The 228,458-nt window shown below is 36.2% G+C and overlaps 28 protein-coding genes and 1 pseudogene across 41 annotated transcripts in view; 13 read left to right on the top strand and 16 right to left on the bottom strand.

The window, feature by feature from the left end:
• LOC140766682 (DNA-directed RNA polymerase 3, chloroplastic-like) overlaps positions 1-7,295 on the top strand; it is a 16,807-nt gene extending 9,512 nt beyond the window's left edge. The window contains exons 10-19 of the mRNA XM_073106223.1: positions 1,008-1,058; positions 1,853-1,923; positions 2,221-2,305; positions 2,432-2,584; positions 2,691-2,765; positions 2,940-3,029; positions 3,672-3,719; positions 3,799-3,913; positions 6,266-6,369; positions 6,515-7,295. Coding sequence (XP_072962324.1) covers positions 1,008-1,058; positions 1,853-1,923; positions 2,221-2,305; positions 2,432-2,584; positions 2,691-2,765; positions 2,940-3,029; positions 3,672-3,719; positions 3,799-3,913; positions 6,266-6,369; positions 6,515-6,625 — 903 coding nt within the window. The 3' untranslated portion in view covers positions 6,626-7,295. The remainder of the gene's footprint in view (positions 1-1,007; positions 1,059-1,852; positions 1,924-2,220; positions 2,306-2,431; positions 2,585-2,690; positions 2,766-2,939; positions 3,030-3,671; positions 3,720-3,798; positions 3,914-6,265; positions 6,370-6,514) is intronic.
• A 5,512-nt stretch (positions 7,296-12,807) lies between these two features.
• On the top strand, positions 12,808-23,385 carry LOC140766642 (autophagy-related protein 11). The gene is made up of 5 exons (XM_073106141.1): positions 12,808-14,293; positions 17,087-18,794; positions 19,940-20,157; positions 21,512-21,725; positions 22,825-23,385. Exons 1-5 carry the CDS (start codon positions 13,344-13,346, stop codon positions 23,206-23,208), a joined length of 3,474 nt encoding a protein of 1,157 aa, XP_072962242.1. The 5' UTR covers positions 12,808-13,343; the 3' UTR covers positions 23,209-23,385.
• Positions 23,386-24,020: 635 nt separating this feature from the next.
• LOC140767491 (uncharacterized) lies at positions 24,021-28,158 on the bottom strand. The gene is made up of 6 exons (XM_073107422.1): positions 27,862-28,158; positions 27,031-27,297; positions 26,401-26,574; positions 26,204-26,310; positions 25,193-25,524; positions 24,021-24,734 (listed from the first exon to the last, which is right to left on the bottom strand). The coding sequence occupies exons 1-6, from the start codon at positions 28,027-28,029 to the stop codon at positions 24,169-24,171; spliced, it is 1,614 nt and encodes a 537-aa protein (XP_072963523.1). The 5' UTR covers positions 28,030-28,158; the 3' UTR covers positions 24,021-24,168.
• A 2,453-nt stretch (positions 28,159-30,611) lies between these two features.
• Positions 30,612-33,054, top strand: LOC140766544 (probable folate-biopterin transporter 3). The gene is made up of 5 exons (XM_073105942.1): positions 30,612-31,232; positions 31,599-31,858; positions 32,011-32,106; positions 32,197-32,367; positions 32,447-33,054. The coding sequence occupies exons 1-5, from the start codon at positions 30,860-30,862 to the stop codon at positions 33,023-33,025; spliced, it is 1,479 nt and encodes a 492-aa protein (XP_072962043.1). The 5' UTR covers positions 30,612-30,859; the 3' UTR covers positions 33,026-33,054.
• A 1-nt stretch (position 33,055) lies between these two features.
• On the bottom strand, positions 33,056-39,908 carry LOC140766543 (sister chromatid cohesion 1 protein 3-like). Of its 3 annotated transcripts, XR_012105468.1 has the most exons (15): positions 39,469-39,908; positions 38,988-39,249; positions 38,850-38,896; positions 38,715-38,764; positions 38,546-38,613; positions 38,072-38,469; positions 37,613-37,724; positions 37,038-37,174; positions 36,533-36,957; positions 36,368-36,404; positions 36,224-36,266; positions 35,963-36,098; positions 34,839-34,976; positions 33,856-33,938; positions 33,056-33,189 (listed from the first exon to the last, which is right to left on the bottom strand). XR_012105468.1 is itself a non-coding variant. In XM_073105941.1 (14 exons), exons 1-13 carry the CDS (start codon positions 39,590-39,592, stop codon positions 34,878-34,880), a joined length of 1,938 nt encoding a protein of 645 aa, XP_072962042.1. In that variant the 5' UTR covers positions 39,593-39,908; the 3' UTR covers positions 33,795-33,929; positions 34,839-34,877. The 3 variants fall into 3 exon arrangements, 2 of the variants coding, with proteins under 2 accessions (XP_072962042.1, XP_072962041.1); XM_073105941.1 differs by lacking the exon at positions 33,056-33,189 and having other exon boundaries at positions 33,795-33,929; XM_073105940.1 differs by lacking the exon at positions 33,056-33,189 and having other exon boundaries at positions 33,801-33,938.
• Positions 39,909-41,869: 1,961 nt separating this feature from the next.
• Positions 41,870-44,214, bottom strand: LOC140767882 (heptahelical transmembrane protein ADIPOR2-like). Its single transcript, XM_073107959.1, has 4 exons — positions 43,822-44,214; positions 43,625-43,714; positions 43,467-43,512; positions 41,870-42,737 (listed from the first exon to the last, which is right to left on the bottom strand). The coding sequence occupies exons 1-4, from the start codon at positions 44,058-44,060 to the stop codon at positions 42,075-42,077; spliced, it is 1,038 nt and encodes a 345-aa protein (XP_072964060.1). The 5' UTR covers positions 44,061-44,214; the 3' UTR covers positions 41,870-42,074.
• A 4,772-nt stretch (positions 44,215-48,986) lies between these two features.
• On the top strand, positions 48,987-52,229 carry LOC140767449 (tubby-like protein 4). The gene is made up of 9 exons (XM_073107366.1): positions 48,987-49,352; positions 49,466-49,577; positions 50,541-50,717; positions 50,813-50,865; positions 50,972-51,074; positions 51,153-51,242; positions 51,324-51,419; positions 51,720-51,787; positions 51,897-52,229. The coding sequence occupies exons 1-9, from the start codon at positions 49,018-49,020 to the stop codon at positions 51,970-51,972; spliced, it is 1,110 nt and encodes a 369-aa protein (XP_072963467.1). The 5' UTR covers positions 48,987-49,017; the 3' UTR covers positions 51,973-52,229.
• A 238-nt stretch (positions 52,230-52,467) lies between these two features.
• On the bottom strand, positions 52,468-56,695 carry LOC140767376 (putative disease resistance protein RGA4). The gene is made up of 2 exons (XM_073107254.1): positions 53,435-56,695; positions 52,468-52,905 (listed from the first exon to the last, which is right to left on the bottom strand). The coding sequence occupies exons 1-2, from the start codon at positions 56,609-56,611 to the stop codon at positions 52,879-52,881; spliced, it is 3,204 nt and encodes a 1,067-aa protein (XP_072963355.1). The 5' UTR covers positions 56,612-56,695; the 3' UTR covers positions 52,468-52,878.
• A 2,112-nt stretch (positions 56,696-58,807) lies between these two features.
• LOC140767444 (putative disease resistance protein RGA3) lies at positions 58,808-62,588 on the bottom strand. The gene is made up of 2 exons (XM_073107359.1): positions 59,508-62,588; positions 58,808-59,156 (listed from the first exon to the last, which is right to left on the bottom strand). The coding sequence occupies exons 1-2, from the start codon at positions 62,557-62,559 to the stop codon at positions 59,092-59,094; spliced, it is 3,117 nt and encodes a 1,038-aa protein (XP_072963460.1). The 5' UTR covers positions 62,560-62,588; the 3' UTR covers positions 58,808-59,091.
• A 4,659-nt stretch (positions 62,589-67,247) lies between these two features.
• LOC140767188 (uncharacterized) lies at positions 67,248-70,450 on the bottom strand. Its single transcript, XM_073107014.1, has 2 exons — positions 70,291-70,450; positions 67,248-67,741 (listed from the first exon to the last, which is right to left on the bottom strand). The coding sequence occupies exon 2, from the start codon at positions 67,711-67,713 to the stop codon at positions 67,423-67,425; it is 291 nt and encodes a 96-aa protein (XP_072963115.1). The 5' UTR covers positions 67,714-67,741; positions 70,291-70,450; the 3' UTR covers positions 67,248-67,422.
• A 1,367-nt stretch (positions 70,451-71,817) lies between these two features.
• Positions 71,818-82,795, bottom strand: LOC140766739 (ubiquitin receptor RAD23b-like). 2 transcript variants are annotated; one of them, XM_073106329.1, is made up of 13 exons: positions 82,589-82,795; positions 79,288-79,449; positions 78,446-78,484; positions 78,307-78,365; positions 78,171-78,212; positions 77,073-77,250; positions 76,837-76,992; positions 76,695-76,760; positions 74,298-74,345; positions 74,081-74,190; positions 73,167-73,248; positions 72,963-73,103; positions 71,818-72,087 (listed from the first exon to the last, which is right to left on the bottom strand). In XM_073106329.1, the coding sequence occupies exons 1-12, from the start codon at positions 82,652-82,654 to the stop codon at positions 72,990-72,992; spliced, it is 1,122 nt and encodes a 373-aa protein (XP_072962430.1). In that variant the 5' UTR covers positions 82,655-82,795; the 3' UTR covers positions 71,818-72,087; positions 72,963-72,989. The 2 variants fall into 2 exon arrangements, with proteins under 2 accessions (XP_072962430.1, XP_072962428.1); XM_073106327.1 differs by having other exon boundaries at positions 72,982-73,103; positions 82,589-82,794.
• Positions 82,796-82,952: 157 nt separating this feature from the next.
• Positions 82,953-90,048, top strand: LOC140767400 (uncharacterized). The gene is made up of 8 exons (XM_073107288.1): positions 82,953-83,221; positions 83,304-83,428; positions 83,520-83,557; positions 85,122-85,232; positions 86,863-86,942; positions 87,989-88,025; positions 88,706-88,747; positions 89,717-90,048. The coding sequence occupies exons 1-8, from the start codon at positions 83,003-83,005 to the stop codon at positions 89,782-89,784; spliced, it is 720 nt and encodes a 239-aa protein (XP_072963389.1). The 5' UTR covers positions 82,953-83,002; the 3' UTR covers positions 89,785-90,048.
• LOC140767398 (serine/threonine-protein kinase ppk11-like) lies at positions 85,246-102,682 on the bottom strand. Of its 5 annotated transcripts, none has more exons than XM_073107285.1 (17): positions 102,358-102,681; positions 100,747-101,001; positions 100,270-100,394; positions 100,127-100,168; positions 99,967-100,048; positions 99,696-99,764; positions 99,444-99,614; positions 99,299-99,364; positions 97,874-97,942; positions 97,648-97,791; positions 97,503-97,570; positions 97,012-97,209; positions 95,219-95,331; positions 93,427-93,533; positions 92,776-92,837; positions 92,650-92,701; positions 85,246-86,856 (listed from the first exon to the last, which is right to left on the bottom strand). In XM_073107285.1, the coding sequence occupies exons 1-17, from the start codon at positions 102,514-102,516 to the stop codon at positions 86,848-86,850; spliced, it is 1,791 nt and encodes a 596-aa protein (XP_072963386.1). In that variant the 5' UTR covers positions 102,517-102,681; the 3' UTR covers positions 85,246-86,847. The 5 variants fall into 5 exon arrangements, with proteins under 5 accessions (XP_072963386.1, XP_072963385.1, XP_072963384.1 ...); XM_073107284.1 differs by lacking the exon at positions 85,246-86,856 and adding an exon at positions 91,793-92,038 and having other exon boundaries at positions 93,427-93,524; positions 102,358-102,682; XM_073107283.1 differs by lacking the exon at positions 85,246-86,856 and adding an exon at positions 91,793-92,038.
• A 1,628-nt stretch (positions 102,683-104,310) lies between these two features.
• LOC140767144 (putative clathrin assembly protein At5g35200) lies at positions 104,311-111,224 on the bottom strand. Of its 2 annotated transcripts, none has more exons than XM_073106957.1 (16): positions 111,056-111,224; positions 110,218-110,407; positions 110,044-110,113; positions 108,781-108,878; positions 107,818-107,959; positions 107,448-107,548; positions 107,156-107,239; positions 106,959-107,009; positions 106,795-106,860; positions 106,647-106,712; positions 106,479-106,559; positions 106,268-106,345; positions 105,643-105,825; positions 105,476-105,548; positions 105,282-105,397; positions 104,311-105,021 (listed from the first exon to the last, which is right to left on the bottom strand). In XM_073106957.1, the coding sequence occupies exons 2-16, from the start codon at positions 110,317-110,319 to the stop codon at positions 104,725-104,727; spliced, it is 1,608 nt and encodes a 535-aa protein (XP_072963058.1). In that variant the 5' UTR covers positions 110,320-110,407; positions 111,056-111,224; the 3' UTR covers positions 104,311-104,724. The 2 variants fall into 2 exon arrangements, with proteins under 2 accessions (XP_072963058.1, XP_072963057.1); XM_073106956.1 differs by having other exon boundaries at positions 110,218-110,411.
• Positions 111,225-112,221: 997 nt separating this feature from the next.
• LOC140767458 (E3 ubiquitin-protein ligase GW2-like) lies at positions 112,222-115,894 on the top strand. Of its 2 annotated transcripts, none has more exons than XM_073107377.1 (8): positions 112,222-112,524; positions 112,640-112,691; positions 112,772-112,817; positions 112,936-113,017; positions 113,667-113,793; positions 113,898-113,997; positions 115,134-115,200; positions 115,297-115,894. In XM_073107377.1, exons 1-8 carry the CDS (start codon positions 112,318-112,320, stop codon positions 115,498-115,500), a joined length of 885 nt encoding a protein of 294 aa, XP_072963478.1. In that variant the 5' UTR covers positions 112,222-112,317; the 3' UTR covers positions 115,501-115,894. The 2 variants fall into 2 exon arrangements, with proteins under 2 accessions (XP_072963478.1, XP_072963479.1); XM_073107378.1 differs by having other exon boundaries at positions 115,304-115,894.
• Positions 115,895-119,361: 3,467 nt separating this feature from the next.
• Positions 119,362-120,637, top strand: LOC140767659 (tetraspanin-8-like; annotated as a pseudogene).
• A 1,132-nt stretch (positions 120,638-121,769) lies between these two features.
• On the top strand, positions 121,770-123,558 carry LOC140767370 (uncharacterized). The gene is made up of 2 exons (XM_073107245.1): positions 121,770-122,477; positions 122,558-123,558. The coding sequence occupies exons 1-2, from the start codon at positions 121,775-121,777 to the stop codon at positions 123,415-123,417; spliced, it is 1,563 nt and encodes a 520-aa protein (XP_072963346.1). The 5' UTR covers positions 121,770-121,774; the 3' UTR covers positions 123,418-123,558.
• A 1,542-nt stretch (positions 123,559-125,100) lies between these two features.
• Positions 125,101-126,245, top strand: LOC140767638 (tetraspanin-8-like). The gene is made up of 2 exons (XM_073107633.1): positions 125,101-125,472; positions 125,808-126,245. The coding sequence occupies exons 1-2, from the start codon at positions 125,101-125,103 to the stop codon at positions 126,144-126,146; spliced, it is 711 nt and encodes a 236-aa protein (XP_072963734.1). The 3' UTR covers positions 126,147-126,245.
• A 2,428-nt stretch (positions 126,246-128,673) lies between these two features.
• LOC140767172 (disease resistance protein RGA2-like) lies at positions 128,674-130,197 on the top strand. The gene is made up of 2 exons (XM_073106991.1): positions 128,674-128,787; positions 128,985-130,197. Exon 2 carries the CDS (start codon positions 129,019-129,021, stop codon positions 130,150-130,152), a length of 1,134 nt encoding a protein of 377 aa, XP_072963092.1. The 5' UTR covers positions 128,674-128,787; positions 128,985-129,018; the 3' UTR covers positions 130,153-130,197.
• Positions 130,198-131,189: 992 nt separating this feature from the next.
• On the bottom strand, positions 131,190-136,623 carry LOC140767786 (very-long-chain aldehyde decarbonylase GL1-2-like). Its single transcript, XM_073107826.1, has 11 exons — positions 136,466-136,623; positions 136,147-136,361; positions 135,794-136,029; positions 135,383-135,602; positions 134,258-134,379; positions 133,223-133,479; positions 132,911-133,018; positions 132,262-132,468; positions 132,031-132,141; positions 131,694-131,867; positions 131,190-131,605 (listed from the first exon to the last, which is right to left on the bottom strand). The coding sequence occupies exons 1-11, from the start codon at positions 136,514-136,516 to the stop codon at positions 131,450-131,452; spliced, it is 1,857 nt and encodes a 618-aa protein (XP_072963927.1). The 5' UTR covers positions 136,517-136,623; the 3' UTR covers positions 131,190-131,449.
• An 11,927-nt stretch (positions 136,624-148,550) lies between these two features.
• Positions 148,551-149,578, bottom strand: LOC140767511 (transcription factor IBH1-like 1). 2 transcript variants are annotated; one of them, XM_073107444.1, is made up of 2 exons: positions 148,974-149,578; positions 148,551-148,882 (listed from the first exon to the last, which is right to left on the bottom strand). In XM_073107444.1, the coding sequence occupies exons 1-2, from the start codon at positions 149,528-149,530 to the stop codon at positions 148,828-148,830; spliced, it is 612 nt and encodes a 203-aa protein (XP_072963545.1). In that variant the 5' UTR covers positions 149,531-149,578; the 3' UTR covers positions 148,551-148,827. The 2 variants fall into 2 exon arrangements, with proteins under 2 accessions (XP_072963545.1, XP_072963546.1); XM_073107445.1 differs by having other exon boundaries at positions 148,551-148,901.
• A 3,415-nt stretch (positions 149,579-152,993) lies between these two features.
• Positions 152,994-162,355, bottom strand: LOC140767038 (probable E3 ubiquitin-protein ligase XBOS32). 4 transcript variants are annotated; one of them, XM_073106788.1, is made up of 12 exons: positions 161,986-162,355; positions 161,561-161,896; positions 161,384-161,443; positions 161,113-161,184; positions 160,841-161,016; positions 160,591-160,751; positions 158,437-158,495; positions 158,316-158,362; positions 157,223-157,363; positions 156,194-156,285; positions 155,068-155,542; positions 153,018-153,153 (listed from the first exon to the last, which is right to left on the bottom strand). In XM_073106788.1, exons 2-11 carry the CDS (start codon positions 161,753-161,755, stop codon positions 155,109-155,111), a joined length of 1,437 nt encoding a protein of 478 aa, XP_072962889.1. In that variant the 5' UTR covers positions 161,756-161,896; positions 161,986-162,355; the 3' UTR covers positions 153,018-153,153; positions 155,068-155,108. The 4 variants fall into 4 exon arrangements, with proteins under 4 accessions (XP_072962890.1, XP_072962889.1, XP_072962888.1 ...); XM_073106789.1 differs by lacking the exon at positions 155,068-155,542 and having other exon boundaries at positions 152,994-153,153; XM_073106787.1 differs by lacking the exon at positions 153,018-153,153 and having other exon boundaries at positions 153,848-155,542; positions 161,561-161,893.
• Positions 162,356-167,857: 5,502 nt separating this feature from the next.
• LOC140766987 (uncharacterized) lies at positions 167,858-170,307 on the top strand. Its single transcript, XM_073106717.1, has 2 exons — positions 167,858-169,274; positions 169,868-170,307. Exons 1-2 carry the CDS (start codon positions 168,351-168,353, stop codon positions 169,874-169,876), a joined length of 933 nt encoding a protein of 310 aa, XP_072962818.1. The 5' UTR covers positions 167,858-168,350; the 3' UTR covers positions 169,877-170,307.
• Positions 170,308-171,351: 1,044 nt separating this feature from the next.
• Positions 171,352-177,481, top strand: LOC140767888 (RING-H2 finger protein ATL56-like). The gene is made up of 2 exons (XM_073107968.1): positions 171,352-171,938; positions 177,221-177,481. The coding sequence occupies exon 1, from the start codon at positions 171,427-171,429 to the stop codon at positions 171,910-171,912; it is 486 nt and encodes a 161-aa protein (XP_072964069.1). The 5' UTR covers positions 171,352-171,426; the 3' UTR covers positions 171,913-171,938; positions 177,221-177,481.
• LOC140767660 (uncharacterized) lies at positions 176,408-179,744 on the top strand. The gene is made up of 5 exons (XM_073107655.1): positions 176,408-176,521; positions 176,844-176,906; positions 177,221-177,324; positions 178,708-178,798; positions 178,971-179,744. The coding sequence occupies exons 1-5, from the start codon at positions 176,408-176,410 to the stop codon at positions 179,742-179,744; spliced, it is 1,146 nt and encodes a 381-aa protein (XP_072963756.1).
• Positions 179,745-179,986: 242 nt separating this feature from the next.
• Positions 179,987-184,150, bottom strand: LOC140767278 (putative disease resistance protein RGA3). The gene is made up of 2 exons (XM_073107128.1): positions 180,930-184,150; positions 179,987-180,264 (listed from the first exon to the last, which is right to left on the bottom strand). Exons 1-2 carry the CDS (start codon positions 184,105-184,107, stop codon positions 180,236-180,238), a joined length of 3,207 nt encoding a protein of 1,068 aa, XP_072963229.1. The 5' UTR covers positions 184,108-184,150; the 3' UTR covers positions 179,987-180,235.
• A 6,272-nt stretch (positions 184,151-190,422) lies between these two features.
• On the bottom strand, positions 190,423-194,599 carry LOC140766525 (putative disease resistance protein RGA3). Its single transcript, XM_073105915.1, has 2 exons — positions 191,341-194,599; positions 190,423-190,700 (listed from the first exon to the last, which is right to left on the bottom strand). Exons 1-2 carry the CDS (start codon positions 194,519-194,521, stop codon positions 190,669-190,671), a joined length of 3,213 nt encoding a protein of 1,070 aa, XP_072962016.1. The 5' UTR covers positions 194,522-194,599; the 3' UTR covers positions 190,423-190,668.
• A 3,109-nt stretch (positions 194,600-197,708) lies between these two features.
• Positions 197,709-214,259, bottom strand: LOC140767661 (uncharacterized). The gene is made up of 9 exons (XM_073107656.1): positions 211,024-214,259; positions 210,772-210,818; positions 209,557-209,732; positions 209,242-209,504; positions 200,790-204,029; positions 199,924-200,123; positions 199,611-199,718; positions 198,791-198,838; positions 197,709-197,990 (listed from the first exon to the last, which is right to left on the bottom strand). The coding sequence occupies exons 1-5, from the start codon at positions 214,202-214,204 to the stop codon at positions 201,622-201,624; spliced, it is 6,075 nt and encodes a 2,024-aa protein (XP_072963757.1). The 5' UTR covers positions 214,205-214,259; the 3' UTR covers positions 197,709-197,990; positions 198,791-198,838; positions 199,611-199,718; positions 199,924-200,123; positions 200,790-201,621.
• A 6,288-nt stretch (positions 214,260-220,547) lies between these two features.
• LOC140766467 (putative disease resistance protein RGA3) lies at positions 220,548-224,713 on the bottom strand. The gene is made up of 2 exons (XM_073105821.1): positions 221,470-224,713; positions 220,548-220,829 (listed from the first exon to the last, which is right to left on the bottom strand). Exons 1-2 carry the CDS (start codon positions 224,648-224,650, stop codon positions 220,798-220,800), a joined length of 3,213 nt encoding a protein of 1,070 aa, XP_072961922.1. The 5' UTR covers positions 224,651-224,713; the 3' UTR covers positions 220,548-220,797.
• Positions 224,714-228,458: the final 3,745 nt, after the last annotated feature.

Consider the following 228,458-nt stretch of genomic DNA (forward strand, 5'->3'; position numbering starts at 1 on the left):
ATAGCACAGTTAAGCAAGTGAGACCATTAACTTGTGCCATCTAAACCCTCACTGAATAATGCCTTTTGAATCAGTACTGGGTAATGAGAGTAGCAGGGGGTGATATTCCTATTCTGGAAGGCATTGACACTTAATCTGCTGAATGGAGGTGCACTATGTAGTTTGCACATGACTAAGACATTTTAATAGCTTTCTTGTATATCCTGATCCTTACATATATGATAATGTCTTTCCTATATTTTCTTGAGACCCCATCTGGAACTGTATTTCTTGTTTTCTCACCACCTTATGGAATCGTAAAACATGCTTGGTCTGTGAATGTTATGAAGTTGTTGCTTTGATATGCAAAGCAGTGATGACCATAAACAAGTAGAAGCAGTTATTCAGTTTGAACAATCTTGCTTTTATTCCATACTAGTTTATTCAACTTAACATCGAATAATTTGATGTATCTTTCAATGACCAGAATGTAGATTTTCCATTATTGGACTTAGAGAAGATTACTGTAAACTGACAATGCTTCTAGATCTTGTCTAATGTTGCGACTTTAACTTTGGAACTTTAGTTTATTCAATCTCCACAATCTCCATGCAACCTCTTATCCTTCTAGTCTCAATTTGTTTTTGAAGGGTAGAATCTTCATGTTTCTGGTTATCTTGATTGTGTAGCACTCCTTTCATTCATATACCATAATGACTATGTAGTAGGTATATTTGCAGAAATGTATGCTTTGTTCTATTAAAAATTAATATTTGGGACTATTTTCTATGGTGATAGCTGAATCATGTCATCTATGAACAGGCTTAGTAAGATCGGAAGAATAGGATAAATGATGTTGCATTACCCTGTGTCTCCATCTATTCAACTCACCTTTTCTATTGTATAGATATTATAGTAAATATATTCAATCTGCTTTGCTCTGGCTTTTGCATAAAACAATATCACTTTGAACAATTTGGTATTTCAGATGCACCTTAGTTGTCTGACCTGCTGCTGGTTCTTTACAGGATGGTTCATGCAATGGATTGCAGCACTATGCGGCTTTAGGAAGAGACAGTGTAAGCCACTGTTGGTCCTTTCACTTATTCTGCTTTGTTGTTTTACAACAGTTTCCTATATGCTCTATAACTATCTGTTTTGTGAATAACTGATTGTTATGATACTTTCAGGCTAGCACTGATGGTTAAGTTTATTGGAGAAACTCATTCTCATTTAACTCGCCAGCTTATTCACTTCTTTTTTGGGTGAAATTTCATCTAGAATGTTATAAGTTACCTTCTGATAATGCAACATCTGGATGTTTTTGACCTTAATCTTTCGTAACATAGTAAAATTAATTGTTGGTATCTTGAATTTATTGGTCATGTTTGCTTGATTGGAAGTGTAATTCTCTGTTGTGATGCTGCTTTGCCCAAGATTTGGACATAATAACTCCAAGGAGTTCAAGAAACTGTAGGACAGATATAGAAAGGCTAGCTTGACAGGACATCAGCTGCTGAGTTCAATTATTCCCCTCCCACTCATTCTTGCACAAATACAGATATTGTCTTTGTTCCATTGTGTAGATCAGCATTTGTAAACGTATATATGATATTGACATGACTAAATGACAGTCAATAATTAAGAAATCTTAAGATTAAGACATGACTATTGCACTGGGTATGTAATTTAGAATCATGCTCTTCTGTATGAGTTTCTCATTTCCAGATGGGTTATTTTTTACTCAAGTAGTAGCCTTGTCCAGTTCAAATTCACGGTAGTTATTTGGTAGTTGGATATGCTCAGAATTTCTTTTATACTCTTAGTTGTACAGACATAGAACAGATAATGATTGATGATTCTTAATTCTCAGTTAGAGGCAGCTGCTGTTAATTTGGTTGCTGGAGAGAGACCTGCAGATGTTTACTCAGGAATAGCTGCTAGGTAATACTATTTTCTGTGGCTTAACTTATTTAGCTTTATTATGGGGCACATGCACTATCCTCTGTTCATTTTCAAGACACAAGCATGGATTGTATCTCTGAGAAGTGAGGCTTTCACCACTAAGTTCAAGAGATTTATATTTTGGGATCAACTTTTTAATTTGTTTCAGAAATGTTGGGGTGGCACTATTTAATTTACATAATTATCTCTTTTATAACCTTTGCCTCTAGTATTTGTTCTCTTAAAAGTTTGGAGTCATGTGACTATATTTCGTTATCCTTCATGCGCATACTGAAGGGTTGTGGATCTTATGAGAGAAGACTCTAAAAGAGATCCTGCTACTGATCCAACTGCTTCGTTGGCTAAGGTCTTAGTTGATCAGGTTAGCTTTCGTGGATTCTATACCGGCAATGTAATCGTGCTACTTTTCTGATTTCTAGAAGAGATATTCTATTGTTGTGATTTCTAACATTGCAGTTGAATCTTATTTGATCTTGGTAGCTTTCAGGTGGATCGGAAACTTGTAAAGCAGACAGTGATGACATCAGTTTATGGTGTGACTTATGTTGGTGCTCGTGAGCAGATCAAGAGGAGACTAGCAGAGAAGGGGCTGATTACAGACGAGAGGTTGCTGTTCAGTGCATCTTGCTATGCTGCTAAGGTAGATGCTGTCGTACTATCTGTTTAAATGAGTCATCTTCAAATATTACCATTTGATAATGCATTTGTGAATACGACTTACTGACATAAGTGGCCTTTTGATAAAGGTGACATTGGATGCTCTAGGAGAGATGTTCCAAGCGGCGCGTAGCATCATGAAATGGCTTGCTGATTGTGCAAAGGTTTGTTTTCTTCTACTGTCTGACTGATTAGTATTAAAAAGACTGAACCATTAGACTTTTCCAGATCAGACTAAGTCAAGCTTAATAATTTAAATTATCTATTTTGCCAAGATTTTCAATTAATAGAATACACCACTTTCACACCTCAGCTGTGATATTTTGTTTTTTGAACAGGTGATTGCTTCGGAGAATCAGCCTGTCAGATGGACTACTCCTCTTGGTCTTCCAGTTGTTCAGCCATACAGGAACTATGAGAGGCATCTTGTGAGTGACTATATTTATTTATATTGGATGCTTGACATTTTTCTCTCATCTGTAGTTGAAAGCACTCATACTCAGGATTATAGTAAATATAAGCTCATTTGCTTGTCGTATGTATGAACTTGCAACAGTAATTATAAGATTTTAGTTTGTTTCATCTTAACTTATGGATGTAAAGGAAGAAAGCGACATTGATTGGCAGTATTTGATAATGAAACTTTCATTTTCATCGAAGTACTCCAGTATGATGTTGTATGAGAAACTGCTTGCTGACTGAAATTTAAACAAGAATTGCAGTAGTAAATTGTTGCTTCTTGGTCAGAAAGTATGTCAGATAATACTACTCTAAATCAGTAACAAGGATGAAGTGATGAACTTTACTTTTATGTGATTATAGACCAACAGTAAGGACTGTTGTTGTTGACTCAATTAGTCAATTTGAAGAGCCAGGGGAGGAATACAAAGTTTGTGCTAATTTTTCTATGATATAAACAAGGCACTAATTAGCAAAATCTTCCTGCAAGTGAACTGACTTCTTCCAACTTTGATTTCTCTACTCTACACTTGTTTGATAAACTTTTTTGGTTTATATATTGTTTTAATTTCATCTTATTGACATTTTGAGCTTGCTTTCTTGATATTCAGATACGAACTTCCCTTCAGGTTCTGGCCTTACAACGAGAGGGCCAGACGGTGAGCCTTAAATGCTTCTAAATGGTTTTATTTATCAGAATGTTTGCGATTCACTTGACTGTGCTCTTCCTAATTCCAGGTTTCAGTTAAACGGCAGAAGACAGCTTTCCCACCAAATTTTGTACACTCTCTTGATGGTTCACATATGATGATGACTGCCATTGCCTGCAAAAATTCTGGCTTACAGTTTGCAGGTATGTTCTGATTCTGTTTGAGCACATTCAGTTCTCTTATCTTGCCTGAAATAAGGTAATATAAGCTTATAAACTGTCAATTGCCTTTACTTGATAGTTCAAATTACAAAAAACTTTCTCTTAGATTGCATCTTGGTCATTGTCACGATCAAAATTAGGTTTTCCTAAATGTCCACACACATTTTACTATATTATCTCCAGTATCTACCTTCCCTATTTCACGTCATCAATGCTAATCCAAGATGCTTTACTTGTTGAAGTATAATCATTTTTCTAGGCATTCACAGTATTAAATCTTGTTTCTCTGCCATTTCACCGCAATTTGATGAACTTTCTACACTCTTCTGTGTTAGTTTACCTACAGTTGTACCTCCTTGCTCATTTTATTTTGTTATCATCTTTTAGCTGTCCAACTCTGTGATCCATTTAGTTATTTTGACTAAATGGTGCCTCTCCTACTAATCTTCATCTTCATAGCATGGCACGCCAAGTTTGCATTCAACCTTGCTTGTATATCTTGTAAAAGTAACTTACATTTGTAACAATCTCTTTCCATGAAATTCTAAAGTGAAGTTCATTTGTAACAATCTCATTCCGTGAAATTGTGAAGTTTAGGTTGAGAGAGCATCAGGTAGATTGATGATAAGGCCTGGCTTCTTCCAGCCAAGTGGTTCTGCCTTTAAGTTGTGGAGATGGCCCTTACAATAGGGGGGATACAACTGCACACATCTTGTTCTCACTAGACCTTGCATTAGTGGGAATCTCGTTAAGTGGGACACCTTAAGTTTTGGTATCACTTGTACTGGTTTTCTGGCTAGAAATTCTCACGTTCTCGACAGTTTTAGTCAGTTTCAAGGTCCTATGAGAAAATAAAATAAAGTAATAAACTGAGAAAATTTAGGAAGTAGGAGTAGAGAACAATTGTATGGAATATTTTACACATCAGTTGTAATCTTGCTGCATAGGAACCTCGTTCCTGAATATTATGTTATTTTGGTCTTTTCATATTATTTACAATTTCATGGTCAATTTGGAAGACCAATTAGTTGATTGCTTTTTCGATGTCAGATCTTTAAGGAAATGGAGAAGAATATTGTGGAATTCATATAATTAGAAGGAAGACTTTGGAATTGAGCACATATTTAGAGCATATATGAGCTCAAAATTCGAAAATATCCTATGTTGACTATAGAATAGCAGATCTTGAAATTTGGAAACAAAAACATATTTAAAGTAGAGATGAGGTCAATATTATTATTTTCAACCCCATGCCCCATGCTTTGCAAGATTCAATCTTGTTATTCCACCCTCGTTCTCACAACTGTCGTGCAAAAAAGCAACTCAAATGATGCAGAAGGTTTTAAAGGAAAGGCAGAGAAATGGCCTCTGTATTCCACCATACCTCAAGTTACATACTTGTCATGGCTTCATCAAACATATTCTTTGTAATTATCTATACCATGTGGTAAACATATCCTTCTGTGAACATTATCTCTTATTTCTTTTCATATGTTATGATAAGTTAGTGAATTAATTAGAACGAGGTACAAGTTCTACCATCTCTCCAGATGAAGACATTTTCTTCTCATTGCCTTCACATTAGAAAACATTTGAGTTTTCTGTCTTTCTTTTAGTGACACTGATGATCTAAACTCTGTCCTTAATTGTACTGGAAGATTCAAAGAGAGTTTTAGTTAAGAACTGCATTGCAAAATTGCAATTATCATTCATTATAATTTTTTGCTCTGAAGACACCTTCTTTACTGCTTGCTGTTGAGCTATATGTAATATTTGAACTTTCATTACTGTCTCCTTCAGAAGAAAGAAGCTTATGCGCGTAAGAAAACCAAATGCCAGCCAGCATCATCACTTCTGTTACCTCAACTTTCCTTTTGCATATGAGCAGATTTCCATAGCAAATTTAGTTCATTGTCTGGTTGCTCCTCTAAACTGGGAATAAGTGAATGTGCAGGTTCAGGTTTGTAAGTAGAAGAATGCTCGAGAAATAACATGGTGTAGAGGACCAAGAAATAATCTGTACTTAAGAAGAAGAGCACATGCAATTTGTGTCTTAGGTTGAATAATGGTGTACTATCATCATAAGTTTGTCACCCTTAATTTGTTTGCCCTACAATTCTGTTTCTTCTACTTTTGAGAAATCAGAAATTCAGTAATCCTGATAATTTAAATTTGCCTCTAGTGTGAACAAGGAACCTTCTTCTTTCTATTTAGTGCTACTCATATGTAAGTTATATAGCCATGTCTGATGATTGATTTGACAGAAACTGTAGACACTAAGTTTCTCTGACATCAATATATCTGCTATTTTCTTAATGAATTTTTTGAATGCAGGAGTGCACGACTCTTTTTGGACACATGCATGTGATGTTGACAGAATGAACCAAATCTTGAGAGAGCAATTTGTTGATCTTTACAATATTCCCATTCTCGAGAATGTAAGCAGCTCATGAGCATGCTTCTCTTTTAGCATTCTGACTGTCTCTTTCTAATATCGATAAAATGAAAGCATTATCTTTTCTTGAAATAAAATGATAACTTCTTTGCTGATAAGTTTTCTCTTGTTCTGTTTGCTACATTCAGTTGCTAGAGGGCTTCCAAACATCCTTCCCAACATTAACATTTCCTCCTCTTCCAGAACGAGGCGACTTTGACCTAACAGAAGTTCTCGATTCTCCTTACTTTTTCAATTGAGTTAAAAATAAGCTCATACAAAGTTCTGCCATCATTTGCTACTGACTCCTGGTTGAAGTGCACGATGTTGCAGATGAAGCAGCCACAACGTGCATGTTCAGTGGTACATAGAAATAGACATGTACAGAAAAAGCTGATATCTAACCAGAGTATACGAAGTTCCACCATGGGCTAAGCAACTTAGGTGTTTGGATAGTTCTGCAACATTTCCAAGCTACTATTGCTCATGTTGGTCTTCCACATGCAATGCTACAAGCGGTGGCAGTTTGGGAGTATAATACTTGGTCCCTGTGAGATCAGCACTGGAAGTTTCAGAGAGGTTGGTTTGGATTACTGAAACGAAGAAGGCAATCCACAGATTGGATAGTAATCTACAGTTAGCGAGTTCTGGACCATTCAGCGGTGAATATCTTGCAGCGGTTTTGCCTGGCTATGTGACTGACTCCTTTCTAGCTTAATTCAATTTCAACTATAGTCATCATGACCAATAGAATCCGGGAGCCACATTCTTTTGTTTTTGTAATATAGTTGTATGCCTTTGAGAGGAAGAAGAGAGTAGTTTCTATGAACAAAACTACTTTTGAGAAAGTTTTTATGAAAAAAAAATTGTGGTTGTGAATAAAGTCATCTAATATTTCTATGGATCTTACTGAAATTAGTTTCTATACTACATGAGCATCAAGGTGAACATAAAACTGAGGTAGCTATTCAGTTTCTGGAAAGAATCATGGCAGGTAGGGTTAAGATTCTCCCATTCATCTTTTGATATTTGATATTAGAATAGTTTATGCAAATAAAAAATAGGTATTGCTTATAAATTTTCAGATATCAATATAGTTTAAAGTATTGTAAAAATAGTGAGATAAGAGATATTTTTTTATATTTTATGTGAAAACTTTAACTCATATAAATCTCCATATATAGTTACTAAATGTGTTATAAATTTTAGTAATATCTTAATAAGTTCTTATAGATTCAAAAACCAAATACCCATATAAATATTCATCTCTATTTGTATCTTAGTATTCAGTATCTTGGAAAATATATATATATATAGATACCTATATGATATTACAATTATCCAATCCATTTTCAATTATTTTTCACCCCTATTTCTAGAAGTTTTATTATCACCATTCATATAGATATTTATTATTGAATAATAAAAAAAAGAAGTAAAGTGTTTTTAATAAATAATTCTCAGGTTTTATATAATTTTTATTGAAATCCTTACTCCATTAATATATTCCAGAATGATGTTGCAAAGATTTAAAGATTGACCCAACTGGGTTGGAATTGTTCACAGTGGATACCCATCTGGAATTGATTAAAAGATAGAGACTAGTAGCAGCAGTCTCTTTCTTTTCTTTTAGAACCTTCATTTATAGTATCACATTTTATTTTTCAGAATTCCATGAATGATGATGTAGTACATTTTATATTCATATTTATTACCTTTAAATTATTATTATAGTGGTTAAATAATAAATAAATAAATACAGTGTTCTTTTATAAATTCCTTATATGCCTTAATTGGGTTGGTTGGTATTTGTTCACATTTGGTATCCATCAATCTGAATTTGATTAGAAGAAAGAGACTGAGTTTCTTGGTAGTTCATACTGGAGCTTTGGACTGAAACACACAATGTCCTCATCAACTCTATCAATGTTGTTCTTCTGCCATTTGGAAATTTCTTGTTAGTTTACTAATTGTCCATTTGATCCACATCACCTATGATTTGCCGGTGGATATTAGTCAAGATAACAGTGTAATTCGAAAGTGATATTTATTAATTAGGGTTTACAGAAACCCTCCCCAAAAAACACAAGTGAAAATAATAAGTATATATATATTTCTCTTATTTATTTATTGTTGTGACAATTTGGTCCCCTTGATCATTTAATATCTATCGTCTCATAATATTAAAAAAAATCTTTTATTGTTTGAAAAGTAGTTTTTATAAATAATTTAAATATAATAGTAGAGATGTAATAAAGTTTACCGGGTATAACAGATCGATCAAATCCTCATTTTTCAAACAGTTTTAAGTTTCTAGAGAATACGATGGCTTTACATAGTTTTGAGATTTTATAAGTTTTGATTCACTTTTTTCTCTAAAAACTTATGCCGTTAGAAAAATAAATTTTATTTTTAATTATTTTCAAATATAGGTAGAGATGGATTTTGCTATCCACCAAACTATTCCTAACTTTTGATCTAATCTATCCAACAAGGCTTACTTTAAGACCTAAATACTACTATTTGCACCATGAAGTTATGAATCTATACAACTTTTCAAAATTAAGACTAATTAAGACTAGGTAATCATATCTAGAAGTCTAATCTTCAACTTAGTTATGAATTATAAAGAAAAAGTGGATACAAATATAATTTTATCATCATCAAATAAGAACCATGGTATAATTAATTTCTTTCCCCTATACTAACAAATTTAATGGCAAAAAAATGATGCCAGGTTCTTCCTCTGATAGTTGATTTTATCTAACCTGATAGTAACTATTTCATCAAAAACTCAAAAGGAGAAGGAAAACAAAAACAAAAAACTTGCTAGAAATTACTTTACTTTGAGGTAATGTGAATGGATATTTGGTATTGCATTCTAACCGTTCTTGAGAACCCTTTCATTCATCTTTGCACTCTTCCAAAAGTTTGGCATTAAACTAACCTAGAGTGATATATTCTTTAAAAAAGAATTTATTCTAGTATTTTATTTATATAGTGACATAAGAGTAATTTCGGTGCAGGTTGATCAATGAGGTAAATTCTGATGCTTGTTAGATGTGTGTTTACGTATCGATCGAGTATATCTAGTAATTCTAATAGTGTTCGAAAAAGAATACAAAAAGTCATAGAATTTAAGTGAGTGCAATCAAAACCATTATATGCGTGTGATTGATGCGTTGGTATAAATTGACAGACCCGCACTTAATTCCAATAAGAGATCGTATTTGGTAAAAAGAAAACCCACATTTAATAATTTATCAAAATTATAATTGAAAAATAGCATTTTGTGTCCTTTATTATTTTGATTTGGAAAATATTTCGAATCTAGTTTTGTAAATGCTACCAATACGACAATGTCTTATGTTGTAATTTATCAAAATTACATTTATTTTGATTTGTTGAATTACACATTCAAATTGTATATTATCACAAGAGACATTTGCACCAAAATATTTTTTAAGGTTTTGAAATAATAACATTGAATTCTTATACACACATCTTATGTAAATCTAAAGTGCTCTGTTTTAAAAACTTGTGTAACATACTTAGTTTTTAAAAATTCAATTTTACTATCACCTTATATCACATTATACCCGGGGAAAAAATATATCATAATTTACTTATTGTACAAATTAAATAGTTCAGGAAGTAGACTATATATTCTTATTATTCAATATTGAGTACAATTTAGGACTCAAAAATATTATTATTATTATTATCATTATTTAGTCAAAAGAAGGTAATCCTATTGCCTCAAAAGACCGAAAAATAAAAAATACTAAAATTCTTCTAAGAAATGACGACATATGACCAAAATTTGTGACTTTTTGACCAAAATTAGCTCCACAAGAAAATTTTTAAGTCTAACTATGTTTTAAAATCAATATCTCAGTCAACGATTTTTACTACGTATATAAAAAATTTAAAATCACTCGGAAAACTTCTAAAGTCCATCATAAATACTTTTTTCTATAAATTGCTTTTGAATCAACGATCGATATACACGAAAATCACTTAACGGAAAAACATTTCTCGCAAACTTGATAATATTTTAACTAATTTTAAAATTCTTATATAAATCATTTGACATGTTTAAAGTCGCCAACTAGAACAATTATTTTAAAATTCACATAGTTTCATATAAATTAGATGTGTAAAAATAATTAAGAGGCCACTTAAAATAGTCAAAAACTCAACAAAAATATAAATAAAAATAAAAATAATTTGCAGCTTGAACTTTTAGGCCCACATCATTAGAATTCTCTCAATGCCACAATTGGGTGGCCTTGACTGCATTTAATTTTGTTATTCTAATGACAGGAATAACTTGTTTATAGGAGAATAGGGACAAAAAGCCATCTATCTTTATAACCCTAGAAGATGTCCACTTGATTGTGATTTTAGAACCAGGCAATTTGATTATAGGAAACTTTTCTATTTCACCCCCTCCCTTTTAGCATTATTTCCAATTATATCCCTACTCTTATGGGCTATATCTTACACAATAGAATGCTATAGAGATAACTTCAAGTGACTAGTTATTTTGATGGAGGGCTGAGACAAAATTCTAGAGCCTAATGAGTAAATTTGTTTTCTTCCTTTTAAAAATTTCTACTTCAAAGTAGTAAAAGATTCCAAAGAGTAGGGGAAAAAAAGATAATTAGAAGCTATGAACAACACAAGAGAGATAGAGATGACTCGAAGGTACGGGAAACAAAAATTTGACCTAATTTAATGATCTAATAGGATAACCTGGCTTTTCAATGGATTTGAGTTTAGTTTAATCGAATTCGGATGGTAAATGGGTTAATTTGTTTAACTTGATTATTAAATGAGTCATGTTCATATTTATTACCTCAATCTGATAATTTGTTTATGATCTGACTAACCTATTTATAATTTAAAAAAAAATCTACTTACAACCTTAACAAACTTATTTATATCTCAAATAATACATACAAATTTAAATAACTTGTGCCACTCGATAACCTATCTCTGAGCTATGTAACCCGTTTAATAAACGAGTTGTGTTTGTATTTATAAATTTCAATTCGTTTAATAAACGGATTTTGTATTTTCATCGTCATGAACTAACCCATAATCAATCCGACTCCATTGTCACCCCAACTCAAAGGCACAGTGAAGAGTTATTAGAGAGAGAATGCGAGCATAAGATCTTTATGTTCCAAGATCTCGGCCAACCTCTTAGTTTACAAGATAGAGTTTCAAACAAGCATACACTGTATGCTAGTTATAAGATCTCTACGTGATATTCTAGATAATAATTATGGGAACATTGAATCACTTTAGAGAGGCCAAAAGAAAAGAAAAGAAAAAGGAGTAGGGTCCAAAATAATAAATAAAAGGGTTTGAAGTAGAAAAAATAAATTCCAAAAGGAAAAGGCTGATAAGTGATTTTTATAAATGATACCCTACGTTTTACCTATATTATGATTCACACTTCATCTTTGATTATTTTATAACTCGACCCCTCCTTCTTCATCTTTCCCCTCTTCCTCCTCCTTATTTTCTTCCTCTTTGCTTCTTTGGAAGAGAAAAGAAGATAGGGATAATTTAGATATTTATAAATTATTTTATATATTATAATAGAATATTTATTTTTTAGTACCGTCTAAGTTAACCTAGAGTGCTAAACCAGAATTATAGGAAAAAAATGAGGGGTCAGATTATAAAATCTTCAAAGATGAGTGTGAATCATAAAATAGATAAAATATTGGGCGTCATTGTAAAAATCCCTACTAATAAATGAAAATTTTCATGCTTCCAACCCTACATCAAATCAAGTTGGATCTGATGATGACATTATGGCAGTACATCACATGGTCCCTAATGGCATCAATACATCACCCAAATATTGAAATATATATATACATATAATATATTTATAGGTACAGGGGCGGGTTGGACCATATTCACACAACCCGTACCGTATCCTATCACTAGTCAGATACCAAGTCCAATTTTATTACTCTTTTGTTGGAAGGCAATTCCTTATAAAACACAACAATCATGCAATCTAATAACTATCTTAAATTAATCCAATTAAACGAGAAAAAGTTTGCCAAAATTGGTCCATATCTTCCAATTTCATGTATCGGTCCTCGTCGTTTCCTCATTATTCAAAATATTCTAAACTGCGAGGACTAATTTTATATTGTACGAGGGCATATAAATTCTTCGATGAAATCATAGGGACTAATTCTATAAAATCTTAAAAGAACGGGTGGTTTTTACAAAAGTGGAATTGTAGTGGAGATCAAAGCTAAGTTGTTTTAAAAAATAAATAAATAAATAAATAAAATAGAATTTGTGATAGATTTAAAATAACCAACTAATAGATTATATTATTTGATGAGATTATCATCTATAAATATTTATCTATACCCCTCTTAGCTGTGTTGTTTAATTTCCGGACTCTCTCTCTCTCCTTCTCTCTCTCTCTCTCTCTCTCCTTCCCTTTCTTCTTGCGAGAGAGGTGAACGACCTCCGCCTACGGGGCGACTTCCTCCCCTTGCGTGCATCGGAAGGTTCCTTTTCCCCCCCGAATTGTTAAACGTGATCAGGGTTTTACTTCACCATTGGTTGCGTCGGGAATTTCTTCTCTCTTCTTCGCAAGAAATACCCTTCTTTGTTCGCTTGAATTTGTTGGTTTTCTTCGCTCGATCTTCGGTGAACGATCTAATCCGGCAGAGAAGTTGTCGATACTTTGTGGGTTTTCGTCGCTGGTTTCGGAAATCCTAAAAAGGCGCGATCTTGGGCCCTCTGTTGAGGTGAATCAGGGTTTCTTTCGGTGGATTGTGGGGAAATTTCTGTTTGTTTGGTGGTTCTCGCTGTTTGGATTTGAGCGGATTAGGGGGGAAAAAGAGGAAAAGTAACTATTTAATTGGTTTAGAGTTGAGATTTTTATTCCGTAAGGTACTGGTTTTGGGGGAGGAGACGGTGAGGGGAAAGATGAGCTCCGGCTCAACTGTCACCACCAACGACGACTTCGTCCTTGGCCGGAAGCTTCTGGTCCATGTGGCGGAGAATGGGCATAGCTTCGAGTTCGAGTGCGATGGCTCCACGACCGTCGAGGCAATTCAACGGTCGATAGAGTCGTTGTGCCGCGTCCATATCGGTGATCAGCTTCTCCTGTGCCGCAACACCTCGCTGGACTCGCAGCATCCATTGTCGTACTACAAGCTACCGCAGGATGATCGCGAAGTTTTCCTTTACAACAAGGCAAAACTTCATTCAGATTCACCTCGCCCGCCCCCTGAAGCCATCGACGTACCTGAGGCTGTGGTGCCTCCTCCTCCTTCACAGGATCCTCACTCCCTTGATAGGGCAACTGACCCTGCTCTCAAGGCTTTGATTTCCTACGAGCACCAGTTTCGATACCATTTCCAGCTTGCCAATGCGGTATATGATTGTACACGAGTGAAGTTTGAGGTCTGCAAGAGGCTACTGAGGGAGCAGCAGGTGCAGGAGAGGGCATTGGAAACGGCTCGCGGTAATCTGGATCATACATTCCGGAAGTTGCATCAGAGGTATACAGAGTTCATTAGGTGTTTCTCACAGCAGCACCGGAGCCACAATGATCTGTTGGCTAATTTTGAGAGAGATGTGGAGAGGTTGCGGATTCTGAAGCTCCACCCAGCACTTCAGTCTGATGGTCGCAAATGTTTGATCGATCTAGTGAAGGAAGCTGACCTGCGGAAGTGGGCTGATATTTGCTTTAATTCTCATAGGCAGTTTGAAGTTAAGGTTTCACAATTGAAGTCAAATTTTGGGGAGCTGAAGAGAAAGGTGGAGAATTTGATTGTTGCTATGAACTCAGCTGGTAGCAAGGATTTAGAGCTTTCAATAAAGGACCATCATAAAATCCTTAATGACCAGAAAAGTATAATGCAGAGCTTAAGGTAAGCCTATGAACCATCTTTCCGATATTGTTCTTTTTGTCTACATTGGTACTTGCTACAATTTGTAAATTTTTTATTTGTTTCATGTTCTTTGCATTGTTATCTTTGCAATACTAGATATTTGCTTATTTTAAAATAAAGTCTTCTCTTTTAGTTATTTATTTTTAGATTCATTTATTTTCAGGGAGCATGCAAGTGATCTAGTGTTATTATATAGAAACAGATAGCGAATATAAGATAACTCTTACAGTGATAACCAAGAAAAGGAAGAACATGAATTATTATTATTATATAGAAGCAGATAACGAATATAAGATAATTCTTACAGTGATAACCAAGAAAAGGAAGAACATGAATTATTATTATATAGAAGCAGATAACGAATATAAGATAACTCTTACAGTGATAACCAAGAAAAGGAAGAGCATGAATTATTTGAGACAGTTTGGGATGTTCTATGATTTTCTGAACAAGAATACTCCATTATTTCATCGCTCATCTATACACGCATTCCTTTCCTTCATAAATTATTAGTGTACTACCATGTACTTCATAACATCCTCAGAACTTATCTGCTTGTCTTTCAATCATAAGAATGATAGCCTGAAGGAGTGACCTACAGTAGAAATCAAAACATTAGCAAAGGAAAATCTCTGGCTTGCTCACAATTCTCTTAAAATTCCACTTCTATCTGATCAAAAGGATATTGATTGACCAGAATGCTTGAAGTAGAAGATTGATCTCCTATTGTAAAATACATGTGGACAGTATTCAATGAGTACAATATTGAATGTTCACTAAAGGCTTGAAGTAAAAGCACATGTATTAATTGGAGTTTTAATTTTCTTCCTCTTCATGTAAAAGCTCTATGTAGTTATCTGAAGCTATTATGTTAACTTGAGTATGTAATATTGTAGTATGTTATTATGATGTTAATGGAAATGACCTTTTGACTCAGTTGAATACATAATGGGTAATCATTAGAATTTAGCTTAAATTTGTGACTAGGGTGACATTTGCTTCCATTGGAAAAACGTTCAAGTAGAACAACACATTCCCTTGCCTGATTTGTCTTTTTATTGGTAATTGCTCGAGTATAAAAGGAGATCTGTTTTAAGAACTTAGCAGCAAATGCACAAAACAGTGCAAATGTTGCAACTTGCAAGACGAATCAACAAGCATAACCGTGTTAGCAACTTTGTTTGGATTGTTAGCTCAAATAAGGGTGAACAAAATGGAGCCTTTCCTTAGAATTTGAGCCCCTGAACCTATCTTTGATCTGACTTCTTCGCCTAAGTTTGTTCCTGCTTGATCACCTACTTCTTTTTACTTTTGTCAAACTTTGTTTTCTCTTGTTCTTGACTGATAGGCAACACCAATTTGAGTGCCTTCCAGTGCTTCCCTACCTCAATCACATTCTCTCTGTTAGAGCAGTCTACCTTTACCTTTGTCTAACATTCCCTCCTTTTTTATCTTTTCTAGATAGTAATTGTTCTCCTTTTCTGTCATTGTTGGCTACAACGCCCTTAGTAAGAGTCAATAGAAGAATTGAACATATTGTGATGATAAATTATTTAAATGATACCAACAAGATTTCTGCTAAGTTTTAAACTAAAAAATCTGCCTGATCCAAGAAGAAGTCTTATATCAACTTCATGTTGGGTTAGTTGCAGTCTTTGGTTGGCTGCCGAAAGAGAAGTCATTTTTTTCCTAATTTAGCCAGTCATTGGATGTTTTGAACACTTAAGTTCACATTCAAATGACAACTTATGAGCTTTTAAGCCCACTAAAGTTGTACCTAATCTTTAGTACCAAGGTACATAGCACCCCAGTGGCTTTGGCGTGACGTTGGGATGTTAGATCATCCATAATGACTGTCATGGTTGCTTTTAAGAAGACTTGGATTCACCATAATGGTAGGTCTTAGTGGCTGTGTTTTCAAATCATGGCAGAAGCTCTTCAGTAATGAAGGCAACTCATCCCTGCATTTTTGTGCACTGTGACAGAGTTTTTAGTGATATATGTATCATTGGATATGATCCATCTTTTTGGCTTCTGACTTTTCATTTGCATGTATATAACATGATAGTCATGAGTTCAAGTCTTGTGTTATGTAGTATAACTCAAGAAATGAGTTTATGAACAGTATACTAAACTTTGATACTGGCTCTAGTTTGATTATGAATCTTGTTGAAGTTATCTGTATATATGTGTATCTGTGTAATGTACTAATGTTTATAGGTCGTGATTGTATGCATAGGGACATTCATGATTTCAGTAAATGATTTCTTCTTAGGAAAAAAGCTACTTGTTGTATGTGATGTCAACTTGGAATGGAAGAGCTATCTAGGTGCAATATCATATCAAAATGTACACAATATTTCACATCTAACATATTGTTATTTTATTAATGATTTCAATATTATGGTTTGTTAGAGGGTGTCATTATGTTATGGCAGCTTGTATCCTTGCACTTAAATGTTCATGGGTTCCATCCATGCAAAATTGCACTTAGATATTCATGGAATTAAATTATGCAAAATTGCAAATAGCCTCTCCAATTATGGAGGTAAGACAAGGCTGTGTTCATCTTGCCCCACCCAAACCTCACATTGGCGAGTCTCGTGTAGTCGTCCACTGAGATGGCAAACCATTGTGCATTGTCTTTAGAGAATGCCGCACTAATCCAGATGATTGGTCTAGAATTTGCAGTTTGTCTTTCCTTCTACTCTTTGTGTAATTCTAATCCTAGTGTATTGATAGTTGATGTATGAACATGTTGATCTCCTGCAGTAAAGATGTCAGTACTGCAAAAAAGCTTGTTGATGATTCTTCAAATCCCCAAGTTACTGCCTCTCTCCGCCCTCATGATGCAGTTTCAGCTGTTGGACGTATATATGATGTTCACGAGAAAGATCAGCTTACCAATTTGCATAATTGTGACCATGCAATATCAAAGTTACTTGATAGGTCTAGGGGTAAGAAAAATGAGATGAATCTGTTGGTTCATGTCAGTATGCAAAAGGTCAAGTCTGCTCAATTTAGTATTAAAGATATGATGAATGAGCTACATGCTTTCCAAGAAGTAATGGGACATCAAGACAGAGAGTTTGAGAATCTAAAATTTGTCAGTGGAATAGGTCATGCATATAGGGCCTGTCTTGCTGAAGTAGTAAGAAGAAAGTCTTCTTTGAAATTGTACATGGGCTTGGCTGGACAGTTGGCTGAAAGGCTTGCAACAGAGAGAGAAGCTGAGATTAGAAGAAGGGAGGGCTTCTTCAGGACTTGGAGTAAATATATTCCGCATGATATCTTGGCAATCATGGGACTGTTTGATTCTCCAAGCCAGTGTGACGTTAGTATAGCTCCTTTTGATGCCAACTTGCTGCAAATTGATTTGGTTGATGTAGACCGTCTTGCCCCACCATCTCTAGTAGGATTGCCTTTTAAATCTGAGAGATCTGGAATACCTAAGACTTTCCCAGACACATCCACTAGTTGTAATTCGGCAAAATCTGAAGAAAGCTCTTTGCATACTGGTGAGAAAATTGACCTCCAAGAACTTTTTGAGGGTTGTGATACTGCAGATATTGCTGGAACAAGCAGAATGGAAGTTGAGAATGCCAGGTTAAAAGCTGAACTTGCTTCAGCAATTGCAATAATCTGTAGTTTTGGTGCTGAAATTGGATATGACTCTGTAGATGAAGGACAAATCAATGATACACTGAAATCGATGAAGGAAAAAACAGCTGAAGCTCTTCATTTGAAGGATGAATATGCCAGTCATCTTCAATTAATGTTAAACAGGAAGCAGGAGCAGTGTTTATCCTATGAAAAGCGTATTCAAGAGCTTGAGCAAAGACTGTCAGATCAGTATTTGCAAGGGCAAAAGCTTGTAGCTAGTAAAGATGCATCTGATTCTGTGCTTTCAACTTTTAAGGCAAATGACTGTAATCTGGATATATATGGTGATGCGCAAGCTCAATTACCTTATTCATCAAATATTCTTATGGACGAGGTTTCTTCTACATCTGCATCAATGGAACCAAAATTGGACAAGATTGCTGGACAACCAAATAAAGATGGAGAAGGTGGAGATGAAAACATGACAGATCTTTCAGGCACACTTAATATGCAGTCAGTGGATTCCACTCGCAATTCCATGGATGCGTCAATGTTGGAACCACCACATGATGAACATCAAGTTGGTTGTATCAATGAGGAAGGGAAAATGATGGCTCCAGAATTGGTTGTATCAAATAATACTTCTGATGTCTCCAAGGAGGAGGATCCTTTGAATATTTTACCTTGTGGAACTAATGATCAACTTGCTTTTGACGTGAAATCAAAGGATTCACTTATATTGGACCTGCAAAATTCCTTGGCAGAGAAGTCGAAACAATTGGATGAAACTGAATCAAAACTTAGAAATGTTATGGAGGATGTTAACTCTCTCAGAAGAGAACTTGAACACAGTCGAAACCTTCTTGATGAATCTCAGGTAAAAGGGATATAAGCTTTATTTTCTAGTGAACAGTGATGTTAAATTTGTGCTTAATGGTAGCTCATATAACATTTTTGTTCTTTTGTTCTGCTATTTGGAAATTGTTAAATCTTCTCATCTGCATGAAGTCCTCTAAATTGGTGGCGAGCTTTGATTATTTGTATGTGTACTTCCCACCTAAATCTACCTGGTAATCTTAGTCATCCTTGTACCGTTGTATGTTATATCCTAGGTATAAGCTACTAAACTTTTTTCTAGTTCATCCAGTCATCTACTTTATCTTGTTATGATGTTGTTAATCGTTAACACTTACCACCAGAGGCACATGAGATAAGAGGGAATTAAACTTCCAGGAGACAATTTGATGAAGTCTGTCACTTATCACCAGTCATCTACTGCTTTAACCTCAGACTAGTTGTGGCTGCAGATAATTAAGTGATTAAAGTGCTATGGATCTTTTCATGATCTTGTGTTAATGAAGTCTACAAAGTTGTCCTTTTCTTTCCTATTGTGTTTTTCTTTCTGTAAAGATGTCATGATTTCGCATACTTATATCTTCTGATAGTTTCTAGGTTAGTCATGAATCTACTAGTTTGTTAGTTTCTCAAAAGGTGTTATAAATTCAGTTTTCACTCATATTCTCACACCATATTGGTTAAGAACATAATTGCTGTCTATTACTCTTGGTCTTACTGTAAAGAGTAAGAGACTTCAATGCCCCCCCGCCCCCCTTAGATGTATATGACTTCAACCGTCTATAGTTTTCCCCAAGAATGTGACTGTATCATTCTTTTATTCTTAAATGCTTCATGAATTTATTGAAATCATGCTTGATATTGCTTACTAGCACTATAGACGGTTGGTAAAACTCATTTCTTGTATTATCTTGTTCTGGCTAAATCATTTCATGTTGATAGCTTGTGGTAAGAACTTAGTAATGCTCTCTGGACCTTTGCAACTTTGAGCTTTGAACTATTTGAGGAAATATTAGCTTTTTGACAATCTTCTATGTTGGTATTTCTATTTTCTGTAGAACATGTATTTAATAATTCAGATGTGGATTGCCGTGCTTGCCCTCTCATTTATAGGTTTATTTGATGTACAATTATTGATATTCTTTTGTTTGCAACAATTCAAAACAGATGAATTGTGTACATCTGGAGAATTGCCTACATGAGGCAAGAGAAGAAGCTCGTACCAATAAATGTGCAGCTGAGAGAAGGGCCTCAGAGTATGATGCTTTGCGATCGTCTGCTCTTAAAATACATAGTCTGTTTGAGAGGCTTCGTAGCTGTGTCACAGCTCCTGGTGTGTCTGGGTTTGCAGAGACTCTCCGCTCTCTAGCTGTTTCTTTAGCTAGGTATTCAAGCACTCTCTCGTCTTGTTAAAGTATTTCTTGTGCCGAGCATTATCCTTTTTTTATCGGACTTTGATATTGTTAAAATCTATATTTCTTAAAACTAAAATTCTGAAGCATTTTTTATTACATCTATAGTACAGTTATAAAGAGCTAGATATATTTAAGTGTGTTATCGCAGTTTAAGGTTCAATACTGCTTCCTGGTGTATCTCTTGGCATCCCTGGACCCCACTTTGATGAGCCTGATGCATTAGAACACCTTTTCAGTAATAGGTTGTATCAGAGATATGTACATGTCGGGAAGAAGTGACAGATTTGAGCTTCTGGGTTGAAATCATTTCTCCATTGTACTCCCTACTACCTACAAAATCTGATGTATGTTAAGTTTTATTGGTCGTATTGATCAGTAGGATCAAGTTCTTGCAGTGTAATTATCTATACTTTCAGCTTGATTAGCTCATAAAGAGATATATACATTGCATATTCCTACACACATACGAAAGTGTAGTGTGAGTAGCAATATAACATTTTTAGGGATTATACACCTCCAGTTAGTGATGGTCCAGATGATTTTATGGGATCAGCTAACATTTCACAGGTCTAACTTGTTTGTTTTTATAGGAGGATTCAAACCTATTCCATGTTGTTGGCATAATATACATAACCAATTCCAAGAACAAAAGTATACATACTAGTGCTGTTTGTCACAAGTGCTTGTGATGTTCTACTATGGTGGTAGTCTTGTACAATACATGGTAACTTGTAAGAGTCCAATGAGTTTTGTAGGTGCTACTTTAAGACGCCAAATCATGCTATCTTAAACATAGTTTTTGAACAGGGATAATTTTGTGGATGATTGCTACTTTAATTTCCATTCTACATACTAACTGTAAAACCTGGCACTGATAAAGGCTGCAGCATAAGGTGAATTGTATAGCTAGACGTTAGGTTGAAAAATAATAACTGTACAAATAGCAGGAATTTAGATATTAGGTGAAAAATAATAACTGTACGAATAGCAGGAATTTAGATACATTGTGCTCTACACTGCTCATTCTGTAGCTTATAGATTTGCTGATCTTGATAGGCTTGCCTTCCAAAAGATATATAATTAATTAATTACACACCAATGCGATATTATTTTACAAGAGTAGGTAAGCTAACAGTCATTTTGCAGTGGGTATGTTTGCGAGAGCCCTAAATGCTAATTGGCACTCCGTTTATGGATTCTGCTTTATCTACATTTTATTCAGGGTTTTATGATCTCTTGATTTTTCTGTCTATGCAGGGTTTCATGATATCTTAATTTTTCTCTTATCTCACAGTACTCTCATCTTTCTTTCCACCTTTCTCAGTTCCATTAAGAAGGATGAAGGTGATGGTAGTGTTGAGTTCCAACAGTGCATCAAGATCCTGGCAGACAAAGTTGGTTTCTTGTCCCGGCAGAATGTTGAGCTGTTAGACCGTTCTTCTAGGATGGAATCTGCACATGCACATCTTATAAGAGAATTGGAAGAGAAGAAAGAGTTAATTAAAAACTTATATACTAAACACCAGCTAGAAAAACAGGTCTGTTTCTCAAGTCATTTTGAACTTCTAGATAAGTAGCATTTGCTTTAATATATTATGCGATGGACTACATATTTTACCTGAAATATTTGGAAAAAGTTTTAACAAATCTATTTGCATTTGGTTATGCCTCAGGATCATAAAATTTTGTCCCAAGGTGGAGAAAAGAAGCACTCACTTTTTTCTTACTTGGGATGAGTTTTTTTGGATCTCGAGCCACATTCAAGAGCTACTGAATTGTTAAATTCTTTTCAAAAGATCTAACGTAAAAGTTTTTAGTGCCCTTTAATTATCTCTCAAAGAATTAGGTTGTTGTCCCTACATTTTCTTCTAAACATGAATATCTTGTAATTTTGGTGCCCATCCACATGCATCTTTTACTTAAGAAATAAGTATGCTCTCTCTTATCTTCTACCGAATCTACATTTAGTTAGATTTTTGAACAATAATTGATTGATGTTGACATTATTGCCACCGATTGCATCACCTCAGCAATGAAAACAATTCATATCGATGACTTCTAGTCTCAGAGAAGGTGTTTAGAGACTTACTAGTGTCAAAGAGTAAGTAAAAGTTGGGTTAAGTAAAAGTTCTTAATTTTTATGTAGGTTAGTAAATACTGGAATTCTTTTTCAAGGGACATAAATCAGATAGGCTTTTTCTAAATTCGTAATTATATATTTATATTACAATAAGACAAAAGGAGTGATGATATGGGTGGTCAAAACTTGAAACCCCTTAACCTAATCAGAACTTATAAAATACTCAAAAAAAATTATTTGAAGATGAGCCAAACTCCTTATTCTTGACTTGTGGAAAAGCTCATGTAACTAAATTAATCTTTTAGCCAATGCAGATAGTTGCAATTTACGAGTCAAAGTTTCTAGAATGACATATAAGCAATTGAACCTGTAATACACACTGCAATTTAATCTCTTTTAATTGTTTGAACTTTGAATTGAGCCCTTTAAAGTCACTTTCATTATATGCTGCGTGACGATTGGCCAATTACTTCCAAGTATTAGGGTTTTCTGTTTATCTTCTGTATTCCTGTTCTTTTATTTGATGCCATATCCACTGAGGCAAATTCTTTGAGCAGGCAAGTAAAGAAAAGATATCCTTTGGTCGTTTCGAAGTCCATGAGCTTGCAGCATTTGTTGAAAACTCTGCTGGGCACTATGAGGCAATTAACAGGAACTGTTCAAATTACTACCTTTCCGAGGAATCTGTTGCTCTGTTTACGGAACATCATCCAAGCCGACCAGATTACATCATTGGCCAAATTGTGCACATTGAGCGTCGAACTGTTAGGGCACTGCTGTCCCTGCGAGCCGACCAGATAGAAGCTTCAAGTTCTGATAGTAGTGGCAGGCGGTCGGGATATGGGGCTGCCTCCAACCCATACAATCTTCCTGCTGGTTGTGAATACTTTGTGGTAACAGTTGCTATGCTACCTGACACCATTCATTCAAATCCTTCCTGATCCTGCCTGCGGCCGAAATGAAGGGAGAATTTAACTGTACATATAGAATATAGACCACTTTGGTGGGGGTTATCTTGTACATATGATCTGTTTCACTTTGTATATAGTTAAACTTCTGATGTTATCAGACTCTGAAATGTGAATATTCTTAATAATCACTTGGTTTTTTTGTGGTTATATTATTCTCAGGCAGGAGCTTGTAATTTCTTGTTTCTCTGGAAAACTCTCTTAAACAGCTGGGAGAAGAGAAAATGTTCGTAAACACTACACATATTTCTTACTTTGGTTGATGGATTGGCTGGAATTTTCTTAGATTAAGTGACAGCAATGTGGCTGTCAACCATGTACTATAACATCAATAACTATTTTGGACGATTCGTGTTCTTTTTTTATGGATTAAGTTTGAGGTAGTAATCTAGTTTGAAAACTATTTTCAATGTATTTACTATTGCCACACTCGTGAGTATGATATCACTCACTATATAAAAAATTAAGATCTTGGATTGATAAAATTAATAGAGATGCAACACTTAGAATGAGAGGTCCATTGAAAGGACTATCCAAGCATTATCATGGCTGTTAATTCATCTTTGATACCCCCCACAAATTTATCTTCTGCCCCAATCTAAATGACCCAATAGTTTAAATCAACCATTTAAATTGCTACATTCTTCTGTCGACATTATTATCATTAGTGGTACAAAACGTTTATGATAAGTTTTGAGAGAGTAGAAAAGAAAGGCTGTCTCATTACTTGCTATTGACAAACACTATACCTTCAATATACACAAGAGGACCCTTATTGTGCAATCAAACATAATGGCATAATATGCCTGGTTATCAAATTTAACAAAGCTTGAACTAATATTTTATACTATACACTAATATACAGTTAGAAGAAGAGAAGAGAAGGGTGGTGATCCCCTTAACGTCATTTTACATTATGTATTCACACTAAACTTATCTTCTCTGGTTTTCAGTATCTTCATCAATATTGTACATGAACTGAGGGAGTGAAGCAATGCGAGGAAGATGCATCAGTAGCTCTCCAAATGATTCCTTTCGGGCAATGCTCCCTGTATGCTTGAACTCGAAGGAATCATTAGCTCCGTTCGCCGTAACGACTGGATTAATCATTGGCTTCCTCTCGGATATATCAGTATCCATGCCATCTCCACTTGCTGCACCATCACTAGTTTCTGCCTGCAGATTTTGAAATGTGGAAGGATCTTTCTGAAGCAAACAGCAGAGAGAATTAACCCTCGACATAAGGGACTTCTCATCTGAGGGTAATGAGATCAGGGAATCACTAAAAAGGTACTGAGAAAGCTCTTTCAGCGTTTTTTTGTTCAGTAAGTATTCAGAAAATGCTAGTGGATTTCCAGAATTAATCTTTCCGGAGGGGCGATGTCCCAAGTGGTTTGTGAAATTGCCTACAGATGTGGAAGGTCTTCCCGGGAGGCCAAGATCTTTTAGTACCTTGGTCTCACCAGAAGCAATTTCTTCAATCTCCTGGCTGTCCATTACTGAAATCAAAAGAAGACGAAGGAAGATCAAATGTTGATAAACATACAGAAAGTTGATCAAAACAATAGCACCAAGAAGGTTACAAAAGAGAAGGCAAAAGAGCATCAAGAATTTCAAACTTCAAATGATTTGAGCATAGGACTAGTAGAGAAAATTCCATCTAACAAAATGCTGTACAGTCAGCTGTACTGGCGGCTAAAGGAACTATGGAAGCTAAAATGCAATAAATCTTTCATGCCAATCATGTGAAAGTAGCAAAAGAAGAGATGATGGAACACAGTGCAAAAGGCAAACGAAGGTGAGGACTACAAGTCCTAGCCACATAATGGAAACATACAATAATTTGCATTCATTTAAAAACATACAATAATGTGAAAAGTACTCTTCAAACATTCATAGTATCAAAAGTATAGAAGGCAACCAATCATGAACTGATCTGAGGAGTTCGTCCAAGTACCTGAGCTAGGCGAATATGTTTGTCCTACAACATCCAGTGCCCAATTACTACAATCCTTTCCTTCAGTCTTTGAGCATCTTGATGAACCAGAACGAAGTGATTCAGAGTCCCCCAATCCTTGGTTTTGCAAGTCGTAACCATCATTGATTTTATGAAAGCCAAGGCACTTGGATTCCTCTTGGTCTTCAAAAACAGAGCACTGTGATTCAAAGTATGGATTCTCCGAGACAAAATCCGGTTGTCGACTCAGTGAATATAGACGTGGATCACATTGGATAAGCTTCTCAAAATGCTTGCTTAGCAGACCTTGTGGACACTGCAGATGATGCCTCCTAAAAACAGTCATCTCACAATTGTTATTATACCATGGATAGCACTTATTAAGGCTAAATTACATCAAACAGTGCAAAGAGGAAGCAGACATACATAGATGCAAAACAAAATTGAAGTTAGATTTTAATTGGGCTTTGCAGGGTTTGGACACATTTTTTAACTGTATACACATGAAAAATGCGGAAGCTATATTGAAATTCAAATATCAGAAGTTGCTGACAAGTTTAGTGGAAAATTTTCCTTCACTGCGCCTAGCAGTTATATAAACTGCATCTCAACTCCCACAAAAACAATAACTAGTTGATGAAGCAGACTTATTTGACAAGGTAAAGAGCAAAATAACTTATTTATTTAGATTTAAAAAAATGGGCCAAGCCTAATGACGACATACAATCAGGGCAGAGGAAATCATATATCTGTGATCACTTAATCTCCAAAATTGTACTATTGACCAACAAATCAGAACCCATAACATAAAAGCATAAATGGATGGATCTAGCTGATGGATCTTAGTATGTGGTTGGGGTACTCTTATTTGAATATGGATCTAGCTGATGGATCTTAGTATGTGGTTGGGGTACTCTTATTTGAAAAACATATTTTCGCATTAACAACTTCTGGATACTTTTGCATCATTATCAAGGGTACAAATTGACTAAGATAACATGATGGAATTACCTGTGTATGCTTGCTTGCTGGCCAGTAAAATCTGAAGTTGCCTGCCACAAGGTGTGCTTCCTAGGCTGCGGATTGGTCTCTCTAAAGAAAAGCGGCTGCCTAGCCAACTTACCAGAACAAGAAGGACATCAGAGAAAAAATATATAAATATATATATTCTAGAATTTGTAGTGTCATGTACTCAAATTATGAATTACCACTATATCCAAGGTTCCATGCCCATTTTCTGGGCAAGTTGCCTTCAAAGCACTGATATCCGACCATTGTATCTCGATCTTGCTTTTGAGACCTCCATCAAGAACTTCCCACACAAGTTTATGCTTTGCAAAGTAGCACTTTGCTACTAAATCACCTTCATACCTTGATATGCGCTGCAAGGGAAAAGATCACAGTTAGTCATGCAGAATCCTACACTACCGATTATTAACTTGGAAAGGAAGTAAATTGTTTACCTTCTATATTATACTAAATCTAAATTAGCATGAAGTTAATTTGATTTCTTCTCACATAATCCACATGAAAAGATTGGCAGTCAAGCTAGATTAGAGAAAACAAACCAGCAGGACACCTCACAAAAAAGTAAAAGCCTAACACTTAAACATCAATAGGTCCCCAGAAATGAATGTGCTGATGGTACGACTAACCTCTCAAAATTTCAATCAACTCCTGTCTGAGGTGCATATAAATAATAACAAAAAAATGAATGTTTCTATACAGTCATGCATCAAGACAAAGTAAACAACACTTAAGATTCCCGACCATGTCTAAATAGTCCAATATTATTGCCACGTAAACTATAAAAGTAAAGCCATCAAACATAATTCTACCTCCCAATCCCCTATTCTCAAGAGAGAAGCAGGAAAGTTTGAAGCTTTCAATTTATCAGAAGTGCCCGAACCACTGGAGGTCCTACCATCCTTTTTTTTTCCATTTTCAAGATCCTCACTTGTAGAAGCAGAATTCGTTTGGGAAAGCCTCATTTGAATTAAATCCACCAACGATGGGCTCTTCCTCAGCCTTAAACCCAATGGACTTGGTTCGTCCAGAAAATCATAGAGAAGCTCCTGTGAAGAGATTATACTTGTCCCCAACTCCTGCAATCGGATTACTACATAAGTTTCTAAAAGGAATCACAAAGGCAAATTAGATCATACAGAACCAAAATATTGGTATGCGCCATTAAGCTCTCTGTAAAAATAATACAGATTAAAACAGACACACTTTGAGGCCAAATCTTCTATTTGCTAATTTCCATAGAGAAGAGAACCATTCTGGCTGAAATATGAATTTGGATCCTTCTATCGACTACCAAAACTGCAAGAAAAAGGAAATCTCACTCCAAACAATCCAAGAAATACATTTTCTATGACAACTCAACTCAACCTAGAAACAAACAGAAGACTCGGAATTATAGCTTTTAGCAGTAAAACTTAGAACGTGCCATCAAACGTTCACAATTCGAACCAAAGTAAATATGCTTTCACTTCTATTAACAATCAATATTGCAAGAGAAGGAAATTGCACCTCAAACTATCCAAAAAAGGCAATACTTTTCTACGACAGATCTACTAAAACCCGAGCAAACCGTTGAAATCTATTTCCATTCTAGGTCAGGAATTAGATACCTTCGCAGCAATTAGAGAGGAAGAGAAATCTACCTCCTGGAGATGAAAGGCAAGCTTGGATCTCTTCTTGAACGGCCCGTGCTCGTCGTCCAATTGATCCTCAATCTCCAACTTCACCGCCGTCGTAGGCGGCCCTGCCGCCGCCTTTCTCGGCAGCTCGAAATCCGACCGCATCTTCCCCATATTTGGCAACTGAACCATCGGAACACCTCTAGCTTAACCAGCGACTGCGTCGAAACCCTAACTGGAATCAGCGACGATCTTCAGCGGTGGGGAGGAGAAGGCGGCGGTGGGAAGAAGTCGTCTTCTCTTCGTTTCCGTTTCTGGAATAGAATAGTGAAATTGGATTAGATAATATTTAGAAGGCTGACATCTTTTGTCGTCTTCTGCCGAGCTGTCTAGTAGTGCTTACACGTGCCAAGAGAGTGACAACGCATGGGCTTCTCTAATTCCGAAGTTACCATTTTACCCTTGTTATCGGTGTTATTTTCTTCTTTTTGGGACCAAAATCACCTTTCAGACTTTGTTTTATTTATATTAGCCTAAATTATAAATCAATAATAACAATTAATTTCTCTTAATAAATTAATCATATTTTATTTCTCTATTAGCATAAGCAATAAGAAAATACTTAAATTCTAATTTTTATTTTATCCGTTAATCTAGTCACATATATAAAATATCTTATATACCCCTTATTTTTATAACTAATTAATATTAACTATATACCACTATGGTATTAATAGTTCTCAGTAATTACTTATAATCTTAGATTTAACGTCTTGTTTTAAATTTGAATAATAGTATGTGATAAGTAAAATTAATGCTCTGAATGCGGTTGCTTAAGGTAAAACACTAAAATTAATCCACTTAATTATGGTTTAATTCAAGCTTAGTAAATACGATGGCAAATTAGTCATTTCACGTATCTGGTTGGGAGGGCTAGGGGAGAAGAATATAGGCGGGTATGTCGGCATTGGATGGCGTGGGGTGGGGACCACCGGGCACGTGCCCAAAGTGAGACCGGGTAACACCAACGAATCGTGGCCGTTAGTTCACTGGGAGAGGACACGCGGAGGGAGATGAGTGCGCGGGTGGGAGAGAGGCGGCTGGGAGGCACGCCGGTTTGGATAACGACGGGGTTGCACAAGGGAAGACGTACGACTTTAATATATATATTAGAATATTAGAAAATTTAATCAAAAAACACCCTATATTTTATCTTTATTATCGTTCAGGTCCTATCGATAGATATTTATCGTTTAGGTAAAAATACGTTTTACCCCCCTCCCCGGAATCATTTTTACAAACGTTATTAATAGAATAATAGCCCTAGATTTGCCAAATAAATATGTTTTAAAAAAGAAAGTTTACATGAACTATCACTAATTTTTACGTACTTTTCAAATATTTATTTCGTTATATTTTTTATTTTTTCAAGCCATGTAAATAATATTTTTTAAAAAAAAAAAAATAAGAGAGAAGTTATTTACGAAAATACCCTTATCTCTTGTGTAGGGGTATTTTAGTCTTTTGTGATGGAGGTGCAGGAAGGTTTTTTTTTATCATTTTAATGCCTCAAAAATAGTTTTGACATTAATTTTGTTGATATATCGTTACCATATAGATGAGTAAAATTAACTGTAGATAAAAAAAAATATTAATACTGTCAAATAAGTCCTTTAAGATTAAATAAGGGATGATTAGATTTTATTTATTTTTAAGAAATAATGAAATATTCTCCTATTTGATAATCGCCGCCATTTAGATATTTTATCATTTTGACTCGATGTCTTGCTTTTAGTACCTTAAAAATGTGATGACGTATTTCTCTTTCACACGTTAAGAAGAATTAGTTAAATTAAATGTAGAATTTTAACATTTTCATTTTTTTGAGATATTAATAGGAAAAACTAAAAGGAGAAGGTATTGGTGACCCTAAGTCTATTTCAAACCATTTAAAAATCCAGAGTGAATCGAGCTTAAATCAAACTTAAATCTGTCAAGCTTGACTCATTTTGAATACGAGCCAATTTTGATCGAATCTTATCGAGCTAGATTCGAGCAGGCTTTGTGTTTGATAACCCTAACTCTATGTTAGGGGCCAAGCTTGATCGAATTTTATCGATCCGAACTCGAGCAGACTTTGTATTTGATAACCCTAACTCTATGTTATAAGCCAAGCTTGATCGAACCTTATCGAGCTGGACTCGAAAAGACTTTGTGTTTGATAACCTAACTCTATATTACGAGCCAAGTTTGATCGAACCTTATCGAGTTGGACTCGAGCAGACTTTGTATTTGATAACCCTAACTCTATGTTACAAGCTAAGCTTGATCGAACCTTATCGAGCTGGACTTGAGCAGACTTTGTATTTGATAACCCTAACTCTATGTTAACCTGGCCTCGAGCAGATTTGTGTATGATAAATGTAATCAATTGGAGAGTAAAGTATGTATGTCACATATGATTAAGAGCACTCTTGAGGTACCCCGTACCCAAGAACGATGCATAATAAACTCTGGAGAGTACATTCAGCATTCCTCTATCATCATATAGATGTATATACCAATGCAGCTTATGATACTTTCTACCATAATTTGTGAATCATAGCGAATAAATGGCCCAGCTTGACTGCCATTTGCATCAAGGCAGTAAAGGTACGTAAAAAAGTAGCACTGTGATGTTGCCTGTACAACGAAATCCGTGAATGCCAGGAAAAATATGCCTCGCGTTTTACATGCAAATAACTAAGCACAATGCAAGTGGATCAAAACGGTTCGACGAAATGCCACCTTCTTCCTTGCTTCCTACTGATGCCGAGAAGCATTTCCTCGAACATTCACAGCTAGATATCTAGCTTATAGCATTCGTTCAATTTGTTGGAACTTAGATTTTGGTTGTGTTCTGACATGGCTCTTAAAAGGCCACACTATCACTCAGAGTGTTTGTGATTCCAATCTTTGAGCTAAAATCGCATGTCCAAGTTAAAATTTTAGCAACACGCCGCAGACCCATTTGAGGATCTGAATGGAATCCCCGCCACCTTCTGAAAACTCTATGGCTGAGTGTTTACTACAAGAAGAAGGAAGGCAAAGGCATGGAGCTCGTGCCTTTCTATGTTCCCCCTTGCAGTGGTTTCAGATGCTAGCAAAGGAGATGCATTGGAGCTTCGTTTACGGCGTCGTCATCGTCAACGGCATCAGCCAAGGTCTCGGCGGCGCCATTTGCCGAGTGGCGTCCGATTACTACTGGAAGGATGTGCAAAGATTGCAGCCGTCGGAGGCCCAGGTGTATCAGGGGATCACTTCTCTGCCATGGATAGTGAAGCCATTCTGGGGTCTGCTAACTGATGTTATTCCTGTGGCTGGATACAGGAGAAGGCCCTACTTTATTCTAGCAGGTAAATCTTATTGCTTTTAACTATCTAATGTTATGTTACAGTTATTTCAGTTATACTGTTTCAGATAGTTGGCCAAATCCTTTGTGCCCAAATTTGCTCTGATATGAAAGTAGTTAGCCAAATGTTGAAATAGAAGACTAAATCCATCAATTCTTAAGGTAAGTGAGTTAATATGGTATCAAAACAAAAGATCTTAAGTTTAGATAGCCTGACGGAAGAGTAATCTCCACTGCTTCAATTCAAATTTGCATAATTTGGATTGTTTCATCCCTTTGATTGTTTGAAACATTTTCCCTTTTTTTCCCCTTGTGGATGAATTTAAGAGTTCATCTTGTATTACTTGAACAAAATTTCTTTCAAATTCAGGTCTTCTGGGAGCTATATCAATGTTTATACTGTGGCTGCCAAAGGAGTTGGGCCCTCTTCTTGCATTGTTGCTGATGACTGCAGGAAGTGCGGGGATGGCGATGGCAGACGTGACGATCGACGCCTGCATCGCCGAAAACAGCATCAGTAATCCATCTCTCGCTGCCGATATGCAAAGCCTGTGTGGAATAAGTTCATCCATTGGAGGACTCCTGGGGTTCTCTATCAGTGGCCAACTTATGAATGAGTTTGGTTCAAAGGTTAGTTTCTGAGGATATGTGTCAGAACTGAAGCATAATTTACAAGGACTTGCAATCTACTGAATATTGACAAATAAAGAAACCTATTTATGAATAATCTTGTAAAATTTGTATATTTTGTCAGAAGAATTCACATTGTTTTGTTCTTGAAGGGGGTTCTTGGCCTATTAAGCATACCAGCCACACTGGTACTTTCAGTTGGAATGCTGCTGAAAGAGATCAAGGTACCGATTTTTTCGCACAAACAGGTAAATAAAACCTTCCCAAGCTCGCAAATCGTATTCGAATAGCATAGCAATGACATACAAATTAGCTTCTTAGCTTCTTATTCTGATCAGATCTGCGGCAAATTACTGAAAGTAAATCACACAATGTGGGCTACATTGAAGCGCTCTGATGTCTGGAGGCCATGCATCTTTATGTTCACATCACTTGCATTAAGTTTAAGCATCCAAGAAGGAATGTTCTACTGGTATACAGATACAAAAACTGGACCATCCTTCTCCCAGGTATACTAACAAAATATAGTATACATTAAACAACTCTAACTTCAAAGCCACTGTCTATAACATTCTCCATTCCATGCAGGGAACTATAAGCTTCATCTATTCCATTGGCTCTGTGGGCTCTCTTCTGGGTGTCATGCTCTACCAAAACTTCCTCAAAGAGTATCCTTTCAGAGGCTTGCTCTTCTGGAGCCAAATGATCTCAAGTATCTCAGGAATGCTAGATCTTGTGTTGGTCCTGCGCTTGAACTTGAAGCTGAACATGCCAGACCGACTCTTTGTCATGATCGACGAGAGTGTCTCGCAAATGATCGGTCGTATCAGATGGATGCCACTTCTCGTGCTAAGTGCGCAGCTTTGTCCTTCTGGAATAGAAGGCACTTTCTTTGCATTGCTCATGTCAATTGATCATATAGGCATGCTCATCTCATCATGGGGGGGTGGCCTACTGCTGCAAGCCTTGAAGGTTTCTCGAACCGAATTCGATAACCTATGGATCGCTATATTGATCCGTAATGTGTTAAGGATTGTGCCGCTTGCTTTGCTGCATTTGGTGCCAAAGAGAAGTAGCATTCTGAAGGTTGATAGCTTCATCAAAGCTGAACCTATGGAAAATGAAGCAGATGATATCGAGCAGTCATCGGTCATTGCCAACACCTAATAATATATATCCTTGTGCATTGTGTATCATGAGGCTTTCAGATCTGATTGAATGGAATTTTGTTTCTCTTCTTTATGACATAATTCCTTGTGATTTTTTTTCTTTTCTTTTTGTTGGTGTGTTACTGTTTTATCAACTTTCTATTTGGGCAAGATTTGTAGAACCTGCAGAACCAATATACGATTAAGAAATGAGACAATTTGCAGTTTAACAGAGGAGAATCATCAAATTTGAGTCCAAAATGCAGATATTAATAAAGATAAGTGGCATGCAAGGGTAAATGAGCATTCATCTGGGTACAGCATCTAAATTAGGATTTGACTTTATATTATCTGAGGAATTTGATGCAAACTAGGTGTATAACCGTAAGTTTAGCTACAGTCATTATTGAGTAACAAGAATGGGAAGGACCTAATAGGAGATATCTTTGGACCTTGTTAGAAAATTATAGTAAATTAATTTTCAACTACCACATCTATTTCTAAAGCATTTATTCATTTCATTTCTTACCACAGATTTGAACAACTTCCATGATTTGCAAGTTGTAACACATCATTGAAGCCCTATTCACAAGGGATTGAGATACATGAGGCTCATTCAAGTGCAAAATACTATAGGAGGGAACATGCTTCTTCCTTTTCCTTTCTTTTGGAGAAAAATACAAGTATTGAATTTGTTAAACTGAATCAATAAGGACTAAAATCAAAAACTAATTTACAGAAATAAATCCTTGTCACCTCCAAACCCCCACCCTTCCCTCCCTTCCAAAGGATAACTAGCTGGTATTTACAATAATTACTCATAATTAGTTGTGGGGTGATAGAATATACAGAGTATAGGGCCTCTTATCAGCATCTTGAAGTTAATTGAGTACTGAGGCATCAGGTGCTCATCCTTGGAGAAACTGCAAAAACTGAAGATATCAGTCATCATTAGTCGTATCATATTTTGAGAATCTAAATGTTATAACAACTTAGAAAACTATTATAATGTGGAAATTTTATCATAAATAAGTGATCAGACAAAAAACACTTAAAGAACAGTAGTGCAAGACTGTTCAATGTGATTATATATTTGCTTATAAGAAAATACGCACAAAAGATGAAAACAATACATACTGATTCTGGAATATTTTAGTAGATCACTTTTTTTAATCCAGAACAGGGTTAAAAACAAAATTCTCAAAAGTATGTATTCTACTGTACCAAGATTATATGGACTAAAAGGTAATCAACCTTCATTTGCAACAAAGATCTACGGAACTCTCATCCAGGTTAAGAAAAAAACCCAAAAAAGTCATATTCTCCTATATGTAGGTACTGATAGATGATAGAATAACAGAAATAAGATAAATGAATATAATGGTTCCACAATCCACATTGTCAGAGTTTCTCTTCATGAACGTTTCAATTTTAAAGGATGGCAGGCAATATTGTCTTTCTGCTTTCTTGAGTTTTAATAAATTTACTCTTCCCAACACATAAGTTAAATCCATAATCACTGGGCTGGAAAGATTTGCACATGCAACCATACATATATAAATATCTAACTACAATCATTCACATAGATACAACACAGACACCAAAAACACGCATATATATATATATATATATATATATATATATATATATATATATTTTGTTGCTATAACAACTATCGAGTAATCACAATGAAAACTCCAAGCCAAGTTTGTCTGCATTCTAATTTGGATTTAATTAGGACATGATCAAGAATTTAATCCTCAAGAATATGAGTTTGAAAAAGATTAGATATCAATTTCTATTATAGTTATAGCATGCAGTCAGAGTTCTACCTTTTGTACAAGGATATCAGCATACTTGAAGAAATCCATTCAGAATTTGACAGTTGATAGTGCAGGCTTAGTCGAGATTAGAATGTCACCATAGTCTTCTTCTTGTTGTACATCAACTAATCCATAACTCTTCAAAACCTAAAAGCAAACATCATTTATAATAAGCAACATGAAAAATGCAAAAAGCTGAGCTTGAGATGTGCCAGAGCCACAGGTGATGGGTACCTATCATGCCCATATTTGCCTGAAATATAAAATTCCATCCATTTAAATTAGATCTACTTCTTGAGCTCATCTAAATTTATTAACCAGAAATGAGGGTGAGTGTTAAAATATAAAATATAAAAACCACCGTTCTCTAAAAGCTTAAACTTTTAAAGTAACAGTGAGTTAAAACATGAACCTCTGGAAAAATCTTGTTGGCAAATTAACACTTCTAAGTTTTCTTGTCTTACCATGAATATTATTGTATATTATTAAAATTCTGATGCATGTATGCTTGAATTTCCATTAATATGTAGATAAGCAATTGTACATCCTTCTGGAAGCTGAAGGGAAACCAATTTTTCATCATTAATATTATAGATACAAAAAAGAAATTGTGGCTCAAAAATTTTAGAGACAAAGGAATAAGGCTGGTTGATGTAAAGCCATTTGAAAAGCGAATCATAGTGTTTATGGAAATGGGTATGAAAAGCGAGAGATACTTTTCTTAGAAATCTGGACAAATGGAAGTTTAACTCCCCAAATTAGCACCTTATGAGGCTTTTCATATTTGCTTGATTTCTTTTATTCCTTCTACATGCAGAGGAAGAGGATATTAACACTAATTTCCAAGAAAACAGAAAGAGGTTTTGTTCTAGCCTTTTTAACATATCAAGATAGATTAATATTAGTCCTCCAGTATGGTCATTGTGCAAAGACCTGATATGTGAAAACCTACCTTTTTTAGTGCCCAAAAAAGTAAAAAACTACTTGCAAGGCTTAGTTAACTGACTGTACATTCTCACTTCTCTTTTTTATGCTTTAACTGAAGCAGAAGGAATGAGGCTAAGTCAAAAGGACTTCAAAAGCTTTTCAGATTGAAAATCTGAGTTTAAAAGAAGTGCAGAAGTAACAGTTACCAAGGTTTCAAAGAACATCCTTGCACATTGTTTTCTTGTTTTGCCTTCCAAAATTCTATTCAAACTGATAGTTCCTGATTGATCTTTTGAAGAGGGAGTTGATGGAGAATGTTCTTTTAAATATTGTGCCACAGCCCTGTGACAAAAATCATTAGTTAGAATGCAAATGATAATAGAGAACAGACTTGAATGACTAAATATGAACTATAACTTTTTAGCCCACAAACAATAGCACTTGTATGGTTTGTGGCGGACAGTTACCTAGTCCTAGCAGACAAGTTGCCTACTTCTAGTGCTTCAGAACCTGCATAAGTAGCTCAGACTTTGTAAATTGCACGGCGACAAAATTATACTATTGTTATGTATCACATATTTGTGAAAATAGGTAGAGTGCTTGGAGCTCACCGAATGATGTGTTACTTGCTTCCAGAAAATTCAAGTCCTACAGAAAATTCCAATTCAGGAAACAGAACCAAATTGCAATAAGATGGGTATCTTATGCAAACATAAAGAAGACAACACATGAAACAGAAAATTTTAATGAAATGAAATAAGGACTAGTTCCCTTACTTCACCATCAGCAGAATTCAGTAGCCCAGGAATTTCTGGAGAATCTCTATAAAGAAAAGGTTGTTCTTCCTCCAAAGGAAACAAAGAAACTTCAGGCTCAGGGCCTACCCGTCCAGCTGACTCCAGACTTTCAAATGTTGATAATACCTCAGTATCAAAAGTCTTTCCCATACCAGAATTTAAATTCACATCACTAGTTCTAAAAGGAGTAAGCTCTCCTCTTCCAGATGGAGACGGCACTATGTCAGGTTGGTTTGCTTCAACATGTGTATCAAATCGAGGTAGTTCAGGCTCCATATCTAAGTCAGGCATTGCACCTTGAGAAGACACATGTGCAAGCCCAGGAGAAGCCTCTAAGTGGGAAGAATCAACAATTGAAAGAGGAATGCTTTTCTTAAAGGTTTCTTTGATATTGTTACACATGCCTGCAGAAAAACAGTTTGTCTTATGGATAGTTCCTTCAAGCAAAAGCAGAGCTGTGAAAGCTACAGGAAGATAAGATTACCGGAGAGCAATGGCTCATGAAGAATGACTTCATTTTGAAGAGTCCTGCAGAATTTCCAAGCACCCAGAGCTGAGCAAGGAAGCTTCCTTCTCTTGGATAATAATTTAGAGGTGTCTTCAAGCTGTTTCTTCATTTCCCTAAATGAAACACATTCAATCAAATCATTGAGAAAAACAGCAACATTGCAAGTAACTATAAATGATATATAGTTGTCAAGTAAAACTGATCGATGGGTAAATTCCCTTAATCCTTAAACTGCTTAAGAAAAGGATTCGACACATTGATGCAGGACAACCATATCCTTAAAGGTCGTGAAGTTGTAATATTCAATCTCTCTATTAAAGAAGTGTAAAATTTGGACTCATCATGAGCCCAAGATACAGAAAGCACTAAGAAAGGGAATCTATCAAATGAAAACCAACAGAAGATGACATGACTTCAACCAACTGATGCCTTTTGATTAAACAAGATTAGCTTATGTTTAAATTACTTTCTCAAACTTATTTGTGAAACCTCAAATACAATAGATATCAAAATTTAGAAGGTAAAGGAAAATAAGAGAGAAAGATACATACCCATTAGTCAGTACCAAAGATTCATCAAAAAACTGTTTTTTCTTCCTCTTCTTTGTCTTTTTCTCTTTGACTAGAGGAGATGGTTGAAGCTCTAAATCTGGTACCTGATGGCCTACGACATCAAACACCCATAAACAAAACTTGTAAGGCATTTTATGGACCTTGATATTTGTTAGATGCAAGGATTGCTAACATAGCAAGAGTCAGTGTGCAAGTCACGAGCCAACGAAAGACAGCAAGATTTATATCCTCAATACAAGGGGATGTCGGGTCACTCTCATATGTGTGTTTCAAATCTTTGACGGTATAAACTGCACGCATGGGTCAAGACACCATCCATGCAGAGATGAGTAACAAGAGTGCCAAGTACTTAAACTAAGGAGTGCTGAAGAAACAATTATAATCAGATGATCAACTTGAAGCACATATTATAACAAACAATTAGAAGAAGAAACCAACCTAAAGATATTCCGGTGTTAAGAATGTCAAGGTCATCCGCAGATGCAACACTTGGTGCATTTGCACGGGATGGCATTGCCAAATGTATATCTCCAGAAACCGATACACCTTCCATTATTGGAGAAAGACTGTCTTTTCTTTTCGTTGAAGGAAAAGAACCTTCATGTAGTACATCTGTCTCCATGTTGGCATCATCCCATCCTAGAAGATTTCGTGGCTCAAAAGATTGTACAGCCTCGCGCATAACTTCAATCTCAGGAACCTCTTGGGAAAAATGGGTCTGATTAAAACTGGATGAATCTTCTGCTGGATTACTAAGACCAGGCTCTCTCAAACCTTTGGTACTGAGAATAGGTGTGGCGATTGCTTCCAAGCCAGCCTCAAATGGAGGCAATACACTAGAAAGATAGATTATCAAATAAAGATCAAAACAGATACTTCCAACAGGAGCTTCAAACATGAAAAGGACCATACTCTTCATTTATTGATCCAACTCCTGGACTCGAGTTTCCTCGCTGAGAAAATGAACCAGACCGGCTATCCTTTATAGTCAAAGCACACAAAAAAATATTTGTAAGTATTTGAACTATTAAGGTTCAGGAAAGAGCAAACAAGCAAGCATCACAGACAAATAAATAGAGACCTCATTGATAAGGAAAGCAATATATTGATCCCCTCCGCCAGATATTTCATCTGCGACCACAGTAACCTATTAGTTTAAGCAAAAATACAACCAAACAAATTTGACCATCTGAATGAAAAGAGATAGAACTAAGACCTGTCATTGTGATTTGATCATAAGATTTGCAGTGATTATCCAAGCCACTGCTAGCATCAATATAACAGAATGAGATGTGGAAATGACTTAAAAAAAGGCTCTCAGGAGGCCCCAAAAAACTACCAGAGGAAAACTTACTCTATCTGGTTGACGGCATCATCCAACTCCAATGCATCGAGCTCAAAAGTATCCGGGAGAGTCACGAACTCAAACGGAGCACGGTCTGCTTCAATCGGCAAATCAATTTGTACTGCAGCAAATGCTGTCCTTATATCGGTGAGCATCCTGTTGCAATCCTGGAAGAGGTAGTTCACCTTCCACGAGTATATCCGAACAAGACCCAGAAGAAGATGCCCCGACAGTCTCAGAGCAAGCGGGACTTCGGGAAACATTATAGATTCTATCGAAGCACAAAGCAAGACACCATGCATGAGATTTCACGAAAAGATTGAAAATTTAGGAATATTCTCGCAATCCATAAAGGAATTGTGCAAGAATTTCGTAAAACAGAAACGGAGATCAAAATCAAGATCCAATCTTTCCTATAAAGATTGCAACTTTTTTTCTCAAATCTAGCGTAAGTTAGTATTCTAAGAGCGTGATCAAGCAATCAACACACCTGCATAGGAGGGGATGTCGATGACTTCGATCTGAGGCTTCTTGATCTTCCTCTCCAAGTGAGCCGCGATCCAAACCGTCCCGAGAGGGCTTTTCTTTGCGAGGAACGTGTGAGAGTAGAACATTTCGCCCACGCCCTCGACTTCTCTTGATCCAATCTAGGGTTTCGCCCCGCTCCGATGAGGTATCGGTTATCAGAGTTCTCAGAAGAAGACGACGACGACGCTAGAAGGTCGAGGGCGGCGGATAAAAAGTAGAAAGGGAGGCGGGAAAAGAAGAGTTGGCGGGAAATTTGGCCACGAACGAGCTCGGCTGGAAATTATAAAACAGTGTAAGCTCGAGCTCGAGTGCTCGACTCGAGATCGAATCGAGCTAAGGAACCTTAGCTCGGGCTCGGCTCGGCTCGATAAAGCACATTTACCGGTCCGGCGAAGTGGCTCACCGGCGGTAATGATGACGAAAACAACACTAAGGCCTTGTCGAGAATTTTTTTTTTCTTTTTCACTATTTAACTCTCCCAAATAAATTTTTTTAAATACAAAATTCAACGATTTCTACCCTGATTTATACGAAAATTTAAGAATAGCTAATTATATGGTGCAAAAATACGATATTTAGGGGGTTAATTTGATCACAAAACCCCACTGTGGACGAGGAATTTATTATAGATGAGGACGAAATCTAGTCGTTGATAGTTAATCTAATGGCAACTTTGATTGTTGCGGGGGTCCTCTGCACCTTAGCCATAGGGAATGCTAACCAAAGGAAACGAGGTGGCAATACTTCATTTGTGCTAACCAAAGGAAACGAGCTCAAATTATGGCTCACTGTGCTTCTGGATCGGCCGAACTTAGCTCAATTAAAATATAAAAATAAAGACTCAGATCTAAATAAGATTTTGCTCGGTTTAGTCTCGAACTAGTTTTAGGCCGAGGTTTAAGTTTTCTGACCTAGTTTTGTTTATGTCTATATGATTTGGTAGCATATGGGTTTGCTGGGCCGACCAACGAGCTAAATTTTAATTAATTTCAAATCTTGTATAATTACTTTTTTTTTTTAATGTTTCATGCATTTAGTATTGAGTGCTTTCGTTAAAGAATGTTGTAAAAAAAATTAAGAATTAAAATAAGAATTTAAGAAATTTAAATCAAATAAAGTCAATTGCATGCAATAGACTAGATCTCAATGGACGGGTCATTATCTATATGTGGGTCGGAGTGCGATAGGGTTGAGCCAGTTTGGATATCGACAAGGCTTGATTTGAGACTCTCCAATAAACTCCTAGGTCAAGACCTGAGTTCGCCTTTTGCTTGGTTTTATTAGGTTGGATGAGCTTCGCGCCAACAAACATTTTAAGCACACCAAAGTAGGAGACACTAAGCAGAGTTTCTATTTAATCATCGTCAAATTATTATTTTTATCTATTATAACTCCTAATATAATTTCAAACCAATAAATATATTTTTTAAATGCTATAGAAAATATTATATTATTGCTCACTATGGATAGAAGATGTAACCGTTAATCATCAGAAATTTACCGAGGTTTTCAATAATTTAGAAGTCCATGTATACCCAAAAAAAGAGTTAATTAAGACCCCGCCAAATTTTAATTGTGATTGAGCCGATAGAACGTCTCTTTAGAAATTGTTCAAAATATCCAATGATTTAACTTAATATTTCAAGAAAGAAAGAAATATAATGAAAATTACACTATTTTTAAAATGTTTTGCAATTATATAGAAGCCCATATTGAATAAATCAATGCAATTATCATATCATTATACCTCATAATAAATAGTCTTCATATTCTCACACTCATTTTTGTTTTAAAAAAAAATTAGATGCTTGCATACCCTAACTCACTTGATGGCAAGTTAATTCCATTTATGTGTTAGCAAATATAGACCAAACTCATATTAGAACATGCCAACATGGGTGGTCAGTCACTTTGCCGGCTATACTGCAATATCGACAAATAATAAAAGATATCATATCTTAACTCTCTGTAATTAGACTTAAATTTAATTTTCTCCCTTAATAATTTTATTTGTATCATTTTACTTGTGCGTAGTTATATTCAAACTTAATCATATTTGAACGATTTATAAGTTAAATTTAAAGATACTCATTAGATATTATAAATAATTAGATAAATCTTCTCAACGTATTTAAAATAATACTGATTAAATTTATAATCATATATTGATAATCTAAAACTCAAACATTAGCATTATTTTAATTACATTAGAAAGCTTATTTAAATATCTATAATTTATCTCTAATGATTATTTTTAATTCAACTTAAAAAAATTATAATTTCAATTTAAATATAATAATAAGAGAATAAAGTGAGATAAATAAAATTATAAAATAAATAAAATAAATTTAGGCCTAACCATATCGGGGTTAAAATGTAGTTTTCTTATTATAATAAAAACCGCAATATCACAAACAGTTGTTTAGAGAATAAACATATTACACTTAAATCAGACGCATTGGAGATAAAAATGAATGCACCACACCTTTCAATTTGTATGTTGGGGCATTATCACAAACAGCTTCTACGCACCATAATTCCCCATTCCTCTCGATCTCCGCCATTTCATCAAACACCGCAGGAGTTCGCAAACCCGTCGCGCCAGTCGAGCAGCACCGACGTGGCTGCGTAATGCGTCAGCGCTCCGACGAGCACGAGCGCGTGGAATATCTGATGGCTATGCCCGACGATGTCGAACCCCCCCGGCCGCCACTTCTCTGGCACGCGGCTGACGTAAAACCCGGCGCCGGTGGCGTATGCCGCCGCCATCGCCACCTCCAGGGCCAGCGCCACGTAGCAGGCCCGGTGGCCCCAGTTGATCCACAGCGCGTGGACGGCGGGGATGACCCCCGAGAAGCCCATCGCGAGGAAGAGGGTGGCGCGGAATGGGCGGAAGCGGGGGGAAGAGAGGCTAGGAGCGAGGAGCGTAACGATGGCGAGGAGGCCGAGGAAGGAGATGGCAGAGAGGTAGGCGAGGCGGGCGAGGGGTTGGCAGAGGAAGGCGTAATAGATAGGGGGGACGAAGGAGGAAACAATCATGAGGGAGATGCCGGCGTAGTCGAGGCGCCAGAAGAAGAGGTTGAGGCGGCGGGAGTGGCAAGCGAGGAGGTGTGAGACGGCGCTGACGGCGAGGCACGACATCGCGCCGACGAGGAAGACGAGGCGCGGCCATCTTGGGATGGAATTATTGTTGCCGGAGACGGTGGAGGACGAGGGCAAGATTTGAGATTCCTACAAGAGAATATATATATATATATATCTCAGATGAGTATGTTCATGCGTGCCAACAAACGATCACAACGAAGCTCAATCCACTCTACTACGAGTCTATTATCGGCTATGACTCAATTATCAAAATTTCTACCCTTCTCATAAAAAGTTTACATTCAACCTTGTTTGCCAAAAAAAAAAAAAATAAATAAATAAAATTAATTCTCATGTAATATGAATACGTAATATAGTTATATTGTTGAAACCGTTTCCGTTTTATAATAGATTGAAGATAAAGTATAAACAAAGGGCCCATCAATTAGAAGAGCAACAAACTAAAGCCTGTTTGGCAATCGTGCCAACAATAAGAGCTCAAATTTGACTCTGGCCAAAAGATTCACAAGAAAAATTATATTTATATTTTATTCACTTGTAAAATATAATTATTACTTACAAATTATAAATAAGTATGCTAATTTTGTTTAAAGAATATGTATTACTTTATCATATATTATTTAACTCTGATTAAAAATAAGTAATCAAAGGCTCATCGTGACCGAAGAGTCTCATCTAGGAGTTGAATTTTTCTATATTTTAATATGTGCACGGATTCTTCGTATGACTTTAAACCATGCCCAGCGAACGCTACCTTCAGATATTTATATCAAGATAAGAAAGTAAATCAAAACGCAAATATATTCATAAAAGAAACGCCCCAAGTTTTCAAATTTGAAATTTTTGTTTCATTACCGAGTAATTCCTGCCCCAAGTCGCGTCCAACGATTTCACCACAAAACTGCCATAAAATTTAAATTTTAAAATTTAAAATTAAAAAAAAAGAAATAAATCTTATCAAATTAGGTGAAAGAAACACGAGAAATTTTTCTCAAAAGAGGAGGGGGACCCACCTTGGCAAGCCCGACCCCACCACCTCCTCGATCGCATCTCTGGAACCCGCCGCGGCCAACCCCAAGAACAACAAGAACCCTCCCAAATGCCTGCAAAAAAGAAATAAGAATCATAAGGAGGAAAGTGTGTAACCGCACCAACGCTACCGGACGGGGATCCGGCGATGACGGCAGCAAATCCGGCGGCGGACGCTTACGTCCAGATGTTGAGGGTCTCGTTGTGCCAGGCGAAGGCGCTGAGGAGGGCGTCGCGGATCGGCCACTCCGATCGGTAGTGATCGCGGATGTACTCGTTGTCTTGGAGGTAATCCGGCAGCTCCTCGTAGCTCACGAGGCGTCGCCGGCGACACTTCCCATCCTCCGCCGGGTAGGTCGTGTCGCCGCTCCTCGCCGGGCTACGCCGCCTCCGGCGAAGATCCACCTCCGATGACGCCATCGCCGCCGCAGCCGCCGGCGATGATTCGAGATCCGAGACGATCGGGTTAGTTTGATCTCTCTCTCTCTCTCTCTCTCTCTCTCTCTCTCTCTCTCTCTCTAAAGTGTGTGAGAGAAGGAAGAGGTCGGACGCGAGGAATAAGCGAGGCTGGTTAGAGATCGCCGAGTAGGAGGAGTACAGCTGGATTTATACAGAAGTTGGGGGGGGGGGAGGTTATCAGTTGAGATACGAAACCCGCTAGCAAATTAAACCCGACCCGATACTTAGGCTTCCATAAGTACACTTCTAAAATGACAACAATACCCTTACTAAATAACACACCTATATAGATTAAAAATTAAAAATTAATAATCATACTCACTCTTAGTTTAGCTACTTTTTAGTACTATTAAGCAACAAAAGTTGACTTTATACGTAGTAGAACTGATTCTTTTCCCAATAAAAGCTATTCGGAAGTGAAAAATCATAAAGACACTAGCGCGTGCTATAGTATCAATGTGGAATAATAAAGTCTAAATAGGCAACCATAAACACACCTAATTTTATATCATTTTTTTCTAAAGCTAAGGTGGAATTAAATTTTATAAGGTGGAATTAAATTTTTGTAAATAATTTTTTTTTTATCATTTATGAACCTAAAGACTAGATATAGACTGGATAAAGAGTTAGCATATCGTAGATACAAATGCATCTCGCTGAACAGTTGTTCTGAATCAAACGCCGTTAAAATTTACTCCAAATTATCGCCTTCTTAAACTGTTCCTCTTAGCTAAATTGCCGAATTATCAAATGAGTTGAGTCATTGAATCAAAACACTATGCCACCATATCATCAAACAATGTATTCCTAATAATTATTTAGGATTAAAGTCAATTCTATAACATCTTAATCATGGAGAATGATACTTCCCAACTTTATTAGAGTTGGTTAATACTATCTATCAATCCCTACAACTAAATCTATAATATCGTACCCATTTGAATATTTGATGTACTAGTTTTTATGACCGACCTCAGGAAACTTGTAGATTGATGTTTCATGTTTATAACCTTCGAGTTAAGAAAGAGTGATCTCAGTGGACTTTCTCAAAGCAATGATCTTAATATCTCCTAAACTTTAAAGTAGAGGCTCAAATAACAGCTCTTATATATCTCTACCGTATAATAGTAATACTGCCCTCAATTTTGTTTAAATCGACTTAGTTGACGTGTTTATAACAGTTACTATTAAGTTATGAACAGTGTTAAAAAGAAATGGATACATCGTGATGAAGTAAAGTAACTTTAATGGTACACAGTCAACGACAAACTGCCAACTATTTCTTGTACGGTCTCAATACCATTTGAAGTTCAAAATGATATGAAAAAAGAGACAGATGTTGCAATCTTTGCCATTAAATTAACAACGACAAATGTTGCTACTGTAGTTGATAAGATATTATTAAAAAAATAATAATCTTTGTATCTAACGTATTGAGATCTATTAAAGAAAACTTGCAAGTGTTTTCAAGGAACAAAAAACCAAGTGAAGAAAAACTAAGTGCTTGTAGTATATTTTTATTTTGTACTTAAGAGATTAGAAAACCTTGTACATTAATTAATGTCAAACATATTAATTTACTTGATAGTGATAGCGATATCCTACCAAACACACACATTCACCACATCTTATGGATAACATTCTTTGTCTGGGTCACATGCTCACATTGGACAAACTGTGCCAATGACCACATTTTGGAAGGTGTATGAAATGGTCCCTGGTACCAAATTATTTTACCCTCTAACCCTCTTTTACCTTCCTTTTTTTTTAATTAACATTATTTTATGGCTAATTATACTTCGATTACTTCTTCTTTTTTCTATTTACCTTCGTTGGATTTTTTTTTTTTTTTTTTTTTTTGCGATACATAGATCCTCAAACCGTTAACGTATCAAGAGTTTTTAGCTTATTTATCTACGATATTAGATATTAGGAGCTGAGATATTTTCAATCCTTAAAGAGTTTGTGTTACAAAAGTAAGTTTATTAAAGGTATGTGAAAAAATATGATAATTTTTAGTGAGACTTAAATGTAATTGTCTCATTAGTGTACTCTTCAACTTTGCTTCTTCTTTTTTATATATAAAATTTTGTCTAAATTATAGCTATAAATGTCGTTAATACAAATGATAAATAATTTAAATAATCATAATTTGTCTTGCATAAATATGTATTCAAATCTTGTCTTGGTTTGGCTGAAATTCAGGAAACGTTGAAACACTGTGTAGTCTGAAATTAAAATGGAATAATTCTTTTCATCATATGTTACTCTAAACGTCGAATTTAAAGATTTTCATTAAATATAAAGTTATAAAGGATCAGATAAGCTTTCTAATATATCTAATATAATGTCGATCAAATTTCAGATAATAAATATATGACAAAATCATATATCTCTTCAATATATTTGTCACATTTTTTTTATTTAAAACCTAGTCAATATTATTTTAGATAAGTTAAATATGATAAAAATAATAATTATTGTATTTTAGTCCAGACCACATGAGGATTAAGAGTCTCAGTAATTTCCCTTAAAGAGACAGAGGAGGGGAGGGGCGGTGAGAGTTAATAATTTTATTAATGTTAGTTAGTCAAAATAACGCTAAGGTATTAAATAAAAGTTATAGAAAAAAAATAAGGATTTGAATTACGAAATACTCAGAGATAAAATATAACTCACGAAATACGTAAAATATACAGTGTAATTTATAAAATTAAAAACCAAATAAACTAATATAACTTATTTGTTAAACTAGTTGTTATATTTATACAAGTTATTTAAATTATAATTAAGTTATCAGAACACGATAAAAAATTTATTCAACTTAATATTTATAAATTGGAAGGATTGAAACAATAAATATGAATAAAATCCGTTTAATAACCAATTTATCGTTGTCAATTTGTTTTTTAAAAAAAAGAAGTTAAAGAGCTTATATCTCTTTACGTGTTTTCCATAACTCAGAGATCCAATCATCCATTTCGTGAGGTGACATGATGTGTAACGTGATACAACGAATCGGATCCCCCGTTTATCTCGAAATTTAATATCAACAGACTTTATTTTAAACACGTCAACTGCTGCCTCATAGTCACTATTTTATTCTAACTTCTAAGCATGACATGCCAATCGCATCGGTGTTTTGTTCCAATTAATGATAAATATAGAGAGTGAAAGGATTATTTGTTAACATATTTATATAAACATTCGATTAAATCAAATCCTTATATTTTCTCACTTTTTTTATTATATTTTTATATTTGTACGTACTTTTTATATAAATGATCGATGAAATCAACATTTTAACTCTTATATTAAAACCGCTGAAAATTTTAGTATATTTTTAGTGAACCTTTTCTTCTTCTTTTTTCTTTTTCTTTAGGTGACACATAAAAAATAGTCTATTTATATAATAAGTTTGGAAGGTGGACCATTGGATAAATAAATTATGGAGAGAAATAATATAGTTAAAAACCCTTTAGACTTACATTAAAACAAGAATTTTTTATCTAATAGTAAATAACTTATTTTTGATCGGTAAGTGTTACTGGCCGTCGACCCGACAGAGATTTAATTTTAGAATTTTTTTTCTTCCACCTTTAGAGGCTGTCTCAACCGTTGCTCTTTTCTCCCTCCCTTTAGCCACTTTAGCTAGGAGGAGAGGAGTTTCCACCTTTCATATGAACTTTTCTTTTTCTCTTTATCCTATTTCTCTCCTACACCCCTCTTCTTTCCTTCCCTTTCTTTTCTGTTTTCTTTTTCCTCGCGTCTTTCTTCTCTCCTCCCTTGCCTCTTCTCACTTCTATGTTGGCTCCCTCTCTTTTCCTTGCTCACTATGGTTAATGGCGCCCCATCATTGTTGTCACGGCCACCAGAGTAGTGGTTGTCATCATCGTTGCTTGTGAGTACTGTCTGACGTGGATGTTGTCACCATGTCTATGATTGACGTTACCATGATCACCAACGTCATATAGGAGCATAATCACACTATTGTCGGAGTATAGTTGTCATCGTATTTTCTTCCCTTTGCTTTTGTAGGATTTGTGGCTTTTTTTCATGACCCATGCCTCCATTAGAACGAACTCCATGAGTGTGGTGTAGGTTGAGGAAGATCTTTTACTCTCTCTCTCTCTCTAATTTGGCTTTCTGATGGAAAGTAGTTGTTCAGAGTGTTGATTTTATGTTGGCATTGTAGTAGGTTGGAGATACTCTCTTCTCCGGTCTTTTGAAGGTTTGAAAGACTATGTGTCTTTGACTATTAGATCGCGACGGAGCCATATGCTAATTTTAGATCTTTTGCTCCGTGAATCTTTTAAGGTGGTGCTTTGTGTTGTATAATATTTGTCCCCTAAAGTTTGATGTTTTTATCTTCAATTATAGTATTATTTCACTATTGTAATCAAGAGCGATACTTGTGTCAAATGGTCATCGCCTTATTGTAAGATCCATTAGAGCCGATGAGATCCGCAAACTCACATCATATAAAAAAGCTAATCACAATTTATTGATGCGTCTGCGTTACTCCAACTCTATTAATTAGTTTAATACAAACCCACTAACTTATACCTCTGCTTCATTCTACTCTATCCGATACCCTACGACTACTATCCAATAAAAGTATAAACCCCAATCCCCTCATCACCTCCTTTTTCAGCAGGCCGGAGAATTACGGTGCTCCGCGGCACACCACACCACTATTCAAATAGAAGCCCTCTTCCCGCCCTGCTACCCACCAATAAACCATCAAAAAGAAGTCCAAAACCCATCCAATTCCCGAGAAATATGACCGTTGAAAACATCGGATCAAGCACGATTTCCAATGCACCCAATTCAAATTTGAAATCCAAGCTCAGTAGAATAAGAAGGTAGCCAGGCCGAGTATTTGTTCTCAATATACTTACTACTACACACTTCACCAATGACTGGTCTTAAGAGAACTCCTCTACTTCCTCACAACTCCAATTCTTCCACCCCTTCACCTCCTCACCAACACCCCAATCTTGACCCAACTGCGGATAAGGAGAATTTGGTCATCTCGGTCGCGCCGACCGGCTGCGGCAATGGCCATGTCTTTGCCTCTGCTCCTTGGAAGGGGAAGAAGCTGCTGCAATCCAATTTGGGCAAGACCAACCTCAACAAAGTGGCATTCAAGAGTTCTTGGGACCCACTTCCTTCGTCGTCGTCGTCCGACGTCTGGGAGTTCTCCGATTCGGAGTCTGCGCCGGCTTCTTCCTGGTCTACTCTCCCCAATAGGTTCATGATTCTGGTTCTCCTCATTTTCTATTCTTGGGATTAAATTGGGCTAGATGTTTAGTGTACACTTTGGAATTTTAATGGAGTGGAGTATAATTGTTTGGTTGTTTCAGGTCATTGTTGTGCAGGCCTCTTCCTTTGGACGTAGGGAGGTGTACTTGCATTATAGCCAAGGAGAAATCAAATGAGATTCGTGGGGTGGCTATCTATTCTCTTTATACCAATGTAAGAGAAATACTATACCAATGTCATAATATTATGCATTCTTATTACTACCATCCTTGGAAATCATATGCAATTCTTATTACAACAACCGAGTTTTAAGTTTGATATTTTGCCAAGACATCACATCACATAGCATTGCAATGTTTTGTTTTAAGTGTGCAGGAAACACTTGTGTTCAGTATTCTGTAGTTTAATTCTTAACTTATAGATTCCATGTTCAAGTTCAGTAACATTTGGATAATAAAGTGGTGAGGAAATTTTGGATGAAATTATCATCTTACACTACTTAATAATGGAGAAGCCACCTTAATTTCTACTAAAATTTTGCTTCAAGAAGTTTGAGCAACCTCCAGTGAACTTGGTTGCCATTCTGTTGTTTAACTCTTAGCTTATACTTTTCATGTTCAAGTTCAGTAATATTTGGATAATAAAGTGGTGAGGAAATTATGGATGAAATTATCATTTTACACTACTTGATAATGGAGAAGCCACTTTAATTTATACTAAAATTTTGCTTCAAGAAGTTTGAGCAACCTCCAGTGAATTTGGTTGCCATTCTGTTGTTTTAACTCTTAGCTTATAGTTTTCATGTTCAAGTTCAGTAATATTTGGATAATAAAGTGGCGAGGAAATTATGGATGAAATTATCATCTTACACTACTTGATAATGGAGAAGCCACCTTAATTTATACTAAAATTTTGCTTCAAGAAGTTTGAGCAACCTCCAGTGAACTTGGTTGCCATTCTGTTGTTTAAATCTTAGCTTATAGTTTTCATGCTCAAGTTCAGTAATATTTGGATAATAAAATGGCGAGGAAATTATGGATGAAATTATCATCTTACACTACTTGATAATGGAGAAGCCACCTTAATTTATACTAAAATTTTGCTTCAAGCACTTTGAGCAACCTCCAGTGAACTTGGCTGTCATTTAGTTTTTAATAACTAGTAACTATTTAACAGGAGGGTCAGGGCCGGCAAGATCGAAAACTCGCAGTTGCGCGGCATAGGAGGAGGAAGGGAAGATCAGAGTTCATCATAGCTCAGAATCCACAAGGGATATTTTCTACCTCAGATGAGAGTTTCTTGGGGACTATGTCAGCTAATCTCATGGGGTCAAAGTACCAAATATGGGATCAGGTTTAACTAAAAAGACTTTGTTTGATAAAATAGAGTTAGAAGCATTCATTGTGGTGCTTCAATTAGATGACTGAGGAAATCTTTGATGATTGTAGGGGCATCTTGATTCGTCGAAGAATCACTCGAAGCGACTTCTCGGTGTTGCAGTGTAAGATAATTATTCTTATACCTTTCTCATCAGACAGACACAGACAATTCTATCTCTGTAAAAAAGGTTTCATTATGTTCATGAGATCGTATTCAACTTGTGGCAGGTTTATTCCTACCATAACTACTCTTACAGGGAGTTTTAGAAGCATAAGAGCATGGATACCCAAGCAACAATCCATGCAGATAAAGAACACAAACACTACTCAGGTGAAACTGAGACTGGTTCAATTGTAGAAATGTTATATGAATGCATTCTTTTCTGGTGTTACATAATGAGCATTACAGATTCAACACATCAATGGACTTCCGAAAGACTGGGAGGAAAAGAGGAATAGATCCCACCAGCTCTTTTCAAGGGTCCCATACTACAATCATGTAAGCAAATTCAGAAGAAAGATGGATTAGTGATCTGTAATCTAATTACAAAAGATGGAAATTTAATTCATATTTTATCAGGTAACTAAGCGTTATGAACTAGATTTCAGAGAAAGGGCAGGAAGAGCAGGCCACAAAGTGCAGACATCAGTGAAGAATTTTCAGCTGACAATGGAGGTAGTATATTAGTATCTTTTCTTCTATCAGTGCTGAGACAATGATTCAAAGAGTTTTCTTTAAATTTTTATCTGAGTATTGGCTTTCAAACTAGACTACAGCATAACAATTTTGTTTATTCTTTCTTATTTTTTATTAAAATGTTCCTGGAAATGAAGGGCATTTTGCATGAAAAATATTGAGAATGTTTGCAAGTGCATCGAAAGAACACTTAAAACATTCAAATATAATATGACAACTTTTTCACTGATAAAAATAAATTGTTGGTTATGTATCAATATCTTTTCTTATGTCAAACAGGAGAAAGGAAGACAAACAATCTTACAGCTCGGAAGAATAGGAAAGTCAAAGTATGTAATGGACTTCAGGTAAACAATCAATGCATTTTGCTTATGCTTAGCATCCATTGACCATCAGAAGAGAAGAGAAATTATGTTTCTATTTAGAATGTTTCTTGATAAATCTACATATTTGCAGATATCCTTTGACTGGCTATCATGCATTTTGCTTATGCTTAGCATCCATTGACTCCAAGCTTTGTTGCTCGCTGTAAATTTCAACCCTCTAGCTGTTCAACTATGTGTAAAACGACGGCTAACTTACTGTTGTTTGCCGTTTGATTCATTTTTTGGTAACTGATAACGATTGTAATAGTTAGTTAAGTGTAGTAATTGACAAAGGGAAGGCTAGCATTCTCATCCAAAAATTTGAATCTTTTCTATTCTTTTTTTATATCAAAATAGTAGTTTTATGAGACATTGAGACATGGTTATGCTTGAGAAGCTTGTAGAATTCTGTCATAGCAAAACAATATTGATAAATCTATGATTTTTAATACGTAGCTGGTGGATCTGAGATCGAATGCAATTCTTAGATCTGAAATCTAACGCAAACAACAAACTAAAAAGAATCAAAATATATGTAGTAAATGAGTGAAAGAAGGATTTGCAATCTAAGATGTACTTAAAACAAAATACAGGTAACATTTATCATAAAAACAAACATTAGTATATTTTAAGTTGACAGATAACTGCAGCAGCAGTAGTCATAGGAGTCGTATAGTAATTAAAAGAAGTTGCAAACAAATGCTTTACATGTCATATCCACTCCAATAGTAAGCAATACAAACAAGGAATACAAAGATAATGGAAAATGTTACAAGATACATGCCACTGGTAATAAATGGCTGGATTATATCAAAGTTTTGTGGAAGAAGAACAAATTACCTCTGGATATATCAAAGTGAGGTAATTATTTTAGTAAAGACAATGACAATTGACTTGTTGTGTGACATGAGATATATGCAGGATTTCACTTTTCAGACATCCATCCTTCTTGGCAAGGCAATAATTTTACACCATGAATTGTTCCAATTTGTTATTTCCTATCCTCCTCTTTTGAGTCTTCTCCACTTGTTCCACTCCTCTCCTTTCTTCTTGCATTTATCCTTCAGCTGCTGCTACTTTTCCTTTTCCTTTTCCTTTTTCTTATCCATGCAAAAATTAGTTACAGATTATATTAAGAACCGAAATAACTATATGCGTTGATCAAATGATATCAAACATGCTCCATCTGTAGTCATCTATAGTTAATAAATATTGTTGGTTAATCCAAAAGATTAAGGTCTACTCTTTGATAATACGTATTTCATTTTCAAAACTCTCTTTGTTGATTAAGTGCGTGGAAATCAATAACAAGAAAGATCAACAGCTATGGATAGCTTTCTAAGAATATTGATAAGCATAACAAGCTTCGATTGCATAGATATATTTCAGCAGTATTCAGATTAAACTTTTGGCTTCTGTGATCTTTAAATATTAGCATAAAAGATACTACGTACTTAAATTTAGATGAAATAGCTAGGACAAAACAATGAAAAAAAGAAAGTTAAAATGTATACGTATAACAGCTAAATCCAGTTAAGACTCAAACTTGGACTGGCGGGAGACATATCCATGCAGAGAATGGAAAGAAAGAAGAGAGAGATAGAGAGAGAGAGAGAGGAGTAAACAGACCTCTGGCTCTGAGCTCCGGTAGGTTGGTGTTGTAGGCGAAGGGTTGTTGGTGTTGTAGGTGAAGGGTTGTTTGGTGTACTCCAGATAAGCGATTCCATCGATTGTGAAAGCACGGACCTTGGAGAACTGCTGGATGATGGGCCAATCTTGGCGTCTCACCTGGCATCTCTCGAGCACACGGATATTGCAGACCATTTCTAATTCGAGGTCGTGATCATGAAGGTGGCGTTGTCGCTTCTGTAGCAATCGCGACACCCAGTCGGGAAGACACTCCATGGATACATTAAGTAGAAACAAGAATTGCAGCGCATCCAAATTCTGGACACAACTTAGAGCAGGTGAATGAATCACACGAAGTCTTCTTAGTTGCGGAAGATTTGAGACTGTTTCTATACTATTGCTGTCAACGATCTGAAGCCACTGAGTTTGGGAAGGGAGGTTCTGTACTGCTCTCAAGCTGCGAGCTCCTTCTATGTGCAAGGTTTGCAACATAGTCGCGTGCTTCAACCGTTCTGGAAGAGCTCTTAGCTTTGGACAGTCTGTAAGAGCCAACTTTTGAAGACGAAGCATCAATGGTAGAGCTCCCTCCTCTTCCTCTTCAATTTTTTCACCCAAGGACCACTCTTCCCAGTTTGGCATTTTCTCAAAGTATAGAAGTTCGAGCTTGGGAAAGGCATTTAACCGATTGCCGAGGAATTCTTGGCTGATGGTTACCACTGCTGATGCATTAACAATTCTAAGATATTTTAAATGTAGCAATTGGCCGAGCGGGGGAAGGTGCGGACAATATATGCAATTCAAAAGTTGCAATGATATTAGACTAGAAAGAGAAGTTGCCATGTAGATGGGATATCGGCGACCAAAGAAACCATCAACGGTGAGAATTTCTAAGCAAGGGGGAGGGGACAATTTCTCAAAAATTTCCTCAATTTTGTTTGTCTCCTCCTCAGAGTATGACCACTGACCAACCCGTTTTGCCTGTGGTGTCCAGCGTAGTTCTAATGTTCTAAGATGATGTTTCTTGTCAAGCATGACTCCATCTGTTGCCCTCTCCAACTTAACTATAGATAGTTCTCTTAGCTGATCGAGAGACTCTACCTCTTTCAACTCCCAACCGTCTTGCATTTCACCGGTACCACATTCACCGGCCACTATAAATCCTTCCAAGTTGGTAAGTGATTGCAATCTCCCTATCCCTTTTGGCACATTATTTAGTGACATATTACTGATGCCAAGATATCGCAGATTACATAATTGAGTGAGACCACTTGGAAGGGCATGCAATTGCTTACAATCTGTTAAGTTCAAACTCTGTAGGTTAGTTAGGCGATCAAGTGAATTTGGTAGCTCAGATATTCTTGTGGATGCAAGATCAAGCACCCTCAAATGTATTAGATTTCCCAAAGAATCAGGCATACTCTCAATACCTTTAAGAACTAAGACCCGGAGATATGCAAATCTTGTAAACAAATCATTCTCAACTCTAGAAGGGCCATCAAAAAGCAGCAAGGCCCTCAAGCATAGTCGTTCTGTTTCTAGACCAAGAGGGATAACAATGGGCTCTCCTTTATTTGCAATTGACAGGCGACGAATCTTAGATAGAGCGATGGGATTTAACGATTCAGGGTCTCCGTAAAAACTTTCGCTTTGTGACAAATGCAGAGCAAGAGATCGTAAAAGATCGTGCATTTTGCATACCTTTCCAGTAATGCTGAAATGAAGATCTAGTTGTAGGAGGCTCCTTCTGACTAACTCATTATAATAATCTTCTGCTGTAGCTTCTATAATTTGATCTTCTCCTCCTATTTTAATAAATCCTTCAGCAATCCAGAACCTAACAAGATCATCACGCTGCATTAGTTTATCCTCTGGATAAAGGGAGCAGTAGAGAAAGCACTGCTTAAGCTCTGGGGACAAGACATCGTAGCTCAGGTATAGAGCTCCCTGGAGTTCTTCGGGAAGCCCTTTTATGGACCAGGCATCGCTTTTAAGTAGTTGTTCCCATTCTCCTTTATTTGGTTCCTTTGTAGCTAAGATGCCAGCAACCATCTTGATTGCCAGAGGAAGATGCCCACATTTCCTCACAATCTGAATCCCAACATCTCTCAAGCTGAGCACATCATCTTCCCTATCTAGATAAGCTCTCTTGCGTAGTAGTTCCCAACCAGAATTAATAGACAATTGGGCCACCTCATGGATGTGTACTGCTCCCATTTCCTTTGCAACATTTTGGTTTCTAGTTGTTATCAAGATCCTTCCACTGCCTTGTTCGCTTTGAAGGGGAACTCGGAGTAAATTAGTCCATACATCTGACTGCCAGACATCATCTAGCACAAGAAAGATTCGTTTCCCAGCGACGACGGCTCTTAGTTTCTGATGGAGTTCTGCAACGCTTTTCGCCCGTCCGTAGTCACCTCCGCTACTCCTGATGATCTCTTTTAACAACTCGATCTCTGAGTAGCTTTGAGAGACGCATGTCCATACCATGACAGAGAAGTAGTTTCTTTTTGCAGCGTCCTCGTATACTTTCTGAGCAAGTGTGGTCTTACCTATGCCCCCCATACCGACAATGGCAAAAACTTGATGTTCTTTTCCTTCCTTGCTGCTAACTATCATCTCCACCAGCTCCGCAGCAGCAGCTTTGATCTCATCCCCCACAACGTCGGCATCAAGAAGTGGAGATGTCATACGAGCACTAGCCGCCGTTGTCACATGAGGGTCATTGGATCCGGCATCCTTAAGGCTAAACATTACTTTGTCCTTGTGGATCTCCTCCAATCTATTATTGAGGCTTTTAATTCTGCCTCCAATCTCATGACGCACACGCATACCAGTAAAGCAAGATGAGAGCAAGGGGAATTTACAGCATACCGGTGGGTTTGACGAAGAGGATGATGGTTGATCCATCAGTAGGTTGGCAGCCTCATATCTGCAGAGGTCGATGATATCATCAGCGTCGTACATGACGTCCTTCAGCTCGTTCAGCCAAGTGTTGATGGCCGGTTCTTGGATCCTCCGCTTCTCCGCATACTGGAGGACTCCTTTGATCCTCTCCATCCTTCTCTGCAGCCTCTTAAGCTCATCCTTCACCCCGAGTACAAGGACTACTTGCTCCTCAACTAGAGTGCCAAGCCTACTGGCGCAACTGGAAACAAAAGCATCCAGGACCATCGCCATTTCTTCTCTTCTCCAAAAGAGCTCAATAACTTCTTCTTCTTCTTCTTCTTCTCTTCTCAAGTTTCAAAGCTCAGAAACTTCCTCCAGGACTTGAACCTCAATTATTTCTGAAATCAACGGTGAGACTGGAACAAGGACGCAAAAGCTGGCTGTCTTCAAAATTAAAAATTTGGAGGCAGCTGTATTGACTAAATTAAAGGATAGAAAAATCCTTATATTGCAGGATGGGAAGGTGGGATAGGGAAAAAAAGAAAAGAAAACTAACATTAAATTCTGAAGTCAATGGAGGTTCTTTTGCTTATCAAACCATGCAAAGTTGTGGTGAAATGAATCAAGATTTAACCTATATATGGCACTTAACATTGCATCTAGAGCAACAAATATACGCAAGCTTTGAACCAAGGTGGTAAATAAAAAAGACCAAGGTTCCACACCAGTTGATCGAGCAACAGATCAGAAATGTCTCCATGGAGTTAAAATTATGCAAACCTCACTGGCAGCAGTTGTTTCATAAAATTATGCAACGACCACATATCAACATCATCATTTTGTATTACTTTCTACATTCACAGGCTCTAGTTCTTTCATTTTTGTAATATTATAGATTTTTCTTTTTCATTATTATTCTCGCAATATCTTTTATATAATTGGGTCGCAGAAAGAGCAAGAGGTTTTTATTAATCTAAACCATGGCGTGTGATATTCTACTAGGACTCTATCAAATGTGGAGGTTTATATATATATATATATGTATATGTTTTCCCATGGTTTTTAATTCAAAATAGGACTCTAACAGCAGGTTTTAAAAATCCTAGAGTACATAAAACTTCATTTATATTGTTTGGGGTTGAAGTGTTTATAGCCCAAGGGTAGTTGTTAGCAAGAGCAAGGACAAGACTTTCCTGATAGGCATTTTCTCAAAGTATAGAACTTCTAGCTTGGGAAAGAAAGACATTTAACTCATTGCTGAGGAATTCTATTGCTTAGGAATTCTAGGCTACAAAACATTAGGTAGGAGGCATGGTTTTGAGGATATGTTGGCGTTTGCAATCATGGATAATGAAAACACATTTTATTTTGATTACAAGAACCACACTTGGGAACTTGTGCAAAAAGATAGAATAAAGAATAATTGGTTGCAAGTGGATCAAATAGGGTGAAAGAATTTAAGATAACGAAGGATCAAAGTACAGAGCTCGTCTTGTAGTAACGGCTTACAAACTAGAGGATGGTGTTTGATTACAAAGAAATATTTTCTCCTATGGTGAAGCATACATCAATTAAGGCGATGTGAGACATGGAGCTTGAATGTTTGGATGCAAAGATTGACTTTCTTTCTAGTGAGATTGAAGAGGGCATATACATGGAGCAACGGAAGGATTGAAGGAGCAAGGTAAAGAAACCAAGCTAAACAAATTTCTACTGTCTAAAACAATCTATTAGACAATGGTATAGGAGATTTGATTCCTTGCTGATATGTTTTTATAATGTGAGAAGCAAGTATGATAGTTGTGCTTATTATAAGATGCTTCACGATGGCTCCTTTATTATTTTGATAATTTTATGTTGATATTATGTTAATTACTTGCTTAAGTCGTGGTGAAGATATGCTTTAGTATAACTCTTGGGTTATCCATAACTGAAGCAAAGCACATGGCGATAGTGAAAGCGATCAAGGAGGTTTTGTGGTTGACATAATCAATAAACTAGGATTGGTATCATGTCATTAGGATGGATTGAGGAAAGCAAGATAGATTTAGTTAAAGTAAACACAAAAGATAATACAATGGATGTGCCTACAAAGCCGGTGACAACGAAAAAGTTCAAGCATAGCTTTGATTTGGTCAATCTTTTGCATCGCTAAAGATTAGTGGAACCTTGGCATCTACGACGGTAGCAAGATATCTCTTCAAAGTTTCTCAAGTTGATTTTGGATACAAACATCAAGTAGGAGATTGTTGCAATTGAAGCTTGAATGCAAATAGGCTTAGGAAAAGGGTTTCCTAGGTTTGCTATAGTTGGAACAAATACTATAAGAGTTATTCTTTTGTGTTTATCTCCAAATGCAATAGGAATAAGAGGTTAAAGCCTAGTAGGACCTGGAATATGAGCAAAGGCTTTACATATCATATCCACTCCAATAGTAAGTAAGCAATACAAATATAATAGACAATGTTACAAGATACATGGCACTAGTAACAAAAGAAAGGATTACAATGCATCAACCTCGAGTATGTTCAACCTAAAAAGCATATATCAAAGTGAGGCAATTATTTTTGTATAGACAATGACAATTGACTCTTGTTGTGATCACATGAGATGTGGGATTTTCACTTCTCATAGAACCATCCTTCTTAGCAATCTTCTTCTTCTTCTTCTTCTTCTTCTTCTTCTTCTTCTTCTTCTTTTAATTGTAGTGCTCACAATTGCATACGTATATTTAAACATTGGCATAGAAGATGGTAGATGGGTTACACCAATCAATGATTAGCCTTTGATCTAGCACCTCCCTCGAAGGATTTTAGAACATAATTTGTCACTCGCTCTGCTTAATGAAAAAGAAGAAGGAAAAGTTAAGCACATCTAGAACAGAAAACGCATTGCAGGATAAAAGCCACAAAACTTTTAGTAAGACATAAATTAAATTATGGAAGCCTTAGACAATGGGAGGAACAAGGAGAACATTTTGGTCATTATTTAATCACCATGAGTTAATTATCACAATGGATTAGCTACAAGTTGGTGACACCCAAATGGATATGCTTTCCTGTCACCTAAATCTATCACATAATTAAGAAGAAAATCTAGTTAAGCCTCAAACTTGGACAGGCATGAGACATGCCCATGCAGAGAATGGGAAAAAGAAAGAGTTATAACACAGAGGAGTAAGCCAGACCTCTGCCTCTGAGCTCCGGAAGGTTAGTGTTGCAGGTGAAGGGTAGTTTGGTATACTCCAGGTAAGCACTTCTATCGACTGTGTTGGCACGGACCTTTGGAAACTGCTGGATGATGGGCCAATCTTGTCGTCCCACTTGACATCTCTCAAGCACACGAATATTGCACTTCATTTCAAATTTGAGGTCGTCATCGTGAAGGTGTTGTCGCTGCTGGAGCAGTCCTGACATCCACTCAGGAAGGCCCTCCATCGATTCATCTTCTAGATACAAGAATTGCAACGCATCTAAATTCTGGACGCAACTCAAAGAAGGTAATCGCTCCAGGATGAACTCTCTCAGCTGAGGAAGATTTGAGACCCTTTCTATGTTGTTGCTTTCAATGATCCGAAGCCACTGTGTTAGGGAAGGGAGGTTCTCTACTGCTCTCAGGCTGTGAGCTCTTTCTATGTGTAATGTTTGCAGCATAGTCGCACGCTTCAGTTGTTCTGGGAGAGCTCGTAGCTTTGGACAGTTTATAAGATTTAACTTCTTCAGACGAGGCAACAATGATTGAGCTCCCTCTTCAATTTCTTCGCCTAAGGACCACTCTTCCCAATTAGGCATTTTCTCTAAGGAGAGGAATTCAAGCTTGGGAAAGACGGTTGCTATAGCTAAGCCCATCCTCACCCTATTGCCAAGGAATTCTAGGCCAACCATTACCACTGATAAGGCCCCTTCAATTGTAAGAGATCTTAAATGTGGCAATTGGCCTAGTGGTGGAAGTTGCGGACAAGATATGCAATTCAAAAGCTTCAATGATGTTAGACTAGGAAGATAAGTTGCCATGTAGGTGGGATATCGACGACCAAAGAAACCATCAATGATGAGATTTTCTAAGCATGAGGGAGGGGATAATTTCTCAAAGATTTCTTCAATCTTATATGTCTCTTCCTCAGAGTATGATTGGTGACTAGCCTGCTTTGCTCGTAGTGTGCAGCGTAGCTCTAACGTTCTGAGGTGGTGTTTCCTTTCAAGCAAGACCCCATCTATTGCCCTCTCCAACTTAACTATACGCAACCATCTTAGCTGGTTGAGAGACTCTAGCTCTTTTAACTCCCAACCGTCATGCATGTTGCCATTCGCATATTCACTAGCCACTACGAATCCTCCCAAGGTATTAAGTGATTGCAATCTCCCTATCCTTTCTGGCACGTAATTTAGAAGCGTATCACCGATGTCAAGATACCTTAAATTACATAACCGAGTGAGACCTCTTGGAAGGGCTTGTAGTTGCTTACAACGCTTTAAGTCCAAAGTCTGTAGATTTGTTAGGCGACCAAGTGATTCTGGTAGCTTGGATATTCTAGTATCAGCAAGATCTAGAACCCTCAAATGTATTAGATCTCCTAATGAATCTGGAATGCTCTCGATCCCTTCTCCGTTAAGAACTAAGACTCGAAGATATGCAAGTCTTATAAACAAATCGTTCTCGACTTTAGGAGGACTATTGAAAAGCAGCAAAGTCCTCAAGCATAGATATTTTGTTTCTAGGCTAGGAGGGATAACAACAACTTCTCCTTCCTTTGCAATTGACAGGCGGCGAATCTTTGACAGAGCAGTGGGATCTAACAACTGAGGATCTCCATAAAAACTTTCGCTTTGTGACAAATACTGAGCAAGAGACCGTAAAAGATCATGCATTGTGCATCTGCTTTGGTCAGGATATTCAGGTTTTAGTTGTAGGAGACTCCTTCTAACTAACTCATTATAATATTCTTCTGCTGTATCTTCCATAATTTGATGACGTCCTCTTACTTTAATAAATCCTTCAGCCACCCAAAAGCTAATAAGATCTTTACGATCTATTGCTTTATCCTCCGGACAGAGAGAGAAGCAAAGGAAGCACTGTTTAAGCTCAGGTGATAAATCCTCGTAACTCAAATATAAAGCTCCCCTGAGCTCTTCGGGAAGCTCTTTTATGGACCAAGCATCGTTTCCAAGTAGTTTTTCCCATTCTCTTTTAGTTGGTTCCTTTGTGGCCAAGATCCCAGCAATAGTCTTGATTGCCAGAGGAAGGCCCCCACATTTCTTCACTAGTTGAATCCCTACATCTCTCAAGCTCAGCACATCTCCTTCCCTATCTAGATAAGCTCTCTTGCTTAGCAGTTCCCAACCAGAATCAATAGACAACTGTTCCATCTCATGGATGTGTGCTGCCCCCATTCCCTTTGCAACATTTCGGTCTCTAGTTGTTATCAAGATCCTTTTACTGCCTTCTCCATTTTGAAGCGGAACTTGCAGTAGATTACTCCACACCTCTGATTGCCAAACATCATCCAGCACCAAGAGGAATCTCTTCCCACCAACAACATCTCTTAGTTTCTGATGGAGCTCTGCAATGCTTTCAGCCCGTCCGTAGTCACCCCCGCTGCTCCTAATGATCTCTTTCAACAACTCGACCTCAGAATAGCTTTTCGATACGCACGTCCATACCATGACAGAGAAGTAGTTTTTTATTGCAGGGTCATTGTATACTTTCTGAGCAAGTGTGGTCTTACCTATGCCCCCCATACCGATGATAGCAAAAATTTGATGTTGTCGTTTCCCTTCCTTGCTGCTAACTACCCTCTTCACCAGCTCCTCAGCAGCAGTCTTGATCTCATCCCCCACAACATCGGCATCAAGAAGTGGAGATGTCATACGAGCACTCGTCCTTGTCATATGAGGGTCATTGGATCCACCATCCTTAAGGCTAAACATTACTTTGTCCTTGTGGATCTCCTCCAATCTATTATTGAGGCTTTCAATTCTGCCTCCAATCTCATGACGCACACGCATACCAGTAAAGCAAGATGAGAGCAAGGGGAATTTACAGCATACCGGTGGGTTTGACGAAGAGGATGGTAGTAGGTCGTGGTCCTCCAATAGGTTGGCAGCCTCGTATCTGCAGAGGTCGATGATGTCATCAGCGTCGTACATGACGTCCTTCAGCTCGTTCAACCAGTTGTCGATGGCCGGATCTTGGATCCTCTTCCTCTCAGCATACTGGAGGACGCTTTTGATCATCTCCATCCTTCTCTGTAGCCTCTTGAGCTCATCCTTCACCCCGAGCACAACGACTACTCGCTCCTCAACCAGAGTAGCAAGCCTGCTGGCACAGATCGAAACAAAAGCATCCAGGATCATAGCCATTTTTGTCTCCAAAGTGCTAGAACTTTACTTCCTAGTCTTCTATAATTCCGTGCTCCGACACTGTGAGAAAACACAATCTAAGAGAGATACGTAAAGCATAATCTAAAAAGGTTTCCAACCAACAACAGCCACCTTATATTCCTTTTGTCTAGAATATTGTGTCACAGTCGTCAGCAAGAGAACGGGCAAGACTTCGGAATGTGGGTCTTTTTCTTAATTAAGAGAAAAAAAAAGCTAGTTTTATTTGTCATTAGTGGAAGATCTCTTTGGCTGTGTAAGTTTTCTTCTTTCTTGTATCCATGCAAGACAAAGCATGGAGAACAATCCGCTGAACCACTCAAAGGGATATATCCTGTGCATATTTGAGCTATGTAGAAGATTACTAATATACTTTGATTTGATCTAATGAAGACTGTTTTTGCCTCGGCGAACTTGAATCCCAAGGAAGTAAGACAACTCTCTTGTTGTAGTCTAGTAATTAATGCGAAGACAATAGATGATTTGTTACTTGTAACAATTAAATCATCTATATAAACAAACCCCTTCGAGCTTGTTTCAGACCATAGATAGGTTTATGTAATCCGCACACATAATAAACATGTAAGGAACTCTCTTTCCAACAATTTATATATATATACACACACTGTATCTTTTTCTTCTTTCTTTGTTTCAAACCATAGATATGTTTTGACTTCTCATCGTTGGATGTTACTTACTTGTTACTATTTAAGATTCTGTGATGCTTATTCCTACCTGCGAGCTTCACGACGTAGTTTTAATTAGTAATGAACAAGCCAATAGTTAACAGGCACCAAAGCTTGTTGTTTGTCTAATTAAACCTTCTTTGCATTAAAATAATATGGTCGTCTAGCTGGAGATAGAATTCGTAATAGCGAGTGAGCCGCGAGGAAAGTCCCACCGAGCTACTCCTGCCGGCCGGCGAGGGACCAGCAGCAAGAGACGATAACGTCCCGCCGACGACAGTGTCTACGTTGGCGTTCCGACGAGTGTCATAGCGACAGAAGTAGAGTTGTTGACATGCTACGACGAGCTTGTCACCCTTCCAGAAGAGATGGGGTGCTCCACAGCAGGAGGTGATGTCCCTTGAGACAGACGTAAAGACTGTCTTTATTGTCGGAGTTTATTAATTAATGGCATCTATCAATCATACGTCCTTTTTTTTTTATATATAATTGATCAATGGGTATTATTGCAATGGAGGTATCAGGTATGTCACGTCGCTCACCACCTACTGTTGGTCGGACCCCGCCTAATTTTGGTTGGGTTAAACTTAATTGTGATGGTTTGGACCACACGACGGAAAAAGCCGGAGAGAGGGGTTAGATATTCAGAGATTCTGACTGTAATATTTTATTAGCAGGAGAGGCGTCGGATAACTGTGGTAGTCCTAGCAAGCCAGAATCATGTGCTTTGAGAGAGGCTTTACTATAAGCCAAGGGCCGGAGAATATATACAAAATCGGAAGCTATTCACTATTGATGATACGATAATCAATCATAATTACAGAGAAGCTAATCTGGCAGCCGACAGGCTTATCAACCATACACGATCTATGTCGACTACTTTTGAAGACTTTTCTGAGTTCACTTTAATTTTGTGTAAAGATGCTATTTACACTCTGTAGAGGTGTGGAAGGCGGGTTGCAACTTTTTGGGCTCCTTGTCTTGTATCTCGTGAATTTTCCTTTTTGTTTGAAAAAAAAGAATGGAGAAGTCGGAGTTATACTATTCATGGTTTTATTTTATTTTTGCATGTCCACCCCTCCGAACTTTTTTATTTCTCCTAGCAATGCAGAATCATGTGCTTTGAGAAAGGCTTTACTATAAGTTAAGGGCCCGAGAATATATACAAAATCGGAAACGGTTCACTATTGATGATACTATAATCAATCATAATTAAAGAGAAGCTAACCTGGCAGCCGATAGGCTAACCAACCATACACGATCTACGATCAACTAATTTTGAAAGATGCTATTTACACTCTGTAGAGGTGTGGAAGGAAGAACGGAGGTATTTGGAAATCGGCATTGCCGAACGTGGAAGTCGGAGTTATGCTATTCATGGTTTTTTTTTTGCATGTTCGCCCCTCCAAAGTTTTTTATTTCTATATACACCCTTCAAAATCCATGGATGTTTGCATTTGCATGGATAACCTTCATGGCTTCATGTATATAAATAAGATTAAATGCCATACAAGAAGTCGTCGACGGATTTGTGCGGATCTTTGGCCTTTGATGCTACTGTAGATCAACACTAATATTTCACAAAATGCTGCTTAAAGTCTTGTCGATGTTAGTCAACATCCATATTTTTGTCAATTATATATATATATAATAAATAGCGACATTTATGGAGCTTTTGGCGGGCGTTTTGGATCGTCAATTAAAAGTTTTACAAATAAGTAAACAACAAATAATTAGTGATATTTTTCCAAATGTTGATGAATTTTTAGTAGCAATTGTTGAAATGGGGATGGAGCTTTTGTTTGACTTTAATACATTTTAAGCATTTGAAAAAAATATACCTCTAAAACTGATTACTTAATTATATATATATATATATATATATATTTAAAATTTTCAGGTACTATAATTGTGCCAGAAAATTGAGGAGTAGAGATGAGCTCCATATGTAAGAGTGATGGCTAGACTAAAATAAATGATGATCATTGTAGCTATGAAAAGCCTTGTTGTGTAAATACTCAAACGGTGAAGGAAGCGGAAGCAAAATCTTCACCTCCAAATAGGATAAATATGAATATTGATAAAAACCAATGCAATGTTTGGGAAAAGACTCCAATGAGGTGTTAATGGTGATAGAATAACACTAAACAAGTTCTAATCACGGATTAAACATCCTAATGCAAACAATCTCTAAAATAAAAATAACGGAGACAATATTTACGTGGTTTGGCAATGTGCCTACATCCACGGGCGGAGCAATCTTCTTTATGCAAATCCCTCACTTACAAAGAGTTTAATAACTCTAATCACTCTTAATATAATGGTGGCTCAACCCTCATAAATATTTTTCTAACTATCAAACCCTAAAAATATACTTTAGTATTTATAGGCAGGTTCAGATTTGGAATTTTTTCGTGTCGCATTCGAATGCCCTCGGGGGTGCGTTCAATAACAATATAGCAGAACCAAAGAGGCATTGGAACGTTGAAGGGATCGTTGTAACACCTGCATCAAATGCTGCTCTCGGGTTGGATTTGCGTTCAAATACGCCATTCGAACGACTGCATCAAAGGCTGCTCTTGAGTTAGGATTTGCATTCGAACGCGGTTGGGTCATACGAATGCTTACATCACTGCTCTCTGTCTGGAAGCCGCGTTCGAACGCCCCTAGGACCCGTTCGAATGCGCTAGTACAGAAATACTGATACATACTGAAATTTGTTGAAAACTAAATTTGAACCAATTTTTAACGGACCTGAAATATGATATACCTTCTATTGTGACTTACTTCAATGACTTAATAGAACCCTTTAAACTTGAATTTATATGTTGTGTCTCTCGATATAATGTCCATTCTAAAGAAAATAAGAGAAGAACGCCCTTTTCACAGTTAGGGGAACGTATCTATTGATTATAAAGAAAGAAAATGAGATTACCTAAGTTTGAGGGGCTATTTGCATCAAAAAGTTCTTAAATTTTAGTAATAATAGGATTGAGCTTTTGTGTGTATATAAATTATACACCATGTTACAAAAAATTATACATCTAGTGTAGAAAATAAACGCACTAAGTTTCTAAAAGCCCAATCTTGTTATCTAAAATTTAATTTTTTTTTTATGCAAATGTCCCAAGTTCCAATAATTATGTCTTTATTCTATAATTGAGGCAACGGACATGACATAATGTGAGGGAGGTTTGATGAGCTATGATATCTTTGCTGGAGATCGATCCTTGTCTCTGATGTCTTCGCTAAAGTTTCAATGAGATTTGTAGGAGGTTCGATGAACTATGAGATCTTCGCCAGAGTTTTGATCCTTTGTCTCCAATGTCTTCGCCAGAGGTTTGATGGATGGAGTTACTGAACTCTTTGTTGGAGGTTCTATGAGCTGCTACATCTTTGCCAAAGTTTGATCCTTGTCTCCAACTTTTTTCATCAGAGGTTTGATGAGCTGCAACATTAATTTTTGTCATGAAGAATAATATGATTATCACTTCCCAGCAGTATCTGGAAAAGTATCACTTGTAGCACCCAAATTTAAAAGCAACAGTAATATATAAGATCATTTCATATCCATATGAAGTAAGAGTAATAAAATTGACACCCCAAAGTGTAGTGAACTCATGGCATGAGCAATGTGGAATTTTGTTATTGGTAGTATATGATATTAAGAAGGCTGGATTTAGTCTTTTCAAGATGAGAAAATCCTTAGGCAACATTAAATAAAACTTCACCTTCACTATTGTATGCAATAAATATAAGGGGTCTCATGCAAAACATAAAAAAAGGAACTAATCTTCACTCTAAAGATAAAAAAATATAAAATATTTACCATAGATCACCAGACTTTGAAAATGAAGTATACTATGACCACAAAAAGCAGTAATATATAGACTTGAATAAATATTACCACATGAGAATACATTGGGAGTAATATCTATATGTTCTTGAATAATGGAGAATCATAATAGCATCTAGACACAGTGTTTTGAACCTTGACATCCTCCTTTTTTTTTGGCAAGATTAATTAGGAAATCTCCAATTAGAAGAACTTCAATTTCCCCCTATGCAAAGAAGATTTTGCCAGGCAAATTGCCCTTTCAGCTTCTGATAGACCCGAGCAGGAATCTGTCACCCCCAGTGTAACCGCAAAGTACAAATAGATGGTGCATAGAAACGCTAATAATACCACCATAGTGAGAAGGAACCGGTGCCGCTGGATAAGAGTAGACCAACTGCCAAATTCATCACGACCCAACTGCTTCTTGGATGATGGTGAAAATAATGTGTTCTGAGATCTCCTGTGAGGCGATGATAATGAATCAAGTACCATGTTTGTTCGAAGCAGACTGGTCTATATCCTGCACCAACAAGGAAAAGCAGCTCAATTTTGTATGACATGGGAAGGCAAACTAGCATGTTCAAAAACTAAAAAGAATGGCATGTAAAAATACTCATTCTTTGGTACACAATGCAAGGAGGGAACATGGTTTGAATTCATAAACTTCATTAAGCTGGGTAAGGGCAAAGGCACAAGTAATAAATGGTACCAAATATATAGTGGCTAACTCATCAACCAAATTCCTGTTAAACTTTAATTTGCAGTAACTAAGTTCATAAGTGAGCAAATGCGTCCTTTGAACACATAATCAGGAAGAGTTTTAAGCATAAAATTAAGTTGTTAGAGGGATATGCTCAACATATTCTTGTGATGAAGAACGGGGAAGATTAAAGAGCAAGTGCATAATAGTGACGCATAGGTAATGGCATATCTGTGAATTGTTTGGCTTGAGAAGAATTTGCGTATCATCTATGGTTACAAGGGCAATAGATGGCAGGCATGACTCACAGCATTAAAAATCTGTTTTTATGTTACACAGGGGTGCAAGGGGACAAAGGAAGAAGACAAGAGTGCTCTACTGGGATTAGCAGAGGAGATGCCAGTGCTGTTGCATGAATGCTACTGGGTTCAGCAGATTTCAACAAAGATTAGCCTTCTATAAGAAATTCAATTTGCCCCTAAGATATCTAAACCTAATTACATTAAGACATTGAGATAACCTACGCAATGTTCTTGTCAATCTTTCAGAAAAAAACCAACCATCAAGGATAAACTATTGTTAATCACTGGACAAAATAGGAATAGCTACTACTGTACCATTTGTTAATAAGTAGTAACTAGCTACATTAACTATGAAACCAGCCCTTTATATTCCAATAATGCATCTTAAACATGATTGTAAAGAAAAGCTATTCCGGGTTCAATATGCACATAGTTGCATCCAGCAGGCCGACTCATACTGTTGCAGTTTAACTTTCTCTGATATATCTCTGTAGCAATTTCCTAAATAATTTACAAAGCTCTTGCTTGCGAGTAAAAGATCTTGTTAACATGCTATAAAATAAAGACATTCGCACAAAGTATAGCCATGCTAAAAGACATGTAACTACATAATATATATGAGAATAATAGATGAGTTAGATGAGAAGAGCATGACTTGTCCTTGACACTTATTATTCATGACCGCATAATTATGCAAGGAGTTCTATTTATTAGGGATAATTTGCATCTGATGTGACATCTTTATTATGATGCCTATATTCCAGGATACAAATATAAAAATTAGTTTATTAACAAATGCATATTTGCATATTCAGTAACGTGTGCAAACTGTTGTTTAAGTCATGTACAAAAAAAATGATGGTACATAGCAGTACCGCAACCATACGGTTTACAGTTTACACAAATGGTAAACTAGTCTGTTAATAGCATTTCAAAACAGGCAAACAAACTGATGGTAACACAACATTATTGCAAATGGAATACTACTCCGGTAATAGTATTTCAAAAGATTCCCTTCTTCATACTCTCCATATAATTGTTCACCTTTGCGATATCTTAAAAGTACAATGTGCAGGAGATAATTAAGCATATAAGTCAACAACCAATTGATTTATACATTGAATTGCTTGTTTATCTTACATTTTAGTTAGTAATATACTACATAATACTAGTTCTTTGTTATGAATGATAGATTAAAAGAAGATCGTCCTATATGTTCACTAATTCATATATGTTCTCTCTCTCTCTCTCTCTATATATATATATATATGAGCTACATAACCTAGGCGTATTGTATCCTTATTTTTTTAATATATGTCGGCGTACTTGCTGTATTGTATTCATATCCCATATATGTATTTGTCCTCAGTAGCTTTCTATCCAACACCATATTTGATAGGTTATAGCTGTTACGGCAACCTCATATCACCTGATTTTGCTTTAGCCAAGAACTAAATACCTAATTTCTTGAGTTTTGTGGGTGTGTATGCCCATGTGCTTCTTGAGATGTTCAGGTTGAGAATAACCCGAAAAATGTATCATTGTTTTGGAGCCTTACCTTACTATCAGGAATACAATCACATAGGAAAACTACAACAAGTGTCAGGTTACTTCAGGTCCTTAACTACCTTTTGCGCCTATGAATGATGATGTTTAATTGCTTCCATCCAGGAGACGTGTAGCTGCCCTAATGATCGGTTCCAAACAATAGTTATATTTTTAAGGTTAACAGGCTGATCCAATAAAGTTCCACAAACTTCACACGCAGAAAATTCTCTCACAGTAAAACAATGTTAACTCACTCCCTAAAATGAAAAAAAATATATAGGATTTTTAAATACGGCACTGGTTGATTTCCGCCAAAAAACCAAATTCCCAACAACAGAGAGCCCAAATTTTCCTACTTTCTTGAGGAAATTCCACTAAATCTCACATAGAAAGCACCAATGGCCACAGATTCTTAGATCTGAGATCGAACACAAAATAAATAAATAAATAAATAAAAAATCTAAAAAGAATAAAAATTTAAGCAATGAGTGAAAGAAGGGTTCGAAATCTATGACGTACCACCGGCGTGGGAGGGGGATAAATCAAAGGATAAACTTCTTAGGCCGCCGTGTTATCGTCGCCTGAGAGGAAAGATTGAATATATATTCTATCTTGTTTCGCAATTCCGAGAGAGAGAGAGAGAGAGAGAGAGGTCACTTGTTTCGCAGTTATATATATTCTATTCTTAGTGCACACTCTGGACTTGTGGCCTTCGAAAGAATCGAACGAGAGAGAGAGAGAGAGAGAGAGAGAGAGAGAGATGGGTCCGGCCGGAAAACGCGGTTTTGGATATTTTGGGAACAGATTGCAACGAGTATTACCACATTTAGCTTCTCAATTGCCTATTTAAATCAGCAAAAATGAATTTAAGCCCTCTAGATTGCAAACTAGGCATTTTTTTATTTGGCTTTTTACAGTGGTCTTCTTTCTTTTTTTTGGGGGCATAATGTGAAGTTTTTGACCAAACTAGACCTATTTTTTTAATTTTTTTTTTACCTAAATAAATTGCTCCACAAAGTTATTACTAAAGAGAGTTTAATCCACTGTAGTCTTAATAAAAACACTAATCAGTTTAATATTTTTTTATTAACGGCTAAAAGGTTAAGTATTTTTAGTTAGATATAATATAATTATTAGTTTAGCGTTTTTATTAGAGCAAGACTAGTATGGTCAAAAACTACATCATGTGGTCTTCTTTGTAGCTCATTAACTCTCCATCTCACCTTCTTTTCTGGAGAAAGTACATTGGTTGATAATATATTTATAGCTTTTAAGTAAATGGTTACAATTAATAGACTAGAAAGAAATGGGAGGAAGGGTGATATCACTCAATACAAGCCTCACTTGGTTGAACACTGTTCTAACAAGAAGAAAACACAGTATCAAGTAAACATGAATGGATACAAGCACTTATGAAAATAAAGCAACACAGAAGCACAGGAGGCTTAAGAAAAGGCAATAAGAAAGAGAGTTGACGTCCTGAGGCACCGTCAAGACCGTATAAAACCCAACGTTATAGACCTGCATTGTTGCGACGAAGAGGATGGAGATGAAAGAGGCGGCAGAGGCGAAAGGTGGAGTCTGGTCTAGAAAAGTGCAGCAAAACATGGGAAGGTGAAAGAAAGAAGAGAGAGGAGGGGGGAAGAGAAAGGGGGAGGGAAAAGGAGAATCAAGTTAGCATATCAGAATTGGTAAATCCACTTTAGCCCTTGATGACCAAGTTTTCCTATATGGCAATTGGCAAACTAATACATGGGAAGATGATGGGTATTAGCTACCAAAAACTAGTCTCTGGAGTGAAATAGGTGCAGATGAAACTTTATGAAAAAAATACCAGGGGCTCAAATTTTAACACATAGTTCCCTGCTCATGGACAGCCCGCACTTTTTGGCATTTATACAGCTCAAATACATTAGTACACATGTATACTTTTTCCACAAGGGCAACTGAATAAATTGAGTTGTATACCATGATCTTCGATAACTTATAGATACGTACGTACCAAAAAGTACTAAATTAAGCACCTTCACCTGTAAGAGAAACCAGTTATATAGTGAACACAGAGAAGAGTAGTCCAAGATTGCCATTAGCATCCAAATATGAACCTCCAAAAGAATCATTATCTATCATATGTCATCACTCAATAACAGGATATCAAGATGAGAACTAAAAGGGTCATTGACCAGGTGACAATACCGTCTGCCGTCAGAAAAGAATGAAAGACCTGCCTTCAGTCCTGAAGTCTCTTAAAAAACTGAGACAATCCATGACGTTCTTGAATAAGTCAAATCAACTTCGCCAGGTATTTGCTGCTGCCTGCAATAAGCCATATTGTGTTAGTGACAATACAGGCTTGATAATTGCTTGACACAAAATTTATCCTCTTTAGGATGCAATTCAAATCAAAGCATATGAAGGCAATGAGATGAAATCTTTTCACTAATGATAACAATACTGAATCTTTCAGTTCAAGAATTACTGGCTGATTATTTGAAGATACAATGTGCTTAGAGAACATCAAAGCATACTTGTCACAAAAAAAAAATCCATTTTAGCATGGAGTACTTTGGATCTTCATAATGTCATTAATACTTGATACATAGGTATTGTTGCTTGACCTTGAAATGTCATCAAACAGGTTTAATTTTCACAAAATATGATTAAATTATATCATTACATCTCTAGCACATGGAAGATCTTCTTAGCTTCCATAATTGACAGTATATTACACCCAGCAGGACTGTTTTCATGGCTAAAACTAAATAAAATGATAAGTTTTTTTCACCAGCGCCCTTAGCGAAGTGTGTGTGTATATATATATATGCTTCTCATGGCTGACAAGACCATATCCTAATTTCCAATTTTGTCAACAGTTCTATGCCATTCTAAGGCTAAAATTAAACTTAAACTCTTAATTTTTTTTCCAAGCTTAGCACGTTTTATACTTGGACCAGCTTAAAAAGGACAAATCCAAGATTCACTTATTTATTGCATCAGTTGAATCTTGGTTCCGGATGAAGTCACAAGCTTGACTTGTTTAGCTACAAACTGACGTAGCCAAGAAACCAAGCTAGAGCAGCTCATGAAAATCTGTGCTCTTCTCCAGAGTTCAGACATCTAATATGGACTGAGAATGGCGTAGAACAGCACAAGGGCAGTGAATTAAACAAAAAAGGCCCTGACTAATGGACCTCAAGCAGAAGTGCGCACTTTGATCTCTAATCTTCGTCACCCGCATGTTCCAATAGATAATTTGCTGCCAGCTGCTCATTCCTGTCACAGAGTAAGAATGCCTCGAGAACACGTCCTCGTTCGAATCCCAGCGCTTCAAGCTGAGGAAACACATTCATTAGCCAGTGGTTAAATTATTTCAGAATAAATGACAGGAAGCATACTCTTTCAATAATCGCCTCCTCTTCGGGTGTGATACTGATGGGATGGTGCATCTCATCCTCCTCAGGCTGATCGAACAGATCCCTGAACAACAACAGTACCAGGAAACACAATAAAGTAGTACAAAATGCAGAGTGGAGGTGGAGAAAGGATATAGATATAAAATGTTTCTGTTCCTCCAAAAACATCAAAGGCTCATTTTCATGGATGAACCTTAAAAAACGAAAATTCAGAGAAACTAATATAACTGCAACAAGCAAATGTAGCCAAAAACAGGAACAGAAAATGGAAGTCAGAAAATTCAATAGAATAGTTACAGCATGAAACTGAATTAGAAAGTTTAGTACTTTTCCCATAAATATTACAAGTTTTGTGTGGTACTTAGGTGGGACACAAGAAAAGACATGCTGCTAAAGACCTACGAAAGAAAAGTTCCATTGTGTGAAACAGACAGCGAGAACCCGCCTACCTGAACAAGAGTACTTAAATAATGTCTATCTGAGGCAACTTTATGATCTCCAATTAATAACAAAACAATAGACCCAAATAAATAAAAGAGGCCCAAGATAATTACAACTCAAAAGGCCCTTATAGCATGACCGGTAATGTAAATACTGAACCCAGTGTGAGTAATTATAGGTATATACTGGCTTCTTGTAAAAAACGATATATGTTTCTTGACAAATGAAACTTGACTACACAAATTCTGCTGTTGCTTAATCTAAACGAACTTCCTCAGTACAATCAAAGATTCAACGTACTAAAGAAAAAAGAAAAATCCAATGTCATCTTAGAAAAAGGAAATAAAGACAAGTGATCTACTGAAAGCAGTCTTCTATCCATAGGTGATGTACATAAAAGAGAACTCACAAATGACATATATGAATAATGTTAAACATGCATGCAGAAAGCTTACCCTTCAAGACCTTCGATAGGTTCATTTATTAGCTGAAGAAACTCAGAATGATGCTCCTGAATTAATCTCAAAAGTTGAGGATTTTGCTTGCTTAATTCCTGGAGCATTGGCTGGAATAAAGTAGCAATTCAGTGAAATCTGTAATTGGCAATAGCTTTCGAGCATCTAAGGATAAACAGAATTGGCAGTAGCTTTGAGCATCTAAGGAGAAACAAACCTGCAAAATTTGTGGATTTGCTTGGACCATTGCTCGCAAAGCTATAAACTGAGGCATCATCAACATAATCATGACGTTAATAAGTCTTTAAGAAAATGAACTTATAAAAAATAGTACATAAATATTAATTATGTCACAACTTTCTGATTTGCTCAGGCTGAACCAGGAAAACAATAAAACATCATCTGATGATGGATTCACACAAATGGGATTTGAAAAGCTAACCATTCAACCGTACATGTGATAATTCATATATTTTGCATACTTTATATGATGTTTTGTGCCAAATTTATGAATTATTGGTCTAATATGTTAATTCCTTATAAAATTTGGGTTATATGAACATGTGAAAAATAATGAAGTCAGGGTTTAAATGCAATAACTGATTTAATTTTGCAGAACAAAGGAGCCTGATGAAACTTTCCCCAAAATATCTGATGGGTGAAGAAAATGGAACAAAATCACGATCAGAACTGATATGGGTGATTATAGAATGATAAATTGATTGGCAGCCAAATGGAAATCTCATTCAAGTCCCATAGACACTTGTTTGGTATTTTGACTGTAACTTCTTCAGCAAATCTCTTATTGATTTTATTCAAGTGGCATTAGAAAGCTACGTTATAGGGCTACGAAACTATGTTCTCATAGCTATTTCAGAATTTGGATGTATAAGGGGCAAAAAATAGATTTTGGGGAAACTATGTTCTGACAGCTATTTCATATATTTCGTACACTTCTATATGGAAATCAAAATAATAAATTATTCATCTACTTTGTCAATTCCTTATAAAATCTGGGTTACATGCACAAATCTGTTCAAAATCAATGACTTATTTAATGGGTTATTTAATTTTGTAGAACAAAATAGAACGATAAAATCAAGGTTCGAAAAATTGGGATCGGAAACGGTCTTTCGGAAAATGATACGTATCAGTCAGATTGGCTGTACTAGTTGTATCAGTTGCCGTACTAGCTGTATTGGTATGGATAGTCATTACTTCTATCCACTTGACAACATAGTCAATCGCCACCAGAATGTAGTCATAATTAAAACAAAGGCGGAACAGGGGCCTATGAAATCAATCCCCCACACATCAAAAAATTCAGCAAAAATGAGGAAAAGAGACATCATGTCTCCTCATGACATGTTCCTGACAAATTGACATCCCTCACAAGATCAACAGAAGGTTTGTGCATCTTTGAAGAGTGAAGGCCAGTAGACTCCATATCGCAACACTTTTATTGCAGTCTTCTTCCCTGAAAAGCATCTTACACAACCGAGTGTGGCAAAAAGCGAAAAATACTATGAAACTCACTCCCAGGAATGCAATACCTAATCATTTGATCAGGGCACACATATAAAAGTTCTAGGTCCTCCCAAAAATAATGTTCCACCCAGAAAATGAATATAGCTTTTCCCTTTTTGGACCATCCTAGTCCAATCGCCAGGTAATTAACAATATTGGCAAACCAGGGAGTGTTTGAGATACTGAGAACAATCGTTCATTTGGGAAGGAGTTTAAGTTAAGGGGCCAAAATAGGTGTGAAGACTGTTATGTGAAGAAGCCAGAGTTAGCAGACAAACCTTTCCTTTAAGGTTATTGATTACTATTATTACCAAGAAAATATTTCAACAAATCAAAGGAAGAAAAGGAATGAAAGATGGCCATTCAAGGTCTCTAAAGGAGGCCACACATCTACCAAAACTCTTTTTCTTTATTTCCAAATTACAATATCATGCTTGATTGAATCCGAGATAAGTTAAGCCTTTAAAAACTCATAGTATTCTGGAGATAACTTATGCCTAGGACATAAATTGTCATGTATTAATTTATTTTTGCTTCATTGTCACTGTGTTGCATTTCAGTAGATGGAATATGCATGGGTGAGTGAAATACTTCGCATGATTCCATGATTACAAGACAGACTTAGGTGAATTATAAACCCAAGAATTTCTTAAATTGTTTTCTCTCAAGTACTCTAGTATATTTCGCGATTAGTTTAAATCACTCGCTATTATTCACGTAGTTAAAATATTTTCATATATTTTATCAATGATCTTTAATTTGGATGCATTGTCATTTTCTCTCTATGGATTCAACTTACTCTTACTGTTATACTCGTGTTTAGTGGTATAAATCCAATTTTAAATTTGCACCATGTTGTGGTTTTAATGATACCCGTTTTCAAATGATCAACATGGAAGAAATTGAAATTTACAGCATAAATAAATGCAGCATTTACTGAATGATAACTAGCACAAGCACAACTTCTTATTTTCCAAGTTCATGAAGGGAAAAGAAAAAGAGAATCTTAGAAAATGACACCTAATGCTACAAGACATTACTAGGGAAAACCATAAAGTGAAGAGGAAGATCATCAAAAATAAAGAACCTGTTGGTTGTTTCTTAGAAAATCAAGAGATCCACCTCCAGCACTCACTCCTGTACTCGGAGACCCCTGATACAATATTAAGCATGGGTTAAATGCCACCCCAATTGCAGGACAAATGAACACAACCAGAAGAGAGCTGAACCTGTGGGAACATATTCAAAGGAGAGGAATTTGGTATTCCAGAGAGAGTTGGCACCCCTGCAGAACCAGTTTCCCTTGTGTTTGCCACCTGACCAGAAGCTTGAGATGAAGGGAAAGAGGCAGCTGGAACAGCAGCATCTGCTGTTACTGGAATACCCTAACATGAAAAGGAAAATCATTGGCTACCAGCATTTAGGTCAATACATCAACTTCTAACTGAAGATAAAATTTATATACAGAATATAAATATTCCACAGCTCGCTCGGGGTTGTTATAGGCAGCACGGAGTGCTCGAAGAACTGTCTCTCTGTCCCAATTACCACCACCCATTTCCATCAATTGGTTGATTGTCTGGTCAAGGTTACTGCCTGCAACTACATTGGATGCTGCTTGACCATATGCATCAGCAGAAACCCTACCAAGAAACAAGATAAGTCAAAATTACATTTGCATTCTTTTCTTCAAGATTAACAAGCAGAAATATAACATACTAAAATACTATTTTATTATGCTTCCGTACGTGTCATATTGTTTTGTTTCCCTAAGTTAGACACTTGAATATGGACTACACCTAACATCAGCACATGTCCTAATGAAAGAAACTGACTCATATAAACCTATAATACCATCATTTTCAAAGCCTTTTTCCACTGATGCAAAGTACATGATAAAGCATATATCTACAGTTGACAATACTCAAAATGAAGAATTATCCAATTCCTTTGAGGTAACAATCTAAGGACATCAACCCTATGAACTGATACTAGATCCTCTAGAACAATTCAGGCAGGATAGGTACTTGCAAAGAAACATAGTAAGCTCATCGCCAAGTAAAGAGACTATACTCTGGACCTGGAAAACATTTCAAAGTGGTGTGGACGAAAGAGTTTATTGTGGGAACCTATGTGAAGCTGGAAAGAGTCCAGCAGAACAGAATCCCATAAATATTAACCTTGTAGTCTTGTACACAAGTACATTTGTCCATGCATAAATCTAGTAAATACTAAAATACATCTATATGTACATGAAACTTAGTAGTATTTGTCAAAACAAGCAAGTTAAAATAAAGACCTAAATACACTTTATCACTGACTAGCATGTAAAATAAATGCAACATTTGTTAATGAAGCTAGTGGATATCTGCTTAGATGAAATTCACAAGTGGTTACAGAGAAAGGTATAATAGTTGATTGAGGTAACCGGAGGTAATCCCTCCCAACCCAACCAAAGAAGGAACCCCAGTTAAATGCTATACTTCACAGACATCGAAAAGGTAAACAAGATATTTAAGCTGATAATATGAACAAAGTGCTAATTTACAAACAAGCATCATACTCTGCATTTGGTCTTTCAGATCCAGCTGCAGGATTTGATTCACTACAAAAAGAACAAAAGGATAGCGAATATGAGCAAGCTAATTAAAATTATGGGAAAAGAGTGAAAGCAAATGAAGCAACTTAGTTGAACTCACGGAGCTTGTGGTGGAGCCTCTGGAGTAGCCGGTTGCCTGACTACAGGGGCTGCTGACAGCTATCAATTGTAGAAGTTGAGTTAGAATCTATAAGAAGATATCTGAGTACACAAATTTTTTATTATGCAATGAAAGTAACCTGGCCAGATGAAGCTCCACTGGTACCTGAACTTTTGCTCTGTGGAGATACCACATGCAATCAGCGCCTTGACAGCAAGAATAATAAACAAGAGAGACGAAGAAAGAAACTAAATGCCGAACAAGATTGACTAAGCAAACAACAGAGTTTGGACTCATGAGATATGCAATATATCTTACGTATTACATACTGAAACAAAATCAGGACGTGCGACGAGGCAGCAATAAAATAATTAGCCATAATGTGAGGAATACAACTTAGTATGAAAACCATTTCTCAAGTTCGTCATGTAGTACAGCTTTCTTAATTCAAATATTTATCACCATTTGCAAAAGATTTTCATAATAAAACCATTTCTCAAGTTCGTCATGTAGTATAGCTTTCTTAATTCAAATATTTATCAACATTTGCAAAATATTTTCATAATAAAATTTGAGGGACGCACTAAAAGACCTACACGAATATGATATCCATTACTTTGATTAAAATCAACTTCCTCTGGATGTTTTCTTCTTCAGTGTGCTTAAAAGTATCTTTGAGACTGATTAATCTAGCAAGCTGCCCTTTTAGGCATGACAAGACAGGAAAAGAATGCTGTATGTTAATATATTTTCTGTCCCATAGTCAGGAAAATTTGAAAAAGCTCTGTCTCCTTCTGTAGATGCATTTACTTTTGTAAGAATTTCAAGATATAAAATCCTTACATTCACAAAATTCCAGAAATTGCACGTATAATATGCATTACAAAATATGAAGCAAGCAAAGGATAAATATGAAATGTGGCATATTATGCCTAAATGCCTATTATCTATCTGGTTTAGTGCAGAGCCGCAGAGATATACCTTACTGAGCATGACAACAAGAAAACCATTCTCACTAACGTTATTCTCTTCTAATGTACTTTCATCTTTCAAAACTTTCCCACTGTGAATCAAGAGTTGTTGCCCCCATGGGTAACTATCCTTTCCTTGTACATCTTCGATGTTCTTCTTCACAGCAATAATCTGAAAAATTCAGGGAACTAGAAAATTGTCAGTGGCTAGATAACTTGCACATAGATACAATATAACATTACAAAGGAAAGCATGCCTCACAATCATTTCATAGTAAAGGTAATAAGCAATAAATGAATGACTGAATCTTAATATACAGTTATATTGGCAGAGTTAAATACTAACAATAGTGGCAAGGACAATCAATATCAACAAGTAAATTGATAATACGAATTCATCTTAAATCAAGCAATTAATCATATCATGCTGGTAGTAAATTGGAAATCAACAATGCAAAATATTAAGCATGGTTCTAGTTACTAAATATGACCACTTTATTTTTTCTCAGGTAACATCCTAACATAACTAGAAGGATTACATGGTTATAATCAACCGTAATCCTCTTCAAGGAGAACTTCGTTTTATTTCTTTTAACCATTTAATTAGTCAGTTTCCTTCTTTTTTTTGTTTTTTTTGTTTTTTTGAGCATGTCCATGCCGGTATGTGTGGATTTTTTTTTTAAAATTCATTCAAAGGTAGTCAGTCCAAAATGGTAATTGACACATAACCTCTCCATTTTGGACAGTTGGTGCAGGTTGTGGAAAGCTAAAGCATGATGAGCATGCCAATTGTTTAATTCTCATCTATATAGGTTACAGTTAAAATGAAATCCTCTTAGCACATACACAAAGTAACAAGGCAGTTCCTACTCCCATATATCTACTTAAGTTAGATTGTTGTAACCAAACTCAGTTGTACAAGCAATTTTTGAGGGCTTTATTAACAAAGAACTAGAAAATCCCATAGGGACACAAGTACTTACTGTTAAAAATTAATGGTACACTTGCTTAAACATCGAAATTGTGTGCTTATCTATCTCACTTTGTACTTTATCTAAATTAAAATTTGTTCTACTCTATCAATATACGCATTTACTCGACCAATATGTTAATAAACATTCTTCCATAGATGAATAGCCATCAAATAGAGATTTATCCTCTTGAGTTGGTAGTTAATGAACATAGCAATCTTAGTGAATCTTAACAAGAAAAACAAAAACATTCACCATCCACAATATAGAAGGCGAATTGTTTCTACTTGCCATGATTCTATCTAACAGCTAGTGTACCCACAAATCAATATAGACAAGCTCACGTATATTTACCTACATATCTACAAATGACATTTGATGCCATCAAAACTGTGGCGCTCCTTAGTCCTTTCTTTGCTTGAAGATCTAAGCATGGTTCCAAGTTTCGGTTGATCCCTCCGATACGGGCTCTCCCTCTCTCTTCTCTCACTCCAATTCTCTTCTCTCTCTAATTTTTTTTTTAATTTCTTCTCTCATTGGTGCCCCATCACTCTCATTTTTCTCTACTCTCTCCCTCTAGCATCTCTCTCTCTTCTTCTTCTTCCTCTCTTTCTTTTCTCCACTCTCTCTCTTTCAATCTCTATTACTGCAGTAGAAAATCTGCTGCAATAACAGAGAGACGAGAGAGAGAGGAATCTATTGAGAGGGAGGAACAGAGAGAGAGAGAGGGAGGAAGAGATTGAGAGGGAAAGAAAAGGGAGAGAAGAGAAAAAAATCAGAGAAAAAAAATACCATGCAACAATAAGAGAGAGGGAGAAAGAGAGAGATTGAGAGAGAGAGAGAAAGAGGAGGGAGAGAGAAGAAATAAAAAAATAAAATTTGCCTTATGGCAATAAGAGAGAAAGAGATAGAGAGAAGAAACAAACGAAAATTAGAAAAAAATAAATTTGTCTTGACAGTAATAAAGAAAGGGAGGAAAAGAGAGAGAAGGGAGAGTCAACTCGATATTCATCAAAGTTTTGAATAAGTTAATATAATTTTTAGGTTTTAGACTCTATATGTGAATAATTATTATTTTCTTATCATTTTTCTAAAAATTTTCAATTTTTTTTACACTTTTAAATAATATTTAGAATTTATATGATTAAAAAATGGTCAAATCTAATATAGGCGGTTGTATGACCAATACGTATCGTTTTTTCGGATGGCCAATCCCGATCCCTATACCGAGTTTTCAAACCTTAGATCTAAGGAAACTTGTAAAACTACTCTCAAATCTCATAGTGTATCATAGCCTCACCTAATGACCCAATGATACAAAGATCCAACACGTCCAAGTTTACTGACCTGAAGATAAAACCAAACACCAACAGAACGGGATTCAACCAACTATACTAACATACCGTTATTCAAGTAGTTTGACCAATCAATGGTCCAAGAATCCAAGCAAACATGCAAGTATGCAACATAATGATGCAAATGACATTGTAATTGCATATTAGAATTCACAAGCATTATCCTTCAAATTCATTGAGAAATCAGATATATTATTACTGTAGCAACAGATTAGGACTAAAAAAACATGAGACTTCAAGAAAATACCAACATTTTGATCTTCTCAATGACATCTAGACATGCCTCTAATAGATGTACGCATCTATCCACCAGTCCAATATACTACCTTAATTATTATGTTTGCAACCATATTGCTAATTAATAATACATATACTTGCACGGATATAGTATACTATTATTTACACTGAATACTCAATTTGTATAGCATTTGAACCTTCCATGCATCCTAATCACAGCATATGTGACAATTAATAATGCGTCTAATTCAAAACAGCCAGTCATATAACTACACCTCTCATGGGATTGACCGTTGCACGGTCCAACAATCTATCTTTTCCAACAGTATAGGCAAGCTCTATTCCTTAGACCGACTCAACCATCTTAATAATTCTATCTAAAGATAGAAAATATACTAACATGGATCATTATTCCATTTCCCAACTCTTGGAGATCCCTCGGAAATTGGAAGCGGAGCTTATCCTCTACTCCAATCTTGCTAGCATCTACACTCTATATTGTCTATAAAAGCTCGTTCTTTGAATCCAACCTAACTTTTTTTTTAATCTTTTAACGACTAAATAAAGAATATACAAAATCAAACTCAATTAAACATTCGACAGCATCGGAAAAATCGTCACTTTGCCCTAAAGTTCTGTTCGCTAAATAACGGAATCCTAGAATAGCATCAAAAATTGTTCCAAAAACTCAACCCGAATAAAGACTAATCAAATAATCGAAAGAGGAATGAAGAAACGAAGGACTCACGGTATCGGAGGGCTGCACTTGGATCTCGAAGTGGGAGCCCTTGAGCGTCTTCACCGTAAGCTTCATCGTGGCCGATCGATCGGTGTGTCGCTAGGTTTTCGATGGGAATCTTCGCTTCCAAGAAGCAGTAGAGAGAAACCCTAGCAAGATACACGAGAGAGAGAGAGAGAGATGATTCAATGTTTATAGGTATAAAGACCGCATTAATACGTCGCGGTATCCGGCACTTACGACTACTTTTTACTTATCTAGTCCTAGATGTTTATAGGCTCGACCCACACGTTTGGGGTTGGGGATCGATATGAAGCCAAGTGGCAATTTGGAGATTTCGCGTACCGTATAAGAATACTCCCATGTGTACGGCGGGCTTCCCATATCGCAAAAGTTTAAGCCCCAAAAAAGGGAGGAAGGGAAATGAGTGGGAGCCGAGTGCTGCTCACTTCTCCTCTCCTCACCAAATCCTCTCTCCTTCTCCCTTCGCTGCTCTCCTTCCGTCCCCACCGTCGGATCGCCAAATCAACGGTCAGGATGTCGTCATCTTCCCCTCCTTCCTCTTCCTCTCCCGCTCCCTCCTCGTCCTCCTCCGCCGCTGCCTCGGCCATCGATTTCCTCTCTCTCTGCCACCGCCTCAAGGTCGACTTCGCTTTCTCTTCTAGCGATCTCCTGCTTGGTTTATAGGGCTTCTTCGTTTGGTTAACTCTTGCGGTGGATTCAGACGACGAAGAGGGCGGGGTGGGTGCGGCGGGGAGTGCAGGAGCCGGAGTCGGTGGCGGACCACATGTACCGGATGGGCGTCATGGCGCTTGTCGCCGCCGACATCCCCGGAGTTGATCGGGACAGGTTTGGGCTCTTCGATCTTTCCTTGGGCGACGTTGTGCGCGAATCTTGATGTCGGTTCTGACCCTTTGAGCTGGTTCTTGGTGGATTTTAGGTGTGTCAAGATGGCGATCGTGCATGATATCGCTGAAGGTGAGATCGTAGATGCTTTTCATCGTCTGTGACTTGTAGCATTTTGCTTTAAACATTCTCTTGATTTCATCGTTGTAAAAAATAAATCGTTAAAGCTTTCTTTGCATTTTCTCTTATATACTTAGCAAATGTATTTGCTATACGTGTATAAAAGTCCAAATTGAATGAATAATAGGAAGAGAATAATGAATAAGATGCTGCATTAATAATTATTACTTCATACTCTGTAATGTTTGACTTATTCTGTCTCTTGATTATTCTAAACGTTAAATTTGCATCCCTAGTCAAGTAACATTTAGCAGCTTATTATGGAAGGGTCTTAGAAAGACTCAATGTAAATTGAGGTCTAGGCAAAAGTTAAAAGTGGGGCCCTTTAACGAGCTATAAAAAAAGTAAGAGTTATATGACATATTCTAGACCCTAACCATGCCCAAGCAAACAAAGTATTTAAAGATTACTAGGAAATTGAAATGACTTTATCATTAATAGTAGAGTTGCTAGATGTTTTGTGACTATACCTACCTAATAAAAAAATGAACAAGAACTATATACAAAATGTATTAAGTAATGCTGGACATAATGCAAGCGTTAAAGGTAGCTTGGTTGTTGATACCAGTAATCGCCGGAATTTGGTGTGGAATCAGAGAAGGAAAGCATGGAGTGTGGAAGGGATAGAAAATGGGAGGGAGAATTTGAAATTTTCAAAATGGGAATGTAGATTCCTAAATGGAAACCTTTGTACTAGGATATTTCTACGTGTGTCAGGCAAGAAATTTAATTGTTTAGGGCCCACCTATATTGACTTGGGAGTAGACTTTGGGACCCAACTTCTTGAGGTCTGGTCTATTTGGGGCCCCAAAAATTAGTGTTATTACGTTTGGGGAAACCTAGGTGACCACCCAACTTTCCTTGGGCCCAAGTCGGCTCTATTAGAAAGGGAATATTATACCTTTTGAATGTAAATATGTATAATCCCTAAATTTCTATGTATCCACCGTTATTCTAAGTTTTCTTCAAATAATGTTTGGAGTCTCTTTGATGGATGGGCCGAGTTTGATCATCATCCGATTTAGGTTGAGTTAAATCAGGGTATGTTAATAATTTGGTTAGTATTGTTATGCTAACCAACATTAAGGTTATAGCCTACCATCTAGATTACCGTTTGGGTGTTACTTGAACATGAAAAATGCAGAACTCAATCTAGAGTAAGTTAGTAGTGGATGGTGCAAAGATGAAAATATTCATTGCATAAGTCAATACAAAGGAATAATGAATTGGCATCAGTTGAGAGGACTTTGAGAGTTTAAGAATCTTATTTGCACCCAAAAAAAAAAAAAAATTGATGAGTATCAAAAGGTCAGTCATGTGGAGAGAATAAAAGGAAAGGAATGCATAAATGGTAACTAGTATCTCTTGTTTAAAGTCTTTGATTGGCATGGTTCCAAAGCATATAAATTTTTTGTGTTTAGCTAGTTATTTATGTCATTTGTTTCCACTAAACTTGCAATTATTTTGTCTATATTTGTGGCTTATACTTGCATCTCATATTCATGTTGTTTTGCAGCCATTGTAGGTGATATTACTCCTTCTGATGGTGTGCCGAAGTTGGAAAAGAGTCGAATGGAGAAAGAAGCACTTGATCATATGTGCAAATTACTTGGTGGAGGATCTAGAGGTAAATCAATTAATACATTACCATTTCCTTCTGAATACTTTAGGATGTGTTTACAAGTTCGTATGATTTTTCAAATTTCTGCTCTTTGTTCACTATGTGAAAAATCATGAAATCTATATTTTAAGAAAGTGTCCTACTAAGGTCAAGCAATAGCTCAATCAATTGGTTCACATGATGTGGGTTAAACTCAAAACTTACATTGGTGGTATTAGGCCCAAGCTCTTTATTTTCCTTGTAAACCATTATATTTGTTGTTATCTAGCTTGCTTGCATATTAAATTTTTTGATGGTTTCTTGTCAACTTTTGTCTGATTTGTCTACTAAAGATTACATTTGATAAAGGTTATTAGCCTTGGTTTGGAACATTAATACAGATTTTAAGCCTGGTCTGATTTTGCCATTACTAGAGGAGTTTTGTTACGAACCAGATCTTGACTGATTCAGATGTAAGAAAATTATAAAAATTTAGGTGGAGGTAGCCTCGTGAGTTAGAATTTTAATGGTTTTGGTTTCACCTAAATCGGAGTTTGGAATGAGTTAAAAATAAAAAGTAGAGATAGTTTAGAGAGGGCAGAACAGTAAATTTTTTGATGGTTTCTTGTCAACTTTGGTCTGATTTGTCTACTAAAGATTACATTTGATAAAGGTTATTAGCCTTGGTCTGGAACATTAATACAAATTTTAGGCCTGGTTTGATCTTGCCATTACTAGGGGAGCTTAGAGATACTCTATTGTCATTTCACTAGTCACAGCCAATAACTAATCATACAGGAAATTGCTTTATAAGAAACAAAATTTATATGCAAAGAAAAAGGAGAAATAAAAAAGCAAGGCCATTCAAAACATAATTAGATATGATCCTTCACTTGCAGACAATACTTTCTGATGGAATAAACTCCATTAACCCTTGTTAATAAAGCCAATGATGCACGTTGTACTTGTAAGTAGATAAATGCTGCCTAAATGCAAAGGCAATGTTAAAGGTTGAGAATGGTCTCTTTTAATCATATTAAAATGGCTCCTGGTGTCTGTACGGATACATTTAGCTTGACAATAACAGGTGACAATCCTGAATGTATGTCTGTCAAAAGTTTCTACAAGCACCTCTGGACACTTCATTTTTCCAACTTATAAGCCCTAGGCTGTTGTTCCATGTACAAACCTGTATGCCTTTTTGTGATGTGCTGTTAGAAACAAATAATGTACCAAAATTTTATTATGTGACTTAACAAGATATTAATTTTCATTTGTTGTGCATGTGTGCTCAAGTATAGGCATGCAAAGAGCTTGATGACATTTTACATCATTAAATATTATGCTAATATCCAAATATATCATTAGATCATACCTTGCAGTCCGATGTACATTCCAACTAATTTAATAGTGCAAAGTGATATTAAGGTATCGATCATTTAGGAAGTTCTAGAAATTCCCATTCTATAGCCAATTGGCGAACTTTTCTGCTGAATAACCTTTTCCTGTTGGATATTTGTTCCTTCTCTTTTTTGTTGGAGATGAACAGAAAGAGGTTTGGTGATGAAGGTCATCCTTATCATTCTTTTAGTGCTGTTGTGCTCTGATGTGCTTGTCCTTAACCTTCAGTGTTTCGCTTCTGCTAATTCTCCTGCAGCGGAAGAAATACATGAGCTATGGATAGAGTATGAAGAGAATTCCTCTATGGAAGCAAAGGTTGTCAAGGATTTTGACAAGGTATATCTTTTATGAACCATCTTGATTAGATATAATGTTTGTAGTTTTGTTTAGTCATCTCATGCGATAATCATCTACTGGTTAAGTGCTTATTAGTTACATTCCTGTAAACTTAATTAATGTCTTTCATATAAAGATGAAGATATTCATACAATACAAATGTTAATGCAAGTTAACCTTATAATGATTTCTCCATGAGAATCCTTATTTCGTGACTTGTGAGAATTCCACCTTTAGTGCTGAATCAAGAGCCACAACTGAATGTTAAGATTGCTGCTAAAAGTGTCAGTAAATTTTCTGAACAGCCATCAGAATGACTACATGCACGTTAGACTATAAACTGATTAGATTTCTTTATATCAAGGTTCTATGCATTATGCTTCACTTTCATGTAGTTTGTGATTTTCACAAAATGCAAGATGAGAACTAGAGATAGCTGGTACATTCGCTAATAATATATAAATGTGTTAATGTCATTTCACAAAAAAGTTTGACATCACCTACATCATGAAAGGTGGGATATAAGATTTCATATTTTCAAAGAGCTGCTTGAGTTACTCATGCAGCTAGTTCTTAGAAGTTTATAACTGAACAATTATCTCACTGTTATAATATATAATATGTTGTGATCATCATAATAGGTAGTAAGTTTAGGCTACTATGATTATGGCCAGTTATCTATTAAGAATCTGAGGCATATGGAGTATAATGAATGGTTGTGCTGCCAACATTATTGGCAGGAAAAGTCAAGGATCTCTAATACTCTCTCCAACTTGTTATGGTAAACAATCTTTCGTTGCATTAATGATATCATGCACAGATGCCTCATAGTGCATGATCTTGCTGTCTCTTACTCAATATGGGTATATTATTAGTGCATATTGGTTATTTTTACATTTAAGGTTTATGCTGTTCTAGTTGTGAACTTGCAATTGATGCTATCCTACAGAACTTCTTATCGAATTTATTTGCCACACATTCATCAGATTTGCATTTAACTGCTCCTATTTTAGTTAGTACAGTCTTAATTTCATTTATAATTGCAGGTTGAAATGATACTTCAAGCACTGGAATATGAAAATGGTGAGATTACAGATTGATTGTTGTCTATATTGCATTTTTATGGTGAAAGGTATTGTTGTTGTTGGGAGCATAAATGTCTGGTCTGTTTTGCCTAGGCATTTGGCCAGTACATTGGTGCCTACAACATACTTTATTCCAATTGTAATTTTGTTGTATAGAACACTGAACATTAAAATATTGTTTATGATTCATATCAAGAGACTATATCATATTTGCACGCATTCTTTAGTACCGTTACCTTTAAAAGAGTGTTTGCCTTTTTGTTATGTATCACCATGTGCCTTCAGTGAATGTTTGCAGATATAGATTACTTCTGATTGTGTCAGAACTAAATGGAAAGTTACTTTGCATGTTTAGATCATAAGAAATGAATGATCCAGGAAATAGATACCAGATAATCCAGTTTTTTTTGTCATGTTCAAACATAAGTGATTTTGTAAATCATCTGAAACCATTGGAGCTTGATTAGGCATTCAAGGTGAAACAAGTTTGCCATGCAATTTTTTTTTCTCCATTGCTGGTTAAGAGAAGAGTGTATTTCTCACTTCTGAGTATGTATTAGCTTTGATAATCTGTATAAAAGTTTGATGTCTATTTATGTTATTATTGCGTCATAGTGTACTACGACCACCCTTTCTTTGATCTGTTTTGATTAAGATGTAGTTTATTATCTTGTGCAGAACAAGGAATGGATTTGGATGAGTTCTTCCAATCAACAGCAGGTATTAATTGATGTTATGCTGTATGCCGGCTCTGATTGCTTAAAGCCCCAATGTGACAAAGCTTTTGTTAAAGTCAATTTCCTTATGGTCCCCCATATATACATAGTGATTACTTTTGATTATTAGACGACCTATATGCAACCTCAGAAAAGAAAAAACAAAGTAGTTTCATTTCCTTCGCATGTCTGCTTTTGGCTCTCTCCTTGTATTAGTGCAGTGTTTTCTGGTCTAGTTAGTTCATTTGATCTACTTCAGTCCAGATATTTTCCTGATTTAAGTTGTAGTAGTCATTATTTCCAATTAATATTGCACAAGGAAAATTCTTGGGTATGTGAGAACGTGCATGATAATACTCTTGATGATAGGATTTACCTCGCTAGCATTAATCTGTTATACACTTCCCATTAGGACAATTCATACCATGTACTAGAAAAGCTGCAAGTTGCACACAAAATCCCAGTATTTTTCACAGAATGATTAGTATAATGTTTTCAGGTCCTTTGTTTGCATCTTTGTTTGCAAGAACACCAGAGAACTTGGCTTTGTTGAAATTGGACATGCTGGCCACTTGGACTCTTTAGTGGCATTGCCACTTTTTTCATGAAAATATTTTGGACAGCACTACCATGCTACATTTTGGCACTCCTTATGGAAGTTGCCGAGTTTGAAACTTGGCTAAATGCTCAATCTTGATTTTTATTTTATTTTATTATGGAGAAATTGGTCTTAAGGTTTAGGAGTTAAGAGTCTTCAAACGACTAGAACCTTAGAGATCCATGTTAATCACTGGCCACTGCAGTAGGAGCATCAATCAACACGGCATATCACATAAAAGAAATTGTCTCATGAATATGTGTCTCCCTTCATGCAGCCTAGTCTCTTAGAGCACTCGCAGAAGCCGCTCCAACTGATTATTGTGTTCTTAGGGTGAAAAGAATCTCTTTCAACTGACATCTTTTTTATCGGCAGGGAAATTCCAAACAGATATAGGGAAAGCTTGGGCATCAGAGATTGCATCAAGAAGAAAACGAGATTAGCTTCTGCTGTTCCTTAATGTCTGCTTCTCATTGATATTCTTACATCCAGATTCTTGATTGAAGCCGACAGCCTTCTCTTCTAACATAGCTGATGGACAGACTGAATTCAATTGAAAGATCCAAAAGATGGCAACTTTGCTGTTGTAACATTTTGTGAACAAAGCTTTACAAGCATAAATGTTACATGCTTTTCTTTTTCTTGAGAAATGTTATGGCTCAATGACTCGTTAAAGAGTGAAATGACAACTGCTGCCTTAAATGCTACATAGTGTCTTCATGAACTTAAGTCTTTTCTTTTTCCCTTTATATTAAAATATCTACTTCAGTAGACATTATGATGCATAGAGAAAAAAGATGGTTTCTTTTCGGCATACATATTGTAGCCTTGTATACCCCTTTAAATTTAATACTTATATATATATATATATATATAAATTTTAAAACACACAGTTTTTATATATATACTTTTTAAAACTCTTATCTTTTAAGTTGCTATCTTGAAGTTAATTAATCGTTAATGTTCGCACAATTTAGATATAAAAAGAGAAACTATTATTATTTTAATTTTTATAAATTTTTTTAGGTAGGGATATTTCTATTTTTATTTATTAAATTATTAAAATTTAACTTGAAAAGTAACAGGATATATACATGCTAATATCAAGACATGCAAGCAAATAATAAGTTTTTGTTTTTGGTTAATTACTAAAATTAAACTGGTGCAATTTTGGGCAAAACCAGCTGGAATCGATTCTCTTAGAATTAATTAAAAATTACTCATATATTATGAACCTTTAATGATTAGAGAGCATGAGTTTTATTTAAGGAGAATTTATTTTTTGCCCTCCAAACTATCACACATTTCCACACTGACCCTGAACACTTTTTTGGTACTGACCGCCTAAACTATCCTCCCTGACGTCGTTGACAGAATTGATTGATTGACTAAATTACCCCTCCACTTATAATAACGAGATAATTAAGTGACTTACCTAATATTAAATATATTATTTTTAAAAAAATTTCTTAATTGCCCTCTGTCCTAATCTCTTTCTAAACAAAATCCTTCATTCCTCTTGGTGAAGGCTGGGGGGCGACAGTCTCAAGGTTGTGCATGAGCTTGTCGAGCTTGGTGCTGTGAGCCTTGTTGAGGCCGCGGGGAAGCCGTGGTCGACGAGCCTTGAGGAGGCAAGCGAGCGGTGTTGATGTGGATGAGGAGGGGGGTAAGCCCCTTTCTGAGGTCGTGGAGTCAAGTGTGGATCGATCGGGCCTGTCTCCTTCTTGGTGGTTTCACCAGGTGGTGGCATGAGGACGAGCGTGGGAGGGTGCGAATCAAATCGAATCTTGACTTGGACCCCTTGGTTGGGGGCGCGGTGGATCACCACCATTGGAGGAGGTCGAGACAATGGGGGATGTAAGAGGAGGTAGAAACAGTGAGGGATGTAGCCGATGGCAGAGGTAGAGGAGAAGGTGACGAGGAGACTCGTTCAATCCCTCCCTCCTCCCCAACGACTCTTGCAAGCTCTCTAGCGACCCTACCCACTTTGGCATTGGCATCGGAAACTGCCCATCTATACCTTGTTGCCGCCACTTTGTGGGATTAGCTAGAGGATTTAGCAGCAGCGATGACAAGTGGAGGGTTTGGTGCTGGTGGTGGCATAGGAGGTGTGTGTAGTGGCGATTTGGGTGGAGGAGCTAGTGTCAGGAGTTAGCGGATAGTAAAAGGGTAGTTTTGTTAAGAATTTCTTAGTTGTTCATGACTTACATATTATTTTCGTCATATTATTGTCACGTGACTATCACATGACAACTTATTGATAAAAATATATAATGGAACCCTAATGGAAAGAGTGATAGATTAGGGGGGTCAGTGTGAAAATAGATGATAGTTCAGAGGGTGAGAAGAAAATTATCCCTTTTATTTTTCAAGCTAGTGAGGATATCAATGCATTTAGGTAGCTGACCTTGAACCACTCATATAGCCACTATTTCTATTTCAAACTTGCATCATGTTTTCATTTGAGAATAATTAAGCGAAATTGAAACAAACAAGGCAACTCGGAAAATATTTACTACTGATCAGCAGCCAATTTTATTGCGGGAATGTCAACAGTGATCTTTATGCATCATTAAGGGCCAGCAATAGCTTTGCTACACCCTATCTACGTGCAATTTCTATTTCCATAAATTTCTTCAAATCCCTCAATTTTGTTTACCCTTGTGCCTTTCGTTCTGCGGCTTCCATGATATTATCCTGCTTTTATTGAAGGTGTATAACAAACTAGAACTAAATGACAACACCTGTTTTATACCTGAATTGCAGCATCACTTCTTCTGTATCAGAACTAATGAGAGGGAAGATAATAGAAATTTGGGAAATTTATTAAAGATGCCCTAACCTTTGTCTTTATTATCATTATCACCCTACCATATGGATATTTTTCATTCAGTTTGACCCCCTGCATTTTACTTTAAATGCCTCCAAAACATCGTGACTTTTGAGTTAACTTTTAACCTAACAATAGCTAGTGAAAAAGAAAATATTCTGTTATTTTTAAAAAGAGAAAACAAAAATATCTAGAATACCCCTATTTGACTTTAAAACATGTTCCCTATCTACTTTTATCTAAACTTTAGAAAGCATGCTCAGGGACAGTTATGCTATTGTTGCATCTATAGTTAATTTAACTAATCTATATGGTGTCTATCTGAGAAGAGAACTAAAATGGTATTTTTAATCTATATGGTGTTCTTAAGGCATTGAAAGCAAAATGCAGAGTCGAATGACAAATAATTAAATTGCAAGGTGCTAATGATAAGAAAGACAAAATGATATTTTTAATAAATTTCCCTAGAAATATTTACCTGAGCATTTTTTGCTTTAAGCCTCTCCAATTCTTCTTCGGCACAAAGGAGCCTATGAAGAATATAAACTGTCAGGTATCAAACTTTTACAAACTAAATGAGCATGACTAAGTTCATCATATTAACCTGCACTGCAGATCAGCAATATCCTTCAATAGTTCCATTTCACTTCTGTCTGATGTTTCCATCTGTACAAAGAACAGTGAAACTTTTTATGAATGTTCTCATTGCATGTTTTTGATGATGCTATATCAGAGAGAAAGTGCTAAAAAAAAAAGCAGAAGTTGTGCATATCAAATACTAACTAAACAATTCCTTTTCTGCAATACTGCCATTAGAGGTAGCAGTGGGTGAGTTTGGTCCATACCTCTATATAATATAAATTACACCCACACACAGAAATTCATGAATTATATCCCTATTGCATTAATTGACAGTAAGGCCTCTCATCCAAGAGGTCATGGTTTCAATTATTGGAAGCATCTTCCTTGGAAAATGGGAACGAGGGTAAGATTGGACACATCTCCTCTCTCCAGATCCATCTTATAGTAGTTACTCCACACTTCATGCTCACAACTAATGTCAGTAATGCTTGCAGTCATAGAAAGAAAAATAGCAAATTCTACGTACAGCTGGAAAATCTGAAGCACATGATAATGTATAACAAGAATACATACAATGACTTTGTTGGTAAACTGCTGGATGAATGAGTCTTAATGAAAAAGAATAAATTCATTATCACATAAATTATAAGTGAAATCATAGTATGAAGCTTACCTGGTGTAACTCATCATTCTTGGCTGTCACTTTAAAGCACCCTTTTTGATGTACCGCTGGAGCTTGTACATTTTCATCCAGAATATTACCATTGGAAGCTGGACTAGCTAATTCAAATTAAATGACTGAGTCAATAATGTTTTCTTGTTCATTAACATAAATAATTTATTAACTAAACCAAAACAATATGAAATTATGCTTAAAGTTTGGAACTCCAAAACCAAAATATGAAGACTTTTACTTCTATACAGGAACTAACCCATAATCAGGATTCAAACTTGAATATCTCAATCTTGGTAATCAGATTAAAATAAAGGTGAATTCAGAGCTTCAGCAGACAGTAGTTAACCATGACAGGCTACTTAATTTTGTAATTTATTCAGGGCAACAAATTTAACAAAATGATTTTACTATTATAAACTTAAATAAAGATTTGGATGAATATACAATCTTAGGTTCCGATGATATAGGTCAACTTAAGATGGATTCACATCAGTACTTTTTCCATTTTCTATTCATCATAGAAATGGAATCTGGAGAAGGAAAAACTTTTGACTGCCTCATTGAGCTGTTATTTTCGCAACTTCCTTTTTGCATTAAACTTTTCTGAAATATTGACAGTGAAAAGAGTTCCACTTACATACGGCTCAAGAAGTGATTATATTACCCATTTCATTTTCCTCCCCCTCCATTGTCCTAACCTATCTCATGACCTCCACTGAGCTACCCAGAGTTAGCAAATTAAAATGAAAAATGAATGGAAACTTACAAATCACGAATAAGATGTAAGAAAAATCAAGGTGATGTCAAGCAGATAGTTCCTAGGAAGCACAGCTATACTATAGGTGTATCCTTAGATCAAATAGTCATTAAATACTTCGTGGATACGTGTAGCATGCTTCCATACTTCTCCATTTTAATACTAGTAGCAATAACAATAGTTTTAGCAGTCACAATAATCGGAAAATACTAAATAAGCCCCTGTTGCCTTCAAGTTTATAAAATCAATCCCTATACTTTCAATTTTATAAAAAAGGCCCTTGTTGTCTTGAACTTCATAGATTAGATCCCTATGGTTTAATATCTGCAAAAGATCCCTATGATTTAGCATAGTATAAAATAAATTCTTCTGGTTTGCTACCTTTTCAAAAATCTAAATCACACCCATTAACCTTAACCTATAAAGAACACAAGGGCTAACTCAAAAGTCAAAACATATTGGACATCCCAAGGAACACTTCTACAAAAATGAAACCTTAAGGAGTAAAATTGCATACCACAAGGTTGACATTATAAAAATTAAACCGCAACCAATTTTAAAAAGATTCAAACCAGAAAGATTGATTTAGTATTTTAACCCCACAATAAATTCCATTCTCCACTTAAGATTTTATAAACCCAACACCAATATTTTTATCATAATACAGATGCATAAATATTCAAACATGTATCCTACTCCAGCAGCACTCAAAATGGAAAGAGATTGCATTCTATTGAATAATGTAATAGGTTTTTCTAAATGCCGGTTTTTTATGGCCTTGCCCTGTGGAAATACAAGGAACAGTAAACCAAAAATGAATAACAGAAACATCATGAGAAAGAAAAATCTTTCTTGCTTTCCCAATCTAACTAATTTCATAACTTTGTTGAATATTTCTAGTGAGTGTCTAGCTGAGACTCAACCTAACTGGCAACAGCCATAAGAACCGAAACAAAGATTCAAGGTCAGAGACAAAAAGAAAGCAAACTTTAAGAACTTATGATTTTTGAATAAGATACTTCTCGCACATGCCTGTTGCCATGAATGTTTTAGATATTGCTTTAATAGGAAAGCCTGCTGATGCATGAGCAGAGTCAGAACAGTCAGCACATTTTCTAATCTGGAGTAGATCCTGCTGCTTCCCACTGTCAAAGAAGAAGTTATCCACTTATCCTAGCATCTTCAAACAGGTATGGGAGCTAGGATAAGATCAAAACAAGCAAACTTTAAGATGCCTTTAGCAAATTGCAGATTTTCTTCATCATCGCCATCACACAAAGAAGCAAATTAGGAAAAAGAAATTTGATTTAACAGGATGATAACAACAAAGATCGAACACTTCATTTGTTTCCCAGGACCTGGAGTATTAATATGATATATGAAGGAAGAAGTATAGAAGAAAACATGACATATTTTACTGGTATCATCTATCTCTGCATAGAAATCCTACCAAAATAGATAAGAGGATGACTCACTGCTCTCAAGTCTTTACTACAACATGTGGAAAAAATGATTCAAAGGAAGAAAGCGATGGGCCTTCCTCTCTTAAGGCAACTTATCAGATTTTTATTTCATAACAAACTGAAACTTCATTGGGACATTCCATATTAGGTGCGTCATGGTGTTACCAATTTAAAACATGTATCAGAAATTCCTTGTATTAGTCCAGTACTTCTTTATGTAATTTTTCTTGCTTTCCACAAAACAGCTAGTGGATCAGAAAAGAGATGAGTTATTTTCTTCTCCTCAGGAAAGATATAACTATGTCCTACTTTTCATCTATTTGATTCATTAAAGACCAAATTACGCAAATGGATATTCAATGATATCTCTTAAATTGGCTGAATAGTACTTTTACAGTGCTTTCAGCTATGGAGGTTCAATCTCTATACTACAAAAAACACACTAATGAGCATTTGCAATGATATAGATAGCTTTTAGAATTCTTTGCTAGAAGAGGGAGTGCTTCTAATGCACAAATCTTCATGATGGATACAACAGGTAATGGTTGTGGACTCTTACTAAGAGGCTGGAATTTTGCTTTTATTTTTATTCATGTCTTCTTTCCCTTCATGAGGTGGTGATGGCACTGTCTGTGGCTATTGTTGGCTTGTTGCTATATCCAAAATGGTAGGGGCAGTTGCTGTTGCAGATCTGCTATCACTGCCTCTGATGGCCCTCATAGATTGCTGCCACCTCATGCTTTAGTTTCTTAAGTACTTCTAGTCTAACAGCCAGTCACAACTCATAAGTGACTACAACTACCTTGATTTTGGGAGCCGCACCTAGTGACAAGGCTCTGACAATCCATTCTATTGCTAAGAATACTTGCATACATTGAAGAGTGCATCATCTACAGAGGTGATGGATGGCCTGGGCAATATGACTTGCAAGTGTATTACTATTGTTGCCATGAGATTAGCTAAGTAGCTTCTTATATTTCCCTAATTTTCCTTTCTCTTCTACTTCCATGATTTTCCCTTGTATTTTGTCATATGCTCCTCTTGTTTTATGACAATTTAAGTACTTTTTAAATACCATTGGAGGATATGTCTCATGAACTATGAAAAGTATGTAATCATGAATTATCAGAACAGCAACATAATTAAAGTTCATCAGCTATTATTCTATTAAAGTTCACAGGTTTGTGATTTACAAAAAAGGAAATCAAAATAAACAAAATTTTCTTGAAATCAAATCATCCAGCTGGGCAGATATAATTTCTAATGCATGTAGAGAACAATTAATTCGAAATAGATGAATGATATCTAACAACATTTCTATCACTTCTATTACCAATTTAATAATAATTAAAGAAATTGTACCTCTCTCCTTTTAACAATGAAAGATCTTTTAATGAGCTCAAATTTGTTGAAGCCTCTGGTTCATGACAAGAGACACTGTTGGGATTCTTTTCCATGGTCTTTGAACCACAATTTGAACGAAATGCTAATTCCTGCATGACTTTGTGGTCATGTTCATCAGTGACTCTAGGTTCATCTTCAGAAAAGTCAGCTCTGACCCTGCAACAAAGGGAAGAGATACCAAATTCCTCTTTAGTCAGAAGCAATGATGAAAGCACTCAAGATGCAAATGATTAACGTCTCTTTTAGAACCCTCATGAGAAAATATCTAGGCATGCTTTGAAAGTTGTTCTTCTAAGTTCTATCAGGAAATGAGAGAACACAAATAATATAAAATGCTAGCCAAAAAGAAAAGATGGGAGTGGAATCAATCACCGCACTGAAAGTCAGAAACCTAGGATAAAATGGAAATATGAATCACTAGAAGGTTCATGCAGGTCAAATAATAGAACCTTTGGACTAGTTCTGTTTGATCTTCTAATGAGCCGTTTACATCCTTCAGCAAAGTCCAATCATTCTCCTGCCAACATGACATCTGTCAGAAATTCATAAATATTGCACTTAACTCAAGTATCTTTTATTGAATTATAAGCTGACCGCATCAATGTAATGGTTTACGGAGGAACTTTTGGTAGGACTAGGCTCTAGTGGCACAGTTTCATGCACAGTGACAAGCTCAAACACAGAATTTGAGAATCCACCTGGATTTCTGGCTGGAAGATTATCCTCATTTTCTGGGATCTGAAGAGCATGCAGTATCGTTGGAGACATTAAAGATGCGAAAAGGATAGTTCTTAAAGAATACTTGGAAGATTCTGTATACCATTGAAGCTTGAGCTTTCAGGTTCTCAATGTCAAAGTTCCAACTGCTAATTCCCCTTCTATATTCATTCTACATAAGGTGAAGATTCCATTAGATATATAATATGTCTCATGAGAAATTCAAGAGAAGAACTAAATAATGCTTAAAAGATTTGTAACACAAATACCAAAATGTCACTTAGGTCTAGACGTTGGATAATGAACACCAATAGATTACTAGAGAGAATAACTTTGACAAGATAATTTTGTAGGCTAAATTGTGCCGGGAAAGGAAGACAAGATAACCACTATAATGTTCACTTCAGTGATCAATAAATTGTCATGTACATAGGAGGCAACGACGATTGTTGGATCCCCAGTCTGCCTTCTCGAGGTACATGTCTTGCCTTTGTGTTGATAATTAAAAAAGGATAATTGCATTTTACTCGCATATTGTTTGTATGAAATCTCCATATACTTTTGACTAAAGTACTTAACTCCTCGCATCCTCTTTGGTTTTGACCAAAGTGCAATCATTATTTTTTTCATCATGATACCAACTATTGACCAATTTCTCTCGTCATAAAACAATATTTATGTAACGAAAATACCACTCATGCCAAAAGGAAAACACTATTCACTGTAACTTCGCATAAGGGCAAAATTTTTATTTTATCATTCTATTAATGATAGACTAACAGTTGCACTTTAGTCCAAATCAGAAGGAGGTTAAGTGTTTAAGTTGAATAAACATCTATATCCATTTATAATTCCCACCAAAACTGTTCCATTATTTGTTCACTACAGTTCTGATATGGATTGGATATCCATTCTATCCATATTTGCTTAATATTCGTACATGTGGTATGTGTGATGATATTCAATATGTATGATTATTAGATTAGAGAACGTATAGGACAAGTAAGTTGCTGATTGAGCGGAAGAACAGTAAGAACATAGATACTAAAATTCTACCAGTTGTTTTTCCGAGTACTTGAGCTTCAAATATAGGATGTTTGGATTGATGAAAAAAATATTTAGTTATTTACCCAATATGGTTTTAAAGATAACAGTCCACGGCTATCCCTATCCAGCCGAACTTGGAAAGCAAGCAGGATCAGACAGACAATGTCCATATATGTCCACTCGAAAAGATATGCCATTAATGTATGTTGTTTTGCTAGCATGCCCAAAGAGTGGCTTCTTCAAAGCTGATGTGTTGCTGCCTGAAGGCTGTCATATATGTTTCACAAAATTGATGCTCGCCTCTATATCTTTCATATCTCATGATAAATTCTTGTTTGACTTTTTTCTTATGGAAACTTGTCAAAAGATATGCAACTTTATGATCCTTCCACAGGGTAACAGCTAATTTAATATGCATATAAGGCCTGAATTCCTTTCAGAAGATATTAATAGGGATGTTAGGAATAAACAAAAATCAAACCTGTGACATTTCCTCCTTCTGCACATCTAGAAGCTTCTTTTCTGCAAGCAGCTTAGCTTCCCTTTCCTGTTAAAATGATCATATATTCATATGGATATCCAAAAGGATACACTATGGAAAGGTTGAAATTATGAACACTTGCTACCTTCAGTGCTTGAAGACGATCATCTAGACAGGGCAATCTGTTCAGTATCTCCCGAACAATGTAATCATTTGATTTGGCTTGCTTGAAGAATGGCTGTTTTAATAGTTTCTGTGCTGATGGCCTTCTCAAAGGATTTTTCACCAAGCACATAGCAATCATTTGCTTAAAATACTAAGAAGAAACATAATTTATGAGGAAAAGATATTGATAGAGTAATGTGACAGAATTGGTTTGGCAAAATGGGAGACGTACTCTTGAAAACTTCTTATCACTTCTATTATGAAGGGAGGGGGGAGCATGTTGCAGCGTCATAAGCAAGACCTGCCAAGTTAATTTTCATCAGAAATTTCTTGCTTGGACATATATGGTTATGTAGTTTCATTGCTGTAAACCTATAACCACAAACATTCTGCAATCCTCCTAATTCTCTCTACAACAGCTCTAATATACTCTGCTTAAAACATTGAAACATTGACAGAACTGCATATAGCTGCAAGCAATGAACTGGATATTCATACAGTACCTTTGACGGAGGATGAGATGAAAAAGGAGCATGACCATGAGCAAGCTCCAAAGCAGTTATCCCAAAAGACCAGATGTCTGCCCTGAAAAGTGCTTATTTTGCATAAAAGAAAACTCTAAAGAAAGCAAGAATAAAAAGGCAAAAAGGAAGATAGCCAGACTTGAAATCATATTCCTTTCTCTCCATAACCTCAGGTGCCATCCTGCAAGGGCAAGAAAGTTCTACAGTTAGAAATATAGTAATATTGTGATCAGTATCATCATTGCCAAAAGTAACAAAAAATAATATATGGAAAAGCTCAACCAGCATGGTGTCCCAACAAAAGTAGTCCTTGTGCGCTGCCTATCGCCAGAATCAAAAAGGCATGCAGAAACCCCAAAATCTCCAAGCTTCACTCCATGACGTGCATCAACTAGGATATTACCAGCCTGCATCACACGAACAAGATCACAACATATGAATTATCCAGGTTGATAAATGAACAATAAACTCCGACTTTTGAGAAACAAAATAGAAATATAGTTTTCCATAGAAATTTACCAAAAATGAACACTATAGTACATTATAAAGGAATGTGCTATCAAAGCAAACCAAAAGGCAAGTAAACCTGAAGGGGATCTGAATATGTTTCATGTCAATTATTAGAGAAATGCATTCCCTAGAGTACATGTACATAAATGAGGATGTCCTTGTATAGTTTCAAACTTTTGATAGAAATGATCCACGACAATAATAACATTATCAAAAGTGAAAAACAAAATCTGACTAAATAGTGAGTACCTTCACGTCACGATGTATATGCCCGTGTTGGTGCAGATACTCTAGACCTTTTAATGTTTCACGCAGTACAGTTGCAATAAAAACCTCCTCAAATCCACGTGGATAAGCGGATTTCATTATATGAAGACAAGAGCCACCCGCCATGTAAGGCATGACAACCCACAAACTGTGATCGTTTACGAAGGAGCAATATGCACTAAGAACATTAGGATGGTTGATTAAAAGCATCGTCTTTGCTTCACGTGAGATATTAGTCTGCAGAAAATACATAAAAGATATCCTTCAGTTTCACCAGTAAGTTTCTTCAAACATTACATTTTCCTGTACCAACATACATGATAGATAAAAAAGAAGCTTCAAATAGAACGCATCTGTTTGGCAGATTTACCTTATGAGACTCAGTAGTCATAGGGTTGTTCTATAAATTGTGAAAAGATGGCACTTACAGAGCATTTGTGTGCATTTACAAGAGCCCAGAAAACCTAATAATTCTGGTTTTAGGTAATTACTTGGCATTTTGCTTTTTGTAGGTTTATCATTTGATGGAATTTGATTATAATTAAGTCACTAATATTAGTGCAAAAAAAGGCTGTCCAAGTGCAGGAAGCTCCCTATTATGCAGGCATCTAGAGAGGGATATGCAGCCTTACCCTCAGTTTTGAGGATGCTGCTTCAAAGACTTGAATCCATAACCTCTTAGATGCAGGCAAGCCTTACCATCATACCACTAACTTTAGTGTAGAAAAAGACATTAGATACTAGCTCCAGATCCATCTATGAACTATTTGGGTGTGACCCGGTAGCATATTGGAAGATCCATATTATATCTCCTTTTAGCAAACAATGTTCCTGTATTGAGTAGAGTAATACTGATAATCTACCATAATTGTCTAACACAGACCAGAATAAGATTCAGAACCAACTATCTCGGATCCTCTAATACACATACCAACATGATTCTATATTTCTCAGTTATATAGCATAGTAACCAAATAAAGTACAGATTCAAAAGAATAGAAAACAAGGTGTGTAGCTATCACTTTATTCCTTATAGTAATTTAAAAGTATGTCAATGCATTACACTTTCATGATGTACTTAGACCCATACCTTTATACTACTGAAGATGAATTTGCATCTCAATTCAAGATAAACACAAAAAATCTATATTGTCATCTCACTAAACTAAATGAAGAAGCTGCTTCACACCTATAATAGTTGGAGGAAAAATGAAAATACAAGCAGCATGATATGGTTATGTGGCTCATGGAGTTGGTGGTCGGCTGTGCTAACAAGCCCACCACCTGCACCAGTAAGTCTAAAGCAGAAAAACCAGCACATTATAATGAACTCTAACCTCTTTGCAAACAGCATATTCTAGTGTAATTCAATTCAGTTTCATTTTATTCCAAGCAGGAAAAAAAATCATCTCTGATTAAATTCAATTATTCAACTAAATCCTCATGACCTGAAATCAATTCAAAATAACCTGTCCAGCTCTTCATCACTTCACATCATCTCACGGAAATTGCCAATAAAACGATAAAAAGAAACGATTTTGCAATCGCATTCTCACCAGACTATCCATAAGCATCAAAAGAACAAGAAATTACCAGATCATTCTTGGGCCGCTCGAAATCGAGGATCTTGATCGCGACGATCTCATTAAGCGGAACGCAAAGCGCACGATGGACAATAGCAGTGGCTCCCTCCCCGATGATTTGAAGCAGGTTGTAATCCTCGGCCCGGCTCGGATACTTCCTCCTCTCCATCACCACCACCACTCGTCCTCCTCCTCCTCCTCCTCCTCCTCCTTGGAATCTACTCAAAACCCTAACTAACACAAAACCCGCAGCTCGATCAAGAAACAGAAGACGAAATGCGATCTACTTTAGGAGAGCTACGGAGTCGTAGTTCGAGAAGAGGGAGGGAGCGAGAAGAGTCCGAGAATATATCGGGGTGGGAGATTTATAAGGAGAAAAGAGCGCGCCACATAGGAGGAAAAGGCGGCATACGTTAAAACCTATTCTTATACGTGGGTGGATATTTTCCAAGATATCCGAGCCGTTTCAAAAGGCTGGATAAGATTAAAAGGATTTTTTTTTTTTTTTTTTTGCGAAATGATATTGATAGGGGAGCATAAACATATTATTTAGTACAGAATAATATTTTCAAAATAATAAATATAGGAGTCCAAAAATCTTTTATATATAGGTTACATGGTGAAAATGGATCGGATACGGATCGGATAGTGCCTGGATTCATATTTTTAGTCCGGATATGGATTCGGATACGGATATTAAACGGATAGCAAAATTTAAAACTATATCCTAACTAAACGAATAATTTTCGGATAGAGGATCGGATCTTAAACGGATATTGATTGAATGTAAAAGAATTATAATATTTTATTTAGATATAATTAACACAAAAATATTAAGAGTTTTACAACAAATAAATTTTTTGTATCTCAAATATGTAAAATTAGAGAAATTAATCTCTATAAATAATATATAACGTATTATTAGTAACAATATTAATATTTACTATTTAAATAAGTAAACTAAAAACTATAAATTATTCAAAAAAAAATATGCGAATATCCGTATCCGAATTCGAAAAATATATCCGATCCGTATCCAAATTTTTTTTAAAAACTCTATCCGTATCCGAATTGAATAGAAATTTTCTATTCGACCAGTTTTCACCCCTGGCTATAGTGAATGGCCTAAAATACTATTTTATAAGAATTGTACCTTATTTTATAAAATTACATTGTATTAGGATTACATGCTAAAAGCTTAGATAGATCAGTCAATTCTTTATAAACATGATTTCGAATAGTTAAGACTGGCTTAGATTGTGAGCTACAAGCCTATGATAGTTTTGTTTAAGGGTTAAAGAATTATTATTATATATATATTTTTTCACAAAGTGATTTCCTCTTATTTGCGTTTTTCTATACATATGCTGCAATTGGAGAACATCAAACAGACCTACACCTATTCCTCCAAATAGTAGGAAGACTCAATCATGCTTCTAAGAAGGTAGAAAGATAGTTTAAAATGTTACATGTTCCTCATGTTGTCCAGTAGTATAGGCATTTTCCTTTCAACCATGTCTAATCGAAATAAAAGACAGAAATTCCTACATATTTTCCAAGACTTTTGAGTCCAGATGATCTACAACCTTGCTGCAAATCTTTGCTGACTAATATAATTTTGAGCTGGCTTGGAGTTTACCAATCTCAAACACTGAAATATAATGGGTAAAGAGACCAAAAATAATTTTTTTCGTTACCTTTCCTATATGAAATTATGATCATAGAACTCTAATAATAACAGGCAACCATACCCACATTTATAGGATTTATAGGAAAACTAAGTGCATACAAGGATCCAGCAAGCACTCCATAAGGAACTAGACTCTACTAGTATTCATGGAACCAGATAACCACAATGCTAATTCAAGTAAATAAAAAGAGTAAGCTAACACTTTACAGTTAGTGATCGACAGAACAGATGTCAAAGAGAAAATACTCAATAAATGCGAGCTCTTTTCTGCTGTAATAATTATTCATTAAAAAATAATAATAATGAATAATTAGCCCACTTTTCTGCTTTAACATTTAAAGAAAAAAGAGAGTTAACCAATCATTATTGCTAACAATTAGTGTTGTATGTTATCCATCTGACTAAACAAATCTAATCAAGTCTAAAACTTGAGCAGCATCATATTTGCATCCATATTTTTCTGATAAGAGAATAAGCAACATCAACCTACAGCTCAGGACAGACTTAATACTGCAAGACTGGATTTAACTATCACCTAGCAGCTTGCCAAACTTGAGATGATGCACAAATAGAAGAATATGGAAGGAAAAGGGAGTAACTGCCTATTTACACGTCTTATATTTTCATTCCTTCAGGATGCATGACTCAGCCATCTTCACTGAGCAGAATATCTAGTTAAACGAAACCTTAGGTGTATCCAGTGTATGGGTTATATGGATTTCCAAAGGGATTGGTGCTTCCCTGACCCATAGCTTGCTGTTGCTGTTGCATCATTAGTGCTTGCTGTTGCATCGTGGCAGCCATCTGCACACTGCTAGTTGGAGCTATACTGTTGGAGGCAGAAAACGGGTCTTGAGAATATTGAACCACCTCGAAGGGATTTGGTGCCACCTGACCCATGTGATAACCCCTATTAGGATTTGATCTTCTTGCCATTGCATCATCATACAGACTATCTAATGTCAATTTGTCCAGTCCACCAGCCTGCAGCAATGATGTGGTATTGTGTACAAGATGTAAGATTATATCAGCAGAATGCCAAAACTTACCTGATACTTGTTGATAAAGAAAACCTGATACTTGAAATAGAAAACTCAAAAAGTTGTGGGACCCTTTTTACGAACATTTTGACACTTATACAGCTAATCTTGCAGCAATTGATGATGTATGCAACATGTGTGCCTAAAACTTAAAAGAGAAAAAGTGAAAAGAATAAAAGAATATCAGCAGCAAATCATCTCTACCAGTTTGCTCTCAGCAAGGGCACTTTGATTGGAACTTGATGCGCCAACAAGTTCTAGCTCCCACCCTGTACTCCCAGTTGTTAAATTAGGCATATATGTATCATTTACAAGATTATCTGTGTAAACAGAAGAGAAACTAGTGAGAAGGAAATCGTTTTTCTGGTAGTTTAATTGCTAAGGTCAATGAAGTTCACCATCAGCAATGATATCAAGTGCTCGGGCATTTTTCTCTTCCATCTCAGTAGCACCCTGATCGAAATCCAAGCGCTGTATGCAGAATGTGGATAAGCAAAGCAGACAAAAGAAGGCATCTAGAACCTTTTAAGAAAAATCTTGAAACCTTGAGCATTTTAACTCCTACCAAAAGATCAGTAACTGGAGGTTGAGCTAAATGTAGAACTGAAGCTTCAGAGGTCTCCGATACTAGTACAGGAGATGTTGGCTGTGGTGCCAGAGCTGGTTCTATGTTTTCAGGATCATCATTCACCTTCTGATTCTCAATGGCTAAAATGGCTATGGGGGCTATATGTCTGTCACTTTCCACCTGCAATGATAACTTGAATCCTCAGGCAAACAAGCATGCCCTGTTTATAGAAGAAGAGGAAGGATGCCCATGGTCTAAAAACAATGCAACAGAAGTGAAAAAAATATATTAAAGAGAAGATGTAGATAGCTTGATGCTGAACTAAAAGATACACTAACAAGAGTAGCAGAAAAGGACAGTCTCTATGTTATGCTATGTTACTAAACATCAAATTCTGCAGGACTAACGAGAAAGTAATTTATATTTCTTAACTCAAAAGGTAGTACCAACCTATTTAAGAGATCATATACAAACAAAAGAAGGTACTTTAATCTAGCAACAGAATGCATATAAAAAGTAGTGATCATTATAATGATCAGTTGACAAGTCTAGAAGCTTACTTTCTTATAAATAAAAAAAGAAAACATAACAATTTACTTCACTGAGTGCTTGGCATGTGTACCACAATCTGGTTGGAGGATAAAGCACGTGGAGCATCCTTCACATACTCTTCCATTGCTGCAACGAATGATGCAGGTGGCTGCAGATAAATCAACCAATACAAAAAGAAGTGGACTGATAAGAAAATAGCATAAATCTGGGAAGTACTTAGATTTTGACATTATATTTAAAAGAAAGAAGAATCAGAAAAAGAGAGAGAGAATAATATAAACCTGTTCAATTTTAACAATGTTTTCCATTCGCCCAAGATTGAGGCCCTTGCAGACCTCATAGAAGTCAGATAGTCTCTCTGCCTACAAAACAACCAAGTATAGATTTTTCTTTTCCTCAGGAACTATGTAATAATCATCAGGAAAATATGAGGGAAATGTTGACATTACCTGATGCCCTGCCTTGCGGTAAATCTCCAATGCCCTAAGTGCATCATGGCGTTGCATCTCAAAGAACTATATCGAAGGAGTAAAACTAATTACTTTGTAATTTGTACATTCAGAAAGAGCAAATCTACTTAAAAATCATGACACTTGCCTTCTCAACTAAATTAAGAATACCAGCATTAATTGCACTGTAGATCTTAATACTTTCACAAGCTACCTGAGAAAGAAATCATGTCACAGATAATGTCATAATCACTATCTGACTAAGTGCAACTAACTAATGTACAAACTGTTATGCTTCCATACACCACTTACAATTGAAAGTGCATGTCTGATAATGTTATTATACATGGTTGTCCCTTCTGGCTGCAGAAACAGGAAATGAGAATATTTTTCTACAAGAAGTATTTCACAATATTGCACTAAACAGAAGAAAGAAAGAAAAGAGGGAGAAGAAAATTATGAGGATAAAGTATAGGAAAAGAATTGTGAAACGTATTCCATTTCATTACCTGGCAACCGAGCAGGCGGAAAAGCAGCTGCTGCAAAGCAGGTAACTGCTCAAGCAAGTCAACTGTGTCAACTTCCGCTATTCTCTATAAATGAAACACAAACTAAAATCAATTGAAATCATGATCAATATCAGCAACAAAAAGTTGATTAAAGATAAATGCATGAGTATTGTTCAACTCAAAGATAAATGCATGAAATTAAGATCTAAATAGTCAAAAAGCACAAAGAAGTACAACAAGAAATAAGAGGAAACTTGAAATGAGAAATATAGTATGAAACTGAAATGCTTACTGATTGTCCTTTCACAATATCATACTTCAGTATTCGAAAGCATTCTAACCGCTCCTCTAGAAACAGAGCATATGTTCGAACCCAAGCAGAATAATCCCAGGCTGGAGATTAAAAAAAAAAAAAAAAAAAAAACGAGCAACAGAAAGGCATTAGAAATTATTTTCTCCCACAAACAGTAGTGTTCTTTTGTGACTACTAAGATATCGAACTTGCATTGCATGTCCACCTTGTCATAAAGAACCTTAGTTAAGTAACACATGCAATTATGAAAACAACGCTAAGTCAGCTTTTGAGTCAAATAGGAAAAAGGTTCATGATCAGTTTTGCGAAGGAGTTAAGGACTATATTTATAAATTGAAGAAGCTAGTACCAGATGGACTAGAATCATCCTTGAAATGTGATAAATTCAGCATACTGCCTCTGGTCCGGCTATAATTGATGATCTCTTCATGGAATGTAGGGTCAACTTCTCTCAGACCCCGATGTATTACGATCAAGGTTTTCAAGGCTACCTAATGAAGTATGGGACAGTCAGCTGATTGCAAATAAAGTAGGAAAAAAAAACTAACATGGCACCACGTACATCAGAACATTGCTCAAGATTTCTCATAAGCAATCAATTTTTCAATACTTGACGATATCAAAGCATAAACTTAGTTACTATGTCTGCATCTGTGGTATTATCATAGAAAGAATTCTTGATGCTTGCATATGGACAAGGGGGTTTACACACAGTGACACAACTTTTGAGCAAGCTACTCTCCAGTCCTGGCATTAATGTTCAAGCCAGAAAATGACAGCTATTGAAATAAATGTAACTCAAATGTAGGCAAGTTAACATAACAAAACATCACAGAAATATTTGAACATCATGCACTTAATTTGTATGGTATCTAGTTGAACTCATCACTCTAGGTAAACCGATATACAGAGAAAAAGCCCATAATATACCATAATGCTAAATTATGAAATGTGCAATGTGCATTTGGCCAATTATCACAGTTTAATCTTTAACATGACCCAAGTAAGTATATGATATTGTGAGACTAGATTCCATTCCAGATTTCAGACTGCCATTTTGAACATAACATCAACCAATTGGTCAGTTTTTACACACCTGGTAGATGTGATCTTCAACCAATAGAACAAGAATTTGAATTCTGTCCTGGTAATGGGCTACAGAATGACTTAGAGTGAAGATCTGAGTAACATTAGAGATGGCAAGGAGCTAAAGTTTTATGCACGGATGTTCCATAAACTAAACTCTTTTTAACAAAAAGTTAGCTTGCAACTTTTGCATAGAGAAAGAAGAAAAACTACTTAGCAGACATACAGCCCAATTGTGCGTCCTGGTGAGCCGTTTAGCAAGAGCATTAGTGCAGTATGTAACATCAGCACGAGGTCTTGATGCTGAGACAGCATCAAAAATAGCTGTTAAAAAGAAAAAAAAAGTCATAAATATTGCAAGAAAATCAAACTAATTTCCTTAAATAGAAGCATTACTTCTAACATACAAAATTTAGCATTAAGATGCTTTTTATCATGGCTGAAATAGGATTTGATACCTAGTGGTTATCCAGTCCAAGATCCTATAAACACGGTTATGGATCTCAAAAGTGGCATCAGTTACTAAATATGCCTCATATGGTTTAGCATCCTCAAGATCCTATGACAAATTATATGGCAGAGCTCTGATGTATTCCTATATACAAGCATACATATGTCAAACAAACAAACAAACAACATTTATATATGTATATAATATGTGACATTTGAACTTATACGTATGTAATTGTGATTCTTAGTTCAGAGATTCTCTTAAATATTTCATATTTACCTTAGAAAAAGAGTTTCAACAATAGTATCTTGTATTTGTATCTTCTATGAGTAAATTATCAATTTCATTTTATTACATTTATGTAGCTTCTATATATTATTTACACAATAATATAACTACCACAATCCAAGAAAGGATAGAGAAGGGACTTCCAACTTCTTAACCCATACTGCTCTAGCTATATGCTTGCATCTAAATATTGCATAATAAGAAACTATGTATCTTTAGTGGGAAATTACAGAACAAAAAAAAAACATTTTTGACAGAAAAAACAGGCCATTTAAAATTAATAACAAATAAATCTTGACTTTATTCCTTAATAGCCCCTACTCCAACATCCCTTTAGAGGGGTACTATTGTCCTTTTTGAATTTTGCTATTTCAATAGACTTTTCTGCTTTGCAAGTACTGCCACCTTGTGCTTTTATCGTATTAGGATGACTGAATTAAGTTTAAACTGGTTTCAAGATCATATTTGAATTAATCCCTCTTTCAACCTGAAGTGATTAAATTTTACGTATTGAATCTCTTGATCAAGACTGACAAGAAGTTAGATTCTCATCAAAATTTGATTGAAATCTGAAGTCCGATAAAGTTTACTAGATCAAGACTTAAATATATCATGCCTCTCTAGTCAGAATCAATCTGATCAAAGCTGTGGTTTCTGTAGCACATTTTAGAATTTCTGGGCCCAAAAGATGATTAGTTACAGCAGGAAAAAAAATTCCCAGTAATAGGCAGGAAAAGAGTTGGTACTGACTGCATATGTGCTTCTCCTTAGACAATTGCTCTACATGATTAGTAGCCTTGACAATAGCGACATCCAGTTCCTAAGAGAAAAAAAGTTCAAAATTGCTTCTTCAAGTGGATCACAATCAGACTTCACAAAAATCGAGAAAAGGAAAAGAATGACCATAAGATGAGATGAAGGAACCTTGTAATAACTGTTCACTTTTGCTAATCCAACTGTAGTGGAATCTTTTAAAGCTCCAAGAGCTTTCCTGATGCTCTGCTGAGTACTACCACCCACAGCCATGTTACCTTGAAATTCTCTGGAAGAATTTTTACATAAATAACTCCAAATCGAGAATTACTGAGTAAGGCACCCGTATATCCAAGTATGGCTGTCTGAAGGCAGAAAGGTTAAATAAGACAGTCATCAATGAATCGAATGTACAATAATTGCTCAGTTAAGTGAATTTTGAAAGCTATTGGATTGAAGAGCAAGATGTAATTTATTTCTGATGCAAGATATGAACCAAATGTGCCACTAAGATGTTTACCAGTTAACCAGTTAAAAATATGACATGAGTTGCGCTTCTCATAATGGAAGCACAGATAAGGCATTTTTCTGTTTTCTTTTATCATCTTTACTGATCCTATTAACAGTTAATTCTTTGCTCCTGGAAACAAATTCGTATATAGAACACGAAGGACGATACATGAGAAATTAATTTGGAGGACAATTATTCGTTTTCCAGAAGAAAGCTAGAAAACAGCAACCCTTTTAAAGCTCTCTTCTATCAATTGATACATCACAATATGAACCTAAATTTCTTCTACTCGCTGTTCCATTTTGATTCGGTTCTTTTCATTTTGGTGATGGGTAAAACAAACATAAAAAAAGGTGATGATATGCCACAGAATCACTACGATGCATTAGAAAAACTAAATCTACCTCAAAATACCGAAACTAGTTAGAGAAACCATAAACTCGTTGATAGATGGATCAAACTAGGGCTTGAAAGAAATAAAGTTAGGGTTTTACGTACCTCGGGAAAGGGACAAATCCAGCGCAATCAAAGATATGCGCGTGGAGAAATGCGAAGAAAACGAGGAATGATGCGATCCAAATGGATCGAAGAGAGAGAAGGGATTTGTATATGGATATAGATATGAACAAAGGGAGAGAGAGAGAGAGAGAGAGAGAGAGAGAGAGAGAGAGAGAGAGAGAGAGAGAGAGGAGCCGTTACAACAAAGCTGGAAGTTTTTGGAGGCATTAATAACTTCCCCAGGTTACGGGAGGACGACGATAGCGAGGTAATGGCAACTGGTTCTGGATCCGGGTTTTATATACATCCGCATCCGATCCGATAATATCTTGGTTGGAAATCGGATATAAAATGAAAGGAAAATTTACATTTCACACCCTATATTTTCTTTTATTATCAGAAAAATCCTATCATATGAGTATTCATCATTTGACTTTTATCTTGCTTTTAAAAGTCAAAATATAAAAAACCTATTAAAAAAATTCTTAACAAGGTTGTCTACTCACGGGTGAGTGAGAAAAATTAACTTATATCACGATATTGCAGTCATAATATATAATTTACATGAGTACCAATAACGTTATTATAATTCACACCCTAACTTTTATTTTTATATTCTAAAAATATTATAATTTTTGTGAGTACTAATAACTTATATCACGATATTTCAGAAACATCCTAGCTTTTATTTTTATTATAATTCACACCCTGTCATATCCTGCATCCTATGTATTTGGGTTTAATGCCTATAAAATTTAATTAGTTAATTTTATCCTAACAACATCTAACAGAATAAAAAGTAATCAATTATTCTTCAAAACTAGAAAATACCTAATCTATCGAAAACCTAACTATGATTGTAAAGTTCAGAATTAAACGAGTTTAGTGATAATTATAAAATTTAATCAAAATGTAGAGATAATTATAATATTTTAAGAGGTTTTAGTAGCAATTATGTAAGAAACCCCGATATATTATGCAACCTTTGTACCCAAACCCGATAAGGAAAGGATCCGGGTTCAGCTAATCGGGTTACCGGGTCAGCCGTTGCCACTGCTTAGATTATTCTAAAGAACTTTGAGGGTATTTTCGTCACACCCTCCTTTTCCGTTTGCTTGCTACTTCTCCTTCCTCCTTTCTCCTCACTTTTCCTTTCCCTCCTCAAATTAAAAAGCCACCAACTTTTTCTCTTTTCTCTCTTCTCCTCTTCCAAATCGTATAACCCTACCTTAATCCTGGACACGGGGATTTGGGAATTGGTAATGGGCAATAGGATGTGCGTCGGACGGCGGCGGTCGGTGGAGGATCGGCTCACGCGACCGCGCCGACTCCTCCGGCAGACGTCCGACGTGGACTACCAGAAGCTTCGCCGCCTCATTCGCTCACACAAGCTCGCGCCATGCTTTGACGCCATTGACGATGCCCAATTCGATGCCTGTGACCTCGAGGAGTGCCCCATCTGCTTCTTTGTATTGTCCCTTGTCATAAAAATCCCATCTTTATATTTTAATCTATGTTTTCTCCTTTCCTTATCTTCTTGGTATGATTAAAAGTTGGATATTTTTTTGGGGGGAATTTTGGTAGTTCTATCCAAGTCTGAATCGATCCAAGTGCTGCGGTAAACGGATTTGCACTGGTATTTTGCTTATTGGGATCTGCTTTCTTCTTTCTGATTCATCTTTCGGTAATTGAATTTTTTCTTTCCTGTGTTTGTAGAGTGCTTCTTGCAGATGATGCCTTCGGAGACATCCCAATCTGTGCAGTATCCTCTAATCCTCCCATGCAATTGTTCTTTGTCATAACGAAAATGTGAATTTAATGCCTTTTCTGGCTCAACTTTTTCGGAAACTTGAATTGATTGAAATACTTAACAAGTAAAGATGCCCATTCTGCAAAACTTGCTCATATGCAGTTGAGTACTACGGCTCCAGGACTGCGAAGGAGAAGGAATTCGAGCTAGCAGTAAGAATTTTTTTCAGAGTTCTGTTATTTAACTATGTAGTATGCTTAATTGATTGTCTAGAGGGGATTTTTTCTCTTTTTTTGGGATAAAATATCAATACAAATAGAAACTTTACCATCTCCAAACCATTTCACTTACATGCCATCATAATCAACACAAGAACATCTATCTGAAACATATCATAAGTTTTCAACGTCTACTTCTTGGAGCTGCCTTTCCTACTTCCCTGAAGAAAGATTCTTCCCTTTCTCTGAGCTTCATCACCTCCGATACCTGCCCAACAAAGGATTAAAGAGTTTGTACTAAAGAATAAACACCCCCAATTCTTTCCTTTGTGCTGAGTAAATATGTGATTACTGTGCTCAAACCAAATAGAACAAGTTAGTGCTGCCATCCGGATTCAGCTTAGCGGTTTCTCTCCATATCTCCGTAGTGCTTTTAGGATCCCTTGTATTGCCAAATAAGGATTTCATCTTCCCCAAGATCTCCCTGAGATAGCACCACCTCAGAAAAGGTGTTTTACTGTTTCAGTTTTACCACTGAACAGGCATTTATCATCCCCTCTCTAAAGGAACTATAACAGTTCCACAAGCTCATGCTCAATTTGTCAGTTTCTCATTGATAATGTCTTCTTGTGTGATTGCACAGGAGGAGCAGAAAGTAATTGAGGCGAAAATAAGGATGCAGAAGGAGTCTCAAACTGTTGATGAAGTTGTAATTGTTGATCATACCAGAACTCCCGCAGAAGTTCATCATCAGTTCTCAGATATGGCTGGTATATATCTTATATGGTTTCCTTTTTTCTCCATGTAAATTGAGTTTGTACTTTCCTGTACTAGTTTATTTAAGTTGTTTTTTTTTGGTTTAAATTGATTGTAGGTCCCAGTGATGGTTCAGATGTTTTTGGTCCAAGAACCTCGCTTCTGCAAAAGCTTATGAATAGAGATGATTCCTCTATTACGAATGGTTTCAGCTTCAGGTCCTAGAACTTCCTAATAGTGATATAAAGAAAATAATGCCTTCTGTCACTTAATATTATTGTTTTACTTTCTGATTGTTATTCACAACACGACCATGCATAACAGCCTTTATGTCGATAGAATCAAAGGTTTTGTTATACCATTAAAACCAAGGTAATATGCTGGTTAATAATATACAAAATTTATTCCTATTTAGTTGAAGTTAAAAAATTGATTCGGAATTTCACCGGCATGTGCCCTTTCTCTTTCTCTACAATGTAGCTATTAGTGCAATGACTTTCACTATTCTTCATCTTTGAACCTGATCATTTAAGCAATTATGTCCTCTTTGTTTTTCGTCGTATTTTAGTATAACTGAATTTTCAACTTATTTTCTATGATTTACTTGTCTATATCTCATTATCTCTAATACTGTATTCTTATAATGAGATAAAATATCTACACGTGAATGCCAAAGGTAAACCTTTCATAGCTATCACATTCTCCATGAGCGATTTTTTTGAAGTCCATTATGCCTGGTTCATATGGAGATCCAATATAACTTGCTTCAGTAAGACACACACATATACATGCCTATACCCACCACATAGGCACAGTAAGTGGAATATATTATCTTACAGCATTGACGTACTAAGATATGGTATCTTACCATCAAATGTGATACAAAGGTTGAGCTAATTTTATGTAGCAGACAATCTGGTGGTAAGGTGAAAGAGTTGAAAAGGAACTCTATTCTAAGTCTGCCAGTTTATTGTGGAAGCGAGTCTTTGCAAAATTTGAACTCTCCTTTCTAGGTAATACCCACTATTCACTGTAACCCATTTTCTAAAGTCTGTTAGTTCACACTGAATCCAGACAAAGTATAATAAAAGAGAAGGATACATCATTCTCTTTGCAGTACAAATATCGTAGGTCTCAAACCAATCATATGAAAAGAAAAGTAAAGAAAGAATCACTAGGATTTCTCTTCATGTATTTAGAAGAAGAAAAAACTCCTCCCTTGACTCACACGCAATGCACATGTTCCAGGTTCTTTTACAATTTGAACTGATTAATATTATTCGAATGCTTCAAAATGAAAAGAATAGTTTTCTTGGAAGAATTTTTTTTAATGTTCAAAGCTTTCTTGATGCAGGAATGAAGAATTGGATGTAGGTTGTGAGGACTTCATGGTGATAGAAGCTATATGGCAATCTCTTCAGGTGAACCTAGCTGTTCCTTGATTACCTGTTGTAGACAAACATCTTTATGGCAATCTATACATAAAGACTTCACTAACACAAGTAACTTTTGGGTAGGATTCAGCTTTACATAAAAGTGAAACAAATCCTGCAACACATTTGCCTTCTTCTGGACCAAGCAACATTGGTAGACTTCATTCTGAATCAAATGAAGTAACTAATGCTGAAACATCTTTGCCTTCTGATGATGGTGAGCTATCTACATTGGATTCAGCAGCTGGAGACTACCCTGGAGAAGAATTATTCTCTGCCAGATCATAAACTAAGAGTTACTTCAGATCTACATGATAATCTTACTAAAATGTTCAACAAGAAAGGATTAAAGGCTAAGAATCTCTTGCCTTAGAGGAAAACTTTGATGCAGAATCTAGTAATGCAGGTCCATGCAGTCCATGCAGCAGATCTTGTGTAAATTCACTTTCTTTTTAGCGAAATAGGAGAGCTCTGTTCACAAAGTTGAGATACAATCAGAGACAAGCCATATGTTCTTGCTGCAGAATCAAATGCTTAATCATGTTCATCTTCTGATTTCTTCAGCAGCATTGCTTCTTTTTTCTCATTCTGGAGAGGTCTTGTAGGGCGTAAGTCATGTAGCTTTGTATATCTGCTCTTAGTTCATGTAAACAATAATTGACCTCTGTTCATAGTAAACTTAAAGAGATGTATATGATTGAATATATTTGGATTTAAGTTGTATCACTATTCAAATCTGTTATGGACCAGATTTAGAATGATCCGTCCGTAGGATGATTATGAAAATTTAGGTGGAGATAGCCTCGTGAGATAGGGTTCTAATGGCTCTAGTTCCACCTAAATCGAAGGTCGAGATGAAAAGATAAAAATAAAATAGTGGAGATAGGTTATGGAGAACAGAACGAGTAATTTCTGACGTTGTGGCAATCGTTGGAGGGTGGTGGATGGCTAAGGGTGATAACCAAAGGTGGTGGTGGATGGTCATGTAGTAGGGTAGCTGCTAGAGGTAGGAGGTGGCTAGCGGATTGGATCTACATACGGATTATCCGATTTATCTAAAATTCAAAACAGTAAGATAAAGTTAAGTAACTAATTTGACTCAATTCAACTTAACTCGACTTAATCTATTTGGTCGGATCGTAACAAAATCATTGACGTAAAAACTGACTTTCTAGTCATCTATTTACCACTTTACTTAGACTCTTATTTGTTGACGAGGTGCTTATACGATAGCAGCAATAGTATTTTAATAAATAGTTTGAAAACTACAGTAGAATGATATTGCATCTAAAGAAAGCCCGGACCAAAGTAATGAACTTCTACGACCAACTCTGTAGCACGAATCTGGAGGTAATCCAACGTGAGATACTCCTAGTTCAAGTGGAACCAAATGTTAATCTCCAATCACTTTGCATACGTGCGGCCAAATCCGAGAGCACGCGGACGTGGCCTTTTGCAAGCATTTAACAGCAGTATCATGTTAGTACTTAACGATGTCATTTTGTGCCTATATAAAACCATCTGCTAATTCTTCATTAACATCATTGGAGAAAGAAGGAATCACATCAATGGCATCCTATAGAGCACTAGTTGTTGCATTTATTGTGATTTTGCTTTCTTTTGGTAGTGCAAAGGGTAGGGCAATGAGAAAGGAGTTGGGTGGTGGGATAGGAGTAGGGTTAGGGGTCGGACTAGGGCTCGGTGGCTCGGGTTCAGGCCGAGGATCGAGCTTTAGTGCTTGGTTTGGTCCTAAAGAAGATTCTGATGTTGCTTCCGATCAAGGCTTAGGATATGGTTTGGGCTCGGGTTTAGGTTCGAGAGCATCACCTAATTTTGGCGGTAACTATGGTTCGAGTTTCGACAGGTGATCTTATAGTGGGTCAAGTGGAGACTCAAATTATGGTTATGGCTCGGCACAGGACTTAGGCTCTGGAATGAGCTTGGTCACATCATCTTCAGTTGGGGCTCAAGCTATGGTTTTGGTTCAAGCTCAAGTGCATCATCTGGATCTACTAAGTACTAGCTCAAGCATAGGTGGTTGGTCAAGTTCAACTGGAAGATCATACACCACATCTTTGGTGGTTTGAACTCTGGATTTGGTTCATTCTCAGGTTCAAACTTTGGATCATGGTCAAATTTTGGTAGAGGGTTTGGGTCTGGACAAGTGTTTGGTGGTGGGCATAATTGATTAGGGCTAATTTTGTGGTTGAGCCTTTAAGTAATCCTTGCTTTGGGAAATAAATCACTATCTATGTATCCAAAGTAAGGCATATGCTTAAATCTTAGGGGCCTATGGATTCTGACTAAAATAATCATTTTTGGGACTTTATCTTTTGGAAATTTCATCAAAAACGTCTTATGTTTTACTTTTATCATATAAATATTTATCATTTAACTTCTATAATTTTCTTTTAATGCACCCAGAGTTAACATTATATAGAATACAAAATATTTATTATTTTAAAAAATAAAAAGATAAAATACCTAAAATATGCCTCGTTTGACCTTTATCTTAATCTTAAAAAGGTTTTTGAAATGTTAAGTTATTTTTTATTTAAAATTAATTTAATTCATCAATATGATAATAAATATCCATGTGAATGATAAAAAATGATAAAATAAAGGGTGTTATTTCTCTCTCTTGACCTCTTCAAATCTTTTTTATTTTTTAATCTTAAACAATATTTGATTCTTATTGTATTTAGTCAAAATGCTTATAACTTCTAACATCATTAGATTAGTAGTAAGGAAATTAATGGCTTAACTAACAACCAACCCAATTGAGAGTGGGAAAATCCCTTTTAAATCAAGTCAACTCTTAAACCACACCTTTCTAGCCAAACTCTTAAAGTTAATGCTATAAAATCTTTCCATAGTTTTATTGGGCTGCAAGATGGCATACAAGCCTATACTTTTATCCCTTTAGCTTTCACTATTAATATATTATACTGTCAAATAAATATGACATGATTAAGGAAAATTACTATAACCTTATCAATTATCTAAAGTAAATATTCTTCCACCATATATATATATATTTTTTAATCTTCCAATGATAGCTTTTTGCTAATACTCAAAAGATTGATTACAAAAAATACTCTTCTAAGCAGTTGGTGCTGTCCACAATCTTTCCTTCAACAACTTGGAGAATGTTTTATAGTCTCCTAATTGACTCTGTAATATTTCATTTGTAGAGAATCTTGTATCTATATTTTAATATAATTACCCTATTGTGTGTATGTATACCTCTCCAAATGTTTCTTAATTATGGTGTCTACTACCTTGATTTCATATCTGTGTGTGGAGAAAGCCCTAAAACTCATGGTTTTATTTGAACACCTTGAGCTTATTTTGACACATAAATTATTGATGCGTTTGTTTAGAGGGTATAATATGAGATTAGATTAGTTATCCCGTGGATAATCTCATGTTTGGTATGAAAATAATAAACAAGATTGGGAGTCTCATAGGGTGCCACATCTCAAAGAAAAAGGGATGCGGAGAGATAAGAGTCTTATTACTATATTATCGTTATATAAGAAATAATAAATTTAAACATTTTATTATAATATATAAAATAATTTATAAATATCTAAATTAATCCTATCTTTTTCATCCTCTTTTTCTCTTTCCAAAAGAAGAAGAAGAAAAAGAAAAAGAGGAGGGGAGGAGAGAATAAGGAAAAGTTGACAACGACGATAGAGAAAGTAGGTAAGGAAGATGGTGGAGGGATATCGAGAATGAGAAAGAATGATGAATGTATTTTAGTAATTTGGTCGATAGTTAGTTAAAATAACGTCAGAAAGTTAAATGAGAGCTATAGGAGAAAATGAGGCATCCAGTTACAAAATCCACAGAAACTGGGTATGGATCACAAAATAGATAAAATATAAGGTGTGATTCATAAAAATCTCTAATATTTATTATTCCATCCTCACATTTTATTTTTATTATAATACTCTTGTGTCAATATTTTTTATATTTTTTTTTTATTATTTTGGAAAGAAGAACATGAGTAATAGAGTAAATTCCACTATATTATTATATGTAGACCTTTGGGCTCAAAATTACACTTTCACCCACCTTCCCTCCTAGTAGGTATGTATATAAATATATATAGAGATATAGTTTTCTCTTCACTAATTACAAATGGCTCGCTTCAGCAATAAACTCCTCACCATCCTAAACCTCCTCCTCCTCCTCATCTCCATCGGCATTCTCTTCTCCGGCTCTTCCCTCGGCCTTCGCCGCCGTGCCGCCACCGAGTGCGAAAAGTTCCTCCACCGCCCCGTCGTCTTGCTCGGCGCCTTCCTCCTCGTCGTCTCCGTCGCGGGCCTCGTCGGCGCATGCAGCTCCTACGTTAACGCCGGTGCTTCGTGCCTCCTCTGGCTCTACCTCCTCGTCCTCTTCCTCCTCTGGCTTCAGAAGAGGGTCGATGATGGTGAGAATTGGAGGAAGATCAAGAGCTGCATGCAGGAAGGGAAGGTCTGTCACAGAGGCAGTCATCTCTCTCTCGTTCAGGTGATCGAGTTGGGTTAATATATTTAACTCTTAATTAAGAGTAATGCTTGTCTTTCTACTTAATGGATCAAAATTTAAATGATAGTTAACTTCTATGGATATCTATGCAAACCAAGGATTTTTAAGGCCATTCATATGAAAATCAAGTGTTCTAAAAGATAATTAAATATCAACTTTAGATGGGTATACACATAGATAAGAGACTTTAGAAAATTAAACATACAAAAACACATTTTTTTTTCCAACAAATAGACTAAATAGCTTACCTAGTCCTCCAAAGAAATGCACTATAATGGATTGCAAGACACATAGATTAGACAACTTTATAAAAGATTCTTGTCGTTAGATAAAGAGGCTCATGTTGTATAAAAGTTTTCGAATTCAAATACTAACAGCATTGATATTTAGTGAAACGATATTAAGTTCTCATTTCTCTAAAACAAATGTTTAACCCATGACCTTCATCTCAGTTAGGAAAACGGGAGATGAGAATGACTAAGAAAATGAATACTACTATAATCTTCTTCAAAATACTCCTATTCATGGATTAATCCTACGCTAATCCATCTCCTTTTATGATTACATTGCAGTCCGGATGCTGCAAGCCTCCAATTGCTTGCAACTTCACCTACCAGAATCCAACAGTATGGATCAAACCTGCAGGGTTTAACTCCTCTACTTTTGACCGAGATTGCAAAACATGGTCAAATGACCAGAATGCCCTCTGTTTTGACTGCCAATCTTGCAAGGCAGGTGTAGTTACTACCTTGAAGAACGAGTGGAAGAAGTTTGCAGTTGCTCATGTTATCCTCCTCATCTTTCTCATCATCGTCTATTCGGCCGATAGCTTTGTGTTCAAGAATAAGAGGCGGATAATTCTTATCCGGGGAGGAAACGAGGATAAAGAGTGGATTATCCGTTTAAGATGATGGCGTTAATTTTAAGCTTCTTTCACATAGGGAATAAGGTTCAAATGGAAATATCTATTCCTATTTGTTATTACCAAAATTTAAGTTTTATTCTAGGAAAAATTATTCCTGTTCACTTTTATTATAAAATAAAGGTGTAATAATTAATTATTTTTGATGTGATATAAAATGAAGGTAAAGAAGAAAAGTTACTGGAATATCTTTCGATTTGATATGAAGTAAATTGATGGAATAGATGATGAGTATACAATGCGCAATGCCAATATAGTTGCAATGTTAACTAAGCCCCCGTTCACTTATGTAATATAAATAGATGTATTTTAGTGTAGTAACCAAACAACATCTTATCTTATTCTAGTATACTATTTCAAAATTCTCTCTCATCTTATTCCATACAACTTTCTAAAATTATTTATTAATAACTCAAGATTATAATTTACCCTTTGAGATGATAATACATTTGTCATATCAGCTACAGTTGTTATCTCCTCTCTCTCTCTCTTATCTCCAAAGGTAGCCCCCTATACTTACCCCTATGATAATAGACTTTGTAAATGTATTTGTTTATTGTAAATATAGATAAGAATACGATGTTATGTACATATTTTTGAGTCAAATAGAAAACATAAATTATAGACTCAACTATGGACGCAAATGTAGTTAGAGCCTATTGTATTTTTATTTTATTGCTTATAATTTGGATAAATTTCTATGGGTAAAGATGGATAGACATATATACTTGAATGGATAAATGGATAATATGAGATCCGCCCAACGTTAAGAGGCCCAATTCTAGAAACTTCTACGACGAACTTTGGAGCACGAATCTCGAGGTAATCTAACGCTAGATACTCCTAGTTTAAGTGGAGCCAAATGTTAATCTCCAAAAGATTTGGTGAGACCCACATGGAATCCAATCACTTTGCATACGTGCGGCCAAATCTGAGAGCATGCGGACGTGGCCTTTGCGAGCTTTTAACAGCACTGTCATGTGAACTTACTCAGCATCACATGTTCATGTTCGTGTTAGTGCTTAACTATGTCATTTATGCCTATATAAATCACTTGCTAATTCTTCATTAACATCATTGGAGAGAGAAGGAATAGCATCAATGGCGTCCAATAGAGCACTAGTTGTTGCACTTGTTGTGCTTTCGGTTTGTTTGGGTGGTGCAAAGGGTAGAACAATGAGAAAGGACTTGGGTGTGGGCCTGGGTGGTGGGATAGGAGTAGGGTTGGGGGTTGGACTAGGGCTTGATGGCTCAGGTGTTGGGTTAGGCTATGGTTCTGGTTCTGCTTTTGCCTCGAGCTCAGGCCAGGGATCAGGCTTTGGTGCTTGGTCTGGTCCTCAAGGAGGTTCTTATGTTGCTTCCGGTCAAGGATCGGGGTATGGCTCGGGCTCAGGAGCATCATCTAATTTTGGCGGTTCTGATTCAAACTATGGTTCGGGTTTTGGCGGGGGATCTTACACTGGGTCAAGTGGAGGCTCAAATTATGGTTATGGCTCAACACAAGGCTCAGGCTCAAGCTATGGTTATGGTTCTGGCTCGAACTCTGGTTCAGGCTTCGGGTCGAGTCAAGGTTCATCATCTGGTTTCGGTGGGGGGACTTATGCTGGATCGGGTGGAGCCTCATCATCCAATTATGGTTCTCGATCGGCTTATGGATCCAGTTCAGGCTCAAGCAATGGTTACGGTTCTAGTTCGAACTCGGGCACATCGTTTGGCTCCACCGGAGGATCTTCTACGACTCATAAAGAGGACACACATTGCGCTTATGGTGCTGGTTCCAATCCTGGATCAGGCTCAACTTTAGGTAACAACTTAAATGTTTTCAATTGAGTCCTAATAGTAGTAACTTCTAGCATGAACTAAACAATGAGCTACATCTTTTAGGTCCAGGATCTTTTGGTGCATCAAATGCCAATCCCTCATCTGGTTCGACCTTAGGTGCATGGTCCGGCTCTAATTCAGGATCCAATGTAGCATCATCTGGCTCAAGCTCAGAAGCTGGCTCAGGTGCATCCAGTACCAGTAGAGGCTCGGGTTTTGGTGCTAACTCTGGTTCAAGTTCAAACTCAGGTGCATGGTCTAACTCTAATTCAGGATCCAACTCAGCATCATCTGGCTCAGGCTCGGAAGCCAACTCAGGTGCATCGACTACCGCAACACACTCAAGTTTAGGTGCAGAGTCAGGTTCAAATTCAAACTCCAATGCATGGTCTAACTCTAACTCAGGATTCAACTCGGCATCATCTGGCTCAGGTGCATCTACTACGACAACACACTCGGGTTCAAGTGTCAACTCAGGTTCGAATTCAAACTCCGATGCATGGTCTAACTCTAACTCAGGATCCAACTCGGCATCATCTGGCTCGGGAGCTGGCTTAGGCTCATCGACTACCATTACTGGCCCGAGTTATGGCACAAATTCAGGTTCAAATTCAAACTCGGGTGCATGGTCTAACTCCAACTCGGGTTCATCATCATCTGGATCAAGCTCAGAAGCTGAATCAAGTGCATCAACTACCGCCATGGGCTCGGGTTTTGGTGCCAACTCTGGTTCAAGCTCAAGTGCATCATCTGGATCTAGCTCAAGCACAGGTGGGTGGTCAAGTTCAAATGGGAGATCATACACCACATCAGGTGGTTTGAACTCTGGATCTGGTTCATTCTCAGGTTCAAACTCTGGATCATGGTCAAATTTTGGCAGAGGGTTTGGGTCTGGACAAGGGTTTGGTGGTGGGCATAATTGATTAGGGCTAATTTTGTGGTTGAGCCTTTAAGTAATCCTTGCTTTGGGAAATAAATCACTATCTATGTATCCAAAGTAAGGCATATGCTTAAATCTTATGGGCCTATGGATTCTGACTAAAATAATCATTTTTGAGACTTCATCTTTTGGAAATTTCATCAAAAACGTCTGATGTTTTACTTCTATTATAATTCATATCTTATATTATAGATATTTATTATTTAACTCATATACTTTTAACATTGCACTAATAACAGCTAATGAAATAGAAAATATTTTATTATTTTTAAAAATAAAAAGGTAAAATCCATAATACTTGAAAAAAGGTTTTAAAATGTTTTAAAATTATATTCTATTTAAAACTAATTTAATTTGTCTATATGATCACTGTCATTTAGTGATTAATATCCATGTGAATGATAAACAAAAAGAGGATAAAAATAAAGGGTTTTATTTCTTTCTCTTGTCCTCTTTCAAATCATTCTGATTCTTATTACATTTAGTCAAAATGCTTATGACTTCTAATATCATTAGATTAGTGGAAAGGAAATTAATGGCTTAACTAACAACCAACCTAATTGAGAGTGGGAAAATGCCTTTTAAATCAAGTCAACTCTCTGAAATCACACCTAGAAGCCAAACAACATCACTTTAATTTAATTTTCTTTTCTTCTGGTTTGAAGTTAATGACAAGTGCCTAATGATATAAAAACTTAGACATTAAACATGGATGAAGATCCCACAGTTTCATTGGGCTGCAAGATGGCATACAAGCATATACTTTTATCCCTTTTGCTCCTGTTAACAGATTATACTTTCTGGGTATAATATTGAGAAACAAATTAGTGTGACATATGATCAGGAAATATTAACTATAACTTTGTCAATTATCTATAGTAAATATTCTTCCACCACATTATTCTTTAATCTTCCAAGGATAACCTATGTTTGTATTAACACAATCATTTTTCCTCCAACAACCTCAACAACTTGGAGAACTTTTTATAGTCTCCTAATTGACTCTGGGGTATTTTATTTATAGAGAATCTTGTACTGAGGTTTTTAATTAATTACCTAAGATTTATTGTTATTATTAAAATGTTCTTTTTGTGTGCATGTATACCCTTAAAAAACAATAAAAATTAATGGTTTTACTTAGACACATATAAATTAATGGTATGTTTGTATAGATTTGATTACTTATCCTCAGTCTTTGATACGAAAATAATAGAAGATATTAGGGATAGATCAGCATTTTATTTTAGTATATATTAACAAAATATTACTAGTATTTTGTGTTTTATATAAATTACAAAATATTACCCAAATTTTATTTTTAATTTATTAGTATTTGTATTTTATTTATATTAACTTATTTTATTATTCTATTACTTTTAATTTTAGTAATTTGATTGTCGATAGTTAGTTAAAATAACGTAATGGTATTAAATGAGAATTATAATCGAATTACAAAATTCTAAAAGACAGAGTTTGAATTACAAAAATAGGTAAAAAAGATTTGTGATTTATATTATTATTATTATCATTCTGAAGAACAGGGGTAATAGAGTAAATTGCCTTGGACGTGAGAGTTTAGAATTACAGTTTTACCCTCCTTCCCTCGTAGTTGGTATGTTTATATATATAATAGTTTTCACTTCTCTCTTCTCTTCACTAATTACAAATGGCTCGCTTCAGCAATAAACTCCTCACCATCCTAAACCTCCTCCTCCTCCTCATCTCCATCGGCATCCTCTTCTCCGGCTCGTCCCTCGGCCTTCGCCGCCGTGCCGGCACCGAGTGCGAAAAGTTCCTCCACCGCCCCGTCGTCTTGCTCGGCGCCTTCCTCCTCGTCGTCTCCGTCGCGGGCCTCATCGGAGCATGCAGCTCCTACGTTAACGCCGGTGCTTCGTGCCTCCTCTGGCTCTACCTCCTCGTCCTCTTCCTCCTCTGGCTTCAGAAGAGGGTCGACGATGGCGAGAACTGGGGGAAGATCAAGAGCTGCATGCAGGAAGGGAAGGTCTGTCACAGAGGCAGTCATCTCTCTCTCATTCAGGTGATCGAGTTGGGTTAATATATCTAACTCTTAATTTCTTTTAAATCTTTTTGGGTCAAATGCATTTAATAATAATGCCCTTAATTAAGAGTAGTATTTGTCTTTCTACTTAATTAATCAAAATTTAAAGGCTAAGAGATTTTAGAAAGGTATACATACGATAATTAGCTCGGAAATAAAAGGTTAGTTCTTCTCAACAAATAGATTACATTAAGAAACTAGACACAACTTTATAAAAGATTTTTATCAATAGATAATATTGAGATGGTTAAAAGAGCTCCTATTCATGGATTAATCTTACACTAATCCATCTCTTTTTATGTTTGCATTTGCAGTCCGGATGCTGCAAGCCTCCAATTGCTTGCAACTTCACCTACCAGAATCCAACAGTATGGATTAAACCTGCAGGGTTTAACTCCTCTACTTTTAACCGAGATTGCAAAACATGGTCAAATGACCAGAACGCCCTCTGTTTTGAGTGCCAATCTTGCAAGGCAGGGGTAGTTGCTACGTTGAAGAACGAGTGGAAGAAGTTTGCAGTCGCTAATGTTATCCTCCTCATCTTTCTCATCGTCGTCTATTCGGCTGATAGCTTTGCGTCCAGGAATAAGAGGCGGATAATTCTAATCCGGGGAGGAAACGAGGATAAAGAGTGGATTATCCGTTTAGGATGATGGTGTTAATTTTATGTACTTAATTTGGCTTTGGTTTACGACATAGATAAATTATTTAATAAGAACTATTAATTTCTCTCTCCTAATCGAACGGTTGAGATTAAATCATACTAAATAAAATTAATCCGGTCACTTTTTTAAATTGTAAGGATAAATTTGTCATATTTTATTTCTCTCTTAGCTATTCATTTCTTTATAAAAAATAAAAATTATTTTTAATAAGCTATACAAGATAATTATAGATAGCAAATAATTCATTTTAATTTCTTCCACAAAAAATTTTATGTTTTCAACCGCTTAAACTTGTGATCAGGGCTGTCAAAAAAGCTCACTCGCTTACTGGGCTAAGCTAAAATTTTGAGCTTAAAAGGTTAATTTAGCTGAGTCGAGCTAGAGTCGGCTTAGTCGAGCTCGGCTCGAATAGACTCGATATACAATATGTAAGATAATATTCTATATATATATAATAAAATAAATGTATAATTATTATACAACATAGTTGTTAAAACAACTTCTTGTAAGATGATTTAGAGTAAATTATAATTATTAGCTTTTCTAAATTCATAGGTATTTTTATTAGTTATTTTTAAAATAAAAATATAATTATTATTTTTAACCACACAAGTACTTAAGGTAGGTAAACTTTCATTATAAACCACCTCCCATTATTATTATTATTATTTTGCTCTTCCTAATGCAAGCATAAATTGATTGATTAACGAATCCCAAAACTTAACAACCCACTATCAAATATAAATAATTAATTATGAAAACCAGTAACGCCATAGTTTTGGTGATCTCAATTATTTGCCACTTGCACTTAAAATAATAGTATTCCCAAGACCTAGAAAAATATGGCTAGAAGAGTAGAAGTAGGTCAAAGAGAAGAAGAGAGCAAAGGGATTGATAAATTTATTCATATTTTGAATCAAAGAAGACTATGATGATGTCCTTTTTTTAAATTTTAAATCCTCAAATCTTGGACACTTTGATTCCTAAGTTTACCTCCATATTTGAGATTATAACCCTCCCAAAAATAAAATAAAATTGTACTAGAATATGATCAATTTTTATAATTGCTTATTATTATTATTATTATTATTATTATTGGTTACGAAAAGAAGTTTCACCAATTATTTCATCTAGCTTATCTTCTAATCTTATTGGATTAGAGGAAATGAAATAAAAAAAGCAAGTTATCCTATTGTGAGTAGAAATCGCGCCTCGGAAATCGCGCTAAACACACCTTATTACCCAAAGTGTAATTTTTTTTAAAATTTAATTGAGAAGTACCTAATGCTAGAAAATTAATTAATTGATGGGAATAATAAGTTGCTAACGCTAGAACTATATTTTAATTAGAAAACGAGCAAACACAACGTGCCTCGGAAATCACGCTAAATGCATCTTACCGGCCAACAGTTTATTTTTAAAAAATATAATTGAGAAGTACCTAATGCAAGAAAATTAATTTATCGATCGAATAATAAGTTGCTAATGCTAAAATGATAATTTAATTGGAACTAGTTACACCTAGAGTTTATAGATACAGAGACTTATGTTCCACCAAATTTTAGGACACTTTTACATTAACTATAGTGCACTTTACATTAATTTTTTTTTCTCTAATTAAAATAAAGTTAAAAGGATATCTAGAATATTTAAAATTGATTCCATCATATTTTTATAAGAGAAGAACCAAAAGAAAGCGCATTTTGGATGTTTTACATAGTTAATAAAATCAATGTGTCACTAAAAATAAGTCATATATATATATATATAATAAATAGGTTATACTTTAGAGAGTGTAATTCTCATTTAATTATAAAGCTAATAACAAAAGTATGAAAAAAAGTTCTTTTTGATTTTCTTTTATCGTTCATAAGTCTAAAGACTAGATATGTGTTAGACAAATGGCTAACCATCTTTAAATACAGAGATATTTATGCCAAGCTTTTAACTAAGTTTTTAGTCCAAGATTCAAGCTATATGCGTCGCCGAATAATTGCTCATAACCAAATACCGCCGAGACTTGCTTCAAGCCATCATGTTGCTCACCTAGTTTAGGTTTCAAGCCATACGCGTCGTCGAATAATTACTCTGAACTAAATACCGTCGAGACCTACTCCAAGTTGTCGCGCTGCAGAGCTACTCATCCAAACTAACCACATTGTCGAGCCATCAATCGAATCAAGCCAAGCTATGAAACTACCAAATAATTTCTCCACAATATTATTTAGGCTTGGAGTTTGGAGTCGAACGTATGACCTCTTTGGTCATGTGGATGGTACCTTAGTTGGTTGAAGAAATATTTGTTTAATAATAAAACTATATCATTACTAACTTTGAGGTAAAAGTATTTTATTTTGCTACAAGTTCCTCTTCGTGAAAGAAAGGCATCTGGTTCTTCTCCTTTGGCTATATACTATTCCTCACTTTTGGTTAGCTGTATTATTCCTTACTTTTTTGTTGGCCATATTATTCCTTACTAATCTATCCATCACCATGAAAGAATACGAATTATACTTTTCTTCCTCTACTTGCCATTCTCCTCTCCTTTAACCCACCCCTTTGTTCTGCTTGCCTCTCTCCATCTCTACTCTCTGCTTCCATCTTCCAACTTCTTTGCCATTCTTATAAGGTATGATATATATTTATATTTTTGGTTGTTATCCGGCAAATTAATAATCTTTTAGATCAATTGTTTATTTAACATAATATGAAGGATTGATTTTTGTAATGCTTATTTCGAACTTCACATAAGTGTTTAAAAGAATGATATACATTATTTATTCGTTACTTAATAGCTTAAATTTTGCTCAACTGATTGTTTAATAGAAGCAAATAATCATCTCAAACTATACTCTCAACTATGCTACGAGATCTGGAGACCACCATCCTCCCCCAATTCCAGCTCATGATCGAGGCTGTCGAGAAGAGCTGCGAGCATAGGCGAGAGCTGGAGCTATGGCTGAAGAAGCTCAAGGATGCTCTTTATGAGGCAGCGGACATGGTGGACTTGTATGATCGCCAACTTCATAAAGAGAAACCGATGAAGAAACTTGTGAGAAAGTTGAACATAGGGATGTCCCATTTGGCCCTTCAAAAGAGTAATAAGATTAGAACAAGTCTAAATAAGTTTGAAAAGATTGCTTTTGAAGGTAATACATTCCATGAACTATCTAGTAGACGACCAAATGTGACCACCTCCATACCTCCACAACGAGTGTTTGGGCGAGATGATGAGTGCGAAGAGATAATAAATAAATATTTACTTAGTAAAAGAGGCTTTTCGGTCGTCGCCATTGTCGGCATCGCAGGTGCTGGTAAGACCACTGTTGCACAGTTAGTCTACAACGATGAAAGAGTAGCAGAGCATTTTGATGTTAGGATTTGGGTTTGCGTCTCTCGTGAGATCGACGTCTTCAAGTACACGAGAGAGATGATCGAGTCCGCTTCCAAGGAGGAGTGCCCACTTCTCGAGAATCTCGACGCGCTGCAAGGTGTGCTTATGAAAATGATAAGATCAAAGAAAGTATTGGTGGTGTTCGATGATGTTTCGTGTGATGAGTCGATGAACGAGGCAGAATGGGAACAACTTGTTGCTCCTCTAGCTGTTGGAGATAATGAAAGCAAGATGCTAGTAACTACAAGAACAGAGAAGATGCCAATGGCTTTGCACCCTAAGAACATTATGCGATTAAAGGATCTAAGAGAGGATGAGTTCATCTCACTTTTCATGCATCATGCTCTGGGTGAGACTAAATTAAATGACTCGTATCAACAAGAGGAGCTAGAGAAGATTGGGAAGCAAATCGTGCAAAAGCTAGGTAAATCTCCTTTCATGGCGAAAGCAGTAGGTGGTCAACTAAGTAAAAGACGAGAAGTAGGGGCGTGGAGAGCTGCTCTTGAGCGAGAGGATTTAAATGACACTGCACAAGCTCTGTTGAGGAGTTATCAACGCCTAGATACAGCGTTGCTTCTTCTATTTCAGTCTATTTCGTAAAGACTTACTATTTTTTTTTTCAAATAAAACTGTATTATTGTAATATGTGATTAGCACCCTGTCTTTAAGATAATTTGTAATGTGACCCATTTAGGATGCATATAATACTCGGCTAATTTATTCTAACTTATCTCTGAAAAGATGGCATCAGAATATGAATATTTGAACAGGGATGCTAAGTTTAACTTTTCCTTAACCTCTAAAATATCTTAGCATAAAAGCACCATTATAAAAGCAAAACTTTGTATATATATATATATATTTATATATTTAATTTTTAATATCTCAAAAATATACTGAGTTAATTTTAACCTACCAATAAATTATAAAATAAAAAATATTTTATTACTTTTAAAAATACTTAAAATAGTTCTTATTTTGACCGAGGGAAATTTGCATATGACATTCTATCTTATGACAAAATTACGGTTTGCACCATATATTTTTACTATTTGTAAATCTCGTATTATAATTTAAATATGTGCAGAAAAGATCCTACTATTAAATCTGTTAGTTAAACTTAACTAAATTTCTAAACTAAGTTAACTATATTAAAAAGATTACAAAAATACGCTTAGCTAAATTATACTTGCCTAACATGTAAGTAAAGATATTTTAGTCATTTAAAAAAATATTAATTTGATGAAATATTTTTATCTATCTAAATGGTTAGTTTAAATTTAACTCATAGTGTTTTCTGTACATAGTATTCGCTAAATTATATAGCTCAACTTGCAAATAGTAAAAATATAGATATTAAACCTTAATTTCATTAAAATACAGGGTGTTATATGCAAATTTACTTTAATGCATTAATTATCATAAGGGTATTTAAATTTTTGATAAATTTTCCTAGACTCCGCTTATTTTTTAAGCGGTACATTGACTCATATATATATAAAACTTCCTAAATACCTCTTTTCTGTAAGAAAATATCATGTTCAGCAAATATCTATGCAAGTAATCTCAGTAGCCAATCTCCATCATACCTAATTACCACTCAACTAAAGTAGTGAAGCCCTCTAAATACATGGACAAGGCCATCCACATCCACATACGAAAGATTAACATCTTGGTGCATGCATGCATGCATGCATTAAGCAAGGTTGATCATCGACACATCCCTATGGCAAACATGTGTTCATATATATGTGAGAGAGCTATGCTTCTCAATTTCTGTTACATTGAACAAGATCGAGATAGAGAGACACAGAGAGAGAGAGAGAGAGAGAAAGGAAATAGAGGCCATAAAGAGAGATGAATACATTATGTTATTATGTTATGGCACTTCTTAACCTCAGGCTGGTGATAGGCCATGCTTCAATGCAGCTTTCCAGACGACGTCGATCCGGTCGACGTCGATGGCGCCGACCTCGTGATGAGTCCAGCCTTCTAAATGGTGGACGACGCCGCCGGCGTGGCAGGCATGAACTATTCCTCTCTCCATTGTGTACTGTTTGTTTCATGGTGAAATCGTACTATTATTACTCTGTTGTAGAAAAACATGCAGCAACTTCAAAGTTATACATACTAAAGCTTACCTCGCAAACTCCTAACCCTTGCACATCCTTAGGAAGCCTCATGGCAGCCAACTTCCCATAGGTACAGTCTCTCCTGAAGCTAATGATTGGGGGGACAACGAATTGGTGGAAGTGCGTGCCCGACGGCGCCCATCTTTGTTCTCTCGGCGACAACCATTTTCCGACGAGCCACGTCTGTTAAAATAACATATTAACATATAGGAATTCTTTTCTTCGCTTTCGTACTCTATATTATTATGTGTTTATTGAAGATTACACTCTATCTTTTCATTGCTTTTAATTCGACATAAACCTTAAACCCTAAATAAATAAATAAATAAAGCCTAGTATTTGTTACCTTGCAATTTTGAGCTGCTTGGTATTTGGTGACTTGAACAAGGTAGTGTTGGAACTCTGGAGGGGCTTCCCTCTGAATTTTTAAGAACCTTTCAGTTGATAGAGTAAGCATCTGCAAAAGAAAAAGGAAAACAGAAACAGAGAGAAAAAATTACTTCATTTTTCTTAGTTAAATTTACTAGAGAATTCTTCTGATGAGATATATTAGCATTATATATATAAATATATATACCAGGACTCGAATTTTTTTCCTGCAGAGGTATAGAGCTATTGCTCTTCCAAGCTTAGATGTAGCTCCAGTGAGGAAGACCTCCTTCACATTGTTAGGAATTTCATTTAGGATCACTGCTGCTGTTAGTGTGTTGCCATGCACAACTCTCACTCTCAGATCTGGATGCTTGCTTACAAACAGTGTTCCACCTCCATTTAGAGCTTCATTCTAGAACAAACAGGAGAAAAAAAAAACAGAATAAATTTTCGAGTACCGCTATACATATTAGGATTGAATTTGAACTTAGCTTCTTCTGATTTGCTACTATGTTAGCTCATCAATTACTCTCAAAACTTTCTTTTATGTTCTAACTACTATGAAGTCTCATAACAAATAAATTAATCTATGTCAATAGAGAGCTACACCATAAGAAGAGAAATAAAAAGTTTAACAAGAAAGTACTAATGTGGCCCTGGAAAAAAGCATTAGGTCCCATGGGATCCTTTATCTGTAAGCTCTTATACCAACTCAATTAATCTAAGGGATCCATTAGTTTGGTACCAGAAATAATTAACTCCTTAGGACCACACTGCTCATTAATGCCTCCACATGGTTCTCTGTAAGGAGGAGTTATCCAGGGATAGATATTAAAAGGTAAGATAAAACTAACCTTGTTCAGTGCAGCAAGGCTTAGCACCTTCACTCCCATCTTATCTGCCCTTAGTATTGCTAGCTCAATTTGCTTATTGATGCCATCTTTCGCAAACGGTAAGAAGTACTGCATGCATTCAAGATCATATAATTTAATAACTGCTCTAAAAGCTTAAGCTGATAATGAACTAGAATTTTATTTTGATACCAGTAGATGCATATAAGATGACTAAATTACTCCTTTTTTTTTTTATGAAGTAAACAATTTATACTTGGTTAAAATGATCATCTTTAAACTCTAGAAACAACCATGAGAAAAAGAAAAGTAGACCTGGAATCCGTATCTCGGAACAGCCCACGTTTGGTGGAGTCGACCCCTGAGGTTGTAGAAGCTGACCAAGAAAGTCTTGGACCAAATCCACATCGCCACCATTGCCAGGAAGGCCAGAGGCCAAAGAGGCAGCAAGAGGGGATTAAACGCGAAGGGCATCGAGCTAACAGCACGGAAACCAAAAGCTACGTGCATGGAGGAGATCACGTCCACCACATGCACGAGGAAGACGAAGTCTGGAACTTGGTCATTCTTCCCTGCAGAATCGAATAGAAATCACCAATAGGATGTCAATTTATCAACTACTTTAAAAAAAGAAAAAGATTAAGCTAACAGAGAATGATAGCTTTAATATTATTTCATATGTATATTCTTCAAACACTTTCTTAAAACAATCTGAATAATAACCACAAAAAAACTAATAAGAATAAACTTTGGAGGAATATAATATATATATATATACTCAGTAAATTCCCTAGTTTTAATCTTTTGAAATTCAAACTGCTGTGGCATTGGAGTTCTTTATTCATCAGTAAAAGAAGACAAGATCAAATTAAAGAAAAAAAGTGGCAGTAAGATACTGCAAGTTACCTTGTCATGTGGCAGGCAAAGCCATAAAAGCAAAAGTGCTTTAAGTTCAGAAAAGACTAGTTCTGGGCCAGCACCAAACACCCAAAACTTTGTACAAATAAATTGTCATTTGATGGCCCAAGGCGAAACTATTCCTATATCTCATGCATAGTAAGTACTCCATTTGGGAGATGCATCTATCTGCCACTATCTTACTGAGAACTTTATTTTATTAGCACTTGCAACTACTGGACATGCGCCTTGCATTGGCTATCAACAATGTTCAATACTAGTAATCACTTTGTGCCCATAATTAAGTTCTGTACCCCACTGCTTGTTTCAAATAGGAATTGATAGTACCAAGTGGGAAAAATAAAATAAAATAGCATGCAAATAGTTTTTCTTATTTGATTCATCTATACTAGTTTGTACACTTTCTACTAGCTAGTGAGGATGCACTTGTACCTGAACTTATCTCCTTCTGCAACTCCCAGGAGTTGGTATTTAGTGTTCCTCCTATTAAATCAAACAGAGGCATAAAGAGGCAGAAATTTGAGCTCTTCTCTATGTTGTGTAAGCTGTAATACCTGCATAAATAAATTTAAAAAGGTACACTCCATTTGAGCTTCTTTTGGGCCATAAATGAATGATATTAATTGTAGTAAATTAAATAGGAAGAGGTAATTGGATCGGCCTTTAAGGAGTAAGACATGATAATTCACTGAGATCCACTATCAATATTATGAGGTTTTGGTCCCCCATCAGATGAGAACAAATTTGCACAACTAATAATACTGTATAATTGACTTGAGAAATTATTGATATCACAGTAAACTTTACTATTTGTGGGCAAAAGTCAAGACTAAATACTTTCAAAGGTTTTCAGGGGAATTAAATTGAAGGGTTCTCCTAGCATGCATGCTGTAGCAAATGAGTCATTTTCATCAATTAAGCTTATTTGGTGGCATGACACCAAATAACAGGCTGGTAGAACTAGACAGCATATCAGAATGGATTAATTGGGGCACTAATTATCATAGTTTTGGCCATTAGCTATTATAAGAAGATCAATTAAGACCTTGGTGAAGGGTACAAGCTAAAGTTTTGAACTGAAAGAATGTTTGCTTAGCTAATTAATGAGGCAGCATTTGGGAGAAGTTCTCCAACTCATTATATATGAAACTTTCCCATCACAACTAATTACTCACATTCCATTCCTAGTACTAACTTCTTTGACTACCTTTGTAATTATTTCTTATACTTTGGAAAAACTTATCCCATGGAAATTACCTAATCTTATGTCTTAATTTTTTTTTCACTGTACTTAGAGTTTGTGCATGAAAATATTAAAGGGAGGTTTGGGTTACTGGTGTGGGTTACTAGTTTTAAGGTATAGTGCTACATGACATTCATTTAAGTCAGCAGTACTAAAGTTTCTAGGTAACATCCTACTTGTAGCCCATTGAAGGCAATGTCATCTAGACTGTCATTACACGAGCACTTTACCTTGACCTTTAACTTTTAAGTTACTGCTATAGCATCAAAGAACAAAACGTAAAAAGTAATTAAAAGGGGGGTAAAAAGACTTACGTGGGAGTATAAATGAGGTATCTAAGGAAGGGGATGGCCTGAAATAGTTTGTGAGGAAACACCTCCACATTGGAGTATCCCATGCACCTTAGGAAATCAAACATGAAGATGTGGCCATAGATCAACCCAATGGAGCCAGATCCCAGCAAAAACGCCCCAAGAATTGGTCCTCCCATTGCGAATGTCAACACAAGGTGCTCCAAAGGCGTGGCAAATCCAGCTGATCCAAAGAGGAAAAGAAACAAAAAAAGAAAAAAGAAAAAAGAAAAAAAAACAAGTTACAAAGCAGCAACATTTAATACCCCTATGCCCCCTTAAAGAGGGGGGAGTGGAAGAAGACAAACTGGTCCAAAGAAAGGTAAGTGGTTTCATTTCCTCATGCATTAAATTATCACTGTTTGCAAGTTGTACCTGTGTAGGGTTGGGTGACTACAAAGGAGTGATGGGCTGAGTGGTATTGGGAGAAGAGAAGGCCGTTACTATGCAAGCACCTGTGCACCCAATAGAACACTGGCTCTGATAAGCCTACATGGATCACTAAAGCAATGAAAGAACCTCTCAAATCCCACAGTGGCAGCTCCTTCATGGGTGGGAGTGTGTTGAAGAGCATGGATCCAATCAGAGCTTGGAGAATAAGAAAGTCATCCCTGACAAAGAGTTGGTGAAAGAAATAATAATAAGAAGAAGAAGAAAAAAAATAGTCAGTTCGAACTCATGATTTACTGTTATGATGGTATGTTAATATGTTTGTGTTAAGTACTGACCATTGCCATTGCTCATCGATCTGCTTGAAGTTGATGCCGTCTCTGACCACCCTCCGCCGCCTGGTGAAGAAGAGCATGCTGCTGAAGGAGAACCAGAGCTGGTGGACGAGGGCTCTTATGGCATAGAGGACAAAGAGGTGAAGCCACCATGAGTCTAGTTTTCCTTGTGACCATGAATGCATGGCCTTGGCTATGAGAGGCCCATAAATGACATACTGCACGAGAGAACCACACATCATGATCTTTTTATTAGTATCTGAACATAAAAACACACTATTCATGTACATGAAAGGAGGAGTAGGGAGATTAAGATCCATGCCTTGTATGAACCCATGTTAGCCCATGGCCAAGAAGACAAGGGGGCACCCATTTCCTCTCACACCTAGGATCGAGAGAAGGAGAAAGAGAGAGAGAGGAGGGGATAAAGAGAGGGTTTGCTTATCTATGTTAAGGACACTCTTGTGTCTATATATAACAAGAGGTAAGGTAGAGATAAAGTGATAGGGAAGTTTAGTAGTAGATCTTAGTTGGCTTAGTTATATGATCATTTTCTATAGCAACTTAATTAAATTTCACTTTAGAAGTTGCTAGGAAGCCAAATCTCTCCTCTCTCTCCTCTCTCTCCTCTCTCCTCTCTCCTCTCTCCTCTCTCCTCTCTCTAAGAGATGGGTATAGGTGGGCCCACGCATCCATAAAGGCTAAAATTTAAGAACACAGCCATGAGCAGTTGCACCTCCTAATCAATACTCTGGTGCTGAGATTTTGTCAAGCACATCACGAGGGGCATCCAACCATCATGGCCATGGATTCAGAGCACTCCAATTATACCACGCATCATCCCCACAGCTGTCTCCTGTGGTCTGGTCTTCCATGGCTATTTGGACACTTAGTATTAATGTCATGAGAGGGATATTATAACCATCCAGGTTCATAAATTAAGAAATAATAAATATGACCAACGACGGGTTAAAAATAGTCTCAGATCAAATGAATCCGAATCCTATCTTATGATCAACCTTGCCTTGTCTAATTCTAAACTCCAGCTATAACAAGCCGCTTGATTATAGCAATTTAGATCAGATTAGTTGCAAGCTTGACTTGACTTGGAAGTGAGTTCAATTCAACTATCTGAGCCAAGTTAATCTGAGTTCAAATTTGAATATACCAAGCTTAAATATAGTCCTCGAAATAAATTTCGTATTATGTAGAAAATATATATTAACAACACTCTACATTCTTCTTTTAGTATTATTTACACTCTACCAAATGTTATTATATGTATGAGTTAAATTAACTGTAAATACGATATGATTCGGTCTTTAACGTCCAGTAAAGAGTATTTCAAGTATTGTCAGATATTTATTTTTAAAATTTAATTTATATAATACAAGCAAAATGTAAGGTATTTTTAATAAATTTCCCTAGAAAATATGTACATAGAAATTACGAAACTTAAGGAGCCAGGCTTGTTTGAGCCGATAACCTTTGAAGCTTGACTTAAAATTAATTTAAATTTGATTTGAGCTTAATTGAACTTAATCAAGATTAAATGACACAGTACAATCATTTGTACTATGTTGTTCATATCCAAGGAGCTAGCTATACATCTATGCAAAAGTACTAAAAGGATCAAATGTTCATGATTGCTATTATGATCACTGAAGTATAAGAAAGTTCTTCTTTAATTGCATACCGACTTGGATGGTATGAATGTATAAGTTAATTAAGTAGTTAAGTTCCATTTTCTGTAGTCTTTGACAGTACTCAAAACTCTTGGTTTACAGTAAACTGATCATTTGATTAGCTTGCATTTAGGTTAATTGAATATATTTTATCCTGTAATTTGGATATAATTTTTTTTTTACCTCCTTGAGCTTTTATATTTCTTTAAAACATTAATAAATAAATAAATAAATATTGGTTGAATGATACAAAACAAAAGATTAGGAGAGTAAAACAAAAGCGCAAATTAATTTACAATTTAATGAAAAGTTGACCCAAAAAAAAAAGGTTAAAGTGATTTCATCCGAAATCGTATTGGGGGGGGGGGGGTAAATTATATTTAACTCTTTCTTTTATGTTCTCTTTTAAACAATATCACAATTAGCGAAAACGGGAGGTTTGATTAAGTAACACTATCTTGGTTTCAACCTAGGTAGGCGAAGGAGTATATATTATATGTAAAAAGTCAAAATTTAATATGTTTAAGTTCTAAAATCTATTTTCAAAAAATTTACAGTAGAAGTTGGGAAAAGCATTTTAGGAATATGATTGTAAATATTTTTACACTTAATGGAGGTGAAAAAAAAAATATAAATTTGGCTGGCCCAAACCAATAAAGTAAAAGAGACCTATTTCTGCCAACAAAGTAATAACCCACCCACTCCAAACTACGATCATGTAAACTGCCGGACATACAACTTTGAACACATTGATTCTTATAATTTATGATATTGTTTGAGGACAAAAAAAAAAAAAAAAAAAGAAGAAAAAAGAGTGGACCAATTTTGACTTGTATAAAAATGGATCAACTGGGTGTCTCGTAGTTTAATGGGTTGAAGATTTAACGTAGGAACCTAATCCATTAATGTGACTGACACTGCACATACACTGGTCAACTAGTGACTCTACATTCATACAACTTCTAACATGCATGAATCTTATCTACCCTAATTTGGGACTAAGGGGCTGATCCCACACGAAATGGTCGGAGCATATCATATAAATAATACTTACTCAAATACTATGACTTCTTATTTTCTCTTGATCGGAATCAGAATCTTAATAGTGATCAATACATCGGCATGCATCCCGCCAACGGTACACCTAGGATATAAAAGGTTATATTTGATTTATAAGAAATAAGCTTATACTTTTCATTTATTTTTATTTTCATATTTTCTCTACTATTATTTTACCCTAATGGTAGATACCCGAGAAAACAAAATATTATAAGTTTTATACTAATTTGTTACTGAGTGTAACTAGTTAACTCGTAATGTTTTTGAGGCAATAAAGAGAAAAATGTGAAAGCTAAATAAAACATGTTAAAAATGCATAGCGTAAACGATAATAAAACCAAAAGAGAAGCTTCGAATATAATTTGACTAACATTATAACACAGCTCAAAAATTTGTAAGCAATAGTTCTTATTCAATGGTATGATGCATGTGAGATGAAATCAATGGAATGTAAGAATGATTTGCATGATTTGCGAGGATTTTAAGAAATAGCTTTGTTTTGTGACAGGCATAAATTCTCTTTCATTGCCGACTATGAACTTAGAATTAATGAGATATTTATTATGCCATATTGTGAAGTTGACACATACCAGCATCAAAATAAGACTTAATGTTTGAAAAGGAAACATCAAGTTCGGAAAAATGATCCGAGAAAAGAAGAAAATAAAGAAAATAAAGAGCTTTCTTCCAAGTGTTTTTAAGGGAAATGAGAATCTATTAATTAGCTATCAGCAAGACAAACATAGAAGCTCGAAAAACTGCAACAAAGTATCCAGAAAAATGTCCTTTTAAGTACACCAAAACCTAACAACTATCCAGATTTGTAAACCAATATTTACTCCAATTTGCTTCGCATTTTCGACAATAATAACATCCACAGTAGCAATTTTTACTATATCAATCTAAGTTTTTCTAACCTTGCTATCAAGTATGTATATTTCTTTCCTCTTATTCATGGCACTTCAATTTTAATGGGACCATTTTATGTACTGAGTGAACCATGAAATATATCTGACTTAGTATGAAAACTAGCGAGCAATACTTTTGTAAATAGTATATCTGTTTGCAATTTTTACCTACTTATTTGCTTATTGCATTCGAGCTAGTTTTAGAGATGGATGGTGAGTTCAAACCTAGTTATTAATCCATTTTGATCTCTATCTTCCACTATTTATATGTGCCCAGTAGTGCGAAGTATCATATATTTTATTATTCTTTTATCTATCTATGTCTCCGTATACAGTGGTCCTATGTGAAGAATATTTTTACAAGTAGAAACGACCACTTATATTTTCCTCATAAAAGAAAAAAAAAATATTTAAGAAGAAGCAACCGCCTGCATTCAAATGAATAGGATGTAGAGAATCAGAAGATATTAATAGATAGATAGAGAGAAAGCCATGGTGGGTTGCATCAAGAGCTAAAGCTTATATTTTCCTCACAAAAGAAAAGGAAAGAAAACAAGATATAAATATATATATAAAGAAGAAAGAAGCAACCGCTTGCATTTAATTGAATAGGATGTTGAGAATGAAAAGAGGCTGAGAGAGTGAGAGAGGAGTCCTGATGGGTTGCATCAAGAGCTTAGCTTTAAATGAGGGAGAGTAGGTGGCAATGTGTTGTTGGAGCTGTCATCTGTACTATCTTAGACCCAATAAATGATCAAAATGAATGAGTTGAAATAAGGAAGAAGAAGGGAAGAAGGGAAGTCGTATGCAAATTAAGCTCCACTGCTCACCTCAGGAGGACACATGCTGCTCTTAAATACCTCCCCATTAGTCCTCATTCAAATATATATGTCTTTGTTCTTTACTTGCTAGTCTTCAAGGAAAATATATGACATGATGTTGAAAGACAACCACTAGAAAAAAGAAAGGAAAGGTGGTCCTCTATGAATCTATGTTGGTTTTGATCCTGTATACAAACAATGATGCATAATATTATTTTTTGGAATAATTCTCGTAAGATAATTTCATGTTATGATTAATCACACTAGCAAATATGGACTAAAACACATGTTACTTGTACGCAATGTGTTTATATAATTAGACATTATATGCAAATAATATGGGTTTTAAATAGATTTAATCTTTTGGTTCTTTCAGAATTATCATTATAGTTAATTTTTAATATAATATTCCTAAAAGATTATCTTATTAAAGTTAATAAATATATATAAATGACTAAAATACCTCTTCTATGAACTACCATATATATTTCATTGTATTATTATATTGAGTATAATAACACCAAATAACTTAATTTTAAATTATTTTTAATAATTTATATAAAGATAAAATACTAGTTAGATCAAAGTTATGTCTCAAACGAAATGACATCTTTAAATAAAAGAATGCAATGATTTCAACAGCAATTATGTAAAATTCTGTATCAATATTGTTATTATCCGAATTAAGATCCTTGTACAACCATATACGGCCAGCCGAGGATTGTAATTAATTTTTGGATGCTGAAAGATTACTACTGTTGCTAATCCATGGTGGTGCTGAATTGGCGATGCATGTAGGTATGAATGACGCCACTAACATGATAGCATTTGGAATATTTAGACAAGAGGAATATGTTCGACTACATGACATACACGGTCACATCAACTGCGTGCCATTTACTCCCATCCTTGTTCTCTTGTTAGGCATGGACCAAGATTGATTGCCAACCCAATTTAAAGGTAGAGGTGGGTTAGGTTAGAGTTGGACGTTAGGGTTTAATAAAAAGGATTAGACTTGCAATTGATCTTCTAGAAAGTCAACCACTTGGTTACATTTGTAATGGCCTATTATTTTTCTTGATCATTTAAGAGGGTGGTGTACTATGTTGGACAATAGGGTCATCCCTCTTCAATAATTAGGTAGGATAAACAAGTTCTAGAGGTAGCTATGTGGTAGGATATGGTTAAATTGAGTTCAAGCTGAGATAAATACGACATGTTTATTAAAACAAGTTATATAGGTTGTAAATAGATTATCGTTTTATATGTTTATTTTAATTTTAAATAGATTGATTCTAGTCAAACTCATTTATGACCCAAATTCGATTATACCAATGCTAGTTGGGCCCTGTAGTGTCCTTTAAATGCTGTTGCAATAGCACTGACGTATAAGATTTTCTAGGTTAAAAGAAGATGATAGATATTAATAGAGGTAAGTGTAAAACATAAAAGGATGAGCTTTATTGATAGATATCAAATAGCCATAAAGTATATACTGTTCAACTAAAAAGCGATTTATATATAAATCTTTTTAATATTTGCTCGAAAGTTGCTATCTCTATTAATAGTTACACTTAGCTAGTCGGGAATTTAAATTAATTTTGAAGTGTAATAGATGCATAAAGAAAATTAGAGGTAGACCTTAAATAGCCAAACTCTAGAAAGATAATGATTTTTAGTAGTTATATAAATTTAACTATATCCTTAGTTATAAACTTACTAAAAAGAGATAATCTCTTTTTCACCTCTTGAAATATTATATATTTTTTTCAAAATAACCTTCTTCTTTTTTGTATATAATGACCTCCATAACTATTAGAAATACCTCACCCTCCAAACGTCGTTGACGGAATCGGTGAATTGATCAAATTGCCCCTCCATTTATCATGATGGGATAGTTAAGTAGCTTGGTTAATATTAAATTTTTTAATTCCTTCATTGCCCTCGTGCCTCTCCACTTCTCTTCCTCTCCTCTCTAGTTCCCTACTTGTCATGCTGGTTGTTGTCGCTACCAGCCCACCTCAAACAGCCCCATCTCCTTCCCTAATAGTTTCGAGATGACTCCTCCCTCGTGTTGCCCCAACCCACCAACCTCAACCCCCTCAACTTTTAGCTGCTACTACCGCCAATAACAACCTACGACCCCCTCCACCCCATGTCCATTGACGACAACACCTCCCCGACTCCATCCACTCACCGTGTCGATCGTCGTGGTCGCCAACTCACCTCAATCAACTCCGCTATTGCATTTGAAGTCGCTCCCTATGGCGATCTACAAGATCTTGTTCTCTCTTCAGATGTGGCCCTTGGTCTCGATGTAGGCGAGCTCATACTAGATGGAGCTCAAGGTGGTGTTCCCGAATTGGTGGAGGGTCATCATGAAGGTCGACATGGACGGTGAGGAGCTACAAGTTCTTCTCCAGATCATTGATGACGACGCAGCTGCCGCAAAGGATGTAGAAGTGGTCGAGGAGTTGCTTGTTGAGAGAGAGGACGAGGGGCTCCAAGGTGGTGATGTTGGCCTTTATAGCCTTGCTTGGGATGGCCATCAAGTCTTAGAGAAGTGGGCGGATCTGTCTTGCCTTAATTGGTCGTAGTTGCTGGAGGCGGTGGTATAGCTATTGAAACTATGCTAGTCCAAGATATAACTTTGATGGGGGCCTTGACGGAGTTGTAAGTCGAAGAGGATGCAAATCTTACTCATGATCTCGGAGCTGTGGAAGATGAGCACGGTGAATCAGAGTTTAAGCTTCAGCATGCCACTCCTGACTAACACTGAGCTACGGAGGAGGCGATAACGATCAATGCCATGGAAGCGACGGCTAAGGTGGTGAGCTAAGTAAGAATTAGTGACCGCAGCTATGGAGGGAGAGGATGAATAGGGGTAGTTTTATCCATCTAAAATTTACTCATAACTTGCATATGACTTGCTCATGTATGAGAGGTACAATTGTCATATATTTGTCATGTAACATCTTTTGGGTTTTGAAATATATAATAGATTCCTAACGGATAGATCCAAGTGAGGTATTTTTAAAAGTCCGGAGAGTTATTATGTACAAAAAAAAGAAACATGTTTAGGGAGTCATCATAAAAAAAAAAGTGAAAATGAAAATATCCCAGCTAAAAGCCATTTTACACATTGGTAATTTTAAAAGAACCTCCCAGAAGAGAGGAGGCGTCTATCTCAGCCATTGATCTATAACATAGATTTTCCTTTTCCCACCATACCAATGTAAAGATTTTTATTAAAAGACTAATCTGTGATGGTTGTAATAGAAAGAAATTAATGTAACTATTTTAGAGATCCTACCAAATCGTTGTTGATTTTTCTAAGGAGCTAGGAGGAATTGCCAAAGTTATATACTTATAAAGTCATTGTTGGCTTGAGGATTCTATGAGTTAAATCGATTCCTGCATTTTACTTTTATTACATCAATACATCTTAAGTTAAATCTAACTCAACTACTACTAACCTACTAACCTAATAGACAATATTTTATTATTTTTAAAAATAAAAAGAAAAATATTTACCCTTCAATAAAATTGTTTACCCGAGGGAATAATTAAGATGAGTTAACTTAAGTGGGTGATGCAAATCAGATCAGATTGGATCATATCAAGGGGAGATTGGACTCAATGGATTGAGTCTAGTTATCTTTTCTGCTTATTTATTTTAATTAGAGTTTTATTAGGGTATAATTTGTTAGTTAAGCTAATTCAGTTCTACGCAGTTTCGATAAAATATTCGTAGAATATTCTACAGATGTCAGAATAATATCAAACCAGCTGGATAAAATCTCAAACCTCTAGATCTACAATTTTGATATTTACAACTTCTCCACATTTGTAATCAATATGTGGCGAAACGAAGGATTAATAAAAAAGACTGATTTAGTTAAGTTAGTTAGTTAGCTTTATCTTATTGTTTGAATTTCAAATAAATCAGATAATTCGCGATGTGTATCCGATCCGCTAAAGATATTTATTCCTATAAATAGAAGTGGACATATGTTGATAATAATCATTGAATGGAATAAATCTAAGTTTAGCCAAGTTATTATTTTCGTCTTTAGAAGTATTCCAATCTTCCAAATCCTAGCCACCTCCAATAGCCACTTTACCTCCGACGACCGCTGCAATGTTAAATATTACCTATCTTCACTGTTTTATTTTTAACTTTTTATTTTGACCTCCGATTTAGGTGAAACTAAAGCCATTGGAACTTTGACTCACGAGACTATCGCCACCTAAATTTCATAATTTTCTTAAGTCCGGATCATTTTAGATCTGGTTCATATCAATAGGGATTTTATGATCATTGTGCATATATTTCAACTTATCTATATAGTAATTATTAGCTAAGTGGATTAACATAAGGATGCTTGTTACTAATTAATCTAATCTTTTAGAAGAGATGGTATAATATCACTGTTTTGGAACAGATCGAAGGTCTTAATTGAGTTCAACGTATTAAAATGTCTCAAACTTAGATTTAGGAAGGAGTGCTAAAATATAAATGACTGAAGCTATTGCTCGATCTTTGTCAGCTTAAGCTTTTAGAGAAAATGGTAAATTATAACTTATGATCACCTCGATAGACATTACATGTGAAACACCGCTAACTACTTATTCTTTTTTCCTTCTTCCTTCTTTTTTTAAAGTATAACAGTAACTGTTATCCATCATCAGAAATCTCCTGTTTAGCTTCTTCTTCTTCATATGTTTCATGCTATATAAAGGGATTCGCACTCATAGTGATAACGTTTGCATTTACTTCAAAGCATGACATATATATGATCACATAGACACCCCCATGGAAACCACCAACCCTAAAAGATAAAGGCCGCTTGCTATTAGGGAATGCATAACTTTCCATTGGCATGAAGAACTCCAACTGCATGCATGCATGTCTTAATTCAGTAGGACCACAATAATATATATATATATATATCTTGTCTCTTTGGGCTGCAACCTTTTCAACTTAATTGGTAAAAGATATAAATGGATCAATCAGAGGACTTAGATAAGAAGATTTTATTTATCATGTATGCTCTTAAAAAATATTTATTTGCTTTTGCGCCAATTAAAGTTGATATTTATATGTATACCTCTCAAATAGGTATGTTATTTCGATAGATATGCTCCTGGTTTTTATAAAAGTTTAAGTCTCAATAATTGAATAGAAAAAAGATAAAGATACCTTTAACTAAGATAAATATATAAAAGCTAGAATAAAAATATCTTTTTATCTTTTATATTTAAATATTTTTAAAATAAAAGTTTTATAGGTAACATATGTAAAATTTTCATTTTAAAGATTTTAAAAATTATATTTAAATATAATGCAGACTTATATAGGCAATGCAAGCTTTTTACCAAGCAATTCAGCATTATTCGAGAAGACTTTTAACAATCACTATAGATAAATTATTATGTATATTTAAATATAATGCAAACTTATATAAGTATTGCAGACTATTTATCATATAGTGTGCACTTGTTTCCTTGCATTGCATTGCATTGCAGACAAACTTTTTTTGCATATATGTGCCGACATAGTTGCGAGTATATTTTTGCAGGCATATTTGTTTGCAATGGTAGAGAAAATTACAGTATGATTCCTTTCAAAATGAGAGAGATGAGAGAGTATATTTGACATGACTTTGAAAGAAAGAAATGAATATAATTTGAGTGTTGTCCTCCAGAGGACAAATCTATAACTTTTTCTATTAATTTGGTGGTATAAGATAAAGACAAAAGAAGAATAAGCACTAACAAGTTCATTAATTTTAGACAAATTTGATCAGATTCATTATCGAGTAATCCTACAATGATGATCAACATTCAAGTTAATCCAATTAATTAGTAATCAAAAGAAGAGTATGAGAACTAACCATGCATGAACCTAAGCAACTATGAAACAATTACGATATCTATTTTGGATATCTCACCCTGCATGCATGCATGCATGCAGCGCAATCCCAACGGTTAGCCGTTGCATTATGAACATATCATGTAACCTTCAGGACAATGACATGAAACTATGTGCATGCATTGGGTGTTACACTATCCACCGGTGCAATAATTAACATGGAACTTAGTTATGCTATTGCTCTGACATGTCATAATCTTGACTAGATTAATCGAATAAAATCGAGGCGAATTTATTAAAAATCTATCGTTCACAATCCATTGTATAAATATTTTATCCTTAGAGAAAATGTACTTATTCATAGTTGTTTGGCTTAATTGCACCAACTTCTCTCACCAACTTTTTTATAAGATAATATTTATACGAAGAAAATATCCCTATCGCCACACCTTTCCATCGACGGCAAAGTAAATCTTGCACTTTGATATGAATCGCAGAGAGATTAAGTGCTTAGGTTAAAAAGTACAGAGAAGTTCGGAACAATTACGACAGATCAGATAGGGATTGGGCAATTTGTATGAAAAAGACTATTTAATTATTGTATTAATAATTTTAAGCTCATCAATTTTCGAGTTATGTTTTCGGATCTCTTTCACAGCTTTGCCCTAGTAAAGTAAAACAAAAAGATCGTCATATCCTGAAATTATACATAAATACTATATAAAATGTATGCTTTTTATTTTTGTTAAATTACACATTCAAATATTATATATGTAAATTATATGCAAAGAGTATATAAACTATTAGGACTAAGGGCTTTTTTTTAACAAATTGACCCTTTTATAAAATTAAAATACCCCTTATTTGACTTCAAAATATAGCTTTCCATTTAGTTTTATTCAAGGATATTAATGTCATTTTATATCTATAGTTATTTTAACTCATATATAGCAACCGACAGTTAAGAAAACTAATGGCAGAATATTTTTAAGCCATTTAAGTAAAATGCAGGGGGTAAATGACAAATATCCATATGTTAGTATGTGAATGTTAATAAAGATAAAAGTAGGGCGTTTCTAATAAATTTCCCTACAACTTAAAAGGACTGAAAAAAACTTATTCCAGGGTAGTAAGGTCATTTTACATCTATAGTTATTTTAACTCATCTATTTAGTAACTTACAATTTAAAAAAACTAATGGCAGCATATTTTTGAGTCATTTTAAGTAAAATACAGGGGTTAATTGACAAATATCCATATAACAAGGTGTAAACGATAATAAAGGTAAAATGTAGGGTGCCTTTGATAAAGTTTAGTTTAGGCCGGCCCAATTGAAGCCCAACATTAATCTTCATATCTATATATATATATATATATATACCCAGCTATCAGCCTTTATAAAGAACTAGAATAATAGTTGGAATAACATCATATTGAAATTAATCTATGCCTTGATATCTTTCTTTATTATAAATCATGCTCATAACGATCTAACGAAAGAAAAGGAACCAAATAGTGATGTTACTGTTCATGAGGAAAAGAAGATTTCATACTCTTTATCCTTAATCTCTTGCCCAAGAGTTAATTAATTATCTAGAGAAATTTGCAAACATTTTGGCCAATCAAGCATCTAAAAGTTTGAGCCAGTTCTCAGGAAAGTAGATCTCTCTTTTAAGAGAGTAATTACTAACTCTTACAACATAGATTTATTTAATTAAGAGCAATGAAAGAAGAATAATCTAGTATTAATTAGAGTGAAAAATTTGAGAAAAAAAAAGAGAGGTCTAATTTCTGATATCTGAATTGATCATTATAGTTATGATTTTTCATCAATAAAACATATATATTTATTGCATAGAGGTGATGAGTTTGCAGACACACTAACCAAGCTTTCAATCTTTCTAGAAATCTATTAATCTTTAAGGTTTGTCTAGTGAGTATATTTTATTGCAAAATATACTGGGAAAGAAACCAATGAATTTTCTAAGTTGAAATGAACTTTGTGCCACTAATTAGTATATTGATTAATGGCCTAGCTAATTGATGGTTAATCTTAGCATACCAAATATATATGTGTTAATAAGAAATAGACTACAATTCTTCATACATGAGGTGGTTTCTTCAGTTGTTGGAAACCCTAACCTCTTTCCTTCCAGTAGATTAATATCTTACAGAAACCTTAACAATTTGGAATTGGCTTCAGACACTAATTTCCTCAAGTTTCTAGGCTAATGGCATTCAATTCATCACCATTAATCTCTCCTGGTAGTTTCAATGCCATTTGAAGCCTTGCCTTGTCTGGAAAACTTTCCTTTCTTCTGCTGGGAAAAAAGCTCTCACTTACCAACATTTGGAGCTTCCATTTCTTTCAGTGTGCATTCAGAACAGGCCCTAAGTTCACAAATCAAAACTGAGAAAAAGGAAATGAGAAGATATAATGGATTAATAGATAGATAGATAGATTAGCTAAGCAAAAAAATACCTGAGCTTTGATACTTCTGTGGCTCTTGAAAGGCATTGCAAGAGATCAACTTGTGCTCTAAGATGACTAACATAATCGAAGGCTTCATTTAATAAAGAGAGTCCATCTAAGAACTCACCCCCTGGTATCATCTTCTTAAGAACTCGAGTCCTCTTCTTCGCCATACTCCTAGCAAGAACATTTGCTTCTAACCTACGGGGCGGCGCATGTCGAGCTTTACTCCTCCTGGACGAACAAATCCGATAAGATCTTCTCAAGATCTTCTTACTCCTTTGCACATTGCATGATAGGTAGCATGACTTGGTTAACCTCTCATACTGCTTCCCTGTGATGCTTCTCAAGAGTGCATGAGACTGCTCCTTCTTGGAGAGGCTTGTGATGAGTGCATTGGTCCAGTTTGCGCCGCCTCTCGCGAAGGCCATGGCGATGTCCGCAGAGGACTTGATGGCTTCCTTTCTCTCCTGTAAGCTCATGCTCTTGGATGAAACACGAGATGCTTGGAGGCCCATGAGCATGTACTTGACGAAAGCTTGCTTGAATGAGTTAGGATCTTGCATGGTGTGTGTGTGTGTGTGTGTGTGTGTGTGTGTGAGTGAGTGATTGAGAAAACTAGGAAGGGATGCTAAGGTCTGTGCTAGTTATATGGAGATATATGAAGGCGAGTTCTACTCCAAAAGCATGGCATGTGACCTTAGCATTGCATGTGAGCCAATTACAACCATGGTCCATTACTTTTTCTCATTTTGTAATGTATTGTCTTACTTTTTTATCTTTGTTTTGTTTGTATTCTTCCTTAATTTTTCTCATAATCAAGTTGTAGAGTGAGAAGAGACAAGACTACCTCTATACATTGCTTGATCAAGGTCATCAGAATAGTAAGCTTGTCCTCAATATGTTACAAAGTGAAGTTAGATTATATAATCTAGTGTCCTTCTTGAGTTTAGCATAGGCTTTCAAAGCACTAGTACAATAATGGGATCAGCAACCAAGAAAATACTAGGGGAAGGAGGAGAGAGAGAGAGAGAGAGAGAGAGAGAAATCTTAGGAGTTTGGAAGAGAAGAAATGAGTAGAGAACCAATTCACTTTGGGTCATGGGCCCTCATGGGAAGAGACAGACCACATGCATGCACATGCTACCCAATCCCCACTCACATACAAATAACAATGACCTCATCTCCATGCATGTGTCTTGTACATAACATGACCCCCTTACTAGCTTTTTTTGTTATCAAATATCTAAAGGAATAGAAGCAAGTTATGTAATCCAACAAGACTAGAGAATAACATCATGAAGATTGAGGTTATATATATATATAATTTGCATTTCTCTCTACAATTCTCTAAGGAGCACTATAAAACTATCTCGAGCCTCGAAAGGGTTAGATATAAAAGAAGAAGAGATTATCGTTCTCTAACGGTTTAAGCTTTTTTTGAAAAGCCAGCCAGGCCTGGCCTCAGAGTCGCCTCTGTTATGCTTTCGATTCACAACTAATCTTCATGCTTAATCTATGTATAATCTCTATGATTATTGTAGTGGCCTAATAATTGTCAGTGGTGGGAAAAGTGGGATGGCAGGATCCGGGAAACATGGTAATGGTGGCGTGGTGGCAAAACCCTTTTTCTTCAACCCCTAGTCGGCTTTAGCAAAAGGAAAGAATTGTTACTTCACATGGTATCCACATGGGTGCTTCTTCTTCAACCTTTGGAGCTCCACATGATCTCTCATTGCCTTCTCCCTTTCCTTTTATCATGGTCTCAAGTACACTTGTCCTCACACCCTGGATTCTCTCACATCTCCATTGTTACTAGTATAATAGGCTGGTGTTTAAATGTTAATGTCAAAGGAGAAGTAGTAGTAGTAGTAGTAGTAATGGTAGAAGAAGAAGGAGAAGAAGAAGAAAGTGTATTATAATTGATATAATCCTTATATTCAACTAAGGTAACCCCAATCCTGTAACTAGTACTGCTATCATGGCATCATGTGACTTGTTACATTATTGTGGTATAGATGGATTCATAGGTTATAAGTTCCACTTCTTTTAGCAATCATGTCTGTCATTAGAGGGAGGACTTTGCCCATCTATGCCTTTGGTATTGTTTGGCTATCAGTAGTTCTTTATTAAGTACCACCACAATAATGAATATTATCCAATGTTTGGACTAGAGAAAAATAGTAAAAATTAAGGAAATTAAAAATATGCATAAAATAAATTTACATGGTTCGGCAATTGTCTACGTCTCCGAAAGAGAGATGGTTTCGCTTACACTGGAGTATTATAATCATTATGTGTATACAGTTAATTTAACTCATCAATACAGTAATTGTCCCACTAAGCAAGATCGATTGATAAAATAAATGGAAAATAAAAGTATGGTATTATATATATATATATATTCTAATAAATTCCCTTAGAATTCAATTGCCCCCTTGATTTGTACATAATCCCTAAAGAATATTTTTGATCAATCCCATGCTTAAATAAATGGTCCCCTTCTTGAATGCTAACTAATTTCTTGTACTATGTTTTCATGGACCTGCCCCAAGAATCACATGTCCTATTTGAATTTTGAGATTGCCAAGAATATGCAGTCACTTAGTTACACATGAATGGGCTCCTCCTGTCTCAGCAAAGCTATGCAATTCCTCCAAGTTCACATTATGAGAGAGATTAATCCAAGGGTACCCAAAATTTGGACCCTCATAGGAATTTTATTTAAATTAAACCTAGATATTTGCTTGGATAAATTTTATTTTATTTGCTATTATTTTTAGGGATAATTACATCTAGACCGCCTAAACTATTTCTAACATATTGATCTTTTTAACTATGTAAAACCTCCCGAATGCCCTTCCATTAGTTGTTCGTTTGATTTTTCCATTGAGAAAAATTTGCCTGATCAATTTTGAGTATAATGGTCGTTTAATATTTTATTATCTACACAGTCAGGAGGTGGGTGGGGAAGATATTAGATAGCTGAAGAGGATAAAGTGTTACAAGAAAAAAAATAAATGAGGAAGACTATATGTAATTAACCCTTGAATCATGGTATTGATTTCAAACAGGTTGGTTATTTAATTATACTCATTATAGTGTTCTTTTTTATCTATCTTGAGACATGGGGAAGCTTGTCAGATTCTTTCCTCGCCAAATAAAACCATGCAACCTTGTTGTCTTAGATATGTTTCCATTGTCTCTGTCATCTTGTGTTTGTTTATGTGTCCTTAACTAGACTATGCCTAACAGTAGAAAATATAACATCCTATGAAATTGTAAGACTATATACTATATGTCAGAACCTCTTCAGAGTTAGCCCAGTCCTGCCAATTGGGACACTATCTATCTAACCAAACTGACATATGATTCCATCTCCCCACAAAAAGATCAGAGCATTTCCCTGAGGCTTAGAAGTTTCTATACCATTCTCTCTCAATATTTTTAGTGCTCCTTTTACTGCTCTAGGTGATAATATTGTTTTTAAGAATGAGAATAAGCTATCCAATTTATAGTAATATTATCCCTTCATTTAGTGTTTTTTTTATTGTCATTAGTAAACTATTGATTGCGGTTATCGCCCAATTCGATGCTTTGATATGATTATGAGCATATAATGTAAGATACAAGTAATCAATAAGATCTTTTCATACATATTCTCCAATTGCATTCTCTAACTCTTAACCAAAACATCTGAGTAATTAAGAACTCTCCTACATTAATTATCACAAAGTATCAAGCAAACAAAAGGATATAAAGATACAATCCTATTCCCCCCTTCTTGATCATACTTGTAATGACATCTCATCAAGCAAAACAGAATCTAGAGCACAAGGACATGAAGGAGAAAGCCAAGTTCTTTACATTCAGTTGCATCTCTCACTGATTTTATGAGTATGTACAATATGATACTCCAACTAAAAGAACTTCAAGAGATGGAAAGGAAGAGAGGCTTATATTATAAACCATAAATATCAGAGAGATTCTTTAAAACATTAACTTGCATTTCTAAAAAGGCGATGTACTCCGCTGTCTTGCAAAGCAATGTTTCGACGCTCACATCTTGGCATGTCGGAATGATCCTCTTGAGCTTTGTAAGTTTCCTTTGTACCAGAAAAGGAGTGGTCTTCTTCTTCTTCTTCCTAGATGTCACCACTCCTCTAATTCTCTTACTCATCTTTAGATGCTTTGTCATGCAAGAAACATAACACAAGGGATGGGGGGTGGTTATACTCAAGAGAGAGGATATAAATAGGCAGGGACTAAGTTTCATCAAAGAAAACCAAGTGCTAATTCATCGTTAACTAATGTAAGCGCTCATTATTCCAATAACATATTGAGTCAGATCATATTGAAAACTTATGTCCAATTTAGCATCAAGTATACATGCATTCCTACAGATATTTATATTACTATTACTCTATTCAGCTTGTAATAATTTACCTTTGTAAAATAACTATAACTATGCCACTACCTATATATCACCAAACTGTCATAGTGACATTATGCTCTAATGTTTATATTTACTAATCAATATGGTAAATCTATCGCAATCCATCACTTAATATACACAGTTATAAAAACATGATCGAAATCATCACTATTCTTTCCTAAATGTAACATGAGAAGATTAAACATTAAAAAAAAAAAATCATTTTCACCTTTCAGAGTTCTTCTGTCTTAATCCTGTTCCTTTTCATGCAAGAGACAATGAAAAAGAAACAGGACAATGACTCGCCATGTGTTCTACTTCTGAATGTGTAGTTGCAGAGATAGATTCAAATCCTCTAATGTTTATGATTACAAATCAATATGGTAAATCTATCGCAATTCATCACTTAATACACACAGTAATACAAATACGATCAAAATCATCACTATTCTTTCTTAAACATAACCAGAGAAGATTTAACATAAAAAAATCATTCTAACTTTTCAGAGTTCTTCTGTCTTGGTCCTGTTTCTTTTCATGCAAGAGACAATGAAAAAAAAAACAGGACAATGACTCACCATGTGTTCTACTTCTGAATGCATAGTTGTAGAGATGGATTCTAATCCTCTTTTCCTTTTATTTATTTTTTTCTTTCTTGCTACTGTACAAATTTAAACTGGCGCATGTGCAGGTGAATGCAAGTTGCACTCTGGTTCTGTGAATTTGTAAGACATCTCTTCAGTATGCTCTGTTCCCATGCTAAGAACTTTCCTTGTCTCTATCTTTTTATTATTCACATGCATTGGAGGGACAAGGGGGCCTTTAATTCACATGATACCCAGGAATTTTATCCATTTGGACTCTCATAGTCCATGTGAACTGCTTCTCCTACTGAGGGAGGATTTAGACACAAAACTGGGACTTCAAACTATTATCTTTTTGTTTGTAACTATTAGAATTTAAAAGTTAAAAACTACCGTTTTTTAACAGTTTAAGCTTATAAAAGTAATTGATAAGTTAACATGATACCGAAGCAAGACCGCGGTGACATTGTCAATTAAATTTTAAACAACAAAAGACCTTCAATTAAAATCAACTCTACTTCTTAGGCCAATATGAGAATAAGTATCCAAAAGACTCATTCTCTAATAGTCTAAGATTTTCTGAGTAGTTGCTGAGATAACAGTGATAATAAAACAGTATAGAAAAGAAAAGATTTGGAAACGTCGAAACAGAAATGAAGGGAATGAAAGAGAAATGATAGGGAAAAATATCACTCCCTGTGATTCTCTCCTTTGCAGGGAATGAAGGCAAATTCTATGATTCTCTTCTCTCTCAAGACATATTCTAAATGATACCTAGACAGTTACCTTCCCCTTTTACTAATAGAACATACAGTAGCTAAAAATAATTTGATCAGTAATACTCAGTACTAATCACGAGCAAAGCAGTCGACAGCACTACATATATACTCACAGAAAGATATCTGATGTCTTTCAGTAACACAAAAACAGTATCATGTATTTACAAGTTTCATCATGACAATTCAATCATGTGTCTAATTAAAAACCTGAAGCTTCAATATAAATGATAGAAACTGATTTCGAGAATAACGAAGAATATGAAAACAGGAAAATGAGACGAAGAGAAAAAAAAAGAATGGACTACCAGCAATTGTTATGTACAAATTGATTAAGGCCATTAGAAAGCTATGACCGTCTACTGCTCTCCCTGTGAGAAGATGAACGTCTCAAGCGCCTCACAAGACATTGACTCGTCTCATCACCTCCCATACATAGTGTGGAATTGAGCTTTATCGATGGTAGCTTTCTGGAGCTGAGTGACCTGAAGGAAGAGCAACCTAGTTGGACATCTGAGGACCGGAAGTTGGATCTATGGGGCCGGTAGCCAACTGAGTTGGTATGTCCCGAAGCTATGGTTGACCCATTGGAGCATAGAGCTAAGGACATACTTGTCCATGGAAGCTCCTTAATAGGTGTGGTACCTGGGAGCTTGACAAATGAGACGATTGAGTGACGACAAAGAGGGCAAGCTATTGAGCCTGGCGGGCCACGTACACCAGTTGAGGTGCAATTAGAGCACAAGTACAGTGCACACCCGGTGCAGAACTCATGGCCGCAACCTGTGACATAAAAAATCCCATGAGCAGCACCAGTATTGTCTGTCTAAACCACTGAGCTTTGATATGATCATCCTAACTGTGGGGGAAAGAAGATCAAGAACTTGGATAGAGTGTGGAGAAGCTGAATAAAGAAAAGCTATTCATCCATCCAATCTAGTTGTTTACAATTTAAAATTTTGTGCCTAGGATGCAATGAAAATTATAGTCAAAGAAGATCATCCAGGGAGAGTAATTTAATAGATGGACAAAAAGCATCATAGGTGAGTTCACAAAATTGTAGGACACTAATAGGAAAAGAATGGCTAGGAACCCCAGAAATAGTGGATGTCGTAAGCATGATGAAGAGAGGAAATGCAGAGCAATCAAACAGTCTGCATCTTAAAATGAGACAATAGATGTGGGAGAATCACTGTCAAGAGTTAATACCATGAGAGCTTGAGTTCAGCTTAGATGCAACCCTCCTTAAACAGCCTTGCAAGAGTGTTCACATCACATGAATTCTTTTTAAAGGACCAAGTTCATAAGAAGTACACATATACTTGTAGGATAATTGATAATGGGATTCTCTTTCGACAATGTAAGTAGGTCTAAATGAACTGCTTCAAGAATCTAACACAAGGAGAAGACAATGCATGTTCAAGAACTATGTACCTTCTGCAGCAACCATGCACTTCATTTCCAAGCAAATAACACATGGATCAACACAAGCAGGTGACTGTGTTCTCTTTCTCCAACCACATTCTCTGCAGAGGATAAAAATAGTTCAGGAATGCTTTCTGTAAGCAAGAACATTCCTCATTGAGGAAAGGCTTCATGTTGTATACCCAGATTTCCCTCCTTTTTCAAGTACTCCAGCATAAAAGAATAAGAAGAATGACACACTGCTCAGTAAACAAAAATTGAGCTACAATTTAAAAGCTAATAGAACTCAGAACTCCTACTAAGCAACTGAATGTGCCATTGTAAGTATGTAATCATATTAAGTAAGAAGCAGTCTGCACTTTGTGAAGCATGGACATGCACTTTGTGAAGCGTGGACATCCATCACGCATCTCAACTCTCAAAACAACCCAGTGGGAAATTACACCTAATATGACTAGAAGTGATGCTTTAACAATCTCCTTTAAATTTCATGCCAAACATTCTCTTTAAACTTATTATTCATTCTAATGTCACATTAGCACAGTGCAACAAGATCTGTTTCTCCCATTTTTCTTTTTTATTTTTGACAGAGAAATCTGGGTCAAGTAGCTTATTATATTCAAGATGGATTGCTATATAAATGCTACAACATTTTGTTAGTAATAGTCATCATCTTCCAAAATAGAATGATCTTTCTAATTGTGGAATACAACAAGATCTTAACTTCTGTAATGTAAATGCCATCTTAATGTTTCAAAAGATATCCTCTAACTACCAGAACTCACATGTGAATGCTAATTAAGACATGGCCAGCAACACAAGGAAATGCTAAAGAATAGATCCCGTAGACATAGTGCAGAAAGTCATAGAGAGAAATGCAAGCATGTCCTACATCAGCCGTCAAATCATGAGCATAAAAAGCCTGTTGGAAACTTATAAAAGATGAAATATAATTAAAAAACTAACTCAAATAAGAGAAGATAAGTAAACAAAATATTTGTATAACTCCAGCTACAGCTCGATATGTATAGAACTCACCGAGCAATTTTCACGATGCTCATAAGGGGAAGAGAGAGATAAGGGGAAGGAACAACATGCATCCGACCATCTGGTTGTTTACTTAGAAGACCCTCAAGCCAGTACTTATGCCATGATCGAGCCACCATCAAAGGAGTCCATCTGCAATCATGAAGCTCTAATGCGATTAAACACATAATTCAATAACAATTTAAGTTATGTAAGTTTAAAAAGAGGTTGTAATTTCTATAATGTCATTAAGGGTCAGTAAGTTTCACCAAAGACATGCAAGAGACTTATGCCAATGTCATTAAAGGCTCTTTCTCTCTCTCTCTCTTGAGCATCTGCATCCAAAAGAAAGGGGCTAGCGAGTTTACCAAATTGCCCTACTTATCAACTCCCTCATTCTCAGCAAAACTCTTCTTCACTTAAACACATGTTGGACCAGTCACTTCACCAATCTCTTCTTCACTTAAACACATGTTGGACCAATCTTCACTTAACTTCACCAATCTCACGTGTTGGACACGTGGGACATAATGTATGTGAACATATTATTTGTTATATTTCCCTTTTTGGTTTATGTTCTATTGTACCACTAAATTGTATCAGCTCATAGTTTTGCTCATATTACATTAACAATGGTTGTAAACTTGAGGCCGTGGTTGTGAATTATGATTATGTAATTTCATATTTTGGTGTAGTGGACTATTAAAAAAATTTATATATATTATATTAGTATCATATAAATAATATATATATATATATATATATTCTATTTTTATAAATTAAAAATGTTAGACCACCTCAGTGGTCGCCAAGGCGACCGCATGCTGCCTAAATGCTATGCAGTGGGGTGACCGACTGAATGCCCACAAACTACAATTATCTTTCAAAACATTGAACTATACAGAAAGTTAACATTTCTGCAGAACTTTTTGCAAACTCAGAGTGACAACACCAGAATCATACTTTGGTCATCAAGTAGTAACTCAATGCGTATCTTCTTAAACCAACTATAATGGTGATGATATTTTTAATGTTCCAACAGGATCATTCAATTGAGCATATCCTACTTCCTTAGGCAGTCCTGTTTAAAAGAGAAAATGCATACCCGTTTGCATTCTTAGCAGTCAAGCTAGCTCCTTCTGCAATAAGAAGCTGCATTGCAACAGTTATTAAGATTGTCATTAATGTTTTCAGATATTCAACAAACTAAAAACAAGGTTACATACTTGACAGCATGTTGCATTTCCACCACAAGCAGCATAGTGAAGGGGTGTGCTTCCAGCTCCTGTGAAACAAAAATGAAGGAACAACTTTTAGAAAAATGTGTGAAATTGTGAAAGGATAATTGTTTATCAGTAAATGCCTCCTAAGTCCTAATAAGAATGAAAAGGGGTATGTGATGTAATTGAAGATGGAAAATAAAATCTTTCCAGCACATTTAGGCAGCAATTACCCTTTCCATTTTGTTAACCTTCTCTCTCCCCTCAGCATGTGGAAAACAAGAATTGCATTATTCATGTTACATTGATGCAGATAGCACTCTATATTGAGAGCAAGAAGAGAATTACTACATAGAGCTCATCCATATAATAGAGTTTGGAATGATCCACATAATAGACTTTCTTAAAAATCCAAAAACCTACTTTGTTGCTTTCTACTACCCGCACAACTAAGAGTGTCCATCCATCAATAAATCTTAGCTAGTAGTTAATTATCCATTAGTTTGGTAAGAAATTGATGCGATCCAGGTTAAATCGGATTATATTATAGGGACATTAGGCTCGATGGATCGAGTCTAGTTATCTTATTTATTTTGCTTATTTAGTTTAGTTAGAGTCTAAATAGGTTAGAATTTATTTAATTAGCTAAGTTTAGTTCAGTTAACTTCTGTGCAGTTTCAGAAAAATATTTTACAGATATCCATCAGTCAGCCAAATATTATGAAACCACTTAAAAAATATCGAAAACGTCCTAATCTACAACTTTCATAGTCAAGGTTTCTCCATATTAGAACTTTATCTGTGGCAGAACAAAAAAACATTTAGAGAAGGATAATGAAAGCTGATTTAGCTAAATTATGTTTATCTCTAGGTCATATTTATCGCTTATGTAAGCACTTAAAGCAATTCTAGTTAAGTTAGGTAAGTCACTAAGGCAAGTTCAATTAAGTCATGTAAATCTTTAAGTCAAGCCCTAATTCGAGTCATATAAGCATTTAGGGCTAGTCCGAGTATGACTCATCATACCTCACCTCTATAAATAAAAGGACAGGACTTCTTTGTTATTCATCAAATAATCCAAGCATTGAGAATTAATCGAGTTTAGTTATTTTCTTATTATCGCATTTACTTTTTTTATCATAGCCGTTAGATTGTTTTTATTTTCCTAAGAGTAGATTTAAGTTAGAAACCTAAATTCTACTTCCAACCCATAACCACCATCACCTCTAGCCGCCACCTTACCCTACGGTCGTCCACCACCACCTTTGGCCGTCCGTTAGCCTCCGACAACTGCCGCAACATCGAATATTTACTATTCTGCCCTATTTTGATCTTGCTCCACTATTTTAATTATATGTTTTCATCTAGATATCCGATTGATGTGAAACCAAAGCCATTAGAACCCTATCTCGTGAGGCTACCATCACCTAAATTTTTATAATTTTTTTACGTTCAGATCATTTTAGATCTGGTTCGTAACAGAAATATCCTTGAGTAGAATGATAGAAGAAAACATCAAATTTTCTTCTATACTATTTATATGGAAAACCAAGAATGCAAGATTTTCTAAGATAAAAAAGGACATCAAATTAAGCTGATCAAACCATTAGCTTCATGCCAAACTCTCCATCTCCTTTCATCAAATATTTCAAACAAAGTAAAGATAGAAATTATGAACACACACACACACACACACAGAGCTGGACTCAAAACTTTACTTTAAAACTTTGGGAAATTATTAAACCTTTCTAACCAAGGCATAAGTGTTTATACAATCCCAAGGCACAACCAAGGGCTGCAAAAGTGTTAAAATGTAAAGTTTCTACCTTCTACTCCGACTCTAAACAAGAATACTGCAACCAACAGTGAGATATATTTTGAATATTGTGCATATATTCTTATAAAGTTCACAAATTCTCTAGAAACTCTTTTTCAGCTCGAAAAGTCGAAATCAGAAATGTGATGCATAAAAGGGGATCAACTGCCTAGAATCAATGAGAGTACAAAATCATGGAAACAAAACAAAAAATATATAACATACTAGTGCATAAACAAACAGCAATATAGCATACTAGTGCATAAACAAACAGCAATATAGCATACTAGTGCATAAACAAACAGCAACAGAGATATTAAATACTAACGAGGTAAGCACATCACCTATCAAATCAATTGTCGATCCATCCTCTACAGTAACCTCAGAAATACAAGCTCCTAAATCCAAGAGTAACTGCATGCTCTCATCGTGTCCATTAAGTGCTGCCAAGTGAAGTGCAGTGACTCCCCCATCAGCCCTTTTGTTCACTATCTTAGAGATAGCCCTAATGGAAGACAAACAAGAACCGCAAAAACTTGTGATAGTCGTCAAGCAATGATATCAAGAAAGCCTACAGATGAGAATTCAACGTACACCTCATCAAAGTCCACTGTCAATGCTTCTCTGGTTGATTTCCTCCTCATTATATTCCAAAACTCAGGTATACTGGGTATATAATCAGTAAAGAGGAGGCGCATGCAGCGGGTGTGGCCATTCAGAGCTGCAAAATGAAGAGCCGTTCCACCACTGATATAATCTGTCCTGTGGATCTAAAATTCCATATACAAACTTCCGTCTCAGAGATAATATCAAAATGCAACCCCTAAGAAAAGATACAAGCATAAGCCAGTCAACTATAGCCTTACATTGGCTTTGAGAAGTAAGAGAATCTGAGCAACCTTCCAGTGACCATATAAACAAGCTTGCATTAGAGCAGTCTGTTGACACATCAGAATGCATTAAAACATAATTAGATCGAGTTACTTATGAAAGAACTCAAGCTTTAACTTTCATCAATTTAATCATTTCGATATTAATCAAAGGGTAATACAACAATATGCGAGGATCAAAAAGATTTTATAATGGCATAACAATTCTATCGAACAAAATGAAAATCGGTTATGGAATAAATCCTACCTGCCCTCTGTAGTTTCTGAGATTGATATCAACACCAGACTCGATCAGGAGAGAAACAACCTGGAGAAACAAATATCATAGCCAGCCCTCTTTATTCATCAATGAATCAAGATTCACAAACATAAACTAAACAAAATTTGGATAAAACAGAAAATGAATAGATCAATCAAGAATCACCTCGTGGTGGCCATGAGCTGCAGAATAATGCAGAGGAGAATTCCGCACGCCAAACGTCGAATACTTGGCGAGCCGCGGATTGTATTCCAAAATGGCCTGGGCTTCTTGAACGTCTCCATCTCTGGCAGCGGAGACTAGCCGCTCTCCGGTAGACGAACACCCAAAAGAATCGCCCATAATGCTGAAGACACCCATGGTCTCAACAAGGCAAAAATAAATAAAAATGATGCCTTTCTGCGCTAAATCTCCTTCTCTACGCCAAAAGAGGGAGAATTCGATCGAATGCCCAGGAAGGTCGTCGTCTATCTCTTTCTCCAAGGGTAGACAACACAACTACTATTACCAATAACCCAACAATAGAAGTCAAGAAGAACTAGTCCACAAAAGGAAAACAAAAAAAAAAAAGTCTACTTTTCTCCACAAACCTCCTAAGTTTGCGCTGAGAAATCGAGAACCAGGGCTAAATCTCCCGTGATTCCTCCGCACGACGAATACCCATCTCTCAAAACTCGTTCTTACGATGAATTTGTCGGCACCCAGATCGGAATAAGCTGTAAGGAAGCGTGTGATCTGGTGCCTCCTGTTCAAAAACAACAGGACACCAAGGAAACAGGGAGCAGACGGGGACGAAGACAAAGCCCACGCAGATGAGCAGAGGGAGAGCAGCGAAAGCAACGCTTGCGAATCATAAAAAAAAATTAGAAATTTAGAGCAAAGATGGAATATTTGTAACGTTTTCTTGTGGCGGAACAATACTTTTATACGGGAAGGGAAAAGGACTAGAAGTGGCGCACAGGAAGCAGAGGACACGGGAGCCATTTGCTTCCGGAATCCTTTTTAATTTAGTTTTTCTCTTTCTTACGGAAAAAGTTTCAAATAACACCTTATATTTTTTATTATTTTCTAATTAACACTCTATTTTCTAATTAACACTCTATTTTACGGAAAAAGTTTCAAATATTAATTAATTAACATTATTTTTATTTGAAAATAGTTGGACTAAATTAACTCAGAGTATTATATAGAAATTATAAGAAAAGAAGGAGAATCTGGGTATAATCAAAAAATAATAAAAGTAGATGGTCTTATTTGAAACTTTCTCCTATTTAACGCCGATACTCCCAAACCCACAAGAAAAGCATGTCGCCATGATTGGAAGAGCAAGGGACCCACCCAAATGCCCCTCTTTTTAATCTTTGGGTAAATTCTTGGCACACCTGGAATGTACCCACTAATTACTTTTCATGACTCAGAAATATAAAATTATATTTCACTTCATATAATTTTGCTTTTCATACTGGATGGACAAATTCTATCTCCGGTAAGTAAATAGGAGGTTTTATGATCAACTCCAATTCTATGTAATTATTATAAATAAAAATTACTCGATGGCTTGGTGAGGTTGAACTTAGCTCTTGGAGGATGGACTTAGAAGACTAGTTAACGTCATCGAGTCATAGTAATTGTTTACGGTTAGAGTCGATGATCTATTAACTTTTTCGAAGTTGATAGGTATAATATACTTTTATTTTTTTCATGTCATATATTTTTATTAATTTAGCGTTCATATTAGGCTTAGATGCACACTTCGTGACATTTGTATTTTGACTTTAGTATAAGCAAACTAAAAAATAATAATAATAAATTATATTTTTTATAAATCACTTGGGGCTTTTGAATCGTACCAGTCTCATATTTTCATAAATAGACTCCTTTCACAGAGATATTTTTCAATTTATATCTATTAGTAATAATAATAATAATTAGGAATCTAATGGACCCGAGAGCTCTAATCATGCTTGAATTAAAATTAATTCTATCCCAAATAAAATCAATCTTAAATTCAAATAATTTAAATTTGAGTATATTTTAAATTAATTTTGAGTTTGAGCTTAAATGAGCCAATTAATAAGTAATTTTAAGCCGGAATTAATTTAAACGTAAACTAAGTTTGATCAAACATGATTAAAGCTTGAATCAAGATTGAAATATGTGGTGAAGCTATACAAACTGATACAATAATATTATGAACCATTAGATCTTAATCTAAAGATTCATATTATGTATTATATTTAAATATCGTATTATTATTTTTGGTTTTATTAAGCTGAGTTTGACCTAGCTTGTTTATGATCAAGTTCGACTCAAAATTTATTTCTAGCCTATTTTGCATATCGAACTTGAATCAGCTGATTTTCGAGCCAACTCGATTGTTTTCGGCATAGGCGTGAATCTTCAAATACCTAAAATGTTGATGTTAAATTATATTTTAATATTCTAAAATATAATTTTTTTCTTCTTTTTTCTTAAACAAATAAATCAAAATTCTTAAGAAATGGATCACAACATGCCCAACCCTACATTCCGAGAGTCCACTGGGCATAGGGATTTAAACCTATAACGTCTACCGTAGGCTAGTAGTGATTTCGGAATTTATAATTATTATCGGATTAAATTCTTTCTACTCGATAAATAATATTTTGGGTACATTATAAGGTCCCCCCAAGCATTATTGATTATTATATTATGGTGAGAATTTTATAGACATTTTTTTTACCCCCAAAAATAAAAATAAAAAATTCATTGCATAGAATCCTTTATCAGATCTTGACCCCATTTTCCAGCAGCCATGTCCAAGGATTCAGACAGCGTGCAGCTCTCAACGCCCTTTTTGTTCTCTTGGAAGAGAGGTTGGTTGGTGTAGTGCATAATTTGGTAGAGTTGATAAAAATTGTCAACTATAATTCAACTAGTTTTCACCAATTAGGATTATAATCTTAGGCATTAAGAACTGTTTGTCCAACTAGTAGATCATTCACTATTTCATACTGTTAATGATAACAAAAGCTAAAAAGTGACTTTATGATAAAACTGTTAGAGCTTTTGACATTTTTGTCTTTTAGATTTGCAATGCCCAAAATTCAAAAGTGAGAAAGACTCAAATAAAATTGTTAGAATCTAGTTTTTACTTGTTTGTTGTGAAACAAAAAGAGCATTTTGATTACCTTTTCTTTTTTCATATCAAAAGTAGGTATGATGGGGAGTTTGTATATAAGATAGAGCCATAAGATTGTATAATATAAGAATCGGAAATCCGGTAGAAAGTATAATATAATTTGTAATTATTCCTCTCTCTTAAAGAAACATCATTCAAGCTTAGGCTCTTCGATATTCAAATCTGCATCTGTATACGTATACAGTTTAAAAAATAAATCGACCTTGATCAATATCAATACTAAGCGAATATGTTTACCATCCTAATTCAATCCGTATTGAGAAGAAGAATATAAAGACCGATATAATTATGCTACTATCTGATTCATATCTGATCGATTTACAAACCCTAATTGGAAGTATGAAAAGCCAAATGGAATCCAAGAAGGGGTGAGTGTTCCTGGAGGTTTGAGTGGCAAAAAGTGGTCCGAGGCACATAAAAGCTTGGCTTGTTGGTTGGGGCCAGGAAAAATGTCAGAGAGTGCTGCAGATCCAGGGGAAGGGGGTAGTGGGAGGGGTAAGTGGTCAATTGCAACTTGATTCATAAGAGAGATGCTTCTATGTGGGATCATTCATACCAGTAAAACTTGGGATGCCAATTCAACTTCAATGTTCTGGCAATTAAAGATTGTGATCTATACTTGCAACAACAAGTATCACTTTTAATGTGAGAGGTTTCGGCATGGGCCGACCCCTCCGTCTAAGTCTATTTGAACCGGTCATCGAATGCGTGTCAATGTGTCGATAGTGTATATTCGATGATTATGATCATCTTTGAAATACAAACACAAAAAGTTCCATGGGATTAGAGCGAGGAGGTGATTCGTGACGAATATAAATTATATAGACATGGTGTTATTTGTACATCAAATAGAGGTGACCGTAAGATGAAGAGAGAAATTACTAGTTTACTCGGATTTGGTAGTTATTGAGTCTTGGTTTGATCTCAATATGTTTGGGTTTACTATCAGATGAACTCCGATCCGATTCAGATCGAATTCGAATAAAAAATTCTTATCAAATTCGGATATGGATTCGAATATAGAAAAAAACTAGGATACAAATTGGAATATGAATCGGATATAATTTTTGATATTTGATATTTGTTTACCCACATATGTTCTAAATAATTTATATTTTCAGTTTGCTTATTTAAATGATGAATATTATATATTCTTACTAATAATATGCTCTATATTATTTAAATAAATTTTTTTTAATATTTTTGTGTTTTATCTCTAAATGAATCTATTTAAGATTTGATTTTTTATCCGAAAATTATCTGTATCATTTTATTTAGAATATAATTTAAAATTTTACTATCCGTTTAATATCCTTATTCAGATAAAAAGATATGAATCAGAATATGATTTAAATATTATTCGATCCGTATCCAATCAGTTTTCGCCACCGGTGAGTACTACATCAATCACGTTTATAATATGTGATTGTGAATTAAACATAAATTGAAGATATCATCTTGTACCAACAATAGATGTGGCAATGAATTGAAGAGAAACTACCAACTTAGAGTTAGATGAGTTACCAAGTAATTCTCTTCCCAAACAGTTAGTACAAGGTGTGTGCAAGCATAGCATTTCTCAACAATTTCCAAGGGAATTAATGCCAGGCCTTAATTTCCATGTCCAATGTACAACTGGGGAAGTTTCTGGCAAATTGAGGCAGTCTGATGAGTAGCTAGAGATTGGTCATTTAAAAACAAAGAAAACAAAATATATTGAAAGAGTGGGGTCCCAGAAATCAGTTGAGATTAGGTAGTGGAAATAGATGCATTCTGTAACCCTTAAATTAATTTCTTGGAGTCCCATGTAGTTATTATCCCTGTCTTCATGTCTATATCTTGTTTAGACTTTTAACCTTATAATTTGCTTTTTAACTTAAAGGTTAAATTTAATGGAAACCTATCACCTTCTGTTCTACTTCCAATAAAATTTTCTATTAGTTAGTTTCCAAACTGTTCATTTTAATCATTGAAACCTTTGTAAAGACTAGCCATTGAAATAATGGAATAGATGCAGAACTGTTGATTGATTGAGACTGAAAGGGGTTTTATCCTGGCCTAAGGTTGGTTGTTCTGTTTACCTAATTGAGTTTGTTGAGCCATATGGGTTGATAATTTCTTGCCATCTTATGTCACAATTGAGACATGGTTCTCTCTAGTACTAGTACTTATAACTTTTTAATTTTATTTTTTGATATTTATTATACCTTACAAGTGAGCATAGTATATGCTTGCAAAGAATGCAACCCTAGTTTAATCCATTTGGGCCTCCTCCTTGTAAACTGAATCCAGCCCAAAGCTAATTCAACTGATGGGCTGTTTTCCTCTTTGTAACATAATATGTGGAATAATTATACTTAGACCCCATAAATTATTATTCTTTTTTTTTTCAAAGAAATGTTTTTGACACATAAGCCGGCCGAACTTTGAAAATATCTCACCTCCTTGACACTGTAAGTGAAAAAGCTAAAATTTAATAAATTAAAATTTCTCTATTCTTCCCGCTAATACTTTTGTGATTTGTAAGTGACAACTTATGGATGGAAAATGTGATAGAAAACTTAGAATACTGGGTTTTGTAAAAAAAAAGTGATTATTTATAAGATCTAAGTGTAATTAATCTTATTAAAAAAATTATATTATATATTTATACAAAATTATAAAATAAATTGGGCCATTCCCTTTAGCATTTTGAACGATTATTTTGTTTTGTTTTACTTTCAAGAGCTAACAGAATCCATAAATCAATCAGTTTACTATTTTCTCGTGCGAGAATTTCTTATATATTATTTATGAATTTTACATATTGTAATGGAAATAAAACTAAAAACGTGTTATAATATAAAATCAAAAAATATTTTAATTTTTAGTCCAAATGATGAAAACGAATTAAAAGAAAGATATTATATAGAGTCAAACAGATTCTTCGAGAATATGAGACAGATAATAAGACCAACTTTTGTGAATAATTCTATGAATAAGTAAATTAACTATTTTAAAGAAATAGACTACAATAACTATGCACTCGATCAATGTAATTCATTGTGACGATAAATTTAAATATCTAATCTCTCAAGAGAAATAAGATTTTAACCATCTTTCTATGCAAGTGGTTGGACTAGTCGGCCATACTAACCAACCCAACTAGATCAATATAAGCTGACCTATTTGTTGTTGCTGATTGAACCTGTCTATCAGCTATTGGTCAGCCAAATTTGACTTCTCGCGAACAATAAAGCCCACCTGTACCGAAGACATTCAAGAGTTTGGAGTTTTTCTCGAACACTTCTCCTCGTACCCAATCCACGCCGCTGACGTGAGCTTCCACTCGTGCTGTATTGCGTTCCGACGTGCTCCGCCTCTCTGCCTCTCTCTCTCTCTACTTCGCTTTCCCCTCCTCACCTTCTTCCCTACAATCCCTCTTCCGGTTCCCAAAAGTTGGAAGCATCGAGTTATTTGAAGATTGTGGACGCCGATACCTACACAGATGAGTTCGAATTCCACCTCTCGTAGTTGCATTTCTGAGCTTTGTTTTTGGAATTAGACATTTGGTCGTAGAATTATAGTTGCTTGCTTTTGTATAAAGATGCAATATTTTCTCTGGAGAAGAGAGGGGATTTTAGCACTCCAAAATGGGAATTTTCAAACCAGAACGTCAAATTTAAGAGGACCCATGTGCAAATTTGCTGTTAAGTTGTGAAAGATGAGAGATTTTATAGTTAATTAGCCGCTTCTGTGTCCTCTCGGGGGATATAATTGGTGCTTTTGGGGCTTATGGATGGAGTTCAAGGGATTGGGGATCCTTCTGCGGTAGCCGTGGCGGTGGCAAGGGGCTTGGACAAGGTGAAGAGGGATGAGTGGAGTGAGGGGGCAGTGTTGTGCCTTTTGGAGGTCTATGAATCCAAATGGATACTCCGGAACCGCGCGAAACTGAAGGGGACTGATTGGGAGGACATTGCGCGTGAAGTTTCATCACGGTGTTCTGGTACCAAGGCCCTCAAGACCCCTAACCAATGCAAGAACAAGATCGAGTCGATGAAGAAGAGGTACCGGGCCGAGACGGCAGCCGCCCGTGATCCTAACTCGGCCTCGTCTTGGCAGTACTATGCCCGAATGGATGGACTTCTGAAAGGGACTGCAAATTGCATTGTACGATCTGAATTTAATCACGATATTGACCTGCAAACCTTGCCAAAGATGGAGGATGCTGATGAGGGGCATTTGCAGGATAGCAACCGAGACGATGGATCGAACACTATGCCAAATGATAATAATGCTAACAATGGTAACAATATTGTTGACAACAATAAGAAGAAGGCAAGTACAAGCGCAGATACTGATGTGGGTGCCCTAGGAAACCAGGTGGCTAATACGGGTGATGAGATGGAGATGATCGGTAACCTGATGAAGAAGCAGAAGGGCTCACAGAATGATGTGGCAGAGAGCATTAGGTTGCTTGCTCATTCATTCTTGAAGATAGAACAAGCGAGGATAGAGATGTACAAGGACTCAGAGAGGATGAGGGCAGAGGCAGAAATCAAGAGGGGGGAAATGGAGCTCAAGAGAACAGAGATTGTAGCGAATACCCAATTGCAAATAGCTAAGCTTTTTATGAAGAGATTGGATAGAATGAACCATAAGAGGGAGAGTTCATCTTTAAGGGCTGAGCTGGATATTATACCAAGAAAAGAGGGAAAGGTTAGAAATATCTTACATTCTTTCATCTGTAATGACCATTAGTTCTTGAATAAGTTCCTCCCTTTCCAAATTAGGGAATAGTTTAAGATAAAAGCACCATACTTCTTATGCTGCAAATGTACTGAATTAACTATTTCTAATGCTAAGCAATCCAAAGTTCCAATTAAAATAAGATAGGAGTAGTATTGTAGACATATATATGCCTATCCACATCAAAACTGGCACAGAACAGGTTCATCTAGAAACAGTAGAGATTAATTTCCCTACATTTATCAGTTCTTAAATTTAAGAAGAAATAGCTTTCTGTAATAACATTTTTCTAGCAACAATTATATGATGCGATAGTGATTGGTCAGTAATAAACTAAGCTTAAATGCGTGGGTTGTTTAAAATTTAAATGCATATGAACTCTATCGTTATGACTTTCCTGAATAGTTCTTTACTTTTGTTATAATAGGGACAGACTAATGTGAGAATATCTAAGGGACTGTATGGCACTGCTATTGATTACTTCAATCAATGTTATAATATCTATCCATGCGCTTTCGAATTTAATTTTCTATATAGTGATATTATGCATGACCGACTTTCAGGGCGATTGACCACCCTATCGGGTTTATTATGCTTAAAGAAGTTCATGACCACCGGCTTCGCACGCATGAAGCTGCATGTTCTTCCCCATAGCTTTGGCTTGTATGTATCAAGAACTGTTGTACAATTGATGGACCTATTAATAATTCCGATAACTCAAGTTCAGTAAGAGTTGCTTCCCTGAAAGGGATACTAAATGCAACTCTGGGACAAGCTATTGATATAAAAATGTCGAGCTTCTTCAGCTGCTGACAATTTATGAGAATATCAGCAGCTCTTCAGAATATGCATCTACAAACTTTTATAGTTCTTAATGCCAGGAAATGCAAAGGGTTGGAACTCATCATCTTTCTTTCTTTCTTTCTTTCTTTTTTAATATGTGCATGCTTTTGATTTTGAGATGTTCTAAAAGGTTTAGGGATATGAACTTTTCAATATATGCTGATTTCTACCTAAAATGTCACCAGTGGTTTCCTATAGTCGCATACCTTTTAACTGTTTAAAACAAAGAGAAGAATTTTGTTTTTCTGGGAAAATTCATGGTGCATCTTAGTTCTGAAAACAGCGCTAGAATTCCAAGACAAATTTCTTGATATTGCTCCATTCTATTTTGATCCCTTAAGATTTTAGAGTAATATGCTTGTATTTGTCAATTACATGTGGATGATTCGTAGTTTGCTTACTTGGATTAATAGATATCACTACTTGTATTTGCTAATTACTTACTCTGTCCTTGGAATATAGCTGAGTGTGTTAGTAAATTAGATGTACGAAAGAAAGTCTAATCAGCATATGATAGAATGAAGTTGTATCAGACTTTTGATTCAATACTTTTATTGCTGAGTTTTTTTAAAACTTTCCCTTAGATGTATGAATCATAAGATTCAGCTATATATTCCATCTAATGCAGTCTGATACTAGCAACCAAATAGCTCTGTGAAACTTATAAAGTATAATCATCACATAGGATGGCAAAATTTATTCTAATTGCTACTTAGAAATTTCCAAGATCTTGCTGACCAAACATGGATGAATAATAGTTTTGAAGGATTTATCTTATATAAAAACTAGATCTGCTAGTATTTTTATTTGTATATAATTTTTTTTTTGATAAATAAAATTTTATTTGTCTTTTATAATCATTCAATTCTTACATTTTGCCTTTAACACCTCAAAAATAACCTAAAAATCCTGAAGTTAATCTTAAACTATGGAAGAGAGAATATTTCATTGCTTTTGAAAAAAAAATTAAAATAAGGTGTATGTGATTGTCTAATAGACATTAATTTGAATTTGAATTTGAATTTTTCTCATACTTATAGTTTGGACATTAAAATTCTTCTAAAAGAAGATAATATAGAAGGCAACATAGTTGTAAATTTGATTACCGTCACTGTCGTTAGCTATAACGGAAAAACTATTTTGGTAAAAGAAAATTAGTCTGGTCAAAATATTCTACAACTATTCTGAGAATATCCCAAACTTCGACACGTTTCTGCCCCCACACTTTCTATTCCCCCCTCGAAAAGCGAAGAGAGATAGAGAGAGTAGTAACGAATCCATGGCCCGATTCGATCACGACCTTCCGTTCGTCGGACCCGCCCCATCGCCGTCGCCGGCGGCCACGTCCGCATCGGCGAAGCCAAAGGGTGGCGCTCGTCTGCTCTCCTTCATCATCCAAGCCCTCGTCATGGCGGTGGCGCTCGCCCTCTTCTTCCTCTTCGCCAGCGTCGCTGCTCTCGTCCTCCTCCACCTCTGCGTCGTCGGAAGAACCCTCCGCCTCCGTAGCCGCCGGAGAGTTTTCCTCGGCGAGGACGCCTCTCCTTCCGGCCTCTCGCCGGCGGATCTCCGAGAGCTCCCCTGGTTCGAGTGCTCCGCCTTGCCGCCGTGGCCGCCGGACTGCGCCGTGTGCCTCGAAGGGATCTGCCAGAAAGAGCGGTGCCGGAAGCTGCCCTCATGTGGGCACGTGTTCCACGCCGCATGCGTCGACCGGTGGTTGGTGCGGTCGCCGGTCTGCCCGATATGTCGTACCGGGGTTGAGAAATGAGATCGATTGGATTGATGGATATCTCTGTAAGTTAACCTCTTAGTTTGGTTGATGCATTTAGGGTTTTATTGGCCTGTAGAAAGAAATTAACTCTTTTGTTAATTTAGCTGAGCAATGCCTTTTTTTTTGGGTAAGCAATTAGTAGGAACTGAGCAAACTAAGATAATGCAAATGAGAATTTTTATTTTTTATTTTTTGGGTGGGTATTATGGAGCTTTTCTAATGAGGAATAGTGATGTTAATTCTCCTGAAAGAACACCAAAAACAAATAGAATTAGTTGAAATTGCTCATTGCTCATCAGTAGTTGTGGTTTGTTTATTAAGTGATGTAATAGAATGACTTTGCAAGGAGAAGTTAGTTACTTATAGGATCAAGCAAAGTTTGAGACTTTTCATTTTCTCTAATCCGTTTAGTGAGTGACAGATATATATGCTCAAACATAGTGAATATTTAGATGCTACAATAATTTAGTTGTTCATCGGAGGAATTACTCCGAGCATGGAACTGTTGTCAAAGTTAGAAAAATATGTCTCTTTGGGTAGTCCTGTGGCTTATCTGCTTGCATGATTTACATTTTCAGAGTTTCAGATAGCTGCTATAGCAAGAAAGCTCACTGTCATTGTTCTTAACAACTGGGTGAAGTTCCTTGCATTCCGTACTGATCTTGATGCAATGCCAATGAGAGAATAAGCAGGTTCTTATAGGTGTCATCTTATTTCAGTGGAATACTTCATCAAACAAATGGCTTATTAGCGCTAGGGTCTTGGTTCATCTCTGTAACTTAAGTAGCATAAGCATGACAGGACAACCAGAGAAGTCAATGCTGATAAGTTGATGATCACTTTTCTTGATTCTATATTGACTGGCCAATCTGCATCTTTTGGCAACACTTAATTCAGAATAATAGATTGTGATATAGTTGGTCCCTTGGTGGGTATAATGGGTATGTAATAATTTACCATTTTACCTTCAAAAGGGCTGTGTTTTGGTTAGAGATATGATCAGGGAATATAAAGGACATTTGAAGGACTGCATGATGTTAGTGAAAAGAAGAATGAGATGAATCTTTGTTTCCTAGTATCACCCTCGTCAAGAGTGGTTTCTTTAAAATGCTTCTCTTACATGGAAAGGCCATACTAGCATACTACAGTACAGTATGAAAGGAGAAGGATAATAACTGATGAAAATATGCAGCTATACTCTTCTGGATAGCCCATCTTTCACTCAATTTTGCTTGACGTTATTTTATGTAAAATGTGAACTATTGAAGTACTGTTTTTTCTTCTAGTGGGGGTATGCTACTCTCTCAGGGAGGGACCAATCTTATTTCATTTTTCTTGACACAATTGTGCGTGAATTCTAGAAGTATGCCTTGTGATGAAAGGATTTGTTATCCTACACTGAAAAGAAATTTACTGCAGATGCTTGAGTTTCACTATTTTGTTCCATGTATACCCATGTCCTATAATGGTGCAAATATTTTTATTAGCTTTCTTTATTGACTCTACTAAATGACATGATAATGCAAAACATGGTGGAGAGAAGCATATAGAAGAGAAATCAAAGAGATAGAAGAGGTATGTGGTTTCACACCTCTACCCTTAATAATGGTTTCACACCATTTTTTACTATAGAAAGTAATTAAATATCTTCATTAACTTCAAAAGAAAGCATAAGGGGTCTATATATAGACTTACAATGGGAATAAGCAAAAGATACTCTAGACAAATGAAAAATACAAAATTAATCATAAACATTACATAATAAATAAATAAAATAATATGAACTCTCGATCAGAACTAGATCCGTACAGGGGAATCATCAAATGTCGCCGCCTCCTATGCAAGTACACATGTTATCGTGTTCTGTCAGTGATGTCCGCATCATTCTTTTCGAGTGGAAGAGATCTCGACTTAATTGAATGTGCTTTTCTGTTGCTCTGATACTGCTCTAGGATATTAGTGTAGTGTCTCTCTAAATCATGGTGATTAGACCATGTGTAATCAGATTTAGGTCGTCCTTTCTAACGTATCAGATATCGTTAAGTTCTACTTTTTCTAGTTGAGATAATTTCATCATCTAAAATTTTATCAATTTCGTCTGCTGTGTTAGGTAAAATATTGGGAAGTTGAGATAAAGAGGCTCTCTCATAAATAAGCTTATCGGTAAGCTTACTAGTTAGTGGATTATCTGGAGTAAAATTTAGACCTTTATAAACGACTAGATCCTCAATATTAAAAGTATAACTGATGTCGAAATTATTTGGTAATTCTAGAACATAAGCATTATTATTATTATTTTAAAGAATTTTAAAAGGTTCAGCACTTCGTGCATGCAACTTTTTGATAGTTACAGGAGGGAACAATTCTAGATATATCCGGACTATCACATAATTTTTAACATTAAATTTCTTGAATCTCCTTCTTGGATTAGTTTTGATTTTATAATTGGTATTATTTTAAGTAATTTTATTACTGATTTCTTTATGCAGGTTATAAATATGTGATGCGAATACAAATGCAGTCTTAGACAGCCTATGATAATGAGCCATAGGAATGAGATCTATGGGTTGCTTAGGTTTATAATTATACACTACCTTAGTTGGACTTAGACCTATCGACCAATTAATAGAATTCTTATAGGCAAATTCAATGGCGGGCAATTTTTGGTCCTAATCTTTTAGATTCTCATCGACAAGAGTTTTAATAGGTTCCTTAGACTCCTATTAACTACTTCAATTTGCCCATTAGTTTGAGAGTGAAAAGCAGTTGAATACTGAAGCTTGGTTCCCATCTTATGCCATAGGGTTTTGTAAAAAAGCTATTGAATTTCACATTCCTATATGGCATTTGGAAGTTAGTATAGCCTAATGATTTCATCAAAATAGATTTTCGTAACTCGAGAGGAGTCAAAAATTCAATAACATGGTATAAAGTGCGCCACTTAGAAAATCAATCCATTACCACAATAATTTAATGGAATGGCGCTTTTAACAAGTGATGCAAAATGTGGAGAGAAGGAGATGAATCAAAGAGATAGAAGAGGAATGAGATTTTACACCTCCACCTTTAACAATGGTTTTACACTCTTTTTTTATTAAACTACAAAGAGCAATTATAAAATCTTCATTAACTTCAAAAGAAAGCACAAAGGGTTTATATATAGTTTTACAATAAAAATAAGCAAAAGACACCCTAGACAAATGAAAAATACAAAAATAACTATAAACAACACATAATAAATAAATAAATAAAATATTATGAATTCTTGATCAGAATTAGATCCCTACGGGGGGGATCATCAAATATTGACGTCTCCTGTGCTGATACACATGCCATTGTGTCTTGTCAGTGATGCCCGCATCACATGACTTATTCTTTTTTCTTATTTCCCCGGTAATTGAGCTATCTCAGATGTATCCCGGCTGTACTAATATCTGGACATGATTTTATATGTCAGTATTTTGATAAATAAAGCATGGGAGGTATAGTTGTCTTAAAAAAATTTATACTCACAAAGTGCAACATCTAGAAATTATGGAATTCTAGATGAGTAAGAGTTATTAGTGATGTAAATCAGTAAATATGAGAGAAGATCGAATTGTAAGTGAGTATTGCCTTCTTGCTTGATTATAGATCTGTTGTGTTGAATACCCTTTTCTGGTGTCATTACATCATCATCTAAGCCTTTTTTTTTTCTTTTCTTTTTTTATGGCCGTTTGTCAATATGACATTGACCTTCTTATGCTTTGTGCCAAGTTGCAAGTTCCCTGCCAAAGAAAAATGAACAATAGAGGGACTTGTCGTAAAATTATAGAAGGCTAGGTGATGTGTAAGATGGTAACTAATCAGATAAGACCTCTACATGAGGATAGTCTAGAAGAGGGAGAAAGATGACAGATTTTGATTTGTGGATATCTCTTCATCTTTAAGCTACAATTAAGTAAGCCAAAGAGGCAAATAAAGATTAATCCCAATTTTTTTAATGCCATATAATTTAATTAAAAAGACTGCGATGGTTACTCTTGACACTAAAACATATAAGAAAGGGAAGTACAAGCTAGATTTTTCTTTTAAGTATTGTTAAGACTTATTTAATCAAGCAATAGTACTGCAGTGGATAGTGGGATGTTTTTCCTTTAGTCTAGACATTTGCTTTCTGGACCATTTGGCTACATTATATGGTTTCTTGAAGTTTTCAATGTGATTGTTGTTTTGCCCCGGCAGACCCTTCATTGGTGGAACCTTGTGTGCTAGAACACCTTTTTATATTAGAGTTTTGCTAATATTTCTATCTCAGAAAAATGCTAGTAAGGCTATGGATATATGCAGTTTGCAAGAGATTGATCATCTTATTTTTCTTCATCGAGTAGTGTTTCTTTTGGTGGAGTTGCATTATAACTGTGTGCATGATTCAAAATATCAGCTATATTCTCACACTGGTTTATACTTTGTCATAGGGGCATTTTGTTGTCATTTAAACATTCTTAACGGTATGACAGAAGTTGGTTGGAATTTGAGATATGCTTTAATGGTAGTTCTTGTTTCCATACCTTATCCAATACATGCCCAGAAACCTGCATTCATTCTTTGTTTGCTGAAGCTACAGGTCCTTGATAGTTCAGCCATAAATGAACCGGAGACCAAATTTCCTCTCTAGTTTATATTGTATTTCCAGAATTCTTTGAATTGGCCTTTGTATCTTTTATTCAAACTCTTATTTAAATTAAGTTGTGATAATTTGTGGAGAACCTTGTTTCTATCCATTAGAGAGTATGGCTTTCCTTTTTATGGTTTGCTTTCTTTTGCTCTCAATGGGAAGTTAAATAAAGAAAAGAACTGATATGATTCATCTAATATGATATTTTTCAGTTTGTTTTCTTCACATCAGGACACAATATCTTACCTAATTTTTCATATGCCTCTTCTTTTCAGTTTGCAATTTTCCAGAATCTGTCCTAATATCTTGTTCAATGGAGGTTTTCAACTTTACTGTTCTTGAGCTTATTTGAGAATTTCGAAGTATGTCAGTGATGCCTGCTGAGATTCTGTAATATAACATATGGATGTCTGTTGCAACTGTTCACACTTTTCCTTAAGATTAAACAAATTGGTAGATTTGAGTAAATGAAACTATCTGTCATTGAATTTGGGGATAATTAATGAACGTGGGTATTTCTTCCTTTTGGTTGCATCTTTCACCTGTTGCTTGCTATTTTGTGGAGCTTAAACATGTAGAATGATGTCTACTTTCTCTTTCTTTGCTGCTAAAAAATGGATGTAACTATTAGTTTTTCCACATTTACAGGAACAAGGTCGTTGCGTTACATTTTTAGCTGCTCATCCAAGATGGAAGAGCAATAATAACCTTGCAGTTGTCAAATTTCAGCTCAAAGTAGAGTTGGCAGATAAGTGACTCCTAAAGCAATCTTTAGTCTATAAATCCTCTCATGCTGTAGTTATATGTAATTTTGGAAGTGCAATGCTGTGTTATTGCCGCCTTAATACTCCATAATCAATCTTTCTTGTTAATGATTATTAACATATCTATGCATATTTTTGTTCATTATCCTCAGAAAGTATTGTAGGAATCTTGAATATGAAGACAAATGATTTGCAAGATAATTTTACTTTATAATCTCATTAGCAAATAGAAACCAAAACGCCAAATCATACGTTTATATAAAGCTTGTTTGGAAGCAGCATGACTTGTCTGTATTACCAATGTGATTAGAAAATGGAATTCGTTTGTACATCATTAATCTAATCACAGAAACAACTTCTATTCTTTGTGATGAAATTGTTGAATCAGTTGGGACGAAGAGTCCACTAAGTAGGGCTGTCTGAGTCTATCCAGACATTTTAGCATAAGTTCATGGACTTGGTCGACTGTCTCCAGTCAAGAAAAGCTGTACTTATGCTCTACAAATGTTAGACTGGGTCAGAAAAGTTCACAAAACTCTGTCGTTCACTTCACTTTATTTAATAAAATCCCTTTTGTTTGGTTATAATAATAAGCTGAGCCTAATTATTAGCTTTTGTTCAGCTTAATAGTCTACCAGAGAGTGGAGCCTCGGTAAGCTCTATTGCAGGAAATTAGGTTAAATTACAGTCTACCTTACGGTTTGACTCGATTTCAACTTATTCTTATAGATTAAAAATTTAAGCATTTAACTTCCTCTATGGTATAGATCAAATTACAACTATTAGTTAATCGTTAATGAGGATGTGAAAAGACTTAATTAATCCCATCAAATTACAGTATAATTTGATGATGATAAGGATAATTTGGTCATTTAGCAATTTGCTTATGGAAAATAATATTAGCCTTAATTTCTCTCAAAATAAATAAATAAATAAATATTGGCATCGATGATAGTAGAGGTATCATTAGTTTTAGATGAAAAAAATCTAGCAGTAACCATAGGGGTAAAATGTAATTAGCCCTATTAATTATAGGGTGTTTTACACTTTCAACGTATCATAATTGCCACTGCATATTTTAATATCATAATTATCACTAAACTTTTTGAACTATTTTATGATTAATTTTTAATGAAATTTTTTAAAATTGTCACAATAGTAAAGTTGACAGACGCATGTAAAATCATCAAAAATTATATTTTAAAAAATATTAATTTGGTTCTTATTGTGATGAGTTAGATTTAACTGATGGAATGTCATTTTTGAAAGAACACAAGCAATTATAATATTTTATATAATATAATGATAATTATGATATTTTTCTGGCAATTGATTGGAACTCTCTTTAATTCTATATGTTAATATCGGCAGACGTCTTAAAGGTGTTGCCGTCTTCACCTCTAACCAAAGTCAAGAGTTCGCGCTAGTTTTAAACGAAACCGTCGGTTCCAAGGACTCAACGGTCAGCCCAATAGAGGATTTTGCGGTCAAACAATAGCTCCCAAACGTTGACTAACCCACCCAATTTGAACCTTTCCAAATTTTACCACTACCACCAAGCTACTCTTGGCTATAAAGCTCTACCCCTCTCTCTCTTATGTATGGTAGACCCAAGAAGATCCAACCATCTCTAGTCCTTACCCATGAAATCTCTCGGCATTCACCGGATCCTTCATCTCACCGGTGACAACTCTGGTAGATCAAAACAAAAGAAACCCGCGGTTTCAAGCACAATCCTTGTGCTCGTCTTCAGCAATCTTGTCCTTACACTTCTTTGCATGCTAGATCACTCTCCTTCCGACACCAAGAAGCTAATGCGATTCGAACCTCTTAAATATATCATCTCAAAGCTCTTTGCAATCCTCATGGTCTATTCTGCAACCGTTAGTTATGACCATCGTCTCTCGATCGAGGAGATGATCTCAAGGATTCGACGTACATGGAAAGGGCTAATTACTACTTTAATATATGTGGAGATATATGCGGTAGCATTCTCCTCCCTCTTGTCGATGCTTAAAGGATTACTAGGGTTAACCGATGGTGTGGTCATGACAATTTTCGTGGTTTTAGGCTTAGTGGCATTAGTGTCACATTTGTGGTCAGTCTTGTTTGCGTACTCCGACATCGCATGCAAGATCAGCATGGTGGTTTCAATCATGGAAGACGGTTATGAAGGGTTAGGCGCGATCGAGAGGGCTGAGGAGATCACTAAGGGGAGGAAGACACAAGGGTTCTTTCTTGTGGTTGCTATGACACTAGTGGAGCAAGCAGTACCTTTGAGATGGCATGGTTTAGTTCTTCTTTTGGTGCACTATATTTCTTGCAATGCTTACACTTTGTTCTACTATGAGTGCAAGAGAGGCCATGGATCAAAAGCAACAAGCTTAGATGGAGAGAAGTGTAATTGAATGGTTAGCTTCTTTAAGCTAATCATATTCTTAATAATGATTGTTACATAGAAAATAAAGTTCTAACAGTCATTATGAAAAGTCATGCAAATCATCATAAAAATAGTAACATCAATTGTGCATTAAAGTAATATAGTTTTAAGAAAATTTATGAACAAAAACCCCTATCATATGGATATTTAACTTTGCAGTTTACTTTTGATGCCTCAAAAATATCATGAATATTTATGTCATTTCTAATATTAAGCAACAATCATATATGTGATCAAATCATATACATATGAAGTAAATTTCATAAAATAGTAGTGATTCATCAAATTTAGATAACATTTAATCTCCAGTAACAATGTATTAATATAATTATAACAAGATGGAGAAAATGATAGAATTCCTCGAGATGAACTTAGTAAGTATGAAGAGAGAATTAAGCAATCTTCTTGTGTCGGCTCCTCCTTCCGTTCCTTCTTTACTTCCTTCTTCTTCTTCTTTTATTATTCAATTCTTTCTTCCATTTCTCCTTCTGCTTCCGAGCCAAGTAAAAGTTAGTTACGCAACTCTTATCTATAGTTAATAAACATTATTGGTTAATCTAAAAGATTAGTAGCTATTTAGTTACATATAGCACACAATGTCATCCAACTTTAGGTCACTTGTACTTACTATTTTATCACCCAAACTAAGGTCTACTCTTTGATAAGAAGTATACAATCTGAAACTAAGCAAAGAATCTAGCACTCTGGCTTTTACTCTTAACACATGACGGCAGACTCTGTACCTAAAGTGCAGAGAAATCAATAACAAGGAAGATCAACAGCTATCAGTAACTTTCCAAGAATATTGATAAGATAAGCAAAAAACTTGTCAAAACTATTCCTCAAAACAGATTTTGATTGCATTCACATACATCGACAGTATTCAGTCTGAACTTCTGGCTTATGGGATCTATAAATACTGGCATAAAAAGATGGCAATTAACATACGTAGACGGTTTACACCAAGAAGTAAATAAAGTTAAAATTAAAAAATTACAACATAAGTAGACAGTAGTAGCTTCTACTATACAAAAAGATGCATATATATATATATATATATATATATAGAGAGAGAGAGAGAGAGAGAGAGAGAGAGAGAGAGAGAGAGAGAGAGAGAGAGAGAGAGAGAGAGAGAGAGAGAGAGAGCTGTTACCTCTGCCTCTAAGCTTCGGTAGGCTGATGTAGCTGTTGAAGGGTAGTTTGGTGTACTCTAGATAATTTGTGTAGACGTGGACGTTGGATAACTGTTGGATGACCGGCCAATTTTGGTGTCCCATTTGGCATCTCTCGAGCACACGGATGTTGCACTCCATTTCAAATTCGAGGTCGTCGCCGTGAAGGTGGCGTCGCTGCTGGAGCAGTCCGGACACCCACTCGGGAGGGCACTCCATCGCGTCATCTTTTAGAAACAAGGATTGCAGTGCATCCAAATTCTGGACGCAACTCAAAGAAGGTGATCGAATCACTGTGAGGTGTCTTAGTTGGGGAAGATTTGAGACCCTTTGTATACTGCTGCTTTCAATGATCTGAAGCCACTGAGTTAGGGAAGGGAGGTTCTCTACTGCTCTGAGGCTGTGAGCTCCTTCTATGTGGAATCTTTGCAACATTGTGACATGCTTCAACCGTTCTGGAAGACCTCTTAGCTTTGGACAGTCTATAAGAGTCAAATGTTGTAGACAAGGCATCAATGATAGAAAAGAGGATGGTGCGATCTTTCTTCCGGTGGAAGCAGCTCTCTCCTCAATTTCTTCACATAAGTGCCACTCTTCCCAGTTTGGCATTTTCTTTAAAAATAGGAACTCAAGCTTGGGAAAGGCCGTTGCCATAGCTAAGCCTATTCTTACCCCCTTGCCAAGGAATTCTCGGCCGATGGTTACCACTGCTAATGCCCCTTCAATTCGGAGATTTCTTAAATGTGGCAACTGGCCTAGTGGGGGAAGGTGTGGACAAGATATGCAATGCCAAAGTTGCAATGATGTTAGACTAGAAAGAGAAGTTCCCATATAGGTGGGATATCTATGACCAAAGAAACCAATAATGATGAGATTTTCTAAGCATAGGGGTGGAGATAATTTCTCAAAGATTTCTTCAATTTTGTTTATCTCTATCGCAGAGTATGGCTGTTGACTAGCTCGTTCCACTTGTAACGTGCAGCGTAATTTTAATGATCTAAGGTGATGCTTCCTTTCAAGACTAAACCCATATGTTGCTCTCTCCAACTTAACTATATGCAACCATTTTAGCTGGTTGAGAAACTCTATCTCTTTCAACTCCCAACCGTCTTGCATTTTGCCACTGCCATCTTTACTAGCCACTACAAATCCTAGCAAGGCAGTAAGTAATTGCAATCTTTTTATCCCTTTTGGCACATCATTAAGAGGTGCGTAAGAGATGCCAAGATGCCTTAGATTATGCAACCGAGTAAGACTCACTGGAAGGGCATGTAGATGTTTACAATTTATTAAGTTCAAAGTCTGTAGATTTGTTAGGCGACCAAGTGAATCTGGTAGCTTGGAAATTCTGGTACCAGCAAGATCTAGCATCCTCAAATGTATTAGATCTCCCAAGAAATCTGGAATGCTCTCAATCTCTTCTCCATTAAGAACCAAGACACGAAGATCTGTAAGCCTTGTAAATAAATCATTCTTAACTATAGAAGGACTCTTAAAAAGCAGCAAAGTCCTCAAGCATAGGTGTTTTCTGTCTATGCTAGGAGGGATAACAACAGTCGCTCCATCATTTGCAATTGATAAGCGACAAATCTTAGACAATACGTTGGGATCTAACAATTGTGGGTTACCATAAAAACTTTCACTTCGTGACAAATATTGGGCAAGAGACCGTAAAAGATCATGCATTCTACATTCTCCTCCATCAGTATAGTAAGGATCAACTTGTAAAAGACTTCTTTTAACTAACTCATTGTAATATTCTTCTGCTGTATCTTCTAAAACTTGGTCACCTCCTCTTGCTTTAACAAATCCTTCGGCCACCCAAAAAACAATAAGATATTCACGTCTTATTAGTGCATCCTCAGGATAGAGGGAACAGTAGAGGAAGCACTGTTTAAGTTCAGGGGATAGATCCTCGTAGCTCAAATATAGAGCTCCTCTGAGTTCTTCGGGAAGCTCTTTCATAGACCAAGCATCACTTCCAAGTAGTTTTTCCCATTCTCTTTTATTTGGTTCCTTCGTGGCTAAGATGCCAGCAATCGCCTTGATTGCCAGAGGAAGACCCCCACATTTCTTTACAATCTGAATCCCTACACCTCTCAAGCTGAGCACATCTTCTTCCCTATCTAGATAAGCTCTCTTGCGTAGTAGTTCCCAACCAGAATTGATAGACAACTGTGTCACCTCATGGATGTGTACTGCTCCCATTCCCTTTGCAACATTTTGGTCTCTAGTTGTCATCAAGATCCTTCCGCTGCCTTGTTCGCTTTGAAGGGGAACTCGGAGTAAATTAGTCCAAACATCTGCCTGCCAAACATCATCCAGCACAAGAAAGAGTCGCTTCCCAGCGACAACAACTCTTAGAACTTGTTGGAGTTCTTCCATGCTTTCAGCTCGTCCATAGTCACCTCCACTGCTCCTAATGATCTTCTTTAGCAATTCAATCTCTGAGTAGCTTCGAGAGACACACGTCCATACCATGACAGAGTAGTAGTTTTTCAGTTTAGGATCATTGTATACTCTCTGAGCAAGTGTTGTCTTGCCTATGCCCCCCATACCGACGATGGCAACAACTTGATGTTGTTTTCTTTCCTTGTTGCTAACTATCTTCACCAGCTCCGCAGCAGCAGCTTCGATCTCATCGCCCACAACATCAGCATCAAGAAGTGGAGATGTCATACGAGCACTCGTCCTTGTCATATGAGGGTCATTGGATCCACCATCCTTAAGGCTAAACATTACTTTGTCCTTGTGGATCTCCTCTAGTCTATTATTCAATCTTTTAATTCTACCTCCAATATCATGACGCATTCGGACAGTAGTAACACAAGAGAGCAGGGGGGATAGGCAGCGTACCGGTGGGTTTGACGAAGATGATGGTTGATCCTCCAACAGGTTCCCACCCTTGTACCTGCATATGTCGATAATGTCATCAGCTTCGTACATGACATTCTTCAGTTCAGTCAGCCAAGTGTCGATGGCCGAATCTTGGATCCTCCGCCTCTCCGCATCCTCGAGTACACCTCTGATCATCTCTATCCTTCTCTGCAGCCTCTTAAGCTCATCCTTCACACCGAGTGCAAGGACTACTTGCTCCTCAACCAGAGTGGCAAGCCTATTGGCACAAGTAGAAACAAAAGCATGGAGGATGGTAGCCATTACTTCTCTTCTCCAAAAGAGCTCACTAACTTCTTCTCTCAAGTTTCAGAGACTTGTCTCAGCCTGGGAGCAGCATTGCCAGAACACCAAGATTATCTTATGACCCAACTTAGCTGAACCCAATAAGATGCAGACACGCATCAAAGAAAATAGAGCATTGCCAGAACAGTCAATTTGTTTACCCTGTAGACCGGGGTATCATAGAAGGTTTCACACCAAATTTATGACCCAACTTAACCCAGTAGGCTGTAAGATAATAAGCACCCACAAGTTTATATAGGAAAAAGTTTTCATTGTGAGCCTAAACGTCACTTCGTCAGCAACGTTTATGAAAGAAATTATAGTTAAACTGAAAACAGTGAAAACATTGACGGTCATTAAAGATCTTATTCGTGATTAGCTGATATAATTTTTAATTATCTTAATGTGTTTTAGCTTTGGGTGCTTATCTATTCTCCTTATCCGACACTCTCACCAAATTCACTCCGGTCTTTTTTTTTTTAATTCACTCCGGTCTTTACCGTAAGTCGAAGAACGATAAGATCCTTTTCTAATTCATTTAATTAATTGCAAGACTTAGCCCGACTTTATTTTTCCAAGTCTTCTACAGAAAAACAGCGCATGCATTAATTACTTGCAAGACTCAGCCAGACTATTCCGAGTCTTCTTGCATGGTGGCTAACTCAAGCAATTCCCTCTTAACCTTGGAAATCCTATGTAAAGCTCTAGTCCTCCCCTTCAAGAACTTAAGTAAATATTATTTTATACCTACCCCTTTTGTGGCCAGAAACTCATAAGACTCGTAGCATATGGATATTAAACTCAAATCTCTTTACTAATATTTTATTATTATTATCGTTTATACTCTACTATATGGATATTTCTTATTTGACCGTTATATTTTGCATTTAGTCATTAGAAAACTAAGTTAAATTTAAGGGTTAATTACGCTGACAACTTTTGAACTATATTTGATTTTCACGAAAAGAAATTTCAATGTCACCCTTTTGTTAATGTGTTAGTGAGAAAATTTGGGTGAGTCAGCTTACATGGCACTCATTTTTCTTAAAAATAACTTAGATGCCCTCATAAACCTTTTAATTAAATCAAGATAAAAGAATATATAGTATTATACTTAAATTTAACTTATTATCAAAATTAACGTCTTCCTCCCCTATCCATCATCAAAATTTAACTATTCACTGTCGAGCCGCATAGGAGGGGAGGCCACGAGAGTGAGAAGAGAGTAAGGAGAGAGAAGAGCGTGAGAGGGGAGTCCACGAGAGAGAGGGAAGAGAATAAGGATAGAGAAGAGAGTAAGATATTTAATATTTTAATTTATTTTTTTAAATTAATAATATTGTGATATATTAATTAGGGGTACAATTGGTCATTATGCATTTTCCGTCACTACCATTACCTGTTTCATTTTATCCTAAACTTTATGAGTGACATTTTAATCTAAAAAAGTTTAAGGGGTTTTCATGAAAATTGAGTATAATTAAGAGGGTGTCAATATAATTAATCCTAAATTTATAATTAACAATGTAATTAACTCTAAATTTAACTTGATAGTAGTTGTTAATTAAAAATTAAAATTTAAACACCTAAATTACATGGCACTCATATTTCTTGAAGATGACCTAGATGCCCTCATAAACCTTTTAATTAAATTAAGATAAAAGAATATATAGTATTATACTTAAATTTAACTTATTATCAAAATTAACGTCTTCCTCCCCCGTCCATCATCACCTACTTCTCCTTTCACCATCATCGACAACCCCTCCACCATCACTGGCCATTGACATCGCCTCCCCGTCGTTGGCTTGTGACAGTCAGGAACCAGCCGGCCAACCTCTCCGCTGTTGGCTTGTGATAACTAGGAACCAGCAGGCTAACCTCCCCGCGCGTGGAAAGGCAAGCTGTGGCAAGCTTCGCTGCCAAGTCGCATGGGACAAGAGGCCATGGGAGTGAGAAGAGCATGGGAGCGGAGGCCATAGGAGAGAGAAAAGAGTAAAGAGAGAGAAGAGCATGAGAGGGGAGTCCACAGGAGAGGGAAGAGAATAAGGGGAGAAAAGAGAGTAAGATATTTAATATTTTAATTTACTTTTAAATTAATAATATTGTGAAACATTAATTAGGGGTACAGTTGGTTATTGCACGTTTTTCATCACTACCATTACCTGTTTCATTTATCCCAAACTTTAGGAGTGACAATGTAACCAAAAAAAGTTTAAGGGATTTTTGTGAAAGTCGAGTATAATTAAGGGGGTGTCAATATAATTAACCCTAAATTTAACTTAAGAGTAGTTGATAAAATAGAGAATATTTCATTAATTAAAAATTAAAATTTAAACACCTAAATTACTCTCATTTCTAATCTCTCCTTTGTCCTAGTGTTCCTTTGACGGCGCGCCACCTGCACCCTTCCCTCCTCTTTCCTTTCTTCTTCTCCTTCTGCTTCTTATCTTCTTATCTCTTTTTGTCCTTTTTTTTTCCTTTCTTCCCCTTCTTTCCCCATCGAAGGAGAAAGTATTCCTCTCATTTCCGGTGGCGGTGCAACACCACCATGCCACCGTGTTGATGTCGTGCTCCTAGAGTATGGGATGGGGCGGGAGAGGTGGTAGATGAGGGGCAAACGGCATCGACGACCACGATCGATCTCTTGATCAACTTGATCAGAGAACGAAGGAGAAAGGTGATGGAGCATGACTAACGATTAGGGGCGCATGTCTTCCCCACGATAACCAAGTGAATAGGGCCATTAGGGCTTTGTTCACCCAGAGCTTAGCATAATAAGCTAGCCATGGTGTGGCTGACATCATGCCCCTTTTTTATTTTTTTTTATTTGGTAGCAAGGATACTCCGATCATTTTATACTTTAGATTAAGTTAATTAATGAATATGATTACCTTCGGTTCAAAAAACTTACATTGGGGGTGTTTTGATGATTAAATATTTAAATCCAAAATGCAATGGTTGAATGATAAATGACTATAATAATGTAGGGCATAAATGATAATAAAAATAAGGGATAATTCCTTTTCTATTCCATGAACTACTGGGACCTTCTGAACTATAAAAAATACATCACCCCCTTAACATCGTAGACGTAATTAGTGAAATGACCAAATTGCCCCTCTATTTTGATCACATAAAATTCTCTCTTGAGTTGCATATGACTTGCACATACATACGACGGGTAAATACGTTATATTTTTATCGCGTGATTATCACTTAGCAATTTATGGAAAGAAATAATTAACAAAAACTTAACGGAAGGGGTGAAGTAAGATATTTTTGATAGTTTAGAGAGTCATTATGTACCAAAAAAATACTTCAAAAGGCTGTAACAAAAAATGATGATAGTTTAGAAAGTGAAAAGAGAATTATCCCTAAAAATATAACACAAGATGTTTTTGATCAATTTCCCTAAAAAAGTATAATAAAATAGGAGCATAATATGATATATTTTCATATTTTTATGTGATTGTTTTAATCATTCAAGAGCCGGACATAGGCTATACAAAGTCATTGAAGCTCCTAACATATAAGACAGTGAGTTGGATAGCTAGGCCGACTCTCTCAATAACCAAGTCATAAACAAGCTCACTTAGCCTACCCAAAGCATCAATTATGTAGTCTAAGCTCAAAGTTGGTACGTCATTATCGAGTTATTGCTCCAAACTCTTCTAAATAGACGCATTATAGAGCAACCAAATCGAACTAAGCCACAATAAAATAATTTTTCTAATTTCTGTTTCCCGGTCTTTCCTGCATAAGGTTGGATTGAACCAGCAACCAGCGGAGTCACAAGCAGAGGTATCACCTGGTGTATTGATTAAATTGAGTAGTTCCAAACTAGTTAAGGCTTCAGAGTTCAAATTTAGATATTTCCTATATCCAATTTGAGTTTCTAATCCAAATGAGCATCATATCGAATCAAATTAGCCATTAATATTTAAGTAGGTTTATAAGCAAAGTTGTTTGGAAGTGATTGTTTTGTCGAGTTTTTGACTAACTAGCCTCTCTCAAACTTTATTCCCACCCAAACTTTTGCTAGGTCAATATTCATGTCATCAACTCCACAGTAAAATGTCGAATTAATCTATTTTCTAACAAATAAGATACTAAAATATTTAATATATTTTTTTCCTTTTTTAGAAATGACCAAACACTAAATTGATTGGTGTTTTATTTGAAAAATAAATTTGCTGATGATTTTAAGCAAATTTGGTCACTTAACACAATACCAATAATATATATATATATATATATATATTTTTTTTTTATTTTGTTTTTCATGCAAATCATCATAAATAGTAATTATCATGAGGTCACTTCGATATTACCTTATAATTCAGGAGGTGTTACCGTAATTAAACGAAAACTCTATTCGGCATCTATGGAGCAAAGCAAAGGATGTTGCACTGCATTTTAAATTTCTGTAGGCATGGATTTAGTCGACTGTCTCCTGTCAAGAAAAGCAGTACTCATACTCTACAAATATTAGATTGGGTTAGAAAAGTTCACAAAAGCTCTCCGGTCTCTTCACTTTATTTAATATAAATCCCTTTTGTCTGATTATAATAATAAGCTGAGCCTAAAAATTAGCTTCTGTTCAGCTTCTTAGTCCTAGAGAGTGGATCCTCGGCAATCTCTATTGCAGGAAATTAGGGCAGAGGTTGTTTTATATAATTGCCACTAAAATTTTCATCATATCATTATTGCCACTGCATATTTTATTACTGGATTTATTAACTATTGCAGAATTACTATTACGATTAATTTTAAATGAAATATTAATATAATTGTCCTAATAGTAAAGCTAAAAAACATATGTAAATGATTAAAAATGAAATTCTTTTAATTTAAATTTGGTTCTAATTGTGAAGATTTAATTAATGGAATGCCATTTCTGAAAGAAAATAATAATTCGGGTAGCAATTGTGATATTTTGAAGAATATATATAATTATATTATTTTAGTGGCAATTATGTAAAACATTTTTAATTCTATATGTTAATATCGGCAGACGTCTCAAAGATGTTGCCGGTTTCACCTCTTACAAAAGTCAAAGAGCTCGCGCTAGTTTTAAACGAAATCCTTGGTTCCAAGGATTCAAAGGTCAGCCCAATAGCAGAATTTGCGGTCAAACAACAGATCACAAAGGTTGACTCTCCCACTCAATCTGAACCTTTCCACTACTACCAAGCAACTCTTGGCTATACCCCCACACCCTCCCCCCCTCTCTCTCTTAAGTATGGTAGACCTAAGAAGATCCAACCATCTCTAGTCCTTACCCCTGAAATCTCTCGACATTTACCGGATCCTTCATCTCACCGGTGACAACTCCGGTAGATTAAAACAAAAGAAACCCGTGGTTTCAAGCACAATCCTTGTGCTCGTCTTCAACAATCTTGTCCTTACACTTCTTTGCATGCTAGATCACTCTCCTTCCGACACCAAGAAGCTAATACGATTCAAACATGTTAAATATATCATCTCAAAACTCTTTGCAATCCTCATGGTCTATTTTGCAACCATTAGTAATGACCACCGCCACTCGATCAAGGAGATGATCTCAAGGATTCGACGTACATGGAAAGGGCTAATTACTACTTTAATATATGTGGAGTTATATGCAGTAGCATTCTCTTCCCTCTTGTCGATGCTTAAAGGATTACTAGGGTTAACCGATGGTGTGGTTATGGCAATTTTCGTGGTTTTAGGCTCAGTGGCATTAGTGTCACGTTTGTGGTCAGTCTTGTTTGTGTACTCCGACATCGCATGCAAGATCAGCATGGTGGTTTCAATCATGGAAGACGGTTACAAAGGGTTAGGCGCGATCGAGAGGATTGAGGAGATCACTAAGGGGAGGAAGACACAAGGGTTCTTTCTTATGGTTGCTACGACACTAGTGGAGCAAGCAGTACCTTTGAGATGGCATGGTTTAGTTCTTCTTTTGGTGCACTATATTTCTTGCAATGCTTACACTTTGTTCTACTATGAGTGCAAGAGAGGTCATGGATCAAAAGCAACAAGCTTAGATGGAGAGAAGTGTAATTTAATGGTTAGCTTCTTTAAGCTAATCATATTCTTAATAATGATTGTTACATAGAAAATAAAGTTCTAACAGTCATTATGAAAAGTCATGCAAATCATCATAAAAATAGTAACATCAATTGTGCATTAAAGTAATATAGTTTTAAGAAAATTTATCAACAAAAACCCCTATCATATGGATATTTAACTTTGCAGTTTACTTTTGATGCCTCAAAAATATCATGAATATTTATGTCATTTCTAATATTAAGCAACAATCATATATGTGATCAAATCATATACATATGAAGTAAATTTCATAAAATAGTAGTGATTCATCAAATTTAGATAACATTTAATCTCCAGTAACAATGTATTAATATAATTATAACAAGATGGAGAAAATGATAGAATTCCTCGAGATGAACTTAGTAAGTATGAAGAGAGAATTAAGCAATCTTCTTGTGTCGGCTCCTCCTTCCGTTCCTTCTTTACTTCCTTCTTCTTCTTCTTTTATTCTTCAATTCTTTCTTCCGTTTCTTCTTCTGCTTCCGAGCCAAGTAAAAGTTAGCTACGGATCATATTAAGAACCAAAAATAACTCTTATCTATAGTTAATATACATTATTGGTTAATCTAAAAGATTAGTAGCTATTTAGTTACATATACCACACAACGTCATCCAACTTTAGGTCACTTGTACTTACTATTTTATCACCCAAATTAAGGTCTACTCTTTGATAAGAAGAGATATACAATCTGAAACTAAGCAAAGAATCTAGAACTCTGGTTTATTACTCTTAACACATGATGGCAGACTCTGTACTTAAAGTGCAGAGAAATCAATAACAAGGAAGATCAACAGCTATCAATAATTTTCCAAGAATATTGATAAGATAAGCAAAAAACTTGTCAAAACTATTCCTCGAAACAGATTTTGATTGCATTCACATACATCGACAGTATTCAATCTGAACTTCTGGCTTATAAATACTGGCATAAAGATGGCAATTAACATACGTAGACGATTTCAACAAGAAGTAAATAAAGTTAAAATTAAAAAATTACAACATAAGTAGACAGTAGTAGCTTCTACTATACAAAAAGATGCATATATATATATATATATATATATAGAGAGAGAGAGAGAGAGAGAGAGAGAGAGAGAGAGAGAGAGTGCAGTTACCTCTGCCTCTAAGCTTCGGTAGGTTGATGTAGCTGTTGCAGGGTAGTTTGGTGTACTCTAGATAATTTGTGTAGACGTGGACGTTGGATAACTGTTGGATGACCGGCCTATCTTGGTGTCCCATTTGGCATCTCTCGAGCACACGGATGTTGCACTCCATTTGAAATTCGAGGTCGTCGTCGTGAAGGTGGCGTCGCTGTTGGAGCAGTCCGGACACCCACTCAGGAAGGCACTCCATCGACTCATCTTTTAGATGCAAGGATTGCAGTGCATCCAAATTCTGGACGCAACTCAAAGAAGGTGATCGAATCACTGTGAGATGTCTTAGTTGGGGAAGATTTGAGACCCTTTGTATACTGCTGCTTTCAATGATCTGAAGCCACTGAGTTAGGGAAGGGAGGTTCTCTACTGCTCTGAGGCTGTGAGCTCCTTCTATGTGGAATCTTTGCAACATCGTGGCATGCTTCAACCGTTCTGGAAGAGCTCTTAGCTTTGGACAATCTATAAGAGTCAAATGTTGTAGACAAGGCATCAATAATAGAGAAGAGGATGGTGCGATCTTTCCCCCGGTGGAAGTAGCTCTCTCCTCAATTTCTTCACGTAAGTGCCACTCTTCCCAGTTTGGCATTTTCTTTAAAAATAGGAACTCAAGTTTGGGAAAGGCCGTTGCCAGAGCTAAGCCTGTTCTTACCCCCTTGCCAACGAATTCTAAGCCGATGGTTACCACTGCTAATGCCCCTTCAATTCGGAGAATTCTTAAATGCGGCAACTGGCCTAGTGACGGAAGGTGTGGACAAGATATGCAATGCAAAAGTTGCAATGATGTTAGACTAGAAAGAGAAGTTCCCATATAGGTGGGATATCTACGACCAAAGAAACCAATAATGATGAGATTTTTTAAGCATAGGGGTGGAGATAATTTCTCAAAAATTTCCTCAATTTTGTTTGTCTCTATCACAGAGTATGGCTGCTGACAAGCTCGTTCTACTTGTAACGTGCAACGTAATTCCAATATATTGAGGCAATGCTTCCTTTCAAGACTAAATCCATATGTTGCCCTCTCCAACTTAACTATATGCAGATATTTTAGCTGGTCAAGAAACTCTATCTCTTTCAACTCCCAACCGTCTTGCATTTTGCCACTGCCGTCTTTACTAGCCACTACAAATCCTACCAAGGCAGTAAGTAATTGCAATCTTTCTATCCCTTTTGGCACATCATTAAGAGGTGTGTAACAGATGCCAAGATGCCTTAGATTATGCAACCGAGTAAGACTCACTGGAAGGGCATGTAGATGTTTACAATTCATTAAGTTCAAAGTCTGTAGATTTGTTAGGCGACCAAGTGAATCTGGTAGCTTGGATATTCTGGTACCAGCAAGATCTAGCATCCTCAAATGTATTAGATCTCCCAAGAAATCTGGAATGCTCTCAATCCCTTCTCCATTAAGAACCAAGACACGGAGATATGTAAGCCTTGTAAATAAATCATTTGTAACTCTAGAAGGACTCTTAAAAAGCAGCAAAGTCCTCAAGCATAGGTGTTTTCTGTCTATGCTAGGAGGGATAACAACAGTCGCTCCATCATTTACAATTGATAAGCGACAAATCTTAGACAATACGTTGGGATCTAGTAATTGTGGGTTACCATAAAAACTTTCACTTTGTGACAAATATTGGGCAAGAGATCGTAAAAGATCATGCATTCTACATTCTCCTCCATCAGTATAGTTAGGATCGAGTTGTAAAAGACTTCTTTTAACTAACTCATTGTAATATTCTTCTGCTGTATCTTCTAAAACTTGGTCACCTCCTCTTGCTTTAACAAATCCTTCGGCCACCCAAAAAACAATAAGATATTCACGTCTTATTAGTGCATCCTCAGGATAGAGGGAACAGTAAAGGAAGCACTGTTTAAGTTCAGGGGATAGATCCTCGTAGCTCAAATATAGAGCTCCTCTGAGTTCTTCGGGAAGCTCTTTCATAGACCAAGCATCACTTCCAAGTAGTTTTTCCCATTCTCTTTTATTTGGTTCCTTTGTGGCTAAGATGCCAGCAATTGCCTTGATTGCCAGAGGAAGACCCCCACATTTCTTTACAATCTGAATCCCTACACCTCTCAAGTTGAGCACATCTTCTTCCCTATCTAGATAAGCTCTCTTGCGTAGTAGTTCCCAACCAAAATTGATAGACAACTGTGTCACCTCATGGATGTGTACTGCTCCCATTCGCTTTGCAACATTTTGGTCTCTAGTTGTCATCAAGATCCTTCCGCTGCCTTGTTCGCTTTGAAGGGGAACTCGGAGTAAATTAGTCCAAACATCTGCCTGCCAAACATCATCCAGCACAAGAAAGAGTCGCTTCCCAGCGACAACAACTCTTAGAACTTGTTGGAGTTCTTCCATGCTTTCAGCTCGTCCATAGTCACCTCCACTGCTCCTAATGATCTTCTTTAGCAATTCAATCTCTGAATAGCTTCGAGAGACACAGGTCCATACCATGACAGAGAAGTAGTTTTTCAGTTTAGGATCATTGTATACTCTCTGAGCAAGTGTTGTCTTGCCTATGCCCCCCATACCGACGATGGCAACAACTTGATGTTGTTTTCCTTCCTTGCTGCTAACTATCCTCTTCACCAGCTCCGCAGCAGCAGCTTCGATCTCATCCCCCACAACATCAGCATCAAGAAGTGGAGATGTCATACGAGCACTCGTCCTTGTCATATGAGGGTCATTGGATCCACCATCTTTAAGGCTAAACATTACTTTGTCCTTGTGGATCTCCTCTAGTCTATTATTCAATCTTTTAATTCTACCTCCAATATCACGACGCATTCGGACAGTAGTAACACAAGAGAGCAGGGGGGATAGGCAGCGTACCGGTGGGTTTGATGAAGATGATGGTTGATCCTCCAACAGGTTCCCACCCTTATACCTGCAGATGTCGATAATGTCATCAGCGTCGTACATGACATTCTTCAGCTCATTCAGCCAAGTGTCGATGGCCGAATCTTGGATCCTCCGCCTCTCCGCATCCTCGAGTACACCTCTGATCATCTCTATCCTTCTCTGCAGCCTCTTAAGCTCATCCTTCACACCGAGTACAAGGACTACTCGCTCCTCAACCAGAGTGGCAAGCCTATTGACACAAGTAGAAACAAAAGCATCGAGGATGGTAGCCATTACTCCTCTTCCCCAAAAGAGCTCAATAACTTCTTCTTCTCTCAAGTTTCAGAGACTTGTCTCAGCCTGGGAGCAACATTGCCCACAACTTGATCCTCCAAAAATTCGTGGACACCAAGACTATCTTATGAACCCAATAAGATGCAGACACGCATCAAAGAAAAAAAGAGCATTGCCAGAACAGTCAATTTGTTTACCCTGTAGACCGGGGTATTATAGAAGGTTTCACACCAAATTTATGACCCAACTTAACCCAATAGGCTGTAAGATAATAAGCACCCACAAGTTTATATAGGAAAAAGTTTTCATTGTGAGCCTAAACGTCACTTCGTCAGCAACGTTTATGAAAGAAATTATAGTTAAACTGAAAACAGTGAAAACATTGACGGTCATTAAAGATCTTATTCGTGATTAGCTGATATAATTTTTAATTATCTTAATGTGTTTTAGCTTTGGGTGCTTATCTATTCTCCTTATCCGACACTCTCACCAAATTCACTCCGGTCTTTTTTATTTTTTAATTCACTCCGGTCTTTACCGTAAGTCGAAGAACGATAAGATCCTTTTCTAATTCATTTAATTAATTGCAAGACTTAGCCCGACTTTATTTTTCCAAGTCTTCTACAGAAAAACAGCGCATGCATTAATTACTTGCAAGACTCAGCCAGACTATTCCGAGTCTTCTTTAGGAGAAAACGATAAGAAAAGAACTAACTAACTTTGAAATCCTGTGAAAAGCCCTTGTCGTCCCCTGCAGGAACTTAAGTAAATATTATTTTATATCTACCCGTTTTGGGGCCCAAATTTCGTAGTAAGTTTAGCACTTGTATATATATAACATACTAATATTTTTTAAATATTAAATATATTATTAAACTTTTTTTTTCATTGTCAAGATAATTATTTTAAAATAAATTTTCATGTAATTCTCTTCGTAGAATTTAATAAGTAAATATATAATATTAAAGTACTCTTTTGAACTCTTTTAATTCCATCGTTATTTTATCATTTAGAATGTATAGACTCCACTTAAATTTAAACTCAAAATTAATAAAAATATTTATGTCAAATATATCATATTCCTAATAGAGTTACCTTAGTTTTATGGTCCACGTCTTATTATAATACATAAGCGTGTTATATGTTAGGCACTAATGAATCATCTCCTCCGTAACTTTGTATCATTTAATTTTATACCATTATACTTTTTATATAAATTACTCATTAAGATAACCAAATTCGATCAAGTTCAATTCTATTCGGGCAACCAACTATCCCTTAATTAAATTGCACCATGAAGAGAGAGAAGTAACGTAACAACCAAACTCTAAAAAAAAAAAAAAATGTTTTGCATGGCAAACATGGTTGGCGACAGTGTAATTAGTCTCGTGCCATGTTGTGAGGGCGCAGTGGACCCGCTGACGCCCCACTGCTGCTCTCTCCCTCTTCCTCTAAATCATCTCTCCCATTTTTCTCTTCCACCCCTTTAACCTCTCTTTTTATCTCTCGGACTGCCGGCAAACTTGGAACATCGTCGCCACCACCACTGAGTAGCCGACGCCGATGAGTCTCCTTCCTCCTCACCTTAGCTATAACAACTAAAAAAAAGGGCACGCACATACTCGGCACATGCACTGACTTAAGGGTGCGCACGTGTGGGGCACATGCACCCATTTCCCCTTTTCTTTCCCTCTCTCTTTTCTTCTTCTCCTTCCTTTTTTTTTCTTTCTTCCTTCTCCTCCCCGCCAGCTCACTCTCCTTTTTTCTTCTTCTTGTTGCGTCAGAGTGCCGTCGGAACCACCGACAATGTGGATCAATCCGAGGAGTTTCCCTTTTTCGTAAGGATGCCCTTGGTGGCTTCCTTTAGCGCCCTCATAGCCTGTGCATTCGGAGATGGGTGCTCGCCACCGGCTGTCTCAGGTGGCTCGGCTTCCCCTCGACTGGCTTCTCCTTGCAAGGGGGCGTGTCGGTGCGGTCGGCCGGGTTAGCCGGCAGCTAGCCTTCCTCCCTCCTTTCGGTCTAGGTGAGGAAGGAGGGGGTGGTCGGGATGGGTGCAGCCAACCCGAGAGCAAGATCGGGTTAGGCGCGGCCCAGCCTAAGTGCTGGGTCTGGCTGGGTGTGGACCCAGCCCAGGTAAGCTTTGCAATAATGGTGTTTCCTACAAGTTATGAATTGTTAGTCTTGGAGATAGCTAAATTTCTAGAACAACTCAGTAAGTTGAGTATTCCATGCTTGAGTTTTCTTATTATTGGGCAATAATGTTTGTGATGATGAGAATAAGTAGTGTTATACTATTGTCTTTTTGAAGACGTGTCAAGATTATTAAAATGTACTATTTCTTCTTTGTTTTGCAACGTGATTATGGGGGTGGATATTGCCTAGTATTTGAAACTGTACGGGAATATGATAACAAGGTTATACGTATAAAATGATTAAATATAACTTAGAATGTCTTCCAGAGAAGAGCTAACCATCCTTTAGTAATTTTGTATTTAAGAGATACTAGCTAGTGACCAACTAGGAGTTGCCATAATGTAGCAATTGGAATACATATATAGAAGTTTGAATCACCTAAAGATGAGTATAGTAATGACATAATATGCATTTCAAATTTATTCTTACTAGACACTAACTAAAATTGTGAAGAGTAGTCAATGCAAATTAATCAAGAGTGAACTTCTGTAATTGGTATTATAATGTGAGATCAACATTTTATTGTTGACGTGTGGTCCTTCCTTAATTCATTGGTAGTAAGAATGGATCTTCCATTGGTAGAAACTCTAGTAGATCGTTATTTGAAAGATTTAAACTTTTTTAAGAACATGTTAATGATAAATTAATATTGTTGTTAGACAACTAGATATAATCAACTTATAAAAGTGGACTCAAGGTTGCAGTTTGTTTGGATCAAATTGGACTATGAGAGAAGTGGATAGTTAGTCCTATCAGGATAAGCTTTATGACAATTGGTTTCCATGATACTGGTGACTGTGATTTCTTGTCTTGACTAGTTAGTCTAATAATTTTAAATCTTTGATTCCCTTCCAAGATGAAGGAATAGACGAATTTGTCAGTAGAATCCGAGTAAGACCCTGTAGCTAAAGTTCTTTGGTATAATGTACTTCATAAACTTTTCAAAGGAAAATATAAATTTGTATAGAGTATACAAACATCCACAACCAATAAGTTATTAAATAATATATTTCATAAACTTTTCATAGGAAAATACAAATGTCTGTAGAGTATACAAATATCCACAACCATCCAAAAGTTATAAGTACATGGCAAATGTTTTACAATCATATAATTAGACATGATATAAGATCTACAACCACACAAAGTGATTATATACCAAAATAAGTACTTTTAAGACATTCCAAATTTTGTAATACTAAAGATGAAATAACCCCAAAGGCATCCAAAAGTTGAGATGTTGCTCTTGTTTGTTTCACTTGTAACCTGCTTTGACCTGAAAAAATTGAATAAAATTGATATTAAAACAACTTCTTCATGGCCTGTACATGATTATATTATTATTATACTTGAAGGGTATAAAGTCAAGAAGTTTTAACACAAAGTTCACAGATTTACCTTGTTTGATGTTTCACGGTCTTTTTTAACCTTCTTACTAGGAAGTACCTATCAAAATTAAAAAATTTACATAATTTAATTGAACAGCAATCTTGCTGTATGAAGAAAATGAAAACATACAAGTATCACCACATAAATATAAGATAAAATATTCGTGACATAAACAAACAATAAGTAATAAGTATCGAAAGATATCTAAATCTACAAAAAAAAAGCCTTAATTAAAGTAGAAAAAGTATAACTCATTAATAATATCACTCGATATATATTCATGTTTAAGTTGTTGACTTTTTATTATTCATGTGTAATAATAATATAAATTATTTATATATAGGATAGTAAAGAAATTGTTTTAATATCAATTCAAAGACCTCATTGATGAGTGGCATATATATTGTTTTATAGTGAATATCTCTCAACATTATAGTTAAAGAGAAGAAGCTAGAACAAGAAATTTAGAAAGTATATATTGAAGTAGTTGTTGCACCAAACGAGTCTTTAATGTTACGTATAGAACACATGACAAGAATAAATAATAATTATTATTATAAACTTACTGTAGATGTTGAATAAAATTGATATTAAAACAACTTCTTCATGACCTATACATGATTATATTATTATTATACTTGAAGGGTATAAAGTCAAGAAGTTTTAACACAAATTTCACAAATTTACCTTGTTTGATGTTTCACGGTCTTTTTTAACCTTCTTAGTAGGAAGTACCTATCAAAATTAAAAAATTTACATAATTTAATTGAACAGCAATCTTGTTGTATGAAGAAAATGAAAACATACAAGTATCACCACATAAATATAAGATAAAATATTCGTGACATAAACAAACAATAAGTAATAAGTATCGAAAGATATCTAAATCTACAAAAAAAAAGCCTTAATTAAAGTAGAAAAAGTATAACTCATTAATAATATCACTCGATATATATTCATGTTTAAGTTGTTGACTTTTTATTATTCATGTGTAATAATAATATAAATTATTTATATATAGGATAGTAAAGAAATTGTTTTAATATCAATTCAAAGACCTCGTTGATGAGTGGCATATATATTGTTTTATAGTGAATATCTCTCAACATTATAGTTAAAGAGAAGAAGCTAGAACAAGAAATTTAGAAAGTATATATTGAAGTAGTTGTTGCACCAAACGAGTCTTTAATGTTACGTATAGAACACATGACAAGAATAAATAATAATTATTCTTATAAACTTACTGAAATTTACTATTGCAGATGAAAGAAACAAAGAATAAAGATCTTGCCTAACATAAAAAAATGTAACGGATATATATAAGTTACAATTTTCTAGCAAAAGATATCATGAGAACTATGTACCTTATTTGTTGCTTAATTTGTTTTTTGTAGCAATACAAAGAAGATCTTTAACAACTTAGACCTTGAGTTGCCAAGATTCTATCAAATTGAGCATTAGAGAGAATATATGAATGTTACAAACAATGCATGTATTGAGCAGTTACCTCAGTTTACATTGCCTTGTCTTCCCTGACAGTAACTTAGCTTGCAATCGTCTCATTACTCCTGATGATAAAAGACTTCACAGTGTATCGACTCAATTGCTCAAGCACCTGAAAGTAGTCGAAACAGTGAGCAAAATAATTAAATTAACTCCAATGAAGGATTAACAATAATTAATTACAAGTCCCCACGAGGTCCAAAACAAATCGCTCAATGCAGAATTCGTAAGAAACTGCACAGGAGTCATGAGGAACCCAATGAATCAAACTAATTCGTTGAAACATACAGAAGAAATCGAAAGGAGACGACGCCGACCTAGATCTGGCGAAATCATAGTGGCGGCCGGTGCTGGAGAAGATGATTGCGCTGACCTCGGGATCGCAGAGGATTGCGAGGTCCGGGGCCTTCTTCAGTGGACAGCTGCGCCGCTTCGAGAACGTCGCCTGCCTGCTTGTCGTTACGCCGATCCTCCCGATCGCAATCTTCCCTCTCCCCATCTCTTCCGATCCGGCAACCTTCAGAATTAACCAAGATTAATTTCCAAGAACAAAAGGAACAAAGAAAGATGACCTTCAGCAATAAAAACGAAAAAAATTTAATTAATTAAAAAAAATTACGAGGCTAAACCAGCAGACGGCAAGAAATCAATGGTGTAGCCCTTCATTTCTTCTCACTCTCTCTTGATCTCGATCTCTCAGTTGGTCAAGGCCCAGAAGAATGTTGGGGGTTTGGGGATTTGGGGATATTTTGAGAGCAAATTTGTTAAAGCTATGGCCTTAAGAGAAGCTCTATTGTGCATATATATAACAAAGTGGATAGAGTCAGATTCCCTGTTGCTGGTTAACATCATCAATGGTACTAGTCAACCTTCTCAGACGGTTGACTCTCTTACATAGAAATGGCGATATTTTAAATCTAACTAATAATTTTCAAATTTATAAAATTATTCATATATATATATAGACAGAGAGCAATCAATTAGGCTACTAATTGTATTACTGCTGATATTACTATCAAACATTGATATTTGTGATCTAATGCTGAGAGCCTTCTCAAAAAGAGTCCTAAGATACTACGTACTTAAAATAGCTCAGATAAAATACTTGATAAAAGAAAGTCAAAGTGTAGATGTGTAGCAGCTAAATGGGAAAAGAAAGAGAACAGAGGGGGAGTAAATAGACCTCTGCCTGCAAGCTCTGGTATGTTGGTGTCGCAGGTGAAGGGTAGTTTGGTGTACTCCAGATAAGCGATTCCATCGATTGTGTAGGCATGGACTTTAGAGAACTGTTGGATGATGGGCCAATCCTGGCGTCCCATTTGACATCTCTCGAGCACACGAATATTGCACTCCATTTCAAATTCCAGGTCGTCGCCATGGAGGTATTGTCGTCGTTGCTGGAGCAGTCCAGACACCCACTCAGGAAGGCAGTCCATTGATTCATCTTTTAGATACAGGGATTGCAGTGCATCCAAATTCTGGACGCAACTCAGAAGAGTAGGTGATCGAGCCACTGTGAGATGCCTTAGCTGAGGAAGATTTGAGACCTTTTGTATACTGCTGCTTTCCATGATCTGAAGCCACTGAGTTAGGGAAGGGAGGTTCTCTACTGCTCTGAGGCTGTTAGCTCCTTCTATGTGGAATCTTTGCAGCATTGTCGCCTGCTTCAACTGTTCCGGAAGAGCTATCAACTTTGGACAGTCTATAAGAGTCAAATGCTGTAGACGAGGCAGCAAAGATAGAGAAGAGGATGGTGGGATCTCTCTTTCGATGGGAGCAGCTTCCTCCTCATTTTCTTCACCTAAAGACCACTCTTCCCAATTTGGCATTTTCTCTAGAAATAGGAACTCAAGCTTCGGAAAGGCTGTTGCCATAGCTGAGCCTATCCTTACCCCATTTCCGAGAAATTCTAGGCCGATGGTTACCACTGCTAATGCCCCTTCAATTTTAAGATATTTTAAATGTGGCAGTTGGCCTAGTGGTGGAAGGTGCGGACAAGATATGCAATGCAAAAGTTACAGTGATGTTAGACTAGAAAGAGAAGTTCCCATGTAGGTGGGATATCGACGACCAAAGAAACCAGTAACGATGAGATTTTCTAAGCATTGGGGAGGAATTAATTTCGCAAAGATTTTCTCAACCTTATTTGTCTCCATCAAAGTGTATGGTTGCTGAGTAGGTCGCTCTTTTTGCAACGTACAAAGTAATTGTAATGTTCTAAGGTGATGCTTATTTTCAAGACTAAGCCCATACGTTGCATTCTCCAACTTAACTATATGCAACCATCTTAGCTGGATAAGAAGCTCTATCTCTTTCAACTCCCAACCTTCTTGCATTTTCTCACTGCCACTGCCACATTCACTGGCCACTACAAATCCAGCTAAGGCATTAATTAACTGCAACCTTCCTATCCCTTTTGGTACATTATTTATCGACGTACCACTCATGCCAAGATGCCTTAAATTACACAACCGAGTAAGACTCATTGGAAGGGCATGCAAATGCTTAGAATTCATCATATTCAAGGTCTGTAGATTTGTTAGGCAACCAAGTGAATCTGGTAGCTTGGATATTCTAGTACCAGCAATATCTAGCATCCTCAAATGTATTAGATTTCCCAAGGAATCTGGAATACTCTTAATCCCTTCTCCATTAAGAAATAAGACACGCAGATACGTAAGCCTCGTAAAGAAATCATTCACAACTATAGGAGGACTCTTAAAAAGCATTAAAGTCCTCAAGCATAAACGTTTTGTTTCTATGCCAGGAGGGATAACAACAGTCTCTCCATCCTTTGCAATTGATAGGCGATGAATCTTAGACAATGTTGTCGGATCTAACAATTGTGGGTCTCCATAAAAACTTTCGCTTCGTGACAAATATTGGGCAAGAGATCGTAAAAGATCGTGCATTCTGCATCCTCCTCTATCAGTATAGTTAGGATCGAGTTGTAAAAGACTTCTTCTAATTAACTCATTATAATATTCTTCTGCTGTATCTTCCATAGTTTGGTCACCTCCTCTTGCTTTAACAAATCCTTCGGCCACCCAAAAGATATTAAGATGCTCACGCCTTATTAGTGCATCCTCAGGATAGAGGGAGCAGTAGAGGAAGCATTGTTTTAGCTCCGGGGCTAGATCCTCATAACTCAAATATAGAGCTCCTCTGAGTTCTTCGGGAAGCTTTTTCATGGACCAAGCATCACTTCCAAGTAGTTTTTCCCATTCTCGTTTATTTGGTTCCTTTGTGGCTAAGATGCCAGCAATCGCCTTGATTGCCAGAGGAAGACCCCCACATTTCCTTACAATCTGAATCCCTACACCTCTCAAGCTGAGCACATCTTCTTCCCTATCCAGATAAGCTCTCTTGCGTAGTAGTTCCCAACCAGAATTAGTAGACAATTGGGCCACCTCATGGATGTGTACTGCTCCCATTCCTTTTGCAACATTTTGGTCTCTAGTTGTTATCAAGATCCTTCCGCTGCCTTGTTCGCTTTGAAGGGGAACTCGGAGTAAATTAGTCCATACATCTGATTGCCAAACATCGTCCAGCACAAGAAAGAGTCGCTTCCCAGCGACAACAACTCTTAGAACTTGCTGGAGTTCTTCCATGCTTTCAGCTCGTCCATAGTCACCTCCACTGCTCCTAATGATCTTCTTTAGCAATTCGATCTCTGAGTAGCTTCGAGAGACACACGTCCATACCATGACAGAGAAGTAGTTTTTCAGTTTAGGATCATTGTATACTCTCTGAGCAAGTGTGGTCTTGCCTATGCCCCCCATACCGACGATGGCAACAACTTGATGTTGTTTTCCTTCCTTGCTGCTAACTGTCCTCTTCACCAGCTCCGCAGCAGCAGCTTCGATCTCATCCCCCACAACATCGGCATCAAGAAGTGGTGATGTCGTACGAGCACTCGCCCTTGTCATATGAGAGTCATTGGATCCACCATCCTTAAGGCTAAACATTACTTTGTCCTTGTGGATCTCCTCTAGTCTATTATTCAATCTTTTAATTCTACCTCCAATATCATGACGCATTCGGACAGTAGTAACACAAGAGAGCAGGGGGGATAGGCAGCGTACCGGTGGGTTTGACGAAGATGATGGTTGATCCTCCAACAGGTTCCCACCCTTATACCTGCAGATGTCGATAATGTCATCAGCTTCGTACATGACATTCTTCAGTTCATTCAGCCAAGTGTCGATGGCCGAATCTTGGATCCTCCGCCTCTCCGCATCCTCGAGTACACCTCTGATCATCTCTATCCTTCTCTGCAGCCTCTTAAGCTCATCCTTCACTCCGAGTACAAGGACTACTCGCTCCTCAACCAGAGTGGCAAGCCTATTGACACAAGTAGAAACAAAAGCATCGAGGATGGTAGCCATTTCTCCTCTTCGCCAAAAGAGCTCAATAACTTTTTCTTCTCTCAAGTTTCAGAGACTTGTCTCAGCCTGGGAGCAACATTGCCCACGACTTGAACCTCCAAAAAGTCGTGGACACCAAGACTATCTAATGACCCAACTTAACTGAACCGAATAAGATGCAGACACGCATCAAAGAAAATAGAGCATCGCCACAACAGTCAATTTTCTTACCCTGTAGACCGAGGTATCAAAGAAGGTTCCGCACCAAATTTTTGACCACTTAACCCAATAGGTTGTAAGATAATAAGCATCCAAAAGTTTATATAAGAAAAAGTTTATGAAAGACATTATATTTAAACTGAAAACAGTGAAACATTGACGGTCATTAAAGATCTTATTCGTGATTAGCTGATATAATTATTAATTATCTTAATGTGCTTTAGCTTCGGGTGCTTATCTATTCTCCTTATCCGACACTCTCACCAAATTCACTCTGGTCTTTTTTTTTTAATTCACTCCGGTCTTTACCGTAAGTCCAAGAACGATAAGATCCTTTTCTAATTCATTTAATTATTTGCAAGACTTAGCCCGACTTTCTAACTAAACTCAAATCTCTTTACTAATATTGTATTATTATTATTGTTTACACTCTACTATATGGATATTTTTTATTTGACCCTTATAGTTTGCGTTTAATAATTAGAAAACCTAAGTTAAATTTAAGGGTTAATTACGTTAACACCCTCTAAACTATATTTGATTTTCACGAAAAGAAATTTTAATGTCACCCTTTTGTTAATGTGTCGTGAGAAAATTTGGGTGAGTCGGTTTACATAGCACTCATATTTCTTAAAGATGACCTAGATGCTCTCATAAACCTTTTAATTAAATTAAGATAAAAGAATATATAGTATTATACTTAAATTTAACTTATTATCAAAATTAACGTTTTCCTTCCCCATCCATCATCACATACTTCTCCCTTCACCATCGTCGACAACCCCTCCACCATCATTGGCCACTAGCATCGCCTCCCCGTCGTTGCCTTGCGATGGCTAGGAACCAGTCGGCCAACCTCTCCGCTGTTGGCTTGTGATAACTAGGAAACAACGGGCCAACCTCCCCTTGCGTGGAAAGGGCAGGCCGTGGCAAGCTTTGCTGCCGAGCCACATAGGAGCGGAGGCCAAGGGAGTGAGAAGAGAGTAAGGAGAGAGAAAAGTGTGAGAGGGGAGGCTATGGGAGAGAGAGAAGAGAGTAAGGAGAGAGAAGAGAGTAAGATATTAAATATTTTAATTTACTTTTTTAAATTAATAATATTGTGATATATTAATGAGGGGTACAGTTGGTCATTACGCATTATCCGTCGCTACCATTACCCGTTTCATTTTATCCCAAACTTTAGGAGTGACATTGTAACCTAAAAAAGTTTAACCTAAAAAAGTTTAAGTGGTTTCCATGAAAATTGAGTATAATTAAGAGGGTGTCAATATAATTAACCCTAAATTTATAATTAACAATGTAATTAACCCTAAATTTAACTTGATAGTAGTTGTTAATTAAAAATTAAAATTTAAACACCTAAATTACATGGCACTCATATTTCTTGAAGATGACCTAGATACTCTCAGAAAACCTTTTAATTAAATTAAGATAAAAGAATATATGGTATTATACTTAAATTTAACTTATTATCAAAATTAACGTCTTCCTCCCCCGTCCATCATCACCTACTTCTCCCTTCACCATTATCGATAACCCCTCCACCATCACTGGCCACTGACATCGCCTCCCTGTCGTTGGCTTGTGTTAGCCAGGAACCACCCGGCCAACCTCTCCGCTGTTGGCTTGTGATAACTAAGAACTGATACGATTCGGACTTCACCGATATCATCTCAAGCATAGAGTCACTTTAGAAGTGTCTTTGTTTCATGTTTTAGTATTTAATTTTTATGAAAATAAATTTTCTGTAAGTCGCGTTCGAACGCGGGTGGAGTGAGTTCGAACGCGGTTGTGAACGTAGTTGTGAACGTGGGTGAAGAGTGTGCATTGTGCGTTCGAACGCTCCATTCGAACGCACTGTGAATGCCTGCATCGCGTTCGCAAATCCAGAGAAGTGGGAAACAGGCACGTTCGATCACACGTTTGAATGCCGGCATCGCATTCATAAATCCAGAGAAGAGCGAACTCGGTGCGTTCAAACGCGGTCGGCGAAAATTGTATTGTTAGGGTTAATTTTGAGTTGTTGGTTAGCCTCTAAAAGGATGTGGATGGCAACCAAAGTCATTATTGATTATTAATTATTGAGAATTGAGTTTTGCCTTGCCTCTTTCTGTCTTCTTCGCTCCTGTTTTCTCAATCCCCAGCGACGCCGCTTCTAATCTCCCTCGATCGGCCAATCACCCTAGTCCCTTAAGGGTGGCCCTCTCCTCCCCTTCTTCCAATCTATCCAACACTTGCCCTAATCCTTCCTCCACCACTTTTCACCAATGCCACCCCATTAACGCCGGTCCACCTTCAACCACCATCACCTAGGATCATGTGCCTTTATCCACAGATCCAAAATAGACCACCCTGACCTTTATCCATTAATCGGACGATATCTCGAGTTCGCCATATCCGATTCGCCTGAAACTAGATTGTTTGGAAAGCTCTTTTCTGGGGCTACAATATCAAAATTTCACATCGATCCGATAGCGGCATATTTCGTGATCTTATTTCAAAGTTCCGTGCCAGATCTAGTCCAGATCAGAAAATTGGAATAGATCAAACCTTAGCCTACGGCAAGATTGTATTAGGAACCAACAGGCCAACCTCCCCGCGCATGGAAAGGGCAGGTTGTGGCAAGCTTTGCTGCCAAGTTGCATAGGACAAGAGGCCGTGGGAGTGAAAAGAGAGTAAGGAGAGAGAAGAGCATTAGAGCGAAGGCCACGGGAGAGAGAAAAGAGTAAAGAGAGAGAAGAGCATGAGAGGGGAGTCCAAGGGAGGGAAGAGAATAAGGAGAGAAAAGAGAGTAAGATATTTAATATTTTAATTTAATTTTAAATTAATAATATTGTGATATATTACCTGTTTCATTTTATCCCAAACATTGTAACCTAAAAAAGTTTAAGGGATTTCTGTGAAAACCAAGTATAATTAAGGGGGTGTCAATGTAATTAACCCTAAATTTAACTTAAGAGTAGTTGATAAAATAGAGAATATTTCATTAATTAAAAATTAAAATTTAAACACCTAAATTACTCTCGGTTCTAATCTCTCCTTTGTCCTAGTCTTCCTTTGCCGACGTGCCACCTCCACCCTTCCCTTCTCTTTCCTTTCTTCTTCTTCTTCTTCTTCTTCTTCTCCTTCTTATCTTCGTATCTCTTTTTGACCTTTTTTTCCTTTCTTCCTCTTCTTTCCCCCATCGAAGGAGAAAGTATTCTTCTCATTTCCGGTGGCGATGCAACACCACCATGCCACCGCGTTGATGTCATGCTCCTAGAGTATGGGATGGGGTGGGAGAGGTGGTAGATGAGAGGCAAACGGCATCGACAAACACGATCGATCTCTTGATCAACTTGATCAGAGAACGAGGGAGAAAGGTGATGGAGCATGACTGACGATTAGAGGCGCATGTCTTCCCCACGATAACCAAGTGAATAGGGCCATTAGGGCTTTGTTCACCCAAAGCTTAGCATAATAAGCTAGCCATGGTGTGGCCGACATCATGCCCCTTTTTTTATTTTTTTTGATTTGGTAGCAAGGATACTCCGATCATTTTACACTTTGGATTAAGTTAATTAATGAATATGATTACCTTTAGTTCAAAAAACTTACATTGGGGGTGTTTTGATGATTAAATAATAATCCAAAATGCAATGGTTGAATGATAAATGACTATAATAATGTAGCGCATAAAATGATAATAAAAATAAGGGATAATTCCTTTTTTATTCCATGAACTATTGGGACCTTCTGAACTATAAAAAATACATCACCCCCTTAACATCGTAGACGTAATTAGTGAAATGACCAAATTGCCCCTCTATTTTAATCACATAAAATTCTCTCTTGAGTTGCATATGACTTGCACATACATACGACGGGTAAATACGTTATATTTTTATCGCGTGACTATCACTTAGCAATTTATGGAAAGAAATAATTAACAAAAACTTAATGGAAGGGGTGAAATAAGATATTTTTGATAGTTTAGAGAGTCATTATGTACCAAAAAAATACTTCAAAAGGTTGTAGCAGAAAACGATGATAGTTTATAAAGTGAAAAGAGAATTATCCCTAAAAATATAACACGCGGTGTTTTTGATCAATTTCCCTAAAGAAGTATAATAAAATAGGAGCATAATATGATATATTTTCATATTTTTGTGTGATTGTTTTAATCATTCAAGAGCCGGACATAGGCTATACAAAGTCATTGAAGCTCCTAACATATTAGACGGTGAGCTGGAAAGCTAGGCCGAGTCTATCAATAACCAAGTCATAAACAAGCTCACTTAGCCTACCCAAAGCATCAAATTATGTAGTCTAAGCTCAAAGTTGGTAAGTCATTATCGAGTTATTGCTCCAAGCTCTTTCAAATCGATGTATTATAGAGCAACCAAATCGAGCCAAGCCATCATCAAAATAATTTTTCTAATTTCTGTTTCCCGCTCTTTCCTGCATAAGGTGGGATTGAACCAGCAACCAGCCGAGTCACACGCCTGGTGTATTGATTAAGTTGAGTAGTTCTAAACTAGTTGTGGCTTCAGAGTTCAAATTTAGATATTTTCTATATCCAATTTGAATTTCTAATCCAAATTAGCATTATATCAAATCAAATTAGCCATTAATATTTAAGTAGGTTTATAAGCAAAGTTGTTTGGAAGTGATTGTTTTGTCGAGCTTTTAGTCTGACTAACTAGCCTCCCTCGAACTTAATTCACACCCAAACTTTTGCTAGGTCAATATTCATGTCATCAACTCCATAGTAAAATGTCAAATTAATCAGCGTTTTATTTATAAGATGAATAAGTCCAAATATTTTGTAACAAATAAAATACTAAAATATTTTTTTTCCTTTTTTAGGTACTTGATTTAAGTATACTGAATCCCGTGTCTTAGTAATTCTTTTCAGATGTGTCAACTTACGCCAATAAAAATATTGATAATATTATTAAGGTAACCTATAAGGAAGAAGTTAAAATCATCAGCAAATTTATTTTTGAAATAAAACACCGATCAATTTAGTGTTTTACTAATATGGATGCTAATCCGATAAAAGTAGACCGACGATAGCAATAATTTGATGTTGTTTTCCTTCCTTGCTAATTATCCTCTTCACCAGCTCTGCAGCAGCAGCTTCGATCTCAGTTCCCACAACATCGACATCAAGAAGTGGAGATGTCAGAATAGCACTAGCCCTTGTCACACGAGGGTCATTGGTTCCACCATCCTTAAGGCTAAACATTACTTTGTCCTTGTGGATCTCCTCCAATCTATTATTGAGGCTTTTGATTCTGCCTCCGATCTCATGACGCACTCGAATAGTGCTAAAGCAAGAGAGTAGTGGGTTGATCCTCCAACAGGTTCCCACCCTTATACCTGCATATGTCGATGATGTCATCAGCGTCGTACATGACATCCTTCAGCTCATTCAGCCAAGTGTCGATGGCCGAATCTTGGATCCTCTGCCTCTCCGCATCCTCGAGGACTCCTTCGATTATCTCCATCCTTCTCTGCAGCCTCTTAAGCTCATCCTTTACCCCCGAGTACCAGGACTAAGTATTTGGAGGCAGCTGTATATGTAATGTCTTTATGCCGTCCACGATGAACGTTCAAATTGTGATTCATCATATTTATATAACATTTTAACATCTCCGCTGACAACAAGATGGAGAAAATTATAGAATTCCTTGAGATGAACTTAGTAGCAAAGATGGATATCAGTTTGAAGAGAACTAAACAAGCTGGATTCAAAGAGGCATTAATATTTGCTTATCATGCAAATCATCATAAAAATAGTAACAACAATTGTACATTAAAGTAATTTAGTTTAAGAAAATTTATCAACAAAAGCCCCTATCATATGGATATTTAACTTTTGCAGTTTACTTTTGATGCCTCAAAAATATCATGAATATTTATCTCATTTCTAATATTAAGCAATAATCATATATATGATCAAATCATATACATATGAAGTAAATTTCATAAAATAGTAGTGATTCATCAAATTTAGATAACATTTAATCTCCAGTAACAATGTATTAATATAATTATAACAAGATGGAGAAAATGATATAATTCCTCGAGATGAACTTAGTAAGTATGAAGAGAGAACTAAGCAATCTTCTTGGGTCGGCTCCTCCTTCCGTTCCTTCTTTACTTCCTTCTTCTTCTTTTATTCTTCAATTCCTTCTTCCATTTCTCCTTCTGCTTCCGAGCCAAGTAAAAGTTAGTTACGCAACTCTTATCTATAGTTAATATACATTATTGGTTAATCTAAAAGATTCGTAGCTATTTAGTTACATATAGCACGCAACGTCATCCAACTTTAGGTCACTTGTACTTACTATTTTATCACCCAAACTAAGTTCTACTCTTTGATAAGAAGTATACAATCTGAAACTAAGCAAAGAATCTAGCACTCTGGCTTTTACTCTTAACACATGACGGCAGACTCTGTACCTAAAGTGCAGAGAAATCAATAACAAGGAAGATCAACAGCTATCAGTAACTTTCCAAGAATATTGATAAGATAAGCAAAAAGCTTGTCAAAACTATTCCTCGAAACAGATTTTGATTGCATTCACATACATCGACAGTATTCAGTCTGAAATTCTGGCTTATGGGATCTATAAATACTGGCATAAAAAGATGGCAATTAACATATGTAGACGATTTCAACAAGAAGTAAATAAAGTTAAAATTAAAAAATTACAACATAAGTAGACAGTAGTAGCTTCTACTATACAAAAAGATGCATATATATATATATATATATAGAGAGAGAGAGAGAGAGAGAGAGAGAGAGAGAGAGAGAGAGAGAGAGAGAGAGAGAGCAGTTACCTCTGCCTCTAAGCTTCGGTAGGTTGATGTAGCTGCTGAAGGGTAGTTTGACGTACTCTAGATAATTTGTGTAGACGTGGACGTTGGAGAACTGTTGGATGACCGGCCAATCTTGGTGTCCCAATTGGCATCTCTCGAGCACACGGATGTTGCACTCCATTTCAAATTCGAGGTCGTCGCCGTGAAGGTGGCGTCGCTGCTGGAGCAGTCCGGACACCCACTCGGGAGGGCACTCCATCGCGTCATCTTTTAGAAACAAGGATTGCAGTGCATCCAAATTCTGGACGCAACTCAAAGAAGGTGATCGAATCACTGTGAGGTGTCTTAGTTGGGGAAGATTTGAGACCCTTTGTATACTGCTGCTTTCAATGATCTGAAGCCACTGAGTTAGGGAAGGGAGGTTCTCTACTGCTCTGAGGCTGTGAGCTCCTTCTATGTGGAATCTTTGCAACATTGCGACATGCTTCAACCGTTCTGGAAGACCTCTTAGCTTTGGACAGTCTATAAGAGTCAAATGTTGTAGACAAGGCATCAATGATAGAAAAGAGGATGGTGCGATCTTTCTTCCGGTGGAAGCAGCTCTCTCCTCAATTTCTTCACATAAGTGCCACTCTTCCCAGTTTGGCATTTTCTTTAAAAATAGGAACTCAAGCTTGGGAAAGGCCGTTGCCATAGCTAAGCCTATTCTTACCCCCTTGCCAAGGAATTCTCGGCCGATGGTTACCACTGCTAATGCCCCTTCAATTCGGAGATTTCTTAAATGTGGCAACTGGCCTAGTGGGGGAAGGTGTGGACAAGATATGCAATGCCAAAGTTGCAATGATGTTAGACTAGAAAGAGAAGTTCCCATATAGGTGGGATATCTATGACCAAAGAAACCAATAATGATGAGATTTTCTAAGCATAGGGGTGGAGATAATTTCTCAAAGATTTCTTCAATTTTGTTTATCTCTATCGCAGAGTATGGCTGTTGACTAGCTCGTTCCACTTGTAACGTGCAGCGTAATTTTAATGATCTAAGGTGATGCTTCCTTTCAAGACTAAACCCATATGTTGCTCTCTCCAACTTAACTATATGCAACCATTTTAGCTGGTTGAGAAACTCTATCTCTTTCAACTCCCAACCGTCTTGCATTTTGCCACTGCCATCTTTACTAGCCACTACAAATCCTAGCAAGGCAGTAAGTAATTGCAATCTTTCTATCCCTTTTGGCACATCATTAAGAGGTGTGTAAGAGATGCCAAGATGCCTTAGATTATGCAACCGAGTAAGACTCACTGGAAGGGCATGTAGATGTTTACAATTCATTAAGTTCAAACTCTGTAGATTTGTTAGGCAACCAAGTGAATCTGGTAGCTTGGATATTCTGGTACCAGCAAGATCTAGCATCCTCAAATGTATTAGATCTCCCAAGGATTCTGGAATGCTCTCAACCCCTTCTCCATTAAGAACCAAGACACGGAGATATGTAAGCCTTGTAAATAAATCATTCTTAACTCTAGAAGGACTCTTAAAAAATAGCAAAGTCCTCAAGCATAGCCGTTTTCTGTCTATGCTAGGAGGGATAACAACAGGCACTTCATCATTTGCAATTGATAAGCGATAAATTTTAGACAATGCGTTGGGATCTAACAATTGTGGGTCGCCATAAAAACTTTCACTTCGTGACAAATATTGGGCAAGAGACCGTAAAAGATCGTGCATTCTGCATGCTCCTCCATCAGTATAGTAAGGATCGAGTTGTAACAGACTTCTTTTAAGTAACTCATTGTAGTATTCTTCTGCTGTATCTTCTATAAGTTGGTCACCTCCTCTTACTTTAACAAGTCCTTCGGCCACCCAAAAAACATTAAGATGTTCACGTCTCATTAGTGCATCCTCAGGATAGAGAGAACAGTAGAGGAAGCACTGTTTAAGTTCAGGAGATAGATCCTCGTAGCTCAAATATAGAGCTCCTCTGAGTTCTTCGGGAAGCTCTTTCATAGACCAAGCATCACTTCCAAGTAGTTTTTCCCATTCTCTTTTATTTGGTTCCTTTGTGGCTAAGATGCCAGCAATTGCCTTGATTGCCAGAGGAAGACCCTCACATTTCTTTACAATCTGAATCCCTACACCTCTCAAGCTGAGCACATCTTCTTCCCTATCTAGATAAGCTCTCTTGCGTAGTAGTTCCCAACCAGAATTGATAGACAACTGTGTCACCTCATGGATGAGTACTGCTCCCATTCCCTTTGCAACATTTTGGTCTCTAGTTGTTATCAAGATCCTTCCGCTGCCTTGTTCGCTTTGAAGGGGAACTCGGAGTAAATTAGTCCAAACATCTGCCTGCCAAACATCATCCAGCACAAGAAAGAGTCGCTTCCCAGCGACAACAACTCTTAGAACTTGTTGGAGTTCTTCCATGCTTTCAGCTCGTCCATAGTCACCTCCACTGCTCCTAATGATCTTCTTTAGCAATTCAATCTCTGAGTAGCTTCGAGAGACACACGTCCATACCATGACAGAGAAGTAGTTTTTCAGTTTAGGATCATTGTATACTCTCTGAGCAAGTGTTGTCTTGCCTATGCCCCCCATACCGACGATGGCAACAACTTGATGTTGTTTTCCTTCCTTGCTGCTAACTATCCTCTTCACCAACTCCGCAGCAGCAGCTTCGATCTCATCCCCCACAACATCAGCATCAAGAAGTGGAGATGTCATACGAGCACTCGTCCTTGTCATATGAGGGTCATTGGATCCACCATCCTTAAGGCTAAACATTACTTTGTCCTTGTGGATCTCCTCCAGTCTATTATTCAATCTTTTAATTCTACCTCCAATATCATGACGCATTCGAACAGTAGTAACACAAGAGAGCAGGGGGGATAGGCAGCGTACCGGTGGGTTTGATGAAGATGATGGTTGATCCTCCAACAGGTTCCCACCCTTATACCTGCAGATGTCGATAATGTCATCAGCGTCGTACATGACATTCTTCAGCTCATTCAGCCAAGTGTCGATGGCCGAATCTTGGATCCTCCGCCTCTCCGCATCCTCGAGTACACCTCTGATCATCTCTATCCTTCTCTGCAGCCTCTTAAGCTCATCCTTCACGCCGAGTACAAGGACTACTCGCTCCTCAACCAGAGTGGCAAGCCTATTGACACAAGTAGAAACAAAAGCATCGAGGATGGTAGCCATTACTCCTCTTCCCCAAAAGAGCTGAATAACTTTTTCTTCTCTCAAGTTTCAGAGACTTGTCTCAGCCTGGGAGCAACATTGCCCACAACGTGAACCTCCAAAAAGTCGTGGACACCAAGACTATCTTATGACCCAACTTAGCTGAACCCAATAAGATGCAGACAGGCATCAAAGAAAATAGAGCATTGCCAGAACAGTCAATTTGTTTACACTGTAGACCGGGGTATTATAGAAGGTTTCACACCAAATTCATTGTGAGCCTAAACGTCACTTCGTTAGCAACGTTTATGAAAGAAATTATATTTAAATTGAAAACAGTGAAACATTGGTGGTCATTAAAGATCTTATTCGTGATTAGCTGATATAATTATTAATTATCTTAATGTGCTTTAGCTTTGGGTGCATATCTATTCTCCTTATCCGACACTCTCACCAAATTCACTCCGGTCTTTTTTTTTTTTAATTCACTCCGGTCTTTACCGTAAGTCCAAGAACGATAAGATCCTTTTCTAATTCATTTAATTAATTGCAAGACTTAGCCCGACTTTATTTTTCCAAGTCTTCTATAGAAAAACAGCGCATGCATTAATTACTTGCAAGACTCAGCCAAACTATTCCGAGTCTTCTTGCATGGTGGCTAACTCAAGCAACTCCCTCTTAACCTTGGAAATCCTATGTAAAGCTCTAGTCCTCCCCTTCAAGAACTTAAGTAAATATTATTTTATACCTACCCCTTTTGTGGCCAGAAACTCATAAGACTCGTAGCATATGGATATTAAACTCAAATCTCTTTACTAATATTTTATTATTATTATCGTTTATACTCTACTATATGGATATTTCTTATTTGACCCTTATATTTTGCGTTTAGTCATTAGAAAACTAAGTTAAATTTAAGGGTTAATTACGCTGGCACCTTCTGAACTATATTTGAATATATAGTATTATACTTAAATTTAACTTATTATCAAAATTAACGTCTTCCTCCCCTATCCATCATCACCCACTTCTCCCTTCACCATCGTCGACAACCCCTTCACCATCGCTGGCCACTAACATCGCCTCCCCGCCGTTGGCTTGCGACAGCCAGGAACCAGTCGGCCAACCTCTCCGCTGTTGGCTTGTGATAACTAGGAACCAGCCGGCCAACCTCCTCGCGCGTCGAAAGGGCAGGTCGTGGCAAGCTTCGCTGCCGAGCCGCATAGGAGGGGAGGCCACAAGAGTGAGAAGAGAGTAAGGAGAGAAAAGAGCATGAGAGGGGAAGCCATAGGAGAGAGAAGAGAGTAAAGAGAGAGAAGAGAGTGAGAGGGGAGTCCACGAGAGAGGGAAGAGAATAAGGAGAGAGAAGAGAGTAAGATATTTAATATTTTAATTTATTTTTTTAAATTAATAATATTGTGATATATTAATTAGGGGTACAATTGGTCATTACGCATTTTCCGTCACTACCATTACCTGTTTCATTTTATCCTAAACTTTAGGAGTGATATTGTAATCTAAAAATGTTTAAGGGGTTTTCATGAAAATTGAGTATAATTAAGAGGGTGTCAATATAATTAATCCTAAATTTATAATTAACAATGTAATTAACTCTAAATTTAACTTGATAGTAGTTGTTAATTAAAATATAAAATTTAAACACCTAAATTACATGGCACTCATATTTCTTGAAGATGACCTAGATGCCCTCATAAACCTTTTAATTAAATTAAGATAAAAGAATATATAGTATTATACTTAAATTTAACTTATTATCAAAATTAACATCTTCCTCCCCCGTCCATCATCACCTACTTCTCCTTTCACCATCATCGACAACCCCTCCACCATCACTGGCCACTGACATCGCCTCCCCGTCGTTGGCTTGTGACAGTCAGGAACCAGCCGGCCAACCTCTCCGCTGTTGGCTTGTGATAACTAGGAACCAGCAGGCCAACCTCCCCGCGCGTGAAAAGGGCAAGCTGTGGCAAGCTTCGCTGCCAAGTCGCATGGGACAAGAGGCCATGGGAGTGAGAAGAGCATGGGAGCGGAGGCCATAGGAGAGAGAAAAGAGTAAAGAGAGAGAAGAGCATGAGAGGGGAGTCCACAGGAGAGGGAAGAGAATAAGGGGAGAAAAGAGAGTAAGATATTTAATATTTTAATTTACTTTTAAATTAATAATATTGTGAAACATTAATTAGGGGTACAGTTGGTTATTGCACGTTTTTCATCACTACCATTACCTGTTTCATTTATCCCAAACTTTAGGAGTGACAATGTAACCAAAAAAAGTTTAAGGGATTTTTGTGAAAGTCGAGTATAATTAAGGGGGTGTCAATATAATTAACCCTAAATTTAACTTAAAAGTAGTTGATAAAATAGAGAATATTTCATTAATTAAAAATTAAAATTTAAACACCTAAATTACTCTCATTTCTAATCTCTCCTTTGTCCTAGTGTTCCTTTGCCGGCGCGCCACCTCCACCCTTCCCTCCTCTTTCCTTTCTTCTTCTTCTTCTCCTTCTTATCTTCTTATCTCTTTTTGTCCTTTTTTTTCCTTTCTTCCCCTTCTTTCCCCATCGAAGGAGAAAGTATTCCTCTCATTTCCGGTGGCGGTGCAACACCACCATGCAACCGCGTTGATGTCGTGCTCCTAGAGTATGGGATGGGGCGGGAGAGGTGGTAGATGAGGGGCAAACGGCATCGACGACCACGATCGATCTCTTGATCAATTTGATCAGAGAACGAGGGAGAAAGGTGATAGAGCATGACTAACGATTAGGGGCGCATGTCTTCCCCACGATAACCAAGTGAATAGGGCCATTAGGGCTTTGTTCACCCAGAGCTTAGCATAATAAGCTAGCCATGGTGTGGCTGACATCATGCCCCTTTTTTATTTTTTTTTATTTGGTAGCAAGGATACTCCGATCATTTTATACTTTAGATTAAGTTAATTAATGAATATGATTACCTTCGGTTCAAAAAACTTACATTGGGGGTGTTTTGATGATTAAATATTTAAATCCAAAATGCAATGGTTGAATGATAAATGACTATAATAATGTAGGGCATAAATGATAATAAAAATAAGGGATAATTCTTTTTTTATTCCATGAACTACTGGGACCTTCTGAACTATAAAAAATACATCACCCCTTAACATCGTAGACGTAATTAGTGAAATGACCAAATTGCCCCTCTATTTTGATCACATAAAATTCTCTCTTGAGTTGCATATGACTTGCACATACATACGACGGGTAAATACGTTATATTTTTATCGCGTGATTATCACTTAGCAATTTATGGAAAGAAATAATTAACAAAAACTTAACGGAAGGGGTGAAGTAAGATATTTTTGATAGTTTAGAGAGTCATTATGTACCAAAAAAATACTTCAAAAGGCTGTAACAAAAAATGATGATAGTTTAGAAAGTGAAAAGAGAATTATCCCTAAAAATATAACACAAGATGTTTTTGATCAATTTCCCTAAAAAAGTATAATAAAATAGGAGCATAATATGATATATTTTCATATTTTTATGTGATTGTTTTAATCATTCAAGAGCCGGACATAGGCTATACAAAGTCATTGAAGCTCCTAACATATAAGACAGTGAGTTGGATAGCTAGGCCGACTCTCTCAATAACCAAGTCATAAACAAGCTCACTTAGCCTACCCAAAGCATCAATTATGTAGTCTAAGCTCAAAGTTGGTACGTCATTATCGAGTTATTGCTCCAAACTCTTCTAAATAGACGCATTATAGAGCAACCAAATCGAACTAAGCCACAATAAAATAATTTTTCTAATTTCTGTTTCCCGGTCTTTCCTGCATAAGGTTGGATTGAACCAGCAACCAGCGGAGTCACAAGCAGAGGTATCACCTGGTGTATTGATTAAATTGAGTAGTTCCAAACTAGTTAAGGCTTCAGAGTTCAAATTTAGATATTTCCTATATCCAATTTGAGTTTCTAATCCAAATGAGCATCATATCGAATCAAATTAGCCATTAATATTTAAGTAGGTTTATAAGCAAAGTTGTTTGGAAGTGATTGTTTTGTCGAGTTTTTGACTAACTAGCCTCTCTCAAACTTTATTCCCACCCAAACTTTTGCTAGGTCAATATTCATGTCATCAACTCCACAGTAAAATGTCGAATTAATCTATTTTCTAACAAATAAGATACTAAAATATTTAATATATTTTTTTCCTTTTTTAGAAATGACCAAACACTAAATTGATTGGTGTTTTATTTGAAAAATAAATTTGCTGATGATTTTAAGCAAATTTGGTCACTTAACACAATACCAATAATATATATATATATATATATATTTTTTTTTTATTTTGTTTTTCATGCAAATCATCATAAATAGTAATTATCATGAGGTCACTTCGATATTACCTTATAATTCAGGAGGTGTTACCGTAATTAAACGAAAACTCTATTCGGCATCTATGGAGCAAAGCAAAGGATGTTGCACTGCATTTTAAATTTCTGTAGGCATGGATTTAGTCGACTGTCTCCTGTCAAGAAAAGCAGTACTCATACTCTACAAATATTAGATTGGGTTAGAAAAGTTCACAAAAGCTCTCCGGTCTCTTCACTTTATTTAATATAAATCCCTTTTGTCTGATTATAATAATAAGCTGAGCCTAAAAATTAGCTTCTGTTCAGCTTCTTAGTCCTAGAGAGTGGATCCTCGGCAATCTCTATTGCAGGAAATTAGGGCAGAGGTTGTTTTATATAATTGCCACTAAAATTTTCATCATATCATTATTGCCACTGCATATTTTATTACTGAATTTATTAACTATTGCAGAATTACTATTACGATTAATTTTAAATGAAATATTAATATAATTGTCCTAATAGTAAAGCTAATAAACATATGTAAATGATTAAAAATGAAATTCTTTTAATTTAAATTTGGTTCTAATTGTGAAGATTTAATTAATGGAATGCCATTTCTGAAAGAGCATAATAATTCGGGTAGCAATTGTGATATTTTGAAGAATATATATAATTATATTATTTTAGTGGCAATTATGTAAAACATTTTTAATTCTATATGTTAATATCGGCAGACGTCTCAAAGATGTTGCCGGTTTCACCTCTTACAAAAGTCAAAGAGCTCGCGCTAGTTTTAAACGAAATCCTTGGTTCCAAGGATTCAAAGGTCAGCCCAATAGCAGAATTTGCGGTCAAACAACAGATCACAAAGGTTGACTCTCCCACTCAATCTGAACCTTTCCACTACTACCAAGCAACTCTTGGCTATACCCCCACACCCTCCCCCCCTCTCTCTCTTAAGTATGGTAGACCTAAGAAGATCCAACCATCTCTAGTCCTTACCCCTGAAATCTCTCGACATTTACCGGATCCTTCATCTCACCGGTGACAACTCCGGTAGATTAAAACAAAAGAAACCCGTGGTTTCAAGCACAATCCTTGTGCTCGTCTTCAACAATCTTGTCCTTACACTTCTTTGCATGCTAGATCACTCTCCTTCCGACACCAAGAAGCTAATACGATTCAAACATGTTAAATATATCATCTCAAAACTCTTTGCAATCCTCATGGTCTATTTTGCAACCATTAGTAATGACCACCGCCACTCGATCAAGGAGATGATCTCAAGGATTCGACGTACATGGAAAGGGCTAATTACTACTTTAATATATGTGGAGTTATATGCAGTAGCATTCTCTTCCCTCTTGTCGATGCTTAAAGGATTACTAGGGTTAACCGATGGTGTGGTTATGGCAATTTTCGTGGTTTTAGGCTCAGTGGCATTAGTGTCACGTTTGTGGTCAGTCTTGTTTGTGTACTCCAACATCGCATGCAAGATCAGCATGGTGGTTTCAATCATGGAAGACGGTTACAAAGGGTTAGGCGCGATCGAGAGGATTGAGGAGATCACTAAGGGGAGGAAGACACAAGGGTTCTTTCTTATGGTTGCTACGACACTAGTGGAGCAAGCAGTACCTTTGAGATGGCATGGTTTAGTTCTTCTTTTGGTGCACTATATTTCTTGCAATGCTTACACTTTGTTCTACTATGAGTGCAAGAGAGGTCATGGATCAAAAGCAACAAGCTTAGATGGAGAGAAGTGTAATTTAATGGTTAGCTTCTTTAATCTAATCATATTCTTAATAATGATTGTTACATAGAAAATAAAGTTCTAACAGTCATTATGAAAAGTCATGTAAATCATCATAAAAATAGTAACATCAATTGTGCATTAAAGTAATATAATTTTAAGAAAATTTATCAACAAAAACCCCTATCATATGGATATTTAACTTTGCAGTTTACTTTTGATGCCTCAAAAATATCATGAATATTTATGTCATTTCTAATATTAAGCAACAATCATATATGTGATCAAATCATATACATATGAAGTAAATTTCATAAAATAGTAGTGATTCATCAAATTTAGATAACATTTAATCTCCAGTAACAATGTATTAATATAATTATAACAAGATGGAGAAAATGATAGAATTCCTCGAGATGAACTTAGTAAGTATGAAGAGAGAATTAAGCAATCTTCTTGTGTCGGCTCCTCCTTCCGTTCCTTCTTTACTTCCTTCTTCTTCTTCTTTTATTCTTCAATTCTTTCTTCCGTTTCTTCTTCTGCTTCCGAGCCAAGTAAAAGTTAGCTACGGATCATATTAAGAACCAAAAATAACTCTTATCTATAGTGAATATACATTATTGGTTAATCTAAAAGATTAGTAGCTATTTAGTTACATATAGCACACAACGTCATCCAACTTTAGGTCACTTGTACTTACTATTTTATCACCCAAACTAAGGTCTACTCTTTGATAAGAAGAGATATACAATCTGAAACTAAGCAAAGAATCTAGCACTCTGGTTTATTACTCTTAACACATGATGGCAGACTCTGTACTTAAAGTGCAGAGAAATCAATAACAAGGAAGATCAACAGCTATCAATAATTTTCCAAGAATATTGATAAGATAAGCAAAAAACTTGTCAAAACTATTCCTCGAAACAGATTTTGATTGCATTCACATACATCGACAGTATTCAATCTGAACTTCTGGCTTATAAATACTGGCATAAAGATGGCAATTAACATACGTAGACGATTTCAACAAGAAGTAAATAAAGTTAAAATTAAAAAATTACAACATAAGTAGACAGTAGTAGCTTCTACTATACAAAAAGATGAATATATATATATATATATATAGAGAGAGAGAGAGAGAGAGAGAGAGAGAGAGAGAGAGAGAGAGAGTGCAGTTACCTCTGCCTCTAAGCTTCGGTAGGTTGATGTAGCTGTTGAAGGGTAGTTTGGTGTACTCTAGATAATTTGTGTAGACGTGGACGTTGGATAACTGTTGGATGACCGGCCTATCTTGGTGTCCCATTTGGCATCTCTCGAGCACACGGATGTTGCACTCCATTTGAAATTCGAGGTCGTCGTCGTGAAGGTGGCGTCGCTGTTGGAGCAGTCCGGACACCCACTCGGGAAGGCACTCCATCGACTCATCTTTTAGATGCAAGGATTGCAGTGCATCCAAATTCTGGACGCAACTCAAAGAAGGTGATCGAATCACTGTGAGATGTCTTAGTTGGGGAAGATTTGAGACCCTCTGTATACTGCTGCTTTCAATGATCTGAAGCCACTGAGTTAGGGAAGGGAGGTTCTCTACTGCTCTGAGGCTGTGAGCTCCTTCTATGTGGAATCTTTGCAACATCGTGGCATGCTTCAACCGTTCTGGAAGAGCTCTTAGCTTTGGACAATCTATAAGAGTCAAATGTTGTAGACAAGGCATCAATAATAGAGAAGAGGATGGTGCGATCTTTCCCCCAGTGGAAGTAGCTCTCTCCTCAATTTCTTCACGTAAGTGCCACTCTTCCCAGTTTGGCATTTTCTTTAAAAATAGGAACTCAAGTTTGGGAAAGGCCGTTGCCAGAGCTAAGCCTGTTCTTACCCCCTTGCCAACGAATTCTAAGCCGATGGTTACCACTGCTAATGCCCCTTCAATTCGGAGATTTCTTAAATGTGGCAACTGGCCTAGTGGCGGAAGGTGTGGACAAGATATGCAATGCAAAAGTTGCAATGATGTTAGACTAGAAAGAGAAGTTCCCATATAGGTGGGATATCTACGACCAAAGAAACCACTAATGAGGAGATTTTCTAAGCATAGGGGTGGAGATAATTTCTCAAAGATTTCCTCAATCTTATTTATCTCTATCGCAGAGTATGGCTGTTGACTAGCTCGTTCCACTTGTAACGTACAGCGTAATTTTAATAATCTAAGGTGATGCTTCCTTTCAAGACTAAACCCATATGTTGCTCTCTCCAACTTAACTATATGCAACCATTTTAGCTGGTTGAGAAACTCTATCTCTTTCAACTCCCAACCGTCTTGCATTTTGCCACTGCCATCTTTACTAGCCACTACAAATCCTAGCAAGGCAGTAAGTAATTGCAATCTTTCTATCCCTTTTGGCACATCATTAAGAGGTGTGTAAGAAATGCCAAGATGCCTTAGATTATGCAACCGAGTAAGACTCACTGGAAGGGCATGTAGATGTTTACAATTTATTAAGTTCAAATTCTGTAGATTTGTTAGGCAACCAAGTGAATCTGGTAGCTTGGATATTCTGGTACCAGCAAGATCTGGCATCCTCAAATGTATTAGATCTCCCAAGGATTCTGGAATGCTCTCAATCTTTTCTCCATTAAGAACCAAGACACGGAGATATGTAAGCCTTGTAAATAAATCATTCTTGACTCTAGAAGGACTCTTAAAAAGCAGCAAAGTCCTCAAGCACAGGTGTTTTCTGTCTATGCTAGGAGGGATAACAACAGTCGTTCCATCATTTGCAATTGATAAGCGACAAATCTTAGACAATACGTTGGGATCTAGTAATTGTGGGTTACCATAAAAACTTTCACTTTGTGACAAATATTGGGCAAGAGACCGTAAAAGATCATGCATTCTACATTCTCCTCCATCAGTATAGTTAGGATCGAGTTGTAAAAGACTTCTTTTAACTAACTCATTGTAATATTCTTCTGCTGTATCTTCTAAAACTTGGTCACCTCCTCTTGCTTTAACAAATCCTTCGGCCACCCAAAAAACAATAAGATATTCACGTCTTATTAGTGCATCCTCAGGATAGAGGGAACAGTAAAGGAAGCACTGTTTAAGTTCAGGGGATAGATCCTCGTAGCTCAAATATAAAGCTCCTCTGAGTTCTTCGGGAAGCTCTTTCATAGACCAAGCATCACTTCCAAGTAGTTTTTCCCATTCTCTTTTATTTGGTTCCTTTGTGGCTAAGATGCCAGCAATTGCCTTGATTGCCAGAGGAAGACCCCCACATTTCTTTACAATCTGAATCCCTACACCTCTCAAGGTGAGCACATCTTCTTCCCTATCTAGATAAGCTCTCTTGCGTAGTAGTTCCCAACCAAAATTGATAGACAACTGTGTCACCTCATGGATGTGTACTGCTCCCATTCGCTTTGCAACATTTTGGTCTCTAGTTGTCATCAAGATCCTTCCGCTGCCTTGTTCGCTTTGAAGGGGAACTCGGAGTAAATTAGTCCAAACATCTGCCTGCCAAACATCATCCAGCACAAGAAAGAGTCGCTTCCCAGCGACAACAACTCTTAGAACTTGTTGGAGTTCTTCCATGCTTTCAGCTCGTCCATAGTCACCTCCACTGCTCCTAATGATCTTCTTTAGCAATTCAATCTCTGAGTAGCTTCGAGAGACACACGTCCATACCATGACAGAGAAGTAGTTTTTCAGTTTAGGATCATTGTATACTCTCTGAGCAAGTGTGGTCTTGCCTATGCCCCTCATACCGACAATGGCAACAACTTGATGTTGTTTTCCTTCCTTGCTGCTAACTATCCTCTTCACCAGCTCCGCAGCAGCAGCTTCGATCTCATCCCCCACAACATCAGCATCAAGAAGTGGAGATGTCATACGAGCACTCGTCCTTGTCATATGAGGGTCATTGGATCCACCATCTTTAAGGCTAAACATTACTTTGTCCTTGTGGATCTCCTCTAGTCTATTATTCAATCTTTTAATTCTACCTCCAATATCATGACGCATTCGGACAGTAGTAACACAAGAGAGCAGGGGGGATAGGCAGCGTACCGGTGGGTTTGATGAAGATGATGGTTGATCCTCCAACAGGTTCCCACCCTTATACCTGCAGATGTCGATAATGTCATCAGCTTCGTACATGACATTCTTCAGTTCATTCAGCCAAGTGTCGATGGCCGAATCTTGGATCCTCCGCCTCTCCGCATCCTCGAGTACACCTCTGATCATCTCTATCCTTTTCTGCAGCCTCTTAAGCTCATCCTTCACGCCGAGTACAAGGACTACTCGCTCCTCAACCAGAGTGGCAAGCCTATTGACACAAGTAGAAACAAAAGCATCGAGGATGGTAGCCATTACTCCTCTTCCCCAAAAGAGATGGATAACTTAATCTTCTCTCAAGTTTCAGAGACTTGTCTCAGCCTGGGAGCAGCATTGCCAGAACACCAAGATTATCTTATGACCCAACTTAGCTGAACCCAATAAGATGCAGACACGCATCAAAGAAAATAGAGCATTGCCAGAACAGTCAATTTGTTTACCCTGTAGACCGGGGTATCATAGAAGGTTTCACACCAAATTTATGGCCCAACTTAACCCAGTAGGCTGTAAGATAATAAGCACCCACAAGTTTATATAGGAAAAAGTTTTCATTGTGAGCCTAAACGTCACTTCGTCAGCAACGTTTATGAAAGAAATTATAGTTAAACTGAAAACAGTGAAAACATTGACGGTCATTAAAGATCTTATTCGTGATTAGCTGATATAATTTTTAATTATCTTAATGTGTTTTAGCTTTGGGTGCTTATCTATTCTCCTTATCCGACACTCTCACCAAATTCACTCCGGTCTTTTTTATTTTTTAATTCACTCCGGTCTTTACCGTAAGTCGAAGAACGATAAGATCCTTTTCTAATTCATTTAATTAATTGCAAGACTTAGCCCGATTTTATTTTTCCAAGTCTTCTACAGAAAAACAGCGCATGCATTAATTATTTGCAAGACTCAGCCAGACTATTCCTAATCTTCTTTGGAGAAAACGAGAAGAAAAGACGAGAAATCAATGAATCCAACCCAACATCATTTGCATGGTGGCTAACTCAAGCAACTCCCTCTTAACCTTGGAAATCCTAATGTAAAGCTCTTGTCCTCCCTTTCAAGAACTTAAGTAAATATTATTTTATACCTACCCCTTCTTGGCCCAAAACACAGGAAATTTAAAACTTATATAGCATACTAACTTTTCCTAAAATACCAATTATGATACTAACTCAAATCTCTTTTCTAATATTTTATTATTATTATTATTATTATTATTATTATTATTATTATTATTATTATTATTATTATTATTATTGTTTATACTCTACTGTATGGATATTTTTTATTTGACCCTTATATTTTGCATTTAATCGATAGAAAACCTAAGTTAAATTTAATGATTAATTATGCTGACACCCTCTGAACTATATTTGATTTTCACGAAAAGAAATTTCAATGTCACCCTTTTGTAAACAACGTGTCGTGAGAAAATTTGGGTGAGTCAACTTAAATTTGGGTGAGTCAACTTACATGGCACTCATTTTTCTTGAAGATGACCTAGATGCCCTCATAAACCTTTTAATTAAATTAAGATAAAAGAATATATAGTATTATACTTAAATTTAATTTATTATCAAAATTAACGTCTTCCTCCCCATCCATCATCACCTACTTCTCCCTTCATCATCGTCGACAACCCCTTCACCATCACTGGCCACTGACATCGCCTCCCCGTCATTAGCTTGCGACAGCCAGGAACCAGCCTGCCAACCTCTCTGGCTATTAGCTTGTGATAACTAGGAACCAGTCGGCCAACCTCCCTGCGTGTGGAAAGAGCAAGCTGTGGCAAGCTTCGCTGTCGAGTCACATGGGACAAGAGGCCACGGGAGTGAGAAGAGAGTAAGGAGAGAGAAGAGCGTGAGAGGGGAGGCCACACAAGAGAGAGAAAAAAGTAAAGACAGAGAAGAGCATGAGAGGTGAGTGCACGAGAAATGGAAGAGAATAAAGAGAGAGAAGAGAATAAGATATTTAATATTTTAATTTATTTTTAAATTAATAATATTGTGATATATTAATTAGGGTACAGTTAGTCATTGCGCGTTTTTCGTTACTACCATTACTTGTTTCATTTTATCCCAAACTTTAGAAGTGACATTGTAATCTAAAAAAGTTTAGGGGTACGGTTAGTCATTGAATGATAAATGGAGTGAGAAGAGAGTAAGGAGAGAGAAGAGCGTGAGAGGGGAGGCCACGGGAAAGAGAAAAGAGTAAAGAGAGAGAAGAGCATGAGAAGGAGAGAGAAGAGAGTAAGATATTTAATATTTTAATTTACGTTTAAATTAATAATATTGTGATATAGTAATTAGGGGTATAGTTGGTCATTGCGCGTTTTTCGTCACTACCATTACCTGTTTTATTTTATCCCAAACTTTAGGAGTGACATTATAACCTAAAAGAATTTAAGGGATTTCCGTGAAAACCGAGTATAATTAAGAGGGTGTTAATGTAATTAACCCTAAATTTAACTTAATTGTAGTTGATCAAATAGAGAATATTTCATTAATTAAAAATTAAAATTTAAACACCTAAATTACTTTCGTTTCTAATCTCTCCTTTGTCCTATTCTTCCTTTGTCGACGCGCCACCTCCACCCTTCCCTCCTCTTTCCTTTCTTCTTCTTCTCCTTCTTATCTTCTTATATCTTTTTGTCCTTTTTTTCCTTTCTTCCTCTTCTTTCCCTCATCGAAGGAGAACGTATTCCTCTCATTTCCGGTGGTGGTGCAACACCACCATGCCACCGCATTGATGTCGTGCTCCTAGAGTATGGGATGGGGTGGGAGAGGTGGTAGATGAGGGGCGAACGGCATCGACGACCACGATCGATCTCTTGATCAACTTGATCAGAGAACGAGGGAGAAAGGTGATGGAGCATGACTAACGATTAGGGGCGCATGTCTTCCCCACGATAACCAAGTGAATAGGGCCATTAGGACTTTGTTCACCCAGAGCTTAGCATAATAAGCTAGCCATGGTGTGGCCGACATCATGGCCCTTTTTTATTTTTTTGATTTGGTAGCAAGGATACTCTGATCATTTTACACTTTAGATTTAGTTAATTAGTGAATATGATTACCTTCAGTTCAAAAAACTTACATTGGGGGTGTTTTGATGATTAAATATTTAAATCTAAAATGCAATGGTTGAATGATAAATGACTATAATAACGTCGGGCATAAATGATAATAAAAATAAGGGATAATTCCTTTTTTATTCCATGAACTATTGGGACTTTCTGAACTATCAAAAATACATCACCCTCTTAACGTCGTAGACGTAATTAGTGAAATGACCAAATTGCCCCTCTATTTTAATCACATAAAATTCTCTCTTGAGTTGCATATTACTTGCACATACATACGAGGGGTAAATACGTCATATTTTTATCGCGTGACTATCACTTGACAATTTATGGAAGAAAATAATTAACAGAAACTTAACGAAAGGGGTGGAGTAAGATATTTTTGATAATTTAGGGAGTCACTATGTACCAAAAAAAAAAATACTTCAAAAGGCTATTGCAAAAAATGATAATAGTTTAGAAAGTGAAAAGAGAATTATTCCTAAAAATATAACACATGGTGTTTTTGATCAATTTCCCTAAAGTAGTATAATAAAATAGGAGCATAATATGATATATTTTCATATTTTTATGTGATTGTTTTAATCATTCGAGAGCCGCACATAGGCTATACAAAGTCATTGAAGCTCCTAACATATTAGACAATGAGCTGGATAGCTGGGCTGACTCTCTCAATAACCAAGTCATAAACAAGCTCACTTAGCCTAGCCAAAGCATCAAATTGTATAGTCTAAGCTCAAAGTTGGTACGTCATCATCAGAGTTATTGCTCCAATCTCTTCCAAATCGACGCATTGTTGAGCAACCAAATCGAGCCAAGCCATCATCAAAATAATTTTTCTTATTTCTGTTTCCAGCTCTTTACTGCATAAGGTGGGATTGAACCAGCAACCAGCCGAGTCACAAGCAGAGGTATCACCTGGTGTATTGATTAAGTTGAGTGGTTCCAAACTAGTTAAGGCTTCAGAGTTCAAATTTAGATATT

This window comes from Typha angustifolia, chromosome 9 (genome assembly GCF_048772165.1).
Source record: "Typha angustifolia cultivar Huaian chromosome 9, ASM4877216v1, whole genome shotgun sequence".
NCBI classification, from domain to species: domain Eukaryota; kingdom Viridiplantae; phylum Streptophyta; class Magnoliopsida; order Poales; family Typhaceae; genus Typha; species Typha angustifolia.

Bases quoted from the DNA above. Each gene is read 5' to 3' on its own strand.
- LOC140766467 (XM_073105821.1), bottom strand. From the start codon at position 224,650: ATGGCTACCATCCTCGATGCTTTTGTTTCTACTTGTGTCAATAGGCTT. The intron at 220,830-221,469 runs GTAACTGCACTC...GCTCGGAAGCAG, and splicing joins ACCGAAGCTTAGAGGCAGAG to AAGAAGAAACGGAAGAAAGA.
- LOC140767398 (XM_073107283.1), bottom strand. From the start codon at position 102,516: ATGGAGAGGAGGAAGTATCCGAGCCGGGCCGAGGATTACAACCTGCTT. The intron at 100,395-100,746 runs GTACTCACTATT...CGTGTGATGCAG, and splicing joins ATATACATCGTGACGTGAAG to GCTGGTAATATCCTAGTTGA. The intron at 97,792-97,873 runs GTATACAGAATC...CATGCTCTTCAG, and splicing joins TGAAAGCTCAAGCTTCAATG to ATCCCAGAAAATGAGGATAA.
- LOC140767888 (XM_073107968.1), top strand. From the start codon at position 171,427: ATGGCCCGATTCGATCACGACCTTCCGTTCGTCGGACCCGCCCCATCG.
- LOC140767038 (XM_073106788.1), bottom strand. From the start codon at position 161,755: ATGGGTGTCTTCAGCATTATGGGCGATTCTTTTGGGTGTTCGTCTACC. The intron at 161,444-161,560 runs GTGATTCTTGAT...TTGTTTCTCCAG, and splicing joins CAGCTCATGGCCACCACGAG to GTTGTTTCTCTCCTGATCGA. The intron at 157,364-158,315 runs GTATGCATTTTC...TCATGATTGCAG, and splicing joins ACTGCTAAGAATGCAAACGG to ATGGACTCCTTTGATGGTGG.
- LOC140766525 (XM_073105915.1), bottom strand. From the start codon at position 194,521: ATGGCTACCATCCTCGATGCTTTTGTTTCTACTTGTGTCAATAGGCTT. The intron at 190,701-191,340 runs GTAACTGCACTC...GCTCGGAAGCAG, and splicing joins ACCGAAGCTTAGAGGCAGAG to AAGAAGAAACGGAAGAAAGA.
- LOC140767786 (XM_073107826.1), bottom strand. From the start codon at position 136,516: ATGGGTGCCCCCTTGTCTTCTTGGCCATGGGCTAACATGGGTTCATAC. The intron at 136,030-136,146 runs GTCAGTACTTAA...ACTCTTTGTCAG, and splicing joins ATCGATGAGCAATGGCAATG to GGATGACTTTCTTATTCTCC. The intron at 132,142-132,261 runs GTATATATATTT...TTTCTTTTGCAG, and splicing joins GGAAAAAAATTCGAGTCCTG to ATGCTTACTCTATCAACTGA.
- LOC140767491 (XM_073107422.1), bottom strand. From the start codon at position 28,029: ATGGTTCAGTTGCCAAATATGGGGAAGATGCGGTCGGATTTCGAGCTG. The intron at 26,311-26,400 runs GTAATTCATAAT...TGTTCTGGTAAG, and splicing joins ATGGAACCTTGGATATAGTG to TTGGCTAGGCAGCCGCTTTT. The intron at 25,525-26,203 runs GTAATTCCATCA...GACTGTTTTTAG, and splicing joins CAGCAAGCAAGCATACACAG to GAGGCATCATCTGCAGTGTC.
- LOC140767188 (XM_073107014.1), bottom strand. From the start codon at position 67,713: ATGGTACTTGATTCATTATCATCGCCTCACAGGAGATCTCAGAACACA.
- LOC140767511 (XM_073107444.1), bottom strand. From the start codon at position 149,530: ATGCAAGATCCTAACTCATTCAAGCAAGCTTTCGTCAAGTACATGCTC. The intron at 148,883-148,973 runs GTATTTTTTTGC...TTGTGAACTTAG, and splicing joins ACAGAAGTATCAAAGCTCAG to GGCCTGTTCTGAATGCACAC.
- LOC140767400 (XM_073107288.1), top strand. From the start codon at position 83,003: ATGAGTGGGAGCCGAGTGCTGCTCACTTCTCCTCTCCTCACCAAATCC. The intron at 83,222-83,303 runs GTCGACTTCGCT...CGGTGGATTCAG, and splicing joins CTCTCTGCCACCGCCTCAAG to ACGACGAAGAGGGCGGGGTG. The intron at 88,748-89,716 runs GTATTAATTGAT...TTTTATCGGCAG, and splicing joins GTTCTTCCAATCAACAGCAG to GGAAATTCCAAACAGATATA.
- LOC140766544 (XM_073105942.1), top strand. From the start codon at position 30,860: ATGGAATCCCCGCCACCTTCTGAAAACTCTATGGCTGAGTGTTTACTA. The intron at 31,859-32,010 runs GTTAGTTTCTGA...TTGTTCTTGAAG, and splicing joins TGAATGAGTTTGGTTCAAAG to GGGGTTCTTGGCCTATTAAG. The intron at 32,107-32,196 runs GTAAATAAAACC...TATTCTGATCAG, and splicing joins CGATTTTTTCGCACAAACAG to ATCTGCGGCAAATTACTGAA.
- LOC140767449 (XM_073107366.1), top strand. From the start codon at position 49,018: ATGACTGGTCTTAAGAGAACTCCTCTACTTCCTCACAACTCCAATTCT. The intron at 51,075-51,152 runs GTGAAACTGAGA...TGAGCATTACAG, and splicing joins AGAACACAAACACTACTCAG to ATTCAACACATCAATGGACT. The intron at 51,788-51,896 runs GTAAACAATCAA...ACATATTTGCAG, and splicing joins AAGTATGTAATGGACTTCAG to ATATCCTTTGACTGGCTATC.
- LOC140767278 (XM_073107128.1), bottom strand. From the start codon at position 184,107: ATGGCTACCATCCTCCATGCTTTTGTTTCTACTTGTGCCAATAGGCTT. The intron at 180,265-180,929 runs GTAACAGCTCTC...GCTCGGAAGCAG, and splicing joins ACCGAAGCTTAGAGGCAGAG to AAGGAGAAATGGAAGAAAGA.
- LOC140766543 (XM_073105941.1), bottom strand. From the start codon at position 39,592: ATGTTCTACTCTCACACGTTCCTCGCAAAGAAAAGCCCTCTCGGGACG. The intron at 39,250-39,468 runs GTGTGTTGATTG...GTGCTTCGATAG, and splicing joins CGACATCCCCTCCTATGCAG to AATCTATAATGTTTCCCGAA. The intron at 37,175-37,612 runs GTATGTATCTTT...TGTTTCATTTAG, and splicing joins TCTTTGGTACTGACTAATGG to GGAAATGAAGAAACAGCTTG.
- LOC140767144 (XM_073106957.1), bottom strand. From the start codon at position 110,319: ATGGCTGTGGGTGGTAGTACTCAGCAGAGCATCAGGAAAGCTCTTGGA. The intron at 107,549-107,817 runs GTACTAGCTTCT...TTTAATCTCCAG, and splicing joins GGATGATTCTAGTCCATCTG to CCTGGGATTATTCTGCTTGG. The intron at 106,346-106,478 runs GTTTATATTATT...ATTTATCTGCAG, and splicing joins ACATTGTTAAAATTGAACAG to CCACCTGCATCATTCGTTGC.
- LOC140767376 (XM_073107254.1), bottom strand. From the start codon at position 56,611: ATGGCGATGGTCCTGGATGCTTTTGTTTCCAGTTGCGCCAGTAGGCTT. The intron at 52,906-53,434 runs GTCTGTTTACTC...TGCATGGATAAG, and splicing joins ACCGGAGCTCAGAGCCAGAG to AAAAAGGAAAAGGAAAAGGA.
- LOC140766739 (XM_073106329.1), bottom strand. From the start codon at position 82,654: ATGAAGCTTACGGTGAAGACGCTCAAGGGCTCCCACTTCGAGATCCAA. The intron at 79,450-82,588 runs GTGAGTCCTTCG...TGAATTTTTCAG, and splicing joins AAGTGCAGCCCTCCGATACC to ATTATTGCTGTGAAGAAGAA. The intron at 76,761-76,836 runs GTTCAGCTCTCT...ATATTGTATCAG, and splicing joins CTTTGAATATGTTCCCACAG to GGGTCTCCGAGTACAGGAGT.
- LOC140766642 (XM_073106141.1), top strand. From the start codon at position 13,344: ATGAGCTCCGGCTCAACTGTCACCACCAACGACGACTTCGTCCTTGGC. The intron at 18,795-19,939 runs GTAAAAGGGATA...AATTCAAAACAG, and splicing joins ACCTTCTTGATGAATCTCAG to ATGAATTGTGTACATCTGGA. The intron at 20,158-21,511 runs GTATTCAAGCAC...CACCTTTCTCAG, and splicing joins CTAGCTGTTTCTTTAGCTAG to TTCCATTAAGAAGGATGAAG.
- LOC140767660 (XM_073107655.1), top strand. From the start codon at position 176,408: ATGACAGAAGTTGGTTGGAATTTGAGATATGCTTTAATGGTAGTTCTT. The intron at 176,522-176,843 runs GTCCTTGATAGT...TGCCTCTTCTTT, and splicing joins TTTGTTTGCTGAAGCTACAG to TCAGTTTGCAATTTTCCAGA. The intron at 178,799-178,970 runs GTCAGCCCAATA...AACCATCTCTAG, and splicing joins TCGGTTCCAAGGACTCAACG to TCCTTACCCATGAAATCTCT.
- LOC140767638 (XM_073107633.1), top strand. From the start codon at position 125,101: ATGGCTCGCTTCAGCAATAAACTCCTCACCATCCTAAACCTCCTCCTC. The intron at 125,473-125,807 runs GTGATCGAGTTG...TTGCATTTGCAG, and splicing joins GTCATCTCTCTCTCATTCAG to TCCGGATGCTGCAAGCCTCC.
- LOC140767458 (XM_073107377.1), top strand. From the start codon at position 112,318: ATGGGCAATAGGATGTGCGTCGGACGGCGGCGGTCGGTGGAGGATCGG. The intron at 113,018-113,666 runs GTAAGAATTTTT...GTGATTGCACAG, and splicing joins AGAAGGAATTCGAGCTAGCA to GAGGAGCAGAAAGTAATTGA. The intron at 115,201-115,296 runs GTGAACCTAGCT...ACTTTTGGGTAG, and splicing joins CTATATGGCAATCTCTTCAG to GATTCAGCTTTACATAAAAG.
- LOC140767172 (XM_073106991.1), top strand. From the start codon at position 129,019: ATGCTACGAGATCTGGAGACCACCATCCTCCCCCAATTCCAGCTCATG.
- LOC140767444 (XM_073107359.1), bottom strand. From the start codon at position 62,559: ATGGAGATGATCAAAAGCGTCCTCCAGTATGCTGAGAGGAAGAGGATC. The intron at 59,157-59,507 runs GTCTGGCTTACT...TTCATTAAGCAG, and splicing joins TCCGGAGCTCAGAGGCAGAG to AGCGAGTGACAAATTATGTT.
- LOC140767661 (XM_073107656.1), bottom strand. From the start codon at position 214,204: ATGGCTACCATCCTCGATGCTTTTGTTTCTACTTGTGTCAATAGGCTT. The intron at 209,505-209,556 runs GTATAAGGGTGG...CTCTTGCTTTAG, and splicing joins GACATCATCGACATATGCAG to CACTATTCGAGTGCGTCATG. The intron at 204,030-209,241 runs GTCTACTTTTAT...ACTTGAGAGAAG, and splicing joins TCAAATTATTGCTATCGTCG to AAAAAGTTATTGAGCTCTTT.
- LOC140767882 (XM_073107959.1), bottom strand. From the start codon at position 44,060: ATGGCGTCATCGGAGGTGGATCTTCGCCGGAGGCGGCGTAGCCCGGCG. The intron at 43,715-43,821 runs GTAAGCGTCCGC...TCTTTTTTGCAG, and splicing joins GAGACCCTCAACATCTGGAC to GCATTTGGGAGGGTTCTTGT. The intron at 42,738-43,466 runs GTAATGAAACAA...ATTCTCTTGTAG, and splicing joins CTTGGGGCAGGAATTACTCG to GAATCTCAAATCTTGCCCTC.
- LOC140766987 (XM_073106717.1), top strand. From the start codon at position 168,351: ATGGATGGAGTTCAAGGGATTGGGGATCCTTCTGCGGTAGCCGTGGCG.
- LOC140767370 (XM_073107245.1), top strand. From the start codon at position 121,775: ATGGCGTCCAATAGAGCACTAGTTGTTGCACTTGTTGTGCTTTCGGTT. The intron at 122,478-122,557 runs GTAACAACTTAA...TACATCTTTTAG, and splicing joins TGGATCAGGCTCAACTTTAG to GTCCAGGATCTTTTGGTGCA.